This window comes from Callithrix jacchus, chromosome 4, assembly GCF_049354715.1.
Source record: "Callithrix jacchus isolate 240 chromosome 4, calJac240_pri, whole genome shotgun sequence".
In the NCBI taxonomy this organism is placed as follows: Eukaryota; Metazoa; Chordata; class Mammalia; order Primates; family Cebidae; genus Callithrix; species Callithrix jacchus.
This window is the reverse complement of record NC_133505.1, coordinates 119,525,474-119,813,831: the sequence shown is the minus strand read 5'-3', so window position 1 is coordinate 119,813,831 and position 288,358 is coordinate 119,525,474. Positions and strand designations below refer to the sequence as shown.

At 37.3% G+C, this 288,358-nt stretch overlaps 2 long non-coding RNA genes and 1 other non-coding gene across 6 annotated transcripts; 1 reads left to right on the top strand and 2 right to left on the bottom strand.

Annotated features, from left to right (window-relative positions):
• The first annotated feature begins 64,156 nt into the window (after positions 1 to 64,156).
• LOC103792593 (uncharacterized) lies at positions 64,157 to 196,509 on the top strand. Of its 4 annotated transcripts, XR_013534886.1 has the most exons (5): positions 64,157 to 64,482; positions 136,594 to 136,737; positions 154,101 to 154,199; positions 163,628 to 163,829; positions 196,313 to 196,509. It is a non-coding gene; the product is annotated as an uncharacterized LOC103792593 (long non-coding RNA). The 4 variants fall into 4 exon arrangements; XR_013534887.1 differs by lacking the exon at positions 154,101 to 154,199; XR_013534885.1 differs by lacking the exon at positions 196,313 to 196,509 and having other exon boundaries at positions 64,257 to 64,482; positions 163,628 to 166,251.
• On the bottom strand, positions 86,492 to 86,598 carry LOC118153228 (U6 spliceosomal RNA). Its single transcript, XR_004742485.2, has one exon. It is a non-coding gene; the product is annotated as a U6 spliceosomal RNA (small nuclear RNA).
• Positions 196,510 to 201,619: 5,110 nt separating the features above from the next.
• LOC118152955 (uncharacterized) lies at positions 201,620 to 239,969 on the bottom strand. Its single transcript, XR_004742025.3, has 5 exons — positions 239,707 to 239,969; positions 239,127 to 239,279; positions 221,632 to 221,692; positions 213,315 to 213,469; positions 201,620 to 202,334 (listed from the first exon to the last, which is right to left on the bottom strand). It is a non-coding gene; the product is annotated as an uncharacterized LOC118152955 (long non-coding RNA).
• Positions 239,970 to 288,358: the final 48,389 nt, after the last annotated feature.

The window sequence follows — 288,358 nt, the reverse complement described above, 5'->3', positions numbered from 1 at the left end:
AAACCATCAAATTTTGCTTAATAAGTAGATGAATTTGATATTCCAAAATGCAGTAATATATTTGACTTCCAAGTATCATTCCCCATCCCCATTCTATTCCTGTTTGACCTAAAACATTTATGCATTGTTTTATGTGGGGTTTTGGCTTCAAGTATATAAAATAATTTTGTGATACTAAACTTAAAAAATATTGTTTAAATATTGCAATAGCTATTTTAAGAATGGTACATATGTATTGTGCTATTGCAAAGTATTATATACTCTTATATAATATTTATATAAGTATATAACTGACTTTTCAAGCTCAAACATAACAATCAAAGACAATATAAATATATATATGTGTGTATGTATATATATATATGTATATATATATATATATATGCATGTATATAATTTCATTTTACCAAGAGGGACAAAAATGACATCTGTACCTATAATTGTCTACTCGTATAAACTTTATGCTGTTATGGGAACTTGAATGTTTGGAAACTGTTACTTAAGATGATCATCCTGATGGCTAAGCCAGGAGTAGAATGCTTTTGGAGCAAAGGCATGGGAGATAAAGGTCAAGTATGAATCCTTCTGGCATTTGAAGGGCCACATGAGCCTGGAGAGTTTGGAGGTTGGGTTTCATGAAGGTACTTTGAATGAAAGATACCTAGTGGATAAGACTAAGATATAAATCTTCAAATGCTAATAATGAAAATTAGAAAATAAATCAGTATAGGTGAAACAATCTACTGAGTTGTGTCTTATCTAGGATAAAAAATTTAAGACAATTTGTTGTGAAGTTTTTATATTTATTTATTTATTTAGTTAGTTAGTTTTGAGACCGAGTCTCACTCTGTCACCCAGGCTGGAGTGCACTGGCGAGATCTTGGCTCACTGCAACCTCTGTCGCCTGGGTTCAAGCAATTCTCCTGCCTCAGCCTCCCAAGTAGCTGAGATTACAGGTACTTGGCACCACGTCTCGGTACTTTTTGTAGTTTTTAGTAGAGATGGGGTTTTACCATCTTGGCCAGGCTGGTCTTGAACTCCTGACCTCATGAGCCACCCTCCTTGGCCTCCCAAAGTGTTGGGATTACGGGTGTGAGCCACTGAGCCTGGCCAATTTTTAAAGTTCAAATGAAAATTAGTGATGTTTAACATAAGCTTAAAAAAAAATCATTGTGCAGGTAAAACCATCAATAAACTCTCTTGTCCATAAAGCTAGAAAATGTTCTGATAAAAAGCACTATTCTTCCCCTTGGCAATATTTCCTTGTTCTCCACCAACTCGCAAACAAAGGATGTTAGATTTGGTCATCCACAGATGCTGCTGCATTTCTTCTGTAATTTTTTTAACTTAAAAGCTCAGCCTCTCGGTTTTTCCCTTTCTGTCATTTTTATTCAGTGAGTAGTAATTATTTGACGTATTTTGTTTTTATCTTTCAAAGCCTCGTGGTTTCTTTTTCAGATCTTTTCCCATAGTTCTTCCGTTGTCTGTGCTTCTTTGCCATTGTCTTAAAAAGTATTCACATCCTATACCCTGAAACTTCCAGTTTCCGCATACTTAGTCCTTCCCTGTGAAACATACCCATTGTAACCTTCATCACCCCTGACCCGCAGCATCCCAGATGTTTCCTGTGAGACAAATTCCAAGCTTTGACTTGTGAGTTACAGGAAGCAGTGTTCTATTTTTCTAGAGTTTAAAATGCTAAAATAGTGTAAAAATGCACTATGGGGATTTTTCTCTTTGGGGACTAACTTTCTGTACATTCACATCACTTGCCACCACTCTACCAGAGATGACATAGAGACTAGACACAAAAGTAAAAACTTTGTCCTGCTTCCTGGCATCTCCAGTGACAAATTTGAAATGGAAGAACATGAAAATGATAAGGCAATCTTTCACTATGTCTTCTATTGGAGAAAACTTGTCACAGTGAGCACAGGTAGATCTCGATGTGTTTGAAATTCTGCAATCTATAATGCTTCAAACAAAATCATGAGGCTGAGCAGTTAAAACAACTCAGTAGGAAATCATGATTAAAATCATTAGTCACAATCCCCTGCTCAATAGAGAGAAATAGCATAATATCTTAGACTGTTTTATTGCTAAAAGCCCAGTCATCAGGAAGCCAACCTGTTTTTCTGCACTCATCCATTCGACATGCATTTATGAGAGCCAACAGTATGTGGGGCACTATGCTGAAGGCTGATGATAAGTATTCAGGAGAGGTATGCAACGCACTGTGAGGTCATACAGGAGAGATACTCAACTTAGCCTGGGGGGTGGGTGTTGTATGTCAAAAAAAGCTTTAGGAGATTATATTTAGCTCATTCTCAAAGAATTAGTAGGAGTTACGCAGGTGGGGGTGTTGGCAGAGGTGAGGAGAAGACAAGAGAAGATAGGAAGAGAGACAGGCTGCAAGCAAAGAATAAAGGCAAGAAATTGAATGTTGTATGGAAAACTGCAGGCATTTAGAGGTTTCTGAAATATAAAGGGTGATATTGAGAGGCAAAAAATTAAAGGCATGAGATTGAGTGCTAAAAAATGGTGGCATAGAAATGGGCAAGGCGCTGTGTTCCTTGTCCAGGAGCTTTATTCTGAGTAGTTAGGGACTGTTAAAGACGTAAACATTATAGCTATAACTCTAGTGGCTAGTAGAAGATACAGTGGTTGTGAGACTTTTGAGAAGGTTGCCACAGCATCTAGAGTCAAAGGCCTTAGTTATGATAGCAGTAGCTGGGGTAATAAGAAAAATAGATTTTATAAGTACTTAGAAGTAAAATCATCAAGACTCGGTGATTTCACTGATTACATACAAAGAATGAGGAAGGTGGTAACATTAAAAATGGGATTCTGGTTTCTACTTCAAATATTTATTTAAATGGCAGCATCATAGACTAATACAGGAATAGGAACAAACAAGGGAAAAATTAATGATTTCAGCTTTGGTCACATTGAATTTGAAGTCTTACTGTTTATTCTGGTGTAGTTAGTAAGACTGTAGTTTGACATATAAATCAGAATCTCTAGTGGGAGGTCTGGACCAAGGATTTGAACTTGGAAGCCATTAGTAACTATGTGGTTCTTGAACTACAGGCGTACATAAAACTACATTGAGAGAGAACATAGAAATTGATAAGATAAAGCTGTGTGCCTGGGCAATATGGAATGGCTGTGCAAATAAAACAGGCAAGAGCTGGACTCATCAAAATATCAAAATACACACGCACACAAAACCCAGGAAGATGTAGTGGAATGGAGACCAAGTTAGGAGAGTTTTAAGAAGCAGTGGGTGATCATTGTGGGGGGATAGGCTGAACTCAGAAATTTGGAGATAAGCATAACAGAGGGTTTTTAAAACCCTCTCTTTATTGGGAGAGTCACATACATATTTAAATACAACTGGGGAGAGAAGACACAGAGAAAGGAACTAAAACTGACCCAATCCCTCAGTGTTTCCTATATACTGTTTGATCTGGTGGAACTTCACAGAGGACAGAAACTCAGAAACCTGGACCTTGACAGAGCATAATCAGGTTGATCCAGTTTTACCCACCATAGATACTCACCAATAAAATATGTTGTCTTTCTGGTTAGCATATTGCTCAGGGGTGAGTTGGGTAATTAAATGGATTAGTGGAAGAGGTATGATCTAACTCTTTCAAGTCTATAGAATACATGGTAGGGTCTTTGGAAACAAAGATCAGGTACAGATTTAGGAAGGAGAATAGGTAAAGGTGTTGATAAAATATTAAAAGCTATGTTTATCATGAATGAATTAATTTAAAAATTGAATGTGTTGTTTAAAACAACACATTGTGCTAAAGTTTTTGAATTAAGCAAACTAGTCTTGCTCTTTACTGACGTGGATAATTGAGGGCTACTTCTACTTCATATGCTTTCACCTGATTCTCAAAGTAAATGTTTAAACATATGATTTCTTTGAACACTACTTTCTTTCCTTTCATTTATGGAAAAAAAGGAGGTTGATATTTAAAAAAATAATAAGTCTGGGCACATTTAGGTGTCAAGCCCAAGCACGTACAATGCAAAGGACATTGGGTAATGGGAAATATATGTTTGAATAGAGCCTTAAGAGGATTGAAAAACAATGGGGCCATATTTTTCTTTGTGCCTAAGACTAATATTTAATGTTTTTCGTTTTGCTGTTGAGGTGGGACTTTAAGCCTTTAACAGTACTCTTTCTGTGTTATTTTTATGCAGGAATATTGTGATATCTTTACTTATGGTAGATGTGTTCCTGAAAAATTGGTAAATCAAATTTTATTTACAAGCAGTAAAGAGTAATTTAAAGAAATCCTATATTCAGTCTATTTGTAAACCCAAGAGACATTTTTAAAAGGGTCTGTTTAGGATGTATTCATTTCTGCAAATCAGGTTTTGTCAAATGAGAGTGGAGATACAACTATGTATCTCCTATCAGAGGCAGATATCAGAGAAATTTATCACAGTTTCTTCCAAATTCACTTCATTTGATCAATCCCTGATTATTAGTAATAGGTTCTGAAGATCAGGGCTGAGGTCTGCCAAGCTTCTGGAAGATAAAGAGACCAAGATGCCCCTACAGCATTTGTGAGGTGAATTAAACTTGGGCAAATGTAGTTGGAGTAGAGATGAGCCTCAAACATAATGGCCTGGATGTAGATGATAAACAATGAGCACATCGTCAGCCTGAAGCACAGTCACAAGAAGGGCTTTGGGCAAAGCTTTAAGCTGATCTCTTTACATAAAAGCAGAATAGCAAATAGGGATAGGCTTTGCAAACATCAGGATATCTGAAAAAATAATGGACAGACTTCTTTGATTTCTACAATGTGTAAATTTTACTTTCAATGTGTGTCTTAGTGAAGTTGGTATCATATACTTTAATAGATTTATTGCTAAATTTAATGAGCATAATTACACTTCATTTGTCTGTTACTGCCTCTATCCACTCTTCTCTCAGTTTTTCCAATTGCTTCCTTTTCTCTACTTTTATTCTTTACATTAGTATTACCTCCATGTCATTATGACATGCTTCTCTTTTGAATATGATGTATTTCCTCCTCTGACCTAAAATATACACTTTAAGAAAAATGCCACACATATTTTTTATACATATACACAAAATGATCTCAAAATGATCAGGATATTGATCTAGATGCTCATTTTGAGTTCATTTTAAGCGTACATATGTACACTTTTAGCAATACCCTCATCTAGGTGCTCATTTTGGCTTCATTTTGTATTTCCTGTTTTTAAAGAATAACAAAGAATATTTTTCTGATTCCTTAAAATTAATGAAGGACTTTCTCATCCACTAGTCTATTTGTTTTCGCAACTATCCCAAGAGGAGTTCATATGAATTTTGATTTTCAGAGGAGAAAATGGATGCTCCAGAAGGTAATCCTTCTGCAACACTGAACAGGTAGAGCATCGACCTGTATATCCTTTGAATGTTCTCCAAGGAAATCCTATGAATAGGATATACCCTGAGATAGCCGGGAATTGGGAAAAGAAAGTGACTAAAGGAAGAAAAAAAAACCAACAGTAGCGGCAGTAGTAGTAGCATCTTAGACTACTAATCATATCCCTGGACAAATGCCTGTTGATTGCAAGACATCAACCATTTCCCAGTCTTTACCAGGAGTTATTTTTAAAGAGCCAGACATCATCAAAGCATGATAAATAAATAGTCTGACATTGCAAAGAGGAGAATAAATGTCCTGAGTTTATTTAGACTTGGGCTGGGCAAACATGGTTCAACCTGGCTTGTGTGGCATTTGGCAGCTTTAAGACTCCTGATTTAATTAACTATGAGGCTTGCAATTGTGCTTGCACACACACACACATATATAAACACATGTATACGGATGGTTCCAAACTTATAATAGTTCAACTTACAATTTTTTTACTTAATGATTGTGTGAATGCAATACATATTCAGGAGAAAAAAATATTTCAAGTACCCATATGAGCATTCTGCTTTTCACTTTCAGTACAGTATTCAATAAATTAAATAAGATATTTAACACTTTATTACAACATAGACTTTGTGTTAGATGATTGTGCCCAACTGTAGGCTAATGTAAGGGTTCTGAGCACATATAAAATAGGGTAGGCTAAGCTATGATGTGTTATATGGTAGGTTTATGAAACGCATTTCCAATTTATGATGCTTGCAACTTACAATGGGTTTATCAGGGAATAACCCCATTGTGAATTGAGGCGCATCTGTATATAAACATGTGTATATAGATGCACACATCTATTTAGGGAAAATAAGACTTAAAGATGATATTGGTTATTTTTAGTTCATTAATTAAGGTTATCTAACAATGACATTATATTTCTCTTCTTCCAAATACTGAATTTAAATATTAATCTCTTACACTGGAATTATCTAGGTCAAATATTGGTCAAATCATATGCTGATTATATTGCTTGAATGCAGTCAATATAAAAATAGCAGAGTAAAAGAAAACGTAGGATGTACTTTCCCGGTACATGAAGATTTCTAGTGGAGAAGGAGTGGCATCTGTTTAATTAATTATGAAACAAATTCTCAGGAAATTATTATCTCTATAACTCCCACTGCCTTGTAACTGCTGATTTCAGCCCCAGTTGAATTGGTTATGAAATACCTGATATTTACTTCTAGGCTAGACGTAAATAGCTCATGGCAGCCATGTATTAATTAGTCAACACATTGCAGCACTGTTTACAATAGCAAAGACCTGGAATCAACCAAAATGCCCATTGATAATAGACTGGATTGGAAAAATGTGGCACATATACACCATGGAATATTATGCAGCAATCAGAAATGATGAGTTTGTGTCATTTGTAGGGACATGGATGAATCTGGAGAACGTCATCCTCAGCAAACTGACACAAGAACAGAAAATGAAACACCGCATATTCTCACTCATAGGTGGGTGATGAAAAATGAGAACACATGGACACAGAAAGGGGAGTACTAAACACTGGGGTCTATTGGGGGGAAAAGGGGAGGGCCAGTGGGAGGGGGAGGTGGGGAGGGATAGCCTGGGGAGAAATGCCAAATGTGGGTGAAGGGGAGAAGAAAAGCAAAGCACACTGCCATGTGTGTACCTACGCAACTGTCTTGCATGCTCTGCTCATGTACCCCAAAACGTAAAATCCAATAAAAAATAAAAAAAAAAAAATTAGTCAACACCCATGCATAATTGAGGGTTGCTTAGGGGCAGTGGGAGCTCTGCTCTCGTGATTACACTTCCAGGTGAGAAATCTCTTTAGCTCTAATTCTAGTCCTGATCTGAAACATAGTTCCTATTCAACAAAACTGAGCTTCATGTCTAGGCACCTCCTCTAGGAAACATCATTACTGGGTCTATCTCTGCTCAGCCCCCATTGCCAACCATGGAGTTCCAGGCAGGATGATAATACTTTCATCTCCCTAACTTACAAAGGCTGCAAGGAAGGAGCCAACAGACATATAAAATCACAAAGTACTCTTCAAGGATAAGCGATTCTGAAAATGAGCAATCGGGAAATAAAAACATCATGATAAAACTAATAACTTTTCCTTCAACCATGCACAACAATAGCAGCCTACACAGAGAAATTCCACTTGGATGGAAGACTCCAGGTTTATATTGTAATTATTTTATTCTGATCTCTGAAAAGGAAACTCTGTCTTGGGCTTCTAGTTCCTAGAAGACTATAAGTATGTGAGAATCATCATTGTTTAACCTGAAAACAGGAACTTATAAGTTGTGTTTGCCTTAGGACTAGGCTAGATTGGCTGATGGACTTTGAGGAACCCCTAAGAAAGATAATAAAATACCACTACACACACACCTGTATGTGGTGCAACTGTAACTCTCAGTTTTATTGCTGAGGGAATATAAAATGGTAGACCACTTTGAAAACTGCTTGGCAGTTTCTAATAAAAAGACACCCTATGACTGTTTCATTCCACTTTTAGATATATTTCTATCAAAAGACTTCTAAGAGAACAATCACGGCAGCTTTATTCATAATAGCCCCTAAATGGAAACAATTCAATGTCTATGAACAGAATAGATAAGCCAACTATAGCATATTCATATACATATGTGGGTGTGTGTTTGTGTGTGTCTGTGAATATTACTCAGCAATAAAAAAGAATAAACAGCTAATACACTCAAAAATTATGTTGAGCAAAAGAATCCTGACCAAAAAAGTAGATTATGGATTATATTTACATAAAATTCAATAACAGGTCACACTCATCCATGGTGATAGAATTTGGAATAGTGGTTACCTTTGAAGATGGAAGGAATATGGGAGGTGTAAGAAGGTGTTACTGACTCCGAAGGCTGACAACACTTTCTGGAGTTGTGAAAATATTCTGTATCTTCATCAGGTTAGATTAGTGTGGTGTATCTAAAATTTCATAAAACTGTATAACTAAGGCTTTTAATTTTACTCTACAAATATTATACCTCAATTAAGTACTATAAACATATATATATATTTTAAACTTCATAACATATTATAAGGGAATAGGATATTATAAGAGAAATTTGTGCTGAGTTCTCAGTGAGTACAGTCTGAGGAATGGAAGAGGTGATGAGGAAACATTAATTTAACCCACCTTATGTCTTTTGTGTTTTAGTTGAGGTGAAGGGAGTTAGTGCATCATTGCTAGGAGAAATAAGGAAAAATAAATACAGGTAGTTGACAATGGTGTATCAGATCAGATCTGTAACTTAGCCAGAGAGGATATGAACACAGCTCTGTTTCAGAATCTTGAGGGCCATATTACTTCATATTTCTTTTTTTTTTTTCTTTTTACAATCAGCAGTGGTCCTGGATTCAACTATATGATGTCAATACATCAGGAGACAGCACCTTTAGCAAAGTAGTGTCCTCTAGAGGCAGGTGAGGTAATGACAGGCACAGGGTATGTACATGAACATGGTGGCTATTCAGTATAAGCCTGGGAATGTTATACTACACTTAGTGGTTGAAGACTTGTTCTAGAACCCATGTGAAACCCTTTTTGGGGCTATTCCTCAAATACATCTTTGGGGCAGGGAGTTTATTTTAAAGAAGGCTAAAATTCTACATGAAAAAAATGATAGGATGAGTCAGAGACATTGGGTATAAAAATAATTGTTATTTCAGATGTTCTCAAGACTGGTGAGTCTGGGTGCTTTGGGTTACATTAAAAAGAAGGTGGAATTTATATATTTGTGTGTATATATATGTGTGTGTGTGTGTGTGTGTGTGTGTGTGTCATTGTGCCCCAAAGCCAAGGTTTAATGAGTTTGACTAGGTGGACTATCGATTTTATTGCTATAACCTGTAAGCAGTTAGTAACAAATTTTCAGTTTCCAGGCTTTCAAAATAATAGACATGAGTCTGCCAGGAATTTTGTAAATTCCCATTGAAGGTCCAGCACTGGCTGCCAAGAGATTGGGTCTCCATGGCATCAAATGGCTATGCTCAGTAGGAGGGCATCCCCAAGTAGAGGAAGACTTTCTTTATAAAGGCTTTGTTAAATTCTCTGGGCTATCAAGAATGTCTGTACTGAAAGGTTCCCACTCATGGAGTGGTCTAATAGCACCTTGTCAAGATAGAAATATAAAAACAGAAGACTTAAAAAAGTTTATTTTCCCATCATTGGAATGGCTGGCAAATAAGAGGTGACACGCACCCATCAGTTCAATTAACCTTTCCAAAGGAAAGGGTAGAGGATTTGCCTGAATGTGGGTTTTCTGACTACCAGCTAATAAAGCATATCTAACAAATGAAAATTTAGCTTGGCATCAGTCTGAAAGCGTGAGTGGCAATTTCTAGGGTATTAGATTCAAAACATAAAAATTACTTATAATAGAAGCTATAGGGTCAAATCAGGGAGGCAAGTACTATTTATTTCAGTTTACATTTAGAAAATATTCCTGATTCACAAAGCTATTGTTTTGTTGTATATTCTTTCTCAACATAAAAGTAAATTTTATCAAGACAATTGAAAACATAAAAGAAGGTAGTATGATATAGTGGACAGATCATGAATATTGAAGCCAAACAAATCCAGGTTTGAATTTTGCCCTTACCTGTTGCTAGTGACTCTTAATCAGGACAGGTTAGGTTAGGATCTACAGCTGCTAGATCCTAGTAGCTGACACGAAATATTTATTTCTCCCTCATATTACGTGTCTTTTTATGTTAGCTATGGCTCTTCTTCATGTTTTCTTTATTCCAGAACCCAAAATGAAAAAGCAGCTTCTTTTTGTTGGCTTCACAGAAGAGGGAGAAAAGAGGGCCTGTGGTGGACAATGTGATGTTTCTCTTCATCACTCTAAATGAGCTGCATGGCTAAGCCTGAGTCAATGGGTTAGGACTGTAGAGGCTTTACACAAGGAGAGACCCACAGAAAATGACAGAGAATATTCTAAATATAATATATTTCAGTAATTTTAGTAAAGTTGCTTCTCTAAATCTCAATATTCTTGAACTGTAAAACAAAGCTAATACTCTCTGACTCATAGAGCAGCCCTCAGTAAACAGATGTAAATTATCTGAATTGAATATGCTCTAAACAAATTGAGCTCTTTTTTATTCTGGGTGTGTGTGGGGTGTGTGTGTGTGTGTGTGTGTGTATGTAGTGGGGTGTGTGTGTGTGTGTGTGGTGGTAGTGATAGGGGTTACATTGCCTAACTAGGATCATAATGCATATAGGCTTTTTTTTGATATGTGGCTTCTTCGTTTAATAGTATATTTTACTTTTCTGTCCATTAAACATCATTTTTTGAAGTATGCTTAATATCTTTCTATCATATATCATACAGTCATATATATGATGCGTCTATCATTGGGCATGTCATGAATTACTTACTCTTCTCCTGATTATTTATGTTGCTCTATTATAGGTTTTCACTGTTTTTGTTTTGTTTTGTAATGATGCAACACAGTACTGAACATTTTTGCATGTGTATCCTTGTTTGCACGTGGAATTATTTATTAAGGCTAAGGTTCCAAATGAATAATTAGGTAAAAGAATATGTTTCTTTTTAAAGTTCTAAATACAGATAGTCAGTTTTTTTTTTCAGAAAGTTTTGACAGTTTTTGACAAACATTTCTTATTTCTTCCCATATGGGTAATAGTGGTGAATGGGATTAGGAGTAAGTAGGGATGAGGGACTGAGGATGTGATGCAAATATGAATAAACCCTTAAAGAAGATCTGGCCTCGAGAAAAAAAGATGACAGACAAATAATAAAGGGCATTGTGGCAAGAATGGAGGGTAGGCTAAGGCTGAGAGCAGCTAAGGTCAAATTACTAAACGAAATCAGTAGCATTCTAAAATCCTAGCCCAGAGGAATGATGGCTGACTTTGTGTCATAGTTGGTTTGCAGGGCAGGAAATGGAAGAGTCCATGGACTTAGGCATGTGCAGGCCTTTCCCATGATCACAGGGCTAGTTCAGGACCCAGTATTTGAGTCTGCCAATGTCATAGTAAATGCATTTTGCACCACACCACAGTGCTTCTCAAGTAAAGGCATATTCATGGGCGTTAAAGAGTCAAAATGCCACACCAGGCATGGTGCAATGAAGTGATGAAGTGCATGACACAGGCACGTGCTTCCTGAGGCAATGGCCTACCTAGGCTCTCAGAGTCAGATCAGGTGGATTTCAAAACAATTACTGAAAATTAGTTCTTTCTTCGTCCCCATGACTTCCTGCCAATTGGTTCGCTGTCTTCTGCTAACCTTCTTCAAATCATTCCTGTGGGGGTTCTAGCCACTGTATCCTCAAAACTGATACTTTTCTTGATGTTTGCTTCCCCCTGCCCTCCGACAAGTGTTTTGACTATGTCTTCTCATGGCCAGTGAACATTGGCATTTATTAGTTTTTTTAAAAGGAGCATTACCCTGCACCAACACGATTCTAGCTCCTGGAATAGAGCTGTGAGCATAAAGGCAGGAATCTCTTCACAGAGTATTTACATTTTAGTGAGGGAAGACAAATAAAAATTAGAAAAAAGAATAAACACAGTAATTTCAAAGAGGAATATATATTAAAAAGAAAGTATAGCAGGATGACGTGATAGTGATGGGAGTTGGGCCATATTTAGGTTGATAGGGAAGGGCTTTCTGAGGCTATATCTTTTTGATGCTGAGAAAATATTTGCTAAATTAATTTATTACATAAGCCTATTAAATATACCTTTAAAATCTTGAAACAGACACAAAAAGATAAAATGACTGGTTTGTTGATACTGCACTATGATACCAACTAATACAATATAACATAATATATAATAAGAATATGCAATATGTAACATGTATCCATATGCTGCTTCTCCTTAGCAGTGCCTGGTTTCATGCATTATACAAAATTGCAATGAACACGGCACATTAATGCAAAATTTCCATCAATTTCTGCACATAATTTGTATTAGTATGTGATATTGCTTCCTATTATTTTTTCTTTTTCTTTTAATTTATATAAATTGATGGGGCACAAACAGGGTTTTGTTATATGGATTTACTAGAACTGCAAGAAGGAACTAACCTTAGGAACACTGGAGTAGAGTGTTCTGTACAGTAGAAACAACAAGTAAAAAGGTTCTGAATCAGGAACAAGGTTGGCGTGTTTAAGAAATAGCAAGAATGGCTGGGCACAGTGGCTAACACCTGTACTCACAGCACTTTTGGAGGCCAAGGTGGGTGGATCACCTGAGGTCAGGAGTTCAAGACCAGCCTTGCCAACATGGCAAAACCCTGTCTCAACTAAAAATATAAAAAATAGCCAGGCATCATGGCTCACGCCTGTAATCCCAGCTACTCAGGAGGCTGAGACAAGAGAACTGCTTGAATCTGGGAGGTGGCGGTTGTAGTGAGCAGAGATCATGCCACCGCACTCCAGCCTGGGCAATAGAGCAACACTCTGTTTCAAAAAAAAAAAAAGGCCAGTTGTGGTGGCTTACATCTATAATCCCAGCACTTTGGGAGGTCGAGGTGGGTGAATCATGAGGAGTTCAAGACCACCGTGACCAAGATGGTGAAACCCCGTCTCTACAAAAAACACCAAAATTAGCTCGGTGTGGTGGCAGGTGCCTGTAATCCCAGCTACTCAGGAGGCTGAGGTAGGAGAATCACTTAAATCCTGGTGGCAGAGGTTGCAGTGAGCCAAAATCGTGCCACTGCACTCCAGCCTGGGCAACAGAGCAAGACTCTAACTCAGAAAAAGAGAGAAAGAAATAGCAAGAAGGCCTCTGTGGCTGGAAGGTGGTAAGGGACAAAAGATAATCTTAAAAATGTGGGGGCCGGATCCTATGGAATCAAGTAGGTTATGGTAAAGAGTTTTGGTTTTATATGCATTTCAGGAGGAAGATATTAAATGCTAAGAAGGTTACGACAAATGTGCTTGTTTGAAAACTAATAATAATGGTAGTAAAAATAGCAACAATTCAAAAATAACAAAAAGTCATTTGGATTTTCTCTCCCCAGCCCTCACTCTCCTCCAAATGAGAGGAGAAAGACATCAGGATGCTAGGAAAGAACAATAATATCAAAAGTGATGAAACCTGTGCAGAGCCCTGAACCTGTCTTTGTTCTAATACGTGAAAACAAGGAGAGCTCAGCTACGAGACAGCAATGTGATAAAGACAGCTTGAAACCTTTTGAACAATTTTATTTCAAATAATATATACAATGCTACCTTTCTGAAACATTAATTTTTATACTTTTGAATGATGTCTCTAGAATGGGAAATATGTCCCTACGTACTGAAAATAACTTTTACTAAATAAATATGTTTTGAAACCATTGTGTACCATGTTTTGTGTATTTTCTCTCTGTAAACTTGTGATTATCCATGATTTCCTTCTCCCTGTTACACCAGCTAAGCTAAAGCTAACAGTGGATATAGTCATCATAGTTATGGAAAAGAATAGAATTACTTGGGGCAACTCTAAAGAGTAGAGGTTTTTAGTCATGGATGTGCACTAGAATCACCAATTAGAGATTTACTTTACTTCATTTTATTATTTTATTTTGAGACTGTTGTCTAAGCCCATCCAAGATCAATGGAATCAAAATCTCTGGGAATGGGGACCAGGACTCACTAATTAAAAAAAAAAAATCTCTGAAGTCATTCCAATGTGAAATTAGGATTTGAAACTATAAAGTAAGATTGAAACAGAATTGAGGACTTGATCCTAATAAATGTCTGGGAAAAGAGGGAAGAAGGAACCCAAACGGAACAAATTCCACTAGCTCTTAAGACCTGGGAAGAAGCCTCTTTGGTTGTGCGTCTGCCTTCTTGGCCCATTGTGGTGGCATCATCACCTTCAGGGCTCTGCAGAGTAGCGCTGCCCCTTGGGCTTGGTAGGGTTCCCCACCTGCAGTATTCTCAATGCTGCACTGTAAGAAGGGTGATAACATAGATAAACATGTTCCTACAATAGCCTTTTACCTCCCACAATTAGTTAATGCAGGAATCATCTTCTTTGGAAACTACCTGGAACTCTGACATCCTCTAGGGCCCAATTTTACAATGAATCAGCTTCCACCTGTCTCCTCTGCCTTGCCCTCCTACCCCCAACTTCACCAATTTGCTACTTTCCACCTCAGTCCCCAAATGTTTCTCAGTAAATGGAACCTCAGCACCCTGCAGTCAGGCACACAACAAAAGTTTTATTCCCAACACATTAGAAGGATCTCTTAGCAACTTCCGCCCCATAGGGTTGTGAATTTTAATTACTCGCTTCTGGTCACAAGGCTTCACCATCCTCATAACACCCAAGGAAGAAATTGCAACAGCAGGGCCTTCAGGAAGGTCTCCCTCCTAAGATGACTCAGACATTTCAATGTTCTCTGTGAAACATTCTCTGCATCTTCCTGTAGGAGACGCAGGAAGAAGGCCCTCAACTTTTCTCCCTCACCCAAAAAATGCAGTCGCATTTGCCCTCACCCAAGACCTTTCCTTCCTCTCTCAGGAGGGGTGTCTTTCTCTCTAAGGCTAATTTCTTTTCCTCTATCCTCTTGACCCACTCTCTCCTGTCTTCACAGAGAACACAATCTATTATTACCTCCCATTTGTGTTTTTTCAGTCTTTATTTCCATGCCCGTTTCTTCTCACTTGACAAATAACTTCTATCTTAAAACAAAGCAATAAAACCGCGTTGGCTGAGTCTCTTTTGGTGGATTCTATTTATTGTCTCCCCTCCCGCTCATGGTTTAGCTTCATTGCCCATATTCTCTGCTTTTCATACTTAACATCCCTAATTCATCCCTAAATCTTTAGTTATATATTTTGAGGCAAGATCTCACTCTGTCACTCAAGCTGGAGTACAGTGGTGTGAACTTAGCTCACTGCAGGTTTGAATTCCTGGGCTCAAGTGATTCTCCTACCTCAGCCTCCCTAGTAGCTGGGACAACAGATGCTCCTCCATGGCCAGCTAATATTTTATATTTTTTTTGTAGAGATGGGGTTTTTCTGTGTTTCCCAGGCTGGTCTTGAACTTCTGAGCTCAAGTGATTCTTCTGCCTTGGCCTACCAAAATGCAGGGATTACAGGTATGAGTCACTGCAACCTAAATCACTCTTAAATCATTATTCTAGATCCTAATCTGGCTGCTGCTTATATGATACTTGGAATTTCTCTTACTGAAGTCACTAATGAATCCCTTGTTGCTGTTTTTAATTAATGTTGTTCAAGCCTTACTTCTCCCTCAAACTCTCCCAGTTTATTTCCCTGTGTGGGTGGTTTTCCTCAGTCCTCCCTTATTTGATGGTTTTTCTGAGTTCTGTTCTTAGGCTACCTCCTTTCTCACTGACAGTGAGAAGTTGATCTTATTTTCTCTGATATCTTCAAAGGACACCTGTATGTGGAAGATTCCCAAATTGGCATCTCCAGCTCCCGGCTGTTTTCTCAGTCCACACTCATGCTCCCACTGAACAAACACCTCTCCAGAGCTGTCATAAGTACCTCCAACCTAGCCTGAAAAAAACTGAACTCAGTATCTTCCCCTTCTCTGCATCCCTCTTGCCTTTATTTCTTCCTGTTGTGTTTAGTGACCAGTGCCACCATCCACGTAGTTTTGTCCAACTGGAAACCTTCCAGGAATCTGTGATTTCTCTTTCTCTTGCATTTGCCTCCTCAAATTGGTTACCTCAAACCCATCTCCCCTTTATGCCTATTGGTAGTCCCCTTTTGTAGGCCCTTATTATTAAGTCTCTCTGGATTGAAATAGCCTCCTATCCCTCTTTCATAACTTCAGATTTCCTCACTTTAATGTATCCCACACTGCTAGTGCAGGGAAATATCTAAAATTGAGCCTGACTGTACCCTTAGCTTTTAGGTAATACACAAAAGCCTTTTCAAAGCAAATAAATCCTCTCCTTATCGGGCCCAGCGTCAATTCTTACCACATTCTTCTCTTTTTATATTCCTCTCTCTTCATTCCCCCAACTCATATTTACTTTTCTTCAAAACATTCAGAGCTACTTGCCCCAAATGGGCCATGTTTGTTTGTGTGTTTGCACCAATACTTCCCTCTGCCATGTGTGGGGATTCTCTCTATGCCCCTCTTCATATCTTCTCATCTCCTCCACTGCCATGAGAGATGGAGCTTGTTGTCCTCCCCGATGCTCTGGCAATCTGCACTGGCAACTATTGTAGCTTCTGTCACACACCTACAAGTTTTTACATGTCCATCTCCCTCACTAGTATGGGAGATCCTGGAGGAAGAGCCTAAATATGATTTTCCTCTCTGTCTCCAGAGCTGCAATAAGGGCAGTGGTGGGCACAGCGGAGGTGCTATATGTGATACAGAATTATTTGCCATTATCATATTATTTAAGATTCTAGAAATATTCTGAAGAAAATCAATGACAGAAAATATGTAAAGAATGCTTTCTTTTTTTAAATTTTTTAAAGCATTTTAGGTTTTGGGGTACATGTGCAGAACATGCAAGACAGTTGCATAGGTACACACATGGCAGTGTGTTTTGCTTCCTTTCTCCCCTTCACCCATTTGGCATTTCTCCCCAGGCTATCGCTCCCAAGCTCCCCCCCGCTTTCCCTCCCCATTCCCCCCAATAGACCCTGATGTGTAGTACTTCCTTCCCTGTGTCCATGTGTTCTCATTTTTCCTCACCTGGCTATGAGTGAGAATATGTGTATTTCATTTTCTGTTCTTGTGTCAGTTTGCTGAGAATGATGTTCTCCAGTTTCATCCATGTCCTTACAAAGGACACGAACTCATCCTTTTTGATTGCTGCATAGTATTCCATGGTGTATATGTACTACATTTTCCCAGTCCAGTCTATCATCGATGGGCATTTGGGTTGGTTCCAGGTCTTTGCTATTGTAAACAGTGCTGCAATGAACGTTCATGTGCATGTGTCCTTATAGTAGAACGATTTATAGTCCTTTGGATATATACCCAGTAATGGGATTGCTGGGTCAAATGGAATTTCTATTTCTGAGGCCTTGAGGAATCACCACACTGTCTTCCACAATGGTTGAACTAATTTACATTCCCACCAACAGTGTAAAAGTGTTCCTTTTTCTCCACATCCTCTCCAGCATCTGTTGTCTCCAGATTTTTTAATGATCACCATTCTAACTGGCATGAGATGGTATCTCAGTGTGGTTTTGATTTGCATCTCTCTGATGACCAGTGATGATGAGAATTTTTTCATATGATTGTTGGCCTCATATATGTCTTCTTTTGTAAAGTGTCAGTTCATATCCTTTGCCCATTTTTGAATGGGCTTCTTTGTTTTTTTCTTGTAAATCTGTTTGAGTTCTTTGTAAATTCCGGATATCAGCCCTTTGTCAGATGGGTAAACTGCAAAAATTTTTTCCCATTCTGTTGGTTGCTGATTCACTCTAGTGACTGTTTCTTTTGCCGTGCAGAAGCTGTGGAGTTTCATTAGGTCCCATTTGTCTATTTTGGCTTTTGTTGCCAATGCTTTTGGTGTTTTGTTTATGAAGTCCTTGACTACTCCTATGTCCTGGATGGTTTTGCCTAGATTTCCTTCTAGGGTTTTTATGGTGCCAGGTCTTATGTTTAAGTCTTGAATCCATCTGGAGTTAATTGTAGTGTAAGGCGTCAGGAAGGGGTCCAGTTTCTGCTTTCTGCACATGGCTAGCCAGTTTTCCCAACGCCATTTGTTAAACATGGAATCCTTTCCCCATTGCTTGTTTTTGTCAGGTTTATCAAAGATTATATGGTTGTAGCTATGTTGTGTTGCCCCTGATGCCTCTGTTTTGTTCCATTGGTCTATATCTCTGTTATGGTACCCGTACCATACTGTTCTGATTACTGTAGCCTTGTAGTATAGTTTGAAATCCGGTAGTGTGATGCCCCCCGCTGTGTTCTTTTTGCTTAGAATTGACTTGGCTATGCGGGTTCTCTTTTGGTTCCATATGAAGTTCATGGTGGTTTTTTCCAGTTCTGTGAAGAAAGTCGATGGTAGCTTGATGGGGATAGCATTGATTCTGTAAATTACTTTGGGCAGTATAGCCATTTTCACGATATTAATTCTTCCTAACCATAAACATGGAATGTTTCTCCATCTGTTTGTGTCCTCTCTGATTTCGTTGAGCAGTGGTTTGTAGTTCTCCTTGAAGAGGTCCCTTACGTTCCTTGTGAGTTGTATTCCTAGGTATTTTATTCTTTTTGTAGCAATTGTGAATGGCAGTTCGTTCTTGATTTGGCTTTCTTTAAGTCTGTTATTGGTGTAGAGGAATGCTTATAATTTTTGCACATTGATTTTATATCCTGAGACTTTGCTGAAGTTGCTTATCAGTTTCAGGAGTTTTTAGGCTGAGGCGATGGGGTCTTCTAGGTATATTATCATGTTGTCTGCAAATAGAGACAATTTGGCTTTCTCCTTTCCTATTTGAATACCCTTTATTTCTTTTTCTTGCCTGATTGCTCTGGCTAGAACTTCCAGTACTATATTGAATAGGAGTGGTGAAAGAGGGCATTCTTGTCTAGTGCTGGATTTCAAAGGGAATGCTTCCAGTTTTTGCCCATTCAGTATGATATTGGCTGTTGGTTTGTCATAAATAGCTTTTATTACTTTGAGATACGTTCCATCGATACTGAGTTTATTGAGGGTTTTTAGCATAAAGGGCTGTTGAATTTTGTTGAATGCCTTCTCTGCGTCAATTGAGATAATCATGTGGTTTTTGTTTTTGGTTCTGTTTATGTGGTGAATTATGTTTATAGACTTGCGTATGTTGAACCAGCCTTGCATCTCTGGGATGAATCCTACTTGATCATGATGGATAAGTTTTTTGATTTGCTGTTGCAATCGGCTTGCCAATATTTTATTGAAGATTTTTGCATCTATGTTCATCATGGATATTGGCCTGAAGTTTTCTTTTCTTGTTGAGTCTCTGCCGGATTTTGGTATCAGGATGATATTGGTCCCATAAAATGATTTGGGAAGGATTCCCTCTTTTTGAATTATTTGTAATAGTTTCAGAAGGAATGGTACCAGCTCCTCTTTGTGTGTCTGGTAGTATTCGGCTGTGAACCCATATGGACCTGGGCTTTTTTTGTGTGGTAGGCTCTTAATTGCTGCCTCAACTTCTTCCCTTGTTATTGGTCTATTCATAGTTTCAGCTTCCTCCTGGTTTAGGCTTGGGAGGACACAGGAGTCCAGGAATTTATCCATTTCTTCCAGGTTTACTAGTTTATGCGCATAGAGTTGTTTGTAATATTCTCTGATGATGGTTTGAATTGGCTGTGGAATCTGTGGTGATTTCCCCTTTATCATTTTTTATTGCATCTATTTGGTAGTTCTCTCTTTTCTTTTTAATCAGTCTGGCTAGTGGTCTGTCTATTTTGTTGATCTTTTCCAAAAACCAGCTCTTGGATTTATTGATTTTTTGAAGGGTTTTTCGTGTCCCTATCTCCTTCAATTCAGCTCTGATCTTAGTTATTTCTTGTCTTCTGCTGGGTTTTGAGTTTTTTTGATCTTGCTCCTCTAGCTCTTTCAATTTTGATGATAGGGTGTCAATTTTGGATCTCTCCATTCTCCTCATATGGGCACTTATTGCTATATATTTTCCTCTAGAGACTGCTTTAAATGTGTCCCAGAGATCCTGGCATGTTGTGTCTTTGTTCTCATTGGTTTCAAAGAACTTCTTGATTTCTGCCTTCATTTCGTTGTTTATCCAGTCAACATTCAAGAGGCAGTTGTTCAGTTTCCATGAAGCTGTGCGGTTCTGGGTTGGTTTCTGAATTCTGAGTTCTAACTTGATTGCACTATGGTCTGAGAGGCTGTTTGTTATGATTTCAGTTGTTTTGCATTTGCTGAGGAGTGCTTTACTTCCAATTATGTGGTCAATTTTAGAGTAGGTGTGATGTGGTGCTGAGAAGAATGTATATTCTGTGGATTTGGGGTGGAGAGTTCTGTAAATGTCTATCAGGTTTGCTTGCTCCAGGTCTGAGTTCAAGCCCTGGATATCCTTGTTGATTTTCTGTCTGGTTGATATGTCTAATACTGACAGTGGATGTTACAGCCTCCCACTATTATTGTGTGGGAGTCTAAGTCTCTTTGTAAGTCATTAAGAACTTGCCTTATGTATCTGGGTGCTCCTGTATTGGGTCCATATATGTTTAGGATCGTTAGCTCTAAAAGGCTCTATCGATCCTTTTACCATTACGTTACGGCCTTCTTTGTCTCTTGATTTTTGTTGCTTTAAAGTCTATTTTATCAGAGATGAGAATTGCAACTCCTGCTTTTTTTTGCTTTCCATTAGCTTGGTAAATCTTACTCCATCCCTTTATTTTGAGCCTTTGTGTATCCTTGCATGTGAGATGGGTTTCCTGGTTACAGTACACTGATGGGTTTTGGATTTTTATCCAATTTGCCAGTCTGTGTCTTTTGATTGGTGCATTTAGTCCATTTACATTTAGGGTTAATATTGTTATGTGTGAATTTGATTCTGCCATTTTGATGCTAAGTGGCTGATTTGCCTGTTAGTTGTAGATTCTTCATTATGTTGATGCTCCTTAGCATTTAGTGTGTTTTTGGAATGGCTGGTACTGGTTGTTCCTTTCTATGTGTAGTGACTCTTTTAGGAGCTCTTGTAAAGTAGGCCTGGTGGTGACAAAATCTCTGAGTACGTGCTTGTTTGCAAAGGATTTTACTTTTCCTTCACTTATGAAGCTCAGTTTGGCTGGATATAAAATTCTGGGTTGAAAGTTCTTTTCTTTAAGGACGTTGAATATTGGCCTCCACTCTTCTGGCTTGTAGTGTTTCTGCTGAGAGATCTGCTGTGAGTCTGATGGGCTTCCCCTTGTGAGTGACCTGAGTATTTTCTCTCTGGCTGCCCTTAGTATTTTCTCCTTCATTTCAACCTTGTTGAATCTGACGATTATGTGCCTTGGGGTTGCTCTTCTTATGGAATATCTTTGTGGTGTTCTCTGTATTTCCTGCATTTGAGTGTTGGCCTGTCTTGCTAGGTGGGGGAAATTTTCCTGGATAATGTCCTGAAGAGTATTTTCCAGCTTGGATTCATTCTCTTCATCACATTCTGGTACACCTATCAAACGTAGGTTAGGTCTCTTCACATAGTCCCACATTTCTTGGAGAATTTGTTCATTCCTTTTTGCGCTTTTTTCTCTGATCTTGGTTTCTCGTTTTATTTCATTGAGTTGGTCTTTGACTTCTGATATTCTTTCTTCTGCTTGGTCAATTTGGCTATTGAAACTTGTGCATGCTTCGTGAAGTTCTCGTATTGTGTTTTTCAGCTCCTTTAGTTCATTCATATTCTTCTCTAAGTTATCCATTCTTGTCATCATTTTCTCAAATCTTTTTTCATATCTTTTTTCAAGGTTCTTAGTTTCTTTGCATTGATTTAAAACATGTTCTTTTAGCTCACAAAAGTTTCTCATTATCCACCTTCTGAAGTCTAATTCCATCATTTCGTCACAGTCATTCTCCGTCCAGCTTTGTTCCCTTGCTGCTTAGGAGTTTTGGTCCTTTGTAGGAGGCAAGGTGTTCTGGTTTCAGGTGTTTTCCTCCTGTTTGTGCTGGTATCTTCCCATCTTTGTGGATTTATTTAGCTGTCGTCTGTGTAGTTGCTGACTTTTTGGGTGGGTCTCTGAGTCGACACTGAGATTGTTGATGATGAAGTATTTCTGTTACTTGGTTTTCCTTCTACGAGTCTAGCCACTCCACTGTACCACTGCTGAGGTCCCCTCCAGGCCCTGTTTGTCTGGGGTGCACCTATAGCAGCTGCAGAACAGTGAGGGATGCTACCAGTTTCTTTTTCTGCTATCTTTGTTCCAGAATGATGCCTGCCAAATATCAGTCTTTTGGATATAGAGGGGTCAGGGAGCTACTTGAGGAGACAGTCTGTACTTTATAAGAGCTCAAGTGCTGAGGTGTGAGCTCTGTTGTTCATTCAGGGCAGTTAGGCTGCTATGTTTAATTCTGCTGCAGCTGAACTCATAAAAAAAAAACCCCTTTTTAGTCTCAGATGCTCTGTCTCGGGGCGGGGGTTGGGGCTTTCTTTGTGAGTGTCCGTTGTGCTGTCCTGCCCAGCTAGGAGGCAGTCTAGTCACTATTTGCCTGCCGAGGCTCTGCCCTGCTGGTGTGAGGTTCACTGTGTTGCTGCAGGCTCTGCCCTGCTGCTGCAGTCTCCTCCCTGCTGCCACAGGTTACACCCTGTGGTGGAGTCTCTCTGTTGTAGCAGGTTGCCTCGGCAATGGCAGGCTGCGTCAACAATGGGCATGTACCTCAGTAGGGCTGATTGCCTCAGTAATGGCGGACGCTCCTCCCCCATGGAGATGCACCATCCTGTGTTCAGCTGTGCCCACACCTGGAGCGTTTGGAATCGCCTTTTTGTTTGTCCCACTGCACTACCCCAAATGCCGCTTCCCTGGAATCTCCTGGGCTGGCTCACTGTCCAAGTCCCATTCAGTCTCAAGTTCAGCCCTCTCAAGTCTTAGATTGCCAGTTTAACAGGGCACCTGGACCAGTGCTCTTTGTGCGGAGTGCTGTGTAGCACCGCTGCACTACAGCGCTGGCCAAAACCTCTGCCTGGCGTCCCACGTCTCTTTTATACCTGGGAATTTCCCCATTCTGTGGGCAACAAAGATCCGTCTGGAAATGTGGCCTTGACTCACCCTCTCCGCGTATTCACCGAGAGCTTCAATCCTGGGTTGTTCTCACTGCGCCATCTTGAGTCCCCCCCTCCAAAGAATGCTTTCATTCTTATTGTGACTTGGATGTTAGGTGAAAATTGCAGAGTTATGACTAGTTCTCTGAAACTGACAGAATAAAGATGATATGTTCTGTGTATATTAACCAAAATTCTCATCAAATGAATACTTGTCCTCTGCATAAAACATTCAAATATATTGGTGATTGTGGTGTTTCTTTTGCCTCCCATATTATAGTGTCAAACAACATGTACTATGTTTTCTGGATACACATTTCTAAACCAAGATCTCTCAGCAGGTAGATACGTAAAATTTTTGATTACCACTAAATAATATTGATCAAAAGAAAATTGCCACATCTAAGACTGGAAAGTGGAAAAAGGAAAAGACAATAAAAATTGTAAAAATATAAATTCATGAGTCCCATTCGATACCTTACAAGTGGGCTAAGGAATCTATATCTTTATGAGCTTTCCAGGTAATGCTGAAGCATAACCAGGTTTTGGAAGCACAGGCAATAACCCAGTTCTTTTTTAGAATTAATTTCAACATCTCCCAGGACCCATTACAGCACTAGGAATGGGTGCTAACAGTGTCCCTGGCTAGCACCAAGGGAGAAGGGAGCAGATGTTTCCCTCTTCCTTCTCTCATGTGATGATAAATGAGTCTGCAGTAGGTAGACATGAGCCGGCTGCAGCACCTAGCTTGCCCCACTTGGAGATGTCAGCTGGCAGCTGGTGGGAAACATGAAAATTCTTTTAATGTAATTTATTATTTCAGAGTTGAGGAAACATTTATAGAGATATTAAGTTACTTGGCAAGGTAACACAGATAGTTCTGTTAAGATTTGGAAATAGAACTTAGGCCTCCTGAGACCTTATCCAGCACTTTTCTCATTAGAAAAAAAAAAAAGCTCGATGCAATCAAACTTTACCCTAATTTTCCAGCCTCATTTCCTATCACTTAACTCAGAATATATTGTTAACTTTTCCTCAGAACTCCAGCCACTTCATAATATAGTTGTAATGGCATCACATAGCCCCTTCTTTCTTTTGGTAAAAGCCTCTGACTGAAGCCATTTATCTTGATTTGAGTAAGATTCACCCCAGTCCCTGACCTGATTGATCAACAGGGCATGACCTAAACCAGGATGTGTGAACACTGAATAAATACTTCAGAGAGGCCATGGACTCATCCAGGTCAGTGAGAGTCAGTCAAGGCACTTTGTTGGAACCACTAAAATAGAGGCATTTTTTTTTTCCATCATGGTCCTTCTGGGCAGAAGGTAACCTGTTCTTACTGGAGGCCAGATTTGGCAACAGGTGGGGAGTTACCACTAGAGTAACAACAATTTTAATCTCTGACATAGTCAGAGATTAAAGCCATCAGAGAAGAAAAAGTCATGTAGAGAAGAGAGACTAGCTGGGAGTGGTGGCTCACGCCTGTAATCCAAGCACTTTGGAGGCCAAGGCAGGTGGATCACCTGAGGTTGGGAGTTCAGGAGAAGAGAGACTGATTTCCGTAGTTACCACTGGAGTATCTGAATCCAGTTACACCATTTCCAGAACTATTCCTGAATTTTTCAGTTAATGCATGCAATCAATTAACTTTTGGCTTAAGGCAATTTGATTCAATTTCTGTTATTTGTGGATGGGAGAGATCTTTAGTAAAATTCTTGATTCTGTCATTTTGCAGCCTTTGCACCATTGCATGATGATATCAATTCTCTATTTTTCCTCCTGTGAAGCTATCTGTCAGAAAAGCAATGAAAGAGTTACCCGACATAGTGATCATTTGTGCAAACCAACAGCTTAGTTATGAATAGACCTTTCCTGAGGAACATTAGGTTAAGCATGTGGGAAATTGATTTTTAACTGCTAAAACACTGGCATAGGCTCCTGAAATGTCACTGAACAAACAAGAATTTTTGCTTTGTGGAGTTTAACTTTTTATGCTGAAGGAGATCATTGAAAAACAACCATGAAATAGTCTGGGTGCGGTGACTCAAGCCTGTAAACCTAAAACTTTGGGAGGATGAGGTGGATGGATCACTTGAGGTCAGGAGTTTGAGACCAACCTGACCAACATGGTGAAATCCTGTCTCTACTAAAAATACAAAAATTAGCTGGGCATGTGGTGCACACCTGTAATCCCTGATCTTTGGGAGGCTGAGGCAGGAGAATCACTTGAACCCGGGAGCAGAGGTTGCAGTGAGTTGAGATCTCACCACTGTGGTCCAGCCTGAGTCACAGAGTGAGATTTAATCTCAAAGAAACAGAACAAAAAACAAACACATGAGAAACTAAGCATTAAATTATTCTGTGGGTTAGAAGATGATAGGAGCTATGTTAAACAAAACAAAATGTAACAAAACAAAAACAAAACAGACAGTTTTCAGCCTCCAGGCTGATTGGCAGCAGTCTGCCCAGAGTCCAAACCTGCTTTAGTGGATCCAGGGTCCAGGCCGTCCATAGTATACCCTGCTGCCAGGCTGGCCCCCACAGACCTAGTTTCCAGGATTGCCACAGTAGATCCAGGATCGAGGCTGGCACTCATGGTCCCAAGACCCGAGCCTGCCCACATGGACTCAGGCTCCAGGCTGGTTCCTGAGAATCCAGGTACCAGGCTCCTTCTCAGTGTCAGGCAAGTCCTTGTGGAATGAAGCTCAAGGCTTACCCTGACACAAGGTTGGCCATCATGAATATGAGCTCTAAACCCACCCCATAGACCCAGGCTCCTGGTCTGATCCCACAGACCCAGTCAACAGGTCTACCTTAGTGGATCCTGGCATCAGGCCAGCCCCCATGTACCCAGGATCCAGGCCCAATGTTTCAAAACCAGATTCCAGGCTGGCTTTGTGGGCCCAGGCACCATGCCTGCTCAGCTGCTGACCTAGGCACTAGACCAGCCTGCTGAGGACTTGAGCAGCAAGATCTCTAACAGACCCTGTCAGAGGGCACACAAATCTCAGCCAACTGATTGGTTAAGGGCTTTCCCTGATGAAACCAATCTATAAGGACTGGAATAGATGGCTACTTCTTCAAATGCATAGACACCAACATACGGCCACAAAGATCATGAACAATCAGGGAAACTGATTGTAAAACTACCAAAGAAATAAAATAAACCATCAGTAGCTGACTGCAGAGAAATCGAGATTTGCAAACCACCTGAAAAAGAACTTAAAATAATCATCCTAAAGAAGTTCAGTAAGCTATAAGAGAGTACAGACAACTAAATAAGATTTGGAAAAGAATACATGAAAAAACTGAGAAGTTCAACAAAGAGAAAGAACCACAAAAACAAATCAAATAGATATTCCAGAGCTAAGGATACAATGACTTAACTAAACCATTCTACTGAGAGCTTCCACAGCAGATTTAATTACAGAGGAGAAAAAAATGAGAGCTCAAGCACAGGTCATTTGAAATTACCCAGAGAAGAAAAAATAATTTAAAATAGTGAAGAAAGACTATAGGAATTATGGAGCAACATCAAGTGAATCAACATACACATTATGGAATTTCCAAAAGGTGTAGAGAAAGAGGAAGAAAGTTTATTTAAAGAAATAATGGAAGAGAACTTCCCAGACCTGGAGAGGAAAATGAACATTCAGGTCCATGAACTGCAAAGATCCCCAAAATAGATTAAATATAATAATCAAAACAGCATAGTACTGGAATAAACACAGACATATATTCCAATGGAACATAATAGAGAGCCTTGTTGTGGAGAGAAATAAATCTAGACATTTATAGTTAAATGATCTGAGACAAAAGTGCCAAGAATACACAATTAGGAAAGGACAATCTCTTCAATAAATGATGTTAGGAAAACTGGATATTCACATTCAGGAGAAAGAAATTAAACCCTTGTCTTACCGCTCATACAGAAATCACTCAAAATGAATTAAAGACTTAAACATAAAACATGCAATTGTAAAACTACTAGAAAAAAACACAGGAAAAAAAGCTCTTTGATATTGGGCTGGTAATAAATTTTAAATATGACTCCCAAAGCACAGATAACAAAAACAAAAATAGACAAATGGGATTGCTTCAAATTGAAAGTTTCTACATAGTAAGAGAAATAATCAACAGAGTGAAGAGCCAACCTATGGAATGGGAGAAAATATTTTTAAAACATACATCTAATAAATTACATAAAAATGTCAAACAACTCAACAGAAAGAAAATAATCTCCAATTTGAAAAATGGATACATGATCTGAATAGGAATTTCTCAAAAGATACACACAAATGGTCAACATATATATTTTTAAATGCTTAATATCATTATCATTAGAGAAACGCAAATTAAAATCACAATGATCTATCACCTCACAACTGTTAGAATGGCTACTATCAAAAATATGAATGATAACTAGTGTTGGAGAGGATTCAACACTTGTACATTGGAGAAAAGGGAACACTTGTACACTGTTGGTGGGAATGTAAATTTGTACAGCCATTGTGGAAGCAGTGTGAAGATTTCTCAAAAATTAAAAACAGTACTGTTATATGATCTGCTTCTGGGTGCATAAAATCAGTACACTGAAGAGATATTTGCACTGCCATGTTTTTTACAGCAATATTCACAATAGCTGAGATATAGAATCAACCTCAATGTCCATTAAAAGGTGAATTAACAAAGAAAATTGAATACGCATACACACACACACAAACATACAGAAATGCCACTGAGACTTAGGATAAAAAGTCATTTGCAACAACAAGGAAACCTGGAGGACAGTATATTAAACTAAGCCAGGTACAGAAAGACCAATACTGCTTGATCTCACTTATTATATGGACTCTAAGAAAGTCAAACTCATAGAGGCAGAGTAGAATGGTGGTTGCAGGATCTGGGGGATGATTTGGGCGTGGGGTAGATGTTGGTAAAAGGGTTTAAAGTTTCAGCTAAATATGACAAATATGTTCTGGATATCTATTATATAATATGTTGAATATAATTAATAGTAATATATACTTTAAAAATAATTAAAAATAAAAACATTTAAACAGTGATGAAAGAGAAATATTAAATTCATTCTATAATACTCACAAAACTAAAGAATAATTACACAGTAGCCTCATAAAAATAGTATTATGGAAAAAGTAATCATAGTTAAGTGTCAACAGGCAATAAAAAAGTTAAATGATCTATAGTATACATGAAAATGATTTGTAAAACTAAAATATATAAGGCAATATTACTAAAATTGTAGTTTTCTGGAATTGCCTTTTTATGAAAATCTGATTTTTAAACATTGTCTTAGAGCGTAACCTAGTTAGTATTTGCTTCTAGTCTTTTTGTTGGTATATTGATATATCTGTGTGTGTGTATATTATGTAATGGATAATAAAAAAACACAAGCTAATTTATGAAAGCAACAACAAAGTAATACAAAGGAGTATTAAAAATGTTGGGTTATAATTTAAAATAGGCCTAACTAGCAACATAACAATTAAGCAAAGATTTAGAGGTGAAGAGTTATGTAAATGGACACCTAGAGAGAGTGTTTCCAAACAACCAGCGTCCAGGGCAAAAGAGATTGTACTTGTATTCCAGAAACAACATTTAGTGAAGTCTCCTGTAGCTGCTAGTGTAGAGCTAACAATGGAGAGAGAAAGTCAGAAAGATCACAGGGGTCAGATCACATATTGTTTACAGCCAACTGTGAGTACATTGTCTTTTACTCAGTAAAATGTTAAATGAAGAGCAAGTGAAGTTTATTTTATTTTATTTTAGCAGAGGGGTGACATAATCTGATTTGCATTTAAAAACATCTTTGAGTGCAATGTAGAGATAGACTGGGGTAAAGGTGGAAATGGGGAGGCCAATTAGAAGGCCACAGTGGATAATGTCTGCAGGTGTTTGGCTTCACACTTCCGTTCTAAACTCTCCTCTTTACCAAGGGGCTGGAAGCTTGCAAACTACTGTATCCTGATTCTTTTGCCAGCTGGTTTCCAGATAAGATCTGCCAATGGAAAACGTGATGGAACAATAAAAATTCAAGGAAGGGAGAAGCCATTTGTCCTGCATCTGGGTGGCACCTCCAGTTATCCTAGTGGTAGGAATAGCAAATACCTGAGCATCTAGAGGATAGAAAACCACTAAGTGATATGGAGAGAAGTGTACATAGAGCACATTTGGACCAGAAGGAATTTTATTCTTTGGGAAAAGTAGGAATTCGAATTTGGAAGTGTTAAGTTTGAGATGACTATTGGATATCCAAGTAGGTATGTCAATAAGTAATGGACAGTCCTGGAATTCAGTAGTGACGTCTAGGCTGTAGTAAACATTTGGAGGTTAGTGATGTCATTTAAAGCCGTGAGACTGAGTGAAGTCATTGAAGACAAAAGGTAAGAATGCCACCACTCAAATCCTGAGGATCCCTGACATTCAAAGCTCAGGGAGAAAAGGAACCAGCGAAAGAGCTTGAAAAGAGTGAAAAATGAAGTGAGAAGCAGACCATCAAAGAAGAGGTAGTGATCGACCTTGTCAAATCAGTGGATGAGTCAAGTATGATGAGGAATGAGAACTGACAGCTGTATTTAGCAATGGACATTATTGGTGACCTTGACAAAAGCAGTTTTTATGGAGAATGAAAGAGAGTGTGAAAGTAAAAATCATGGCAACAGTTTATTAATTCACTAATTTATCAAAAAATACTTAGCATCTGCTTTGTGCCAAACACTAGGGATTGGAGGTGCATATGAAAGACATTATCCTTGTCCTCTTGGAGTTTAGGGTATTTTAAGATAATAATAGGCTGTGATTTATACAGGGATAAACTTGAAAACACTTATTATGTGTGTGCGCACACTTAAAAAATAAAGCAAGCAAGAAAGATACTGGCTAAAGGAACTTTATTGTGAGTGCTGTAGGAGACACTAGAGAAGGCACTGCCTCCATGAGCTAGGACTTGTTAAATGCTATTTATATTTATCTTAAGAGCTGAAGCATCTGGCATCTTTAAAAAGGGATTATTGACACCCTTCTTGTTTATATTTGGAGAAGTAGTTGACCAGGTGCCATAATTTGATTTTCATCTGATTTTATCTCTGTAGTGCTCAGATAGCTTAATTACTGGTTTGATCAAACACCTAGCATATGAATTGTTAGAAAAATAATGCATTGCATTCTTGTAGGCAGAATTGTTTCCATGGATTCTCTCTTCTGAGTGCAAGTGGTTATTCATGGCTCTCCAGGGACTAGGACTTGCAAAACAGTATTTTGTTCATCTAAATATTGTTTGATAGAAATCATGTTAAGCACTATCTGAAACCCTAATATTTTCTTGGATAAGTTTTGGCAAGAAGTTCTGTTCTGTTCAAATTAGAACAATTGAAATTGAAACAAAATGTAAGTGGTAGATATTCTAATGTGTTTCATTTTAATTTGGTCCCTAAATATTAGAAGTAAGAGCCCTCGTAAAGTACAAAAACACTTTATTCTCATATGTACTTTGAGACAGACACCCAGGCTGGAGTGCAGTGGCATGATCTCGGCAACCCCTGCTTCCGGGTTCAAGTGATTCCCCTACTTTAGCCTTCCGAGTAAGCTGGGATTACAGTTGTGTGCCATCGTGCCTGGCTAATTTTTGTGTTTTACTAGAGATAGGGTTTCACTATGTTGGCCAGACTGGTCTCAAACTCCTGACCTCAAGTGTTCTGCCCACCCTGGCCTCCCAAAGTGCTGGGATTACATGCGTGAGCCATCATGCATAGCCTCACAAATATATTTAGAGTGTATCAATATTTCAAGTTTTCTAATTGTAAACAGGTAATCGTATAAAGATGCGGTTAATAATCTATACACAAATGCTCTTGGACCATTATGAAGTTACATTGTAATAAAGCTCACGTATTTTGTTAATTCAGTAATGAGGTCATCCTGCTAAGAACTCCCTTAATAGGCATTGGCATAACCGATTTTGAACTCAGCCTAGGAATTTTATTATCAAGTGGGTGAACACAACTTACTTCTACATTCACGATTTGAAGCAAAATGATTTGTATTCCACACATGGGCATTTTAAGAAGAGATTTCTTCAACAGAAACTTTTTGTCAGGCAATAGGGGAATAAATGAGAAACTATGGCATGATTCCTCAAAAAGAAGCAATTAAATATTTTGAAAATTGTCTACAATCAAAATGATTAATTCCATTATGTAACATATCTAGAATAAAATATAAGCTCCAAGTGGTAACAACACAAAAATTACTTGGTGAAATCAGAAAACCTCAAACTTCATGGCCTTGTTTTGGCTGAGATGACTTGAAATAACCAGAGACATAGCCCCATGGGATCAAGGTATTTGCCATGTTTTCTTAGATTTCAGTAATTGAGGCTGTAGAATTAGTGGCTGAAATGAATATTTCTTAGTTTTTGTTCATTTGCTTGTTTGAGATCTATTGACTTTTCTAATGGAATTTGTTTTAGTTTTTTCCTCTTTATCCTTTTGTTTAAATTAAATCCAATCAAAGTTACATCCCCTTCTATTCTTGAATGAAGAAGAAAAGTTGTTTCCAAGAGTATCAGACATAATTTGAGCTCATTTCTGTCCTTACATGTAACTCCAATCCACACTGTTTATTAGCTAATGAGATGTAACATTATTCCATTTGTCAAGATTAGATTTGTGGGGAAAATTGCAGAAATAGCTTCCTTCTTCACTCTTTGCATTAATGTGATAATTAATTCATGTGTGGCAGGGTGTTCTGCAAAGCTAGAAGCCCTCTCATGCTGGGAAATGGCTCTGAACTCATATCCATGGGTGTGCACTTTGCTGACAGGGTGAATGTAAATCAGGATTTGAAAAGGTCTTTTCATTATTTAAATAGGAGAGAATAATTTTCACTAGTTACATTTGATAGCATAGCATAGTCTTTTTTGTTAATAAACACTGTGAGAGCAGTTTCCAAATTTTATTTCTCAAAATCAAGGGGTTCCCACAAAGTGAGATGGGGAAAGGAAGTGAGGAGGTCAGATGTATATTCTGGCAGCTTACTTCCTAATTTCAACCTTAGTTGCTCTGCTTTAAGCTCTTTTAAATAATAACATGTTACATTTGAAAACAACAGCATAAAGTGGATTTGCTGCTTTAAAAAATAGTTTGCTACCCAAATAAAAAAGTTGTATTGAATAAGGATCAGCAGAGTGAGGAGAAAATCTGAATCTAGATGTGGTAGAATCTGCTAATGATTCTAAACTTCTTTTCAGAAATTAACCTTGTTCTTCCAGCTCCCCTTCCATTTTAGCTGGCCATAGGCCATCCAGCTAGAAGCTGGATTTCCCAGCCTTCCTTGAGCTAGCCCTCAGTTATATAACTAAGTCCTGATCAGTGAAGTGTGAGCAGAAGCGGTGTGTATATATTCCGTATCCATTCCCAAAAAACAGAAGCTACAACTGCTTTCCAGATCCCAGCTGCTGGCACTGCCACCTTAGTGCCTAAGATGGAAGCCGTAAATTGAGGATGTCAGAGCTATCTCACCAGACTAACTGCTCCTTTTGAACTAGGATGTGAATGAAAAATAAAATTCCACATTGTTGAATCTTTGGATTTTGGGTTTTTGATTTTTTTTTTTAAATAGCATCTCTGCTCTAATCCAAAGTAATGTAACAGGAGATGCAAAGGAGTTGTGAGGTCAGTTTCATTGGAAAAGCTGACTTAATGGAATTTAATCTTCAATGTAATTGAGTTTAATCTCATCTTTACCTCTAAATAACATGGTATAAAAGCATATCACCTCAATCAGTGCTGTATAGGCTAAAGTGGACAGATTCTAGTCATTATTGTCCTATGATTTGAGATGGTATGAAGTAGAGCAGGATTAAATGTATAAACACAGCTATACAAACAAACATGGGCAGAAATTAGGAAGTGGATGTAGCATTATGACACCCATGCCTAGCTGTTAGTGAATTGAGGGCAAAGCATAAAAAGTAGAGCCATTTAGGTAAAGTGGCAGCTGGGCTGAATTTTCTCATTGTTTGTAATTTTGAACTTTTGCTGTCTCTTTCCTATAAGCACCTTCTGAGGCTTTACAAAATAACAACAGTTATCCTACCTACACCGGAGGCTTCTCATGCTTAACTCCTTCCTTGGCATCTAACTGTCTCTTATCCAAGGTTTTCTCAATGCTTACGATAAACCTACCCTCAGATATCCTATCATCACCTCAAACTGAACACATTAAACACAAGCTCTCTTTCTCTTCATAGAGTTTGCTTGCCCTTTTGTCTGCTTATCAATATTACATTTTTTTGGTCTGTGTCTGAGATTTCCTTCGACTTTCTTTTCTCCATCTGTCTAGTTAATGTCAACATTTCCTTATTTTCTTTCTTTAAACTCATTTTTAGATTCAACCATTACCTTCTGTTTTTATGGCCAACCCCTTGGTTGAAAACCAAAGCATATTAGATCCTGGATAGACCCCACAATCTTCTATTTGGTCCAATGCACTTGGTCACAAACAAATTCTATTTTTCCCCATTGTCAAGATACAAGAAATGCTATTAGCATTTCATCTTTTTTCTCAAGAATCCCTAATGCATGGCTCTCATTTGGCTATTGCCTGTAGCCCACATTTGCCTTTCCTGACAGGCTTTCCATGATAAGATCCTAATGAAATGTGGTCTGTGGTAGTGGTTAAGAACACAGCTTTTAATGTCCTACAGGCCTGGCATTAAACTGTAGCTTTACTGCTTACAAGCTCTTGTATGGCCATTTTAAGTCTCAATATATTATCTGTGAAATGATGCTGTTTCCTTGATAAGGCTTTTCGAGGCATACAAAGCAAGAGACCCTCTGTAAAATGTGTAGTAAGGTACACAGCATACAGTAGGCACTCAATTCACATGTTTACTGTTATCTTTCAGCCAGCATTTTCTCTACTTCCATCCTCTGCATTACATCCCTTATACTCCTGGGCAGCATCCTCCTTGTTCTTTTCTTGGCACTTCTAGTGTCTTTCACTTTTAATTCCCATTTAAGGTCCTATTTCCCTCACAGTCTTCTCCGAGTCTCCTCATTTCTCTAAGCTGGAATATGTGTAAGGGATATTGTCTTGTGAGGTTTATTGCTGAGTTAAAAATGAGGAAACTGAGGCCGGCACAAAAAGATTAAATGCCAATTTATTTGGCTCCCAGGCAAGGTTCTGTGGTCCCAGGGAAATAGGTCAGAGAAGTCACGCCCCACGCCTCTGGGCGTGGGGTTTTTATAGGGAGTGAAGGCGTTTGATTGGCTGTGGAGAAACAGGACGTGGACGTGGCAAGCTGCTATAGGTAGGTAGGTGGAATTTCCGGACAGGGCAATGTGCTATTGGGCAGGTTTTGGTGGGGCTTTCCAAGGATGGGCTAGGTGCCCAGTGCAGAGGGGATTTCTAAGGGCGGGGTTGAGTGCCAAGTGCAGAGGGAATTTCCAAGGCGGAGCTAGTTGATGGGCATATTCTGGTGATATGATTTTCAGGCGGGGAGAGGGATGGGCGTGTCCAAGCTCCTGGAGAGGCAACTAGCCTTACAATATGTTTTCATTTATTCTTTTTAGTTACAAGGGGGCAGAAATCATTCTCAGACTTCTTCTCCACTCTGTCCAGCACCTGGCAAGTTTTGGTTGCATATAATCTGCTCAACATCTATTAATGGTGGTATTAAAAATAGATGGCATTGCAAATATTATAATAAGCTTTCCAAATTTACTACTTGAAGAAAAATTTTGGAACTCATGTCCTCAGGTGGTCGTGATGTTTTCATGACTTCCCTTTGCCCTTTCTTACACTGTTTTCCACATGAAATGACTCAAAAGAGCTAAGCGAAGAGAGGAGGTTGAGTACTACAGGGAGAAGAGGTCAGTGGGAAGAATAAACTGTCCAAAATTGAGAGAGGAAATGGGAGTAAGGAAAAGGACACAAAGACTTATTGAGCAAACATCAGAAACAATACTGAATCCTTGATATGAACATTAAATTCCAATAATAAGCCTGAGAGGCAGGCATTATAACTATACCCAGAAGCCCTCTGTAAGTGAAATATGACACTCATATGAAAGGGCATATTTAAAAACAAAGTCTATTGTGAAGGAACACTTGTTGAGCCACCATTGATCCAGACATGTAGTGCTCCCAAGAGCTTCTGAGAATCTCTTGATTTTAGTTCAAGGCCTGATGTTCTCTGGACCACCTGGAACACTGCAGATCTGTGGGAGAGCTGAGTAACTTCCAAGCTTCCTTGCTCAGAGGCTATGAGGTTTCAGGTTAATTGGGTGCTATGGACTGAATTATGTCTCCCCTCTACTTCTCCATCATTTGTAAGTTGAAGCCCTAACTCTCAGTATGACTGTATTTGGAGTAAAGGCGTAATTAAGGTCATAAGGGTGGGGCACCAATCTGATAGGATTAGTGTCCCTATACGATACAAAAGAGTTCTCTCTGCAATGTGAAAACACAGCAAGAAGAAGACAGCCATATACAAGCAAGCAAGGGCCCTCGACAGGAACTAAATCCTGTCAGGACCTTGATCTTGGACTTCCACCCCCACAGAACTGTAAGAAATACATTTCTGTTATTTAAACCTTCTGTGATACGTGGTTATGGCATTCTGAGCTGACTAATACATGGAGAATGGTTTATCAGAGTCCCCAGCTTTGGTAGACCTTGGGATTAAAATTTTCAGTTTCTAGTTTCTAACTCTGCCAAAAACCCAGCTCAGTTTTGCCACAGTTTTATTTTTAATAAATCAGCAGATGACTTCAGAGCAAAAGTAGCTTTGAGTCCTGGCCCTACTCTCTGGGATCTTGTCTTCCAGATTTTCAACCAATAATTCCTCTGTATCTTATTATCTTTGATGCTTTTATGAAGAAATTATTATTATTTTTAATATTTTGTCTGTTTGCTTGCTCTCAGTAGACATGTAGGTCTGAAATACCTAGATGTAATTGTTGGAAGGAAGCTTGTCATTGCATTTTGCAGATGGAGAAATTAAGGTTAAAAGAAATGTCCATCCAGTAGGTCTTATTCCGATTTGCAATTCTTCTGAATTTTTTTTCCATTCTCTTTTGTTATGTAGACTGACAAATGAATTTGGTGGAATTTGGCTATAAGGTTAATGTATTGAGTAAAAATGATAGAAATCAATTTCTCCTTTACCTTCTTAGTTATCTGCCTTTTCTTCATTTTTTTTGAGATTCCTTATTTTTAGCCTTGATTCATAACACCCCCTCCTATAACAACATTAGTTAATTAAAAGAAAGAAAGAAAGAAAGAAGATTAATGAAGGCGGCTGGTGTTGCTGACTCTACATTGCACATGAAAGAAAACTGGGTTTTAAAAAATCATGTACCCAGGTGGTAAATTATGGAATCATCTCTAAAGGAGAGCTTAGCCAATGTGATCTCATTAATCCTCATAACACATCTTGATGTCTCTATTTTTTAATTGTTGCAATTTACCAGTAGGAACTAAATAACTTGACTAGATTCTTGATTTTAAAAACTTTTCTTTTTGGAACCTCTGACTGTTATGCACATGTCTGGGCTGTTTCTCCATATTGAAAGTTTTGTAATTTATCCAGGGTATTAATTTCCTAGGGTTGTCATATAAAATACCCCACACATTGGGTGACTTAAACAGCAGAAATTTATATTCTCACAATTCTGGAGGCTAGAAGTCCAAGATCAATGTGTTGGCAGTTTGTTTTTTCCTGAGGCCTCTCTCCTTGGCTTAAAGATAGCCACCTTCTAACTGTGTCCTCACATGGTCATCCCTCCGAAGTGTGGGCTGTATCCTCATCTCTTCTTACAAGGTCCTGTCATATGGCATTATGGCCTATACTAGTGTCTTCATTTTAATTTAGTTATCTCTTTCAAGACTTCATCTCCAAATTTCAAATATCATCAGACTTTCACATACAAATTTTTTGGGGCACACAATTCAATCCATGCCATTTAGTGTGACATTCAAAAGTAAAACTATATGTGAACACTTTATGAGAACTAAGGGAAAGGACATAAGCTGTAAAATGGGAGTAAAGGAATGGAACAGGAATGGTGTTTAAGGGGTGGGGTTAGGGTAATGGTCAAAGAGTTGGGCTAGGAATTGCCCTTGGTCTAACATAAAATGAAATATAGACATGAAGGTAACTCACTCATAAAACCAGGCCAATACTACAGCATTATATATTGATAAATATAAATGTTAAGAGTATTCTGCTTCATTTGTGTGGACAATTATCTTAACTGTACACGATCACTTTTCAGTAATAAATAAGTGGTTAAATGACAAGTTGTATTATATACTTTTGTGTATTATGATCTGAAACTGAAAGGGTTGGACATTGTAATATTATTTCTTATAACTATAGGAAGAAGAATAGGCACTCAATCCAAGATTGACAGTTTCTCTAAGCCCAGACAGTTTCTCACAGTCCTAAAAAACAAAAAATATTTTTATCAAAATCACACATCCTTTTGGGAGGTGTGGAAGAAAACAAAAACTGACAAATACATCTGTCTCTTTGACTTAAACCTTCGATTATTATTATTATTATTGAGATGGAGTCTGGCTCTGTCACCCAGGCTGGAGTGCAGTGGTATGATCTCAGCTCATCGCACCCTCTGCCTACTGAGTTCAAGCAATTCTCCTGTCTCAGCCTCCCAAGTAGCTGAGATTACAGGCCCCCAGCACCACATTCAGCCAATTTTTGTATTTTTTAGTAGAGATGGGCTTTCACCATGTTGGCCAGGCTGGTCTTGAACTCTCGATCTCGAGTGATCTGCCCACTTTGGCCTCCCAAAGTGGTGGGATTATAGGTGTGAGTCACAGCGCCTGGCCCATCCTGGATTATATTTTAAAAACCTAGAAGTTTCCTCATATTAGAACCATGACCTGACTGAGCTATTTTTAAACAACTAGGAGTCTTTATTTCTGAATGTATTTTTTTTAAAGTTCAATTTTAATGGCTGTGTGTAAATGGACTAAGCAGGGTTCACAAACTACAGTTCATTGGCCCAGTCTGGCATGTGTCTTGTTTGTGTTCGGTCTAAGAATTAAAAATAGCGTTTATCTTTTAAAGTATTCTAAGAAAAACAAACAAACAAAGAACAGTTGGCTACAGAGATTGTATGTGGTCCACACAGCCTAAAATGTTTACTCTCTGACTTTTGACAGGAAAAGATTGCTGCCTTCTGAGTTGAGGGATCGATTATGCAATATATTTTCTGTTAATCCTATTAATGCACTTTCTTCTCCCTGCCCCCGTCCAACTATCCACATCCTTTTCAGGTCTCATTGCTGTTTGATGATCCAGCCCCTTCCTGAGCTATGGTTTGTGTTAACAAATAAGCAAACAATATATCACTACTCATAGAGAAAACCTGTGGTATTCCTGGTTGTTTCATGGCTTACTACAGTAGCTTTTCAAATTCAATCTCCAACCTTTGTGCTAATTAGAATTAACCTATCTTGAACTTGAATAGATTCTTGCTCTGCGGAGCCATAATTAATGCACAATGTTATTCAAGAATAGTTCTCATTAGTGTTGGTAAAAAAAAAGCAAGAATACTGAAGTTTGAAATACTAGTGAGTCCTCAAAATACACAAACATGTGCTGGGAAGAAATCCTTGCATAGTGAGAAAGAAGATTATGGTAGAAGCTCAGGAATTAACAGGTTCAGAAAAAGACTTTCACTTTTAAAATGGAGATAGAGAAGGTAATTCAGAATGTTTGAAAACTGTAATCTGCTATGTTTTACATTTTCCTTAAGTGGAAATGGACATGTGAAAAACACAATTCTCTTCCTGCAGGAAAACAGAAAACCAAGACCCAATTAATTACTCTCTTTCTCTTTGTGATCAGTGGTAATTTACCCCTTACAGTCCAGAACATGGGCTCCTGCTGACACTCTGGTCCCAGATATCTGACCTTTGTTTGTATCATTTCATGCAGGAAAATTCCTTCAGTTAACTGAAGAAAGGCAAACAGTCCAGTGCAAAGCAAATGCAGCAATTAAAGACAGTATGATCTAGAGCAAGTCCATGTTGCAACAAGTAAAGAAAAAATTAGGCCCGATTAATATTGTAAACTGTTATCAGACTCTGCATGTCTGTGAGAGGTTTTCTCCTAACATTTTCTGAGAATTTCCTTGTTATTTTCAAAAGCTAAAAATAATTTTTTGTATGTAAACTCTTAAGTAATAGGGTTTATTTATGAATGGGTTACATCTTAGTTTATTTCTTTTGCAATGCTGCTAACTGCCCAATTATGTTTCATTTTGACATCTTACTGTAGAAAATGAGGAAACAAAGAATTCAAGTAAAGTTTTTACATAGACAAGCAGAGTTTGGGCAGGTTCCTTAAAAATTCTCTTAGGACTTGTTGCAAATGTTCAGCCAACCACAAAGCCATTCCTGGAATATTTCCTCTTGTCCAGCTCTAGAGGATTCTTGGTTGTCACATGGCCTTGGAGAAATGCATGGCCATGTTTCCTTGCTAAGAGGCCACTTCCCATGATGCTGCCTGTTGCCCTCCGCTGACCTTGTGTGGAGGTGACACCCACTTCCTGGCTGCCAGCTAACAAAATCCTCAATACTTCTTTTGAGAAAATAAATCTCAGGGAATGGATAACCAGACAAAGGAAGTCAGGAAGAAAGGGGGATTGTAACAAAATAAAAACATAAAGCAATCTTGGTAACTTCAGGGAGAATACTATAAAAGCTGCAGCTCCTGGTCTATCCCTTTACTACAGATAAAAGTTTTAGATAGAAACGGATCTTGTTACAGGATGTGTGATTAGCAAATCAGCCATTCTTTTTCTTTAATACACATTGCCACAACAGAACTAGCAAAATGATAGACCTGGAATCAGAGATCTAGATCTGAGCTGTTTTGTGGTTGTTAAAACGATGTTCCATGTGTCTGAAGATGTGTGGAATGGTGTCTTTTTTCTCTGCTTCAAGTTCATCCTTCTCATCTTCTTGTCACTACCTCTTCTAGGCCCCTTTGCTGCAGGTATTGGTGGGAGATTAGAAGTTGTGAAAGTTGGAGGGAGGAGGAGAAGCTGCACCACCAATATATTGCCATATATTGACCTGGAGCTACATATATCAGTACATGTGCCATGCACACAAGCACACTCACGCATAGCCTCTGGCAGCCCCTTCAGTATTATTGACTCATGACTGTGTTTAGAATAATGCCTGTGGCATACAATGTGCTTGATGGTTGTTGGCTATTATTATTATTTTTTTATGAACAAAAGCGCCGCAGCATCAAGTTAATTTGGGAAGGCTTTCATTCCTATGAGATTTACAAAAAAATGATAGAAAGTTTTTAATTAAGGAAACCTGTTTAACTTTAGTTGTTCTAGCATTCCACAACTGTTTCTCTTTAAACACACCAGATATTATCTTGTAAAAGTGATGTTTATAAAAGATATTTTAGAAAATGCGCAACTAGTCGGACATCTCAGGTGAGATCTCAGACAGTATTGCCTGACATCGCCTCTTTACTTGTGTGACCTAAGCAGACTTCTAAGCTTCAATGAAACCTTTTGGTTTCTCTATTACATTGTTATTGCTGTGGCAGACCCACCTTAGGACAACCCCTGTGAAATACTAGTGATCCATGTCTTTGTATGATTCCCCTCTCCTTACCTGTCATTGTGTTTCTAAACAGGAATATGGCAAAAGCTATGAGATGTCACCCCCTTGACTAGATGATGTTATGTTGTAAAGGTGATGGGTTGTCACTCCCATTATCACATTTTGTTATATGAGACTTCTTCTTGACAGGTGTATTAATTCATTCTCATGCTGATAAAGACATATTGGAGACTGGGTAATTTATAAAGAAAAAGAGGTTTAATTGACTCACAGTTCCATATGGCTGAGGAGGCCTCACAATCATGGTGGAAGGCAAGGAGGAGCAAAGCCATTTTACATCCCAGCAGGCAAACAGAGAAAATGAGAGCCAAGCAAAAGGGAAACTCCTTATATAAAAGCATCAGAGTTCGTGAGATTTGCTTACTACCACAAGAACAGTATGGGGTAAACTGCCCCATAATTCAATTATCTCTCATTGACTCCATCCCACAACACATGGGAATTATGGGAGCCACAACTGAAGATGAGATTTGGGTAGAGACACAGCCAAACCATATAGCAGATGAGAGGGAGAGAGACAGAGAAAGAGAGGAGAGAGAGAGACAGAAGGAAATAGAGGCTCTGTTGCTGACCTCAATGCAAGCTGCTGTGATGTGCACAGTGTGAAGAGGGAGGACCTTATGATAGGATACTGTCGGCAGCTTATAGGACCTGAGAGCATTGGTGATACAGCAGCATGGAAATGAATTCAGTGACCATGTGAGCTTGAAAGAGGACTCCAAGCTCTGTAAAGGAACACAGCTCATCTGACATTTGATTGTAGCCTTGTCAGAGCCTGAGCAGAGGACCCAGAGAAGCCATCCCCAAACTCCACATTCACAGAAACTGGGATATAGTAAGTGTGTGTTGTATTTGGGAAGGCTCTCTTCTATTATGTTATTTTGAGCTGCTACATTTGTGGTAATTTTTTGTCATTGCATTAGAAAACTATTGCCTACTCAAAAAGTGGCTTTTTTCCACTTTTGCTGAAAAGTGGACAAGGTGACACATCTCTAACCAATGAGTACTAAGTAGAAATTTGGTGAGGATTCTTGGAGATTTGCTTTCCTGAGAAAATAGAAAGATATGCTGGTTCTCTCTTTTTCTTTATTTTTCCCTCTGAATATGGACCTTAGGTAGGAAACTAAAGCTGCTATATTATAAAGCAGACTCATAAAGTTGCTAGACTTGAGCCACTAAACTAACACCAGTCTTCACCTACCTCCATAGACCTTGTTACCTTGAACACATAGGAAAGAGTGATTGATACACACTTCTGTATAACATAAGACTCTCTGTTATGATGACTACAAGGAGGTGCAGAAGTCCTAGTATTATGTGCATGGATTTTAGAGGATTCAGCACCAACTATCCCTTTCCCTTGCCTTAATTCAGAATCTATTGAGAGACACATACATGCACAAAAGTCAGGCAGTTGTAGAGGAAAATAATCCCCTATTTGTTTAAGCTTTGTCTTTTGGATTTTCTGCTATGACAAGCTGAATATATTCTTTAATGGTTTACATACATGACTGTTGTAAAAATTCATGAAAAAATACAAAGCACCTGGAGAAACGTCTGTCAGGATGGGTCAGCCATTCTCTCCTCACCTGTGTTCATGCACACACTTTTACCTCTTGCTTCCCTGCTTTTTCATAGCACCCCCTGATCAACCCTCTCTCTTTCTTTATCTTGCCCCACTTCCATTCCTTCATGGACTTCTTCAGGCAACAGATATTTGTCTAGCACATGCTATTCCTGATGCTGTGCGAGGTACTGAGGATACAACTATAACCAGTGCATGCATGTCTTCATGTTTCAGTCCTTGCCTCATTAGAATGAGGAGTTTAATGATTGATTAACTGCCTACATTTTAGTGTGATTGAGTTCCATTTGTGATCTCAATATATATTTGTATTTAATGATTTTTTATCTGACTTTTTATAAATACCTTCATTTGCAGATAAAAGAATTCCTGGCATTAGCAAGCAAGTGATGAAGGTTGTGAGGGGGCTGAAGCATGCATGTGAAAGCAGGTGGCTGGCTATCGACAAAGGAAGTTATGTCCCCTTTGCCAATAATTTCTGGAGCCTGGTATATGTTGTCTGACAGTATCATCCTACCTCCCACCTTCCTGGCCTCAGGTCATTCTCTCTCCTCTCTGTCAAGTGCACTTCAACTCTGTCCCCTGTCCTCTTCTCTTCAGGCATCAAAATTCTCAGAAACATGGCTGATTATTTTATGTACACTTAATTGTTCTTATTGCATAATACCATTGTTGTGCTATGCCCCTCTTCTCTGGGAACACCACTATATGGGTTCCCATCTTATTTCTACCTTGTGTAATTAAGACTCAAATCAGGATGTGTAGCTGTGGAATTCATTCTCTCTATTAAGAAGATATTTCTGTGCCCTTAACTAGTTAATCAATACATTTTCCATTTTCCACGCACCCTGTATTATTTGGTTAGGCCTATTTCAGACTACAAGCCAATTGAAGACAGACAGAGTTTGGTGCAATTCATATTGTGTTATGTATGGAAAGTTAACAACTAGTAATAATTGGTGGCAGTGATGGGTTCTCTTTGAAGATCCTGAGAAGTGGGCCTAAGATCATTTAGGATCTAACTAAAATATGACTAGTTCTTCTTTCAAGTACTCTCTACAGAATGAAACAGAAGTCAACCCAGAGGGGATGAAGAATATTTTTAGTTTATTTCAGGTGAACTTAAGATACAGGTATTTGAATGGCCCTACGGCTACCATTCTAAAACACATAGGAAAGGGTGACTGATGCACTACATCTGTATAACATATGACTATTTGTTATGATGACTACAAGAATATGCAGGAGTTCTAGTATTACATAAATGGATGTTAGAGGATTTAGCACCTATGACACTCTTTCCCTTGCATGAATTTAGAATCTGTTGAGAGAGACACACATCCACAAAATTTGGCAGTTGGAGAGGAAAATATCATCATTTTCACCAAGACTGTTGTTGGGGAACCTGATGCTTAAGTCTCTCAGCAAGGTGGGCTGGCTAACATAGTCATATGCCACCTAACAACGTTTCGGTCAATGACAGTGTATATAACATTGGTCTCATGAGATTACAATGGAGCTGAAAAATTTCCATTGCTTTTGACATTGTAGCCATCCTAAAGTCACAGTGCAATGCATGGCTCACATGTTTGTGCTGATATTGGTGTAAATAAACCAACTGCTTTGCCAATCTTATAAAGGTACATATAACACATACAATTATGTGCAGTCCATAATACTTGGTAATGATAATACATGACTATGTCTTTGGTTTATGTATTTACTTCACAACATTTATTATTGGTATTTTAGAGTATACTCCTTCTAGTTTTTTTTTTTAAGTTTTAGTTATCAAACAGCCTCAGGCAGAGACTACAGGAGGTATTCCAGAAGAAGGCATTGTTGTCGTAGGAGGTAACAGCTCCATGTATGTTATTGCTCCTGAAGACCTTCTGGTGGGACAAGATATGGATGTGGAAGACAGTGATATTGATGATCCTGACCCTGTGTAGGCAGAGGCTAATGCGTGTGTTTGTGTCTTAGCGTTTAACAAAATAGTTAATTTTTTTAATGGAAAAAAGTTTTTACAATAAAAATGTAAGGAAATAAAATATTTTGTACAGCTGTACAAGTGTCTGTGTTTTAAACTAAGTGCTTTGACAAAAGAAAAATTTTGAAAAAATTAAAAAGTTTATAAAATAAAAAAGTTATAGTAAGCTAGGGTTAAATTATTATTGAAGAAAAAGAACTATTTTAAAATAAATTCAGTTTAGCCTAGGAGTACAATGTTTATAAAGCCTACAGTAGTGTACAGTAATGTTTTAGGCCTTCTTCACATTAACTCACCACTCATTTGTTACCAAAACACGGGGGCTTTAGTCCAGGTCCTGCTGCACACTGCACAGAAGGCCAATCACTGAGCCAATGGATACTGCTAAGAAAGAAGACTTTAATCAAGTGCTACTAACTGCCAAGGAGATGGAAGATCAGTCTCAAATCCATCTCTCTAGATCAGTAAAATTAGGGGTTTATAAAGCAGGGAAGAAATATAATCGTGTGGGGAAACAGGAATTAAGAAGATAAAAAAGAGGAGTTGGTCAATAGGAAGCAGGTGATCAGTTAAGCAGATGGGGGTAAGAGGTCTGACATCATCAAATTAAGTAATTTGATGAGTTTAAGCTCCTTGCTACTATCTGGGAGGTCTGATGGTTGGTTTTCCTGTGAAAGGAACTCAGATAAATATAAGTTTTTCAAGTTTTAATACTGGATCTATTTATATGTTTAGTCAAAAAAACCATAAACACCAGCTCTATGGGACAACTGGGTCAGTTTCACTAACATTGACCCAGCAGGGCAACTTCCAGTCCCATAATCTCCATTCATGGTAAGTGTCCTATATAAGCATACATTAAAAAAATTTTTTTATGCCATATTTTTACTGTACCTTTTCTATGTTTAGATGTGCTTACATACACAGATCTTCCCCATTATGTTACAATTGCCTAGAGAATTCAGTAAAGTAACATGTTATACAGGTTTGTAGCCTAGGAGCAATAGGCTATCCCATATAGTCTAGATATGTAGTAGGCTATATCATCTAGGTTTCTGTAAGTATACTGATGTTTACTTACATTTGCTCAACAACAACATCACCTAATGATGCACTCCTCAGAAAGTGTCCTTGTTTTTAAAAGACATATGACTGTACTTAAGAGACACTGGCAGCTCTGGCCAGCTGCAAACCCTCCCATAGTGGGGCCTAACCACGTAATGCTTACAGCATGGAGGAGCAGAGCAGGTTGCTCAGCTCTGAAGGAAGAGCACACCACTTGGTTCCTTGTCTCCAGTCCACCCACAGACCTCTCACTCTTCTCTCCAAAGCAGGGGATTGAAACAGTGGTAGGCCTAGGGTGAAGGAAATGAGGCAGAGTTGTGCAGGGTCACATGCTGCCTTTATTTAAAATTTTGTTCATCATAATTTTTTGATTTAATTTTGATTTAAAAAAGTATTGCATTAGAAATATTTTTCTTGATTATTGAGTTTTTTGATGTCTCCTCAAATTTTACACCCGAAATGAGTTTCTCACTCTATGCCTGCCCTGAGAGTACCCACCCTATGCCTGCCCTGAGAAACACTCAAAGGGTAACACTAACGGAAGCCCTTCTAGTTAGAAATATAAGTATCAGGGGACATATACCTAACTGGCTGGATGTTTAGTAGCTTAATAAACCATACTGATTTAAAATTGTGCTAATATACTCAAGTAGTTTGGGAACCTTTTCTTTTTTTAGTCATTGTGTTGGATCTCTCTTTTTATAAAAACAAAAAGCAAGACAGGTGTCAGAGATATTATAAGTTGATGTAATATTCAATCATGTTACCAAATGAGATTTGTTCTAATGGTCTGCAGAACAAAGTTCCTTAAAATAAACAGTTGCTATGCCCTAAAATGCAGAAAAAAATTTAATATATATATATGTAAATATTATGAAAAATGTAAATGCATGGTTGGATTTGTGGAGTTTATGCGTGAGTGTATCCAACTTCAGTCCATGTGCACCACAGGACATTCTGTTCTTTTGACAAGTGTGTACCTGCCTTTGGAATTCACAGTACATTCCAGGAAAATAATATTCTAACTGGGTTGATTGTTTACTTGGAACAGAATATATTTGCACCTCATTTTTAACTCTTTAGTGTGTTTACATTGAAGCAAAACATTCTCACACAGGAAGAGACTAGATACTCTTTCTCAGTGGAGGGAGGCATTCCCTTTTCAGGGTCAGGAACTTCACATCTGCAAAGCTAATTATAAGGAGATTGGAGACCAATCCTTGAGGCTCCATGTCTGTGTCTCTGACCTTTGCCAAGGGCAAAGTGTTGCTACAGATATGTCACAAGATATGCAAATCATGGAGCCAAGCATCAATAGCATTATTAGCTTGTTTTCTGCTGCTGGTATAGACATTCTCATCATAAGTCATTTTGGTGGATTTGGGAGAGCTCTATTCATAAAGTGAAATAGCCCAGTATCAAAATACCCAATTAACTGTGACATCTTATATTTTCACAGCTACATTTTTTTTGTAATGGAAAACCTTTCACATTCGGACAAAATCTAAGCAAGTCATTGACCCAAGTTCATCAATTATGCAATTCTGTAAGCTTTCATCATTCAGAAACATTATTTCAGGTCAACAGTTTGCTTGCCTCTAAACAAGATCTAATAGCATGGCTGTTGGACCAAGTTTAGTCAATTAAAAAAGTTTAATAATTCAAAAGAATTATTCTAAGTCTCTAGCTTAGTTCTGGGTGGCTTTCACTAACTAAACACAGACTGTGCTCACCAATGTGGTACCCACTAGGCCCAAGTGACTGTTGAGCACTTGAAATGTGACTTGACTGAACTGAGATGTTCTGTAAGCGTAAAATACACACAGTTTAAAGACTTAGTTGAAATGATAAAATTTTGAATATAATCAGCTAAATTAAATGTGCTACTGAAATTTATTTTACCTGTTTTATTTTGCTATGTTAAATGGTGCTACTGAAACATTAAATATTACATATGTAGCTCACATTCTATTTCTATTGGACAGTGCTGGTCTAGATGCTTGGAAAGTAAACACCTTGCAGAGAGACTCTCACATGACTTGTGGTTTTATACTGCCTTTGATGTGTTCCAGAAGCAGCATTAATTTACACAAAATCCCACTGAGGAGTCTAGGATATGCCTCTTACTAATAATTCGAGAAAAGTAACTTCAAAGGGTATTGCTATCTTAAACATGATTCATAAGTCAGAGAAACCTTGGGTTCATGCTTCAGAGGGTAAATCATTCAGGGTCAGCTGTTTCCCTTGCTACAAACTCTTCCTCACATATAATTTAAAAGCAAAAAATCTTGGGGAGGGGAGTGGTTGTGAATTTGGGGCTAGGTGCAGGTAGTCATTTTCACAGAGTATCTAGCATAGAGGAGGGCTTCAACAAATGTTTGGTAAATTGAAATCATGGGATATGAATTTAAATTAAAGCTTCATGGTGCTAAATTACTGCTGGCTCTAGGGAGAGCCATGGTGAAATAGAACTAAACTCCTTGTTACAGTAACAGTGGTTCCTCTTTTACCACAGCACAGCCACAGTGTATGGGGTCACTGGGAAAAATGCCAGGCATAAAAAGTCTCAGAAATAAATAGCATAGGGAGAGTTCTGAAAGATTGGAAAAGGTTAGAGGTCCAAACACATCAGGAAAGCATGCAAAATGTCTGCTGTTACCCGAGTTCTAAAGTTTTGGGAGGAAACTATTCAAGCTGATGAACTCTAGATTAATAGAAGAGCAATTCCCAGGAGTTGGTGTAGGCACAATGTACCTAACCCTGATGGACATGTAGGTGATGGTGTCACGATTTCAGCCCCATGAAGCAAAACTTGGCTCAACCAAGGGCCTCTGATCACTTCCTGTCTGGGTGGTGACCGGTTCTGGGTTCTGTGTAGCTCTGAGCCTCCAGGAACCAATAGACAGTGACTTCACTTGACTGAAGATAGGATGAGAATAGTAGCTAAACTTAAATTCAGACCAACTTAGCATAGGTGTGGAGTTTTGCCATATAAAATCTGAGCTAACCTTCTTTAGTGGCTCAGTTGTGGTTCTGGATTGGAGGAAAATGACCAGAAATGAGGGACTCCAATCTTCTATGGCTCTTCTCACCAGTAATTAAGAGCAAAATTCTCTTTTCTAACATTACCACAGTTACTAGATTACCTACATGTGTGATTAAATACTCCTCTATTCTTTATGCTTTTTGTTCACTTTGAGGAACAGAAATAAAAGTAAAGTTTTGGCATATGGGAAGTTATATGTAAGGACTACCTGCTTCACTGTAATAATTTATAAACTAAAAATTGAGAAGCTGTCATCTCAAAACGATTGTAGAATCAGACTTAAAAGCTGTTCTTCTTAACCTTGATATTGCATTGATGAGGCTCCGCAGAGTAAATGCTTTCATGTACCTGATCCTGTGCCCTAATTTGGGTTGAAATACTGGCTTTGGTGTCCTACTGAGTTTGAAAAAAAATGGCAAAATTAACAGCTTAAGCAGTAACTGCTTAAGAGATGTGATTGCTGTGTTGCTCTGTATGAACCTGTGGGATCTTTTGTGGTTTTACTATTGGTTTGAAATCAAATTGGTGACTAATATGTAGTCTAACAGTTGCTCTGTGACCGTCAATAATAATTTAGTGATGGAGTTCTAATCATAAGTGAAAACATTTTACCCGCTCCAAGAACCTGAACTATACCTTCTTTCTTAACTTCTGAGCAGGCTTGGTCTGTATTAAAAGAAGGGCCTGTCTTTACTAGAGATGTGACTCATTACAATAGAAACAGCTCTCAAATTTGACGAGTTAACACTCTTCCTCAGTACAATATTTACTTGGAAAATGAACATCTTCAAATACTTGGTTATGGAACATCTGAACTAGCACAAATATTTTACAGCCCATAATTGTCAGTTTAGACCATTAAAAAAGTGCATCTTTTTTTTTATGGATTAAAGACTTAGACCTCAGGCATTGAGTCCCCTTAACCCCCACCACCAATCTAGAAGTCTTATAAACACAACATAAATTCTCATGCACTATAATTATTGTGGTCAATGATGCTGAACCAAGCACATAGTTTCTCCACAAACATGTTCTTAAGCAAGAAAAATGTTGCCTTCATGACTAACTTTTAGAAAAGAACTAACAAGTTTGGGTCATGTGAAAGCTGACTCATTCTTTTTCTTTGCTTCCACATTTAAGATGGGTTAATAATAGAGGAACTAAGTAAGTTAACTCTCCATTACCTTGGGACTAAATAAAAAGAAACTAAAAATTAGGTGAGAGTTTTTAAATTCTGAGGATGTCTTTACAATCAGTAGACTGTAGACTTCTTACTTATTGAATAGTTTATGACCAGATACCTTCTAATGTAATGTAGTTTTTTTGTCATTAACAGCTTTATGGAGGTATAATTTATATTTCATAAAGTCTACCTATTATAAGTATATAATTCAATAATTTGTAACAAATTTATACAGCAGAGCTGTCGTCATCACATTCCAGTTTTAGGACATCTCCATTACCCCTCAATGGTTTCTTTTACTCATTTATAGTTAATCACTTCTTCCACATCCAGCGCTAGGCTAATATTGATTTGTTTTGTTTTTATAAATTTGCTTTTTCTGAACATTTTATATAAATGAATTGCAGAGTAATTATGCTTCTTGCACCTGACTTCTTTGAGGTTAGTTTACATTGTAGCATGTATGTTAGTGCTACTCTTTTTATTTCTGAATAATCTTCCATTGTATCGAGATGCCACTTAAAAAATTCATATCCCAATTGATGGAAATAGAATTGTTTCTAGTTTTTGGCTATTATGAATAATGCTGCCTTGAATATGTACCTACATGTCTTTGTGACAGGTTTTCATTTTTCTCGCACATATTCCTAGGGATCGAATTGCTATATTGTATAGTAAATTTGCATTTAAAATTTTAAAACCTTATTTATTTTATAATTAATTTTAATTTGTATTTTAAGTTCCAGGGCACATGTGCAGGATGTGCAGGTTCATTACACAGGTATATGTATGCCTTAGTGGTTTGCTGCACTTGTCAACACATCACCTAGGTATTAAGCCCAGCATGCATTAGCTATTTTTCCTGATACTTTCTCTCCCCTGCCTCACCCCCAACAGGCCCCAAGTGTGTTGTTCCCCTCTTTGTGTACATGTGTTCTCATTGTTCAACTCCCACTTATAAGTGAGAACATGTGGTGTTTGGTTTTCTGTTCCTGCATTACTTTGCTGAGGATGATGGCTTCCAGCTCCGTCCATGTCCCTGCAAAGGACATGATCTCATTCCTTTTTATGGCTGCATAGTGTTTCATGGTGTATATGTACCACATTTTTCTTTTCTTTTCTTTTTGTTTTTTGAGATGGAGTCTCACTCTGTCACCCAGGCTGTAGTGCAGTGGCGTGATCTCAGCTCACTACTCTTCATCTCTCAGGCTCAAGTGATTCTCCTGCCTCACTCTCCCATGTAGCTGGGGTTATAGGCACACACAACCTTGCCTGGCTAATTTTTGTATTTTTAGTAGAGATGGGGTTTCACCATGTTTGCCAGACTGGTCTTGAACTCCTGACCTCAGGTGATCCACCCATCTCAGTCTCCCAAAGTGCTGGGATTTCTGGCATGAGCCAGAACACCCCATGTGTTACACATTTTCTTTATCTAGTCTATAGTTGACAGACATTTACTTTTGTGCAAAAAGCATTCCTCTTTCCCCACAACCTCGCCAGCATCTGTTGTTGTTTGACTTTTTAATAATTACCTTTCTGATTATTAAAAAATTAGCTAGGCGTGGTTTTGCACGCCTGTAATCCCAGCTACTTGGGAGGCTGAGGCAGGAGAATTGCTTGAACTGAAGCAGACATTGCAGTGAGCTGAGATCTCAGCACTGCACTCCAGTCTGCTGACAGAGTGAGACCCTGTCTCAAAAAAAGGAAGGAAAAAGAAAAGAAAAACCCTAAAAAAAAATCTAGGCAATACAATTCGTGGTTATAGTTGATAGGCATGTCTTTGCTATTGTGAATAGTGCTGCAATGAACATACAAGTGCATGTATCTTTGTAATAGAGTGATTTATACTCCTTTGGGTATATACCCAAAGTAATAGGATGTGGATCAAATAGTATTTCTACTTATAAATCTTTGAGGAATTGCCACATCATCTCCCACAATGGTTGAACTAATTTATATTCCTACATATGGAATATAAATTATTGTAAAAGCATTCCAATTTCTTCCCAACAGTGTAAAAGCATTCCTATTTCCCCACAACCTCACCAGCATCTGTTATTTTTTGACTTTTTAATAATCACCTTTCTGACTGGCATGAGATGGTATGTCATTGTGGTTTTGGTTTGCATTTCTCTAATGATTAGTGATGTTGAGCTTTTTTTCATGTTTGTTGGCTGTGTGAATGTCTTCTTTTGAGAAATATCTGTTTATGCTCTTTGCTCACTTTTTAATGGGATTGTTTGTTTTTTTGTAAATTTGTTTAAGTTCCCTATAGATCCTGGATATCAGACCTTTGTCAGATGGACATTCCATGCTCATGGATAAGAAGAAGCAGTATCATGAAAATAGCCATACCATCCAAAATTATTTATAGATTAAATGCAATTCCCATTAAACTACCATTGACATTTTCACAGATTTAGAATAAACTATTGTAAAATTCATATGGTACCAAAAAAGAGCTCATATAGCCAAAGCAATCCTAAGCAAAAAGAACAAACCTGAAGGCATCATACTACCAGGCTTAAGCTATACTACAAGGCTACAATAACTGAAACAGCATGGTACAGGTACAAAAACAGATACATAGACCAACAGAACAGAATAGAGAACTCAGAAATAAGACTGCACATCTACAACAATCTGATTTTTGACAAACCTACCAAAAACAAGCAATGGGGAAGGGATTCCTTATTTAATAAATGGTGCTGGAGAACTGACTAGCCATATGCAGAAAACTGAAACTGACCCCTCCATTACACCTTATGCAAAATTAACTCAAGATGGATTAAAAACTTAAATATAAAATCAAAAACTATAAAAACCCTAGAAGAAGGCCAGGCGCAGTGGCTCACGCCTATAATACCAGCATTTGGGAGGCAGAGGCAGGCTGATCACCTGAGGTCAGGAGTTTGAGACTAACCTGGCCAACATGGTGAAACCCTGTTTCTAGTAAAAATACAAAAATTAGCTGGGCGTCATGGTACATGCCTATTAATCCCAGATACTCAGGAGGCTGAAGCAGGAGAATCATTTGAGCCTGAGAGGTGGAGGTTGTGGTGAGCAGAAATCTCACCACTGCACTCCAGTCTGCTGACAGAGTGTGACTCTGTCTCAAAAAAGGACAAAAGAAGAAAAAAACCCTAGAAAAAAATCTAGGCAGTACCACTCAGGGCATAGACATGGGCAAAGATTTCATGATGAAATCATTAAAAGCAATTGCAACAAAAGCGAAAAATTGACAAATGGGATCTAATTAATCTAAAAAGCTTCTGCAAGCAAAAGAAACTGTCATCAGAGTGAACAGGAAACCAACAGAGTGGAAGAAATTTTTGTTTTCTTTGAGATGATCTTACTCTGTCACCCAGGCTGGAGAGCAGTGGCACAATCTTGGTTCCCTGCAACCTCTGCCTCCCAGGTTCAAGGTTCAAGTGATTCTCGTGTCCCAGCCTCCTAAGTGGCTGGGATTACAGACATGTGCCAGCACACCTGGCAAATTTTTGTATTTTTAGTAGAGATGGAGTTTCCATATTGGCCAGGCTGGTCTCAAACCAACCCCCCAACAAGTAATCCAGCCACCTTGGCCCTTGGCCTACCAAAGACCTAGGATTAAAGGTGTGAGCCACCATGCCAGCTTTATTTATTTTTTAAATAGAGATGAGGTCTTGCTATGTTGCCCAGGCTGGTCTTGAACTCCTGGGCTCAAGCGATCTTTCTGCCTCTGCCTCCCAAAGTGCTGGGATTACAGGTGAGAGCCATTGTGCCCAGCTGCATTTAAATTTTTTTTAAGAAATTGCCAACTGTTTTCTGTCTTTTTATTTTTATTTTTTTGTACTTTAGGCTTCAGGGTACATGTTGCAGATCATGCAGGATTGTTGCATGGCAATGTGGTTTGCTGCCTCCATCCCCCTGTCACCTACATCTGGCAAGAAATTGCCAACCATTTTCTAAAGAGGCTGTGCCACTTTACATTCCCACTGACAATGTATAAGGATTATCGTTCTTCATATCTCATCAACATTTCCTATTGTCTGTCTTTTTGACTATAGCAGTTCTAGTAGATATACAGTGGTATGTCATGCAGGTTTTAATTTGCATTTTCCTAGTGACAAATGAATATCTTTTCATATGCTTAATGTTAACCATTTGTACACCTTCCAGGGGATGTGATTTAAAATATTTTGCCTATTTTAATTGTGATTTTTTTTTCTTAAGTTGTGCTCTTTATATATACTGGTATAAGTCCTTTATCAAATATTATGATTTGCAAATATTTTCTAATTTTTGGCTTTAAAAAGTTTTTTAAATGAAGTGCAAATGTCTTTAATTTTGATGAGGTATTAATGTTTTAAATTTTGACTAAGTCCAATTTGTTAGTTTTTTTCTTCTATGGATCATGATTTTGGTAACTAAGAACTCTTTGAGTAATGTGAAGGCATGAAGATTTTCTTCTATATTTTCTACTGGAAGCTTTCTAGTTTGCCTGTTCCATTTAGGTTTGTGATCAGTTTTGAGTTAGTTTTTGCATATTATATGAGATGTCTTAATTCATTTGGGCTGGTTTAACAAAACACTATTGATTGAGCTACTTGTCAACAACAGAAATGTATTTGTGACAGTTTTGGAAGCTATGAAATCAAAGCTCAAAGTGCGAGAGATTTTATATCTGGTGAGGGCCTACTTTCTGATTCAGAGATGGTGGCCTTTGCACTGTTACCTCACATGGTGGGAGGGCCAAGGGAGTCTCTGAGGTCTCTTTCAGAAGGGCACTGCAGTAGTCCCTCCTTATCTACAGGGAATACCTTTCAATACCCCTAGAGGATGCCTAAAGCCATAGATAGTACCTGTATACACTGTATATTTTCCTAAACATATATGCCAAAAATAAAGTTCCATGTATAAATTAGGCACAACAAAAGATTAACATCAATAGCTAATAATAAAATAACAATATGCTATAATAAAAATAATGTGAATATGATGGCTCTCTCAAAAAATGTCTGATTGTATTGTACTGCAGGTAACTGAAACCATGGAAAGCTAAACCATGGATAACAAGGAACTACCATAATTTCATTTATGGGGGCTCTCCCTTTACAATCTAATCACCCCCTAAAGACTTCACATCCAAATCCTTCCTATTAGAAATTAGGGTTCAATATATGAAATTCAGAGAGATACAAATATTTATTTTATAACACGAGAAGGTAACAGTTTTAAGGTGGTTTTTCCCAAATATTCTTTTCTTTATCTATGAGATAATAATGTGATTTTGTCATTTATTCTACTGATACTGTGTATTACATTAGTTGAATTGTCTATTTTGACTAAATGGGATTCATCCTAGGAATGCAAGTTGAGTTTAATATTGAAAATTGATTATATGTTTCTAGATTCAGTTTGTTTATATTTTGTTAAAGACTTTTTGTTTCTGCTTTCATGAGAAATATCTGTGTACAGTTTTTTTGTGGTTATTTTTGTTCTTTTGTTCAGATTTTTATTTGCTTTCTGGGGGACAGAATTTGTGGACCTTCTTATGTAGTGGAGATTTGACGGCTGGAAGTTGTGCCTAATCTGTAATTACATGTAGGAAATTCATGAAATTTACACTATTTAGAGTCAAGAATCAGGGTATAAGCAAACATTTTGAAGCAAAAAGCTTTCCTAAGCTAAAAAGAGAGACCTCAATGAAGCAGGAACAGACTTTTTATTAATACTATACAGAAACAAACAAAAGGCAGAATTATTTCTTTCTTTTTACAGGATAACTTTTATGAGGATGGGGACCTAGAGCTGAATCAGGTACACACCTAATGGTATGAGTGGCAGTTTCAAATCCATTCCACACTCTACTGCAGCTGACAACAGGCAGAATCAATGGCTGAAAGGCAAGAGTTTGGTTATATATATTTTTCATTTCCTTTCTCTTGCTCCTGGTTTACTTTCTTGTCAAAGCAAATCTAGCTCACCCCCGGGGCATGCCATTTTATCAGAAAAGAAATTATGGGTTTTCCCCTTTCAGAGTTTTCAAAGCTACGTCAGTGTGTCTGTAACTTTAGGTGATTTCTGTTGATTTTCCTGCTCCTGAGGTAACTTATGAGCCAGACAATAGTCCTTTTAGTGACATTTCTTCTCATAGCCCAATTATTTTCTTCACTGAGAAGTACATCCAAATATTGTCTCTAAAACAACAGTACAAGCTGGTATTCCCCGTGTTTTGGATAAGTGCTTTGTGGTAGGCAGAACAATGCCTCACACCCCCAGCCCTCTCCTGGCCCCCAGACATGTCCTGTCCTAATCTCTGGAAACTGAGAATATGTTAGGGTTACATGGGACGGGGAATTAAAGTTGCTGATCGTTGACTTTAAAATGGGAGCATTATCCTGGGTTACTTGGGTGAGCCCAGTATAATCACAAGGGTGTTTAAAAGTGTAAAAGGAAGGCAAAAGAGGTCAGAGTATGCCATGTGAACAGAACTAAGCTGTCCATTGCTGGTGGCAAAGGAAGAGGGCCGAGAGCCACAGAATGCAGGGATGGCAATAGAATGTAGCTGGGAAAGGCAAGATTCTGCTCTGGAGCCTCCAAAAAGGAACGTGTCCTGCTGACACCTTGATTTTGGCCTAGTAGGTGCATTGGACTTAGAGCCTTCAGAATTGTAAGATGATATATTTGTATTGTTAAGCCACTAAGTTTGAGATAATTTGTTATGGCGGCAATAGGAAATGAATACATACCCATTCCTGTTGCTTCTTATTATACACCTGAAAAAAAAAAAAACCGAGGCAGCCGTTACACAGCTCCTAGTAGTTCTATTCACATTGAATGCCCTCTTGTGCCCCCTATGCATGTCCCTCTAAGTCCCTACTGAATATTCTTTTTCCTTACTTCTGAGGTGTCTCCACTGTGAAAGGATCTTCCATTAGAGCAACACTTCTGGCCTCTCTCATCTCCTTTACACACTGCTTTTCTCGGGTGAAGAGATGGTCTTTCTGCTTGCCGTGTTTGGAGAAAGGAACTGAACTATCCCGGAACAGTATCTTCTTTTTGGAATCCAGGTGTCTGCAGGAAGCACACACCCTGCTCTGTCCTTTGTAACTAGGTAGATCAACCCATTTCTGGACTGTAGTACCAGAGAGTAGCCAAGCCACATCTTCAGATCAGCTTTTAGGGTGACAAAGTTGATAGCTTTTCCAACTGCTAGATTCCTATACTAGATTCCTCTCAATTAGTCCCAGACTCAGGGGTGATGTTTACTGGACCTCTCAAACTCCAACACCATAAAGTTCCAAAGGAATATTTCAACGTACCTCCTCTTCAATATATAAAGAAAGAAATTATCACCTTTCTTTCCAGCCCTGCTATTTTCAATGATTTCTCATCTCATGAAAAGTCTTCCTAGCCCTGAAACCTGGGCCTCTGTCTCCCCTCTTTTCCTTTCTTCACATCTAGTTAATACTCAGGTTTTTGCTAATATTTTTCAAGTTCAGCTACTTTCTTCCATCTCACTACCAGTGCCTTGATGGACATCCTTAAGACTCAGCTCTTGGATTACTGCAATAGTTTTTGTTTCTACTTTTAATTCTTCCTGTTTCTCAAAGTACAAATCACACATTTTCTCCATCCAAATCCCCTATGTTTGAACCCAACGAGACCCAGTGAAAAAGAATTGTAGGTAGTTATTATGCATACTAAAGGGTGTGAAACCCTGCTGGCCAGAAAATGGAAGATGAAATCTTCACATTTCCCCACAGTGATCTTTCTATAGTACAAAGCTGGTGATGGTACCCTCTTGCGTAAAACTATTTTATGGGTTTTCCATAACCCATAAAGACACAGTCCAAAATCGGCAGCATGACATACAAAGCCCTTTCATGCAGATCTGACTTCCGTTCACCATTGCACAGCTTTCGTTCTTGACATAATTTTGATTTTCATTATATGCCCCAGTCAAAACGTGTCATCCATATGCTGTTAATTAACCATGTCATTTCTGCTCCCTGTTCTTTTGTTTGGCCTGCTCCTTCCACTCAGAGCAACATCCCTAACCCCCACTTCTTTGTAACTAACATCCTCTGGAAAATCTCCCCTAATCTCCTCCTTTCCCAGGATGGGTTGAGTTTTCCCCCTAAGTGCCCCTTTTGTCTGTCTCCATCTTAGCACACCTCACATTTTGTTTGTAATTTTCCATTAGATTGTCTGTTTTCTTTATCAGATAATAGAGTTCTTTAGGTAAAGGAGTATACCTTAGTTTTTCTTTGTATTTCGAGTACCTATCACAATAATTGGTACATTATAAATGCTTAATACATTTTATTCAGTATATCATGTGTTTCAAAAAGCTGTCAAAAGCCTAACTTTAAAGAAAGCCAGTCTACTGGTATATAATGGATGATCAGAGATCAGCATTTTTTTAAATGATGTTTTCAGAGAAAGATTATTAGATAGACCCTGGATTCAGCCTTAAACCATTTCTTCAGTTTGTAGTCTAGAAGACGTTATGCTACATGCTTTGCATGTATTTTCTCTGATACTCAAAACATTCCCATGCAAGGAAGGTACTAATAATGTCCCTGTTTTATGGAAAAGACAATTAAGACTTAGGCTTAGTGACCTGACTGAGCCACATAGCAATTTTCAATGGGAAAGGGTTCAGGTCATCTTTAAACCTAGCATGAATAGAAAAAAAATTATAGCTTCAAGGAACATATTTTAAAGTGTTCAGTGAGCATTGCTATGTGCTAGCAATATTCTAGGAATTATGAGTATATCAAGGAAAAAAGAGACAAAATTTCCTGCTGTGATGGAGCATATATATTCTAGGTAGTTATATCATTTTCACTAACACTACTACTTTAATCAACACTTACTCGGGACAGTGAAGATAAGAAAAGACAAAAATTTCAAGTCATGCAGCCATGGGAGTACTTACTTTATCTTTCAATATTTTCTAAGTGGTATCTGGGAAATGGGAACAGATTTTCATGTACCCATAGCTTTGCGGGCAACATAAAGACTGTAATCTAAACCTGGACCTGGGGTAATTTTTGGCCATGACATTTAAAGACAGTTAAGTAATGCCCATGTGTGCAATTTCATGCTTAGGGAAATATAAAAGAACAAAGGACAGCTGGAAAGAGAGAAAGGTGGTAGGAAAATAGAAAATGCAGTGAGGAAGAGAGGGAATGAGGATATTGTCATTTATAAAGTACCATATAAGGATACTCTCTATTCATCCTGGAAGCAGGAACCTGACCATACTGATCACTAGTGTGTATCTTGGGATTGAGCAGAGTTCCTGTTACCTAGTTGGTGTTCACTAAGTGTATTAGAAAGATAAATTGTTGAAAGAAGTCTATCCATTAATTAAAAAAAAAGACTTCTTTTATGTGCTCTGATATTCTGGCCATAGGAAGAAGCCTTGGTCCCTGCCATCAAGGGATACAGAGAATGTTTGGGGAGTGAAACATAACCAAATTATTGAAGGCAAAGCATGATGAATACTATGACAGAGATAAACATAGTGCTATGGAAACACTAGAAATAGCTGCTTGCTCTATCTCAGGACTTGGAAGAGACTTTGTAGAAAATGTGGCATTTTGAGCAGAGAAGAATATTCAAGGCATGGTCTGAAGAGAACCAAGCCTGTCCTGGGAATAATAAGAATGTCACAGTAGCTAGAGATGGAAAACATGGATAAAGGGCGATGGGGACACATGTGGGGCTAGAAGGCCAGGCTAGATGTTTGCATTCTCTACTCTGCTGCCAGAGCTGTCTTCTTACAAATGCAGGTTTTATGATGCTAATCTTCTTGAAAGCCACAGAGCACTCTTAATCATCACAAAATATAATAAATTATAAGGTATGATAGAGTTTAGGACATGCTATCCCCCAAATATGGCACCTTGACATTTGAGAAAACAGAAGTAGAAAAGTCTCTCTGACATCCTCTGAACATTCTCTCCTGAAACATCCCATGAAAGAATCCTCTGACCTTCATCTAAAGTAGGTTGTAAGACTCTCCTGGAAAGAAATGAATGAAGATACAGAAACACATCGAAGAATCTGGACAAACTGGTCTTGCTAAATTCCTCCATTTATTACCATTAGGTCATACCTACTTGTCTTCCAGTGATACTTCTACATGACTGACCATAAAAACACACAGATTTCCCTGTTTCTTCGGGTCTTCATTTCTGAAATTTCCTATGTTACATAAAACTTAACATGAGATAAATTCATATATTTAAAATCTGTCTTGATATAGGGATCTTGGCCATGAACCCACCTATAAATGAGGAAAAGAATACGTTTCTCCCCAACACTGATGAGGTCTCCAGATAGACACCAACATGGAAGTGCTGTTGGAAAGCTCTAGTCCACTTAGGCTATTATGGTGATCAGCCTCTAACATGTCCGTAATTCCATCTCCTGGTATCCATGCCCTGAAGCAATTCCCTCTCACACCGTATGAGAATAAATCTGTATGACCAATGGAGTACAAAAGTGAGGATATGGTACATCATTTCCAAGGTTAGGTCATAAAATATTTTGTGGCTTCTGCCTTGCTTTCTCTACTGAATTATTTGCTCTGGGGGAAGCCAAACACCATGTTGTAAGGACACTCAAGTGGCCTATGGATTGCCCCAAGTTACAAGAAAGCGAGGCCTCTTGCCAATAGCCATGTGAAGAAACCATCTTGGAAGCGGATTTTCCATCCCCAGTCAGGCATGCAGCTGATGGCAACCTTAGCTTGGATCATACAAAATCAGAGTTGAAAAGGACTAGAGGCTGGACATGGTGGCTCATACCTGTAATCCCAGCCCTTTGGGAGGCCAAGAGTTCGAGACCAGCCTGGGCAACACAGGGAGACCTCGTATCTAAAAAAAAAAAACTAGAGATTAAGTAGGGCAGACACTGATAATTGGGTCCAACATTTCCCATAAAACTTGAAGAGATTTGTGGAATCCTTCTTTATTTCTATTGATCAGAATTGGCAACTCTTTATTATTCCTGACACCAAGAGATGTAGTGTTCGGTTCAAGCTTGCATGTCAAGTTAGTGAAAACATACTCCATTTTCTGACTGTAAGTCTGGGGCTCTTGCCACTGTTGTGCTACCATCCATACAAATGACTTACTTTAACCCCTTTAATTTATATGGGATTCCCGTCCACTTGCTGTCGATGGGTCATCCAGGTTGTTAGGAATTATTCATTTAGAAAGAAGATCATATGGTGCTTAAGAGAATGGGAGACAGTTGGAATGCTAATTGTAGCAGGCCAAATAACAGCTCCCAAATATGCCTAGTTTCTAGTTCTGGGAACCTATGAATGCTGCCTTATATGGTAAAAGGGATTTTGTGGATGTAATTAAGAATCTTGAGATGGGGAGATTATCTCAGATTATCTAGGTAAGTCTTAAATGTAATCACAAATATCCTTTTAAGAGGGAGGCAGAGGAATATTTGGTAAAGAAGAGAAGGGGATGTGACTAAAGAACAGGTAGAAGAAAGAGGATGTGATCCCAGGCCATGAGCTGAGGAATGAGGACTGCATCCCTCCTGGCGCAGTAGGGAAACAGACTGATGGTTCTTTGATTTTAGCCCACTGTACCTGATTTTGGCCATCTGACCTCCAGAATTGTGAGAAAAAACATTGTATTATATATTTATTTTGAGATGGGGGTCTCACGTTCTTGCTTAGGCTAGAGTGCAGTGGTGCAGTCATAGCTTATTGCAGCCTGGACCTCCTGGGCTCAACTAGCCCTCTTGCCTCAGCTTCCTGAGTAGCTGGTACTATAGGTGTGACACCACGTGAGGCTAATTTTTTTTATTTTTGTAGAGACGAGGTCTTCCTATGTTGCCCAGGGTAGTCTTGAGGCAAAAGGGCTCAAGCAAATCTTGTGTCATTTTCAGCCACTGGTTTGTTATGTTTTTATAGCTGCCATAGGAAACTAATTACATTAATCTTAGCTCCGACAGATCCTAGTTCTCTTAGTTTGTGCCCAATAATCTTTCTAAAACTGCATTTCTTGTCTGTAAAGTGGGAATAATAAAATGTCTATTTCATGGGGTTGTGGTAAGATTGAATAAGATCATTCATGCAAAATGTTCAGCTTAGGACTTGGCATATGGAAAGGTCCTCATTGGCTATGGATTTGGTCTAGACAAGAAGATTGCAACAGATTTTTCTTCTATTTGAAAACTCTGGTAGACCACTAAGTAGCTCTTGGAATTTAGAAAGGGTTGTATGTTTATTAACTATTCTAGTTTTCTCTCAGGACCACTGACACCTATTGGTTTTTTTCTTTTTAACTGTCCTTTCTCAAGGATGTTGACTGCAAGATGAGGGAAAGGCAAATAGGTGGAATAACTGCAGAATAACCCAGAATGAGACAAGGAAGGGGGATTTTGAAAGGATTTCTTTGTCTATTATCTACTTTCTGAGATAGCCACACAAAACAGGTGAAAAGTTATACTATTTATAAAGATCTCCTGAGAGGGATTGTCTACAGCTTTTCTGGTAATTTCCCTTGGCACATATGAAACCTGTTCATTTTCAAACAAAACTGCACTGATGGCTACACATTCTTTTTTTAGTAAAAAGTTGGAACGGCTTTGTTTTTGGAAGCTGCTTGTTACCCAATGTTGCCAAAGAGGTTGTATTACAATTAGGCTATGTATTAGCTGGTCATATCTCTAGTGCAGCATAGCTATGTACATTTTTCCTTTTTCTTATCTTGGATTTCAGAATTCTCCATTTTTCAGAAGTATATACTAATAATATTTACTGGTATTGTTTATCCCTACCTCTCAGTTTTCTGTGCTTGTATTTTCTATTTCCTACTGATTTAGCCTCTGTACTCTGTTGTTTATAGGAACTTACCATATTTGCATAGTTTAAGTGCTCTGTCATTTCTATCACAAGCCCTAGTGAGTAGGAACGTCTATGTAATTCACTCGTGTAGTGCTTAGTGGAACATCTCATGTTTCATGATTGTTTTATGATGACAGAGATGATACTATAAAATAAAGCCAAAGGAAGCTTTTTTTTTTTTTTTGAGACGGAGTTTTGCTCTTGTTACCTGGGCTGGAGTGCAATGGCGCAATCTCGACTCACCACAACCTCCGCCTCCTGGGTTCAGGCAATTCTGCCTCAGCCTCTTGAGTAGCTGGGATTCAGGCACACGCCACCGTGCCCAGCTAATTTTTTGTATTTTTAGTAGAGACGGGGTTTCACCATGTTGACCAGGATGGTCTTGATCTCTTGATCCACCCGCCTCGGCCTCCCAAAGTGCTGGGATTACAGGCTTGAGCCACCGTGCCCCGCCTGGAAGCCTTTAACAATAGGGCCTGATCGTGTTTGGTCTTCATTGGATGTCTTTCCACTTAGAGGAAAGAACTGGGGTAACGGCTGTATCATCATGACAAACAAGTGTCATAGTCAAGTCCAGACGAAGGCCCAGACCACCCTGGTTCTGTAGTCAGAGATGACTTGTGAAATCAACTGAATATGGCTCATCGACCTGAGTTCTTGTGCCCGAACTGCAAAGGTGTGGTACCTGACACAGGAACAAAGTCTGTCTGAAATCAGCTTTCCGGGATATCATTTTCTTTAGTGCAGAGATTTGATGACCTAAATTGGTAGTGGAGGCAGAAGTTTCCTAAAGTGATCGTCCTTGGCCAACAGTGATTGACATCTGAGGTACAGCTTACCTCTACTTTTGGGGCTCACTGCCTCACTGGGGCCATATCATAGTGGCAGTTTAATAATAATCTTAGGTAGGTCTTTTTGGACATTTTAAAGCCACTGCTCTGAAGCATAAGCCAGGCATAAAATTGATTTCCCTTATCCACATGCCCCAAATGTCCAACATAGGTGAGACATTTTTTAAACAGGCATCTCCAGACGGCAAATTTTGACCTCTTTCCAGATAAGAGGTTCAAGCCAGCCTTTTGCTATTGTGGGACATCAAAATTTACTATATGACCTGAAATCCTCCCAGGTGATTGAATTCACTCACAGGTACTAGGAGAGAAGATGAAACTTTCATTTATTTATCTCCACTCTACCCACCGACCAGTACTGTGCATAACCATTTCACCAAACTTTTGTCAATTTTGTTGCATTTTATCCGTTTACACGAGATCTACAATGCTTTTTTATTCCCACAGTAAACACTGAATCCTGTTTATAACTGAAGGGCAGGATCAGCGGGGAGCATCCGCAAAGCACTCCAGGCTCCTTTTTTCCTTTCCTCAGAGACCAGGAATGTGCCTTTGCACTGTTTTGCCAGCATCCTTAAATCATGATTAATTTATAGCCCGTTCTCTCCTTGGTGAGGCCTGACACAAGCAACTGCTTTTCTGTCACATTGATTTTTCTGTCCTTGCAGATTCAGAGCCAGGGTTGAGTCCTCCTCACAGGGTGAGTTCTCTGACAAGGAAGTTTTGCAACCCAGTTTACAGCTGGAGCCAAGCTTGTCAGTGAGTGCCAGAGGGAAACTGTCGCAATTGGCTGGCTAAGTATGCATTTAATAGTGTTTATCCAAGCGAGTTTGTGATTTCTTCACTCTCTCCAACAAATATGTTATTTGTAATAGCTATCTTCTCTCATCTAGGTGTTTGAAAAATGTCTCTAACGTGTGTGGGCTGGAATGCATTTTGTTTTTCTGTAGGTATGTTCATTTAACAAGGGTCTCTGAAGAGCTATCAAAAACTGCTTGCCATCTTTCCAAATCATCTCTGTCTGCAGTGACCATGTCTTAATCCTGAAGGAAAACAAGGTAATCTTTTCAAATAAACATTTTTAAGGATGTTTAGAGGGAACCCAATTGCTAGCATGTAGAACCCCCTTCCAGTGCTTAAAAATAGATATATTGAGAGAATACAATGCCAGTGAGTTGGAGTGTTTGTAAGCATTTGATATTTCCAGATGATTAACAGTAATAAGCTAAATTGCCAGCAATGATCTGAATTTGTGTGTGTGTAAATATGAGTGTGTATGTGTCGAAGATCCACTGAGTATCTTGTTTCTCAATATTGTTGGTGGAAAATGAGGTGCAGAGGGGTTACAGACTCTCAGTAGGTAAGTGAGTTGGTAAGGGACTTTGGCAATATTTGACCCTAAGTCCATTAAGTTTCACTGGGTTAACCTGACTCTAGGGAGAGTAAATATGAGATGAAGAAATATTTGATCATTAAATAAAAAGGAAGGACTGAAACAAATGCAATTGGTTGTATGAAATGTATTAATGCAATACTCCTAGTCTCAAGGAAGTTGACATGAAATAGGAAGAGAACATGTAGAGTATGGATTGAGTAAACAAAAAATTATGTAGATGATGTAATTACTGTAATTAAATCAAAACAGATTGTGTATGCTGGAACTTATCATATTACTCACAACATAATTTCACATAAATTTTTTTAAAACCTGGCTTTTTCCCTTTCTGGTCTGTGGGTTTCTAAAGGGCAAACCTCTTTTTTCATTTGGGCCTGAAGCCCCAGGACTTACTGCTGGTCCTGGCATAAATGATGACAGAAATGATTGAGTGCATGAATTTGCTACTGAGTTTGACATTATTGTCTCATTGTTTGTGGGCCTGGGATATTTTCTACTTAATTCACTTATCATTTGTTGTTTAAGGTGTCTGAATACTCAAAATACTTTTTTAATGTACTTCACCTATACATGACATAAATACATTATTAGCTTTAAAAAAAAAATCTTATCGTAGTGCCATCCAACAGGAATATAATGTGAGCCATGTGTAATTTAAAATGTACTAATAGCCATATTAAAAAAGGAAAAAGAAACTTATGAAATTGATTTTTAATAGTTTTATTTAGCTATATTCAAATCATTATCATTTCAACATGCAAATGTAAATTTATTAATATGATATATGACATTTTTTTTCCTAGTAAGTTTTTAAAATCCATTAGGGTATTTTGCATTTAATGCACATCTTAATTCAGGCTTACATTCAAACTGAATTGTAGACTACTGCATTTCAGTGCTCAGTGAGCACATGTGGCCACTGTGTGAGCACATTTCAATAGTTCGCAGGTCAATGTAGGGGACATTTCCCCCCCACTTAGCATTTGTTTCCTGTTACTATGCCCACTGAGCGTTCTGGTGTGGAAAAAACCCCATGACTGGTAGTGCACACATAAATTGGGGTGACTAGCATCCTAGAGTCCCTGAAATTGAGAAGTTTTCTGGAACAAAGAACTTACAATGTTAAAACCAGGACAGCTCTGAGAAAAGCAGAATGGTTGGTATTCCTAAAGTAACCTGTCACGATGATTGGTTCAGACCTAAAGCATACAAACCTGACTGTGGATTATGGGATTTTTTTGGGAGCCACTCGGAGAAAGAACCTTACTTTCTGCTATGGTTATTATCAGCTAATCTTTATATCATGTGGGGAGAACCTGGTTGAAAGTATTACCTACTTGGGAAGAAATCCCAGTGAAAGAGAAACAGTTTTGGTGACTTATTTTTTAGTTCTTGGACCCAGTCGTGTCTGAACCTATTCTATTCTTGGACTTTTCAGTGAGTTAATACATTCTTTACACCTGTCTCCATATTGTTTGTTTAAACAGTTAAGGTTGCATTTCCATCATGTGAAATGGGGATAGTTCTAATGAATAGGTTTAGAAAAAAAAAAAAAAGAGTACAAGAAATCTAGTTGGAATTTTTAGGCTCATAGGAAACACAATCAGGTTGTCTATTTTAACACACCCTCCTCGAGCTACTGTTGAGTGTGTGTGTGTGTGTGTGTGTGTGTCCTCTCTTTTGCTACCTAGGGACAGCAAGTATTTTTGTGGATCAGGGGATTGAAGACAGTGAAGTAACTGCATACTGCCAATCACCTATGAATCGGTGGGCAGTTAGAAAAGTAGGAAGAAATTAAGACCTGCTATCTTTCCTTTATTGTCCCTTCCTCTGTTGCTCTCAGACCATTGTGCTTTACTTGTACTGTGGGTGTTTTGCTCCACCACAATGGCTCTCATGATGAACTATTAGCTTCATTCTAGGTCCTGGGACAATCTACAGTTTGTTTGCAGAGTTGCAAAGTCAAGCATTTTAATTATTCTTTCTCAATCATTGGATACTACAAGTGCAATATGGAAGGCTTATAACAATTTTTGATGGTTTCAGAAAAAGAGTGAGTAAGCATGCAATAGATAGATGCTATTGAGCCACTAATCATGGCTTGACATGCCTTATGTGAAGCACTTAGCAAGTGTTAAAACATCATATTTAAATATCACAACAATTTTATTGCTGGCATTATTATCCTTATTGCTTTGAAATTAAAAAAAAATTGGACTGGGAATGATGGCTCATGTCTGTAACCCCAGCACTTTGGGAGGCTGAGGCAGGAGGATTGCTTAACCTCTCACACTGGATTTTTTTTTTTTTGGTTTATAAAAACCTCTTAGTATTAATAAATAGATATATAAATAAATTTGTGACTTAAATGAAAATATCTATTTTATGAACAAATGTGGCAGTGAATATGTACTATATATTAGTTAATGTTAATGTACATTAGTCTTAAGATCCATAGAAGACTCCATTTGACTTTTACAACATGGATGTTTTTCTTCACTGAAGGTTGAAATTGATTATGTATATTTTATTGTACTTTAGGTTCTGGGGTACATGTGCAGATCATGCATGATTGTTGCATAGGTTCATACATGGCAATGTGGTTTGCTGTGTCCATCCTCCCATGACCTATATATGGCATTTCTCTCCGTGTTATCCGTCCTCAACCTCCCTACACCCAGATCTCCCTCCCCTAGTCCCCCCCAACAGACTCTGGTGTGTGATGCTCCCCTCCCTGTGTCCATGTGTTCTCATTGCTCAACACCCACCTATGAGTGAGAACATGTGGTGTTTGATATTCTGTTCTTGTGTCAGTTTGCTAAAAATAATGGTTTCCAGATTCATCCATGTCCCTGCAAAGGACATGAACTCATTGTTTTTGATGGCTGCATAATATTCCATGGTGTACATCTGCCACATTTTCCTTGTCCAGTCTATCATCGATGGGCATTTGGGTTGGTTCCAGGTCTTTACTATTGTAAACAGTGCCGCAATGAACATATGTATGCATATGTCTTTATAATGGAACAATTTATAATCATTTGGATATATACCCAGTAAGTGGATGGCTGGGTCAAATGAGTTTTCTATTTCTAGGTCCTTGAGGAATCGCCACACTGTCTTCCACAGTGGTTGAACTAATTTATACTCCCACCAGCAGTGTAAAAGTGTTCCTATTTCTCCACATCCTCTCCAGTATCTGTTGTCTCCAGATTTTTAAATTATCTCCATTCTAACTGGTGCGAGATGGCATCTCAATGTGGTTTTGATTTGTATTTCTCTAATGACCAGTGGTAATGAGCATTTTTTCATATGTTTGTTGGCCTCATAAATGTCTTCTGTTGAAAAGTGTCTGTTCATGTCCTTTGCCCACTTTCAAATGGATTTTTTTTTTCTTTTAAATCTGTTTTAGTTCTTTGTAGAGTCCGGATATCAGCCCTTTGTCAGATGGGTAGATTCCAAAAATTTTTTCCCTTCTGTTGTTTGCCAATTCACTCTAATAATGGTTTCTTTTGCTATACAGAAGCTCTGGAGTTTAATTAGATCCCATTTGTCTATTTTGACTTTTATTGCCAATGCTTTTGGTGTTTTCGTCGTGAAGTCTTTGCCTATGCCTATGTCCTGAATGGTTGTGCCTAGGTTTTCTTCTAGGGTTTTTGTGGTGTTAGGTCTTATGTTTAAGTCTTTAATCCATCTGGAGTTAATTTTAGTGTAAGGTGTCAGGAGGGGTCCAGTTTCTGTTTTCTGTACATGGCTAGCCAGTTATCCCAACACAAAATTGATTTTCACTTCTTTGCATCTAAGTATGTGTCAGTCTTGGCCACATGGTGATGCAGCACAAGGGTCTGTGTACTGGCTGTCTTGATGCTCTTCCAAATTCAACTGTTTCTCAAAAGGACACCACTGAAGGAATAAACCCAATTCTCAGTATGGTATACCTGGAAAGTTGTCCAACTCATGATGTCAGAGTCACAGACTTCATGCACACTCATCTCAAGTCAGTATATGTAACACATTTCCACTAATTATTGGATAACACTAGCAAGAAACTCTGGTATTTTTCAACTAATCTTTGCTAATTTAAATGTGGCCAGTCCACCCTCATACTGCATTTTGACGGGCATATAAAAGCCAATGAAAGATATCATCCATGGTTAACAATAGTCATCACTGACAGCTTCCTGCTGAATGTCACTGTTACTCCTACTACTGCTACTACCACTACCATGTATGAAGCTGCCATTATTACTAACTCAAAGTTTTCACTGATATAGAAACAGGTGTATCTTTAAAGAATAACTTCCTCCCTACATCATGCTTCCCTTCTTTCTGTCCCTTCTCCTCTCCCACCCCCACACTTTTGGCTTCACTTTGCTCAGGCTGTGACTACTGTCTGCAAGAGCTAACTTTTATCTGACTGTAAAGCCAAGCAAACTAATCTTACAGAACTGTTCTGCCACAAAATCTGGACTCTTCCCATTTGGAATTAATCTGTATATTAGCAACTTGCAACTGTGGTGGACAGTGCTGCTTAATTGCCATACCAGTGTCACTTATCTTGTCCTCTCCTAACCTGCGAGTTAGACGTTTAGGCTGCTGTCTTCATCAGTGTAAGGTGAAATATCAGATTGTTGTGTAAAAAGTGTGGCTTGGAGATGTGGTGGTATAGCTGTGAGATTATTGGGATTATTTACTGTGGGGTCTCGTTGCAAATCCTTTAGGACATTGGCCTATTACTCCTTTTGTCTGTCTGCTCTTAAATATTTTCTGTCCCCCCAGCATGCCATTCCTACCTAACAGGAGAATGGGTCATATTTGACCCCACTAAAGGTCATTCTATTTAGGTCATTCATCTGGAGGATGGGACGGTGGAAGAGTCAAGCTTGCCCTGAGCTTCACTCAGCTAGTACCTGTCTCCTCTGTCCACTGTCCAGCAACTTACCCTGACCCATCCTTTAAGGAACTTGCCAAGAGAGAGCAGAATACTGCCCCCCCACCTTTTTTGTCTTTAATATATTCTTTGGATATAAACTGCAGGTTGTAAAGAACTGAGTTTCATAATAAGAGTAACTAAAGACTAGAACACCTGGGTCCTATTCTGAGAAGGTCACCGCTGTTCACACAATATCTGCCCAATCTGACTCAATCTACTAGGTAAGCTGCAGAGGGGCTTCCTTCCCCTGGAAACTTCTAATGAATTATAAAAGATGAGGAAATTGGAATTTAGCATTTCAAAACCCCACCTCTTCTTGCAGATTTGCTTTCGTTCTCACTCTCCCAAGCAGACTTCACATGGCAACCAAACTATCTGGTCAAGTACCCTCTGAACCCAGCCTGCCCTTCCTACCTGCACACATCATGGAAGAGCTACCTCTGCCCTGCTGGGGCCCCATGACCATCACCGAGGAAAATACATCCCTCATATTCAAAGGCCAAGTTCAAACATATCTTTCTTTCAGGCAGATAAAATTATTTTATGCTTAAAGATGCAGAAAAAATGAAACACACACACACGTGCACACACACACATACACACACACACAAAACAACTTTGGAGTCTATGGGATCTCGTTTTGCACTTCGGCTCTGCTGCTTATTAAAAATGTCTCACTGGAAGAATAACTAGCCTTAGTTTCCACATCTGCAGAATGGAGACAGTAATACTGTAAAATGATTATGGCTTTTTGATGATGTGGTTTGCATAAATAGCCTGGCCCAGTACCTGGCAACAGTAGGTACTCTATGAATGCTACTCAGCATCCCTTCTTTGAAATCTCCATGATTAAATGATATCTTATGCAGCTGTTTGCAGGCTTATCTCCTGTTAGACTCCAAGCTGCTTAAGAATAGGGACTACGGCTTATTCACATGGGGTTCCCTGCAGCCTTGCACAGTGCTTTGTACCTAACAGATGCTAAGGCATATTGGATACACCAGTGTATTACTGTAAAAATACAAATGATCATAGTTCTGGGAAGAGCCAGGCTCAGCAGGGTATAAAGCAGGCCCGGGGGTACAAAGCCTAGGCTCTTTAAAACCTTTCCCTTAGCACAGCAAGGTTCTCAAGAGTGGGGTAATTGCAGAGAGAAAATGGCAGGCTCCATGTGCAGGCTCATGTGATTTAGGGCCACAGAGTGACCTCTCCATGGGGTCACCCACAAGATGAATCAGAAAAAGAGAGAACAGAGATGGGGCCAGCTGCTCCCAGATTCATAGACATTCTAAGTAAGTGGGAGAGACTCAGTCTTTCTGATCAATCTTTGATGATTTATTCTTTGGACATTATTTAAAAGGAGCATTTTAAAGTAAATTAATTGAACTCCATAACCTTTTACCCTACTAATATCATCAAAAGAAACTAGATCTTGAATTTTAAAAACTGCTTGATTTGTTTTCTGTGACTTACATGCTACTGAAGAACATCAGTTTTATTTTTTGAAATTATAAAAACTCCAGCTTTTTAAGTGATAAATCAAAACAGCCCAGGTTTGAAACATCTCAGTTTTAGCAAATGAGTATTGAGTGAAAGGTGCCCTAGATGTGGGTAAAGGATAAATATATAATTTAAGACACACAAAACTGGGGAAGTATTGATTGTTTTCAAAACTGCCAATTCCCCTTCTACCACACTGACCCTGATGGTATTCTTGAGTCCAAAATGACCTGGGTAAATTCCGATTAGTATAAAACAGTTTTTAAAATTTTACTTTAAGTTCTGGGATATATGCCCAGAACATCCAGGTTTGTTTCATAGGTATACATGTACCATGGTGGTTTGCTGCACCTGTCAACCTTTCATCTATGTTTGAAGCCCCACATGCATTAGATATTTGTCCTAATGGTCTCCCTCCCCTTGCCACCAACCCCGATGGGCCCCAGTGTGTGATGTTCCCCTCCCTGTGTTTATGTGTTCTCATTGTTCAACTCCCATATATAAGTGAGAACATGTGGTGCTTGGTTTTCTGTTCCTGTGTTAGTTTGCTGAGAATGATGGTTTCCAGCTTCATCCATGTTGCAGCAAAGGACATGAACTTACTCTTGTTTATGGCTGCATAGTATTCCATAGTGTATATATGCCACATTTTCTTTATCCAGTCTACCATTGATGGGAATTTGGGTTGGTTCCAAGTCTTTGCTATTGTTAATAGTGCTGCAATAAACATACACGTGCATGTATCTTTATAATAGAATGATTTATAATCCTTTGGGTATATACTGAGTAATGGGATTGCTGGGCCAAATGGTATTTCTAAACCAGTGTTTTTTTTTTTTTTAATTGTAAATAGAAGTCTATTAATGAATTCTAAAATCAATTTAATGGTTGGAATCAGAATTTTTAAAATTTATTAAGTAGTATAGAGAATAAAATGAAAATATCTGAATATACTACACAGGATTCCAAATTCTATTTTCAGAAACTTTCATTTGTAGTTTATGTATGCATCTAAAATATATTTATGTGTATACTGAGTTAGGATGTACAATTTTTCACTGAGGTCATATCTCAAAAACTTTGGAAGCTGATGAATTTGTCCAAATCCATGCTTCTTTTTGTTTATAAATTGCCTGATGATGGTGATATAGCTCTGACCAATGAGACATCAAGGGAAGTCTGCTGGGGAAGGTCAGGTAGGAGTATGGGAAAAAACTCTTCATTCAAAAGCATGATGCACAGAGGAGCTAAGGTTTTTTTTTCCTGTTTTCCTTATTGAATGTTGTCATGTATGTGAGTACTTCCTGGAACTGTAGCACCATCTTACAACCAAGAAAGGAGCTCACATGAAATTATGTTGAACATAGCAGAGCAAAAAGATGGATGGAATCTGAGATCTATGTTTGATGTTAAGCAGTGATGTTAAATACTTAAATATCTCCAGAACTCTCTTAGCCCTGGGCTTGTTATAATAAAAAGATAATGTGGTGATTTCTCAAGGATCTAGAAATGGAATTCCATTTGACCCAGCAATCCCATTACTGGGCACATACCCAAAGAACTATAAATCGTTCTGGTATAAAGACGCATGCAGATGTATGTTCATTGCAACCCTGTGTACAATAGCAAAGAACTGGAACCAACCCAAATGCCCATCAATGATAGACTGGACAGGGAAAATGTGGTACATGTACACCATGGAATATGATGCAGCCATAAAAAAACAATGAGTTCGTGTCCTTTGTAGGGACTTGGATGCATCTGGAAACCATCATTCTCAGCAAACTGACACAAGAACAGAAAGCCAAGCAGCACATCTTCTCACTCATAGGTGGGTGTTGAACAGTGAGAACATGTGTACTCAGGGAGAGGAGCATCACACACTGGGGGCAGTTGCCGGGAGGCCGTAGGGGAGACACAGTGGGGAGCGGGGAGGGAAGAGAGAGAGGGGAGGGATAACATGGGGAGAAATGCCAGATATAGTATGCACCTAAAGTTAAATAAATAAATTAAAAAAAGATAATAATCCTCTTAGTGTTTAAGTCACTTGAGTTTTGTTGTTGTCATTTTATTTTTATATTTATTTATTTTTAGTTACTGCCAGTTGAAATCATCCTAAAGGATAAAGAAAGCTTATTTCCGAAGAATGAGTAAATCAACTCCTGGGATATAGGCCTGGTGGAAGGAAAAGTTGGAAAGATACGTTGGGTCTGATCATAAAGAATGTTGAATTTCAGGGCCAAACATTGATACAAATACAGTACAGGCTTATAGTTTTAAGCACAGACTCAGGGGCAGAGTATCTGAGCTTGAATTTCTGTATGCCACTTGTTAGCTGAGTTTCCTTAAGAAACAGTAAGAGATGAGGTTCCTTCCAGTGTCACCACTAGAAATGAAGAAAATGAGTGGCTGAGAAAAGGACAGTGAAGATAATAGAAAGTAGCTTTCTGGTAGCTTTTAGGCAAAACATTTTATAAACTTGGCAAACAAAAGTGCTAGATTGTAGGATCTAAGGATGAGTCAGGGGAGCTGTGGATACCAGCAATATCTGGAAAATCTGTGTGAATTAATGAAAAGACACAGGAAAAGTAAAGATTTAACAACAAAGGGAAGATCTTTTCTGGTTTGAAGTAGAAAGAATGAGAGATAATTTGACAATGCTTTAGAAAAACAGAGTAATAGGAGAGGGAGCCATAGTAGTGAGTGAGAAAGGGACTGATGGGGAAAGAAAGGAAGAGAGGGAGGGAGAGAGAGTGGGGAAGGAGAGAGTGCAAATGAGCCTTCACAGAAAGTAGAGAGGGGCTAGCTATGGCAAGAAGATCAGCCAATCAGTTCACCTAGAATAGGAAAATAGTTGATAGAATTAGACAGTGAATGTAGAGATAATGTGTATAAACTTCTTTGCAATACCAAAGTGGTAAGTAAAACGAATAGTGAGTAGCATCTAGGGGTCAGGTTGCAACTTCTTGCAACAATAGAAATCCCCTAAAGACTTCAGGAGTAGGGAAGGAGAAAATGGAAGGGATGTGAAGTTTACAACAAATAACTACAGAATATGGTACAAGGATATTCGAAAAGCAGCACTGAATGGTGTTGAAGTCTGTTCTGTAGCAAGTTTTGACTGCTGGTGAAGTGCCCAGAATCTAGTCTTGACTCTGCTCTAACTTGGAAAGTCTTAGGTCTTTGTACCATAAAGACCTTAATTACAGACAGACAGACACACACACACACACACATATATACACACACACTTTGTACATATATATATATGTGTGTGTGTGTAATTAAGGTCTTTATGATACAAAGTATATATATATATAAATATACACTTTGTACCTATATATATATGTAATTAAGGTCTTTATGGTACAAAGTGTATATATAAATATACACTTTGTACATATATATATGTAATATGTAATTAAAGTATATATATATATTTATATATATACTTTGTCCATATATATATATATAATGGGCCACATTGGCTATGGCTCTTTATGGTTTTCTGTGGAAATTCAAAAAGATGACTTGTGATGATGATGATGGTGACCACAACACAATGACAATAACCATGATGACTGTGATAAACATGTCAATATTAGGTTGGTGCCATTTAAAAGAAATGGCAAAAACCACAATTACTTTTGCACCAACCTAGTAGTAATAGCAACAGCATCTATTACAGTCAATCTGTTATGATTACAGCATCTTTCTCTTTCTTCCTTTCTTTCTTCTTTTCCTTTCTTCATTTTCTTTCTTTTTCTCTTTTTTCTCTCTTTTTCTCTCTCTCCCTTTCTTCCTCCCTCCTTCCCTCCCTCCCTCACTCCCTCCCTCCCTTCCTTCCTCTCTCTCTCTTTTTCTTTCATTTTGAGATGAAATCTTACTCTGTTGCCCACCCAGGTTAGAGTGCAGTGGCAAAATCTTGGCTCATTGCAACCTCTACCTCCTGGGTTCAAACAATTCTCATGCCTTAGCCTCCCGAACAGCTGGGATTACAGGAGTGTCCCACCACACCCAGCTAACTTTTTGTATTTTTAGTAGAGACAGGGTTTTGCTATGTTCACCAGGGTGATCTCAAATTTCTATCCTCAAGTTATCTGCCCACCTCAGCCTCCCAAAGTGCTGGGATTACAGGTTTACTAGTTTTTCCATGGTAGGCCAGATACTGTTCTAGTCTTCTACATACATTAACTTATTTAACCTTTCCATCAATTCTATGAGGGTCCTATAGATTTTGCCCCTGGTTTACAGAAGAAACTCAGGTATCCTGAATTCAATTGCCTAAGTTTAACTACTACTAAGTGACAAAGACAGGATTCTAAGTAGCCTGGCTTCAGATTAAAAATTTTCAAAATGTAAAGCCTTATATTTTGCAAGACATTATTATAAAAGAAACAAGACATGGTCTGAACCATTTTAATCAGAGGATGTATTTTGAATTTATTTATATTTTGATTACATAATGTACCTCTTTTCCTAATCCCACTATGTTTTTAATGACATTGTGTCTCCATAGATCCCCCTGGCACCCTGCCACTTTAAAAACAGTGCCTTCCATCTTCATGTAGTTTCCTAAGGAAGATGAACTTCTGATGTCGTCTTGGTATTTATTTCTGTGAGCAGAAGCATGTATCTCCTCTTATTGGTGACTCCTAAGAAACAGGTCTGGCAGCTGCTGCCTCAAGCTTCCTGACTGACCCTGATCCAATCAGTATGTCAAAAAAATGATAATAGCATCAAGAGGAATATAACTAATTAAAGATTAGAGAAACATCTTCACCATAACATAAAAACGTGGAATCGAATTTTGAATGTGTTTCCTTAGAGTATGACTTCTGCCTCAAGTAGTCTCATGCTAGATTCCAAACACATTGCACTGGGTAGGTGACATTTTGTATCCAGAGCTATAGAGCACCTACAAGAGATTCCAGACTGCTAATCAAAGGCTTACTAGGCTGTTTTAAACAGTCCACTGTGCTTGGTAGGAAACCGTTGCTCTCAGGACTGCAACAGCTTGTAGAAGATTATTTGTATTATCTTCAAATTCAATTGGCTGCAGTTTGGAATCGCTATAGCTACCTGGAATTTGATTTTAAAAAGGTTAAAGACATTAAGTCAGGGTGAAATCTTCTGTTAGTATCATGAAAACAGCAACCCAAGCAGGACGTAATCGTCACATCGTATCTGCCTTCCTTCGGGGTTGCTGGGGCTCTGCTGCATTGACACGAGGCAACTTCTGAGCTGGTCATGCCAGAGTCAACAGAGGATAAGCTAGTGCTCTGCATTCCTGGTTTTTGCAACTCTTGTAATGTTTTGTCAGATTTTTTTTTTTCCAGTTTCTCCACATTCTACCATATACAGCCACAATCTCAGATCAATGTTCAATGGGGTGAACAATAGCACTTTTAGACTCTGAAAAGGTACACTTTCTCTTTTTAACTGTGTTCATGTTAGAGAAGCTTCAGTACAAAAAAGAAATTATTGATTCAGAGCCACAGGAACTAGAGGGTAAACAGTAGAAACAGCGTGGAATCCATGAAGCAAGGCCAGCGATGTCGACATCAGCCGGCACAGCAGTCTCAGGGATGGGTCAGCTACCTCATGCTGTGTCTTCAGTGGTAGACAATTCAGGCCTGCATGAAAGAAAGTAGATGGCAATGTCAAAGGGCCGTGGCCATCTGAATACACACGCCTGACTCCTAACACGGCAATGCTGCCTTCTGGTTAGGTTTCAGCTTGCTTCTTACACACGCTTTTTTAAGATCTAATTGCCATACTTTTCTCCTAGGGTCTACTCTTCATTTTTTGTGAAAGAACAAAATATTACATCAGACTTTATTTACAAAAAGGATCTCTAGTGTTGGGCTACAAATGGCATACCAGGGACTTGATTCTGGCTCTCTGAGATCTGACTCAGTGTTGATGAGAATGCTGTGGCCTTGATCTTCGAAATATTTCAGGGGTCTGCTTACTTTACTTACAAAATCTACTTGAAAATTTGTACAAGTCAAATTTTATTTTAATAAATCTAATAGGATCTTCCTTTTTTTAACATTTTTGCTAATTTAGGAATGAGTATTATGGTGAACCAAGTTTCAGAGTTTTACTAGTATCAATTATTTAAATACCATCTTCACAATGTTTGGCATACCATCATGCTGCTCTACTGCTATTCACATAATTTTAAATAATTTTTTCATAAATAAAATTTTATTTTTATTGAACCTTATGTTAAGGGTTACAGTCCTGAATTCATAGATCTAATGTGACACATATGTATGTATGTATACATATGAATAAACATATATGTAGTATTTCTCTGAATACACATTATAGTAAAGACAGAGCTATCATAATGGAGAACATATTCATTCAGCTATCTTATAAAATCATACCGTATTCCAGCACTGCTAAATATCCTACCTCTTTGGAGAACTCTGGTTTATGTGTTAAGATCTTTTTTTCTATATATTTCTAAGATACCACCTAGAAACTGATACCTCTTTTTTCTTCTATTTTTATTTAAATTTATCTCACAACTTTTAGAACACATATGTTTACTCTTTGACTCATCACTTTGTTCTTGTTTTAACACTTAAACTTCCATAAGGAGCCACAGTACAGCTTTTGGCAACACCTGCTTAGTCTTAAGGATGTCCAACTGCCTTCAAGTACAGTTAAAGTTCATAAAGTCATCTTTGCTACAATCACTGAATTTTCATATCCACAGACTAGAAATGTCATCTGCGATTCATATTTAACCTGCAAGTGCTGCTGCTGCTGAGCATTTCTTCTTGTATGGAGCTGAAATCCTAAGGTTAGAATGATTTCTTCCCCATGAACATTTCTACAAAACTATCCCACATCTCCCCCTAGCATAGTAGGTAGGAAGGAACACAGCTTTTTGATTTAGATGTGGTTTTGAATCCTGTCTTAATCCTTTGCTAGTTTTAGGACCTTCTGCAATTATTTAACCCCATTCAGCCTCAGTGTCCTCACTGGAAAGTCAGATAACATATTTAAAGTGCTTAGAACACTCCCAGGCATGAAATAAATGGTAAATTAATTTGTCTATTATAATCACCAAGTTAGAGGTACTTTGCAGAAATGTGATAGGAAGGAAGCAGAAGGTGAGGTAAGGGGGCTTTTTTCTTTCTTGAAAATAAAAGCAGCATAGAATCAGGAAGATGAGAACAATTTGAAACAAACATGAGCTTATACCCTATGCTGCACTGGGACTATTATCTGCTTTAAATATTCAAAAAAACACTTTTGGCCTAGAATTATTTTCTTAGATGTTAGGTAGTTTTATATATGTATTTCACTTGGCATGCCATGTGTTTTCATGCTCTGAAAGTCAAACTAGGTTTGCTTTATAATGTATTCTAAGATTTGCACTCTATTCTACCCCTCCAGACTTTTACAACCAATAGGCCAAAAGAGTTGAAGGTGTGACTGAAAGCCCTTCCTTGTCTCCATGTACTGTACTCTAGAGCTTAGATCCAGAAAAGAGAGGCTTGAGATAGTTCCAGTCCTGAAATGGACCCTCTAAAATTGTTCAGACTTATTTTTGTTAGCATAAAATCTGAAACAAACAATATTTGTACAATGTGCAATGCCTTTTTTTTGATACCCTAATATCTGTGCTTTTCAAAATCAGTACTATTACAATTTGAATTCTCTGTGAAGACAGAGGATTGTTGGTTATCAATGCTTTCTTGGTCTTTCAAAATTATTAATGACATTGTGGCACTTCCCTGATTAAAATTCTTTACTGACTTTCTATTACATTGGATAAAAAACAAGCTGTCTCCAAAGCCTTTAGGAACCTGCAGGCTCTGGACTCGTTCTCATTAGAGGCCACTGTCTCAATTCCCTGCTTCCATCCAGAAGGCCCTCTTTCAGCATTTCCAAACTCTATCCCACCTCAGGCTCTTCACACATACTGGTCCCTAAAATTGTAAATTTCTTTTAGATTTATTTATTTGTTATATTTTCCGACGAAGTTTTGTTCTGTCACCCAGGCTGGAGTGCAGTGGTACTATCTCAGCGCCCTGCAACCCCTGACTCCTGGATTCAAGTGATCCTCCTGCCTCAGCCTCCCTAGTAGCTGGGACTATAGGCACATGCCACCATGCCCAGCTAATTTTTGTATTTTTTTAGTAGAAAAATGACTTTGCCATCTTGGCCAGGCTGTCCTAAACTTCTAGCCTCATGTGATCCTCCTGCCTCAGCCTCCCAAAGTGCTGGGATTACAGACATGAACCTGGCCCAACTATCTCTTATTTAAAATGTCACACTCTCCCCAATGCCTTCAAATTCATACTATTTAAATAACTCCCTTCTTGTCTGCCGCAAACCCCATCCACATTTTTCTATATCTCAACAGTCACTCAATTTCCTTAGTAATTCTTATAGTTTATTTATTCTCTTTCTAATTGTCTGCCTTTTCTGCATTATGAGCTCTACGAGGTCAGTGTCACCTGCCTGTAATAACCCTGCAAAGTACATGGCATGTGGCAGGTATTTAACAACTGCTTGTTGAATGAACATATGAGCTTGGGGGAAAACAATGGTAAATCTTCCACACAATTTTCACCATTGGTGTAGAGAACAGAAAGAGACAAAATTGAGAATTTTGAATCCATATTACAGGATGCCTCCCTAAGGGTATCTGTAGTAGGTAGTGATCAGTGTTTTTGAGCAGGAGACTAATGCCATTTGGTTTGTGTGTAGAAGGATTATCTGGCAAAAAAATAGCAGTCTTGATTGTAGTAGAAAAATAGCCCTAGGAAGACCAGTAACAATATTAGAAGGAAAGGACAGGAAGTAAGAGAAGTGTTTTGGATAAGGAACAGTGTTGGTTGAAAACCTTAATAAACTAAAGCAAATAGACAAGAGAAAGCACATTTTTTCTTCTGGTGGCTAATTCACTCAAAATATGTGTTTTGAGGTTATTGGGGAAGAGGGTATAAAAACATTATTCTCCGTCACAACTCTCCACTCTGAAGAGGTTACTTTCAAAGGGACAGCTAGATGTGGTATAGCATCATTGCAGTGCTTTTGATCAATAGTGGGTCTGCTGGTCATATCTAGGATGAGAAAGTTAAACAGTTGTTTCGTTAGTTTGTTTTCAGATTCTTCAAAATCTCCCTATACAGAGCTATATTAATTGACATGTATTTGATTTTGGAATTTTTAAAAAATGGAACATTGTGGAAGAAGCGGGCCAGGTTTCATTCCTTTGGAAAAAGCTGTCTCAGTTGGTGGAACAAGAATTTTGAATTGGAACTTTTAGACTTGAGTCCTGGCTCTGGATAAAATTAGACCAGTTATCTAACCACTAAGAATTCTGTTTCCTGATCTGTAAAATGGAAATGAATTATACCCTAACTCACAGTAAATACTTTTAAACTATAGGCTGCTCTACAAATTCTACTGACCTGGATTCAAGACTATATGTTCACCTTGCCCAAGATAGCTATGTATCAACATTTAATTTATGTTTTACCCAGAAATAAGCAGGAAGGGATGGGCAAATATGAGAAATGGAGAAACTAGAACACATCAACCAGGCTAGGGTGCCCAAGGGATGGTGAACTTGTAATGGATAATTTGTGGGCTATACACCTCCCTTTACACTTAAAATCATCAGGGAACTGCCGGTAATGATATCAAATTACCAAATATTGTTTTTATTTTGTTTGTTGTTGGTTTTTTTGGTGAGATTGTTAGGGTAGGGTAGGTGGGGAAGGGGGGAATTTTCATCTTACGTCATCATTGTTATCAACAACAGTATTATCAGTATAAAGCAATGCTTCTAAACTCTTTAGTCAAGAAATTTTTGGAGTCTCTGATAAAAGAGATGGACTCTGGGAAAATTTTCATGTACATCTTTTCCCCATCCCCACTATTCTGATTACAAATCAAAGGATTCATAGACTACCTGAAACCTCTCTAGAGACAGAGCCATCCAATGGGCCTCAGGTTAAGACACCTGGCTATAAAGTAGCAAGTGAATTTTCTCAATGTATAGAGTCTGTTTTGTTTATCTTTGTTTTTGTTTTATTTTCAGTGAGTTTTTCTCATGGTTCAAAAAAGTCATAAAGGATCTGGCATTGTGCTAGGAATGTCCCCAAACCTTAATACTTCTAGTCCTTCCAGTAATACTACTGGGTAAAGGAGTTTGTTGTTGTTGTTTGCATAAAACTGGTAAGAAGATAGGCTCCTGGCCGGGAGCAGTGGCTTACACGTGTAATCCCAGCACGTTGAGAGGCTGAGTCAGGCACATCACTTGAGGCCAGTAGGTAGAGATCAGCCTGGCCAACATGGTGAAACCATGTCTCTACTAAAAACACAGACATTAACCAGGCATGGTGGTGTGTGCCTGTAATCCCAACTACTCATGAGGCTGAGGCACAAGAATAGCTTGAATCCGGGAGGAGGATGTTGCAGTGAGCTGAGATTGCACCACTGCACTCCAGCCTGGGCAACAGAGCAAGACTATCTCAAGAAAAAAATAATAATAATAAAAAGACAGGCTCCTAAGTTGCTGTAGACACTATATACTCTGTTGGTTACTATAACCCAGATTGTAAATATTTTCTAAAATACCACCTCATAGGAATTTTACTTTAAAAAAATAGACCATTTAATGTTTTTAACCTATGTTTAATTCACAGCATATAAAAAGTACATGCTGAGCACTGTGTATGTTTAGGATTCCCAAATCTACAGTTCTATCTTAAGTTCTTTATGATAATTTCAGACTGTCCTATCAAAGTCTGCTGAAAAATCCACTTGGATGTTCCAATAGACTACTCAATCGTAAAGTATCCAAAAATAAATCAGTCTCCTCCATCGTTGTATTCCAGGAGTCTGCTCCATCTCCAGGATCCCTCTCTTGGTCATTGTCACAATTAGCCTCCCGCTGGCCACTAGGCCAGCCTCTGCCATTGCTTCAGGGCTCTGCACAGATTTCACCACTTTTGATACTGTTATTCTTCCACGGCACGGTGATGTCTTTCTTTTCTCATTTGGAGGAGAGTGAGGGCTAAGGAGAGAAAACCCAAACCACTTTTTGTTATTTTTGAATTGTTGCTATTATTATTATTACTACCATTATTATTAGTTTTCAAACACACATATTTGTGGTGATCTTTTTAGCATTCCATTATCTTCCTATTGAAATTAGTATAAAATTGAAACTCTTTACTATAACCTACTTGACCCCACAGGATCTGGCCCTTATATTTTTAAGATTATCTTTTGTCCCTTACCACCTTCTAGCCACAGAAGCCTCTCCCTCCTTCCCTCCCTCCCTCCCTCCCTCCCTCCCTCCCTCCCTCCCTCCCTCCCTCCCTCCCTCCCTTCCTTCCTTCCTTCCTTCCTTCCTTCCTTCCTTCCTTCCTTCCTTCCTTCCTTCCTTCCTTCGATGGAGTCTTGCTCTATCATCCAGGCTGGAACTCAGTGGCGTAATCTAGACTCACTGCAACATGTCCTTCCCTGGGGTCAAACAATTCTCCTGCCTCAGCCTCCCGAGTAGCTAGGATTACAGGCGCTTGCCACTATGCCTGTCTAATTTTTGTATTTTTAGTAGAGAAAGGGTTTCACAATGTTGGCCAGGCTGGTCTTGAACTCCTGATCTCAGGTGATCCACCTATCTCAACCTCCCAAAGTGCTGGGATTACAGGTGTGAGCCACTGTGCCCAGCCTAGTGCAAGTTTCATTAGGGAACCATTGACTACCCTATGCCTTTCATCATAGAGCTAAATTTACCTTTTAGGGATTAAATGCACTGCTCAGCACCTTCCTGGAGGGACCCATTCAGCAGAGAGGAGGAAAGATCACTCCTAGGATACTCTCCCATCTGGGGTAACTTACAATGTGTCAGACCACCACTGAACCAAAACATGTGTATGTGTGTATCTTTTTTAAGACTAAGCGTTTTGCTATTAAAGTAATCAACCTGGAAGAACAAAGAAAAAGTCCAAGTTTCATTGAGATGAGACAAATTTCCAAAAGTGTTCTTTTCTAGGTCATTCAAATTTTATTTTGACCTATAAAAGAGATGCATATGTCTATATTTTCTCTAGTATCACTTATAATAATAGCTTAATTATGTTTAATTTTGATGACACCTGTAATCAGTTTCCAGGATGCAAGCTGTTTCCAGAACATCAAAAATTACACTGATATTCTTTAAATAAATGAAGTGCATAAATGGTTGAAGGGCTAAAATTGAGGGATTCTATGTGTATGATTCATACTGATATTTGAAGCAATTTTACAGAAGTACATATAATTGAAAAAGTAGTTTTATTTGGCTAAAATCAAAATCCTCTAAAATGCTCAGGTAAAAAGTAACTACAGACTCATAAAATATCATTATTGTTATTATCATTAATAGTTAGCCTGGTACTTTAATGATTTTCTTGAAGTTTCCTTATTGGGATTAACTTTTTGGTCTTGATTGCAATTAACATTACAGACCGCTGAGTCATGTTAATTCTCTGAACGAAAAGAAAACAAATCAAGCAACACCAAACCAAAGAACTCTTTAGGAGGAGAAAATTTTCCATGCTTCAAGGATAATTTCATAACTGTTTATACATACATCCTTTTATATCAATTAACATCCTAGGAGTAAAGAGTGTTCAGATCAGAGTAAAACAGAAATTTTTCTAGATACAAGATAACTCTAGGTATTTATAGATAATGGCCATGAATTTAGATTATATTAAATTTTAATTTCAGCAAATTATGCCCAAAAGAATGATATGATCTTGTTCTAAGTCGGAAAACTCAGTGACTCTGAAGCTGGTTCTTTGGAATAGATCTATATGGTCAGTTAATACATTTGATGCTTATCTGATTGGTGCTCTGGAACGCAAACTCGCTTTTTTTCTGAAAAGAAAAACCAAAGTCCAGAGTCACATTGTTTTTTATTTTCATTACACATTGACATTTTGCTCCATTTTCTATCCATTTGTAGACATACACATTTTGAACGACGACATGGTCAGATAAAGTGATAGTTTCCTTAAAAGAATGATTCCACATTCTTTGGTCAACAATATACAGCAGAAAACATCACTTTCAAAGTAAAATTCTTAGTTACTGAAAAAAGAAAAAGAAAAAAATCCTATTAGTAACAAAACAATAAAATTAGTTTAGGAGAGGTATCATGTAATTGCAAAAAATATTACAAGCCATTTTTCACAAATTTCCTTGTTAACAGGCCTTGGATGGATGATTTTACTTCTCAGATGGTGAATTACAAGTCTCAGCAACTGAAACCCAATAGAAAAAAGCTCCTGGGAAATGGAGCACATTAGTAAAATAAAATTGCAAATTAAATCATGTTTTAGGTGGAAAAAAAATCTTTGATTTAAAAACTGTTTTATAAAACTTTCAAAAATTGATAATTGAATTTAAAAGCATTTAAGGATCATTATTTAAATAATAAATTGGATGTGGAAGACTGTAGATGTAAAATGGTAGGGCTTTTCCAACTGAAATATTCTGATGTATTCTTCAGAACTTGCAAGTTCTATGAGAATTTATTTACTTATTTTTTTCTCATTTTACTTAAAAAATGTACATGCTTCTTATGCTAGATCACCTAAGACTGCTATATAGATTTGGGGTCTCTATTTGTATTACTGGTACATCAATGCTGAGAGATCACCAAAAAGTTAGTATTTAACTCCTAATATCCTTGGCCCAAACTAATGTCAAAATATTTGTCCTAACGTAGCCAATGAGATGAGTTTCTTTTGCAAATACAATGATAGAACTTTTTCTTTCTTTCCTTTCCTTCCTTCCTTCCTTCCTTCCTTTCTTTCTTTCTTTCTTTCTTTCTTTCTTTCTTTCTTTCTTTCTTTCTTTCTCCTTCCTTCCTTCCTTCCTTCCTTCCTTCCTTCCTTCCTTCCTTCCTTCCTTCCTTCCTTCCTTCCTTCCTTCCTTCCTTCCTTCCTTCCTTCCTTCCTTCCTTCCTTCCTTCCTTCCTTCCTTCCTTCCTTCCTTCCTTCCTTTCTTTCTTTCTTTTTTTTGAGACGGAGTTTCGCTCTTGTTACCCAGGCTGGAGTGCAATGGCACGATCTCGGCTCACCGCAAGCTCCGCCTCCTGGGTTCAGGCAATTCTGCCTCAGCCTCCTGAGTAGCTGGGATTCCAGGCACGAGCCACCGTGCCCACCTAATTTTTTGTATTTTTAGTAGAGATGGGGTTTCACCATGTTGACCAGGATGGTCTCGATCTCTTGACCGTGTGATCCACCCTTCTCGGCCTCCCAAAGTGCTGGGATTACAGGCTTGAGCCACCGCGCCCGGCCCCAGAAAAACGTTTTAATTGACTAAGATTTTCACTCCTTATTTTTAAAAAACTTATGGTCTGACGCCATAAAAATGAATTTGGGAACTTACTGTTTGGAGTAATGAAGAAAACTTAGGAGTGAACCTGTTACATAAATAAGTAAACTATTTGAGGCATGTAAAGTCCAAATGATATCATGAGGATGGTTTTATCATAATTGGTTAGAGAGAAGTAGTGGAACTTTGGGGCCTTCCCTTGTCACACAGAAATGCAGACATGCTGAATTGAAAAGAGCCCCAACCTACGAAGTAGTAGGCATGGAACTCATAATATGCAGGTTATGAGAAAATGTCAGTTGGGGATCTTGTCTTTATATGTGTAACAAGGCATTTTGGAAAAGTGCAACAGCATTAAATGCAAAAGTAAATATAAGAATTTTTTTTAATTTAGTTTTTTTTTACATTTTATATTTTGGCATTCACCATTGAATTTTATTGATAATGGACTGATATAAAAATAAGTTAATTATCAAACATCTCTTTTGAAATGATTGTACACCACTGAAGTTTGAGGAAAACTGACATAGAGAAATTCAAATTAATTTAGAATCACTCTTGGACAAACTGTAAAAGTTACTTGAAATATACAAATAAGCAAACCTAGATTCCCTTCCTTCCTGCCTCCCTCTCTCCCTCCCTCCCTCCTTCCTTCAAACTATAAAAGTTCTTTGAAATATACAAATAAGCAAAACTACATTCTCTCCCTCCCTCCCTCCCTCCCTCCCTTTCTTCTCCCTTCTTCTTTTCTCTTTCTCTTTCTATTTGCCCCTCCTCTACTTTCTTTTTCTCCTTCCAGCATCCCCTTCTCCTGAAAGTTGAGAATGGCAAGATAACCCTGTTCTTTTTTTTTAAATTTTTTAAAAAAAATATGGAATGCTTCACGAATTTGCGTGTCATCCTTGCGCAGGGGCCATGCTAATCTTCTCTGTATCGTTCCAATTTCAGTATATGTGCTGCCGAAGCGAGCACCAGATAACCCTGTTTTAAATTCTGGATGATACAGATGCTTATTTAACAAATTCAGAAAATTTCTAATACAGATGTAAAATGAATTTTATTTTTTCTTATACGTTCTGATTTAAAGGATCAAGAATAGTGTAAGTTTCAGGACACTTGGGCCACCTCATTTTTTCACTGACTTAGATCTTAGTCATGTGAAGACACAGTGAGTTGATACACAATTAGAGTTCATTACTCTTCAAAGATCCAGGTGTTTCTGCAGTAACTTCCCCTGGAAGACTTAACTCTTTAAAGAGCTAAATTTAGTTAGATAAATAATGTTTGAGAATTCACTGTATATAAGACACTGTACTAAAACTCTGGGATAACAAGATAAATCAGAGGTTATTTCAGCCACTGAGGAACTTAGAATCTGATATGGAGGCTAAATATATTTTCCATTACAATTTCAAAAAACGTATTTGTATGTTTAACGTTTTGCTACTGTTTTATTTATCACTTAAAACTCGTTTCAGTCTTTTTTTTTTTTTACCAGAGTTCAGAAATTATGAGAGATACATTTCTATTTTACAAGTTTCATGGCATGAGAGAAGACGCATCATTATTACATACAATATTTTTTCCAAGATGAAAAAATCCTCAGGCTGGGACTCATGGATAAAGTGAAAGTAAAATAACTAAAAAGTAAAACTGTGATGAAAGAGGATTGAATCCAACACAGACTTATTAGCTAGTGTTGAATGACAAATTATAACAATGCTGTGTCCTTTTCGGTGCTGGTGGCAGGGGGTAGGAAGGTGCAGCGCCCAGGTGAGAACACTAAAGGCCCAGGCAACCATGGGTGGTGAGAGTCACTCAAGAGATTTTCCTGAAACTTCTTTCATCTCTGCATTAAAAATAAGTAAATCCAAATGGCACAGAAGTAAAAAAAAAACTTAAAAGAACAAAAACTATAAATGGAACCTTAAAATAACACATATTTTAATTATTTTACTTTGATTAAAAAAGGATGCTCAATATTCATGGGAAGAGAAATATATAACACATTTAAAACATGATATTGTAACATAGTTATTTCAGGGGCACAAAACCAAATCAAAACAGAAAACCACCTTCCTGCTTTTTTTGGTTATGCATGTGAATAAGGGCAAGGACGTTTGTAGGGCAGAGTGAAAGTAATAGGCCTACCATATTCCCTTTTTTCTTTTCTTTTCTTTTCTTTTTTTTTTTTTTTTGAGACACAGTTTTCCTCTGTCACCTAGGCTGAAGTGCAGCCATGCAGCTATGGCGATCTTGAACTCTTGCTTCAGCCTCCCAAGTAGCTGGGACTACAGGCATTCACCACCATGCCCAGCTATTTATTTATTTATTTATTTATTTATTTACTTACTTACTTACTTACTTACTTATTTATTTATTTATTGTAGAGGTGATGTCTCACTGTGTTGCCCAGGTTGGTCTTAAAGTCCTTGGCTCCAGCAATCTTCCTTCCTCAGGCTCCTGAAATGCTGGGATTATAGGTGTGAGCCACCACCCTTGGCCCTGTATAATTTTTAGATTTGAATTTGTAAAATGTGACTTGATGGATACTAGTGTTATGGGAAAAAAGTCTGGGTTCAAGTAAGTTTCAAAACTTTGGGATCAAGAAAACTAGGCAGACTTGTTTCCCTGAAGGACTTCTTTGAGACTTTAACCTGCGGATGTGCAGTGTAATTCCCACAGTGTAATTCTCTAAGAGGTGACCATGATATGCAGCAACCCACAAATGCTTTTGGGAGCTCACAGGGAAATCAAGTTCTTGGCACGGTTTTAGAAAATTGAATGCTAGCATTGAACATATGAGAAATGCAATTGTTCTTTATTTTGAAAGAAATGAATGTATCTCTTATGGGTTCATCATGGAACTGAGCACTTGACACCCGTTGCCTCATTGTATCCTAATCTCTGTGATATAAGACCCAGAGACATCCCTTCCTACTCTACCCTCCTAACTTGTAGATTAGGAACCTGAGGATCTGAGAAGTTAAATATATTGTCCTAGTAAACTAGTAAGATTTAGGGTGGCATTAAAATTATTCATAACTTCTTAAAGCTTGAATTTTGGAAAACTTGTATTGCAATTGAAGACAAAGAGAATAAGAAATGGATTTCATCACATACTAGGGTCATTGCTTAATTCAAGGGGCACCTCTGTGTGAGACTTTGATAGTGCAGGGAAAATGTGACCCCTAGTTAGGAACTTCAGGTGTGGTAGGAAAGGCAAACCAGACCCTTAAGCAAGTCATTTCAATGAAATCTCTTTGCTTTGGATCATGATATTCTCTCTCCTTGAAAGAACCAGAGTCCTCATTCCCACCCTTCACACACCATGAGCATTGAGACTGAATTCCAATACATGTTCCCTGTGAAACATTTTCTGAGCACCCAAGTCTCCTCCTTTTTTATTTTTTAGAATTAATTGCCTTCTACACTATGCTCCCATGGCACTTTCCTTTTCCTCCATCAGAACTCTTATTTTCAAAGTCTGAATTGCATTATGATTTGTGGTCATTATGATTTTTATTTTCCTCCCAAATTGGAAGTCTCTTTAGAGATGACATTGTCCTAAATGTTTTTCTATCTACCACTAGCCAAAACAATGTTTTGCTGAAATAACAGCAGGTCCTCATTACATGTTTTTGTTTGTTTGGTTGACTGCTTCTTTTTGAAATAGAATAAAACTTTTTTAAAAAATTAAATTTTACCATTGTTTTTTAAATCATTAATAACCTGAACTGTAGCATCAATAAAATGCTTTGAGGCAAAGAAGAGTAAATGGTCCTTCCAGAACTCTTATTATTTATTTATTTATTTATTTTACCTTCTGTTGTTTTATCATTAATTTACAGAATTCACAGCAGAATCAAAAGGAGTAAGGCATGGACTATCTAGATCATCAGGAAAACCATAAAAGTTCTCTCATGAACTAATAATAATCTAGTTAGTTTCCCAGGCAATTTTAGCAATTACAGAGATGAAATGGAACATTAGAAGGAAGTTCCCAATAAGCTGTTAGTACCTGGCTTTTTAACAGTCTTTAGTTGTACAAAGTTCCAGAATGATCTAAGTCAAGCCTCGGGAAAATAGGATTATTTTAGTAGGTAAAAATTACATCAGCAAGAATATAAGTATTTGCTTTTGTCAAATTTTGTTCAGACTTTGTAGACTTTGTAAGATATTTAAATATATAAAAGACCACTATTACCTGTTTATGATTTGAAATTAGTTGGTTAAAAAAAAAGAAATTGAAGTAGAGTCACAGCCATACAACATATAATTCTTAAACATTTAGATGTATAAAAGCCTAATTATTTGTTCTTAAATGATCAGTTTTTGAAGTGTAAATCTATTGTAAATCTCATATGTTTTATTTAGTCTTTAAAAAGTAGATGATAAACAGCTAAGTAAACTAAATATCTCAGGGTAAATACAGTAATAAATATATATATATATATTTAAATATATAATAAATATATTATAAATAAATATATAATCAGTCCCTTAAAAAAATAGGGGCTGGAAAGTTTTGTCAAACCTCTAACCATTTTGGATTTACTTAACCCAAACTTTAAGTCTAGATATTCCCTGAGAGAATGATTTAAAGCAGGGATAAGCAAAGTTTTTCTGTGAAGAGTCAGATAGTAGATATAGGCTTTGTAGCCCATACAGTCTCTATAGCAGCTATTTAACTCTGCCTTTGTAGCACACAAACAACCATAAATTAAAAGTAAATGAATAGACCTGTATGTATCAAAAAATAACTTTATTCACAAAAGCAGGTTGTGAACCTGAGTTAAAGCATTGATACCTTTATATTTCAAGATCATCTGTGGGAAATGACAGTAAGTAGGAGAGGACATCTGTTGCTTTATATGCCCAGAACAACAGTTCCCTTCTAGAAAATGCTCACCCCCAGAACAATACACTATGATGCTAGAATTTGAATATTTTCTTTTTTTTTATTATTTTACTTTAAGTTCTGGGGTACATGTGCAGAACCTGCAGGTTTGTTATGTAGGTATACATGTGCCATGGTGGTTTGCTGCATCCATCACCCCGTCATTCACATTAGATATTTCTCCTAATGCTATCTCTCCCTTATCCTCCTACCCACTGCTGTCCCTCCCCTAGCACCCCACCCCCAGACAGGCCCCAGATGTGAGTTCATATCCTTTGCAGGGATATGGATAAAGCTTAAAATTATCATTCTCAGAAAAATGACTCAAGAACTGAACATTTTCTTTCTCCTGATTAAGGAAGGGGGCCTTCCTTTCATTAGGCCTAAACTGCGCTGAGCTGTATTTCTGTCTCTTGCTCCCAGGAGGTACTACCACTACTAGTGAGAAGCTATCACTGAGTTGGAGCCGAGGCTGGGAAGGATCGGGACATAGTGATCACCCTTTGGGCTTACTTGGTTTGACTCAGTTGAACACTCCAGGTGTTTGCGTCAGGCTCTTGGATGAGGCTTCCTGAAGTTGCTGAATGCATTGGGTTAGATGAGTTTCTCAAATGGAGGTGATTGTTAATGGGCAATCATGTTCCCCTTATAGAATCCTTCAAAGAGCTCTTCAGATAACACCACCTTTAGGGAGACATTTGGCGTGCTTTGCCTGTGTACAAAACATAGGCTGTAAACTGGGCTTGAACACATCTCCATGTTGTGCTGAAAGATACACCAGCCTGGCCATTCTCCAAGTGTTGTAAACATCCGCATTCCTTTGGAAGGCATTTGTAAAGAAGAATATTTTCTTTCTCATAATAGTCATTGGTCTCCTTTCACAATTCCGGGCAGCATACTCTAGAAGAAATTCAGCAGAAATGAGCAGGAGACATCCCAAATGGGCCTGTGTCTTCTTGTCACTTGGATCATTGTCTGCTTTTGACTGCTGTGAGACTCTTTCCCGTCTCTCTCCAGCAGCTGGTATATTGCTGGTGCATTTCTGTTTAAAATGAAGCCTTGAGCAACTTGAGTCTCTTCCTAATTTCAGAGGAATGCTGTCACTGGGTTATGGGGACTGGGTGGGTCCCAAATAAGATATTCTTGGTCAACATTTGCTGACTTCTAAGTGCATACAGCTCAGCATGTTGCCCATTTATTGAAACAACTCTGCAGCTTGTCAAGCTGCAGTTAAGTTCATGTTGATTATTTCACTGGGCACTCCCACTGAAAGCAAAACTGTGAGCTGATGGGACAGAAACAAGTGACTAATGTGCATCCAATATGAGGACAACTAAACACAAGTCAACAGTAAAGGCTGGAAACAGCTCTAATTATTTGTAGGTCCTACTGTATGGTTATTTAAACATACTCTAGTTAATGAGATCTGTCAGTCATAATTGGTTTCAAGGTTAAACGAAAGAAATGACATCCCTACTTCATTGAACCTGAATATGATTGCACCACATCATAACAAATGGTGATTTATTAGGGGATTACCAAGTGTGAATATGAAGATGTGCTATTTTATTTAATCATTACAATAATCCTCTTAGGTTAACATTGACTCCGTTTTGTGATGAGGAAAACTGAGGTTTAGAGAGGTCAAATAGTAAGCCTATAATTACACTGGTGGTAAGTGAGGGAGCCAGCACCAAAATGCAGTTCAGTCTGATTCCAGAGCCTACTTTTGGCTGTAGACAATCTATAGAGGCACCAGAAATAACACCTATTGCCTGAGAAGAACAGAAGTATAACAAATTTACTGACCTTTTCTAATGGGGACCATCTAAGGTCAAGGTTACTTTGTACTGGTGCATGAAGTTTGCACCTTTGCTGAATACATTTGTAAACATATAATACACAACTTATCCGAGAACCCTAAGTTTATGTTTTATCATCCAGAATAATAAATGTGAAAGCTCTCCTCAGTAAATTCTCTCTCCTTTCCTTGCCCCTCTCTGAGGAGATCTGGCCATGCCTGGAGACACCTTTAGTTGTTCCAAGTGGGCGTGGGCTGCTATCGCATGTGTAGAGGCCAGAATGTTGTTAAACATCCAACATACAAAACAGCCCTCTCCCAGTAATGCATTTTCTCCCCAAAATGTGTCCCAAGTTTGAGCAACTCTGTTCTAGAAAGGTGTGGGTATTCATGGCAAAACAGTGGAAAGACTGAGAACTGGACCAAGCAGAACTATACAGCTCATATCTATCTCTAGCAGCAATCACACATCAGCGCCTTTAACGCATGTCTCTGGCAGAACTAGTTTGTGATGGAAATAGTATTAAAAAGATAAACTGATATCAAAACGGAGTTCCAACATTTCAGAGAAGAGAACATTGGCAGCCATGTTCTCTCTTTCTAGAATGTTCTGAAACTGCTGTTAGCAGCCATGATTTTTTTTCTCTCTCTCTCTGAACATGTCTTTTCCAAAAAATGGCAACTTTGAAACTATGTCTTTTCTTTTGAAACACTGCATATGCTTGTTTAAATGCTTCATGTGGCCAGAGCTCCAAACACAGGACTTTTCACATGTTTCTCATCATTTTTGACAATTAGCCTCTCTTATTTCAATAAACATCTCACTCTTAAAGAGTAGTTCTTAAGTGCCATTTATCTTTTCCTGGGTGGAGTAAAGATTTCCCATGAATAAGCATTTCACTTTTTTTCTTTTTTTGCAAAATGGTTTTCCAAGTGTTTAGATCAGCGAACAAACCTACAGAGCAGACAAAAAAAGGCTGTCAGGAGAGTTGAAAGTCTAATTCTTTAGTTTCCATATTAATGAAACCCCTGTCTCTGAGAATGGTCATGACTTAACACTGAGGGCATAGTTTAGCGTCAATACAGGCAAATAACATTCTTCTTGGGTAGTTATCCAGAAAACAGAATATTTTTACATATCTTTATGAATACTCGATTTTGGTAGCCTTTCACTATATTAATAGTTTCAGAACTTGAAGAAAAAGTAAGAGAAAGTTGAAATAATTACAATTTCATTGGAAACAAACATTGACTGTTGTACTGTTTCTTTTAGGATCAATCAATTGAATCAAATAACATCATCATTTCTAAGGTTGGAAAAAGTATGGAAACATATGATTATTTAACTGAATTATGAAAGTCATGTTTTGGCTCACCTGGACATGGAAGTCATGAAATTACATGAAGGTTATGGAATTTTCAACCTAGGGGACTCCTGCATTGGTGTTTGACATACTGCTCATAAAACAGAAGAAAATTGGTTTACCACAAGACATTAAAAATACTTAAGGCCTACACATATAAGATGAAGCAATGATCTCTCTGCTTCAGTATACCTTCATCAGACCCAGACAAAACAATGAAATTGAGTCTTTCCATTTCCTAATTCTTGACTGTCCCCATCACAGAAGCATTCTTTTGTGTTTATATTCCTTGCCAAAAAAAAAGAAAGTCCTCAATTCAAATGTTACCTTGACCTTATTATGAGTGGGCATGCAGAGCAAAATTTGCCTATAGTTGGCCCCCTAGTTGACCCTGACACTATCAAATGAATGAAATGCCTTTAAGTTTATTAGCTTGGAAGGCTATTGGTTTAGACTGAACAGTAATCTTTTTTTGACCCCATTGCCCTGGTTAAGTAACATGTTTTCTACATTTGTGTTGTTTTTCCCACTAAGTCAAGGTGTGTGTACGTGTGTGTGTGTGTGTGTGTGTATAAATGTATAATCAATTATCATAAAATGTGTAATTAATTATGTGACATGTAGGTAAACACAGACAGAGGTATAACATGTATCAAGGCTGAGGTTATGTATTCTCCAATCAACTTCTCACTTGAAAACTAATTATCTTTCTCAGTCTACCTTATAAAATTTCTCTTTTCCTCTTCATTTGCAATTAAAAGGAGGAGACTGAAGCACAAACCGAATCCTTTTACCTCTATTACACTGTGAATTCTACAAAGAGGTATTTTACAGTCTGGGTTTCTTGGGGTGTGATTTTATCCGTTTGTACAGCAGCTGCTCCTCCCAAGAGAAATTAAGTCTTCAGACTTCTGGTTGGCAAAGTTTTTGAGTCCTCTGCTGTGCTCCCCTTGGGGGATGGAAGTATCTCAGGTTGATCTGCTGTGACTTCTGTCACTGAGAAGTGCACTACTGTTCCAGGAGAAACTTGCCAATTGGCAGCCAGACCTGAGTGGCTTAGACAATTAACAGGCTTCTGTTCAGCCCTTAGTCTTACTGACGATTATAACTGCAGAGCAAGCATGTTACCTGGATGAGGTCGAAATCCAGGCATGTGATGTAACTGTCCAGGATCCAATGACAACACCATGGTGGGCTGGGGGCAGTGCTTCAGTCCTCTACTCCAATTTCCATGTGTCCTCCAAACATACCAAATACACGTAACATTTAAGTCAAAACAAACAGTGGGCTCACTGTGCTTACACATTCAAAACAAGTATCTGTCCTCTTCCAAACAGATTTTTGCCTATAAGCTCTTCTTATATGGGAGTGTGGAAATTGCCTATGCCAATGGTCTAGGAGGGAATATTCCTTAGATTAAAAAAAATGTATGGTTGGTTTTCAAGGTGTTAACTGATATTTTTCTGGTAACACTGAGTCTTCTTGTATTGTATAGCTCCTGAACAAAACACTTTGCAAAAGTGAAAAATTTTATAGTTTTATAAAATTTTAAGAATTTTATAAATTTTAGCTTCTTATAACACCAGAGACTATAAAACTGAAGTCTCTGGGATTATAAGAAGCTGACAAATACTTGTCTAGTGATATTTTGGATAACCAGGAAGGGCATTTAGGATTAAAATAAATTATTAACAGATGGTTAGTGTGTAGAAAAAGAAATGATGTTTAGAAATTGCATGGATTCACCAAAAACAAATCACACCAGAAAAACATAATTTCCTATGTAAACACAATGTGTAAAGTGGTAGATAAAAATGCTACAGGTACAGTGTTTTATTTTAGTAGAATATTTGATAGAGTTTCAATTGATGGGGCTGTTACATAATGGAATGATCACTGGACTTAGAAAAGCTACCTACTTTCCCAACTTTTAAATCTAGATATTGCCTGAGAGAATGATTTAAAGCAGGGATAAGCAAAGTTTTTCTGTGAAGAGTCAGATAGTAAATACAGGCTTTGTTGCCCACACAGTCTCTATAGCACCTATTTAACTCTGCCATTGTAGCTCACGAACAACCATAAATTAGAAGTAAATGAATAGACCTGGCTGTATGAAAAAATAACTTTATTCACAAAAGCAGGTAGTGAACCTGATTTAAAGCATCAATACTTTTATATGTCAAGATCATCTGTGGGAAATAACAGTAAGTAGGAGAGGACATCTGTTGCTTCATATGCCCAGAACAACAGTTCCCTTCTAGGGAATGCTCACCCCCAGAACAATACACTATAATGCTGGAGTTTGAATATTTTCTTTATGTATTTACTTTATGTATTTTCAACCTCATTTCAAAATTAATGAATGGTTGACAGCAATGTTACCCACTGTGGCCTGGATGACGGTCCAGTTAGATGGACTCACAGTGAAATAAAGAATGAGGCTCAAGGACTAGTGGCCAATGGATCAATGTCAACTTTGTGTGCAGGTTTTAGTGGATGTCCTATACAACTCTAAATTTTATGCCTTTTAGCATATTATTGATACATTTTGTAGAGATATACCAGTGATAACTTTTAAAGTGGTACAAAATATGGGAGGATAACTTCTAAATATAGACTCAAATTATCAAATATTTTATAGTTATAAAGCTAGGCTTGTAACACATGCCAGTTTCATGACATGTAGTCATACGGCTCTATCTTTAAATTACAAAATACCAGTAACATTATTACAGAACAGTAGCAGAAGTTGACAATAGCAGTTCAAAGGAAAAAGCACTGAAGAATTTAACCAAATATAAGCCAAATGCAAAAAAAATTCAGCTGATTTTAATAGCTCCTTTCTTCTTCCACTTGTGCAAATATTCCACTTATTTCAATCAAACAAACTGTCATTGAATTTTTTCAGTCTTTGACTTTGAGATACTTACAACTAACTAGGAGTAGTTACACTACTATGTGAGCTGTGCTGTGATAAAGGTGTGTAAGAGGGACTGTTGGAGCTGAGAACAGAACACAATGAGAAAGACTTTAACTCAGGCGTGTATCTGTGAGTGTAATGGTATAGGTATAGGTCAGTGGAATCGATAGTGGCAAGGCTATGCAGGGTTGGGTCCTGAGAAACTAACTGGAGTTATTTGGCTGAATCACATGGGTTGGGCCTCAGTGAGAGAGAAAGAAAGTCATGGCACGAGAGTGTATGACATGTGTTAGGAGTATTGAAAAGTTTTGTATGGCCAAAGCATAGATTTGTGTGTGTGTCTGAGCTAGGTTATGAAAAACTCCTAATATAACAAACTGTTTGAACTCCACCTTGCAGGTGATGGAAAATATATCACAGATTTTAAATTGGGGATATCATTAGGTTTGTGTTTGAGAAAAACAAATGTAAGGGCTCTGTGATGCAATGACTGAAGTTAGAAACAGGGAAATCTGCTAAGAAATAGGTTAGTCTGGAGTCTGGTTGTAATCCAAAATGATCTGTTTTGAGTATTGTAGAGAATTGATTGGCTCCTGTACCCAAGAGCAGAAGTAAAACTAGCCTTAATGACTCTGTACGAACGTGCCACCTGGAGTTTCTTTTCCATTTCTTGTTTCTACTTTCTACATTAGCTTCCTTTTCTGAAGCAACAATCTTTACTAGGCAAAGTATGTGATTATAGGTAGCTGTCTAGCCAATTTAAACAATTTCCCCTAAAGGCTCTGTTGGCAAGCCTTAGGTCATATTCCAATCCGTAAACAAATTACAAGGTCAAAGGATGGGATGTTTTGATAGGCTTGGGGCTCACCTGACTTTTCAATAGCATTTCCAATTTCTTAATTGATAACAAAACCCTGAGTTCATTAGAGATGTTGTGAAATCAACTTCATGCAATTGATCATGATTAACTTTAGCTAAGCATTACAGTCTAGTTATTTATTTATTTGTTTTTTTGCAACTGGAGCTATCCTTGAAATGCACTTACTTCCAGTGAGATTATAAGGAAAGTGTATTGCAGAAGTTTCTAGGACGTCATTTCCTCTCTTGATAAAGGAGATTGGGCTTGGTGGCAGGCCCTCTTTCCTCTTTCTGCTTTTCTTCTTTCCATTAGAACAGATATCATATTTTGAGATGGAGAAGTCAACTAGTACCATGAGTTAATACATAATGTGGGAAATTCCAAAGTAATTACGAAGACATAGGCCCTAATTTTTTGAGCCACTATAGCTAATGTGAGCAACTACCTACCTCCAGCAGTCTTGTTATGTGACCAAAACTCTTTTTTGCTTAAGCTATTGTTAGACAGTTTTTGATTATTTTTAGGTAAATATATTTTTAAGGGTTATAGAACTTCTAGTCAAGATAATGTGGCCATGGGGATGAGGTCAAGCATGAGATTGGCTACTACTATTCAGAGCATATGTCCAGTAGGATGAGGGAGAATAATCAGCAGCCATCAAAGAAACTGGGTGTAGCACAGAGACAGTCATGGTAGGAATCACTGTAAATGGGCAAAACTCCAATGTGAAATTGCTGTAGACATATTTGGAAGAATCATTGCCTTAGCTCATGAGCTTCAAAAAGGGATGTGGCAATAGGACTGGAGAGAAAAGAGAGTGTATGAGAGTCAGGCTAGAGGAAAAACTCAAAGGGACTTCATTCATTTTGGGTTTACAATGCCTTAGTGCTAAAGAACACCCTTAAGTAGAGAACAATAATGGCTAAAACCAATAAACAGGTGACATTTTGGTCAGCCGTGATAGAAGTATAGAATCAAACTCAAGGAATTTTAAAGAACTAGGTATCTGCTTATCTATCTTTTTCTATCTGTCACCATCATCATCATCATCGTCGTCATCATCATTTACCATCTAACTTATTAGATATTAAGTTAATAATCTATTCTTTCTTCAAATCTGCTTTTAACAGGATACAAATAATTCACAAAAAGTGTACATAATAATTAGATAAATGAAAAAGAACTGTGCCAAAATATCCCTGGCATGAAGTTTGGTATACCTCTTGAGTGGTCCGGTAAGTGTTGTTGAATGAGGAATGAAGAGAAGTGGTTCCTAAATGCTAGCAGATAGCTAGGAATTGAATCCCTTATAATGTTCACAGTGTACCTATGCTATAAAAACAAACCAGATACCTACAAGAAGCACAACTATTTCTAATGTGCAACCAGAGAGGTTTCTCCTAGGATTCTCAGAAAGGCTTTCATGTAAATATACTTACAGTCAATCTGGGAACAGCCTTTATAGAAGTATTTCTCATAATATCCTTCAGTATAGGATGATGGTGTAATATCAAGTAAAATTCAGTCTAAGCATTCCTCTGGGTTTGGAGCCAGGTAAACCAATAGTCCTGCTCTACTTCATCATGGTCAAGTATGTCTGGGATGCTCTGTTCATTTCCGGGAACTTTATAAAGGACAAGAGCCAATTGTGCAGCATGCTGCACAGACTGTTATTTTAATAGATGCTTACTGAATAAATAAATGATTAAATAAAAGCATGAATGGTTGCAGAAAATAGACATATCTTACTTGTACAAGAGAGACCTCTTGTTCCTTTCAAATAGCTTATAGTCTAGTTATGGAGACAAAGAACAAAACTCACAGGAAATAGGAACCTACACAAATAAAAATAGGAAAAACACAACAATGAAAACAATATCTTATGGTAGTAAAACATTGTTGGGTAAATTCTATCCATCTCTCTCATCTATCTATCAAAACAATAAGTTTTAGAAATAAATGTTTGCTAAAAATATTTGTGAAAAATGTAACAGTATTTATTTTGATATTTCATTATAGTATATGATAGAAAAGGAGACAAAAGAAAAATTAAATTGAAAAAGCAGAACACATAGAGATAAAGCTAGACCTAAAGTCTCCAAATGTATGAAAAATTACACATTATATAGGTCACTAATAAATGAGTGAAACATAAAGCAAGCTTCCAGCATTTGCAAAGAATGACTCTTGGAAACAGATAGGATGCAAATGTGGTATGAGTTTATGTATGTATCTGATCCTGAGCCAGGAACAGATTCCAAGCATAGCCACAGAGTTGGTTGCACATGTGAATGTCCTGAAAAATCCAGCCCTAATTCTATTTCCCCAAGTTGCTCAGCTCTGACTAAAGTGTCCTTGAAAACATAAATATTCAGAATACTATAGAAATCATAGAAATTTACATGATTGTTTTTCTAGAGAGAATGTTTTAATCATTGTAGCGAATCAGATTAGTATTCCACAAGAATTGTTCATCATATTCTGAATAAAATTCTAATAGTATTAAGATTCATTTACCTTTCTTCTAAAGCATTTTAATAATTTCCACTTTACTCAAACCCACAGTTTATTTTACATGCAAAGAAAACAGAAAGAAAATGAAAAGAGCCAAGCACTAAGGGAGTTAAACTGAAGAGTCCAGCCACAAAATTCCAAGTATTTTAATGGGTATTCTTGGTTTTCCTTGTGTTTTGAAGAAAAATTTGCTACCCTCACAATTTGAAATCACATTAGATTATAGATTATATTATATTTAGATTCACAGATTGACAAAGACTTTAGGTGAGAGGAAGCTTTTGAAATCCCACCCACAAAGAAACCGTTTCCACCACCTGGCTACCAGTCGCTTATCCAACCTCTAGCCAAGCCTTTCCAGTGAAAAGTAACTCATTACTGCACAAGTCAGTCCACTCCACTGTTGAATGTATCTGAGGGCAAAAAAAGTTCCTCTTTAAAAAATTCAAGTGCTATTCCCCTTTTCAGCCTGTGAATATTTGTACGATTTTATTTCCATTAAAACTCAAATTATGATGGCTTTGAGTCCCGATGGGCCCTTGTGAGAAAGCCTTTTTAGATCATTTCTCAGGTACTTTCCCTCCTGCCCAGAGTGCTGTTTCACATGTGCTTCCCTATGGATGTCACCTGGATCTTCACCCTGGCCCTCTTGTCAACCTGCCGTGATACTGGCTGGAACGCTGATGGTCCTCCTAAGATGCCTGCTCTGCCAGGCACAGCTGGCTGTGACTCAGAGGCGGACTTTGGAACTGAACTTCCTTTTGTTTCCATTGTAAGCAAAGAAAAAAATCTTTATGACATTCTCTATAGCAGAGGCTATGACTTTCATTGAGATTTACCAAAGGCTTGGAATCTTTTGCTATTAGATATGGTTTCCCTTGAAAGCACGTGGCATCCCTGTCTATGACCTCAAGCTTTTTACCATGGGGCAAGATGAATTTACCTTTACTAAACAGAGTGTCCTTGAGCCACCAAATTGCTAGGGAGAGGAAAAAAATTTACAATTCACACCAATCTCAGGCCTGCATAGCTCTATCCTCAGACTTGCCTTCCTATAGATAATAATCCTGTGAGATCAGATCCAAGAACAATTATGGTACTATTCGCAGTAATTCAGCATTAGTAATTTCCTATAGTATAGGTGGTTCAGTTTCAGGTAATGTTAAGTAAAGGTCATTCTGTTAGGAAAGGTTCTTGTTGCAACTAACAGAAAACAACTGCGGCAAACTTAAATAGGAAAGAAATTTGCGTAGAAGGAAATTAGATAGCTTCCAAAACCAGGCTCAGAAAATAGACAGTGATCTGTAGAGGTTACACTGTACGGAGCAGCTCAGGCCCAGCTGCAGCAGTGGTCTGGTCGGGAAGCTACCCCTGGCACAGCCACCTCTGGACACTTATACCAGGCATTACTGCCAAACTGGATGTTTCCTTTACCATAAAACCTTAAATGAAGGTTTTAAGTTTGCATGACAATGAAAGTGTATTTTTGTTATCTTATATAGAAGGCACTAGCATGTGGTTACTGAGCACTTGAAATGTGTCTAGTGTGTCTAAAGAAAATAATTTCTAATTTTCTCTAGTATTAATTTAAATGAATTTAAATAGCCTCACGTGATTATTATTATATGAAAAAACACATCTCTAACCTATTAAGCCTATTATTTTGGAATTGTCAGAAGCCACTTTTCCAGGTGTAAAAAGTGCCACCTACATTTCTTGTCTCCTACAGCTCTATATTTGGCCTGTGGAAGAGACAACACCATAGAGGTGATTGGTTCAGTATATGTAGCATCCTCTTCAAAAGCATTGTCCACCAAACATTGGACTAGGATGGCTTCAACAGGCCTTTTTATTATTTGACAAGGCCAGAAGCCTCTGAGTGATGGGATCATTATAAGATCAGTGGGTCCTTCCATGTCCATAGGGATTCAGTTGAGTTTTATGACACTGAAGCCAGACTTCCTAGGTTAGAATTTTGGCTCCGCTACTTGCTTAAGTTTGAGTGACTTTAAGTAAGTCATTTATGCCTCAGTATTCTTATCTATAAAAAGATTATAATGAAAGTACCTGACTCAAAATGTAGACAAATTTATATAAAGCACAGAAGAGTATCTGGCATGTAATAAGCTCTCAGTGAATATTGGCTTTTCTTGTCATCACTGCTACTGGCACCTACATGATTTTGCAATAGGAGATTCGGTGCATACTCTTCAGTTTTCCTGTGAAAACAAAAATAGGCATGTCTACCAAATTACTACAAGTCTTAGCAAGACTTAAAAACTTAAAGATGCCAAAAGACATTGTTAACTCCAATGACCTGACTCTAAGAAAGACAACTATTACCTTATTAGTCAGAATCTGTTTAAAAATCTCACCTTCTAGAAATAAGTAATAAGTTGTTTGGTGATAAAACTCCTTTGTATGTAAAATAAGAAAAAATTTGACAGTCTTCAGATTTAGAGAGTATGGAAACACACAACTATGATGGAAACAATGCCAATGGCGGTAATTTGTGCTGACTCTGAAAAGCACATTAGTGGCTTCAAAAATTATTCCTGCCATTATATTGAGGGTTTTTACTTTTTATAAAAACTGAAACCAAAAAATGCAGAGAACTGCAGCACTCAGATTAATACATGAAGCACTACAGCAACGAAAGAAGCTATGTTTGCCTTGCACTGAGACACGTTTTCATTCTTGAACTTCACTTGGACCTCACTGTGGGCCTTCAGCAGCGAGCACATAGCTCTATATAGTCCTGTTTTCTGCTTTAGATAAATTTCTTTTTCCCCTTTGAAAAAAAAGAAAAGTAAAGAAAATATGCAATAATACTAATCCCTCAACACAATTTCTTTTCTAAAAAGAGTTCAAGAAGAAAAATAAAAGGATCTTGCTGTACGTTTATTGTATCTCTAGAATACTCTGAATTATCTAGTCTTCATAATTTTCCATCGGGTTTTAAAACAAACATAACAGATTTTAGCTCTCTATCATGTTGTAAGCAACAAATGAAAGAGTTATGACTTATCCGAAGGAAAAAAAAATCCAACCTGTAGAACTCACTTCATATGAGATCAATAAAGTTGCCCTCATGCACATGTGTATATAAATTTTGCAAGTCTTTTGCACAGATGTTTCTCAAATGCCACTAGCTCATAGAAAATAACAAATCTTTTAGTTTTCTGGGAACCAAAATCAATAAGACATGGAATCTTCATCAGTCAAAAGCCAAGTACTTTGAAGTTTTTATACATGCGTTTAAACCTAAACACGTGTATTGCATGGTATTACTAGTAAATTGGATATATTAAGGTTTACACCTTCATGTATGCAACTAAATGGTTTTATGCAATTTTTAGAGTGCTAGAAAGCTAGTAAAAAAAGCGATGTCTAAACTGATCCTTTACTTTTTTTGTTATTAATTTCCTAAAATAATATAATCTATTATATATACTTTAAAATAAGATGTATGTTTTGAGTTGACTTTCTGATAGTAAAAATGAGTTTTCCTCAACACATGTGCCTAAAGATTCCATGAATGATAGTACACATTTGTGAGACAGCTGGCCAAGCTAAGAGGAATTTTTATTCATGTAAAGGCAGTATGTTCAAATCACAATGAACCTAGAAGTTCACATTAGCACCACATTTTACTCAACCATATGGGTAAATCTGAATCTGAAATTCAGATTTTCCACAAACCTTTTTGAAATTAAAATCCAGAAAAGTCTACCAATTCACCCAGAATTCTTCGCTTTGACATGGTAACTACTAGAATCAACAAGAAGGGCAACGGGTAGAAGTCAATTTGTCCTTGTCCAAGAAGAGTCGAAGGACATAGTGGTAAAGAAACTAAGGAACCCTCATTTCTCTATCTTCTTATACTGAACTGCAACTGGATCTCGTTCCACCTCACTTTGTATTAGAGACATCATGTTGTTTATGTCATTGGGATGTCTTTCAAAGACGATGGGCGGTGAGGTGAGACTACAACAACCAGTGGTCCTTCTTCCTATCAATTTCTTCAGATGTAAACCCTAAACGTGAACCTGCCAAAGAAATCTCTTGTGAATTTGCCCTTTCAATTTGCTTAAAAATCTCTGCTTCTTCCTTCCTCAATCCCATTTTTCAGAAACACTTCAAGTTCTAGGACAGTCTCTTGTTACTGAAAAAAGAGATTGACATGCAGTTCAAAATGAGTTAGTATTCATTGGTGAATGAGAAATGATGCTGAGTTACATGATGAACTCAGTAATCAGTGAAGGTTACTGGGCTCATTTTCTTTTGTTTTGGAAATAGTAAAGATACATTATCAAGGAGAATTATATAAACATATATTCTATTAAAACTCTAGGGCCCTGATTGAGATCCAACCAACAGATAATTTTCTGAATAAACGGTAACCTTGGGGCCGGAGAGGACCAAGTCAAAGCTTTCAAAACCACACAATCAGATTCTGTTTTAAAGAGATGTTTATGTAACGTTTTAACAATTACTTGGAAAGTAAATGTTTTAACTGGTTATGTGGCTATTTTCTTTGTAACACTACCAATAGACTGTTTATCTAAATGTCTTATTGACTAATTCCTCTTTTTTCATAACTCAAGATTTACAGACGTATACAAACACAAATACATGCCATACACGCAATTTGGTATGGTATTGAAGTAACATTTGAGTTCGAATAGCTAATTTTGGCAATCATTTTGCAATCTGATCATGAGTGATTTCTTAACATAGAGTTATTTTTTCTTTTTTGACAAGGTTTCACTTTGCCACCCAGGCTGGAGTGCAGTGGCGCAATATTGGCTCACTGCAGCCTCAATCTCCTAGGCTCCAGTGATCCTCCCACTTCTGTCCCCCAAGCAGCTGGGACTATAGGCCTGCACCACCACTCCCAGCTAATTTTTCATAGTATTCTGTTAGAGAAGGAGTTCCACCATGTTGTTCAGGCTGGCCTTGAACTTCTGAACTCAAGCGATCCACTGACCTTGGCCTCCCAAAGTACTAGGATTACAAGCGTGTGCTACCACGCAGGCCACATAAGGATTTTTTATTTTTAATATAGGCATTTAATCTCCATTTTAACCACTACCTATTCTTGAGTAGGAATGAACTCCAATGTAGCCCTTCAAAACACAATTGTAAGTATCTGTGATATTCCTATTCCAAAAATATCCTCCTGCTCCAAAGGAAAATATGATCAAAATATTAGATCCATTCTTTAGAAGGTCACCTGAAGTTTACTCTTCATTTACCTTCTCCTCCCATGAAAAACCCCTGTACCCACTGCCCCATGCTGGGGACCTGTAGACAAAAGCATGGTAGTGAATCAAACTTGCAGTTCAAGCCCTGAAAGAGACTTTCTGTTAAAATGGACAACAGATGTGAACAAAGAAAAGAAATAGATCAAAGATGTGAACTCCATTCATGAGAATATTTGCAAACACAAAGCATGCAGGTTTTTGTTATTTTTAAGTTTCATCAATGCCTTCTGGGTGGAGGAGGAAATAACACTGAAAAATAAAAAAGGAGGGAGTAGGCAATTATGGAATAGAAAGTCTTATATCTGTGGAGTGTAATGGATTTACAAGAAGACAACTCCATATGCATTTTGAGCATCTTATTTATGTAGACACTGGTGGGGATGCTGATACCACAGTCAGGACAACATATCGTGATCTTCATCTTCAGAAGCCCAGGGTTCAGGAGAGAAATCCAAACTACAAAATAACCATAACAAATGCCAAATGCAAAAATTCAGAGAATACAAATTTTTCATTATATATGTTGATATACACCATTGATATAGTTTTCAATAAATAGGAATTGTTTTCATAATTAAATAATTGAGCAAACTGTACCTGTTGCATAAGAATTGAAACAATTTGGAAACAAAACAAGTAATTGTTGCCTTTATGATTTACTTTTGTCTTGTACTGGCATTCTAAATGAAACCGTTCCATAGAAGCAGCAGCAGAGGCCACAGATAGTAAATATGGAGCTTATGATTTTCAGCACTTTGCTGGATTGCTACTTACAGTCATTGCCTACAACTTTTAACTTGGCTGCGTCTCTCATTCCTTACTGACTAATTAACATTCACACCATAAGTTCTAATACCTTTTATTTGCTATTTGGCATTCCCAGACCGAAGTAACTACTCACACGTTAGTACTACTTAGTCCAAGCTTCACAATTCTTTTGGTGCAATTTGGATATTTCTATTTTAAAACATAGTGGAGTTATTGGATACTTGTTTATATAGCTTTTATTTTTTTAAATAAAGTGTTAAGGCCAGGACAACTGTTAGCTAAGTCTCAAAATGGCCTTATAACAATGGAGGATGAAGAAAATACCAGTATTTACTGTTTTCTGTTGGCTATTTAGCAGATATCTGTAAACTTCAGATGAAGAACTTTATCTTCAGTTTTCTATAAACCGAGATAGTAGAAGAAAATGGAGAAAATTATTGGGTTCTTCCTTACTTTAAAAGCTTACTTTTCATTTTAAGAAACATCAACTGGTTTAACAATTATAAATACTAACTATTTATTTTAGAACTTTGAAAACATTCTAAGGTCAATGGGATAATTCTGAAGGTCTTTTCTTTTGATGAAAATATTTGTGAGAGGAAAAGTAAAGCTGTAGTTTTCCTTCCTGCACAATGATCTCAATTGGCAAGGATACCCAAAACAGGCCCCACAGCTGTCTAAATTCTAAATTGGAAAACAAATGAATTAGCCTTAAGTGTTTAGAAATAAACAGGTCCAAAAGCTGTCCAAATTCTAAATTAGAAAACAAATATATTAGTCTTAAATGTTTAAAAAACATAAATTACAGTCCATCTATTACATAAATCAATAAAATCATAATTTATGTACGAAATTTCTTTTTGATGGTGGATAGTCACACCAATTTTCATCAATGAAGGTTAAGCAAGTCTAAAAGTTGCTCCTAAAATTTTATTTGCCCAAGTTAGGCCATGAAATAGACGATAAATTTATTTTTTATTTCTCTTTTTTTGAGGAGCTAGGATGAGTAAAAACATGCCTAAATAAATATTAAAAAAACCAAACCCAGTATTTTCTGATATTAAATGATTTCTATGAAAATGCAACTCCATTTTAGAATAAACTGCTTTGTAACATGGCTTTCAGGAATATATTGTGGTAAAATTATGCTATGCCTTTCAGTAGTATTACTTCAGAGATAAATATGTTACTTAATTGGAAAGGGTACCCAGCTACCTACCATGATGAAATGAAAAAGGACATAAAGTGAAAACAAATCAATAGCATTTAAGAGTGATCAAATTATTTTCATAGTGAGTGGATGAATTCATGGACAAAATAAATTTTAAAAGGAGAGTCAGAATACAGGAAAACAGGTAGCTATTCAGGGTCAGTAAGCTCACAAAAGGAAGTTAGAATTGGAATTCAGCCTAACAACAAAGTGATATTAATTGTTTATGACAGTGAAGAATAGAGTGAAGAAGAGCATATAAAAATGACAAATATAAAAAGAGCCAACTTTTTTCCTAGTTACTTTCAACTTACATTTCCCACCATATATTTTTAAATCCTGTTTGCCTACACATAATAAAATTGTCTAAAGTGAGTGTAACCTGTTCATTTCATCTTCTTAATCTGATGAATATAGCAATATATCAGAAAGAAGGATCTGGTTTGAGAGACAGAAGCAACATTCTGGCATAGCACCCGGCTTGATTGTGGATCCTTGAAAAATTGAGGGATGACTGTATGTAGCTACAGAATAAAATTTGGAATGAAAAAAAGAACAGAAAATTTTAAGAACCATAAAAAAGGGTTGCTTGGCTGGGCGTGGTGGCTCACGCCTGTAATCCCAGGACTTTGGGAGGCAGAGGCGGGTGGATCACCTGAGGTCACGTGTTCGAGACTAGTCCGACCAACATAGTGAAACCCTGTCTCTACTAAAAATACAAAAAATTAGCTGGGCATGGTAGTGGGCGCCTGTAATCCCAGATACTCCAGAGGGTGAGGCAGGAGAATCACTTGAACCCAGGATGTGAGGGTTGCGATAAGCTGAGATTTTGCCATTGCACTCCAGCCTGGGCAATAAGAGCGAGACTCCATCTAAAAAAAAAAAAACTGCTGTTCAGCAGTTGAATATTCTATATTAGACTGTATATCAATGATGTGGATGATTTTGTGATTGACACCTTTATGTTCATAAGTGAAGCAAATTGCAAAAAAAGGAAAGAATTTGCTTTCCCTGTTAGGGGCTATGGGTCCAATTCCTGGCTTCCATAGATGGACTTTCTTCCCCTTCCATCCTGCCTTTTTTCATGCTCTGCCTTGCACTTTAACCTTCAGGATTAGTTTGTGGTTTCCTCATTTCTCTCAATTCTCAAAAAATTTTCTCTCTATAGTAGAATTTCCCTTTGTCATTGCCACTCAATTTTTTTGAAATATAAGCAGTTCAGGCATTATCTTTTCTAGTAAATTTTTTTCTGATCTCCTACATGGAGTTAAGTGACACCTATGGATACTCTCACTAAAATCCTGTGCAATTATGACTTGAAAATACCATCCATTTCCTTGCCTGTCTCCTTAAGTAGACTTTTAGCATCTCCAATATAGGGATTGGCTTTAATCACCTCATCCCTGAGCATGGCATGGTGTTCAATTTATACCTGGTGATAAACCCCAAAACACTAAAAACCAGACTACATCAATGCTAGTCAAAGTGTGTGTTTGACGCTCATCAAGGAGAAAAGAACTGAAACTGAGAGTAGACATTTAGCAGAAACTTTTATTGCAAATTAACATTGTCAAGACATTCAAGCTCATGACTCATCTCATTGAGCAAGACTAGAGAACAGTTTGCCTACTATTGAACTTCTATAGTGAGTCAGATATGGCATGAGCTGCATAATAATCCTCAACAGTAAGAATACATTACAATATGCAATAGCTTCAAGTCAGACAACTGGAACCCAAAAATGTATAGAAATATGACAAAATGTTAGCATTTGTTTATTCTTATAACTTGTAACTTTTCAATAATTCTATTTTAATCAAATTAAATTTATAATTTAGCATTATTAGCTAAGTAATTGATGCAAATTACATTATTTATTTGCATTTCCAATTAATATATAATAAAATAAGCTTTGATGTATTACTTTTGGTCAAAACAGAAACAATTCTCTACATATCAGTATAGAGGTAAATGAAATGATGATGATGAGGCTGGTAGCCATTTCAAAGAAATAGACTAAAAGAGGTTGTACTACTTTTACTTAGAATTATGATTTCTTATACACTGAGTTTAATGTTGTAGCCAAAGTTGATGTTGGTATGTTAAAATCCCAGTGGATGATTAGTTACGTTGTACTAGCTAACAAAGTAAAGAAACCATTAAAAGATGAATGTCGGCCAGGTGCAGTGGCTCACGCCTGTAATCCCAGCACTTTGGGAGGCTGAGGCGGGTGGATCACAAGGTCAAGAGATCAAGAAAATCCTTGCCAACATTGTGAAACCCTGTCTCTATTAAAATTCTTTCCCACCCTAGCAGGTCAGGTCAATATTCAAGTCCAGGAAATACAGAGAACACCACAAAGATATTCCTCAAGAAGAGCAACCCCAAGGCACATGATCGTCAGATTCACCAGGGTTGAAATGAAGGAGAAAATGCTAAGGGCAGCCAGAGAGAAAGGTCAGGTCACCCACAAAGGGAAGCCCATCAGACTCACAGCAGATCTCTTGGCAGAAACCCTACAAGCCAGAAGAGAGTGGAGGCCAATATTCAACATCCTTAAAGAAAAGAACTTTCAACCCAGAATTTCATATCCAGCCAAACTGAGCTTCATAAGTGAAGGAAAGATAAAATCCTTTGTGAACAAGCAAGTATTTAGAGATTTTGTCACCACAGGACCTGCTTTACAAGAGGTCCTGAAAGAGGCATTTAGAAAGGAACAACCAGTATCAGCCACTCCAAAAACATACCAAATGGTAAAGAGCATCAACAAAATGAAGAATCTGCATCAACTAATGGGCAAAACAGCCCAGCTAGCATCAAAATGGCAACATCAAATTCACACATAAGAATATTAACCCTAAATGTAAACAGGCTAAATGCACCAATCAAAAGACACAGACTGGCAAATTAGATATAAAGCCAAAACCCATTGGTGTGCTGTATCCAGGAAACCCATCTCACATGCAAGGATACACAAAGGCTCAAAATAAAGGGATGGAGGAAGATTTACCAAGCAAATGGAGAGCAAAAAAAGCAGGAGTTGCAATTCTCATCTCTGGTAAAATAGACTTTAAAGCAACAAAGATCAAAAGAGACAAAGAAGGACATTACATAGTAGTAAAAGGATCGATACAACAAGAAGAGCTAATGATCCTAAATATATATGGACCCAATACAGGAGCACCCAGATACATAAGGCAAGTTCTTAATGACTTGCAAAGAGACTTAGACTCCCACACAATAATAGTGGGGGACTTTAACACTCCACTGTCAATATTAGACAGATCAACCAGACAGAAAATTAACAAGGATATCCAGGACCTGAACTCAGACGTGGAACAAGCAAACCCGATAGACATTTACAGAACTCTCCACCCCAAATCCACAGAATATACATTCTTCTCAGCACCACATCACACTTACTCTAAAATTGACCACATAATTGGAAGTAAATCACTCCTCAGCAAATGCAAAAGAATGAAAATTATAAAATTCTAAAATTAGCTGGGCATGGTGGTATGCGCCCATAGTTCCAGCTACTCAGAGGGCCGAGTCAGGAGAATTGCTTGAACCCGGAAGGTGGAGGTTGCAGTGAGCCGAGATCATGCCACTGCACCCCAGTGTGGCACCTAGCAATAGAGTAAGACTCTTTCTCCAAAAAAAAAAAAAAAAAGATAAAGGTTATTTACATACAAATCATAAACTAGAAATTCAAAACCAAAGGATATTCTCAAAGAAAATTACTAAATGCAAAATTAACAGAAGCAGATGTTTAAGATTTCATGTATAAATATTGGTGATTTCAGTATTGTTGTAGAGTAGCACTTTGTTATGGATAGGAATAGGAATTACTTTTATTGCTAAATATAAAAAATCATATATAATTGCCAAAACACTAGTGAAAGGCCAAGTGAAGGATGCTTTCTTAGAAATATTGGAAAAAATCTGTGGCAAAGAAGTAAGATTAAGCATCAGTTTCCAATAATACCATAGTTTGATATTTGCAGGAATCATTAATTCTACAGAAGAATTATGCACAGAATAAATAAAACTAGCAGGGTATTTTCATTTCATTTGACAACGCACATATATTGTTAACACAGCAATTCTTTTGGTAAATGTGTAGTATGAACATAATGGTGATATGAAGGAATAATTATTTTTTCGACCTATATTGCTGACGAAAGAAAACGCTACCTCTGAACTGTATACAACTAAGAAAACTATGAAGAATTACATTATCAACAGACTTGGCTTGGGGTTTAAGATTTGCACAGGCGCATATTCTGATGATGCAAAAGGAAAATGTTCCAGAGTAGTTATCCAGATTGAGGAGCTCGGCTAAAAGTCAAATAACACACTTTTCTCTTCTTCAAGTAAGTTAAAACACAGTTAAACTAAGCAGTGCCCCTACTAATGTAGTAAAAATTTTGACGTATGTAAAATCTAATGCATCAAATTAGAAATCGTTCTCTTTATTTATGAGACATCATGAAAGCTGATTATAAATGACTGCTATTGAATATTTAGGCGAAAAGATGAGATGATGTAAGAAGATGAAATTCTTTTTAAGAATGTTTAAATTATGAAACACATTATTTGTGCTTTTGCAAGATAAGAAACAGTTTGGTTCCAACTTCCTAAAGATGGGAATTGATTAAATAAATTAAAAAAATTAAAGAGTTAATATATTTGATTTTTTTTGAATGACCTTAATACTTGTAGGCATTGTTTTTCAGTGACAGATAAAATTGAAAAGCAAAAGCAAAAGTTGGAAGTGAGTAAAAATGGATCTTCTATAAATTCTTATATGTTTCATAACAAAACAACAATTATCAATAAAACAAGCAAGAATTTTTACATTGCACATCTGTGAAAAGTAAGAACATCTTATAAGTTTGATAGAATATTATTTTGTCTGTGACTCTAATAACAGAAAAAATGATGCATATAGTTTTGTGCCTTCATTTCTCTCAGTAAATTATTCTAATAATTTAGTTCTATTGTATTTTATAGAAGTCACAGGTGGTAAATACTTTTAAAATCATAGATAGTTTGAGAAGAACTGCTCAATAAGTCTGTGATTTTTCAGACTTAAAGCTGCATATAAATCATGGTGGAATTTTGTTAAAATGCAGATTTTGATTCACCAGATATTGGTGTAACCAGAGATTGTACATTTCTAACAGCTGCTGTGTGACAATACTGTTGATGGTCTGAGGGCTGCACATTAAACAGCAAGGTAACAAATAATTTCTGTTGTTCTTTAGATAAACTTTTTAGTTATTATAGTCACTAGAGACTCTTACTTTATGGGAAAACAGTCTTTAATTTTATACAAAGCATGTATAGGATACATAGAACTGCCTAGACACTTCATAAGGTCAAGGCAATATCCCTGCAGTGACCACTCAGTCTCATGGGTACGGTTTATCCAATCACATTTTCTGGGAAGTTCTGACCTGGTAGAAATGGACCCTGGTTTGAGTGGTGAGCAATTTCAAGGATTGTTCAAAGAAAAAAAAGGAGGCCAATGGAACTTTGAAATTTTTCAATAGTTCTCTTGTGACTTAATGCATGAACATTTCCCCTGATTTTTGAATGCAGCTTGAGTTAATGGAAGTCCTTCCACCCACATATCCATTGAAGGTAAACCAAATCGTGCTTTATATACATACATATAAAATTATATATATTTATATTATATAATTATATTAAAATTATATATATTTATATTATAATTATATATATAATATAATTATTGCATAACATCTTTTAAGTATCAGTGCAAAATTGGAGATTTAAGGCATTATTTTCTGATGTATTCCTTATGTTCTGAGGATACTGTATGATAAAAGCCAGAAACATGATTTCTTTATGAGAAGTATACTATTTAATATGTATGGGTGAGACTATGATGTTGAACTAATATAAATATGTCCCGTAAGTTGCAAGTAGTTTGCAGGCTATGCAATGTTTATATTATATTAAGTATATTCAGTTAAATGCAGAAATATAATCAAGAGAATCTTAAATGAAAAGAAATAAAAACAGAAGTATATGAAGTTTGCAAATTGATAGTTAAACAGTAGTATTTCCTGATTGCAGACCATATACAATGCAATATAAGCAGAAAATGGCTAGATAATGGCTTTGCATAGAAACAACGAAGTAAATGTAAATATAAAAATTATCCTAACAGAGCATGATTCAAATAGTTCCAAAGAAGCATATTTTCTCAGTGCTAACACGCAAAGTTCTGTATGCAATCTTGCTCTATAAAAGATATTATTGCAATTCCATCTTCATACTGATTTGCAATACTGTTTATTATAGAAAGAAAACAGAAGGCAGGCCATAAACAAATATGAAATATTAGGGAAAAATCTCTCAGCTTTATTTTCAATGTCATTTAGAATATATGAAGACAAAAATGCTAATACTGTGAAATAAAAAGATTTTTCTTCATATTCACCTTTTCCAAAAAGCTTTCTTCACATTTGCATACATCATAAAAGTAAACTTAAATAGTAGTATTAATTGTGGTACACTACAATAATTCAGACTCTTAAGGAAAGTTTAAGAGTCAATTATGGCCTAAACATTTATTTAAATATGTGTGGCTAGAAATGGTGGCTCACACCTGTAATCCTAGGACTTTGGGATGCCAAGGTGAGAGGATCACTTAAGGCCAGGAGTTCGAGACCAGCCTGAGTAATATAGCAATGCACCCCCCTATTTGTACAAAATTTCTTTTTAAATTACCAGGCATGGTGATGTACACCGGTAGTCCTAGCTACACAAGTGGTTGAGGCAGAAGAATAATTGAGCCTAGGACTTCAAGCTTACAAAGAGCCACGATGCCACCACTGCACTCCAGCCTGGGTGAAGAGTGAGACTCTGTCACTAAATAAATAAATAAGTATGTGTAAGTATTGAAAAAACTTATTTTGCTTATAGAAATTATTTGCTGTTATTTGTAGAGTACTTTAATAATAATAATAATGATATAATAATAACGAGCTTCTAGTACCTTTATTTCTCTGGTAACTACAAACTACAGCCTCATTTAAGGGAGTAATTCATTAACATTTCCAAGAAGGGCACATGGCATTATTCTTTCAGGTCTCCTTCAATCTCATTTGAAGTTATATATTTTCACAAAACATGTAAAATAAAATCTTTTTTACTCTACATTATTGCCTATTCTTTCCAAGAATAAATCAGTAAAATCTGATTATTAGCCAAAGTGATAAGAGTGTTTTTTGGCAAGCCGCTATCACAGATTAACACTGGGAATTAAGGAACACACAGAGCTAGCAAATAAAGAAAGAAATCAACCTCCTACCTGTGTTGGATATTTTCATAGGGTATTTTGAAATGGGAGGCTGGAAGAAATTGGAGGAATATTACAATTTACTTTGATCTAGGGTTTTAACATATCTGAGGAAAAGAATACGTTTTGGACTGAATAATAATCATAGTAATTTTATATAATCAACTATTCACCTTCTGTGTGTGTGTGTGTGTGTGTGTGTGTGTGTGTTCCTTCATACAGGTGAGTAATCACGGCCCTTACTTTTAGGTAGCCTAGAAGTATTTTCATAATTTAATGTTAAGGCATAGCTTTCAAAATCTACTTTTATTGAAATTTATTATTGATTTCTGAACAAAAAATGCTATCATTTACAGCAAGCAAAGTCAGGTTGCTGTGCCTGTATCAATTTATATCTTTTGAGATCTACTGTTGGATTGTTAAGTCTTGCACACACAGTCATTGTTTTAGAAAATGATGGGCTATCTTCTTAAAAATGTCATTCTGTAATGACACACTTAAAGTTTAATGATATTTTCTTTTGCCCCTTCCTCCAATCTGTCCTTACATTCTCCATTTCTATTAACGTAGTACCTTGGGTATGATAATTGTCATGAAAAAGACGGTTGAGGAAAAGACCACTGTGCATAAAGATAGTCACATGGAAGAATAAATGTCTCTTACAAAGTTTGAATACACCAACAAATGTTTTATTCACCAAATGACTAATCCATAGAATGTGAAGATTTCTAGAAGTCAAACCGAGGTTAATTGAGAATGGACTTTTAGACATAAGTTCTGTGAAGATCGTTTTTAAGCCCCAACTCTGCTAATTTTATCATCTTTCACAGTATTTGTGATAATTGGGAAAAAATTCTAGTCTTTTTTTAAATAAATTGCTGACATAAAACATGTGCTAAGTGAATAAATTGGACCAACCATTATTATGCATTGTAATTTTTCTCTATGATTTAATATTTTTTTAGCTACTATGGTATGCACTGTAATAATATAAATCATCGTTCCACTTACATGAAGCAGCCTTAATTGACTCAATATCCATCTGCGGTAAACATTTACATTTTCAAACATACCCCAACATTTGAGAGAAGACAAGAATAAAATTGCATATTAGACATATGCCATGTGTCTAAATATTTTAAAGATATAAACCAAGCTATTAAACTGGTAATTAAATTTTGTTCAATAGTCTTATTTTGTCAAATATACATATGCAAAAAAATTTGTGCAAAGCTATTATTTTTGTATATTGAAATTTGAGAAGATGTCGAAGACTACAGAGTTTGTTACTGCATGCATGTAGATACTCTCTTGATAAGCCAGGTATGTTCAGTGAGTAGTAATATAAATGCGTAAATTACTTGTTCCAGAATGTTTCAGCTCTAGTTATCTTGCTATAATCAAAATTTTTACCTGATTTTTGTGTATTGACAGTAACTAGCTGAGGGATTAAAAGCATCCACAAAATGTAAATTAAAGTAAATGTAAAACAGTATAATTAATTATCATACATGTTTTCAAAGAATATATATTATAAAATAATTAAGTTTATTTATTAAACATTACAGGGCAAATGCAAATTTTAATTTATGTACACCAAAAGTTTTAAGAAAACTATTTGAATATTTTTCATGCCTGTAATCCCAAAACTTTGGGAGGCTGAGGCAGGAGGATCACTGGAGCCAGAGTTCTATACAGTCTGCAATGTAGCAAGACCATCTACAAAAATAAAAATAAAAATAAATTAGCCAGGCTTGGTTGTGTGCACCTGAAGTCCTAACTACTCAGGAGACTGAAATGAGAGGATCACTAGAGCCCAGGTGTTTGAGGCTGGAGTGAATTATGATTATGCCACTGCATTCCAGCCTGGCGGTTCCTTTCATTTGTTTAAAAAATTAATTCAGACAAACATTTTGTCAAAAGAAATTATTTTAGCATTCTGTCCCCATTTAGTTGCCATTGTGAAGAATTGCTATCATAACTTACACATGTTATTTAACTAACATATCTACAAATGTAATAGTAAAAGTATCTTTACAAATACAAATTGGGAAATAAAAAGAAGAAAAGAATTTTTAAAAATAATGCTTTACACACTATTGGGAAACCATACTTCATTATGCAAAATTCTATTTAATTCATATTATCCTCTGTGTTAAGTAATTCATTTATCTTATCTCTTAATGCATTTGCCTCCCAAATCTTCTGCACTTTGAAGCAGTGTATTTATATCTCCAATGTTGGTGCTATGGTGTTTTCTCCAAAATTCATGTGTTGAAACTTAATGGTCAATATGATGATGTTCAGAAGTGGATCCTTTAAGAGGTGATTAGGCTTTGAGGGCTCCTCCATTCTGAATGGGAAGGGAGGCTTCCCATGTTGCCTTCCACCATGTGAAGACACAGCTTTCCTCCCCTCTGGAAGATGTAGCAAGGAGACCCTCACAAGACACCAAATGCTGGTACCTTGATCTTGGACTTCTGCCCTCCAGAACTCTTAGAAAATAAATTTCTATTCCTTATAAATATCACAGTTTGGTATTTTGTTATAGAAACACAAATAGACTAAACTAGAAAGGACTGGCACAACCCATACACGTTTGAGCACTGCTGCCTTCTGTTTTGAGAACCCCAGGCAAGAGAAGTGGTGAAATGTTTCCCTGGGGCCTGGATGGTATTAGTAAAGAAAGCACTAGTTTAGGTGCAGGCGTAGCTCAGGTTCTAGAACTGAGCTCTGCATGCTGAGTGATATAGGCTCTTATGTTTTCTAACATGAATTATTTCTGTTGTTTGTTATATAAAGAGTTCTTTAAAATATAAGACCCAGGGCAGGAGGCCTTGTCCAAGTTTCAGGAAATGTTTTTTGTTTGTTGGTTTGTTTTTACATATGACACAGAGGGCTTAATAAATCAGTTTGGGATTTTAAGATACAATCATATTTAGTCAAGACATATTTTAATGATGGAAAATTCAAACTCACTTAAACTTAAATTTCTTTAAAGGAGGAAAGAAAGTTTCCAGTTGCTTTGTAGTTATATGTTAATTATCTCTTGGTATCTGCAAGGCATTGGTTCCAAGACTCCTGTGGATAACAAAAGTTGCAAATGCTCACGTCCTTTATATAAAATGTGTAAGATTTGCATATAACTTGCACATATCCTCTTGTATATTTTAAATCATATCTAGATTACTTGTCATTCTTAACACAGGTAAATGCTAAGCAAGTAGTTGTTATAGTGTGTTTTAAAATTTGTATTTTTAATGCATTATTATTATTTTCATTTTCTACAAATATATTTTATCCATGGTTGGTTGAATAATAATCTTCAAATGTGGAGTCCATGGATATGGAAGACTGACTGTACATAATTTGCATTTTAAGTATAATTTACACTCCTTGGAGATAGATCGGTTTGTGCAGAGAATATAGATACTAAATTAATATTTGCTGATCAATACCAATCAATTACCTTTCCATTAGAGATGATACTATGTAATCTTGAGAAAATTCTTCTGAGATAATTCTACAGGTTTTGCAAAATATATTGTGAAGTCATGTTTCAATTTAATTATGATAGTTAACTTCATGCTCATTATAGTTATTAGTTATAATTCTGCTGAGGAAAAAAAATTATGTAAGGGACAAAAAAGGGAAAGGAAAAAGAATTCTAGCAAGCCAATGGCAAAAGTCTGGCAACATGTAATATAAATCTGCCAAATACATCCTGCTGCTTTACAATGTGGCCACCTGCCAAATAGCTCTGCATTGCATCCTCAATAGGTTTGACAAGAGGAAGTGAAAAGGGACTCCACTGCAATGCTATGGCTCAATTAATAAACACTCATTCTGAAAACCTTTAATTGTTTAAATTGAGTCTCCTGTCTCGTGGAATGTTCAGGCTTGTAGCTGAACAAAATTAGTGCTAATTCCTATTAGGCATTTTAAAATACTTGTTTTAAGGATGTCTTTTATTTATTAATTATGTGCTTAGCATCCATATTTTAGATAAAGGGCAAATAAAGTACAAGTCCTAGAGGGTTGAGTTAATAATAAATAAAGCATAAGAATAAACCCCTCCTGTTCCACATTTAAAAATTCATGATTCTGGGTCTAAACCAAATTAATTTCTTAAGAGGAATGGTTCCTTCAGAGTCCAGTACTCCTATTATTCCTTAAATCAGTTTCATATATATGGTTGCCCATACGCACAAAGTAAAACATTCTGCTTTTTTAATATTTATAAGTTAAGATAAATCTTAAGGGGAATAAAAGCTTAATAGAATTAGGCACTGGAAACAAATTAAGATAAATAGTACTAAGTATCCAAAAGAAATATATATAATAGTAGAAAGGTTTAACTTAAAATCATGAACTATGTATGGTTATTTAATCCAACTATTAATTTTAGGTATGAGGTAAATGAAGGCTTTGTGATTTCCAGTCCTATATTCTTCTTAGTAAACCTTGATGGTCACTAGAAACATCTAATCAATGACTGAAGTATAGTAGCAGAAAGCCGTATTTTCAATAGATGACTAAGGTGATTTGCAGGCATATGGTCTATGAATCTCACTTTCAAAAACCATGTGGAACCCAATGTTACTCCTCTGGATAGAAGATAGTACTAAATGTTGTGAAGGCTAGAAGGGAGACGATTGACCAGTAAAATGGTAGAAATGCAAGAAAAGAAGAATAATAAGATTTTTAAACTGCTACACCCTAAGAAAGAGGCTTGAAAAGCAGTGACTTCAAATATAATACCAGAGTTTCTGTTTGGATCCTTGAGGTAGGCCACTTCCATTTTCAGTCGGCGCTCAGCGCCATCCCTTCCTCCCTCCTTTATTTACTGCTTTGTGTGTATGTGTCTATTTGTTAATATCTGTTTCCCCTTCAATATCATGAACTCCTTTGAAAGGAGACACTGTCTTACTTTTTCACCTGCTCGATTTTCTTATTTTTAAATGAACTATATGGTTCTGGTCTACTTTGCACTTAATTATCCCATTTTCCCCTCAATTTTCTTCACATCAGTTAGAGCAACTTTAGGACTAAATTCCTTATCAATTGCTTTGTGTCCAAGCACACTTTAGATCCTGAGGATAGAGTCCACGTGTCATACATATCTTTTTACCCACCAGATTCTAACAGAGATCTTGGCACAGAATAGGCAGTTTTGTACGGGAGAGCAGACCTTTGTAGACTGATGAAGATACTGACAGGATTTTAAAACTTACCCAGCTTACAACCTTTAGTAGCAGCTACTGAAACAAAAGAATGGTGGAAGGGAACTTGGGATGACAGGAGATAAGCAAAAGGCAAATTAAGAAAACAAGACTTTGACATTTTGAATGAGTTAGAACCAAAATAAAGGACTGGTCCAAATCCACAGGTTAAACTCAAGGAAATGTAATATATATATACACATTACATATATATACACCTTAGATATATATAACACATTATGTGTATATATATCTAATATATTTGAAAAGAATGCAGTGAAGGGAACTGTTATTTCATGTGTCCATTAAGTTTCAGGCTTGGAAGACATTTTATATAAACTCTCCAATTTAGGAGAAAAAATGTGGTGTTCTGTTAAGCTATAGATAGTGCAAGGGTGAACACAACTCTAATAATGATACTCAGATTTAAAAAGATGCAGCAGTTTTGGAATTTCAGTTTTGTGGTTCTCTCTCAGTCTTAGAAGATAAAATAGAAGACAAACATGTTTGTTCATGTTCATTAAAAGAAAGCCTGACAGTGCTGAAAAGAATAGGTAGTGACTGATTCCAGGAAATATTTTCCGTGATACAGTTGTAAAAATTGCAGGGCATGTGTACAAGCTGCAATTTAGAAGCAAATAGAGAAATCATGCTGGGTTCTTTTACTTTCTATTAAGCTCATGAAAGAAGTAGAAAAAATAGATTCAGAAGACTTTCTTTAGAAGAAGTGATTATGCAGACAGATGAAAATGTAGTTACGAGCCATTATATATTTTTTTGGTGGCGAAGTCAAATTAATAGTCTTTTTTTTAATAGTCTTTTAGCCTTTTGAACTCTAATGGACCTTTGACTCCATATCACCTATCAGGGGATTTTTTAAAACTACGTATCACTTATCAGGGGCCTTCTTTTGTATGTGTGTGAGATGATTGATAGAATGACATCTTTCTATTGTCTCTAGATAAAATATGCCAAAACTGTAATTGTTTTCAGAAACTTGAAGCCACAAAAACATATTTCAGTAGAGAATTTTTTTAAAAGTATATTTAAGCCAGGGAAAAGAGGTACAGAAGTGACATTTTGAAAGGGATAGGATGTCATTAAAAGTTATTCCATGATAAAAGAAAATTGCATAGTTTTCATTCTTACAGCGGATTCTCTCTCCTATCATAGTGTTATAATTGGGTTACATAAACTGCAGGTAAATTCTTGCAGTTTTTGTAGTTTAGTTCCAACCAATATGAGGATTTGTTTTTACATGTACCATAAATCAGTAGAGTAAAAGACTCACATTAATAAATAACTTGAACTTTCTTTTACTCTTGAAGATTTGAGATTTGAGCCAGCTTTAAAAAAATGCATAAGCCAGTCCAAACTTGGTAGATATCACTTTTATTTCCTTAAGTAAATTTTCTCAACTGCCAAATTGAAAAATTCTAATTTATTAATGCTTGAATGAATAACTCACTTTCAGACACTGAACGATCCAAAACAAACAAGCCAGTTTGTGTATTTAGTTATACGAAATTTTGAATGTACTACCTCATAAATTAAACACTTTATTGTACCTAGAAAAAAAGTGTTGATTCCTATGGGCTCCACCATTAATTATCTCACACTGAAGACATCACATCTCTTCTTTACTCTTTAGGATTTGTTTTTATTTGTTAAATATTTTATATATTTCCCCTGTTATGTCTGTTGTGCTCCTCACTAGGCATTGGATGGCCTTGGTATAATTTCAATAATTTTTCTTAGGATATTCTGCTGTATTAGTAAAGATGTTAGTTGTTATTTATTTTCTAATCTAAGTCTATGGGAGGTATTAATATATTCACCTCCACTAATGAGAGGATTGGGTCTCAGACAGGTTGGTGAATGGTCAAGATCATTTCAATCCAAAGAGTTGCACACGTTTTTTTGGTTTCTTTTTCCTTTTTCTTTTCTCTCTTTCTTTCTTTCTTTTTTTCTTTTTTTGCCTGTAAGTCATGTTCTTTGCCTCTGATCACTCCTGTTACCTGTGATTATCCAGCAGGCCTGATGATATTCTCCCTGGCTTCCATCTTAAAGATGCCTTGCCTGACCTCCAGTCTAAATTGGGTCCTCGTTAGACAGTACTGTCTTCATCACCTCATATTTGTATAACAATTTTGGGATGTAAACTTGTGTGATTGTTAATAAATGTATCATGTGCTATCCTGTAAATCTCAGTGAGGGAAAGGACTGAATCTATTTTGCTTCCACTGCTGTATCACCTGTGTGCACAGAAACTGATATGGAGCAGGGCACTCAGTAAATATTCAAAGAGTGAGTTAAAAGTCAGATTTAAGGGCCGGGCACGGTGGCTCAAGCCTGTAATCCCAGCACTTTGGGAGGCCGAGGCGGGTGGATCACAAGGTCAAGAGATCGAGACCATCCTGGTCAACGCGATGAAACCCCATCTCTACTAAAAATACAAAAACTCAGCTGGGCACGGTGGAGCGTGCCTGTAATCCCAGCTATGCAGGAGGCTGAGGCAGAAGAATTGCCTGAACCCAGGAGGTGGAGGTTGCGGTGAGCCGAGATCGCGCCGTTGCACTCCAGCCTGGGTAACAAGAGTGAAACTCCATCTAAAAAAAAAAAAAAAAAAAAAAAAAAGTGAGATTTAAAACCAAGCCTGTACCGTGTAAGTCACGGATGTACTACTGCATGAGTGGTTGTGGTGTTTTTGTGGCCAGTTCCTACATATGGATTTGCAAGTCCTGGGGCCACATATGCACTATCCTATACCTTATATTCTATATTCTATAGAGTCATACTGAAACTAGGTTGAAAGCTCATTGAAAGCAGATTTACAGTTTCTGTTTAGAGTGAATGAATAGATAGTTGGTTGGTCCTTCATAAATACTTACTAATTGATAGGAAACTGATCTTACCATTTAATTTGTTACAGCAGAGCATTCTTTATTTTACTAAAGCCGTCTTCCTGATACTGTTTTCTAGCTTGCTTTGTTCTTCTGTCATAATGACTGACAATCATAATCAGGAAAGGCTATGCCTTGTGTTGATGCTTCACTTTTTCCCTTTTATTCCCAGACAGTTGGAGTGATCAAGCTTTCAAATCCCTGAAAAGGTGAACTGTGCTATGTCTGGGGCAGGCTCCATATTTTTATTATGTACCACACAACTCTAACAGCAATACAGAAATTCAGGGCACTCAGATTGAAAAATGAAGACTTTCCACATTTAAAGGAGAGTTACATATTTTTGGAGTTACATACATTCTTCATCGCATTTATAAACTCCAGAACCCATGGTTGGGCATAAAGCAGGAGATTTAATACTCTTCTGCTTATGATTTTTGTTGCTTTTTTCTCCCCACTCCACCCACTCCTACCCTATCCCACTCCATCCCCTCTGCTCTTTTTGTTCTTTATAGTTTTGTGCTAACTTCATAGCTGTAGATTTGTCATTGATCACAGATTTATATATATGAGCTAAAAGCAAGAATGCTAAAATAATTTCTTTCTCAGGCCTTAAAGATAGATGATAGGTCAAGGCACTTTACTTCATAGCCAAACATACTAAGGCACAGAGCAACATGGCAGGAATTTGAGTTGTGAGTGCCAGAAGTGCTTGTTCAGCACTAACAAGAAATAGGATAACAGAATCAGTATAACCTCATATTCTTATTAAATTAAAAAAAGAGAGAGAGAGTAATGCCAAGGTTATGACATGAACTGACAAGACCCAAAAAAAAAAAAAATCAGAGATTTTCTGATGCTTCAGCCTTTGTAAGCATATGAAAGAATAAAAATAAGCCCTGTGGCATGAGTTATAGATGAAGTATCTGCCTTTAGCTTGGAATTTCCTGGCATTTTTCAGCCTGTGACACAGACTTGATGTGATTAAACAAAGGCTTTCCTCCAAATTTAAAGCTCTTTAGAAAAAAATAAAGCTGAATCTAATACTCTAACTTGTTTTTAAATGAGAGCAGATGCCTCTGTTCCTTGAGCTGACTTCCAGATTCTGAGAAATAAATGAAGAGCGGAGGCCTGTTTTGGTAGAGGCTGAGAAAACAGTTGGCCATATTTTCCCTTCAGAACTTCATATCATCCCCTATCTCCCTAGTGGCAGGGCCACATTCTTTCACTGGATGGGACTGGGGCAGAGGATGGCTTCCTGTGGATTAGATTTCCCTTGGCCTCACTGAGGGTAGTCCCCTGAGGAAGCACATCCTGGAGCCAAACTCACCCAATGAACCACAGCAACAGCTCCTGAGAGAATGAAGAGTGTGATCAGAGTAAGTACATATATGGGTAGACATGGTGGCCAACTTGGATGATCTCTGAGGTTCTTTCTAGGCCTGACATCCTAGGATGCTCTGATGAAGGAAGACCTCTGAGACCAGGCAGAACACAAGACCCTGGGGCTGGCAGGGGCTTGGAAATGACACTGAGCCTTTGCAAAATTCAGTTTTCCATTGGGGGAAAAAAACCCAGCTCCTTGAAATATTATTTTTTATTAGAATCTATTATTTTTTTAATCTATCAATCAGACATATTATTTCAAACTTACTATTTATAAGTAAATACCATCCACAGTTTGGCATGTGTTTACATTGTATGAGTGCGTTTGTGTGTGTGTGTATATTTGCTCAGTCTCCTGTTGCAACTCTTTCTAAAGCCTGCCCCATTCATGATGTAAATTTTTACCAGTGAGTTCCTAGACGCTTGACTTCATAGTCTGTAATGCCTATCATCACATATATGGACATAAAGAACAGAGAGAAAGCCCATGTAGCTGTAACATAGTAAACCTTATGTTAAGAAAAGCATGAGAAATTGAAATTTGTTTGCATTAAGATAAACTTCATTTTTTGTAATTTGTTTCACTACCTCTCACTTTTTGATTATTTGTCAAGCATTATGAAGAAAGAAATTATGTACAAAAATGTTACCTCAGGAACTGTAGGGTACTTTAAGAATTTAAGCACCAAAGATTATATGGTCCTAGACACTTACAATTTAAGGAGAATAGTATTAAAGTTGTGTTAAAAGCTGCTACAATTTATTTAAGGCTGTGCTTTAGTATTTGACCTATAAAAGTATGTGAAAGCCTCTAAAACATAAAATCTGGAGGTCCAAGGAAGAAGCTCGATCCAACAACCCTGTCACAGACAGTCTTTGACTCCATTAAATGTTGATGACCTTGAAGTCATGGAAGAATAATATCAATTTCTTCTAGTGGCCTTTTCAAAATGATGAGCCTGGAAGGGTTATGTGCTCTGGCCCAAAAGAGCCGAGAACATGTCATTGCACTCCAGTCTGGGTAACAAGAGCGAAACTCCGTCTCAAAACAAAACAAAACAAAACACCAGTCTCTCAGTGAAAACCTCAAAAGCTATCCTTGATTCTTTTTTGCCATTTACTCTGTCTTCCATTCTTCAGCACCCGCTGCAAAATGTATTCTGAAGTTGCCAACTCTTCTTTACCTCAAGGTTCACTTTAGTTCAAGCCAGGTTGACTGTTGGGATAGCATTTCCCAGCTTCCACACTGATCCCTGTTTCAACCAAGACTATTTCCACATAGCAGCCAGAATGATCTTTAAAAAGTGAAATCTATGTATGCCACATCTGTGCTAAACCCTCCACTGGATTTCTACTTAGAATAAAACCCCAAATTATTTCCGAAGGTGGTATGAGGCCCTGCATCCCTGGGCTTGTCTTCTTTGACTTCATCCCATACACTCTGCCCATTGGCTACCATGTTACAGCTACATGGGCTTTCTCTCTGTTCTTTATGTCCAAAGCTCAGTCAGACACTTTCCCTTTCTTCAGCAGCATATTCTCTGCTCCATGATCCTCTGGGGCTAGCTCCTTCACATCAGTCTGACATCCATCTAAAATGTTTATTTCCCAGCAAGGTCTTACCAGACCCCTTTGCCCAAATTAGCACACACATCAACAGCCCTTATTTTTACATCATTCTGTTTTATTTGGAACGTGTATGGTTATTAAACATTATGTTACATTCATTTTTTTTGTGCTCGCTTATTGTTTGTTTTCTGCCATGACAGCCACTCCCTGCTAGAATGAAGATTCATGGGAGTAGGAACCTTGTTTGCTATGTTCCTTATTGCAATCCTAATGCCTGAAACTCTACCTAATACATAGGAAGACTGAAGCAATGGATCTACTTGAGCATTTCCAGTTTTACTTCTGAACTCTTCCTTTAGTGAGAAGCATATGACCTTGTTAATATGAAAATTGATGGACGGGGTGAGAGAAGAAGAGAAAAGCATAAAATATATCCTCAGTTTCCTTACCTGTCTAATCCAAGCACTACCAGACACCAGAGCATGTGGAAAGTGGCCAAGGAAATGATTCAGGGAGGCCTGAGTCCATTTTCTCATTTGATGTCCCTGGGTACCGTAGCCTAAGAAATAATGCGTTAGAAGTAGAAAACAAAACAGGAAGTTCAAGGTCAACATTCAGAGTCTACTGCACTCCCTTACTTGGCCTTACTCGAGAGTGTCTTGGTAGGCTGATGTTGTGTCAGGGGCTCTGAAATGGGATCCCCTTGAGAAATGACCTTGAGTTTCTCTGTTCCACACATATGGAGCCCCAACCTTTGGGGGACACTTAGGTCTATGTGCTTGGGAATAACAAAACTCTACTTCTGATCTCGTAAGGCTTACATGATATTTAGGAAGACATGACACATATACAAGGAAAATGAAGTATTTTTTTTTTTTTAGATAGGGTCTTGCTCTGTTGCCCAGGCTGGAGTGCAGTGGTGTGATCTCAGAGGCTCACTGAAACCTCTGCCTCCTGAATTCAAGCAATTCTTTTGCCTCAGCCTCTCAAGTAGCTGGGATTTCAGGCATGCACCACCACACCCGGCGAATATTTTCATTTTTAGCAGAGACAGTGTTTCACCATGTTGGCCAGGCTGGTCTTAAACACCTGACCTCAAATGATCCACCTGCCTTGGCTTCCCAAAGTGTTGGGATTACAGGCATGAGCCACTGTGCCCTGAAGGAAGCAAGTTTTTAAAGAAAAAAGTATAAAAAAATTACAAAGCAACAAAGTGTGTACAAAGTATGAAATAAGGAATGACTTCAGAACTGATGACTTTAGAAGCCCAGAGCCAGGACTATGAGTAAAAGTGATTAGGGAGATGTTAACTCACATTTACTGAGATATGTAAAACCACAGGAGTAGTGGTAAGGCTGGGACAAAATGGTTTTTGAATATACTGGAGTAAATATTTATCATTCTTTTTGGCAAAGTACCATGAGAATCAAAGTCGACCTCCATTCAGTTAGCAACATTTAACATAACTAACATAGTCTTTGAATTTTAAAATAATGAGCTAAAGGATGCAGTGTTTTTACATCATTGAATATTAAGGTTTGTATAAGAAAAAAATTATTCCCAGTCCTATGTGCAGTTTTGCCTTCATGTTTTTTCAAATTATTCATAGCTTGATTTCCCAGATACGAATGATCTACTTCTTTTATTCTCCTTTGCATATACATTGTCCCCTTTTTCCTTTTAGTAATTCAGACATGAAGAGAAGCTCAACTTAACCACTTAGATTATTCTATTATCTTACTTTTATTAGAATGTTTAGCAGCTCTAAGAAAATCTTGGAAAGAGAGAAATTCAAAACCAATTATTCAAGCAGTATTTTGAGGTTATCTGGTGATTTTTAGTATTTGTGCTCTTGGTATCACCTGAGATCAGCATAATTGTTCACTGAACCCTGATTTACTACAGTTTATTAGGCAAGTTTTTGGAAGGTACTGTGGGCCTTTCTTCACAGCTCCTTTTTTTTTTTTAATTTTTTATTGGATTATAGGTTTTGGGGTACATGAGCAGAGCATGCAAGACAGTTGCGTAGGTACACACATGGCAGTGTGCTTTGCTTTTCTTCTCCCCTTCACCCACTTTTGGCATTTCTCCCCAGGCTATCCCTCCCCACCTCCCCCTCCCACTGGCCCTCCCCTTTTCCCCCCAATAGACCCCAGTGTTTAGTACTCCCCTTTCTGTGTCCATGTGTTCTCATTTTTCATCACCCACCTATGGGTGAGAATATGCGGTGTTTCATTTTCTGTTCTTGTGTCAGTTTGCTGAGGATGATGTTCTCCAGATTCATCCATGTCCCTACAAACGACACAAACTCATCATTTCTGATTGCTGCATAATATTCCATGGTGTATATGTGCCACATTTTTCCAATCCAGTCTATTATCAATGGGCATTTGGGTTGATTCCAGGTCTTTGCTATTGTAAACAGTGCTGCAATGAACATTCGTGTACATGTGTCCTTATAGTAGAACGATTTATAGTCTTTTGGATATATACCCAGTAATGGGATTGCTGGGTCAAATGGAATTTCTATTTCTAAGGCCTTGAGGAATCGCCACACTGTCTTCCACAATGGTTGAACTAATTGACACTCCCACCAACAGTGTAAAAGTGTTCCTTTTTCTCCACATCCTCTCCAGCATCTGTTGTCTCCAGATTTTTTAATGATCACCATTCTAACTGGCGTGAGATGGTATCTGAATGTGGTTTTGATTTGCATCTCTCTGATGACCAGTGATGATGAGCATTTTTTCATATGATTGTTGGCCTCATATATGTCTTCTTTCGTAAAGTATCTGTTCATATCCTTTGCCCACTTTTGAACATACATACAACTATACAATCTTTGATAAACCTGACAAAAACAAGCAAGGGGGAAAGGATTCCATGTTTAACAAATGGTGTTGGGAAAACAGGCTAGCCATGTGCAGAAAGCAGAAACTGGACCCCTTCCTGACACCTTACACTAAAATTAACTCCAGATGGATTAAAGACTTAAACATAAGACCTGGCACCATAAAAACCCTAGAAAGAAATCTAGGCAAAACTATCCAGGACATAGGAGTAGGCAAGGACTTCATGAACAAAACACCAAAAGCATTGGCAACAAAAGCCAAAATAGACAAATGGGACCTAATGAAACTCCACAGCTTCTGCACGGCAAAAGAAACAGTCACTAGAGCAGATCGGCAACCACAGCTCTTTAGTAAGATGCCTAGCCCTCTTCTAAGAGCTGCCTTTCGAAGCTGCATGGGCTCTTTCAGATGGTTATGAAATCTTCAAGCAGCACTATCAGGACTCTTTTGGTCTAAACGAATAAAATTTCCCAAAGAGCAATCTTGTGACTTGAGAGAATGTAAAGTAAATGCAGAACAAAGGGAGCTGGTTAGTATAAGCTCTCCACTGAAAAAGACAATGAAACCCTTGTCTTTGATTATTTAGACAAATTTGAGATGTTTCCATTTTCATTCATTTAATTCTTCAGTAGATAAATTTTTATCAATGATTAGTGGGCTGAGAGTTTCTAAAGTTGTCCCTGAATAAGACATTCACTGGTCAAGTAGCTGTTATAGATGAATTCTTTATCAGAACGACTTCACTAGGCAGCTGAATACTTTATAACTTTTCTCAGTCTAGTTAACAAGGAAGAATAGTCCCCTGAGAAATGCATAAATACATATTCAACTGATACTGTAGCAATTTAAAAGTGTTCCTGAAAATGCCATGGGGATTTTATGGATTATGAATTCTTTCAATTTTCAGTTTAAAATTTATGTCATAACCACAATAGTGTTGGAGACCTTTAAAAAAGAAAAACTCACTTCTTCCTTAAAACCTATGTCTGAAACTGGTTAGCCTCTCCTTTTTGGAGAGGAAAAAAATTATAAAATTTGTGAGTTTGGAGTAGAATCCATGCCATGTATATCTTAAATCATATTTATTTATACCTGGCATATTTTTCCTGGCTTGAAGAGCTCTATGACCCCCAAATAGTAAAGTGGATAGTGTACAGAGGGAACTTTAGAGCATATCCAGTGTGTGTTTCTCCTGGCACATCACTTCTGCTGATCATCCCAGGGTAAAGGGTGGAGAAGTACTGGAGGCTCCTGTGGGATGTATAACTCATTTATTCTAACAGCAGGCAGCATCTTAAGATGACCACCAATATGCATCTTATTAACTTACCACAACTCCAGACAATTTGCCAGTTTCCAATTTTATTCATTCCCTACAATATAATTTGCTATATTTGTTTTCATATAATGTAATAATAATCATATTTATTACCACTTCCTAAAAATAATTCAAGCAAAACTTTATTCCTATAGCAAGAAAATTGTTTCATCTTCATGGGAGTTTCTTTTCTTTTGTATGGTCTTGCATATACAAAGTGTACCTTGCAAATAAATCAAAAGGTAAGCTTTGTACAACAAAGCCATTTACTTCAAAGGAAAGCTCAAGAAAAATACTGATCGACTATATTTTAATATAAACTGTGATTAGCAGGACACACACATATGTACACACACATATGTACGTGTATTACGTCTCTGTGTGTGTATATATAGTATGTATTTATATATGTACACACACATGCACAACATAAATACACACACATATACATACACATGTATAGTTTTTCTTTTTTCCTTTGTTCTATAGTGGTAAAAATAAGGTAGACTTAAATTTGGCATATAGAAAGGAATGCTTGTTAGTTTTTTTTTTTTTTTTTTTGAGATGGAGTCTTGCCACGTCACCCAGGCTGAATGCAGTGGCATAATCTTGGTCACTGCAATCTCTGTCTCCTGGGTTCAAGTGATTCTCCTGTCTCTACCTCCCCAGTAGCTGGGATTACAGGCGGTTACCACCACATCTAGCTAATTTTTGTATTTTTAGTAAAGACGGGGTTTCACCATGTTGGCCAGGCTGGTCTCAAATTCCTGACCTCACAATCCGCCTGCCTCAGTCTCCCAAAGTGCTGGAATTACAGGCGTGAGCCACCACACCTGACCTATGCTTGTTAATTTAAAACTTTGCTTGCTAATCTGAAATTGAATTTATTTGCTAATCTTAAAATTGTTAAACATTATCTTAAAATGGAAGATCGTTATATGTATTCACATGGATTCACATCTTGAAGCTACTAGAAGATGGAGGGTAGGAACTATTTGGTGTAGGACAGTTGAGTTGACCAATCCTAACATTTCTAAAATTCAAGACCTTGAGAGATCTTTTATTTCAGGGATCCTACATAGTAACAGGGATTTACAGTGACTCAGTGTGACACAGTGTGGAGCAGAATGATCTCCTTGCCTCTGTCGGGAGGACAGCCTGCCCTAGTACACTGTGGCTAGCAGTGTTGGTGTGTCAGGGTCTATTTCAGGTGGCACTGAAGGCTCTATTAGCAATGGTGGCAGAATGGCACACTGGTGAAAAAGGAATCCCCTAGAGCTCACAGCCATCGAAGGGGTACACCTAAGACAGCTCCCCGGACTCCCAGAAATGTCCTGAGGAGACTTTGCAGGGACCTTACTGGGATGTGTGCGGGAAGGGCAGATTTGGGTTATTATTTTAATTGTTAGCCTGACCATGTTTGCATCTTGATACCACATGCCAGGGAAACATTTGGGTCAAAATTAATGGAAATTGTTACTTTTCTCATGAGGTGATGTTTTAAGAGGCCACAGAAACCCAATTCAGGCCTATAGACTCAGGCTATGCAGGAGTGAGTGCCTCATTTCTGACTTCTTACAGATGACTCAAGGGCCCTGAGAAACTGCTGGAGGTTTTATTTCATTTTAACTAATTCAGCACATATTTTGTGGTTGCTTTTGGAGAGAAAGGCCTTATACCAGGAACTTCCACTGTAACCAAATAGGATGTGCAGGCGTGCCATAAGAGAAATCATGGCGCAAGGGTCAAAAGAGAGTTCCAGAATCAAAAGACCTCTGTTTGTATCTCAGGACATGTTATTTTGGGCAAAAAAAACTGTCTCTGGGCTCTAGTACTCTCAACTGTGCAATGAGAAAATATTTTACGAATGCAAAATTGGGACATAGAGTCTGACCAAGGATTCCTATGGGAGTTTCAGGTATGAGAATCAAACTAGCTCCTGGAGATTGGGTCTTACAATGAGTTACTTGGGGCCACAATTCAAGTGAATCTAATAGAAATGGTTTAGGATATTTAAAGCGAAGATTCCACTGGACAATTTTGAATGAATTTAGTATAGAACCTCCCACATGGTGGGGTACTGAGGATCAAGTGAGGCAATGAATGGGGAGGATATTTTAAAAATGTAAAGCACCAAATAAATATTGACCATTTCAGTTATTACATTTTACTACTCCATATTCATCTAGACATTTGCTTTGTATTTTAACCCACATTGTTACCTTTAGGCCTTGAGACCCCAAACCTGTCTCTCATGTTTATGGAAGAATCTGACTTTCCGCAGTTCCAAGCAAGCCATTTTCCTGCTTCCCCAGCACTCATGATAAGCACTGAAGGGTACAATATTCCACCCACTTACGTGGGTGATCCCTTTCCATGAGGCTTCATCCTATTTCTTAAGTTCATATGAAATATGGCTCAAAGAAAAGACTATCTCATTTATGACCTTTCTCTTTTTTAAGTTAGGAGATTTGTTTGTATTATTTAAAATGTGTTTTCTCATTTTTATATACTATGGGACCGACCCAAATCAAATCATCAGTTTCTAGGTTGTCTTGCCCAAGACTCCCCAGATGCCCTTTCTCTGTATTTCGGTTCTGCTCCCTTTTGCCCTGCACTTCTTTCTGTTGCTGCACTCTGTGGAGTATTAGACACTGTCCTGGCATGGCAATTAGGCTAATGGTTGAATTGGGATAGCCTGAGACAGCAGTCTGGTTGTCAGGGATGTCCATCTAGAAAAATATCAGTATGTGCAAGGAGGGAAAAAAGAAATGAAACTCACAGGCCAAGCTTTACCATTATTTCTTCTTCCCAAGCAAATAAATATGACCTGATTCGGGAACCCATACTTCAGTCCAGGTTCATAGTAGGATAATGGGCAATTAAAGGGAAAACACAGTTTTGGACTAAGGTGGCATGTAAATTTTGATTTTAAAAATCTGTATCCTGTGGTTTCCTTTGTCCTTTGACTGTTCCCTGGTTAATCCTCTCAAAAAAAAAAAAAAAAAAAAAAAAAACCCTAGTCTTGAAAAAATTACTGGCTAGAGAAGAGAGCAGTTTATTGAGAATTCAAGTAGACCAGAGGATTCTAGGGTCATTGCTACTTTGCAGAGGAACGACTCATCATTTTCTGGCCATAGGTTGACACTGGTGATATAACAAGATCCTGCTTCTCCTCTGTCTTCAGTTCCTTCAGAGCAGAGTTTTCACCTCTCATTTAGTGTTTTTAAGGCACTTGGATCATTAGCATTGTGTGCTTTTTGTCCTATGCGTTATGTAACTAGAAGTTATTTTTATGCCAGAATATATTAATGAAGAAAGTACCACCAAGTACAGTTCTTCCTTTTGATTTTCTTTTTTTTAATTATAAATTTCACCTACACACAGTTTTTGTGTAGAAGATCCTATTTTCTAATCATTTTTTAGACCTGAAATATTTAATAGAGTGTAGCTTCAATCATCTCATTAGAAATCCCATTGATGTTTGAGAAGCTTATCCAGTTTATCTGTCCCATTGCCTCACTATCAATGTACCAAAAAAGTTGAAATAAGACAGAGCAGGTGTGTGTGTGTGGAAGCCCAAGTTGTTTGTCTCCCTTCTCAGTTCCAGACAGCATATGGAATCCCCAGACACATTTTTAAAGTCACATTTTAAACACACATTCCTCGAAAGTAGACTAAAATAAATGGTGTGTACTTAGAGTACCTGAGACTACATCGTCTGAAACATGAGTGAGTAACCTGTGGTTAGACAATGGCAAGTGATTGGAGGATAAATACGGAATAGTTGTTTATTTGTTATATTTTGTATTGAAAAAAATGCATGTCTTTCCTCCTTTTTTGTAAGGCAAGATGCTTAACCCAGCATTTACAAAAGTGTGTTCTGAAAACTATCATTTTTCTGGATGAAAACCAGAATCCACACTTTCAGTTTCATGGCCAAGAAGTTAGGGAAGCACTGTTACACAAAGCCAATCACATTTATGCACTGCTGAAATGCTCAAGACTTTAATAAGCTAACAGGCTCTGTGAATTCCTCAGCTGGGGGAGGTAGCTCATGCACAGTCTTCTTTTTCTATGGGGTCATTTTTAGGGCCAGTGAAACCACTTTGAAAACTGTGGACCAGATCATTGGAAAGCCACTTATTAAGAGTGACTCATCCAGACAGATTACAGGATGAAGACAACTAACAGAAGAGCCACATTTGCACATGGAAAACACTAAACAAACACCAATGGGGCTCTTCGTGGCAAAGTCTAAAAGTGATTTTGGTCTAAATTAAATGGTTTCTAAAAACTTATCTAGAACAAATGTCTCTTAAATATGAAATGCTGGTTTTGTATTCATAACAACTCCCTAGAAAATCAAGCTTTTAATCTAAAACTTACATAATTGGTCTGAAGAACTTCCTGACTCCTCCTTAAGAAATTTAGGAAACACAGAAGATGGCTTGAGGATATTTCCAGACAGTGACATCAGAAGACAGGAATTAGCATGATGTTAGGTAGCTGTATTTAGGAATTGTCTCTACATAGACGTCAGTCCCTCTTCATGAAAGCCCCTAACATTTCCAGCACTCCATGCTGGTGCATATACCTTCAGGGCTGAGATGTGGGATTTTTCTAAGTACCTCTTGGCGCTTGGCTAGGAAGACTTTTCCACAGGTACTGTCTGCCAGCCTGGGCTCTAGATTCACCTACTGGGAAATTTCCAAGCACAGCTTTAGGCCTCGAAGGAGAGTAACTTGATGGTGTCAAAAGACAAATGAAGTGGAAGTTCATTAAGAAATTGCAATGTGAAAGCAATGATAATTAAAAAGCATTCAGAAAATCTGGCAAATGAGCTTTTCAGACTAATACAGGAGGGAGAATTCCACAGGCATCGTCTTTGCCCATCTCTAAGGATGGGATTTTGAGAGGCATAAACACTACTGGGTTTAAAGAAAGAGTGATAATTTCAGCCAGGGGCATGAAGGGAGGCTGAGGAGCCCTCTCTATGGGGCCTTTAGCAAGAAGCCTCAGATAAAGACAATGTTCCCCGTGAGATAGTTTTAAAGGCCTTGGGTGTACAACCAGAAATTCACTGGAGGACAGGCCAGGAAAATTTCAATAGGTTGAAAACATTTTCAACCTCTGTAGTTTCTCATTATAGTTTTCTATTTTTTCCCCTTGAAGGTCAAAAAGCATAATGTAAAAACAAGGTAAAATATAGTAAAGCGTCATCTAGGTGTGTAACTCATTTCTAGAATATACAAGACCTTTAGACTTCTTGGAAATAGATCGTTCACTTTATTATGGGGAAAATTAAGGTAATATAGAAACTAGCCTTTACAGTTTTCAATTTGTGACCATTTCCAATCATCATATCTGAATAACGTCATTCTTAAAACCACTTAGGCTTTGTCTTATGCTTTTCCAGATGTTAGTGATACAAAAGATTGCAAGTCGTACATTTTAATTCTGAATCACCAGGAAGAATATTTGGCTATGATATAATCATCATCATCATCATCATTATTATTTTAATTTAAGAACACTGGTTCCAAGAGAGAATAAGAGAAGGGGAAGGTGTTCAATATTTGGTACTGAAAATAACTGTAATAAATGCTATAGCTAAATATTATAATCCTGTTTAATATATTTTCAAAAAATTGAGAAAACACTTTAATAATTTTGCTTATTATTTGTCATTGATCTTTCTAAATGTAAGAACTTGAAAGGCTCTTGACATTTAAGAAAAAATAATGCAAGCATGTTTAGATTTCTATACATTTCACACTTCACCAAGTGAGTATATTTAATGTAACAACAGTTCTAGTCAAAAAATAAGGAATACTCACATTAATTGACAATTTGATTTTAAAGATAAGCATAACATAGACACATTTTGCATTTTGATCATTGCTTTTTTATGACTAAGGAAGTCCTATACCAGACTTGTGCAGAAGACAGAGAAAGACAAGCCTAGGGTTCATCCTTCAAGGACTTCACAGCCCAGTTGAGTCTATGGGCAGTAAAACTATTAACAAAAAGAGGAAATGCAAAAAGCCAGATGAATAATAAAGACATGATTAATTAATGAAGTTCAGTGGTAAGACAGAAAGAGAACCTTGTACAAGTGGCAGGATTTGAACCTGAAATTAAAGCATAGCTGAGATTATCTTAGTTGAAGACGTTTTCTCCAACTAACAGGTTCTCTCCAACTAATTGGAGAGAGAATCTCTACAATTCATTGCATGTGAGGGACAGAGAGAATGGTTTAAGAAAGATTGCTGCAATAGGATATGATCACTCTAATTCTGGGCCAAATGAATAATATCATTTGTTTGAAGCCAAGAGTTTCTGTGGGTCAAGGAATGAAGAGCTGTAGAGCTAAAAAGGAAAAGTGAAGTTGGACTATGGAGGGCTTTGAGTGCCAGAGCAAATCTGAACTGTTTTCAGGAAGAGTGAATGCTGTGTGGGAGAGGGAGTTGAGGGGCAGGAGGATAAGCCTCCTGGTGTTAGCTGATAAGCCCCTGGACCAGTAAGCTAGGCAGTGATAGTGGGAGAATGGGGGAGAAGCAGGAAGCAGAGTGTGGTAAAAAGTGAGAGTGAGAGAGTGCAATCTCTGCAGACTCTTTCAGAGAATGCCAGGAGTGGTTTGCTTTTCTTTTCTCTTTTTTTCCGCTTTTAGTGCATTTTTAGTCATGAGTTGACACATTCACTGGATCTTAGGGCTAGAAGTGACATTTGATCAGGTCTTCTGTTTCAGTGAAGTTTGTTTATTCCTGTTTTGCAGACATGGTAATTAGAAACCAGGAAGACTGAGAAAGAATCAGATTTGCAGCAGCTCAGTAAGCGGTAGACCTGGAACAAGAAGCCAGTTTTCTGAGCTCCTGAAGCAAGGCCCCCCCTGCCACTTCGTCTTTCCCCAGGACAGGAGGTATGACAGATGTGAGCAAAGATCTTAGGCTGATTTTTTAAACTGTGTGAATATCAGTGTCTGATATTTTACTACAATAACTTAAAACATAAAATTAAAATCACAGCATGCTCAGCCACATAATTCCCTTCCAATGCAATGCTTTTGCATACCAAAGGATCTGAGGACAGTTTTCTATTTCAAACTTTTTTTTAAAGCCACTATATATATAGGCTGTAAATGCAGAAGTCCCAATTATTTTTAAGTGATTTTTTAAAATTAAAAATATGAAAGTAAAACAATCAGTTTTAGGAAATTAACACGTGAAATGACTTGAATTTCTCTAAGGGTTCTTTGCAATGTTTTCCCATTATTACAACCTCAATATCCTGTTTTAGCAACATTTATTTAACTAGTCACATTTTACTTTTATGAGAGAGCAATAAATGTAAAAGGCACATAAAAACCACAGCCAAATGGTTGACATCTGACCTTTAATCATCTCTGAGACTGTCCTTTAGCAGCATACCACCTCCTCTTCTACATTCACATAAACATACAGTGTGCATCAACCCACTTCCTAATTTACCACATATCATGACGCTGCTTAAGAAAAAATTTACTTTCTTGACTCTGGTCCACCTTTTGTTTCTCCTCACTTTTTTTTTTTTTAACTATTTTTATTATTTTCTGTTTGTTTGGCCTAACAAATTACCATTTTCTTTGTGAGTAAAATTAAGACTGGAGCCTCAAAAATGCTGGTTAAAGGTAATTTTTTAAACTGTCACAAGACCAAGAATCAAGTAAAAAGTTTGTTTTGAATTTTGAAACTGCACTATTATAAATAATATAGTTCTTAATTTTTACCAATATATGAATAATTAACCTAACCTAAACTGCGCGCACACACACACACACACACACACACACACACACACATATTATATATTGATTATAAACAACAGGAAATATAGATAGAATTAGTAATTAATAGGAGGGATCTGAGAAGAGGCCTGATTGCCAATCATTTGACAGATATCAAGGTTGAAAGACCTGGCTAATGTCAGTCACATGGCTAGAGCAGAACTAGAAAAAAGACAGAACAGTTCTGGGCTTAACCCTGTTCACTTACAACTATGCCCCCAAATATGACATAATTTGCAGAAAGAGAATGCTGTGTCCCTAACATACAAAGATTGAACCAGAACATCACACTGTTCATGGCAAACCCTGGAAAAGATCCCATCCTTGAAGCAACTTTCTTGATTGCTGCCTCTATTTCAACAACTTGAGATGACGGGTGGCCCCACAACATTCCTCCTCTGCCTTGTTTTGTCTTCATGGGATGAAAAAGGGTAGGAAAAGTCTGGAAACCTGACCCAACTCAGTCAATAAAAAGGCTTTTGTCTGTGAACCTGACCACAAGTGACTCATAACAGCTGATTGAAAGATTTTTGTCAGGAACTACCCCCCATCTTTTAGCAGAAATAAACAATTTGAAACAATACAAGTATAAAGTACAATCAATTCCCGCTTCAAAATAGTGTTGTCTACTACAGGTAAAGGTGTTTATTTTCTCCTGACAAAATATTTGTTGTGGATTTACTACTGTAAGTATCCCTTTACCTAAATCCACCATTTTCTTTGTCAAAGATGAAGCCTGAAAAATTATTTGCAAGATGTCTTAAAGTGTATCCTGAATTAATAGTTGAATTAATTTTTTAAAAAAGTATTTATATTTGTTTCTAGCAAATGAATAATTACACCCTACCTTAATTTCAAATAGTATTGTATTTTAATTTATTTTATTAAAGTTCAAAAGAAATTAGTGATTCAATTTTGTATTTTTATCATTATTTTTAATTCCAAGTATTTTTTTTAAAAAAATGCTTACTATGTGTGTGTTGTATTTCATTTCCACAGTGTTCTTCCTTAAAACACATCAATACTTTTTGACCTTTTAATAATTGACTTCAAGTTAGAAAACGTAGTAGCGTTAAACTATATTCAGCCTTTATTAATACAGCATTTAAACTCAAGGAAAATGCCAAACTCAAAAATTCTGACAAAGAAAATTCATTCTGATCAGCTTTGTCTCTGCCCTTTGTAAGAGTTGCAAGAAAACTGGAATATCTTCTGTTAAATATTCTGAAGTTAAAAGACTTTTCATCGTATTTACTTTTTATCTTTAAAAAGGGCATAGGCCCTCTGCCTCTCCGGCTTGAGGTATGAGAGGATCCACAAATGAAAACACACTATCATCATTAGACTTCAAGTTCTAGAGACAATCTCATTCCGAGGGAATTAAAATAATGAATTACATTTTGTCCTGGTAGTTTTTGTGGAGTGATATTTCAAATTGGCTTAAAGTCACTACTGTACAATCCTCATACATATTTTAATATTAGTCTTCAACTCCTTTTTAATTGCCTGTATTCCTTTAAGATTCTGCTATTCTATCTCTGTTGGTATGAACAAGAGCTAAGCCTTCAGCCCTGGGCAAGCAGCATGGGCAAGTGATTCAGATGAAGGGCTTCATTAACAGACTCAGCAGTTCTACTCTAACAAGTCAAGCATTTCCTGGAAACCCGCCCACAGATTGTGGGACTATTTTTAGTAGCTCACCTCCCAGTAAATGTAGCTATTAGATATCCAGATATCCATGCCTCTTTCAGATGCAGTAAAATAGAATATAAAAGGGTGTAATTGAATGATTACAGCTAAAACCTGTTATCAGGAGCCATAGGGTCTCTCTCTTTCCCCTGAGCCTCTGGGACAGCCCCAGAAGGGCCTTGTCCCTCTTCACTGCCTGGGGAAACACGCATGCACTACATGGCCTGTGCTGTTGTTCTGCAGACACAGAGTAACCTCAAAAGCAGGTGTCTTGCAGATGCAGTGTAACCTCAAAAACAGGCACCATTGGGACTGTTTTCTGTTCATGGATGGAGTGTATAAAGGAAAGGCAAAAGAATTCACATATTTGGACATCTTCTTGTGTATTCTGTAATTTTCATAACCACGAGAGCTAGATAGTTACCATTATTTTCATTTTACTAATGAGCAAAGTTTACTGCTATGGTCTGAATTTTTGTGTCTTCCCAAAATTCTTAGGTTGAAACCTAATCACCAATATTATGGTATTATGCAGTGGGACCTTTGGGAGGTGATTAGGTCATTAGGGCAGAGGTCCCATGTTGGGATTAGAGCCCTGATGAAAGAGGCTCCAGAAAGCCTTTCCTCTTCCACCATGTGAGGACATGGCTGGAAGATGCCATCTGTGAAGCAGAAAGTGAACCCTCACTATCCCTGAATCTGCTGCCATTCTGATTTTGGGCTTCCTAGTCTTCAAAACTAACAGAAATAAGTTTTCATTTTTATAAGCCAAAAACTTACGGTGTTTTTTTAGAGCAGTCTGAATGGACCAAGATATTTACCAATCAGCCAAAATCAGCAATTGCCCCAAGACCTATGGCTAATGAGCAGTGTCAAAGTTGGGTTTAAACTCAGCCCATATTTCCCTCTTACACTCTGCTCTTGGGTGGGGGACAGAATAGCAGACTCTATAACTAGGGCGGCCGAGTAATTTATTGTACAAATCAATACATGTCTAAGGGACAAGTGGAAGTGCTGTTAATAAAAACACTGGGACAACAAGCCTAACCTGTAAGGGGCTTGGGTGAACCAGGATGTATGCTTGTTCTGTCCCTAATCTTGCCTTGCTATCATGCCAGCAGAGCCAGGACTGATGGTAAGTGCCCAGTTGAAAGTTTCTAGCCCACTGCTCAGGGTGAAGATGGCTTATGCCAGAATCCTGCCATAGGTCCCTTGGGCAATACGGAATGAAGCATTTAAAAATATTATACTTAAGACAAGATTTTAGGCATGAAAATTTCATTTTATTTTATTTAACTCAGAGAGGATCCATCATGCAGAAAGTTTTATTTACAGTTGTACCCCTAACTCCTTAGAGGCAGCGAAACTACATCATTGGACTGCCAGTCATTTGCATTAGGTATATTGAGATAATACAAAAATATCTAACGTTTATTGACTAGCCATGTGCCAAACAATATGCAAAGTGATTTACTTACATTATCTCATTAAATCCTCTATGAGGTAAGTAAATTTATTGCCCCATTTTACAGATAAGAAAACTCAGGCACAGAGAAATTTGCTGGAGAACACACACAGAGTAAGTGGCTCGGTTGTACTCAGACAGAGAATTCTGCCTCCAGAGTCTGCATTCTTCATTATGACACAGGGCCATGTGTGTTGTATTGATCTTGAAACTAGAAGGGTCACAGAGTGGTATGACCTCACAAAGCTTGTATATTATTGAAGAAAGGCTTTTTTATATCACCACCTCAACTAACACCTCAGTGTTTGTAGGAAGACGTCGTGTGTGTATTTTTACAAATACTAAGTGTCAAATGAGTGACACAGTACACTCTGTCATATCACGGTGCTTTGTGGATAGAGATAAGATGGTATATGCTGATGGAATATATTGATATTTATCTTCTTAAATATTCATCTCATTCTCCCAGATAGCATGGGAAGCCTTGCAAAGGACGGTCCTGCAGTTCTTTAAAGCCCTAGCACTTGGCACATTGTAGACACAGATAACTCTGTGCTTTATGACTGAAGCTGTCAATTCAACCACAGAGCATTCAGAGCTGAGAAAGTCTCTGGGGGTTACATGCAAGGCCTGGAAGGCTTTATGAAATTTGAACTGAGACTTGAGGTTGGGAAAAGGATTTGAAAAAATGAAGGAGAAAGATGAAGGGTATCCCAGGTGAGAGAAACAAATTAAATAAATGAACTCAGGTGGGAGTTTTGAGGGGAATGTAAAGAAAGGATGTCTGGATTGAGTTGTATTAAAAAAGACTGAATGAGAAAGCAAGATTATGAGGTCTTTGATGTTAAGATGCCAACTGGTCCATTTTTCATAAAATAAGAGCAGCCTCCTGATCTAGTACTACAGGGTGCTAGGGCCCACAAATCGGTACCCCCAAATTAGGGCCTTAGAAGCAGAAGTTTTTATCTGACCTCCTCCTGCCCCCTCTCTCAGTCCCATTCTCCTCCAAGGCTAGCCATAGAAACTAGCATCCCCCAGACAGGTCACAGAAACCAGAATCGCTTTTTTTCCCCCAAGCTAGCCATAAAACCTAAAAATAAAACCTTCCTCCACATTTCTGTGTAAAAACTGGCCGTAAAGAAATTATCTTATTGATCTTGTTTAGGTCATAAGATCATTCCGGAGAGACTCCTGCCCTACCTCCAAGAAGGAATGAATGTACACTCAGAGAGATGAAGAAGAATCTAAACAAATAGGTCTTGATGAATTTTCCCATAAAAGAAAAAGATCTAATTAACATTTGATCATAACTTTTGTGTCCAATTATATTTCTACACTGCTGTTTATAGTTTGTAGAATCTAAGTATAAAAATTGACAATTTTTCTTGTATTTTGGGGTCTTCATTCTGAAGGCTCCTGTGTATACATGTTAAATACATTTGTATACCATTTGTGAGTTGATTTTTCAGTGAATCTTTAGAGGCAAGGGGAACCTTCCCCTTGAACCCTACAAGTGCTAGAATCCTACTCTTGGTCCCTCATGGAGGCTGAGTGTTTCTTCTGGGATCATAAATTGAACCAGAAATCTCATCTGCTTGAACAAGAGGGCACTGTGATCATTTGACAAAGAATCTTGTAACAGCCAATTTTTATCTGATTTGGAAGGACATTGGATGTCTTTAGGGGGTTCTGAGAAGGAAAGCATTATGGCAAAGTTAAATGGAACAGTGATGTAAGAATTTTTCTTTTTGTTTTCTCGGAGGAAAAAAGAAAGTTGGGTCATATGGAGAAATAGATGTTTGCAGATTATAGGGAGGACAATGTTTCAAAACCATTCATGGAGAGCTGCCTGATACTGCTTCTGTGTTCCTCAGCATCGTGGACTATTTTAGACAGTAGACACTGGAACAGAGAGCAATGAGGAAGATTGAATTCTTAATGGCTGTTTATCTCAGGCAAAGCTTTTTCTTTTCTGTCTTTCCTTATACTCCGCAAGTTTCCAAGCTGAAAAATTGAAGCTTACAAAACTTTACAAATTTATGAAGGGCAAAGACTACATTTTCTTTGAATTCCTACAGTATCTGGCATAGGAATGGTTAACCAAGTATGCATAGACTTCCCCATCAAAAGGGAGAGTGTAGTAGATACCCAATAGCTAGTCAACATTAGCGGTTCAGGAAGCAAACAAAGTGAGGTGTGGAGCTAAGAGTCTAAGTGCCTGAAGTCATGCTAGACTGTGGTGCTCACAGGCCCTTAATGCCTTCTGGGAAGGGACAGTTACTTTGTGATGAGTTTCTGAGATTAAGCCATTTTAGAACCAAAACTTTTTTTACTTTGCACATAGTATAAAAATTATACAAGTTACAGTTGTTATAATTAATGACTCACCCACACGGAAAGCACCCTTCCATTTAAACCCTGAAATATGACATGGTTCTGAAAGCAAATGAGAATACTCTGTAAGTGGGAAAACATTCTCACAAAACCTATGCATGTTTTTATTTTAGACAGAGCCTTTTTCAGAATCCTAGACCTGGCTCTATCTATGAAATGAGAGCAGTTAAAAGAAGCCTGTACGTTAAAAGTTTATGTTTACAGATGACACCACAGGAAGGAAACAGAAATTACACTGGCCCAAGAGCTAGTTAGTTGTAAAGGAAAATGGATATCCACTTTGTTCTCATAGAAACTGAATATATTTAAAGTGTACAACATAATGTTTGACATACGTATACATAGTAAAATAATTACTACAGAAGGCCGGGCGCAGTGGCTCACACCTGTAATCCCAGCACTTTGGGAGGCTGAGGCAAGCGAATCACAAGGTCAAGAGATTGAGACCATCCTGGCCAACACGGTGAAACCCCATCTCTAGTAAAAATACAAAAATTAGCTGGAGATGACAACGCACACCTGTAGTCAAAGCTACTCAGGAGGCTGAGGTGGAAGAATCGCTTGAACCCAGAAAGTGGAGATTGCTGTGAGCCAAGATGACACCACTGCATTCTAGCCTGGTGACAGAGCAAGACTCCATGTAAAAATAGTAATAATAATAATAGTTACTACAGAAAAGCAAATTGGCATATCCATTTTCTCACGGTTTGTATGTGTGGTAAGAACATCTGAGATCTAATCTTTAGCAGATACTTAGTATAAAACACAGTATTATTATTCTCCTCTTTCTTTACCTCTGGTCATATCCATCCTATGTAACTGCAACTTTGTACCCTTTGATCAGCATTTCTCCTGTTTTCTCACCTCCTTGCCTCTGGTAACCACTGTTCTACTTACTGCTTCTATGTATTGGACTTTTTTAGATTTCATATAGAAGTGAGGTCATATACTTCTTAATAACTCTTGAAGGTATCAGTATTATTGGAATCTGTATCAGTTAACATGGGCTAGCTTATGCCATAGCGCCAAAATATCCCCAGTGTCTCAATGCCTTGGAACAGCAAAGGTTTATTTCTTGGTCACGTTGTATGGCAGTTGTGGATTGACTGGGGCTGTGCTCTGTATTGTGGTGGCCCCAAACCTCAGGTAGAGCACCTCTACCTGAAAGCATGCTAGTGATGAGAGCAGGGAGAAAGTAGGGCAGAGCACAGAAGGACTCAAGGCTTCTGCAGGGCTGTGATCATATTGCTTCTGCTTACTATTAGCTGCTGTGAATCACATGCCAAAGGTACAGGAGAGCATAACCCTCTCCTACTGAAAGACAGTGGATATTGGTAGCAAGTAATCCAATCTTTCACAGAGTCTAGTAAATAATGGATGCTTTTAGAATTTAGTAATCTGAGTAATGAAAAAAATGTCAAATGATTCCTATATATTTCATTCCATAACTATTTATCAGATTCTCTCAATATCAGGCAGTACACTAAGTACTATATAATAAGGCAAGTAAATAGATAATATGTTAATATATCCAAGTATTTGCATTGAGAGGAATATGTTTTATTTTTTCTGGAAAAAAAAGGCATGATTAAGTTATTTCATTTTCCAAAGACAAAGCAAAGCTTCTATGTTGCCTGTATTAGTTCCGTATTGCTGATGGACGAATTATTGCAAGCTTAGTAGCTATAAAATACCACAAATTTATTATTTCATAATTTCTGTTTGGCAGAATCTTGGCATGACATAACCAAATTCTCTGCTCAGGGTCTCAGCAGGCTTTAGCCTGAGCTAAAGGTGTCAGCTCAGGCTATGGTTCTCATTTGAGTTTAAGCTCAGTGATTGTTGGACATATCCATTTCCATGTAGTTGTAGGACTGAGGTCCTGTTTTCTTGCTGGTTCTGACCAAGGACCTCTCTCAGCTCCCAGAGCCTACCCTCAGTTACTTAGTACATGGCCTTCACAGGCAGCTCACAGTATGGATGCCTGCTGTCTTCCAGGTCTGTCAGAGCAATACCTCTGACTTCCACTTCTTCGACCAGCTGGAGAAAACTCTCTGGCTTTGAAATGTTCATGTGCTTAGATCTGCCTCACCAAGTAATAGCTCTAATTTAAGGACAGCTTCTTAGGGACCCTAGTCACATCTCCAAAATTCTTTCACAGCAACAACTAGATGGGCATTTGATTAAACTCCTGGGAAAAATGTGTGTGTGTGTGTGTGTGTGTGTGTGTGTGTGTGTGTGTGTCAGGGGCTGAGAAGCTTGGAGGTCTCTTAAAATTCTGTCTATGCCCTGGCTTTACTGCAGAATGATGGGTGTCAGTGTAAAAAAAAAAAAAAAGTAATAGCTTTTCCTCACCCATCACAAGGTTTATGGCTGAGGCCTCCATAACAAAAGACAGATTAACAAGAGAAAAGCATATATTTTTATTTAATACAAGTTTTATGTGACATGGTAGCCTTCAGAAACAAAGACCCAAAGGAACAGGGAAAACTATATATATATATATTTTAATTTTTTTATTGCATTTTAGGTTTTGGGGTACATGAGCAGAGCATGCAATACAGTTGCATAGGTACACACATGGCAGTGTGTTTTGCTTCCTTTCTCCCCTTCACCCACATTTGGCATTTCTCCCCAGGTTATCCCTCCCCACCTCCCCCTCCCACTGGCCCTCCCCTTTTCCCCCCAATAAACCCCAGTGTTTAGTACTCCCCTCCCTGTGTCCATGTGTTCTCATTTTTCATCCCCCGCCTATGAGTGAGAATATGCGGTGTTTCATTTTCTGTTCTTGTGTCAGTTTGCTGAGGATGATGTTCTCCAGATTCATCCATGTCCCTACAAATGACACAAACTCATCATTTCTGATTGCTGCATAATATTCCATGGTGTATATGTGCCACATTTTTCCAATCCAGTCTATTATCAATGGGCATTTGGGTTGATTCCAGGTCTTTGCTATTGTAAACAGTGCTGCAATGAACATTCGTGTACATGTGTCCTTATAGTAGAACGATTTATAGTCTTTTGGATATATACCCAGTAATGGGATTGCTGGGTCAAATGGAATTTCTATTTCTAAGGCCTTGAGGAATCGCCACACTGTCTTCCACAATGGTTGAACTAATTTACACTCCCACCAACAGTGTAAAAGTGTTCCTTTTTCTCCACATCCTCTCCAGCATCTGTTGTCTCCAGATTTCTTAATGATCACCATTCTAACTGGCGTGAGATGGTATCTGAATGTGGTTTTGATTTGCATCTCTCTGATGACCAGTGATGATGAGCATTTTTTCATATGATTGTTGGTCTCATATCTTCTTTCGTAAAGTGTCTGTTCATATACTTTGCCCATTTTTGAATGGGTTTGTTTGTTTTTTTCCTGTAAATCTGTTTGAGTTCTTTGTAAATTCTGGATATCAGCCCTTTGTCAGATGGGTAAACTGCAAAAATTCTTTCCCATTCTGTTGGTTGCCGATTCACTCTAGTGACTATTTCTTTAGCTGTGCAGAAACTATGGAGTTTCATTAGGTCCCATTTGTCTATTTTGGCTTTTGTTGCCAATGCTTTTGGTGTTTTGTTCATGAAGTCCTTGCCTACTCCTATGTCCTGGATAGTTTTGCCTAGATTTCCTTCTAGGGTTTTTATGGTGCCAGGTCTTATGTTTAAGTCTTTAATCCATCTGGAGTTAATTTTAGTGTAAGGTGTCAGGAAGGGGTCCAGTTTCTGCTTTCTGCACATGGCTAGCCAGTTTTCCCAACACCATTTGTTAAATAGGAAATTCTTTCCCCATTGCTGGTTTTTGTCAGGTTTATCAAAGATTGTATAGTTGTAGATATGTTGTGTTGCCTCCGGTGCCTCTGTTTTGTTCCATTGGTCTATATCTCTGTTTTGGTACCAGTACCATGCTGTTTTGTTTACTGTAGCCTTATAGTATAGTTTGAAACCCGGTAGTGTGATGCCCCCCACTGTGTTCTTTTTGCTTAGAATTGACTTGGCTATGCGGGCTCTCTTTTGGTTCCCTATGAAGTTCATGGTGGGTTTTCCCAGTTCTGTGAAGAAAGTCAATGGTAGCTTGATGGGGATAGCGTTGATTCTGTAAATTACTTTGGGCAGTATAGCCATTTTCACGATATTAATTCTTCCTAACCATGAACATGGAATGTTTCTCCATCTGTTTGTGTCCTCTCTGATTTCGTTGAGCAGTGGTTTGTAGTTCTCCTGGAAGAGGTCCCTTACGTTCCTTGTGAGTTGTATTCCAAGGCATTTTATTCTTTTTGTAGCAATTGTGAATGGCAGTTCGCTCTTGATTTGGCTTTCTTTAAGTCTTTTATTGGTGTAGAGGAAGGCTTGTGATTTTTGCACATTGATTTTATATCCTGAGACTTTGCTGAAGTTGCTTATCAGTTTCAGAAGTTTTTGGGCTGAGGCGATGGGGTCTTCTAGGTATACTATCATGTCGTCTGTAAATAGAGACAATTTGGCTTCCACCTTTCCTATCTGAATACTTTTTATTTCTTTTTCTTGCCTGATCGCTCTGGCTAGAACTTCCAATACTATATTGAATAGGAGTGGTGAAAGAGGGCATCCTTGTCTAGTGCCGGATTTCAAAGGGAATGCTTCCAGTTTTTGCCCATTCAGTATGATATTGGCTGTTGGTTTGTCATAGATAGCTTTTATTACTTTGAGAAACGTTCCATCGATACTGAGTTTATTGAGGGTTTTTAGCATAAAGAGCTGTTGAATTTTGTCAAATGCCTTCTCTGCGTCAATTAAGACAATCATGTGGTTTTTGTTTTTGGTTCTGTTTATGTGGTGAATTACGTTGATAGACTTGAGTATGTTGAACCAGCCTTGCATCCCTGGGATGAATCCTACTTGATCATGATGAATAAGTTTTTTGATTTGCTGTTGCAATCGGCTTGCCAATATTTTATTGAAGATTTTTGCATCTATGTTCATCATGGATATTGGCCTGAAGTTTTCTTTTCTTGTTGGGTCTCTGCCGGGTTTTTGTATCAGGATGATATTGGTCTCATAAAATGATTTGGGAAGGATTCCCTCTTTTTAGATTATTTGGAATAGTTTTAGAAGGAATGGTACCAGCTCCTCTTTGTGTGTCTGGTAGAATTCGGCTGTGAACCCGTCTGGACCTGGGCTTTTTTTGTGTGGTAGGCTCTTAATTGCTGCCTCGACTTCTGACCTTGTTATTAGTCTATTCATAGTTTCAGCTTCCTCCTGATTTAGGCTTGGGAGGACACAGGAGTCCAGGAATTTATCCATTTCTTCCAGGTTTACTAGTTTATGTGCATAGAGTTGTTTGTAATATTCTCTGATGATGGTTTGAATTTCTGTGGAATCTGTGGTGATTTCCCCTTTATCATTTTTTATTGCATCTATTTGGTTTTTCTCTCTTTTATTTTTAATCTATTTTTATGGACAGTCATGCAGAGGTATGATTAGAGAACAAAAGAGTATGGTTTAATGATAATAAACTGGGGGAACTTAACAAGGGCTCTCTGTCCCAGTGCTTCTTGATATCCCTGTGACATTCCTTTTTCCAGGAATAGTGAGGACTACTCTGGAATGAGAGTTTCATGACCTATTTTCAGGGAAGGTTTTATGGCTTGCTTCAGGGGAAAAGGTAGAAGAAGAATTCTTTCTATGTGTTGTTTCCTCACATGCGAGGGTGCCGTATTTTGGTGTAGCATGTCCTAAATGCTGTTGTTATTTTGACCTGCCTATGGCAGGATTGATGAGGTAGGGCCTGTTCTAGAGTCATGTGACTTTCCTGGGTAAGAACTGGAAATATTACGCAGAGTCTCTTTTGCAAACATTTGTGATGGGTTTGATCGGTGACTGGTGAAATCCCAGTTCCATGCTCCCACGCTGGATTCTTTACAAGTAACACGGAAATTATTGAATCCTTTAAACTCCTAGAGCGTTACTGCAGTAGAGTCCTGGCAAGAAGCAGACAATGTTATCAAACTAGGTAACTGAAGAGAATTTAATAAACAGTCATTTTTTTATTTAGGTGTGGGCAGAGTGTAGGAAGTCAACAAGGGATCATTATTTCTCCTAGGCTGAAAAGGGGCAGGGGAGAGCAGGGCTGGGAACCTGGAGAGGGGAGTTATGTGGAAAAGGCTGTGACAGGAGCTATAGGCTTTGGTAGAAAGATTCCACCAGTCCATGGAAACTAGGCAGGAAAGTAGAGGGGTACAAGTAGCCTAATCTCTTCCTCTAACCCTCTTATCTCTAGCCAAGAGGGTAAAAGAGGCTGTTGGTCTAGTCCTCAGAGGTCAGCTTCACGAGGCAAGAACAGGGTGGAGATAGGTAGGGAGGAGATGTAGAGGGGCAAACAAAAACATAGATAGTATGATTACTAAAGACATATTTCTTGGCTGTGGTCAGGGTCAGTCTCTGTTGTGACTCACAGATGAAGTCTCTTTATCTGTGCTTCATAGAGTATTTTAGCTAGCTTGGTTATAACTCTGCACCATTATGCCATATTATTAACATATATGTCTCATTCTTGCTATATTGTGAGCTTCCTGAGAGCAAGGGCCATGTCTTATTCATCTTTATACATGCAGTGCCTATGTTCTTGGCCCACAGTAGATGATTAATGAATGCTTGTGGGATTATGAAGATATGAAGTCATTGGTGAACAATTATCAAAGTCCTATAAATAAATTGGGTAATATGGGCATAAGCAAATGTACAACATTCTTACTGCTTTCTAAGACATTCTATTACATACGGGCTGATAGATTTAGAAGATATGCTTACCATTGCTACAACTGATCTCCTGATACTATGAAAATTTGATGTTCTACTTTCATTTGCTACTTAAAGGTCATTAGTTTCCAGTTGTACTACACATTCCATTTAATGAGCACTAGATTCTATCAACAGAGAAGGAGGAACCGTAAATCAGGGCAAATGAGACCACTCAGAGCTACTAGTCATCAAACTCGGTTGGCTGTCCGCATAGTCAATGACTTTGGGATAAGATGGGATTCTTTACCTTCGTGACATTGTCACATGTGTGTGGTTCTGGTTGCCAAACAGGGAGTAGAGTGTGCTCAGTCTATAAAAAAACTGTTTTCTTCTGTTTTACTTTTTGACATTTTCAAAGCGTTAGATAACGATAAACGTAGTCAGCTTGTTGTATGATTGTTTTGGTTGACATAGAGTCATATGCTGAAGAATCACAGGGACTGACAGTTAGGGGAAAAATGTAAATGTCATAATTTTGTTAATTGCTTTAGCATGTGTTTCTTCCACATGTCTGAAAGCAAATGTAATTGAGGGTTGTGGTTTCTGGGGCATGGCTAAAAGTACAATGTGACTAACAACTGAGGAAAATATCATGGGATATCATGTGGTAGAGGATCTGTTATCTATTTTTTCCCCCCTGCTAAAGTAAAGATTTTCCAGTATTTAAGGATGTTACTAGAGTATGACAAGAAGAATGATACAAATTGAATCTTTGGATTGGCATTTTTTATCAGATAAAAACAAACATATAAAATGCAGTTTTAAGTTCAGTGGCTATTTCATTCCATCCTAGAGTTTTCTATGTCAAAAAGTGGATTTGCGAACAAGAAAACAGCTCTTTCAATTCTTTTTTTTTTTATTGCATTTTAGGTTTTGGAGTACATGTGCAGAACATGCAAGATAGTTGCATAGGTACACACGTGGCAGTATGTTTTGCTGCCTTCCTCCCCTTCACCCATAAGCCCATTCAAAAATGGGCAAAGGATATGAACAGACACTTTACAAAAGCTCTTTCAATTCTTTAAACATTTCAGTGATGATAAGGGTCTTTCTCAAGCAAACAAATCTCAGGAAATTCAAATACTAGTATGAAACCATAATCTCCCTTCACTTTGTTGCTTCAAAGCGTAATAACTATTGAAAACTCCTGAAAACCAGTGGGTGATCTGACCCCAAGGCTTCATATATTATTTCTTATTTTTATGACAGGAATTTCACAATTTCAAGGCAAGGTTAAAAAACAGTCTATTTTCTCTCTTAAGCAAGTGATCAGGTTTCTTTATGAACAAAGCAAAAGGCTGAGCTCACACGAAGCGCTCTTGAGATCATCCTGGTTTGGGATAGACTGCAAATGCTATTAGTATATTTCCTGGTATTTTAGATGCCTATGAATTGCACAGTAATGAAATCTTTGAACAGCGAGCATCTGGTAGCCAGAGCCCACAAAGACTTTCCCATATTATGCAGAACATGCTAGTTTTGAGACGGTTCTCTCACTGTTTCATACTATTTATTTTTCTTTTTATTTCCCCACATTTGAGAGTCACAAATATTTTTGTCATATTTATCACTGACTGTACACAGGTGACTAAACTGGTCATCTGCAGGTCCAGCAGGTTGTGACAAGTGACTGGGTGATGTATATTCCCCTTTCACTCCCTTATCCAATACTCCACCCCGTCTCTGCCTGCTAGCCTCATAACTGCTGACTGTAAACTGCAGAAGCAAATGGAAAGCCTGGTCTACCAATGGACTGAGGGGTGTTGGAACTCAGAAAACAATACCCCCAAATGAAGTACTCAGAGAAAAAGTTTTTCTCTGACCTTCTCCTGCCCTCCTGTTTCATAGTTCCATTCTCCCCAGAGGACTGTCATAGAAACTAGAATCTCTTTTCTACCAGTCAGGTCATAGAAACCAGAACCCCTTTTCCCCAAAGCCAGCCAAAAAACCTGAAAATATTACTTTAAATTTCTCCTCACATCTTTCTGTGTAAAAACTGGCCATAAATTATCTGATATACCTTGTTTGACTGTAGGTCATAAAATCCCTATTCCAGAGAGGGTCCTATCTCATACCCAGAAGGTAGTCATACATACGTAGAGAGGTCAAGAAAAGTCCAGACAGGCCTTGCTGGGATTCCTCACTCGACCTATTAGCATTAGATCATACCCTTCTTGTCTAATCATATTTCTACACAATCATCCATACTTTGTTTAACCTAGGAATAAAATAAACAATTTCTTCTGTATGTGTTGGGTCTCTATTCTGAAGGTGTTTGTGTATGCACATTAAATAAAGGTGTAAGCCTTTTCTCCAATTAATCTACCGTTTGCAAGTTGATTTTTAAAGAAACTTCAGAGGACCAAGAGGAAAGCTCTCCTTTGGCCCCCGCAAAGGAAAGGTTCTAATGTGTTATTGAGAGTAATGTCAGATAAGAAAATCAAACTAGAGGGCAAAGGAAGAGAGGGAAACTAGAACAGGGGTTCTAGCTTTTTTAGGGAACTGAGTAAGGTCTGTGAATGGCCTGAAATATTATCCAGATACCTGCTTGTATTAGCCCATATACTATTAATTTTTTTTTTCTGAAAAGAGAGCTAAAACGTACATTAAATTAAAAAAATGGTTTAGGCAACACAAAGTTTTAATATTGATTATTGTCAAGAAAGCAAGTTTAGTTAATTGTTTTATATTTTAAAAATCCAGGAGAGAAGGAGGAATGATGGAAGTAAAAAATAATACAGGTAGGATAAACACGAAGAAAATAGGCACTAGAGAGACACTAGCATTTTATTTCCTTTACCAGTTACCTAATACTTGGTCTGGTGAAATGGGATCTGGGGATAGACACCATTTCTACCAGACAATATGCATCTGTTTTAGAGATGAGACAGTGAGGGCATAGAGAAGTTGAACAATGTATGCCAGTTCACTGAGCTAGTCAGTATCAGACAGGCAGCTTTGGGGGCTGTGCTGCTCTTAATTACTCCTGGAAACCAACAAGCTCTCTTTCTCTTTCTTGACATTTTTTACAAACTATATTTTGTATAATCTGGAAGATAAAGTTACATGCCAAAATATTATCTCTGGGTGTTGTGATTATAGGTGATTTGACATTTTATTCTTATCAGCATTTTATCATAGTTATAATAAACATGCCTGAAGTATATAAGAAAATAATTTTAAATAACTGTCACCTTTCTAAGAAATCTGTTATGTTGTTAAATCCCTCAGAAGCAACCACATTTCTACTGACCACAGGGTATCATCAAGTAAAGGCTGTAAGAGACTTGGAAGAATTTTATATTAATTTATAATGTCCACTGCCATTATAATAAAATGTGGCTTGTTCATAACAACTAGTGATATTACTTGATAAAATAAGTGAATAAAACACAATCATATCAAAGAATAATTTCAGTATAAAATTATAATATTTGTTCATCTAAATATATGTTGTTCATCTAAATTAATATCCAGTAACATATTTCCTGGCTGTGTCTCCCTAGGCACAGTGAAAGAGATGCTCATGGCAACTTCTGCTTTAGAAGCCTCCCAGGTAAAACTCATCATAGTGGTGATCTTCAGAGGCTGAGTCAGCCATTTGCTTATTTGCTGCAAAAGAATAAATACAACTGAGAAAAATTTTTATTTTTCCATCAGTTTATTTGTTTAGTCACTCTCCATAGAAGCTGAACAGTTCTCCTTTGAGGCCAGGGTCTTGGTTAGGATTCTTTATTTCCAAAGAAGGATCTGAAATTGAGTAAGTTTCTTCTTCCCCCAAATCCCAAAGTGTAGGATGCTCCCTAAACCAACAAACTCAGGATAAGGCTTTTAGGCCCTTCCTCTAGACTTAATTCTCCTTATAGACTCTGAACTCCTCATAGAAAGTGCAATCTTGGGTTGCCTCTAGGTGCTCTTCTGAGGAAGTGACCATTCGGAGGATTTTTGGAAGGCAATTTCCTAGGCACTCAAAGTCTCATTGATGCATTAGTCCTGATCACTGAAAACGTGGTACGACTTGGAACACATTATCTTGGCCTTATTTAGAAGTGTCTTTCTCCAGGCTCTAATGGTAGCTCTCAGTTCTTATCAAAGGATACCATAAAAAACACCTGCCCTCTGTCTGTGTTTCCAGGTGTCATCTACTACTTAGACCAGAAGATAGGATGCAAAATCTCAACGGAGGAATTTCTTACAGAATGCAATTGCACTAGAAAAGACAATCTTGCTTGAAGTGAGTTGTTTCTTTTTCTCTAGTGATAAGAATACTTATGGATGGTGAGGATGGGGTTGAATGTCTCCAGGGGCAGGCAGTATGTCTTTCTACTAAAATTATCACAGGGTTGTCAGCGTTCCCGAGTTGATCAGACTCGCGGAGACTGACTCACTCTTATCAAGCTCTTCAGAGTCTAACTCGTAATCTGGAATGCCAATATCCTCCATCTGGGGTCTGCTTTTCCTGCTGTATTTAGATTTGCTGAGGAAACATATGAAGCAGAGCCAAGAGGGATGAATAATTTAAAGAAAAATTTCTTACAGAACCTAGGACCCAGTACATTATTCCAGCCAGAAAACATGCATTTCCTTTTCATTCAAGAACAAATTTTTCTTTTTCTTTCCAGGACAGTGCTAGATAAAACTGCCAGCTTCAATGGCACAATATATATATGAAATACATATATATGTATTATTTCTGTCACAACTGACAGATCACACTGTTACGGATTTTATGAATTTAAAATTCAGAGAGCAAAATTCTTTCAAGATTGGGGGTTGGGAAGTACACATCAGTGTTTTCCTCATTATAAAAAAGATGATGTAACATTTCATCTCTTGTTGTTTCCAGTGTCAAAAAAACAAAAACAAAATACAACAAGAATGCTACAAGGAATAAAAATTTGACCATTAAACTACACAGACTTTAGAGTTCCCATATTTTTGATATTTATCCCAATGTGGCCTTAAATATCTATTCTCAGATATATTTCTCAGACTATAATTTTATTTAGTCTTTCACCTTTTTTATTATAATCTTTTCAAATCATCTGTGGACAGAGGTAAGGCAAAGAACCCAAGATTCAGACAAACAAGCACACAAACCAGCCATTTTCCCAATCTCTCTCTTTCATATATGAGTTTTCTATGATCTATTGGCTAAAAACAGAAGTACCCACTTATTCAAGTTTTCTGCTGGTCAAGTGAGAGATACCATAAATTTTATAGTAAAATATAATTTAAATTTGAAGAACATTATTGGAAGCCAAATAATGCTCAGTAAATGTAGTATGGTTAACAAAATATTTTAACTGAGTTATTAATGTTAGGTATAAATCATATATATTTCATGTAACATGCATAATATATATTATAGATAAAATATGTAGGGGTGTGTGTATGTGTGTGTGTGTGTGTGTAGTATAAATAGATCTTAAGCTAAGATCTACACAGATTTTGCATTTGTTCCAGACAATGAATCATTGGTGAGAGCGGGGAGAAAACTAATCCTTTGGACTTTTACATTCTGGTTTCATTTCTAAATAATTAGAGGTCTAAAATATTAAGCAGAGATGCATATGATACTCTATGTTCTGTGTAAATCAAACAAATGAAACAGTATGTGGTCTACATATACATAAATTCTTATATTCCTTGTTTTGTTGCCAATTTGAAATAAAGAAGGATACATTCCTTATGGCTCATGTATATAAACGTTAACTTCCTCTTGCTGCTTCTATTTCTCTAAGAGTCTCCAGTCTCTATTTCTAGAAGCTTCTTGAAGAAGGCATTAGGAATAGATAATTCATTACATCCATTTCCAAGTATGAATGTGTGAAACAGGGAAGAGCTGATGACCTAATACTGTTAACAAAAACGAAACACCACATGTTTAATCCCATTTTGTTTTCCTATCACAGGAAACTGGGGAGGGAATTAAGTTTCAGCAGGGAAGAACAAAGGCAGTTTTTGGGGATTTACATATGCCATCTCCTACAAAGTTAAAAAATATTTCCTTTCCTGAAAGACTACAATAAAGACACAAACATGCACAATGGGTGGAGTGGATTAACAAGTTTGTGTCATGTTAATTATATATATTTCAATAAAGGTATTTTTGGAATTGGTTTTATGGATGTAAAAAATAAATTACAAGTTAACTAAATTATATTTAGGATGCATAGAACTTTGGAAATAATTATAGATGTAATCAGCCATTTGAAAATAAAATGAATCCAATTAAACATGAATGATGAAACACGGGGGCAGAAGGTGTCCATCTTGATGCTCTTTTCTTAATCCATTCAGACCACTGAGGACTCAGGAACACTAGTCCAGTACCTGAAGATAAGGCTGGACTCACTTTCCTGGAAAAATCATTCTATAATTTGATAGCTTGAATTAATGGAACAACAATATCAATGAAGAATATTACATTTATTTCTTTTCTTATGGTTACGAGTAGTCAGTGCAGTAATTTAGAGGATTTTTCAGGGCTGATAACTGTCCTTAGAATCTTAGGGCCCATCCATGTTCTTTGTGTTTCCTCTTCTGGCAAAACAAACCTGTGACGAACAAGGGCTGCCTGTTGGGAAAAAGAAGTGGTAGAATGGTGAGGATGTTGGTAGGAGAGGGTTAAGTCTGGGCAGTATGACCAACGTTGCCCATTTCGAAAGTCAGATGGGCATAGATTCACATTCCAACCCTGTCACTTACAAGTTGTGCAATTTTGACCAGGCTTAAAAAACGAAAACAAAAACAAAAAAACATGCTATTCCCATTCCTTCAAACTTCACATTTTTTTAGATAGCAGAAGGGAGAATTGTTTCTTGGTCCTGAATTGTTGACCAACAACACCAACAACGATTCAGAATGTAAAATATACTCGGTGTTTATGTGCTGCAGAAAACCTTCCCTGGGGTGCTAGCTCCTGAAAAGCTGAAACTATTCAGGAAAATATCACTAAGCAAAGGAAGTTAAGATATCATTACCATACTGTCGTCATCAATACATTCAGGAGTTGATCTGCATTTGGTAAGGCATCTGTCTTTCCAGATTTAACACAAGCCACCCTGGCAGTGGAAAAAAAATAGAAAACACCTGGATAACGAAAAGGGCCTAGGCAGTCCTTTGTAATTCTTCAGACAGGGCCATCTGTATGCGACTTTGCATACCCACAATGCTATAATGAATAATTAGCACTGATTAAAAAGGCATGAGAAACCTTTCTAGTGCAATTTCTGTAGAGGAATTGTGGTTTCCCCAGACACTTCTGAGGAAGCCAGAGTTCACGAAGTGCTCCCACTAAGCCCCACACTGACCCCAAAATTGAACTGTGACAAAAAGTAAATTTTCTTCTAAAGAAAAAGAGAGTTGAAGTATAAAAATATTTTTTCTTCCAACTGATAACTTTGAGTACTTAATATGTTCAACGCTCTGTGTTAGACCATCTGGGAAGTATGGCCTGTATAAAACTTAACTAGTGGATGTGAAGGGGCCCAACAGTAATTTTAATTCCAGGTAGAATGAGGGTAAGCATGAGAGGTTGGTTAGAAGTTCAAAGATGGGACCAGGAGGTGACCTCTTAGAATAAGAGCATAGGGAAGCTTGAGGAAGTCAGTGGCACTTGAAGTAGACCTTGATAGATCATAAAATTTTGAGAGAGGAGTGGAAGAGGAAAGATAAAGTAAAGACTTTCTTAGTTGAAAGGAACAGTGTAAAAAAGGTTAAGTTTTGCTCCCTTGAGGGGATATTGCATCCACAGAAAATGCAAGGGATCAGAGACAGATTAGGGTAGGGAGAAGAAGTTAGAGAGTTAAGAGCAATCAAGATAGATGCAGTTGACTTTCCCTTAGGCTCTCACCATTTCCAGACAAGCATCTCCTACAATTTCCAACTGTAAGCTCTGAAATTCTGTGCCTGAGGCTTTCTGTAGCTGCAAGAATCTCTGCAGCTCATTGAAGAGAAGGCTAGAAAGGTGGAAGAGTTAATGACTTTTAGAGACAGACCTAGGATAAAATCACTCTTGTTCCCTTCTCCATAGTTTGAATAACTTTGAGAAGTGTTTAGCACTGTGTTCTAAGCAATAATGAGCATTAATTACCCTTGAGGTACCCGGTTTGACAACTTATCTTTTATTGGCTTTCTTCCCATCACCGCCATCCCCCTATTGACACTTCCTGAAATCATCTCCCAAATAAACTATTTTCACTCCCATCCCTGTCTCAATGTCTGCTTCTGGAGGAATGCCTTACCTGTGAATATTTCATATTTCAATTTTTTTTCTCCGTGTGTCATACTGGAGATCTTACTCTAGATCAGTTGTTCTAGAGTGATTTTTCTTCCCAGGGGAAAGAAAATGTCCTAAGGGACATTTGGCAATTTCTGGAAATATTTTTATTTGTAGGAGGTACCACCTGCATTTAGTGGGTAGAGAGCAGGAATACTGCTAAATATATTCCAGTGAACATGATGGTCTCACACAACAAATAATTATGTGACCCAAAATGTCAGTAGTGCCAAGGCTGAGAAATCCTTCTCTAGAAATCCTTATCCAGTTTAGATGACAAATTTGAAATCTTGAAATCTTTGTACTTTCCACTAGCCCTAAAATGCAGCAAACTACAAAGTTGTTTATTAAGAAATATTTAATGATGGATCAATAAGGAACAAAGAGATAAAAAGATATAATCCCTAAGTTTCTGTTTTGTCAGAAAACAGCAACATCTTATCACTAGAGAGCAAATATCTGACTCATCTGCCTGATTATTTGACAAGTATCCTGTAGAGTCACGTTCATTGAGAAGTGATCTTGTTTCCATCACTGGCAAGATACTCTATTTTCTTATCTTCTTTAATTTCCTTCATAGAGTGTTTGCGCCTTGAGTAGCTGTTAAGATAAAGCAATCCAACATTATTAAGTCCTTGGTGAGCATTTACCATAGGAGTAACTTTGCAGAAAGATGTCTTTTCTAGTTTTGAACCCAATGAAGAGCTAGATACTGTTTGAATCAGATTAAAAAAACATAGATTAACATTATCCACCTCAAAAATCACAGCAAACAGCAGGTTACAAGCATATTTAGAGCCTTCTTGCTGAAGAGAATAAAGTTTTATTGCCAAATGTAAAGGGGCGGATTTGATGACTGATAGAAAAATTACAGCGCTTTGTCAGTTCACCTAAATAATAATTCAGCAAAGAAATGTGTTGATGAGTTCAGTCTGGTTTGAATTTAAATTATAGTGAATTCTTGGGAAACAGCTGAAGTACCTGAGCCTCATTAAAAATCTCCAGCACCCTATCTAAGCATATAAACAATCCTTCTTAAGTTATATAACGAATATTATCCAAAATAGCAAGAATACTCATGCTCAGAGATTGAATAAAGGCTGGCTATATTTACCTTGAGAAAAACACATCTGGGTGCTGATGAAAGTCTGTTAAGTACCTCAAAAATTTGATCTGAGTTCACTTCTGCAATAGATGCTCAACAAAGCAGATAAGGGGGTCAGATGAGTCTTTACCACAAAGAAGAATAACAAGGGTTGGTTGATCAACTTTCTCTGATCATTATTGTTCAGTGAGAAAAGATAAAACGTGATATTTTCTTTGGTAAGCATTACACCCTTGGGCCACCCCAATCCAAAGACCCTCTGCGCTGCTGATGAATTGATGGAATTTGACAAGTCATTGTGTGTATCTGGCAGCCAGGTGTCTTGGTGTGGGTGAGACAGGAGCTAACAGAGTTGATACATGGGAATATTACTCCCAGATGTTCTCCAAAGGGAAAGAAAAACTTTCTTTCAACAAGGACAACCTGTCCTTTCAAGATGAGTCCTATGCCATATGTGCTGCAGTTAGTTAGCTCTCTGAGAAGCAGCAAAGCATCATGGATGCCAATTTGCCAGGAAAACAAATAAGCATTTCTAATGGGTTCTGTCCTATTTCTTAGGAAAACCAGTGGCCTATGTCTGGAGGTCATTCAAGGCAAATGAAAGAAAGAAATTTTATGATGTTGGGGAGATAAAGAAGAAAGAACACAGTGAAGATGCATGGTGTTGATTTTAAACTGAAGAGAAACCTAACCAAGTGAAGCCCGTCACAGTCAGTTATAGCCCTTGCTGTAAAACCCTCTATGGAAAAAATACAACCAAAAGTTAATGTCTCATGCCAGTGCTCTAATATCTATAGCCTGTCAGGTCTCAAACTCTTTCATGTCAATTGGAACAAGTATTAGTCTGACAATACTTTTGTTTACATTTAAGAAACTTAAAGTTTTCAATAGGAGTTGCATTAAGAAAGTTTTCTCAATTTGTCAATTTCACAAATTTTTTAGCATTCTTTAAGTTTTCTGAACTCAGTAATCCAATGTTTGTCTTCATAATTGATTTTATATTTCTAGATTACACATCCTGAAAGTGACACAAACAGTATGCAGAACTGCACTTACAAAATCCAAATCCATGGGTAATGGAACAGTTTAGGAAAAACACAACAGATATTGAATAAACACAGTTCATTCTATGTATATTTCAAGGGAAGAAACCTAAGTTGTGACTCTAGGGTCCTCTAGTACTCTATCCTGTAGACAGTATCTAATAGATAAGTTTGATTTATCTCTTTTTATGATCAAAATTTGTTTATTCATGCTATTAAATAATTGTTAATTATTTAATATTATTTATTAATAATATGTAATTATTAATTATTTAATATTCTATTAAAGAAAACTATCATTGCTTAACTGTCAGAAAATAAACAAATTGATATGCTTTTATTTCCCATTGCTGTTTTTAGCCTTCAATCTTCTCTAAAGCAGAAGAAAGATATAACTTTCTTCTATGAAAAGCAGTTTCTATTGCAGGTTCTGGCTAAGATAGTCTGAGAGAATGCTGATAATATTTCAGTTCCTTCAGACTCATCATTTCAGGTTATATAAACCTACCTTTCTGTAAATTTTTGATACTATAGCAAAAAAATTATGTTCAACTCCTGAGATTTAAAAACCGGTAACCAATTTAACTCAAGCAGTATTACTTTTGCATTGTTCTGTATTAACATTTTTGCTAATTTATAAAAATATTCAAAAGCATTTATAATTTTCTTTCAGGGATGAAATATGATGGATTAACTTTGCCCATAGCAATCCCATTCATATATATTTACATATAGATATATATATGGTATATACATACATGTATGAGATATACATGTATGTAAAAATGAATAGGATTCATTAAGATCTATACATATATATATACATATATATATCTTAATTTCGCTTTGAAGCTTGTGTCAGTTTTAAATTTATTGTCTTTCAACTCCAAATACATGCTTTCCTATTCTGCTTTATGAAAATGGAACTGGACCCTGTAAACTTTTCTTCTCTGCCAGTGGATATGACATTTGGCTTCGTTAATGGAAGACTAGTTCTGGTTGCCTACTTTTTAATTCAGTGTGGGAATATATCCGCTCCAGCCACATTTTCAGGTTTGGTTTTACCCAATCACAAACAGCTTCTGAGAAGCTCTAGGGTCTTGGTAGCTTTGGTTGAGCCCTCAGACCACACCCTCTTTAAAGAAATCTGAATCTCATCTCAGTCTTGGGGAAATCCTACCCTAAGTGTCCAGTCAATTTTTTCTTTTTTTGCAACAGGATCTCACTCTCACCCAGGCTGGAACACAGTGATGTAAATATAACTCACTGCAGCCTCAACCTCCTGGATTCCCTGAGGGGAAACCCTTGCCTCTACATTTTTAATTTTTAAAAATTCCCTTTGGAATTTTATATAGTGATCCCTATTTCTGACAATGAAGAAGACACTGACATTAAGAATCTCATTCTTGAAAAGAAGCTTTTTTAAGAGAAAAAGACTTAGAGACAAGCAAATTTTACTATTACAGTATGATAGACATTGCTATAGAAGAATGTATACAATAGTATACATTGGAAGAATGTATACAATGATACAATGATAGCACCTCATGTTGGATGGAATTAAGGGTGGGGATCAAACAGACTTTACAGAGAAGTTGTAAGTAAGCTGAGTCTTCAAGGCTGCAAAGAGGAATGGTCCATGTAGCTTAGGAAGGCAATGCAGACTGAGAAAAATGTTAGAAGATGTCAAGAAAACATGTATATAAAGCAAAACAAGTCAAACTTGAGAAATACCAAATAGTTCAGCACTGCTCTAATCTATAAGATGTGTGTGTGTGTGTGTGTGTGTGTGTGTGTATTGTGGAATGTCAATGTAGTGAAGGGAGGTGGCAAACTTGAGAACCGTGCAAAATGAGCCTGGAGGGGTAGGCTAACTCCAGACTAGAAAGGACTTTCTATGTCATGCTAAAAAAATTTGAATTTCGGGGCCGGGCGCGTGGCTCACGCCTGTAATCCCAGCACTTTGGGAGGCCGAGGCGGGTGGATCGCGAGGTCAAGAGATCGAGACCATCTTGGTCAACATGGTGAAACACCGTCTCTACTAAAAATACAAAATATTAGCTGGGCACGGTGGTGCGTGCCTGTAATCCCAGCTACTCTGAGGCAGGAGAATTGCCTGAACCCAGCAGTGGAGGTTGCGGTGAGCCGAGGTCATGCCATTGCACTCCAGCCTGGTTAACAAGAGCGAAACTGTCTCAAAAAAAAAAAAAAAAAAAAAAAAAAAAAAAAAATTGAATTTCATTTCACAGCAACTACAAACCCAAAGAACACAAAGGAAATTAACATATATGTGAAAGTTAAAGGTCATTTGTTTTATGCACCTTCACTATGTGGAATCCACTATTGAAGGATTTAATAAATTGAAATCCTCAGACTTGGACCGAAGTGAAAAAAGGGGAGATGGTCATATATGAAATATGTAAGCATTAGGAAGTAACAAAAAGCATTAAGTTGAATGGCAAAGACCAAATGTTCATTAGAGTCTGAAGGTGAGAGAGGTTAGAGTAATTATGGAGGAGATAGAACTTGGGTAGGGTCCTAGAGCACTGGAGGGACTGCACTTTTGGAAAAGATCAGAATGAGCAGCCTTTTAGACCGGGGAAGCATGACCACAGAATGGCTTGGCAGCAGGAGGGAGCCTGAGCTGAAAGGGGAAGTTGAGAGAGAAGGTTAAGATAGTAAGACAGAGAGCTTCTGGAAAGGTAAACCTAAGGCACTGTGTCTCTACCTCCCGCTTCCACAACCATGCCACCTCTCTATTCCTGCTGAGCCCAGAGGCAGCTCCAGTTCTCTCTCAATCCATTGCTCAATGAGCCGTTTTGAATCAGGAGTTTATTCTCTAGGACACCATTGTAAGTTTTTGACTGGTGAATTTTTGATTATACAGATTTTTCTGATCTCATAGTTGTAGATGACTGATAGAAGGGAGGATCCCAAATGTGTAAGCCAGAAAATGTTGAAATTCCCTTTTATATGTAAGTTGTAATTTTAAGTCAGTTTCCTTTCATATCTAAATTATATGTTTATATGTAAGTTGAAATTTCCTTTTATATATAAGGTGTTGAGAGGTTACATGCTTCAGCTGTTAGTTTGAAAAATATAAGGCATATTTACGTTAAATTTACATTGATTTTTATCTCCAAAAGAAACAATGCCAATGCACACCAAATGCCATAAATTAGAATGTCATGCTGAAAAGTATTGTTTCACATTTCATTTTTCTTCCTTAGGATGTGACTGACCTCAGACACAGGAATTCAGACATCTTACTGCCTGCCTCTTTGCCATTAAGAAAACAGATACTGGCTCCCCAAACCCACGATTAAGAAAGAAGCTGGAAGAACTCTCAGAATAGTTTTCAAGATCATGAGTGCCCTTGCCAAAACTCAGTGGAAAAGTCTCTAGAGAAACAGAGGTCATAGAAGTTTAAAGGTTTGGTTATTTTTTAAAGTTTTTTACTACCTTCCCAGTAAATATTGCCTTAATTCTTCATTCTTACTAGCAGATTGTCATTTAGCACCCAATAATTCTCTTATTAAAGCCTAGAGAGAGAGTTATTATTTTCAGGGATGGGTAAATTTAACTGCCTTGCTCTCTTTCACAATTTTGCAAAGTAGCTCAGGGATCAAAGCTCTTCTCATTTTCCCCCCGAATATATTCCTCTTTTATTGTACAACATAAAACCTTAACTACTGAGAATCAAATGTACCATAAGAGAAAAATACCTCATGGCAAAGTAATTGCAGAGTGGAAACAACCCTAGGTGTAAGCTATAGGCTTGGTTCTATGAAGGAGTGACTAATTTTTTGACTCTCAAAAAGCTTTTTAACCTCTGTCTTCTCTTTAATTAATAAATGTGAATAAAGGATTTTTTTCTCTATATAAGACTGCTATCGGGATGAAATGAGATGACAGATTGTGAGAGTGGTTTTCAAACATGTTTCTTAGAGGAACGTAAGAAATTCTTCTCTGTTATTCTAATTTACAGTTTCCCTTATGTACCCTTATGATCAAGAAATCTAAATGCCAGTGTTGGAAATATTTTCCTAATGTAACGACATAGTTTCATGATGTTATTTTCAGTGGACTGCACATGTTAGTGCCCCAATTGTCTTTACAGTGATATGCCAGCCAGCAGACCAATGATATTCTGCATGGTTGATTCTTCATCTTCACTCATTCATTTAACAAATATTTATTGAATGTCTACTATGTGCCAGGCATTGATTTATGTACTGAAACTATTGCATATAGATGATGTGTCTTCTTTCCTGTAGCTTATACTCTAGTTAGAAAAGACATAAACAAGTAAATAAGCAGTATGCCAGGTGATTTTAAGTGTAATAAAGAAAAATAAAGCAGGAAAGGAGACTATTAAGCAGGAGTCAGCAAACTATGGCCAACTGACCGCGTCTGGCCTGCTGCCTGGTTTTGTAAATAAAGCTTTACTGAAACATAGCCTCAACCATTTATTTATATTTTTCTCATTAGCTGCTTTAAGTTAAATAGTTAAGACACAGACCTGATCCACAAAGCCTAAAATATTTATCCTATAGCCCTTTACAAACAAATTTAAGGTTCTCAATGTTGGCCATTGAAGGCTTTTTCAAGGACTTTGGCTTTTATGTTGAGTGAAATGTAATGACAATGGTGGGATTAACTTACTCTAACTTATGTTTTAGAAGCATTACCCTGGTTGCTGTGATGGGAATACACTCAGGAACTAGGGTAGAAGCTCAGGACAGCTTTGAATGTGGCCCAATACAAATTCATAAACTTTCTTAAAACATTATGAGATTTTTTGGTGATTTTTTTTAGCTTATCATCTATCATTAGCGTTAATGTATTTTATGTGTGGCCCAAGACAAATCTTTTTCTTCCAATGTGGCCGAGAGAAGTCAAAAGAATGGGCTCCCCTGGTTTAGAGAGCGATTACAGTGATACAGAGGAGGGAGATCATCATAGAGTAGTAAAGATAAGAACGAGGTAATAAGATTGGTTCCTGGATGTATTTTTGAAGTTAACACAGTAAAGGATTATGGCTTAAAGAGCTAGAAAGATAGAATTTCCATCAATTGAAGTGGGGTGGCCACTAGAGAAGCATGTTTGGGATGGAAATTAGCAGTTTGGTTTGCACATAGTAGTTCTGAGATGTCATGTGGCCATTGAACTAGACATGCCGACAAAGGCAGGAGACTATGTAAGCTCAGAATTCAGGGGTGGGGTCTAGGCTGGACATAAAAATCTCATAGTTACCAACATATAGGTGAGGCTTAATGTTATTAGATAGAACAAAATCATCAAGAGAGCATTTTTTATTTTTGCTCCATTCCAGTTGTCAGTTAATGCTCAAATTGTTTATTAGCTGGACTGTTTCTGTAGACAGAGTTTTTGATTGTAGTGCACAAGCTTTTTGCCTGTTTCTTGATAGGTTTTTTGAGTCATTGTCCTTATCTTACTTTTAGCTTGAAGTAAGTAGGAAATTTTGTAAGAGAATTTTATAAGTTAAAAATGATACTTTGGGCCTAGTTTTGAAAAACAAAAATCCTGTAAAATGTGTTTTTGCTTCAAGAAATCAGAATCATGTTACCCAGGCACATTTTTTCTTGGAATGAGTAAAGTGAAGAGGATAAGTTACATTTATTAAATACCTACTAGGTTCCAGTGATTTTACAAACAATTGTTCATTCCAGGGCTTTGTTTTTGAATTTGCAAAATTGAGATGGAGTTACTCTAATATTTCTACCATTTTTTTGCTTCCAGATGGAAAATCAATAATTCTGTCTTTTGCTATTTCAACATCTCTCATATCAGAGAAAAATTGAAAATAAAATTCCAAATTAGTGCAAACATATTCTTGACTTTCATGAGTTCACTTTCAGGTCACTTCTAAATCAGCGTTCTATTTATTGGGACAGGTTGGTTCATTCCACTAATTGGTGTTCTCTTTCTAAGGCTTAATAAAATTCCACAAAGCATCAACCTGAAGAATCCAAGCCAAAAAAGCTCATCATCACTGGTCATTAGAGAAATGTAAATCAAAACCACAATGAGATACCATCTCACTCCAGTTAGAATGGCAATTATTAAAAAGTTAGGAAACAACAGATGCTGGTGAGGCTGTGGAGAAATAGGAATGCTTTTACACTGTTGGTTGCAGTATAAATTAGTTCAACCATTGTGGAAGACAGTGTGGTGATTCCTCAAGGATCTAGAGCCAGAAATACCATTTGATCCAAAAATCCTATTACTGGGTATATACCCAAAGTATTATAAATCATTCTGTTATAAAGACACATGTACACATATGTTTATTGTAGCATTATTTACAATACCAAAGACTTGGAACCAACCCAAACGCCCATCAGTGATAGACTGCATAAAGAAAACATGGCACATATATACCATGGAATACTGTGCAGCCACAAAAAAGAATGAGTTAATGTCTTTTGCGGGGATATGGATGAAGCTGGAAGCCATCATTCTCAGCAAACTAACACAGGAGCAGAAAACCAAACACTGCATGTTCTCACTCATAAATGGAAGTTGAACAGTGAGAACATATGAACACAGGGAAGGGAACATCACACACTGGGGCCTGTAATGGGTGGCTGGGGGGCAAGGGGAGAGATAGCATTAGGAGAAATACCTAATACATGGGGGGCTTAAAGCCTAGATGATGGGTTGATAGGTGAAGCAAACCACCATGGCACGTGTGTACCTATGTAACAAACCTGCATGTTCTGTACATGTATCCCAGAACATAAAGTAAAATCAAATAACCAAAAACATTGGCAGAACCCAAAAAAGTAGGCCTATTTGTGGCCATGGACTATGCAAGAATGGAGAACACACTGTCAATTTTTCAGCTCTCTTGATGAAAATACACATAGTTGAGAATATAAAGAAATGCAATCTGTTCATGGATCATCAATCTGGAAACACTCCTTATTACCCGGAGCCAGGTTTCTCTGGCACCACTGGCACTCTGGGCCAGAAAATTTTTTCTTTAGGGTGCTGTGCAATATAGGATGTTTATTTAGCAACATCTTTGGTCTCTACCCCTACGTGCCACAAGCAAACCTCTCTCATCTAGTTGTGTCAGGCAAAAATATCTCCAGAGATTGCCAATGCTTTCTGGGGGTGGGGGTTGGGGGTGGGAAGAGTTGATAACCTAGAGGGTAAGTTCTATTTCTTTAGTGTATCATTGAAAATCCTCTATGGTTTAACCTCAAACTTTTCAAAACGGTCCCCCTAAAAAGTCTACCTTAAGATGCCTAGTCAACTCACTATTCTCTCTAAAAGTTTTGCTTCTTCTGGAGTTAATGTCTTTGTAAATGCACCTCCCTCTGCCTTTGGAATTTCATTTTTTTCTTTTAGCCAAGTGCCATCAATACTTATAAAACCTGACAAAATATTTTGAGCTTCATGAAATCCTAACATCAAGTCATAAAATTTGGACTGGGGCTAGTCTAGTTCTCATTTTACAGCTGAAGACAATAAGGCCAGAGGGGACACTGCTTGCCAAGGTCATAGAGGTTATGCTGAGAGTGGGGAGTACAGGCCCAAAACTCTGCCTCTGAATCTTCTGTGCTTTCTTTCATGCCTGCTTCCCAGATGTTTTTGGTCTAATTTTACTTTCAACTTTCTCTTCAAAATTTTGTTCTTATCATTCATTTTAGTAATGAGAGTCCTGCCTGTAGTAAACATAAACGTGTCATTGAATATGTGTGAGGTACAAGGTTACATACAGAGACAAAACAGAAGAAAATAGTCAACTTCATAGGTTTATCACAATCAGTAGTAAGAATCTTATATTTATGGAGAAGGACTTTTTAAAACTCATTAATTTATTCAAGAAAAATTTCTTACATCAGCACCGTCCAATGGAAATATGAGATATACATGCAAATATAATAGTTTCTATTAGCCACATTAAACAATTTAAAAAGGTGAATTTAATTTAATTAACATATATGATTTAGTCCATTACATCCAAAATGTTATCATTTCCACATGTAATCACCATGAAAATGATGAAAGAGGTATTGTACATTCTTTTATCTATATCAAGCCTTTACAATCTGGTGTGTATTTTGTTCTTACACACCTCTCAGCACAGAGCAGACATATTTCAATGCTCAGTGTGCTAGTGGCTGCCGACTTGCATAGCATGACCTAACATCTATTTTTCTATCTCATGGATGCTGTTGTGTTTAAACTGCTTTATCATTAAAACCAAACCCAGTCTTCTCCCCATACACCTGCTTCTCCTAGTTCCCCGTCTGGACTAAGGCCAGCAGCATCCATTTGAGCCAGAGGCCCCTGCAGCATCTTGGCTTGGTCCCCATTTTGGGTTTTGTTCATACACCCACATCCAAAAGATCTTCAACCTCTGTCAATTTTGACACATAGTTTCTCAAATGACTTCTTTATGATAATCCCATGGTTACCACCACACTTCGGATTTCACAGGACTTCCTATCCCATTTTCCTAACTGGAACCTCTTGCCTGTCCATCCATTCTCCACACGGCTGTCCATGCAGCACGGGAGCACAGACCTGACTGTGTCATTCCTCAAACCTCTCATAGATATCAGGAATCAATTCTAACCCCCGGCGCTGTGTTCAGGGAAGCAACCAAGTGCATGCAATCATTCTTCCAACCTTCTCCTTCCGGTTTCCCCATGCATACCTTGTTTCCAGTGTTGAAGGACACTCTCTGTCTCCTAAGGACTCTGCACTTCTTCACTTTTGCTTGGGGCTTTGTCCCTCTGTCTGGGAAGTTCTTTACCCTCTTTTCCCCTTATTTGCTTGTTGAGCTCTTACTTAACTTTTATGACAAATGTCACCTGGAAATTCGTCTGAGAGGCCCTGCAGACTTGCTCTTCCTCTCTCCCTTCCACATCCTTTGTGGTCCCTTGTGTGTGTATGTGTGTGTATGTGTGTGTGTGTGTTTAAGAACATTAGTTCTAATTTACACTTCTAATGCATTAGGAAATTCATCCTCTGATTCTATGCCCCCTTTTGCTCTGTTAACACTAGCAAAATAAATTACTTCTTTTATTTAATGTATTAATTTAGAGATAATTGTCCACTTATTTAGTGGACAAGTGTCCTTTAAAAATAAAAAGGCCCTCATTGCCTTAGTACATGTCACCACAACAAAATCATGTTCATTTCTTTTTGTTAATGTAAGTAGAAGAGCAGATTGTACTAAAAATATGTGTATGTGCAATATTTGTTTTTGATAGTTTATAAACCTCATGAGAGCAGATTTTATGTTTTATTTATCTTTGTGACCCAGGATTCAGAACCCAGAAGTGGGACTAGACTATAATAGGAACTCCACAAATGTCTCTTTTGAGTTGATATCACTATTTCTGGCCTGTGAGATTCAAAATGAGTCATGGTCTATTGGGTTTCCTCTTCATCCTTGAATCCAAAACACATCCTCCCACTCTCAGATTCAGGAGCCCAGACACACCCACATGCTCTAACACCTACACAAGTACAGGCACAGAAATACAGATGCAGGAGCACAGGCATAGATGGGGGCAACTTGGTTAAAACTAAGCCTACCTTGAGGAACCTTTTCATAACCCTGGCTAGAAGGAAACTATTAAGCTGTCCAATACCCAGTTTTAGAAAATACTTTGAACTACATTTTTAATCAAATTTTTAGAAAAGAGTTATTAATAAATTGAAATATTGACTTTCTGGGGTTTTAACTTTTCCAATTTCCCAGACTCAAAGTTTGGTGCTGACCAGTGGACTATAAAATAACCACATCAACTAGGAGAAGATGAAATGGGAATCGTTTCTTAAATGATAAATATCACATATAATTATAAATTTTATTTATTATTTCTATATTTTGTTATTTAATTAGAGCTAATGCTATTTTTAGAAATTGACTTTGGGAACTGGCAGTGACTGGTAGTATATCTTTAGGGAGGAATAGGATTAAGTAACTTGCAACTTGCTCCCAGGGAGTTTGGTGATGGGACATGTTGATGATATTTAGTTGGGTTCACCAACTAGAGTGAAAAGAAAACACAAAGGTAATATTGTCATCTGGAAAGCATATTTTCATTCTTTGAACACGTTACTGTGGTCAAGGCTAAAATGAATGCATTGGAGGTTTTCTTTAAATAGAAATTCTTAATAATATTTGAGCAGCTGGTACAGTGGATGTCAATGCATGACCCTCATGATTTCATGTTATATTTGAGGGCTAACATTAGCCTTTTATTAAAATATGAAAAAGAAAAGGATATAATACTCAAGAGAAATTTTTTTCACACAGCGTAAATTCAAATTATTTTTTATTTAGAATATTTTACATGTTAAATATCAATATTTTATTTTGAAATTAGTAAAAGTCAGGAATGAATGTATAAAAGATGTTCTCAGTTTGGGTCCTGAATTCTCTTTTGCCATTAGTATTTTCAAGGTTCTTTTTGTTTTTGTTTTTTGTACACATCTACAACCCAGACATAATGTCTCACTTGACCCAGATTTAGGACCCAGTTCTTTCAAAAGAGTCAGGGAAAGTTTTTTTCTTATCTGCACATTGATGTAAGCACTGCTTCGTGTAAATGGTAATTACTTCTGTGTGGCACCAATTCTAGATAATTCTAGTTACTTGCTTTTGACTGGAGAACAAAGACACAAAAACACACAAAGACACAATCTAGGTTGGGTTACTTGGTTCAAGGACTTTTTGAAAAATCAGGACCAAAGGGGTATTGTTACTTGGCTCCTTGGTTTGTTTGTTTTTCTTCTAGAGACTGTGAAGTCAAAAAAAGATTGGGAGAAATGAAGGATGGTACTAACATTACTGAATTCATGTCGCGTTAGGCATCATGTCAGGGGAAAGACTGTCACTTGTCTAAGGTCCCAGAACTAACATGTCTTAGAGTTGGAATTCAGCTCATTGTCCCAGCTGGAGCACATGACCTCCCATGATGCCAAGACTGAGTCACATAATGGAATAAACTATGTGCAGTTCACAAACAGTTAATTTAAGCAAATGTTAGTAGACACACACAAAGGGGACTGGAGCTGGCTCGTACCAGCTCAGAGGAGCTGATAGTTAAGTTTTCAAGTGCCAGTTCTTATACATAGACATTATTACAAGTTAAATTTTATAAACTTAAAATTTAATAAATTATATTTTTAAAAGGTAATAAAATTCAAAACTTATAACTCCCCAATTATTTTTCTCCATTTTACCATTATCTGTGTTCTTGAGGTTATTAATGTCTATTGTGTCTATTAGGTGGAAAAACCATATAATGGTGTACAACTCCACATTTAATGTCTTTCCCTTGTTGCTTGAAATTGTTCCCCACGAATTGTCCCCAACCCCAGAGAGCAAATTGTTCATGTTTACCAGCACACCACTGTGCATAGGTCTTATAAATAATGTGCATACTGTGAGTGTTTTATGGTTTCTCTTTGTATGGATTCATGAACCGTCAACATGTACTTACTGAGCAATCATGGTGTGCCAGGTATTGCTGGACACACTTCCTCAAGCATTATCTTGTTTATATCTCTTAAAATAGCTTAGAAGTAGATCTCATTATTTTTATTTTTCAGATTAAAACCTCAGATTTAAAGTAGTTCAGTAACTTTCCTAAGGTCACAGAGCTAGTCAGTAGTGGAGCACAGGCTTGACTCCACATTGTGTGAATCTGTACTTAACACCACAGCTGCAGTGACTTCTTGTGTGAACAGCCCAGAGCAGGGTTATAGTCAAGGGAAAACATTTTAATAAGGCTCTGATGCTTCTTTATCTGTTTTACTATATTAATTTGAGTAAATAACGTATCCTTTTGAATGCAATATGACAGACTATAATGTTGAATAGAAAAATGAAGACTAGAGTAAGAGGGCCTTAGGGGATAAAGGACAAAACAAGTGGTTATTCAGACTAGCTGTCTCATGCAAAGAAAAGATTTGTAATGTCCTTGTACCATAAACTGGGTGATATAGTCGCAATATTCTTCTGAACACACAGTTTTCCCATTAAGAATTTTACTAAGAAGAAAAAGAACTGATGACACCCTTTTTTTAAATCGTAGTAAGGCTGACTTCATTCAGGGCCTTCATGGTAGATATTGAGACCACTGAAATGGGATTTTGCAGTGGGAGAGAGAGATAGGACTAGAATCTGATTACAGCTTGGGAAAGTAGGAATTTATAGCTAAGGAGCAGGGTAGGGGTCAGTGATGGAAAATTACCAAGAGGAAACATCAAGGGTAAGAACAATTGTGGTTAAATCAACCTAACAGGATTCTTACTGAAGACAAGTCAAGGTGATTAGATATCACCTAGACGATGATAGAGGATAAGGAAGCCGATCAAACACTGAGGATGATCAAATATTGAGGTCAGGGAAGGATTCTTTCAATATTGACTCAGCAGGGTTCTTTGCTAATACTAGATTTTACAAAGAAGTACATAGATGAGTCTTGGAAAGGTTCAGCAGTTTGGCCAAGCAAAGGAATCTTTGTCAGGCTCATGCTCTTGTCCTTTGAACACTTTAAGTCCATTTCCTCATTTGGTTGACTTGTGGTTCATTATAGTGCTATTCTAGAGTTGATTTTACCATGTGATGCTCACCTGATACTTTGTAATATAGAGTCAAAGTATATCTGTGTGTATATAATATATAAATATATTATATACATTTTCTAATGTATCTTCAAAGTAGAAGCTTTAGACGGACTTAAATGGAAAATCTTAGTTTTTATCATTTCCAGCAGGCAATTTCATAGGTCAGATATACAAACCCCAGCATCTCAGTAGTTTAATATAACACCACTGAGTTAACAACAAGATTTTCTTTTTTCTTTTCTTTTTTTTTTTTTTTTTTTTTTGAGATGGAGTTTTGCTCTTGTTACCCAGGCTCTAGTGCAATGGCATGATCTCGGCTCACCACAACCTCCACCTCCTGGGTTCAGGCAATTCTCCTGCCTCAGCCTCCCAAGTAGTTGGGACTACAGGCATGCACCACCATGCCCAGCTAATTTTTGTATTTTTAGTAGAGATGGGGTTTCACCATGTTGACCAGGATGGTCTCAATCTCTTGACCTTGTGATCCACCCGCCTCGGCCTCCCAAAGTGCTGGGATTATAGAGGTTTTCTACTTGCTCACATCATAATCTGATGCAGGTCAGGTGTTAGTGGTTTGGTGGTTCTCTGGTGATGTCTCAGGAATCCAGCTGCTTAAATTTTCCAAAGACTCCATTTCAGAGTTCTTCACTTCCAGCCAAGGCATCAGTGGAGAATTTGCATCTGTTCTTAGCTGCTTCAGATCAGAATCCCATTCACATTCTTACCACTGAGCTTCAGCTAACTACACACCTAACTGCAAGGGAGACTGGGAAATGTCAGGAAGCACATGGACAATTGGTGCCAGGGTTGGTCTCTTCCATGTTCCTATAGGATACAAAGCTTTCTTTTATTCCATCCATTCTTATTTTACTTTCTAGTCAAAGTAGATTTATCTCTGCCAAACATAGCAGAAGAAATGAAGTGTGATTCATTAAGAATATATCTATTATTTTTCTTAATGACAAGATTTAGACAATACAATATGAAATCAGATTGATGGAGAATAGTCAGTGTCATTGAGCTGCTTCGCTTGCAGAGCGTTTTCTGAAAAGAAGGCTGCCAGATTTTTCATTATGTTTGCTCCTTAGCATTAAAATCAGAGAACTCCATCAGAGAAATTTGTCTTGGTATCTTTTTATATTAGTCAACAAACCATGCTATTTACTAAAGCTTAACTTTCTTCTTTGTGTATTTTATGAAAATTTCTTCCTTCTTTAATTGGCAACATTACAAATTATTGTAGGAGAATATTTAACATTTACTCATTTTATTGGGTTCTTGGACATTGTCTTTTTAGAACTCCCAAGGCCCAGTGTAAAATTTGGCCTTATAAATTAATAAACAGCCACTCCTCCAGAGTAGCCTAACCATCATTAAATATTAATACAGGCTTTATGTGAACCATTTCTGTTTTTTGTTTCAAACTTCACACCAAGCACAGTTAAAAGATAGAGAATGATTTGCCAGAAATTAAGAGGGTTCCTGGAACTCAGTACTTTGAAAGCTAAAACCAGGAAAATTCTAGACAAATGACAATGAGTTGATCACATTCAGTGTTCTTCCTTGAAGCACAGTTTTGATTTCTTGGACTTGACTTAGTATTTTTATCTCAGGTTCCATTCCCTGTTCCATGAATGGGACAGAGACACTATAAGGTAGTATTCAGCCATCTACAATAAGAAGAAAACAGACATTTCATCCAAATGAGTTTCTGATAAGTATGTTTGGGAAAGTGAAGGTTTCATCTTAGAAGAGAAAATTTACCATAAATGTCAGTCTCAGTGGAAGAAGTATTCCATTTTCACAATCAGTCTTTATACCTAAATGTTTTCTCACTTGATTTTAAATTGCTTTTAAATTTTAAATTAATTTGGTATAGCAAGCAAAACAAGTAACAACACAAAGAGAGGAACTTTTGACCTGGCAACCCAAGCTCATAGCATCCACATTTCTCTCCAATTACCTTTTGGTGATAGCTAGCTTGCTGCAATATTTTTTTTTTAGTACCCTCAACAGATGAGGTGAAAAGGTGAAACTGCTGGTGTGACATTTAAAAGTTATGATTTTGGTGAGTTTGCTCGAGAAAATCGTGCTTTGCTTTTAAAATGACATCTTCCTCCGATTTTAGTAAACATTTGCCGCCAAGTGTGGTGGCTTATGCTTGCAATCCTAGCACTTTGGGAGGGTGAGGTGGGTGGACCACCTGAGGTAGGAAGTTCGAGACCCCAGCCTAGCCAACATAGTGAAACACCTTCTCTACTAAAAATACAAAAATTAGCTGGGCATGGTGGCGGGCCCCTATCATTCCAGTTACTCAGGAGGCTGAGGCAGGAGGCTGCAACCTAGGTGGGGAGGTTGCAGTAAGCTGAGATCGCACCAGGGCCTGGGTGACCGTGCAAGACTTCATCTCAAAACAAAACAAACAAAAAAATCGCATTACTCTTAAATATTCTGTTTCTTATATGGAACTTAAGGTTTTGCTCTTGTTTTATTGTCCTTCTCTGGCACTGCTCTGTAGAAATTCACTGATATATTATTCTCCCTCTGCAAACACGTGTCACCAAGATAGAAAGATAAAATGTAAAATGAATTCACAAGAAAGTTGAAATCACTTCCAAACAGTGAAGAGGGGAAAGAAAATTAGATTTTAGAACGTGGCTCATAATTCTTAGGTATAGTTAAGTGAGACTGTCCACCTAGAGAAAAGTAGAGTTTTCTCTACTTTTCAGATAATGTGAATCCATATCCCCTTTGTTCTTAAGTCAGTTTATTTTCAAACAAAAGGTCTCTAACTGAAGGAAAGATAGCATCTTAATAATTATATTTTTATGGCTCTTCAGACTGTGAACCCTGTTAAGAGACACCATCTAAATTTTGTTCCCTTGAAATGCAAAGTCTTATTTATTTATTTAGGCATTCAACAAGTGTTAATTGAGTGCTTCCAGGAGGTGGAGAGAAAGGGAGAAGGGGCTGAAGGGCCCAGGCTCTGGGGTGGAAGTTCCTCCACTGCTATATTGTCCTGACCTTCCCACTCTTCTGTCACTTAACTAGTTAAGAGGATGATTTTGAAGATTAAATAAAATTTACACACTTAAAATTTAAACGTTAGAAATAGCAAGTACTTTATAACTTTTAGCGATCATTACAACTACTATTGATACTATATTTCAAATATAAAAGCCTTTTGATAGATGCTCTCTGATACAAGTGGGTAAGGGTAGGAGAAGGTGACTTGACAACAAGGAATTGCCAGTGTGCGTTGTAAATAAACACACACTTAGTTAATGGGTCATAATAATTAGTATTTTAATAATATTTAGGATAATTTAAAAATACAGAATTTTTCAAAATGTATTCAAATATGAACTATTTAAATAAAAGAGATTTTAGAAAGCAATGTATAGTGCTTGTCATTTTAAAATAATCATAATCCTTTATTTGCCTTCTTATTATAAAAGATAGCAAATTATACCCATTGTTCCATAGCTTTGATTTTTCATTTAATACCCATGACATAACAGAAAGTTGCCTTGATTTTTATTTTACAGCTGCTTTGTATTTAATTGATTGGAAGCACCCTGATCTGTATAACCGATGTGCTATGGATGGCCATTTGGGTTGTAGCTGAACTCAGGCTATTACAGACAATACTATAACAAATTACCTTCTATGCATGTCATTTACACATGTACAAATATAGCTCTGGAAAATGATACTGATTTGTCTAAGACTGCATGCATTTGTAATATGGATAATTATTGCCTACTTGTCCTCCATGGGGTATCTGACCAGTAGTGAATAAAGATGTTTATTTGCCGATAGCGTCTCCCAAAGTGTTACTCAAAATTTCAAATGCTTTCACTTCTGACAGGTGAAAATAGGATACCACATTGTAGATTTTGCCTTTATTTCTCTAATTGCAGTTGAAGTTGAGGATCTTTTCATATGTTTAAAAGTCATTATATTTCCTTTTCTGTGAACTAGTCTGCTCTGATCAGCTTCTACTGGATTATTGGTCTTTTCTTTTTCCAGGAGGTTTTTTGTTTTTTTTTTTTTTTTTTTTGTAAAATTGGGAGATAAACACAGTCTATGAAAGAATGGCAAACAGACATTTTGTTTGTTTGTTTGTTTGTTTGTTTGTTTTTGTCTGTAAAGTATATTTACCTTGCATAATACAAAATTAATAAATAAAATTCATAATTTTTTTTTTTATATTTTATAGGTTATTTCCAGTCAATCTGAATGCTCTTTACCTGGGTGGGTATAAAAAGGTAGTGTTTTCTTTTGCTTTAATGTTTTTTCACATTCAAATTATGGTGTGTTAGATATTGAAACTGATGTGCAGTGGGAACACATAACCATCCCAGTATCACTTATTGAATTGCTACATTTAGTATAAAATGAATTACTATTTGTGTTTCAGTCTATTTCAGGACCTTCTATTTCTGTTGCAATCTTTTTTTTTTAATAGCTTAGGGGAGCATGGTATTTAATAGTAAAGCTTAAACACCCCAGCACTGGGCATGGCCTGGAGTTGAAGGAGCAAGGATGCGTAAAATACCCCCATGAAGATTCACATGGCAAAGTTGATGAGGAAGGTGGCCATCAAACAGGAGAGCCCCATAGCTTCAGTCAGAGCAAAACCCAGAATTGCACAGGAAAAGAGCTCCTGCTTGGGAGATGGGTTCTGGCATAGTCAACCTTCCAGCAGCCACTCTTCCAATGCTGGGCCCTGAACCAGCCACACCGACTCTGGTGGCCTTAGCACCAATTAACTTGCCACTTTGTCAATGCCCTAGGAGACAACACAGGTCTAGAACTGCCATTTGGCCACCTGGAATGGGGAGCTGTTGTAGGAAGGCTGTTTAGATGATCTTCAGCCTACTCAGGAAGGAGGCAGATAGAGGCCTGATTAGACCTCGGGTAAAAAAGTGGATCAGAGCTGGAGAAATGAGTAGCATCTTGGAGTTTGTATCAGTTCAACATGCACTCCCACTGCCCTGCTACCCTGTGCGGCCCCCAGCCCTCACCCCACTCCCATTAGTCTTTCTTAATCCATGTGTCAGTATGCACCTGTTTAAAATAGTAAATCTTTTAAATCTATTTAAATATTTAGTTGATTTAGTATTTGCTTATTGTTTTTTACTTTTAGAGCTTTACTGACCACTCATCTAACTTTTTATGCAAACTTTAAAAATAATCTTGCCTAGTCACACTCTCCCCACAAAAAAATTGGTATTTTTATTAGCATGCCATTACATTTAGAAATTAACTTTTGGAGAATCCATATCTTTACAATGCAAGGGTGTCCAGTCCAAGAACACAGTGTGTCTTTCTATTTGCTTAAATCCAGTTTGGGGTCTTTGAAAGCTTTAAATATTGATTCATATAGGTGTTATTCACTCTTGCTAGGTTTATTTCTAAGCATTTTTCTTTTTGTGTCACTTTTGTAAATAAGGAATAGTGTCATTTTGGGTTTTCTAACCATATAGTCATATGTCTATAAATAGACATTATAGTTAGATTCTTTGTATGCTGAAAATCAAATTATTTTAAAAATTGTATAATTGTAAATTCTTTGTCTTCTCAGTATTGATTAGTGTCTCCAGTACAATACTAAATAATAAGTTAAGGGAATTTTTATCTTATTTCTAACCTGCACTAGATTTACACAAATGAGCTGGTTAAATAGGCTTTAAGAATATCTTTATGTCTGATGCTAGAGTTGAAGTCCACAAAGCAGGCAGTTAGGAAGAGAAGATGCATGTAAAGAAGAGAGTGAGGACAAGCTAGAACTAACAAGCATGATCTGGGACTCATGAGGATGGATAAAATCACACGCCAATTCTCAGGAGATGCTGGCAGCCTTCACCTCAGAGCTAAACAGATACCTGCCCCAGGAGTCAGAGAAGCTGAAGGGCAATCTAGGGGATGGTGGAGCAGTTGCAGTACTGGCTACTGTCTCCTGCAATTGCAGTGAGCTAGCATACCAGTACAACAAGTATGAGCTACAGAATGGCTGCTGCTCCATTTCTGCCCTCCAAATCTTACATAAGAGTCTCTCTGCCTTAACTGGAAACCTACAGGGAAGGGAATTTTAGGAAATCAACTTGTTTAAACAAAGCTAGTAGCACATTATAGAGTGACTATACTAATTTATATAGTCACTCTATAATGCCCCTCTCAGGCATCTCAATTGCAGCAAGCCTATTGCTTACACAGAGACTAAAGGGAATATGAAAGCAGTCAGCACAATGTCCTCATAAACCGCAGGCCCTTACTCTGCATTCTGTTTTTGCCTCAGTGGGCCTGCTTTAACATTTTGTTTCATTAAGCATGCTACTTCCTACTTTTTGTAAAACAGATAAGAGTTGTTGTTCATTGCTTTTTTTTTGTTCAAATGCATATTCAGCATTTATTGAGATAATAATAAGCTACTTATCTTTGATCTTTAATGTGGTGAAAATACATAAGTATAAGATATTGAACCATCCTTAGATTCTTGGAATAAACTCCATTTATTATAGTTAATTATTATTCTAAGTGTACTACTGAATTCTATTTGCTGATATTTTACTTAGAAGTTTTCATTTATGAAGCTAACAAATGGAATTTTTCTATAAATTTTTCTATATTTTCTGAGGTATATTTTAGTGAATTTTATCTAGGTTTTCAGAATTTTTTAGGTAGAGTTGGTCAAAGGAATCTTATATTTCTCTCCTAATGTTCACCATTTCTACAGTTATTTTTCTCTTATTTCACATTATCTGGGAGTTTCTGTCATTTTCCTCCATTTTTGGTTAATTTTTCTTGTTTTAAAAAATATATATTTTATTGTGTTTTAGGTTTTGGGGAGCATGTGAAGAACATGCAAGATTGTTGCATAGGTACATACATGGCAATGTGGTTTGCTGCCTTCCTCCCCTTCACCTATATCTGGCATTTCTCTCCTTGTTATCCCTCCTCAACTCCCCACCCTCTGCTGTCCCTCCCCTAGTTCCCCCCTCACAGACCCCAGTGTGTGTTGGGGTCTGGCACGTCTGCCGGGGGGCTACCAACCTGCGGGAGTCCCCGAGACCACCAACATAGATGTCTCGTTCAACCTGAGGGAGAGAGTGCGCGGAAGTGAAAGAAGAAAGTAAAGGGGAGTCTGGAGGTCTGTGTAACTTACAGTCAAAACACAGCACTTTATTTTTGTAGGTTACAGCTTTTATACCTTTTTTCTTGTTACATTTACTTTATCTCAGCAGAAAAAGGGGTAAACAGAAAAGAGAACAGAAACCACGTAAAAATAGTTATCAGGGGCTTGTGATAACAGCTCACAAAGCAGTCTAAGGGGGCTTGTGATATAGCTTACAAAGCAGTTTAAGAGTTAATATATGTTTTTCAAAGATACACAGTGCAAGCAAACAATGGTGCCCTTAAGGTGGCTTGTTAATCATGTTTTCCATCAGGAGGTAGAACAGAAGCTCAGCTCCTGAGAAAATATGGGCAGGGGTCTTTGCCCCTCTCAAGCATCTCAATTGCAGCAAGCCTATTGCTTACACAGAGACTAAGGGGAATATGAAAGCAGTCAGCACAATGTCCTCATAAACTGCAGGCCCTTACTCTGCGTTCTGTTTTTGCCTCAGTGGCTTAGCCATTTTTACCTCCACTCGACAGCCCTCGAGAGTGGGGGGAGAGCAGATAGGTCCAGCAGCCAAGATGGGGAGAGTCACACTAATTGTCTCAAGCCCTTGGCATGAACGCTGCAAGTGTGTGATGCTCCCCTCCCTGTGTCCATGTATTCTCATTGTTCAACACCCACCTATGAGTGAGAACATGCGGTTTGATTTTCTGTTCTTGTGTCAGTTTGCTGAGAATGATGGTTTTCAGATTAATCAATGTCCCTACAAAGGTCCCAAGCCTGCTTGAGATTTATCTGTTAGTTCCACAGTTTTTATATTTTGTTTTCTTCTTTGTTTGTTTCTTTGTTACTTCATGCACCTTTCATAACTTTGACCCTCCCCTGCTTTCTTTCCATTTTTTTTTCAAACTTATAGATTGGTTGTTTCTTGGCTTTTAAAATTATTTATTTAAAAATTTTTATTTTAGGTGTGAGGGTACATGTAAAAGTTTGCTACATAGGTAAACAATGTGTCACAGCAATTTGTTGTACATATTATTTCATCACCCAAGTATTAAGCCCACCCTTAAGTAGATCACAGTGTTCATTGTATCCTTTGTGTTTATAAATTCTCATCACTTAGCTCCCACTTATAGGTGAGAATATGCAGCGTTTTGTTTTTTCTTTCTTATGTTAGTTTGCTAAGGATGATAGCCTCCAGCTCCATCCATGTTCCTGCAAAAGACATGATCTTGTTCTTTTTAATGACTGCATAATATTCCATGGTTTATATGTACCATGTTTTCTTTATCGAGTCTATCATTGATGGGCATTTAGGTTGATTCCATGTCTTTGCTATTGTGACTAGTGCTGCAATGAACATTCGAGTGCATGTGTCTTTTTGGTAGAATGCTTTATATTCCTCTGGGTGCATACCCAATAATGGGACTGCTGGGTTGAATGATAGTTCTGCTTTTAACTCTTTGAGGAATTGCCATACTGATTTCAACAATGGTTAAAGTAATTTCCACTCCTACCAACAGTGTGTAAGTTTTCCCTTTTCTCTGCAAACTTGCCAGTATCTGTTACTTTTGACTTTTTAATAATAGGGATTGGGACTGGTATGAGATGATCTCATTGTGGTTTTGATTTGCTTTTCCATAACAAACAGTGATACTGAGCTTTTTTTCATATGCTTGTTGGACACATGTATATCTTTTTTTGAGAAGTGTCTGTTCCTGTCCTTTGCCCACTTTTTTAATGGGGTTGTTTTTTTCTCTTGTAAATTTGTCTAAGTTATTTATAAATGCTAGATATTAGACCTTTGTCAGATGTATAGTTTGAGGTTTTTTTTTTTTACCATTCTGTAGGTTGTCTGTTTACTATGTTGATAGTTTCTTTTGCTGTGCAGATGCAGAAGCTCTTAAGTTTAACTAGATCCCACTTGTCAATTTTTGCTTTTGTTGCAATTGCTTTTGGGGTCTTTTTCATGAAATCTTTTCCCATGCCAATGTCCGGGATAGTTTTACCTCAGTTGTCTTCCAGAGTTTTTATAGTTTTGGGTTTTACATTTAAGTCTTCAATCCATCTTGAGTTGATTTTTTTATATGGTATAAGGAAAAGATCCCGCTTAAATCACCTGCATATGACTAGCCAGTTATCTCAGCATCATTTATTGAATAGGGAGTCTTTTCCCCATTGCTTGTTTTTGTCAGCTTTGTTGAAGATCAGATGGTGGGAGACATGCAGCCTTATTTCTGGGCTCTCTTTTCTGTCCTATTGGCTTGACTTTGTTTTTATCTTTCTCTTTCCTTGAGGTAATATCTAAGTCCATGTTTCCCTTTGAGTGTTTATTGTTTATCATAGTTCCATTATGTAGTGTTTTACTCATCATGTTTCCTAAAAATGCTGAGATTTCAGTTTATATTTTTTCTGAGAATTTTTTTTTAATTTTTAAAAATTTTTTAAATTAAAAAAAAATTTTTTTTTAATCCAGTTGAAAGGGCCTTTTGGTTTTCAGTTTTTGTTACTTGTGTCTTTTTGTTTGCATTGTAATCAAAGAATATTGTCTATACTATTTATCCTTTTGTAAATTATTGATGTTTTCATATTTGCTGATTTTTATTCATTTTGTAATTGTTTCATGGACTCTTGAAAAAACATTCTCTATTTTCAGGATGGTATTTGAATTTCATTAATCAGATAAACTTTAATTATACAATTTAGGTTTTCTATAAATATTCTTACGTTTTATTAAGGTGATTGCTACAGACTTAAAAGCAGGTGAACTAAAGACTTCTAGTAGTTTTTAAAAATCGATTTTTCTATTTTTTCCTGTAATTTATATTTCATGAATATTCGTGATATATTACTTGGTGGAATGTCATAGCTCCACCTTAAATTATACTCCTCAGCATTATAAAGTGCCATTATTTGCCTTGTTAATTCTTTTTTGGCTTACATTCTACTATTAAGATTTTAATCTTGCATCTTTTGTTCTCACTTGTCAAAGTTTGTCTATTCTTTTGTTTTTCACCTTTCCAAATTACTTTGTTTTAGGTATATTTTTTTTTAATTACTTAAATGGACACATCTTCTTGATTCTGCTAGCAAATAATTGATAAGCCAATTATAAGTACAATTTGTTTTAAATGGAAGTGTACACCAAAAATGCCTCACTTCAATTAGCCCCAGATGTTGTATGTGGTTCTAAAGCCTTTATTATGCATTGGAATCATTAGGGGGGCATGTTAAAACACAGATTGCTGGGCTCCACCCCCAGAGCTTCTGATTCAGTAGGACTGGGGCAGTTCTAACAGGTTCCAGGTGATGCTAATGTTGCTGTTATGAAGATCAGATTTTGAAAACCACTGGTACAATAAAGTGGAAAGACCAATCCTATTGATCTTACCAAATTCAAAGATACTTTTGCTTTTCAAAACATCAGTAACTTGAAGAAATGAGTCAGAGTTCATTTTGATAATATCTACTTTGATAAGAGTAACAGAGCCAAAAACACAGTAAGGAAGGGGTGTGTGTTTGATAACCTCTAAGTTTTTTTATTTTAAGAGCGCACAGTCTTCTTGTTTTTGAGGGGTAGTCTTTAGCTCCACTAGATTACAGATGTTATACTGGCAGGCAGGGCAAGTTTCTTGGCCATGGGACCTGCACAGTTACACTTGGTTTAATGCTCTTCTGTCTCTGTCTTACAAGTCTTAATATGTGAACAAGAGGTCCTCACATTTTTTGTTTTGCACTGGACCTCAAAAATTATGTAGAATGTATTGTTAATGGTAACTGTATTTCACTGACATTTTCCCAGTGCCTGGAAGACTGCCTGGCAGATATTTATGGATGAATACTGTACCCATGGTCTCCTAAGAAACTGGATAAATTATTTAGATATAGAACTGTGGTCCTTAAACTTTAATATATATAAAAATCTTCCAGGCTAATTTGGTTTTGTTAAAGTACAGATCCTAGGCCCCAGTGCCAAGGATCCAAAATTCAGGTGGTATGAAGTGAGGTGGTATGAATTATTTTAAAATACAAGTGATAAAGTTGTATTTTAAAATAATTATCTTCTATGATATAGATGCTAGAAGTCTTTGATCCACAGTTAAAGGAAAACCCATATTGAACAGAACTAAATGACTTTAATCTTGGAGATCTCACCTGGTGGTTTTCACATACCTTTCACCTCTGGGGTAAGGACAGGAGCACATTCATCTAGCTTACTCTTCCTTGTCCTCCAAAATTCAGCTCAGCAATCATTTTATCAATAACATTTTTCTTAACATTGTTTTTCCTACTTCCCTCAGCTATTCTTTGTTTCTGCTTCTCTTGCTTAGTAGACATTCATCTTTTATTATGTCTCTCAGCATTTTTTTCTTCTGCCAGTAACTGCACCCCGAATTTCATCTGGGTACCATTTTTTCTCTCTCTCCCAGTCATGGTGCTCCAAGCAGAGTTGGTTGCTCCCCTGAATCAGAGTCCAAACATGGCTATGTTTGGTCAGTTAGGACATCACATTCCCCTCATCATGGCAATATGTTAAAGATGAACAAATGGCCCAATCAGAGCTAATAAAAAGTAATAACATTTTATTGGAAGTTCATGAAGAATGAACTTTCAGTTACAATGGAAATAAACAGAGAAAAATGAATTTATCTTGCCTCCATAAGGAGCCTGAAAATGAGGCCAACCATTGAAAGACAGAAGATCCCAGAGATGAAAAACTAGCTCTTTTGATATTACTTGAGCCCCAAAACTAGCTATGAATAAAGTTAGCTCCACCCATGACCCTGTTAGTTATAGAAGTCAATACATTTCCACTTTCCAGAGTCTATTTGCATTAGATTTTTCTGTATCCAAAACAATCCTAACTAATATACATAGAAAAGAGTAACTGAGAAATACCCTAGGGCTTATTCCACTGAATTATAACTGTGGATTCCCTTTTCATCTTCGAACCTATGCATATATACCACCCTGTACCCTTACTATTTTGTGAGCAAATTTAGAGCAAGGAATATATTCATTTAATTCCACATCCCCAGCAATTATCAAAATATATTACAGATATTGGGTACACAAATGCTTGTTGAATAAAGAAAAAAAATTTAAATGTTCTATTTGCCAGTGAGCTTTCTGAGCATGGATAAGAATTAAGATGCTTGTCATTTTTATGACTTAGCTGTATTCTCATCCTTTCTTCTTGGATATGTTTTCCTTTATAGTGTAATTTTTTAAATCATTCTCATTTTAGGTAAATCTCTTGACATTTTATCCTTTAATTTTTATTTTTAGGCAATAGCCCGTTTCTCTTTGAGTTGTGTCATACAACCACCTGTGTTATTACTTATTCAGTTTTTTTTTTGTCTTTGATTACATTATGTAGGTTTTTTTTCTGTTTTGGTAGCAGTTCAGAGTCATTCAGACTGTTTTCTATAACCATTTCCATCCACTTAGAAAATCTCATATGCGATTTACTTCCTGACACCTGGGAATAGATATTTACTACCCATCCTTCAATGTGTGTCCAAGACTGTTTCTCTACCAAACTCAGAGCACAACTGAGCAATACTATTTCCTACAACACTTTTCACAGATTAGGAAAATAAACAGACAATCTGCCATTCTGCAATCATTTAATTAGCAAAATTATATCTAACGGGCATTACATGCCTGATTCTAAGGTAGGTGCTGTAAAGGATACAAACATGAAAAGCACTGGGCTCTGCCCTTTGGGAACTATGGCGGAGGAGACCAAAGTCAACATACTGCAAGACGAAGTTAAAAAAAAAAATCCCGGGAAGAAAAGCACCAAGAATCTTGACTCTGCTGTTTTAGCTGGCACAGTGGGTTACTCAGATTTTGGCGCTGGGAATCAACAAGTTGGACATCCACTCAGACATAATTTGAAAGTTGGTAATTACAAAGATGATGGGTGGATAAATTTACAATCATGGGAAGAAACCAGTGTAAAAAGGCTGAGAATACTCAAAATCAGAATGCCTCTCCCTCTACAGAGGATTACAGTTCATCAACAAGGGAACAAGGCCTGATGGAGAATGAGTGCATTCCAATAACAGAATCAGGCTTCAGAAGGTGGACAATAAGAAACTTCTGTGAGTTAAAAGAACATGTTCTACTCCAACATAAAGAAACTAAGAACCTTGAAAAAAGGTTTAATGAATTCCTAACGAGAATAGATAATTTAGAGAGGAATCTAATTGAATTAATGGAACTGAAGAATACAATACAAGAACTCTGCAAAGTATGCGCAGGTTTTAACACTTGAATTGATCAAGCAGAAGAAAAGATATCAGTGGTCGAAGACCAACTTAATGAAATGAAACAAGAAGACAAGATTAGAGAAGAAAACGTAAAAAGGAATGAGCAAAGTTTTCAAGAAATATGGGACGATATGAAAAGACCTAATTTACATTTGATAGGTGTACCTGAATGTCATGAAGAGAATGAATCCAAGCTGGAAAATATTCTTCAGGATATTATTCAGGAAAACGTTCCTAACCTAGTAAGGCAGGACAATACTCAACCCCAGGTAATACAGAGAACACCACAAAGATATTCCTAAGTAGAGCAACCCCAAGACACATAATTGTTAGATTCACCAGGGTTGAAATAAAGAAGAAAATTCTAAGGGCAGCTAGAGAGAAAAGCCAGGTTACCCATAAAGGGAAGCCTGCCAGACTTACAGCAGATCTCTCAGCAGAAACCCTACAAACTAGAAGAGAGTGGGGGTCAATATTCAATATCCTCAAAGAAAAGAATTTTCAACCCAAAATCTCATATCCAGCCAAACTAAGCTTCATAAATGGAGGAAAAATAAAATTTTTCATGAACAAGTAAGCACTCAGAGATTTCATCACCACCAGGCCTGCTTTACAAGAGCTTCTGAAAGAAGCACTACACACAGAAAGGAACAAGCAGTATCAGTCATCTCCCAAAAACATACCAAGAGGTAAAGAGTATCTTCATAATGAAGAATCTATATCAACTAATGGGCAAAATAGCCAGCTAGCATTGAATGACAATATTAAACTCACAAATATCAATATTAATCCTAAATTTAAATGGATTAAATGCCCCAATCCAAGACACAGACATGCAAACTGAATAAAAAGTCAAAACACATTGGCACTCTGTATCCAGATCCATCTCATAAGCAAGGACACACAAAGACTCAAAACAAAAGGTTGGAGGAAGACTCAAATGGAGAGAGAGAGAAAAAAACAGGAGTTGTAACTTTCATCTCTGACAAAATAGACTTTAATAGTAACAAAGACTAAAAGAAACAAAGAAGGACATTACATAATGGTAAAAGAATCAATGTAACAATAGGAGTCAATGATCATAAATATATATGCACCCAATATAGGAGCACCCAGATACATAAGACAAGTTTTCAATGACTTATAAAGAGACTTGGACTCCTGCACAATAATAGTGGAAGACTTTGACACCACATTGTTAATATTAGATGGATCAACGAGATAGAAAATTAACAGGGACATTTATGATTTGAACTCAGACCTGGAACAAGTAAACTCAGTGAATGTTTATAGAATTCTTCACCCCAAGTCCACAGAACATACATTTTTTTCAGTATCACATTACACCTATATTGAAAGTGACCACACAAATGGAAGCAAATCATTCCTCAGCATTAGCACAGCATTTCATAGATTTAAATGAAATATTGGTTGCCTGTTTGTTATTTTCTTTCTTTATTCCTTCCTGTCTCCACTGTTAAGCACAATTAACGGCATAAAAGAGGTTTTTAATACCTATTTTTAGATTGCATTACAGCCTGGGCAATAGAGCAAGACTCCTGTTCTCTCTCCCCCTTTCTCTTTCTCTTTCTTTCTTACATAAAAAAAAAAAAAGGGTGCAATCTCGGCTCACTGCAACCTACACTTCCCAGGTTAAAAAAAAAAACAAAGTAAAAAAAATTGCTACTTGAGTGTATAAGAACTTAAAAAGAAATGAAAGAGGAATGATTATATTAGGCTTGGGATCCAGAGATGATTCAATCTGGACTGTGAATAATGGGTGATCATTTTTTTAATGCAATTATCAAATTTATTTATTTTTTATTGCATTTTAGGTTTTGGGGTACATGTGTAGAACATGCAAGATAGTTGCATAGGTACACACGTGGCAGTGTGATTTGCTGCCTTCCTCCCCTTCACCCACATCTGGCATTTCTCCCCATGCTATCACTCCCCAGCTCCCCCCACCCTGCTGTCCCTCCCCTATTCCCCCCAATAGACCCCAGTGTGTAGTGCTCCCCTCCCTGTGTCCATGTGTTCGCATTGTTCATCACCCGCCTATGAGTGAGAATATGTCGTATTTTATTTTCTGTTCTTGTGTCAGTTTGCTGAGAATGATGTTCTCCAGATTCATCCATGTCCCTACAAAGGACATGAACTCATCGTTTTTGATTGCTACATAATATTCCATGGTGTATATGTGCCACATTTTCCCTGTCCAGTCTATCATTGATGGGCATTTGGGTTGGTTCCAGGTCTTTGCTATTGTAAACAGTGCTGCAATGAACATTCATGTGCATGTGTCCTTAGAGTAGAACAATTTATAGTCCTTTGGATATATACATGGGTGATCATTTTAAAGGTGAGAGCATGGTGTCAGTGGAGGGAACAGTAAGAGTAAAGGTATGGGATTCTCTGTCTTCATTCAATGTTTCATGTTTTTGGTGGACAATATAGCTATTAGAATAAAATGCAGAGAGGGACATGGTGAGAAGTGAGATCAGAACTGGCAGAATATTAGTTTTTCTATTGCTGCTGTAACAACCGCAAACAGAGTGGCATGAAACAACACAAATTTGTTATCTTACATTTCTGTAGGTCAGAAATGTGATACTGGTCTTACTGAGCTCGTATCAAGGTGCCAGCAGGGCTATGATTCCTTCTGGAGCCTCATGGGAGAGCTCATTTACATGTCTTTTGCAGTTTCTTGAGGCCCCGTTTCTGTTCCTCCACCTTCAAATCTCTCTGACCACTTTTATTAGTCTGTTCTCACTCTGCTAATGAAGACATACCCAAGACTGGGTAATTTATAAAGGAAAGAGGTTTAATTGACTTACAGTTCAGCATGGCTGAAAAGTCCTCACAATCATAGCAGAAGGCAAATGAGGAGCAAAGCCACATTTTCCATGGTGGCTGTCAAGAGAGCATGTGCAGGAAAACTTCCTTTTATAAAACCATCAGATTTCATGAGACTTATTCTCTATTGTGAGAACAGTCTAGAGAAAACCACCCCCATGATTCAATTAGCTCCACCTGGCCCCACCTTGACATGTGGTGATTACTACAATTCAAGTGAGATTTAAGTGGGGACACAGCCAAACCACATTACCACTCTTTCATTGTTACATTTCCCTCTGATCAAAACCAGGAAAGGTCTTCACTTTTCATGAGATTAGACTGGGCCTACCTGGAAAATCTAGGATAATCCAGGATAATCCTCCCAGCTAAAATCCTTAACTTAATCATATCCACAAACTCCCTTTTTCCATGTAAGGTGACATTCACAAGTTTTCAAGAATTAGAAGATGGATGTCTTTGCAGGGGGCTTAGGGGGGCATTTTCTGCCTACCACAGGTATTAGAAATCATAAAGAACTTTGCCAGAATTGCTTCAACAACATATTTCAGGGTTGGTAACGTAGTATTACTCTGAAAACAGCAAATGCAATTAGAACAGGTCAAAGTTGATAGTTTGAAATAATCCAACCTAAATGTTATTGGAAGCTGTGAACTCATGGACAATCAAATTGTGTTTAAACATGTGCTCAGTTCTTGCATTATCCTCTGTATTTACTATGGCTGTTTGCAAACAAATCAGTAACCAAGATTTATAGTTTGCACATTAATTTGAGTCTGTTTTCCTTTCAGCTAATGCCATTAGTGATACAGATGTCACACTGAGGATTTCTGAAGTAGGAAAAGAAAAGTTAGTAATACTTCTTTTTAAACATATAGGTACAAAAACTCTAGCAGACATAATGTTATTAAATATATAATTTATCAAAGAACTTCTACAAATACAAGGACATTTTTGTTAAATTTAATTTGGTTTATTCATTTGGCCAAGTGGCTTTTAAACAAACAATTTTTAAGCAATGGCAACATACACAGAATTTACATACCTTTGTTGTTTAATTAATTAGCTAAACAGATATTTATCAAGAGCCTGCTATGTACCAGGCATGTTTAGCCACTCTGAATAAATAGGAAACACAATAGGCAGAAATCCCTGCCATCATATTAGAGTGAATAGATAATATACAAGAAAACTCAGTAAATTATGTAGTATTTCAGACTGTGATAAGTACAAAAGAAAAAAAATTAAAGTAGGGGAGGGCAGTATGAAATATTAGGGGTGTGAAAATTTCTGATAGTGAAGTTCATGGAGAAAATGATTTTCAAATAAAGACCTACAGGAAATGGGTTGATCTTATGACTCCAGTTTTCATGATAGAAATCTGAAGCTTAACAGGATCCAATTGACTGGTCCCAGTTCTCCTGGCCTCTGGAATCCTTCCTCCCCCATCTGCCACCCACTCTCAAAAACACCAGGAAGGGCGTCAGGCAAAGCAAACATTAGTCAGATACAGACTGTCTCCTGGAGGAGCTTCTGGGGCTGGGGAGGAAGACAGGGCACAGATCACTGTAATCTATGGTACCAAGTGATTTGTAAAGCACCATGACCGGTCAGTGGAAACTGAGAAATGCTTAAGCAGGAGTTCTGTTTATCACCGAGAATGGCAAAGAGCCAGAAAAGCATTCAATCTATAGAATTCTCAAAACAGTTTTTCAGAAAACAAGCTGGTCACAGCTGCCTTTTGACGTTTTTTTTTTCTTTCTATTCTTGTGATATGAAGCAAAAACCCAAAGCGAATGAGAGAAGAGACAAGTTTCCATGTAGCATCTTGTAATAGCTGCATTATTTGAAGCTTGTGAGTGAAGAAAGGTCAGGGTTTTGGCCACTTTTGGTTAGTGTTCCTCCAAACGCAGCAGGCTCCACATGTACGCTGGCAGCCAGAAGCTGCCATTTGGAAACAGAGGGGCCTTGTCTGGCATCTTATTCCTTATGTGCTTGCTTGTCAGTCAGCCTTCAGCCACCTGTGTTCTTTCCATTATGTTTTTGTTTCTTGTAATAAAATGGATTTTCTTTCTTTGAGAATGAGCATAAAGATACCCAGAAAATAAAACCAGGTGCCTCTTTGCAAGGCTCCAGCAGGCAAGCACGCAGATGAGGCATCTCAGCCTCTCCTATAGGTTTCCCGAGAGGAAACTGCTGCTGCCGACATGAATAGCAGAGGCCAGACAATGATTCTTAGGGAAGATAAACAGCCTTCGATTCCCTCCTGATGGCTCCCACTCCTTTCCTTGATGACTGATCCTGGAGCAAAAGGTCATGCGGATAATTCTGCACCTGCAGCCTGGGAGGACCATACTCAGTCCTCAAAAAGGCTGTCCCATAATTGATGCTAATTATTGTTGAGTCAAATGCATCATTTCATTGAGAGGGCAGGCGGGAGATTCTGTCACTGTCAAGGCCATTATACCAAGAATAAGTTTATAATTCTTTGCACACATGTGCCTATACCCAAGAAGTCCCAAGTGTTGTGTGCAGGTGGTTCCTAAGGAATATATAATCAAAAATTTCTTTAATTCTATAATTATATGTTTAGGACTCAGGTGAATGACAAATGCTACCCAGTACCCAGGGCCAGAATATTGAGTGGTGGGGCATGATTTATTCATAAGAGCTTGAACTCTACTGCTGGGCCTTTGGGTTGCATGGGAGAGTTTGCACCCAGCCATCTGCACTATGAGAGAGGTTAACAACAGCTCTGGGGACCTTGAAACCCTCTGGGAATTTGCTTCTATGGATATTCATCTTCTTTCTGGTGACTTTTATGAAAGGATAGACCCAGCGAGGAAAATGAAGAAAAGAGAGGAAATGAAAGGAAATGCATTCATGCATTCAGATCTAGGTAGAGAATTAGTGGATTTAGCTGAATGCCAGACTGTATATGGGGACTTTCACTTGATATTAACCACCTTTCATTTTGGAGAAGAGTTTAAAAAATGTTTTTTTTTTTTTTGCTTTAATTCATCATTTCTACTTTTCTCCCTATAGATTATAACTTAATAGTTTTTAAATATTTTTATGTATCAAAATAACATTGCAAAAGTGTACAGTGATACATGGTATTCACATTTATAACTTTATTCTGAATTTTGATTGTTGTACTTGTAAAAGCACAACTATACTCCTTACACCATTGATTGGATTAAAAAGGCCTACATTTTCACTTATTTATTTGAAAACTATTAGACCATTTTCTGGGCATTTATTCTGGGTTCTGACACAAAGATAGGAAAGGCCTTATCCTTCTTGTTTTATGACAGTACTTTGAAGATGATGCCTCACTTTCTTCTAACTTGCACTATTTCTAATGAGAGCTCTAATGCCATCCTTATCTTTATATCTTGGCATGTAATATGTCTTTTCTTCTCAGGCTGTTAAAAATTTTTCCCTTTATTACAGGCTATAGGCAATTTAATTATGTTAGGCCTCTGTGTAAATTTCTTCAAGTTCTTTTGTTTGAGCTCTTTGAACTTTTTGGATCATTTTCATCTAATTTAGAATTTTTTTGTTCTTAATTCTTCAATTATATTTCTGTCTTCTTCTTTCAACCCAGGGCCTGCAAACCACATATATGCTCAAAGTGGGGCTGCAGTTTGCTGATGGTCTATTCATGTTTTCCATTCTCTTTTCTCTCCATATTTTATTTTTTGATCATTGCTAGAACTTTAAATTCACTAATTTTTTTTTCTAGTGTTTAATCCACTGTTAATCTCATTTTTTAGATATTGTGTTTAGCTCTAGAGGTACTGTTTGTCTTTTTAATACTTGTGCATCTCTTTTAACATGTTCATGCTTTTCTTTACCTTTTTGAATATATGGACTATAATTATAGTAACAGATTTTATGTCCTCATCTACTAATTTTATCATATGTGTAATTTCTGGATCTGTTTCCACTAGTTAATTTTTCTTGTTACAGTCCTTTGTGAATAAGGAATATTTCTTTAAATATCCTCGAGTTCTGCTTTAGGATATAGTTAAGTTACTTGGAAACATATTGATCTTTTTGAGGCTTGCTTTTTCAGTTTGTTAGATATACATGCCCGCTCTTTGAGTTAGGGCTAATTTGGCTTCACTACTGAGGCAATACTTTTCTGAGTTCCCTATTAGTGCCCTTTGTATTAAAAAAATATTTCACTCTGGCTAGTGTGTCATGAACTATTTCTGGTTTTGTGTAATCTCCAGAAATTTTTCCAACTGCTTCAGAGTTTTTTTTCCCCCCAAGACTACAGTCATTTGCTTACAATAATGTGCTGACAGATTTTACACTTGAGAAAAGCTCTATGTCTTCAGAACTCTCTCTCTTTTCTGGCCTTCCATCTTGAAAATTCTAGCCATCTTGACCTCTCCAAATCCTACACTCTGTGCTTTCAATTCTGAACTTGCTTCTGAATTACCTGGGTACCCATTAACCTGGAGATTCTGAAGCCACACACACTACCTGAATTGTAATTCTGAAGATGAAGCCCAGAATTCAGGAAGCTCATTTGCTCCCAATAGTGCTACTGACTTATGAGAACCATAGCCCTGATGAAACCTTTCTCAAAGTTTATCAGTCACCAAATCCAACAGACTTCTCTGGGCTTCAGGCTCCTTGACTTTGCCTGAGATATAGCATCTTCATGCTCTCCTCTTGGATGTCCTCTTGTAATGTAAACAACAACAACAACAAAAACAACAACAAAAACAAAACAAAAAACAAAAAACAGGAATTTACTAGTTATCTGAGCTCAATAATAGTCCACATACTGTCAATGAGAGAACGAACTTGAGGTGGGGCTTAAGAGACTCAAATCTTAGACTGCCCAGTACTACTGACTTGATATAGGATGCTGTGTGACACTATTTCCCCCATCTGCCAAATGAACAGCAGTAATTAAATCCACCTTACCAAGTGGCTGTAATGACCAAATGAAAACGGATACAAATGCATATACGTAGTATAAAGATCTCTCAACTTTTCTTACATGTGTTCCATTTCTTTGTCCTTTCCTTCTTCATTCCAACAATATTCCTCAGGGAAATATTCCAGCTTATTCATTCTATCTTCTGCTATTCCCAATGTACCACTCAGCACATTTATTGAATTGCTTTTATTTTTGACTTCTGTGAGCATGTTTTTCTAAGATCTCTGTTTCGTTTTCATGAAATCCTTTTCTTGTCTTATAAATGCACTATCATCTAAAACCTCTCTGAGATGTAAATTGTACCTGTATGTCAGTTGTCTTCTGTTTATTCTTCTCACTCTGCTGCTTGGTCATAATGTTATTTAGTGAATATGAGGACTCTTTTTTCTGGTGATGTTTTTTCTTAAATCCTCAGTAATTGCTGATGGTTCATATTTGCTTATGATAATCAATATTTAACTGTTTGTGAACATATGTTCTGATTAAAGTAGGCTTCTCTGAAAATTGAAAGGACAGGAATGTGGTCTGCTCTGCCAGCTTGTAAAGATTCTTTCAGAGTGTGGGAGCTCTCTGCTAATTCAGTAGTCTTAAATTAGTTGGGGTACTTTCCTACTTTTCAAGGCCTAATATTTATTCCGGGAGCCTTTTATGCCAAAAATACACACTTCAGGAAGTAATGTATTTATGGCTTTAGCATGTGCACGCTGAAGTCCATTGCTCCCCTTTCCCTCACTCACTCCCTCTCTCTCCCTCGCTCCCTCCCTCTCTCCCTCCATCCCTTTCTCCCTCTTTCTTTCTTTTTTCCTTCTTTCTACCTTGCTTGCTTGCTTTTTTCCTTTCTTTCCTTTCTTTCTTCAGTTTCCTTATAGGTGAAGTTTTTTTTAGGCCTTACACTGTTTTCCTCTATTTTCCCAACAGTAGTGTGAAGAACTTTATCTTGAAAGATCACTCATGTTATTAAAGATCTAGGTTTTCTTTGAATGTAGTTTACAAAAAGGATATTTGGGAGACTCATAGCTACTTCCTGTTGTTTAATGTAAGTGGGCAAAGGGGGGTCAAATTGGCCCAGCTAATCAAAATTTGGTATTTCAGTTACCCTGACTATTTTCTAAACTCCTCTTGATTTTTGATTCTGAGCTTTGATTATAAGTGAAATTGCTTTTAAAAGTAATTTTCTCATCTCTGTGTTCTGGCTGTTGTTTTCTCTGACATTCTGACTCCATCTGCTTCCTATCTTTCAGGAATTCCTCAAAATTTCCCAGGAGCTGGCAGTATTCTTTCTATTTGTAACTGCTATTCTGGTTTTTTTCTTCTAAAAAATTTAAGTAGTAGACTGGATGTGGTGGCTCATCTCAGTGCTTTTGGAGGCCAAGGCAGGAGGACCACTTGAGCCCAGCAGTTAAAGACCAGCCTAGGCAACATGGAAAAACCCCATCTCTACAAAAAATTTGAAAATTAACTGAGTATGATGTCATGCTCCTGTCATTCCAGCTACTTTGGAGGCTGAGGTGAAAGGATCACTTGAGTCCAGTAGGTCAAAGCTACAGTGAGCCCTGATAGCACCACTGCGCTCTAGCCTGACCAACAGAGCAAAATCCTATCTCAAAAAAGAAAATAAAAATAAACTAATTAGTAGAAAAGATGTATGTATGTGCTCAGTTCTCATGACAATGTAATCTTTACCCTAGTACCTCTAATTTTAATGATCAAAGGAAAAAAAGTTAAATGATTTAAATAAATTATTGGAGAATAGTTTTCTAAATCTGTTCCCAAAGTTTGAATGTGCGCTTATTTAGAACCTGTGACTCCCTTTACATGATTGCCTTATAGGTCTCTTATCCAATCTCATAATTAATAAGTAAGTTGGCAAAGTTGTTTAAAACAAGGAATTATAAAAATTATAATTATGATAATGATTCATACATGTTATTTCAATGTGTGTGTATATATATAAACATATATATAAACATATATATATGTGTGTGTATATATATATATATATATACATATATATATATATTCTTGTGCCAATCTTTTGATTAGGGGCCATTTTTTTTGGATGCAGATACCTTGTTTGTAATTCTAATTTACCTGGATTACATGGAACATGTTCATAAGACATCATCTGTGTTTTCTGGTTTTGGCTACTCTCAAGTTAACAAGAATGTAAAGCCATCTGAGTGGATATTTCTTCTGTATCTTTATTATTTGCATCCTTTCCGATCATTCAAAGTCGCCTACCCCACACTTCTTTTGCAATAAGTATTTAACAATTCTCCTTTTTTCAATACTTCAAAAATCGTTCTTATTGAAACAATTCACTCTTTGCGCTCCCGTTTCATTTATTTATGTTCTATTTAAATTGTAGAGTTACAATAAGTACAGTAGGCATAAACACTTTGGGAACTAAGACACCTAATGCTTATCGGAATACAATTTGGCTGGTGGATACAAAAATGCAGGAGCGAGTGGAATTTCAGCTGTGAGTGTTCAGAGACCATGAGCATCAAGCTATGTTTAACATGGGAAGAGAGATCTGTTTGATCTGACAATTATGTTAAGTGGACACCGGATAAAAAGGCTTTAGTATAAATAGGTCATTGTCATTTATTCTACACAATAGTTCTAGGCATTCTATCAGACTCTCAGGATATAGAGATTGACATGACGAATAATAATGGTTAAAACACGCAAACACACAATAAGATATAATAAAAAGCTCATTTATTACATGTACATATACATACATAAAACATGTATGTACATGTAATAAATAGGGCACCATAAATAATAAGGAAAAACTAGTTGGTTAGAAAACGACCTTGGGAAAATTGATTAACTATGTGGAGAAAAAATAACACTGGATTCCTACCTATTACCACAACCAATGGTAGGGTCCAGATGAATTAAATACCAAAATGTTAAAAAAAACCTTGAAATTTAGTAAAAGAAAATATAAAAGAATTCTTTTTGACTAAGAGATGAGGTGGGGAATAACTTTGTAAACAAAACTTCATATCCTGAGACTTTGCTGAAGTTGTTTATTAGTTTCAGGAGTTTTTGGGCTGAGGCTATGGGGTCTTCTAGGTATACTATCATGTCGTCTGCAAATAGAGACAATTTGGCTTCCACCTTTCCTATTTGAATACCCTTTATTTCTTTTTCTTGCCTGATTGCTCTGGCTAGAACTTCCAGTACTATATTGAATAGGAGTGGTGAGAGAGGGCATCCTTGTCTAGTGCCAGATTTCAAAGGGAATGCTTCCAGTTTTTGCCCATTCAGTATGATATTGGCTGTTGGTTTGTCATAAATAGTTTTTATTACTTTGAGATACGTTCCAACGATACCGAGTTTATTGAGGGTTTTTAGCATAAAGAGCTGTTAAATTTTGTCAAATGCCTTCTCTGCGTCAATTGAGATAATCATGTGGTTTTTGTTTTTGGTTCCAACAGAATGGGAAAAAATTTTCGCAGTCTACCCTTCTGACAAAGGGCTGATATCCAGAATTTACAAAGAACTCAAGCAGATTTACAGGAAAAAAACAAGCCCATTCAAAAGTGGGGAAAGGATATGAACAGATACTTTACGAAAGAAGACATATATGAGGCCAACAATCATATGAAAAAATGCTCCTCGTCACTGGTCATCAGAGAGATGCAAATCAAAACCACATTGAGATACCATCTCACGCCAGTTAGAATGGCGATCATTAAAAAATCTGGAGACAACAGATGCTGGAGAGGATGTGGAGAAAAAGGAACACTTTTACACTGTTGGTGGGAGTGCAAATTAGTTCAACCATTGTGGAAGACGGTGTGGCGATTCCTCAAGGCCTTAGAAATAGAAATTCCATTTAACCCAGCAATCCCATTACTGGGTATATATCCAAAAGACTATAAATCTTTCTACTATAAGGACACATGTACACGAATGTTCATTGCAGCACTGTTTACAATAGCAAAGACCTGGAATCAACCCAAATGCCCATTGATAATAGACTGGATTGGAAAAATGTGGCACATATACACCATGGAATATTATGCAGCAATCAGAAATGATGAGTTCGTGTCGTTTGTAGGGACATGGATGAATCTGGAGAACATCATCCTCAGCAAACTGACACAAGAACAGAAAATGAAACACCGCATATTCTCACTCATAGGTGGGTGATGAAAAATGAGAACACATGGACACAGAGAGGGGAGTACTAAACACTGGGGTCTATTGGGGGGAAAAGGGGAGGGCCAGTGGGAGGGGGAGGTGGGGAGGGATAGCCTGGGGAGAAATGCCAAATGTGGGTGAAGGGGAGAAGAAAAGCAAAGCACACTGCCATGTGTGTACCTATGCAACTGTCTTGCATGCTCTGCTCATGTACCCCAAAACCTATAATCCAATAAAAAATAAAAAAAAAAGAAAAAACTTCAAAAAGTACAAACTATAAGGTAAACTATTGACTGTTTTACATCAAAATAAATATTTCAGTTCAGTAAGGGATTTAATGGACTAGGTAATGGACATGTGGAAAAATGGGAGAACATATTCCAAATGTCTAAGTCTAACTCTGGAAATTTCTTCATATATAAGATACACAAGAAACTCCTGAAAATCATCAACATTAACAAAAAGGCAGAAATCCTAAAATAAGTATGCACTATGATATAGAAAAGAAGAACCCCCCAAAGGCCGAGAAGTATGTAAAATCAATTTTAAATATATGAGTAACCAGAGAAATTCAAAATGAAAAACGAAATGCCATTTTATATGGCTAGAAAGCTAAAAATTTGAAAGGTAAGTAATGCCAAGTGTTGGAAAGGACATTGGCATATCCATATTTTCATATACTTCTGGTAGGAGAGGGGAGAGATTCAGCTATTTTGGAGAGTATATTTGGACTACTTAGTCGAATTAAACATATGGGTTTCCTGTGACCCAGCAATGCAGCTTTTAGGAGGGAGTTATATTTATACACATTCATACACACATATATCTATATATATATATACATAAAACATATATTATATATGTACACACATCCATTGTACACACACACACACACACACACACAAATTCTCACAAGTTCTAAAGTGACTTATAAATAAATGCTTGTTATTTAGTTATTGTGGTGATAAGAATTTGGAAGCAACCAGTAAAATATCCTTGTGAGGACAAATAGTCAAATTGTGGAAGCTGTATTAAAGAGAACATTATGCTCTAATTAGACGCAATTGATTACATATATACATGACACCATGAACAGATTTAAAAAATATAGTATTAAATAAACAAATAAAAACACAGAATATATTTAATTAAATAACAAATTAAGACACAGAATACACATAGCAACCTTTAATAAAAAAATTAAATACATGCACATGAAACAGAAAACAATTTACAAGGACATGTGTGAATATGAGGGTGCATCTGAGACATTACACACGTTGCCTGTGGTAAAGCAGAGAGAAACTGGAGTGTATATAGAGATAAAGGGTTTAAGTGAGTAAACAAATTGGTGCTAGGTGTTGAATAGTTTTGTGAGAACAAAGTGAGATAATGTGCAATAAACTCAGAAGTAAGATTAACTTTGCTCTCCTCACACAAGGTCCCAAATATTTATAATAAAAGAAGCCTCAATAAAACATAAATTTAATTCACTGAGAACTCACCAGAAGACTAAGTACTCAAAATAACAGAAGATAGCAAGTGCATCGTGCTAATGGAGAATTTGGGAGAAATTCCTCACCTTTGGAAGACTCCCTGAAAGGGTTGACACGTAATTCTGAAAGGGGAATGTGAATTATCCAGGTGAGGTGAATGAAAAGCAACAAAAAAGAAAGAAAACTGGGATGTTTTTCAGTAAGAAAAAATATTTATAACATATGGTTACATTTATGGATTATAGTCACATAAATTAGTTTAGTAAAGATTTTGTCCTGATCTTAGATATCAACATTAGAATGTATTTGCTGAGCATTTCTTGTGAAATGATGTTTGAAATTCTAAAGTATTTGTGGGAAATTCAGATATTCCTATGTGGCTGTAGTCACTATATCAGTTAGAAATTGCATTTGGCTGTAGGAGACCTGTACAACAGTGGGTTTAAAGAGGTAGAGATTTATTTATTCCTCTTCCACACAGAGGAAATGTAGAAGCACATGGTTCAGGGCTGCTGTGGTATGGTCAGTTATCACTGTAATGGTTAGTTTTATGTGTCCACTTGACTAGGCCATGGAGGGCCTAGATATTTGGTCAAGTATTATTCTGGGTGTGCCTGAGGGTGTTTGTGATGAGATTAACATTTAACCCGGTAGACTGAGTAGAGCAGATTGTCCTCCCTAAAGTTTCTAGGCCTTTTACAATCCGTTGAAGGTCTGAATAGAACCAAAAGGCTAAATAAGAGAGAAATACCATTCAAGAATTGCCTTCAAGCAGGGACTTCAGTCTTCTCTCTACTTAAACTGAAACATCAGTTCTTCCTGGGACTTGAGACAGTTGGACTTCACAGTGGAACTGAAGTCCAACAGTTGGCTCTCCTGGGTCCCCAGCTTGCTGATGGCCCATCTTGGGACTTGTCAGCCCTCATAACCTCATGAGACCAATTGTTTATAGTAAGTCTCTCTCTCTCTCTCTCTCTCTCTCTCTTTCTCTCTTTATCCTCTCTTCCTTCCCCTCCCCTTCCCTTCTTCTTCCCTCTCTCTCTCCCTCATTCTCTCTCTCTCTCTCCCTCTCTTTTAAATGCTGACTTTTATTGTGGAGCTCCAGCCCTCAATTTTTTGTTCCAAGCAGCAAGCTGAAGAAAGATGGGAGGGCTGACATCCAGCCAAATCAGCTCACCCTACACCTTCTGCTACAACTTACTGGCCAGCTCTTCGTCATGTGGCCTCTTTATCTGAAAAGGAAGCTAGAAAATGCAGTTTCTCAGTTGGGTGCACTGCCGTTCTTGCACCCAATAGAAGACAGAGTTCTGCTCAGGAAGAAGTAAAGATTGTACATTGTATAGACATCTTTCAGTCTTTCTCACAGCAACTAATGCCGTTTGGCACATAGTAAACATTCCATAAATATGAATTGAATCAAAAAATTTAAATGTTCATAAAATTATCCATTTTTCATAGAATTGTAAAGAAACAAAGTATTGAGCTCTGAGTTCTATTACTCTACTCTGTTCATAAATTTGTGTAAAATATAAATCCTAAAGAAATGTTGAATGACTTTTAAGTGCGGAGAATTTTTCGAATTATGTTAATGAATTGTTGTAGAATAATCTTCTTAGAGAATAACTGGTAAAATTGTATCAGACAGATAATAGTGACATAAATATATAAATTATTTAAATGTAAATCAATTCTTCTAAGTTGTTCTAGCATATTTGAAGAGTTACATATTTTTAATAAGTTCAAACATCCCTCTTTCGTCTTATGATATTATTCTAAGAAAAATGTTCTTTATCGAAAGTAAAACCTAAATTTCAGCCAGGGCTCTAATCATAAAATATAAATGGATGAATGCTGTCTCATGGAAGTTTTGCCTGATTAGATATACTCACTCTTACCCTAATATTCAAAATATGTATATTTCAGGCATTTAAAGTATGACATATGCTTTTAGTATTAATTTGTTTATGTTGAATATTTTAAGTTTTTTATTTTTTCAGGTTTTTCTGAGCAAGATAGAATAGCAGAGCCTAATGATATGCATCTTGATATTCTATGCTCAGAGAAGTGAGTCAATACAGTAATTCATTTGTCATATTGATACATCAGAAGTCAGTTATACTTAAACACACACACACAGACACACACACACATAGCTCTTGATGACATCAGGTTAAAAGCAAAAATGATCAAGCTAGTTAGCTCACTTATGGAAAAAAGAGAACTCAATCATTGCAGAAATGACACTTTCTGATTTTGAAAAGTTCCCAGGTGGGTCTACTTTGCTTCTTCCCTGAGAGAGTTCCCAGTTCAAGTGATGCACATTGCTGGTGCTGCAGGTGCCAGCAGAAGAATCTCCAGGGCAGCAGAATCCCATGGCAACACAGCAGATAAAAATGACTCAGTCCTCTGCTGCCAAAGGTCTTTGCCAATCTGTGAAGAGCGAGGATATCAGTTGTAATTCAGTCCTTGGTATTAATAGAGGGGAATTATATTGTTCATCTGTAAATGCCATTTATCCATTCTGCATATTTGTTGGTCCTTATTCTTTTCCCCTATTCAACCAACCATTGACATCCTTTACCAGCTATCCCACAGTGAGTCTGAAAATCTGTGATGTAAGAAGTAGTCATTGCAATTAGATTATTGCTACGATCAAATAATATGGCATGTCATTCTTCAGAAAGAAGTGATGTAGTTACCTAAAAAGTTATTAATTTCTCAGATTTTGGCTGAACAACTTTCTCATTTAACACAAAACAGTAGAATATAAATACTAGCATTGAAAACAATAGGAAATGTGTTTTTCTATCTTGTATGCATTTCACATTGGTGATAATATTCGATTCTATGTAAAATGCCAGTGTTTCAGCTTGAATTACTGTGGTTCAATTCTTGGACTTTATTTATAAAACAGCATATGTTAACAATATTCCCTTTGTCCCTATTGCTCCTTTTGATGCCCTTGCCATCATTTGACATGACAAAAGCTACCTTTAAGTGACAAAATTGAACTAAATGATCAGTTCCTTGCCATTCTGCAATTCAGATCAATATAATGATGCCATTTTGATACTAGCTCTAAACATATTTTGTGGCAGAAACCTAATTTGAGATAATAAAACAAATGTAACATAACTACTATTTCTTTCAACATTTGGTCCTGAATTTTTGACATGAAATGGTAACTAAAATCAAATTCATGAGTCAGTTTGGCTAAAGTTTAGAACAAAGTTTCAGGGTTTTCTACTTTTTTTTTTCATGACAAAGCAATATATTCCACATCACTCTCATATCAATATCCTAGCAGAGGGGGTAAAATTTAGTGTTGCCCTTCATAGAGTCAAGTTTGACAAGGGAGTATATGCATGGAAATTGAAGAGACTTACATAGAGAATTTGAAACATGTTTTTGCCAGATAATATCCCTGACAACTGGGCTTTTAAGCTGTACGGGTTTTCACTGCCTCCGTTGGGATCCTCAGTAACCAATATATGACTTGGCCATGTGAGTATTCCAGGTCTGAAGATTGACCCCAAAATATTTACCTTGTAATTGATCACTCAGAACAACTATGTTATAAGAATAGTGAGTCATTTTGGATTCTTGCCATGCAATTAAGTCAGGTGTAATTAGAACAATAGCTCTGTCCACACTTGGGGTGCCAATTATTTCTTACACTGCCCTCTGCTGGCAGGCTTTGTTCACCCAGTCTCACAGGTATGGTTAGTTGCTCCTTTGTCAAGGTCAGTTGAGCCAGCCTTTACTCAAAGCTGTTAAAAAGTCTTGTCTGGGGCAGACCATGGCTCACGCCCATAAGTAATCCTAGCACTTTGTGAGGCTGAGGCGGGCAGATCACAAAGTCAGGAGTTCGAGACCAGCCTGACCAACATGGTGAAACCCCGTCTCTACTAAAAATACAAAAATTAGTCCTTCATGTTGGCACACGCCTATAATCCCAGCTACTCAGAAGCGTGAAGCAGGAGAATTGCTTGAACCTGGGAGGCAGAGGTTGCAGTGAGCCGAGACTGTGCCATTGCACTCCAGCCTAGACAACAGAACAAGACACGTTCTCAAAAAAAAAAAAAAAAAAAAAAAAAAAGTCTTCTCTGAATTAGTGTCCTCTTCAATAGCTCATTCTCTTGGGTAGTGATTCTCAAAGTGTGCTCCCCAGACTGACAGCATCAGCACCACCTGCAACTTGTTAGACATGCACATTTTGGGGCCTTCCACAGACCCTCTGCATACTGAATTCTGGAAGTGAGGAGCAGGAATCTCAACCTTGTTTTAATAAGCCCTTCACATGATTTTAATGCCCACTAACATTATAGAACCATTGTCGTTTTTGGCCAGTAGTTAGAATTCTTCAGAAACATCTGTACCTCTAACAGTGATTTGCTAGAACCTGACAGCCTCCAGAAACACCAGAATCATTGTATTTTATTCAAAAGTGACACCACAGTTGATCTTTTCTTTTCTTTTTTTTTATTGTACTTTAGGTTCTGGGGTACATGTGCAGATTATGTAGGATTGTTGCATAGGTACACACATGGCAATGTGATTTGCTGCCTCCATCCCCCCATCACCTACATCTGGCATTTCTCCCCATGTTATCCCTCTTCAACCTCCCCACTCCCCAACTGTCCCTCCCTTGGCACCCCGTCACCAGACTGCAGTGTGTGATGCTCCCCTCCCTGTGTTCATGTGTTCTCAACACCCGCCTATGGGTGTTTTGATTTTCTGTTTTTGGGCCAGTTGGCTGAGAATAATGGTTTCCAGATTCATCTGTGTCCCTACAAAGGACACGAACTCATCGTTTTTTATGGCGGCACAGTATTTCATGGTGTATATATGCCACGTTTTCCTTGTCCAGCCTATCGTCATTGGGCATGTGGGTTGGTTCCAGGTCTTTGCTTTTGTAAACAGTGCTGCTATGAACGTACGTGCGCATGGGGATTTATAGTTGATCTTTTCTTTGCAGTTAATCCTTTATCACTCAAATTAACTAATACATTCTTCTGTTGTTAGGATACGAAACAGAAAATAATCCTTATCAAAAGTATCAAAAGTAGAATCGGCTCTTCACAAAAACTCAAACAAAACAGTAGTGTATGAAGCAGAAAGTATTTTCACCTTTCTCTGCCTTTCTCATGTAAATATAACTGTCGGAAACAGCCTACCATGTCAATGCATATAATTATTCTCTCCTCTTGTTAAGAGAAGCACAACCCATTCTGTTTAGGGCAAAATCAATCCAACCACTTGCTATTGATAAATATATATATTGTTTCCAGTTTTTAGCAGTTGCAAACAGTGTTGCATTGAGCATCTGTGTTATACATCTCTGCTTACACCTGTATTTCTATAGTATAAATCCCTAGATAGTAAATTTGTCAGTCAAAAAAAATCATATGTGCATTAGCATATTTCTTATTTTCTGTATTACTGATGCTCTGACATCTGCAGTGTTGCTGAGCCAGGACAGTTTGCCATTCCCAAAGTTAGCTTATTCCTAGACATAGCAAAAATGCAACCATTGGTTGGTTCATATATCAAAAGCATGCCTTTTTTTTTTTTTTTTTGCCTAAAAGTGTGCTTTTGATATACAAACCAACCAATACCCAGTCCATACTCTCAACCACCTATTCTATATGGCTCATACACTCCAGGAGGCAATATTCCTCTGCCCAAATTATCCCAGGGCTAGGTGCCAGGCAACTAGAGACAACCCCTATTTCTCAGAGCCCACTGAAATTATTCAAGCTACCTAGTCCTAAGCCCGCTCAGCTTGCTTCCCTTGCCTTGCCCATTCCTTCCTGGGAGGACCATAACAAAGGCTGTGGCTCATGCTTTCCTCTTGCTTCTTCTGACATCTGCCTGACCTGGGTGCTGCCCAGGTGGCCCTGTGTGGTTTGACATGTTACTCTTTCTGGGAACTGTGAGCAACAAATTGTCCTTTCGATAGCCCCATCTCTTGAGCTGTTAGCTTCACCATCCTCAAATAAAAATAAAATTTTGGGCATATTTAAAAACAATATATGAAACACTATGGGGTTGTATTACAGAAAAGTTAAGGCCATAAACTTTGGTGCTAAAGTATATGGGTTTAAATTCCACTGTCTCTGCTTCCTAGTTGTATAATTTTTCTTTTTTAACTAGGTAAGTTATTGGACCTCCCCACGACTTAGTTTTCACCTCTGTAAAGTGGGGAAGAATAATAACAATATCTACCTCACAGAGTCATTGTAAAAATTAAATGTTAATAAACATAAAATACTTATGGAATAAATACTTATATGCGATATATTATGCACAATAAATACTTATCATCATTCTTATTGATAAAAATGCCTAATTAATCTCCAAAAATTGAAACAATTTATAAAGAATATCCATGAGAAACTATTTACCTATATTCTCGAGAATACTTAATAGTTGTATAATATCAATATTTCAAATCATTTTCCATCTAATAAATGAAAAGGTTGATCCTATTAGCATTGTTTTATTACTGGAGTAATAACAAATTTTTGGTAAATGTTTGATTCTTTAATCTCCTATTGTAAATTATGTATTTGCTCTCTTCACATGGTTTGATTGTCATTTGACTAGTGACTCTTACTTCAATATTTAAAATGAAAAATATTTTTGTGACCTTGTCTTAACATTTTTATGTCATCTTTAGTCAAAGAAACATTTAAAATTTTATATGGCTGACTGGTCATTGTTTTTCCTTTATGGTTTCTTTGCTTTGTTTATTTAAAAATTCTCATTAAAAAGATTCTTCTAGTCATGTTACTTTGCTTATAATTCAATCCCTCTGAGTTTTGAACATCTTAAGACAGGAACTGTATTCATATTTAGGCAAACTAATGTCAGTGCAGTCATACAAATTCCCTGAAATGTTCCTAGTTTAATTGTCTCCAGCATCACACCACCCCCTTTTTGGCACTCTCCCGTGTACAAAATATGGAACAGAAACTCTTACCACAGGAATTTCTCAATAGAAAGTTTATATTTAGGAGATATACCCATCTTGAGCATGGACACAGTAATTCATTTGAAATTTGAGTGATCTCTGGTAACAAAGGAAGGCCAAAGTGGTTTTTGTTCCGGCCCTCACTTGGCTAACTAAATAATGTCCTCTCTGGAACTTTTCCAAAAGGCCCAGTCATGCCAACCTTTTCTATAGATTACAGGTAGCCAGCTTACCAATGGGGTATTCCAGTTTTGTTTTGTTTGGTTTTGTTTTTTTTTCTCTCCTTTTTAAAATTTATACTAAAACTGTTGCTTTACTGTAAAGTCATCTCTAGACTCACTGGGGATTCCTTCTAATCACTATCGAAGTCACCTTCTCTATTGCATATTTGTATTAATTTATTCATTAACTTAGGAATTATATTACTAATTAATTATAAAGGGCCTATCTTAGTAGGAGCTAGGGTTACACCAATAACAGAACCCCCAATGGCAGAGATCTTTGACCTCATGAAGCATTTATCTTCATGAGGTCACAGTTAAAAACTGTATGTGTGTGTGGTGTATGTAAAATAATGCAATGTGCATATAGACAATTGCCAGGAAATGTTCACTGATTTGGATGCAGCTAATTACTTCTCTATGCATACTATTACTATTATATATGTTTTTAAAAATATGCCCAGGCTGGAGTACAATGGCACGATCTTGGCTCACTGCAACTTCTGCCTCCCAGGTTCAAGCAATTCTCCTGCCTCAGCCTCCTGCGTAGCTTCGATTACAGACGCCTGCAACCATACTTGGCTAATTTTTGTATTTTTAGTAGAGACAGTGTTTTGCCATGTTAGCCAGGCTGGTTTGGAACTCTGGACCTCGTGATCTGCCCACCTTGGCATCCCCAAATGTTGGGATTACGGGCATGAGCCACCATGCCTGGCCGCCTTACTTTTTAGAACAGTTTTAAGTTTTCAGATAAATTGAACAGATAGGACAGAAGGGTTCTCATATACCTCTTTTCCATTTCCACTCCCCCATACACAATTTTCCCTACTATTAACTTCTTGCATTGTGCTTGTTATAATTAATGAACCAGTATATTACTAACCAATTATCACTAACTAAAGTTTATAGTTTACACCAGAATTCACTCTTTGTGTTGTACTATTCTGTGGGTTTTGATAAATGCATACTTTGATGTATCTGTGATTACAGCATTATACAGAATTGTTTCGCTGCTCTAAAAATCCTCTTGGTTTTATCCTCCTGACAACCACTGATATTTTTTACTGACCCAATAGTTTTGCTTTTTCCAGAGTACCATAGAATTGGAATTATATCATGTGCACGTGTTTCAAACAGACCTCTTTCACTTTTTTGAATGGATGGATGGATGGATGTACCGCAGTTTGTCCATTCACCTGTCGAAGGACTTCTTTGTTACTTGCAGTTTTCACAGTTATGAGTATGGACGCTATAACTACCCATATGGAGGTTTTTATGTATATATGTTTTTTATCTCATGGGAAAGTCTGAATTATTGCTGAATTGCACAATATGTTAAACTGTAAGAAACTGCCAGTCTTCCAAAGTGACTATATTGTTTTGCACTCACGCTAAGAATTAGTGAGACTTCTTCTGTTTTACGTTTTTGTCAGCACTTGACATTGTCAATTTTTAAGATTTTAGCCATTCCATTAAATATGTAGTGGAATCTCTTTGTTGTTTTGACTTTTCAATTCCCTAGTTACATAACATGTTCTTTTAAAATGCAAAACTTGCATAAAAGATGATGTTTTAAGGTGATATTTTAATCATTAACATCACATTGTCAGTTAGGGAGCCAAATATTGTATCTTTCCATCTCTTCCCTACTCAAATATTTTCAATGACTTTCATCATCTATAAGAAGATATTAATTATTTCATATAAATTTATTTATTTATTATGAACTAGTTTAAAAAATATCCTTATTTTAGGTTCAGGGGTACATGTGCATGTTTGTTATATAGGTAAATTCCATGTCATGGGGGCTTGATGTACAGATCATTTCATCACCCAGGTAACAAACATAGTGCTGGACAGGTAATTTTTTTATCCTCTCCTTCTTTCCACTCTTCACCCTCAAGTAGGCCTCAGTGTCTGTTACTCCCTTCTTTGTGTCCATGTGTATTAATGTTTAGCTCCCACTCATAAGTGAGAACACCGGGTACTTGGTTATCTGTTCCTGTTTTAGTCCATTTAGGATTATGGCCTCCAGCTCCATTTACATTGCTGTAAAGGACATGATCTCATTCTTATTTTATGGCTGTGTAGTATTATTTCTTGGTGTATGTTGACCATTAATATGAGTTTTAAAACTTTCAGTTGCCTGACCTGAATTCTGTAACCAAAGTTCCTACCCCTTCCTCTTTGATTCTGCTGAAAAGTAAACTTTACTCTTTTGCATTTAAAAAATGTGGACTATATTTTCTCAAAACTCTATCTCTTTGCACAGATAGATCCTTCAGCTAGAAATGCCCCTCTCCCTTAGTTTCCTCATCCTGGCAAAATGTCTACATTTGGCTTAGGCTTTCCTTTCTGTGATTCTTCCTTGACTCACACAAATGGGCCAGCACCCTGTAAAATTCTGTATGTCCTTTCAAGCTGGTATCTGCTGATTATATGGTAAATGACCTCCTGATTGCAGAAAAAAAATGTTAAAGGGGAAAATTATTTTTTACTCACAATTCTTAAAGAAGCTTATTTGCCGACTAAATGAGGTAATGGGAGTTAGAATGAAAATCAGAGAAGCTAGTGTTAAATTATTTGTGTTAGAAGAGTTTTAAGATTAGATGTGCTGGTGGATGAGGCTAGAGCCAAATCAGCAGATCACTAGAGTATGTGTGCTTAAGGGGAAAAGCAGTGGCAGGAAAAATTGAGTGCCAAGAGATAAATATCCAGCCTTTGGCAATTACATAGAAACTTGGCAGAAAAAACAACCTGTATAAAGGGGATTGTAGCACATGGGTGGGTAGTTTATTATCATTTTAATTTGTGTATCTAGTTAGACTCAGGTAGATAGACACATTGATTGTTTTTAAAGGACTAATAGGGAGTGAAGGGATTGATGATAACTCCCATTCTATGTGTTCATGTGGAATTGGGACAGCAACTGGAGAGGGAGCCAAATCTCAGAGGAGATAGCTGCATGTGGGGCATATGGAGACTGGGCCTGGGGCTCCCAGGATTAACAAAGATTTTTATGCCTCCAGCATGGCTCAAACGCAGCAAAGCCATCAGATCTGAAGAAGTTCTGTGGTTTGAAACATGAAAAGTCTTGTATTAGTGATAACTACATGCATCTGTAACGGTTGACCCATGTGGCCCCTCCTGGCTCACTGGTGATGTGTAAGACCCTGGGCCACGGTTATAACCTTGGGTATACGGGTATGAGTGAGCAATGACCTGGTAATGACTGGGGTAGCATTTCCCATCAGTCCCTCAGGATGGAGTCCCAGAGTCATATTTAAGTCAATTTGAAGAAGAAAAGGAGATGCAAAATAAAGTTGTCATTATCTGCTGATGATATATTTATGTATAAAGAAAATCCTAGCTTCACCAAGCATGAACTTTCATTTGTCTTCTCTCAGTGGAATTTATTTATTTCTCTTAGCAGTAACACTTAAAAATACACATGAAGTACAGGTAAGTACTCATGAAAACATACAGTAAGTACAGTACATCTCAATGTTGCAGGTGAAGGAGATATTTGAGTATCCCTCATCTGAAAATCAGAAATTTAAAATGTTCCAAAATCCAAAGTATTTTTAGCTATAACATGGTGCTTAGAGGAAATGCTCATTGAGACATTTTGCATTTTGGATCTTGGCTTAGGGATGCTCATTCAGTAAATATAATGCAAATATTCTAAAATCTGGAAAAAATGTGAAATTTGAAACACTTCTGGTCCCAAGCATTTCAGATAAAAGATTTCCAACTTATATCACCTAAGGAAGCTTACCTGAGCCTTAGTATCTAAGCTGATATTCCATGGCCCAAGTCCTTCACCGTTATTAGAAAACTTGGCATCACTGAAGGCCCCCAGGGAAACAAAAACTCTCTTATTAGAGAAGAAAATAAAGGTACTATAATGTTGCCTTCCAGGAGCTAGTTATGGTCCAAACTTTCTTTGGAATGGTAACTCAGACTTGCTGAGTTATTCCTTTGCTACATAGTACATAAATAAGTTGTGTACATTTATACAGAGGCTACACCACATCTACAAGCATCAGTATGTTTAAATCTTAAAAATCTGGTGCTAACAGATAAAGCAAGCTGGAAGAAAATAGGTACAATGCAAACCTGTTTATATAAAGTTTAAAACATGTAAAACATTGTGAACTGTAGAAAGTGTATTAAAATTTGAGGACCATTCTGAAATAAATTGGTGATAGGTTGATTCGCGCATATATTCTCTGAGTCTCAATGTTGCAGATGAAGGAAATATTTAGGATCTGGCTGAAAGACTTGTTATTGACTACAGAAATACGTGCTAGAATGTAGGTAAATAGGGAGACTTTTAAACAAATTTCACCAACCGTACAAGTATTATGGAGCTAGTCCTGGCCTGTGCTGAATGTGAAAGGGCTAATAAATGACACATTTTCATTGGTGTTGCCAAGTCACAGAAATTAAAGATATATTATATGGTGATAATTGTCCTAGGGTTAAATTTATAATCCACTTAGAACCCTCTAGACTGAAACCCCAGTGAATTACAATTGGCTCAAAGCCTAATTGGCAGATGCACACATTCCATTCTGCAATGGATCCTTGGGGAATGATTTTCTAGTTTGAAGTACAGGAAAAGAGTTCACTCCATGTCTACTGATACCCAAGAAGGGGACAGTGAAGTGTGATTTGGGGGATACTAGGAGAGCAGAGATATATAGTACCCATCAACCATGGAAAAGAAATTAGACCTTGTCTTGAAAGCTGAAGTCAGAGAGAACACGTCCTTGCCAGTCACACAAGGTACAGTGCAAATAAACTCGGGCTAGTCTGCCAAGGAGGAATGGCACTGTTCCCCATACTAAGAAATGGCATGCTATAATTTTAACCAATTTCACATTGATGAAGAATGATGGATTATAAAATTATATGTACTAGCATCTCGAATATCTAAATTCTATTTCTTGAGCTGTAATTGAGTGTGTGTGTGTATGTGTGTGCACATGAACTCAATTTAAACTTTTCTGGGACTAAGGTTATGATTGATTATGTGGTGCCAGGAAAAGGCTAGTTTAATTTACTAATTTAAGGTTTTGTTAGCATTATTACTGGGGAGAATATAGAATGCTACCTGGAAATAACAATGATAAGAAACAAGACATATTATTGGGCACGGACCATGTGCCAGGCACCTTGTTAACCACTTTACATGTGTTTTGTAATTTGCTGCTCACAATAGGTTTATGAGGTAGTTGCTACCGTTAACTCAGTTTTACAGATGAGTAAACATGGAGAAGTTGAATAAGATGACCAAAGTCATACAGGTCGTGGAGCTTTGCACTCATGTTTGCCTGATTCTAAATCTCAGGCCGTTCTTAATCACAATATATAACATCAGCTCTTGTTAGTCAACTTTGCTATTTGCATGCCAAACAATTTCAGTTTGTTAAAAGTGCCTATTGGAAAATAAGAATGTTCACATTTGGCCAGACATAGTGGCTCACGCCTATAATCCCAACACTTTGGGAGGCAGGAGGTGGGTGGATCACCTGAGGTCATGAGTTCGAGACAAACCTGGCCAACATGGTGAAACCCCATCTCTACTAAAAATACAAAATTTTAGCCAGATGTAGTGGCATGTGCCTGTAGTCCCAGCTACAGGGGAAGCTAAGACAGGAGAATCACTTAGACCCAAGACGTGAAGGTTGCAGTGAGCCAAGATCACACCACTGCATTCCTGCCTGGGTGATAGTGAAAGACTTTTTCCACAAAAAAAATATTCACATGGGAAGATTTACTTCATAAAATTCTATCACTCTGAATTATATTAGGACATATCTTAATTTTTTCAGGAAATAAAGTAAGGATAATGGGAGAAATATGACTTATTATTACTGTACAGTCTATTGAGATCCTACACCCTGTTGGCTTAGAGAGCAGAGCTCATGAGTGCTGGAAAGATCACGAGTGCTGCAGCTCTTGCTGTGCTGCCTTTCAAAGTACAGAATGCAGATGGCTAAAAATATAGAGTTTCTAGAATTTTTACATTAGAATGAAGAGAAAGAAGGTTGACGTATGAGAGTGACAATGAATCTACCACTCTAAGGGCTAATCTCTCTGAAAATCATGAATTTTCATATCTAATCCTCACTAAACACTGGGTAGCATTGTTGCTTTAACTTTGCCCCTGATAAAATTGAGACACAGTGAGGAAAAGCAACTTACCGAAGGTCATGTCTCAGCAGTATGACTTGGGAAGGCAGGCTCCTACCCATGTGCAACATGCCCTCTGCTTAATCATAATCATCAAACTAGGAAACATTCTTCTATGAATGATACTTGGCTTTTCGGGGTAAAGATGAGGGATGGAGAAGACTCATCTGTAAAGGTATAAATGTAGTCATTCACGAAGTCTTGTATTTAAAAATAATGGAATATTGGTGATACATCGAATTAATCTCTTTGTAATGCAGTCAAAATAAATAAGAAACACACTTATTTGAGAAGCTGGAGAGCCAGGCAAAGAACTCTCCACATCACAAGAGAATCCAATGAAGTAGTTACTGGTAGAAAAATAGACAGCAACACCTGAGCCCTTAGGTTCCTTGAGGAGGGACCATGGGGGACCCTGGGATTAATTAACTAAGAAAGGAAACAAGTATCTTGGAAAGGGGCCTTTCCCTCCCTTCCTAAATCATCTACTCAACATACTCTCAGTGTTTTTATTTTCCTATTATTTCCTTCATTCCTAGGGCTGCCTTGCTATTCTGACTGGTTCAGTGATAATGATTTGAGACAAAAATGATAGTTTTTTTTGCCATTATTATAGTTTCTACATTTATTGATTCATTCAACTCTTTGTTAAGTCCTTAATGTGTGCCAAACAGTCCTCCCAAGGCTCAGAGTATGAAAAAAGAAGAAGACAAAGTTTTGGCCCACATTAGGTGCATGTCTAAATGGGAGAAGACAGGAAGTAAATAATAAAAGATAGAGCCCTAGATAGTGACAAGTGCTATGAAGGGAATAAAGCACTCCTCTGTCGAGGGGAAATGTGAGCAGAGACTTTATGTTGTGGGGAATTGAATAATAGTGTAAAAGCTGGGAGAAGCTTATGGGTGGAAAGACTAGCCCAGGTACAATGCAAGGCAGGAATCAACTTGATGAGTTTGCTGTGTATGGTGTTTATTAGGTTATGTCATGATTCTGTTTTTAAAAATAACTTTCATTCAGGGGCACATGTGCAGGTTTGTTACATAGGTAAACTTGGCATAATGGGGGTATGTTGTACAGAATACGTCATCACCCAGGAATTAAGCCTAGTACTCAATAGTTATTTTTCCTGATTCTCTTCCTCCTCCCACCCTCCACCATCCGATAGACCCTAGCATGTTGTTTCCCTCTATGTGTCCATGTGTTCTCATCAGTTAGCTCTGGCTTAAATGTGAGAACAGGTGGTATTTGGTTTTCTGTTCCTGCATTAGTTTGCTAAGGATGATAGCCTCCAGTTCCATGTCCCTACAAAGGATATGATATCATTGTTTTTATAGTCATATAGTAGTCCACGGTGTATATGTATCACATTTTCTTTATCCAGTCTATTGTTGATGGGCATTTATGTTGATTCCATGTCTTTGCTATTGTGAATATTCCATGTCTTTGTTATTGTGAATAGTTGTGGGTTTGCATGTGTCATTATAATAGAACGATTTCTATTCCTTTGGGTATATACTTAGTAATGGAATTGCTGGGTCGAATAGTATTTCTGTCTTCAGGTCTTTGAGTAATTGCCCCACTGTCTTCCTCAATAGTTGAACTAATTTACACTTCCACCGACAGTGTATAAGCATTCCTTTTTCTCACAGTCTTGCTAGAATCTTTTATTTTTTTGACTTTTTTTGACTCCTTATAGATGCTGGACATTAGATCTTTGTTAGATGCACAGTTTGTGAAAATTTTCAACTATTCTGTAGGTTGTCTGTTTACTCTATTGATAGCTTCTTTTGCTGTGCAGAAGCTCTTTAGTTTAGATCCCATTTGTCCATTTTTGATTTTGTTGCAATTGCTTTTGGCAACTTTGTCATGAAATCTTTGCTTGTGCCTATGTCCTGAATGGTATTTCCTAGGTTGTCTTCCAGGGTTTTTGTAGTTTTGGGTTTTACATTTAAGTCTTTAATCTATCTTGAGTTGGTTTTTGTATATGGTGTAAGAAAATGTCCAGTTTCAATCTTCTGTGTATGGCTAGCCAGTTATGCCAGCACCATTTATTGAATAAGATATCCTTTCCCCATTGCTTGTTTTTACCAGCTTTGTTGTAGATCAGATAGCTGTGGGTATCTGGTCTCATTTCTGGGTTCTCTATTCTGTTCCATTGATCTATGTGTCTGTTTTTGTACCAGTACCATGCTGCTTTGGTTACTATATTCCTGTAGTATAGTTTGAAGTTGGGTAGTATGATGCCTCCAGCTTTGTTCTTTTTGCTTAGGTTTGCCTTGACTATTTGGATTCTTGTTGGGTTTCACATGAATTTTAGAATAGTTTTTTTTTTTTTTTTTTTTTTTTTTGCTAGTTCTGTGAAGAGTACCATTGGTAGTTTGATAGAAATAACTTTGGGCAGTATGGCCATTTTAATGATACTGGTTCTTCCTAACCATGAGCATGGAATGTTTTTTCGTTTGTTTGTGTCATCTCTGATTTCTTTGAATAGTGGTTTGTAGGTCACCTTGTAGAGTTCTTTTACCTGCCTGGTTAGCTGTATTCCAAGGGATTTTATTCTTTAAGTAGCTATTGTGAATGGGAGTTTGTTCTTGATCTGACTCTCAGCTTGACTGTTGTTAGTGTATAAGAATACCAGTGACTTTTACACCTTAACTTTTGTATTCTGAGACTTCACTGAAGTTGTTGATTAGGTCAAGAAGCTTTTGAGCTGAGACTATGGGCATTTTCTAGATATAAGATAATGTCCTATCATTTGACTTTCTCTCTTCCTATTTGGATACCTTTCATTTCTTTCTCTTGCCTGATTGCCCTGACAGGGACTTCCAATACTATGTTGAATAGGAATGGTGAGAGAGGGTACTCTTGTCTTGTGCTAGTTTTGAAGGGGAAATCCTTCCAGCTTTTGCCCATACAGTATGATGTTGATTGTGGGTTTTCATAGATGGCTCTTATTATTTTGAGGTGTATTCCTTCAGTACCTCAATTCCTTACTGAGACTTTTTAACATGAATGGATGTTGAATTTTATCTAAAGACTTTTCTGCGTCTATTGAAATAATCATGTGGTTTTGTCTTTAGTTCTGTTTATGTGAAGAATCACATTTATTGCTTTGCATATATTGAACCAACCTTGGATCTCAGGGATAACACCTACTTGATTATGGTGGATAAACTTTTTGATGTGCTGCTGGAGTTGGTTTGCCAGTATTCTGTTGAGGATTTTTGTATCAATGTTCATCAAGGATATTGGCCGAAAGTTTTCTTTTTCTTTCTTATGTCTGTTAGATTTCAGTATCAGGATTATGCCGGCTTCATAGAATGAATTAGAGAGGAGTCCTTCTTTTTGAACATTTTTGGAACAGTTGCAGTAGAAATGGTACCAGTTCTTCTTTGTACATCTGGTGGAATTCAGCTGTGAATCTGTCTGGACTTGGGCTTTTTTTGGTTGATAAGTTATTTATCACTGCCTCAATTTCAGGGCTTGCTTTGGTCTATTGAGGGATTTAATTTCTTCCTAGTTCAGTCTTATCATGATTCTTTGCTCACATGGCTGTCTTCAGAAGCAGAAGGTTATGACATAATTTTTGTTCATCTTTTATTCTTAGGTGCTAGCACAGCATTTGGCATACCTTGGTATGCAACATATATTTAACAAATGAATAAGTGAATTAGAATTATTTTTCTAGAAGCTGTAGTCATGATCAAGTAAGTAATCACCTTACCCAGAACTCGGTGTTTGTTAAGATATATTAAATTTTCAACAATTCTTGGTCTTCTTTGTTCAACATTTTAAAGTTATAAGTGTGTCTGTGTTCATTGAGACAAAATTTTAACAATAATTTTATTACATATTTTCATTCATAAGATAAGCCTAAGGTGTTAAATCTACTTCATTAAGAAGTATTACTAAATATCATATTAACATCATTTAGGTTTACTAATAAAATTTTCTGGAGTTTAGATTCTATGATTAGTTTTAATAAAATGACCCTATAAAAAAGAATCTTTATAGCTGATTAAATAATGTATTATAGAATACCAGTACTCTCCAGAATGATGATTTATACATTTGGAAGATATGAAGACTTACAGTGCATTATTTGGGATTTTAAAAGCGGTTGAGTCTGGCGCAATAGCCTTGTGTGCTGATAGTTTCCACATGGGAACAAAATTTCTAAGAATTCCAGAGCAACAACGTTGGTGTTATATTAGTAAAAAAAAGATAAAAATCCCATAAGTATTGAGCAGATCTCCATGAGATACAAAATTATTGATTGATGACGAAAAGAAATGCTTATTTATTTTGACTTTGCCTTTGTGATACGACATAGTGGCTGCCTTGTCAAGTACTCAGCAATTTGTACAAGTCTGTGGTTTCAGTTTTCATCAGCATAATGATTTTTCTTCTGTTTTCTGAGTCAGGCTTTGGTAATTGCATACTGAAATCTTTGCTTTTTGGGCCTCCAATATTTCACAAAGCCTGACAGCATGAATGTCTGTAACCATCCTTCCCATGGGAAGCTCTTTCTTCTAGGACCAGAACCCAAAAAAGGAGATTCTGCTTCCCATTCTCTTCCTCACCTCTTCTCACTCTTAGCAGAATTCTACAGTAAGAAGGAAGCCAATCACAGGGATACAATTTCTACTCTAAACAGATTCAAATCTCAAAGGAGAGAGCCTCACTAAAACCACTAATAGTATTTTTTCTCTTATCTTCCCTTTCCAATTTTTTAAAAAAATGAATAGATATCAATCAGAGTGAATTTCAGGGAAAAATTTTTGCTGTAGAATCCCAGCCAGATGACTAACAATCAAACTGTTTTTAGAATCCCTTTAGATAAATTTTGGAGTAACAAGCTCCTTAGGGAGCATCTTCAATTAGAGTTAAATTCCATTCTTTTGCTTAAGTTCTGCATTGTTTCCACCCATTTACATGCAGAACTTTGTGATCCTAAATTCCACTGGGCCTAGGACTCTATTTTTATCTATTCTACAATATGGTATATGGAAAACTCATTGTTTTATATTTTTACAGGCTCCTGCTGTTAGTAATTGCTTTAGTGGCTTTATGGATAAAGATTCAGGAACACAATTCTCTTTTATGTATAAGATATCTTTTCATATTCCCAAATTTCCAGAGGGATTGATTTGTATTATTTGTTTTTTTGGTATGTGATTGTAGTTCAACTGTTCAGATTCATTAAAACAAACAAAATGAAACAAAACAAAACGTTGTCTTCACTGACAGTAACTTGGAAGGAAATATTCATGTTTATGTTACGTTTTTTGCCAGAACTAAATAAACTTGTAAGCAAAAGTCATAAAATAAGCTTAATAAACCCTTATATTGATGCAAAGTTATTGGTCACTTGGCAATAGGATAAAAATTCAGCTCACAAAACAGCATTTTGGCTGCAATCAATGCTTATAAAAACCACAAGCAGTTTGTGTAAACCCTGCTGGATTTGGCAGCGCTGGGAGTCAGCTGTGATTCCTGAGCATAATAAATGCATTGGTTTGAATTCTCCTGTCTGTTGTATGTAACTTTTGTCTGGAGCTCATTCAGATTCAAGATGCACTTTAAGACAAAATTAAGAGAGGAACTGAAGGAAAGAAGCAATTCTTCCATTTCAAATCTTTTTATTGTAGTGTGGACCTACTGAGTGATTGAGGCACTGGACACAGATAATTTTCAGAAATGAAAATAGCATTGCTTGCATCAGATCAGATTTCACCCACAGAAATGACTAAGGCCTTACCAGAGTTGGCATTGGATGAAACCTTAGTCCTTTACGGAAAAGGAATCATCTGGCCTTCCATTTCTAAAATAGACTAAAGATTACTCATTTATTCTCTGCAATTACAGCCATCAGATCCTTTGAAATCTTGGAAGGCATGAGATGATAACATGACTGCAACACAAATTCATATTGAAGAGCCCAGTATTTAAAAATTCCCCATGTTCACATACAGAAGGGTTACTTATGAGCTGATGCATATCACTGATAACCATATGATTATCAACTTGATATCTGGGCAAAGAGTGAAAACAAAAGATGCATTCTCCTCTTAACTGTTTGGGTTTGAATATAAGAAACATTATATATATATTTAAAAACTGTATTCTTTAGTAAAGGTGTCAACAGAATATATACAACTGGAATGAAGATCCCTTTAAGGAGGCCTTTCTTTGTTAGATGAAAAGGTCATTATTCTTTACATGTGAGAGTTAGAAAAATCAAGGCAAACTGGCCAGATTTTAGCCTGAAGCTCCGAAGATAAGGAATACCACTGGTCCTTCTTGAGAATGCCCCACTCTTGGATACTCCTTCTGACCTCTCTAGTCTCCCCTTAGCTGCAAAGTTTCAGCATGGAAGTGGAGGATGCTGGAAATACTTGCAAGGTCTGCAACCACTACTGTGATACTTCTCTTCTAAAAGGTATCTAAAATGTCATTTCAGATACTCTCATCTTTTGAAAAAATTACATTAATGTATTGAATAGTAAAAGGCATTTGATTAGGATTTAGAAAGCTGAAGTTCCAATTTTTCTTTGCTGTATACTTGCCACTAAGCTTTCTAATTAGCATGAGCTTTAGTTTTTTTTTTTGAAAATTAAAGACACTTCCTGGCCTCATGTCACAAACTTGTTAGATGACTCAATATGAGGTAAGTATCTTGTGAATTGTAAGGTGCTATATAAAATGTACTTTTATTGTTGTTTACATCTAACCAATAGACCAGAAAACATGTATCATATGATTCAACAATATTATTCTTTTGTACTTTTATTTTCTGCTTCCTGGAATAGCCTTGCGAATTCTACCTGTCTCCAGTTCCTGAACTATTTTTTCAATTTGTTAAAAAATTGTTTCATTTCATACTGATTACTCTTACCTTTTTTGTGTTTCATAAAATAGCACTCAACTAAATGTGGCCTTGAAGTACTCAAAAGATTTCTTGATCTTAAATGTAGTTTCTCAAGTAATTTTGTAAACTTTCAGCTACTTGATTTCTATGATGATGATATGCATGTGTACTTAAAAGAGCACTGAGCAAATTTGGCTTCTCTGGCAGGAAGTTTTGCAGAAGCTGAGTTTGGCTACTGTGATCTGGGACCCTGTGTGTTGACCTTCATATACTATGCTCCATATGCTATTTTTGGTTCACCATGACTCAAATATCTTTCCTCCTTGGCTAGCTGTATCCTTAGATATCTTGTTTCTGCCTCTAGAACTCTGAATTTTTTACTTCCTTCAACAAAAATGAATTTGAGTAAGAATAACTGTTTTATGGTGTGTAAGCAAAACAAGCTGGAATATCAAGAACGATGTACTTGACTGGCATATTAGTCTGTTCTCACACTGCTAATAAAGATATACATGAGACTGGGTAATTTATAAAGAGAGGAAGTTTAATTGACTCAGTTCTAAATGGCTGGAGAGGCCTTAGGAAACTTATAATCATGGCAGCAGGCACCTCTTCACAGGGTGGCAGGAGGGAGAATGAGAGAGCCAAGTGAAGAAGAAATTGCTCGTAAAACCATCAGATCTCATGAGAACTCACTCAGTATCATAAGAACAATATGGAGAAAACTTCTCCCATGATCCAATTATCCCCACCTGTTCCTACCCTTGACATGTGGGGATTATTACAATTCAAGTTAAGATTTGGGTGGGGACACAGAGCCAAACCATATCAAGTGGGAAGTAGCTTACAAACAAAGAACAAGAATGCCTGCCCCGTTTACTTTTTATTCACACTTAACGGGGTTGCAGGTGGGGAGGGAGAATTGCCTTTAGTTATAAAAATAAGTCGCTAAATCAAAAAATCAAAACAAAAAACAAATGTTCCCTGAGTTAATTAAGCAGCAAAATGCTCCATGAAGAGCAATATTCTAGGAAAGAATGCTCGGAAAATATTTTGTTGTATTTCTCAGTGTTGCATTTGTCAATGTCGCAATCCTATTTCTGATAAATGTGGCTGTGGTTATCCAGAGGTCTATATTGAAATGCTTCCCTGAAAATCAAAAATGTTAAACTGAAATTACCATTTTCAGCAGAATCCCCAGGCACAGATTCTGTTATTGCCATCTAGCAGCCTGTGTTCCTGTTCACGCTTCTGTGCAAATTTACAAACACCATATAGTTGCCTTCCTGGGTAATTATAGAGCCTCAAAGTATTGGAAAGAGGTAGCACTTAATAACACACATTACAAAAGCATGGTAACTTAGGAAATGAAAACACTGCCTAACGGACACTATTGTAATGGAAGCTGCACAGTGGGGTGTCCATAATAATCAGAATACATTTAATGTATGTACTTACGCCAACTGTAAAAAGGTTGCAAACAACAGCAGGAGAGGCAATCTGTTACACTGGTGAAAAACTGAAATAGAGAACAAAACACATTCTTGACTTATTAAGTCACATATTTTTCCTTGAAAGATGATCTAACATCATTAGTCTATTCACAGAAAGTTGTTTTCAATTCCTGTGTATTTTGGTTATAAACCATGAAAAAAATTATCATTATTCAAACTCAGTTTTTACTGAATTCTAAAACATTAATATGGTTGAATATATAAAACCCATTCCAACTGTTTAACCTTTTTGTCCATATAGACTCAATTTGTGTTTTTTTAAAAAGCACATTTATTCCTCTTATCCAAAGAACTGTTCAAGATAATACTCCCTTTAAGTAAAATGCATGCAAGATGTGGGTGTGAGTTTTGATGGTAGGGAATTTCCTGATACACTGTAGTACCACCAATAGTGTAGTTTTGGAGTGGTGAAAAATAGAAATATTTCCTTTTAAAAAAACACAAGATGACTGTGAATGCAGAGTAGTTTAGTAATTTCTTCATGTCATATGAAACAAGAGTTAGAAGCAGTAACAGAAATGTATACAAAGAAAAGATTTATTTCAGTAGTGCTTTAGTATTCATATAATAACATCAGATTATTTAGAAGGTCTCTAAAATTAGCTAAATTGTGGTTTCTAAGTGTCTTTTCTTAAACAGAGCAACCGTGTCTTACAGTTAAGAACTACAACTTTTGCTATAGCTAGCTCTTGCTTCTTTGTCATATTTAAAAAATTATTATAACTTCATAAAGTCCAATCCCTGCCTACTCCAGTCATCAGCAATAAGAATTTAATTTTATGCACCAACACCACCAAACCATGTTCCCTACCTTCAAAAATCCCCAACAATGTCCACATGGTCTACGAATCAATACTGGTGCTATTCTCATCCCACCAGCTGAAATGTCCATACTAATTCTATTGCAAAGTTTTGAAGTCATATTTTGTTGTCTTCCAAGAGGCTTTTTCAGGTAGTTACTTGTCCATCCCATAATGCTTTACCCCAAATGTAAGGCACAACTTCTTCCTTAATTTTCTAAAGCGTTTAAAGTTTCTAAAACTACAGGATGTAACTTTTTTTAAAAAAAATACCTAATTGAGACATAATTTATATTCCATAAAATTCATCCATCTCAAGTATGCAATTCAATGAATTTTAGAACATTTACAGAGTTGTACAATCATCATCACAATTTTAGAACATTTTCATCATCCTAAAGAAGACACCTCCTGCATATTTATAGATATCCTTCATTCACACCCCCACCCCTAAGCAAATGGTAATCTACTTTTTGTCTCTCTCTATTTTTCTTTTCTAGACATTTTATATAAATGGTGTCATACAATTTATGTTTGTATATTTTGGGTTTCTTATACTTAGCTTAGTGTTTTTAAGGTTCATCTATATTGTAACAAGTGTCAGTACTTTGTTCTTTACACTGATGAATAGCATTTTATTATATTAATGTACTATATTTTATTTATCAATTAACAGGATTCAACATTTTTAAAACTTCAGTTAATGGGGAATTCTACTTGTGGCATGCTAGGATAACAGTGTAAAAGTTGCCTCACCACTGCAAGCAATTGGAAAATAGGACAAAACTGAAACTACTGTTTTTAGACAACAGGCTCCCAGGACTACCATAGTCAAGGGAGAAGAAAAAGTAATGAAGTCAGTTCTGTGATGGTTCTGGCTTTCTATGTGGAGGCACTTTTCATGCTGTGCATATTGTGGTTAAGTTGGGGGAATTCAAATTTAACACAGTAGTCTCTGAGTTGAAGAGATAGAGATCATAGGAAAGGGAGGCTGGTGCAGCTGGTATTTAAAAGAAAGAGTACTGGAATGAAGAAGACTATGCAGAAAAAAAAGCTACAGTAACAGATATGGTTTGACTCTGTGTCCCCACCTAAATCTCATGTGGAGCTCTAATTCCCAATTACAGTTGGGAATTGGTGAGGATCTTGTGGGAGGTGATTGGATCATGGGGGCAGGTTTTCCCCTTGCTGTTCTCTGAGTTCTCACAAGTTCTAGTTGTTTAAAAGTGTGTAGCACTTTCCCCTTTGCTTTCTCTCTCTCTTTCCTGTCACCATGTGAATTCATGCTTGCTTCCCATTCAGCCCTCCTTGATGATTTTAAGTTTCCTAAGGCCTCCCCAGTCATGCTTTCTGTACAGCCTGAAGAACTGTGAGTCAATTAATCCTCTTTTCTTTATAAATTACTCAGTCTCAGGTAGTTTTTTACAGTAGTGTGAGAATGGACAAGTACTGTTATCTTCCTAAAGACTCCTTTGAATGTTTTGCTAAAGGGTAAACATTAGAGCTCTATGAAGTAAAGCAAAAAAGTACCTGGGAGCTGTAAATGGAACATTTCTCAGAGTTCTCACAGAGCTAGAATATGTTTAAATTCTTACCAGCCAGAGTTAAGAAAACTCACCAAACAGCATATACTAAGTAAAGACCCAAAAAGTCTAGTCTTAGGAATAGTGCTAAACTAGCCCTCATGTAAAGACTATTCTGGACACTCCCTAACAATGCTTTAAAAAAAACCTCAAAAGGATCACTTTGATGGTAAAGTGTATTAACACCAGCCCAAACAAAATTCAACATTCTTTAAGGGAATATAACTGAATCTAGATACTCAGCAATGTAATTCACCATGATGAGCATTCAATTAATAATTATAGTGAATAATTACTAGACACATAAAAGAAGCAAAAAGGTAACTCATAACCAAAAGAAAACTTAGTCAATAGAAACAGAAACTGTGAATGTTAGGTACGATAAAGTTACTAAATAAGAACTTTAAAATGATTATTTAAAAAAAGCTCAATGACTTAGAGAAAACTCAAAATAAAGAGGAAAAATAGGAAATGAAAAGTAGAAATGAATGAATCCTGTAAGGCTGAAAATAAAACATGAGAAAATAAAAATTAATGGAAGAATTAGATTGTATATTAGATACTACAAAAAAAATGTTATTGGTGAATTCAAGTTATAAAAATAAAAAATATGCAATTAAAGCATAGAGATTTTTAAAATTCCAATAAAATAGCTTCAGTGATCAATGAGACAACATTAAACTGTTTAAAAGCTGTATTGTTGCAATCTTCCCACAAGGAGAGAGCAAACATATATTTGAAGAAACACCAAAAAATTTCAAATTCAATGAAAATTAATAAACCACAGTTCAAAGTGGCTCGATGAAGCCCAAGAAGGATAAACACAAATAAAACAGACCAAAGTATATAATAATCAAATTTCTGAAACCCAGCAATAAAGAGAAAGCTTCAAAAGTAGCCAGAGACTAAAGGCATAGGACAGGGGTGAAAGATAATGACTTTGTAAGAAACCTTGAATAAAATAGTGTGACATCTGAGAAGAAGCACCGTGAGCCAGAAGACAGTGAAACAATCTTCAAAGTTGTAGGGGAAAAAAATTAGCCTAGAAATCTATAGCCAGCCAAGCTATCTTTCAAAGTGACAAAAAGACATATTCAAGCAAACAAAAATTACAACAATTTGTTACTAGAAGACCTGTACTACAAGAAAATAAATTATTCAGATGGAAGAAATGAGATCAAATGAAAACTTGGATTTACACAGAAGAATGAAGAGTGAAGAGTTGCTAAAAATGGTTAACATATGAAATATTATAGAATATTTCCTCTTTGAAAAATATTTTAAGAGATAATTGAGTGTTTAAAGCAAATAATAACAAGAGGCTTGAAGTTTTAAACCACAGTTAGAAGAATAACATGACAACACTAGCAAGAAATAGGAAAGCATGTAGGATTCTTATATGTGCAGTACTAAAGTATAATATGAAGGCAGGCGGTGAAAGTTGAAGATGCATATTATAAACCATACACCAATTACAAATCAACCAATACATTTAAAAAGTATTCTAATAAATCATTACTGGAGATAAAATGACACGCCAAAAATGCTCAGTCAAAAGAAGTTAGGAAAGAGAAAAGAAGAGCAAGAGGTAAAGCAAATAGCAAACATCTGGCAGATGATAGAGTTATCCAAACATATTAATGATTATATCAAATGTAAATGGTTTAACTACTCAAATTAAAAGGCATCATTTATCAAACTGAATATAAAATACAATCCACTCATATGCAGTCTATAAGAAATCTACTCTAAATATAAAGCCATAGATAAGTTTAAAATAAAAGAGTGGGTAAAGGTACAAATGCAAACACTGATTAAAAGAAAGATGAGGAATGATTATATTAATATCAGACAAAGGAGACTTCAAAACAAGGAAGGTGTCCGACAATGAGAAAAATTCTTAGTGATAAAGGTTAATCTGCCAAAATTATAGCCACGCTAAATATGTATTCACCTAGTTACAGATCATCAAAATTAATGTGGCAAAACTGACAAAATTAAAAGGATGAATAAATTTATTATTGTTATTTAATAATAAATTAAATTATTTTATTATTTAATAATTAATGAAAACTTTTCACATTTTTCTCTCAAAAAATGATAAAATACAACACTGAAAATCAATAAGACTATTTGGACAAATACTATCAACCAACTTGACCTAACGGACCTTCCTAGAATGCCAAACAGTAGAGTACACATTCTTTTTCAGTGCTCAGGGAATTTTAGCAAAGTAGCTGAGGTCTTGAAACATAAAACAAGTCTTAACAAATTCAAACTGTCTAAAACCAGAGAGCATGTTCTCTAATCATAGTGGAATTAAACTGGAAATATCTAACAGGCATACAGATTGGAAAGATAAAAGTTATGCTGTCTTTATAAATCAACAGAACTTAAGAAACCCTCTTCTAAATAACCCACAGGTGAAAAAGAAAACAACATGGAAAATTTAAAAGATTTTAAAAGTAATAAGAGTGAAAACATAAGACATCGACATATGTGGGGGAAAGCTAAAGCTAATCGTTGAGATTTATGGATTTAGTTACTTGTCATGCTCATGTTGGAAAAGATGGATCCAAAAAACAGTGACCTAAGTTTCCAATTCAAGAAACTAGAAGAAGAACAAATTAAAGCTGAATTAAATTTTAAAAAATAAATAAAAAAAGAGCAGAAGTTAGTAAAATAGAAAGTGAAAAAAATGAACAATATAAATACAACCATCATCTATTTACTTTGAAATATCAATAATATTTGTTGTTGTTGTTGTTTTTACTCTAAGTTCTGAGATACATGCATGTGTAGAACATGCAGGTTTGTTACATAGGTATATATGTGCCATGGTGGTTTGCTGCACCTATTGACCCATCCTCTAAGTTCCCTCCCCTCACCCCCCACCCCCCAACAAGCCCTGATGTGTGTTGTTCTCCTCCCTGTGTCCATGTGTTCTCATTGTTCAGCTCCCACTTATGAGTGAGAACATGCAGTGTTAGGTTTTCTGTTTCTGTGTTAGTTTGCTGAGAATGATGGCTTCCTGCTTCATCCACGTTTCTGCAAAGGACATGATCTTGTTCCTTTTTATGGCTGTGTAGTATCCCATGGTGTATATGTACCACATTTTCTTTATGCAGTCTATCATTGCTGGGCATTTGGGTTGGTTCCATGACTTTGCTATTGTAAACAGTGCTGCACTAAACATATGTGTGCATGTGTCTTTATAGCAGAATGATTTATATTCCTTTGGGTATATATCTAGTAATAGGATTGCTGGGTCAAATAGTATTTCTGGTTCTAGACCACCGAGGAATCGCTACTATCTTCCACAATGATTGAACTAATTTACATTCCCACCAACAGTGTAAAAGTGTTCCTATTTCTCCATAGCCTCGCCAGCATCTGTTGTTTCTTGATCTTTTAGTAATCACCATTCTGAGTAGCATGAGATGATATTTTGATTTTGCATATCTCTAGTGATGTTGAGCTTTTTTCATGTTTGTTGGCCACATAAATGTCTGAAAGATCAGTAATGTTGATAAATATCTAGCTCAACTCAGAGAGCTAGAGAGAGGGGATATGTAAATTACCATGATTAGATATGAAAGATGGGTCATACATATTAATTTTGCATATATTTAAAGAATGATAAATACTATGAATAACTTTATGCTAATAAGTTTGACAGCCTACATGAAATTAACAAATGCCCTTAAAGACACAAAATTACAAAAGATTACAAAATAGAAAACCTGAATAGTGTTTACCAAATAAACATTTCAATTTTTTAAAAAAACTTTCCCAAAGAACATCCGAGGAACAGATAATCTTACTGCTTAATTTTATCTAACATAAAAGGGAAAAAACCTGAAATTCTATATTTTTTTAATAGAAGGATAATACTTCCTAACTCTTTATCTGAGACTAGCATTTCTCTTATAGCAAGATCAGACCTGCGCATTATAAGAAAGTAAGCAACAACTTAATATTCCTTAGAAATCCAGAGGAAAAGTCTTTGATGGTAACAAATTAAATCCAGCAATATTTAAAAACAATAAATTATGACAAAGACTGGTTAATCCCTAGATTATTAGGTTTAACATTTCAAAATCACTCAGTAATTAATCTATTAACAAAGTAAAGGGGAGAATCATGATTATCTCTATAGATAGAGAAAAGAGCATCTGACAACATTCAATATGCATTCATGATAAAAATTTATGAACAAGTTAGGAACAAAATGTAATTTTTAGCCAGACACGGTGACTCATGCCTGTAATCCCAGTACTTTGGGAGGCCAAGGCAGGTGGATCATGAGGTCAGAAGTTCAAGACCAGCCTGGCCAACAAGATGAAGCCTTGTGTCTACTAAAAATACAAAAGTTAGCCGGGTATGGTGGTGGGTTTCTGTAATCCCAACTACTTGGGAGGCTAAGGCAGGAGAGTTCAGGAGAGTTGCTTGAACCCAGGAGGTGGAGGTTTTAGTGAGCCACGATCACACCATTGCATTCCAGACTGCGTGACAGAGCAAGACTCCGTGTCGAAAAAAACAGGTAATTTTCTTACTCTGATAAAGGGTGCTTAAAATATCTCAGCTAACATACATAATAATTAAAGCATGAATGCTTTCTCCCCATAAACTGGGACCAAGTAAAAGGATGTTGGGCCTTACCCCTTCCATATAACATGTTGCTTGCATTCCTAGCCAAAATAAGATAGTAAAATAAAAGACATACAGATTGGAAAGGAAAGAGTAACATTTTCTCTATTTACAGGCAACATGGTCACTTATAAAGAAAATCGTAAGAAACCTAAAACAAACAAAAACAAAAACAAAACCACCCAAAACCCTGCTGGAATTAGTAGGGGAATTTAGCAAACAAAGTCTTAGAATACAAGGTCAATAAACCAAACATAAAAATAAATTGAACTTATAAATATTAGCATTGAACCATTGAAAAATAAATTTTAAAATATTTCTTTAATAATAGCATCAAAAATACCAGACATTTAGTGGTAAGTTTAAAAAATTGAGTGATAAACCTGTACACCAAAAACTACAAAACATTACTGAAAGAAATTAATGAAAACCTAAATAAATAAAAAGATATAACATGTTCATAAGTTTAGGACTCATTATTAAGATGTTAATTTTCCCTAACTCATCTATAGAATTAATACAATTGCAATTAAAACTCCAGCAGACCTTTTTTTAAAAAAGAAATTGACAAGCTGATGAGTAGATTTATTTGGAATTGCATTGTTAACAGTTTTGTTATGTGGTTTTCCTGCTGTTTCCTGCACATGCCAAAGAACTGCTCCTGGTCCTCAATTAGGTATTAACCAGGCAGAAATCCTCTGTGGAATTAATTCATGTGAATAGCAAAAGAGATTCACAAAGATGCCAAATATATTGACATTTCATAATGAGATAAATTGGTGGAATTTTAAGAATGTGACAGACTGACTTAAAAATTTTGGTGGTTTGCATATGATCTGTTTGCCCAGGGAGATGCCATCATCTACTAAGGCCATTGTAGGTTGAGAGGTGGAGAATGTGCCACAAGGGCAACCCCTCTGCCTGCATTTCTCAGCAACTTAGTTTTCTCATGAGACCACAGATGCTCTAACAATGTACTTTAAATGTTGTTTGTTTGTTTGTTTGTTTTCTCATAATGCCTCCCTTAGCACTAGTGGCTATTTCTGAGAATTGTAAGAGGGATATTTATAAGAGCAAGAACTGCTTACATTACAAAAAATTCTCTACAATATTTCATCATTAATAACTGTGGTTTCTTTCTACAACAACAACTGCTTATAAAAGGCAGGCTTCATTAACATTCCTTAGTCCTGCTGAGTCTCCCCTGCAGCTCTCAGCAGTCACTCACATTTTCAAAAAGCAGGAAGGTCAAAATTCTGCATCTCCATGTGTCAGAATCACTTCATGACTTCAACTTATTACATGGGTCTCCATTCTTGCTTCTAAAACAGAAACCCAGCAAGAATGCACTCTTTGGTTAGAACAGCCATGTTGGTAGAGCAACGAATACTAAATCTTCAGTCATTCAGTCAAAAGTATTTGTGACCAGAAGAACTAAATCAAGAGTGTACCAGGATGTGACTGTGGGCATGACTTAAGTACTTAACATGTATTTATGATACATATTCAGCCTAATTCAAAAGGAATTCTAGACAAATTATGTTAAGTAAACTTAAGGAAATGAAAGTGAATATATAAATTAAAGGGAAAATCTCAAAATGGCCCCAATTATTAAATTTAAAGAAATTTTAGACTAATTTGGATCCACAGACAAATTATGGAGAGTACAGAGTTCCCATATGTCTTATACTCAGTTTCTCTTATTAGCATCTTCTATTAGTATGGTACATTTGTTACAATTAGTGAAACTTAACTATTAACTAAAATCTATACTTTGTTCCCTTGTTTTCATCTAACACTCTTTTTTTTTTTGTTACAGGATCCCATGTTGCATTTAGTTGTCCTGTCTTTTTAGCTCCTCTAGACCAGGGGTCTGCAACCCCCAGGCTGCAGACTGGTAGTAATCCGTGGCTTGTTAGGAACAGGGTTGCACAGCAGGAGGTGAGCCTTGGGCAAGCAAGCATTACCTTCTGAGCTCTGTCTCCTGTCAAATCAGCAGCAGCATTAGATTCATGTCATAGGAGGGCAAACTCCATTGTGAACTACGCATGTGAGGGATCTGGGTTGCATACTCTTTAAGAGACTCTACCTAATGCCTGATGATCTGAGGTGAAGCAGTTTCACTCCCAAACCATCCCCTAGCACCAGTGGAAAAATTGCCTTCCACAAAACAGGGAAACCAGTCCCTGGTGCCAAAAAGTTTGGGGACTGCTGCCTTAGACTACGACAGCTTTTCTGGGCCTTGACAGTTCTGAGGAATACTGGTTGTATATTTTGTAGACTGTTTCTCAGTTGGGATTTTTCTGATTTCTTTCTTTTTTTATTTTCCTTGGACAGGGGTTATGTGTCCAGGGGAAGAAGACTACAGATATAAAGTGCCATTTTCACCACATCATATCCAGGGTACATATTATCCACATGACTTGTCATGATTGACTTTACCCTTGGTCACCTGGCTCAAGCAATGTTTGTCAGGTTTCTCTACTGTAAAGTTAGTCCATGATGAAATTGTTGGAAGAAATACTACTTTCCACACTGTACTCTTTTCTAAGGAAGTGACTATGTGCAGTCCACACGTAAGGAATAGGGAGTTCTGCTCCACCTCGTTGAGGACAGAGTACCTACGTTTTATTTGGAATTCTTCTGCACAGGAGATTTGTCTCTTCTTTCCCATTTATTTATTTGTTTAGTCATTGATTTGTTTTGGTATGAATTCCTGATTATTTATTTTATACTTTGGGTTAAAATTGAGTCCTACATTATTTATTTTGTTGCTTAAATTGTTCCAGCTTTGAGCATCCAGAGCTTTTTCAGTTGCCCCCCACCCCAGGTCCCTTTGGCATATCCATGTCCCCATTGTTTGTTTTCGTTCTAATTTCATTTTGTTTATTGCCTGCTCCAGTCCTAGAAGTAGCCATTTCTCCAAAAAGTTCTGGTTCCATTTATTGAAGAATGTTATCAAAAACTAAGATATGCATGCTGAGAAGACTGCTCCAATTTTTGCAATACTAATTCTCCACGTGACTGAAATGACTGTACAGTTCTGTTTCAGCAGTGGATTTCCAGGGCCATTTAAAAGTGCTTTGAATATGGCATTTAAAGGAGAGTACCAGACTAGCAACGTCCCATTATTTCCATTGAACTTATCCAATATCAGCCTGTTTTAGTCACATTTTAATCCTAAAATGATTGATGCAAATAATACAACATGAAGTTTAAATTTATAAAGATTATAGAAATTAGAATTGATCAACACCAAGAGTAGTGCTTCTCTGATTCTAATGTGCATAGACTGATCACCTGGAATTTATTTAATATATAGTTTCTCATTCAGTGGATGCTGGGTAGGACTGGAGACACTTTTGACTCTTAGAGCGGGATTTGGCAAATTTTATCCTGTAAGGGGCCAGATAACACATATTTTAGGGTTGTGGGCCATATGGTCTTGGTGACAATCATTCAGCTCCACTGTTGTAGCATGCTGAAGGCAACACATAAAGAACAAGCGTAGCTGTGTTCTGAAAAGACTTTATGGACACCACCGTTTGACCTTCATATGATTTTTAGGTGTCACTTAAGTATTAAGGTAAAAGTCATTCTTATCTCTGGGGCTATACAAAACCAGTGGCAAGCCATAGTTTGCTGACCTGTTGGAACAATGGTTCCAAAACCTGGTCATGTATCAATATCTTCTACAAGGAAGTAAAGTACAATCATACAGGTTTTGTTCCAGAGGTGTGCCATGGGTGGGTGTCTGTATTTTCCAAAGCTCTGTAGATGATTCTGAGTTGCAGCCAGGTTTGAGAGCCGCTCTTGCAGAGGGCCTTGAAAGAAAGCTCACTCCATGGCAATAACCATTCCATTTATGGATATTTCTAACAATTGTGAGTTTTTTTCCACCTACCATTATCCCTAAATTTGCTTCCTTGTAGTTTCTACCTAGTTATTTCCTTTTCTTTCCAAAGCCATAGGGAGTACATCTGATGTATTTCTTTACAATCCTTTTCAAGTATTTGAAGTGTGCTATTATCATACTAGCTTCAAATCTTGAATTCTGTCTTTTGCAGAGTAATATCCTCATGTCCTTCAAAGGATTTGCATGCAATGTATTTCCAGCTTCTTATTGCTCAGATTGCACTCCTCTGGATACCCTTTATGTTCCGTTTTCCCTTGTCATTTACTGTACCCAGAACAGTTTTGATATGACCCCTGAAAAATCCCAGGACTATTGGTTTCATTGGTTTGACTTCTCTACTTTCAATAAGGCCACGAAAAATTACATTAGTTCTCTCTCTTTTGGAAGTCAGTTCACATTGCCAGTTTATATGGAGCTTGTTACCAACCTAAGTTCCTAGACTTTCTCAGGAGACTGAAGTTAAATCAGGTCTCCTTGATCCTATACCTACTAAAGGATGTTCTGAATGCCAGTGCTACATTCTATGTTTATCCCTATGAAATTTCTCCTTGTACTTTTGGTCTACCACTCTTGCCGTTTAAATAAACTTTTATAATCATCTGTGTTAAATTGTCATAATACTTGTTTCCAGTTATTTTATACTCTATCCCTAAAGTTTACTAGTCCCCCTCATACTGACTCTGGGCTTGGCCATATCACTCATTTTAGCAAATGCAACAAGAGTAAATTTAACATAGAAGAGACTGGGGAAGTGATTGCAGTACTGATTTGTCTACTTTTTAGCTGCTCTTTCTTAAAACCATGAAAGTGCAGGATAAACAAACCCATGCTAGCCTGCTGGAGGAAAAAGCAACACGGGGCACCTCATCCCACAGGCAGTCAGCTCAAACCAACCCACAGTTCACTGCAGACACATAAGGGAGCCTCAGTCAAGATATGTTAAGCCCAGGCCAGGTCAGTAGAACTGCCCAGACAAACCCAACCCAAAACATTGACCTATAAAGCTAATATATGCCTGTTGTTTTAGGGAGTAGCTACTTTATACAACATATCATGTAGTAGCTATCCTTTTTGAAATCACTCACAAATTTGATATGTTCCTGTGCTCAAATTATAGAATAGATTGTGACATAATCCTAATGTTGACATTGTCCAAGCCCCTTTGTTCAGCCAGCTACTAAATACTCTACATGCAGCCCATAATTTGCAAAGGAAAAATTGCATTGGAATAAAATAATTACATTGTAATTTTAACATATTTCTACCCCTGATTAGTTTGGAAGATCATGCTCCATTTTTTTAATGTCACAGTTTTATTTTCATTCAGAATGTTTAAAATGCCAGTAAATAAATTATCTTTATTAAAAATTAAAATATTTCTGAGAAAGGTAGTCAAATTGTTTAATATACTAGAAGTGAAAAGAGATCAACTATTGGGCAGTTGAAAAATTTCTTCAAGTCTTCTCATATTGATGGTTGTTGCATTTCTAAATGCAATGTGAAAGCTTTCTTTTTTTTTTTTTTCATTTTATATCCATACATTTGCTTTCCTACTGAAGCCCCTAACCATTATCTTCAGTCTGAAATAGAAGCGGTAAAATCATGAGTGTAAAGGTTGGGGAAAAGAATGAAAAAGACACTTCCTGCATAGTTAGTAGCAGGAAATACCAGAATCTCATTCAAAATATTCATTTCCCTACAGATTTCTTTTTATTCCACCTATTATTTTTATTTTTGTTTTTAAAAATCAATATCTTATCTGCTGAGTAAAAAATGAATATGTTCCTTTTATACTTAGTATACTTGCTGCCCTTTTAAAAAAGCAATAAAACATTAGAAGAACTGTGGGATAATTGGAAACATAAAACAAATAATGTTATGATAAGACAGAATAATGTAGTGGACAGAGGATCAGTGGAGAATCAAACATATTGGTAGGTTAGCCCCATATGTCAACTACTAGCTCTGTGACTTTGGGAAACATATCTTTCAGGATTTTTTCTTTATACATAGTGAAGTTGATAATGCCTAACTTATTGGATTATTGTGAGGACTCAGTAAGATATGTATAATGTATCTAGTATATTGCAATCAACAACAAATAACACTGTTACAAAATTAATAGAAACAGAAAATACCTAATGAGCACTTATTTTGAGCCAGGTGGTTGGCTTGAATGTTGTGGTACCTCATGGCATCAGGAACCAAAGCTCCTTCCCTTTTTTATTCTGCCACATGCAGCTTCAATTTCAGGTCAAAAATGGCAACTCAGAATTCAATGACAACATCCTTGTTCATCATAGCAACTATATAAGGGAATACATTTTTCCCCATTTAAGAATACTTTCCTCTTCCTCATGTAGCCACACCTAACTATAAAGGATACAGGAAAACATACTTTTACTTTGACTGCAGTTAAAAACTAGGAATTTTGTTATTGAGAGGAGAATTTCTTATTGAGCTAAATAAGAAATCTCTACTACACATATTTAACACATTAATTCTTCTATGTTTTGGTCCAAATAAGTTTTTAAAAATGCATTATTTTATTTCAGTAGGTGAGGTAGAAACAAAAGTAAAAAGAAACACCACTGACAAATTTGATCTAATTCCAGAGTTTGTCTCAGTCTAGCCCAAAGAGGATGTCTGATTAGAAAATTATTTTCTTGAAGCCTGAATATTAACACTATAGTTATTCTTTCTTTTCCTCTCCCTCCTTCCCTACATATCTTCCTCCCTCCCTCCCTCTTTTCCATCTTTCCTTCCTTCCTTTCCTTTCTCTCACTTTCTCTCTGCTCTTTTGTTTTCTAAATAAGAACAAGAAATAACTTCTAAAAGTTCCATTCTTTAATGAAGCTCAAGTATATTTTATTTTTTCCAATCTAGAGCCTACAACAATTTAACTTTAAATAAAAACATATTATTCATCTGTGAAAAGGAAACTAAATTAAACCTTCTCTGATGATGAATGAAGTAAACAGATTCAACAGGCAGACTCAGGAAAGACTGGAGAAAATAGCATAACAACTAATTTCTACTTTCATTAAAAATCATGTTTAAAATATCTTAATTCATTTTTACATATGTTTTTCTTCCCATATCTTCATATTTTATATTCTGGAATTTTCTAATTTCCTGATTCCCATCTTTGTTTATTTCTTTTGTAATATTGCATAGTAAGTACTATAGACATAGTATTCTAGTAGCAAGAGTTCATATATTAATTTATAAGGAGAATGACTGTCTTAATAATTCATATCACATGCTATAAATATCTCTATTGGTTTTCAAGGGCTGCCATAACAAATTACCACACACTTGTTGAACTAAAACAACATCAATTTCTTCTTCCATGGTTCTGATTATGATTAACATCTTAATCTTAAATTAAGATGTTAGCAGAGGTTTTTTTTTTTTCTGGACATTATAGGGAAGAATCCATTCCATGCCTCTCTCCTAATTTTTAGAGGCTGCTAGGAATCCTTGGTGTTCCATAGTTTGTGGCTATATCACTCCAGTTTCTATTTCTGTCTTTACGTTGACTTTTTCCTTGTGAAGTCATGGCATTTGTAATGGCATTTTGGACTTACTTGGTTAATTCAGACTAGTCTCATCTCAACATTCTTAATTTAATTACATTTGCAAAGACCATTTTTCAAAATAAGGTAATGTTTAAAAATTGCAGAGGACTGGATGGCTTTGGGTGGGCATTATTCAACCAACCACAATACTTTTTAGATGTTTTTTAACCCGTAATCTTTTATGATATTAAAATACTCAATAGTACTAGAGGTCAGTTCTTTATACTGGATGTAACATGGTTTACATTTAGTAGATTTTGTCTCTTTAAAACCATTTTAATAAAATATATTTTTCAAAAGTAAGTAAAATTCTTGAGCCACTTTATGTGTATATCACTTGACAGTTAGTTTCAGGAGTAGAAAAAAAGACTTCCAAGTAACTAATCTGCAAACCATAAGCTCTCCTCATTCTGATTGTTCCTTATCTTCTCTCACAAGTACTTTAGCAAAATTTACGGCATTATAAATAATAGAAAGTGGTAAAGATCATAATGCCAAGGGCTTCATAGTCTTAAGTAGACATTCACCAATCTTGGGTAGAATATTCAGCTTCTCTCTTTCACTAATACTGTAAACCTACTAGTTTGTATGCAGATACTCAACTTATGCATAATTCTATACTGGAAAATATTCAGGCTGCAAAAGCTCTGAGAAGTGTCAGAGAAGATTCTTCATATACATAGTACTTAATTGCACTGGCATAGTTTGGCTATTTGGCTCCTCCAAATCTCATGTTGAAATGTGATCCTCAGTGTTGGAGGTGGAGTCTAATGGAAGGTATTTAGGGCATGGGGACAGATCTCTCATGAACAGCTTTGTGCCTTCTCCACCCCATGATAGAGCGAGTTCTTGTTCTATTAGTTCTGGAGATCTGGTTGTTAAAAAGGGTCTGGTGAATCTCTTCTCTCTTTTTGCCATGTAACATGCATGTTTCCCCCTCACCTTTCACTGTGATTGAGGCCCTCACTAGAAGCAGATGTTGGTGCCGTGCTTCTTACACAGCCTGCAGAATCATAAGCCAAATAAACCTCTTTCTAAAATAAATTATTCAGCCTCAGGTGTCCCTTTACAGCAACACAAAGTAGGCTAATACATGCACTTCTTTCAATTAAAGTTTTTATTAATTTTTCTATAGCTCTTCTTTCAAAATGCTTCAATTCCTTGTGAAAGATGATGATTAAAATAGCTTTTGAAATTATTTTGTGGTAGCAATTTTGATTTATTAGATGGAAGAAGAAGAAGAAAAAAGAAAGAAGAAGAAGAAAAGGAAGAGGAAAAAAGAGAGTTCAATGAGAAAGTTTAGATAATTCAGGCAAAAGATAGCCTGGGATGAATCAGTCTTTTCATTATGGATTGAGGGTAAAGGGCAGACTTTAGAGAGAAAGTGTAAGGAAAAAGCAAAATGAAACATGCTGAATATCTGTGATAAGGGTAAAGAGAAATTACACGGTGGGAGGAATAAATTAACATGCATTTTTTTAAGTTCATTTGTCCACATCACAGGCCAAACGTGGTATTTGTCTTTCTTCTATCAATAGTTTGAATTAGATAAAATTGCCAGGCTTGGAGCACTCAAACTTTATAACTGTTTGCATTATTATTTTTCCTTCCCAAGAGTGTAGCAGAAATAACTCACTACGTTGATAATTGATAAAAGAAGCAACCGAGACTATTATCACTTAAGAATTAAACAGAGGAATATTTACTATTTCAGTGACATCCTATAAATAGATTTCCTTAGAGATCATAAAAGAAAGATAATAATGGCTAAGTCTAAATAAATAATATTTTGCTGATTTTTATCCTTCAGGGATGATTTTCTGTGATTCAGATTTAAAGTGAAACCAGTGTTATTACTCATAAAGGATTTGGGGTATCCACTTAGTCATGGGACCCATGTCTCACAGACTATGGCCCGAAAGAAAATAGCAAGAATTTAAGGAATATCTAAAGCTGGGCAATTTATTTATAAAGGAAGTTTATTTGGTTTATGATTCTGCCATTTATTTAACACATTCTGTATTTCTCATGATACAACAAGAGATTCAATTTTCTGGTTTGCCTTCACGTCAAAAGAAGGGCTGGAGAATTGATTTGGTTGCTTTGTTAACAACCTCCTTTCCAAAGTCCTGTTTGAAAACTGAATTTCCAGATAGTTCAGTTCACCAAACTGGCCAGGACATTGACAGTATCTTTACTTCCAAAGGACTAGTGGAAGTGATCTATGAAGAAAGCTTCTTGTATTATATGCTATCCTTTGGCAACCAACATGGCGATCAGATTAAAGAAGAACTACAGGCCGGGCGCGGTGGCTCAAGCCTGTAATCCCAACACTTTGGGAGGCTGAGGCAGGTGGATCACGAGGTCAAAAGATCGAGACCATCCTGGTCAACATGGTGAAACCCCGTCTCTCCTAAAAATACAAAAAAAAAAAAAAATTAGCTGGGCATGGTGGCACACGCCTGTAGTCCCAGCTACTCGGGAGGTTGAGGCAGGAGAATTGCTTGAACCCAGGAGGTGGAGGTTGCGGTGATCCGAGATCACACCATTGCACTCCAGCCTGGGTAACAAGAGCAAAACTCTGTCTCAAAAAAAAAAAAAGAACTACAGTTGCCTGTTTGAGCAGCACATTCTTCTAAAGTACAGAACTCAGAGCAGTAAAATAAGAAGCTATAATTTTGGATTTTAATTCTAACTCTGTCACTAGTCAATTGTGATCCTAGGCAAATTGGTTTTTTTGTCATATTGTATTTACAAAATGGGTATATTAATATGTCCTTAATTACTTTATAGAGTAGCTAGGAAGACCATATATGTATGTTTATATGTTTGTGTGTGAGTACTTTGAAAATAATATAATTATATAAGAAAAAAATTTTAAGTATTAATGAGACTAGTTCAGTACTTACTGGAGGAGAAATGCAGATGTGCATGTATGTATGTATACATGTACACACATATACATACATATGTGTATCATGACGTACATATTTGTTTGTATTTCTTTTTCTTGGCCTCTGCTCCATGCACACAAGGCTATGACTTCATTTAAGTAGTTCCATCTGGAACAAAAAGTAAAGTTGAGGAAGTAATGTGCCTTCTCAATCTTCCAGATCACATTTCTTTAGAGTTCAAGGTCTGGCATGCCTGGTCATAGTTTACAACATTTTATAAAACACGCACACACACACACACACACACACATGCACACACACACACGCCTTCCTGAAACAATACAAATTCCTTTGGAAAGGCATCTAGAGCCAATATTCAGCAAGTTTCAAAAAACACCTAATGTGAATCTTTACTCTTGGAGCAGCCAGCAGGATCTCTGCTTTGCTAGAGCATTTATGGGAAACACATGCAAAGAAGATGCTAATTGCAGAACACTCACAGAGTGGTGAATTTTCAATTTATTTCCCCCATATTAGATTACTGAAAAGCAGTAGAATAAGTGTAACTCATGGGTCCCCAAGGCAGAAATTTTACCTGTATTAGCGCAAAGTAAATTTCCTGCAGAAATGGACTCTTTCCTTTGGTGGTCTCCTTTAATGATAAGCTTTGTTTTGCTGCACTCTGAGCTATGTTAGCGTCCATTGAAGGCTCTTTTCTGCACATTATTTGTATCTATAGTACTTTAAAACATTTTTTTATTGCATTTTAGGTTTTGGGGTACATGTGCAGAGCATGCAATACAGTTGCATAGGTACACACATGGCAGTGTGTTTTGCTTCCTTTCTCCCCTTCACCCACATTTGGCATTTCTCCCCAGGCTATCCCTCCCCACCTGCCCCTCCCACTGGTCCTCCCCATTTCCCCCCAATAGACCCCAGTGTTTCGTACTCCCCTCTCTGGGTCCATGTGGTCTCATTTTTCATCACCCGCCTATGAGTGAGAATAGGCGGTGTTTCATTTTCTGTTCTTGTGTCAGTTTGCTGAGAATGATGTTCTCCAGATTCATCCATGTCCCTACAAATGACACGAACCCATCATTTCTGATTGCTGCATAATATTCCATGGTGTATATGTGCCACATTTTCCCAATCCAGTCTATCATCAACGGGCATTTGGGTTGGTTCCAGGTCTTTGCTATTGTAAACAGTGCTGCAATGAACATTCGTGTACATGTGTCCTTATAGTAGAATGATTTATAGTCCTTTGGATATATACCCAGTAATGGGATTGCTGGGTGAAATGGAATTTCTATTTCTAAGGCCTTGAGGAATTGCCACACTGTCTTCCACAATGGTTGGACTAATTTACATTCCCACCAACAGTGTAAAAGTGTTCCTTTTTCTCCACATCCTCTCCAGCATCTGTTGTCTCCAGATTTTTTAATGATCGCCATTCTAACTGGCATGAGATGGTATCTCAATGTGGTTTTGATTTGCATCTCTCTGATGACCAGTGACGATGAGCATTTTTTCATAAGATTGTTGGCCTCATTTATGTCTTCTTTCGTAAAGCGTCTGTTCATATCCTTTGCCCACTTTTGAATGGGCTTGTTTCTTTTTTTCCTGTAAATCTGTTTGAGTTCTTTGTAAATTCTAGATATCAGCCCTTTGTCAGATGGGTAAACTGCAAAAATTCTTTCCCATTCTGTTGGTTGCCGATTCACACTAGAGACTGTTTCTTTAGCTGTGCAGAAGCTGTGGAGTTTCATTAGGTCCCATTTGTCTATTTTGGCTTTTGTTGCCAATGCTCTTGGTGTTTTGTTCATGAAGTCCTTGCCTACTCCTATGTCCTGGATAGTTTTGCCTAGATTTCCTTCTAGGGTTTTTATGGTGCCAGGTCTTATGTTTAAGTCTTTAATCCATCTGGAGTTAATTGTAGTGTAAGGTGTCAGGAAGGGGTCCAGTTACTGCTTTCTGCACATGGCTAGCCAGTTTTCCCAACACCATTTGTTAAACAGGGAATCCTTTCCCCATTGCTTGTTTTTGTCAGGTTTATCAAAGATTGTATGGTTGTAGATATGTTGTGTTGCCTCCGGTGCCTCTGTTCTGTTCCATTGGTCTATATCTCTGTTTTGGTACCAGTACCATGCTGTTTTGATTACTGTAGCCTTGTAGTATACTTTGAAATCCGGTAGTGTGATGCCCCCTGCTGTGTTCTTTTTGCTTAGAGTTGACTTGGCTATGCGGGCTCTCTTTTGGTTCCATATGAAGTTCATGGTGGTTTTTTCCAGTTCTGTGAAGAAAGTCAATGGTAGCTTGATGAGTATAGCATTGATTCTGTAAATTACTTTGGGCAGTATAGCCATTTTCACAATATTAATTCTTCCTAACCATGAACATGGACTGTTTCTCCATCTGTTTGTGTCCATTCTGATTTCGTTGAGCAGTGGTTTGTAGTTCTCCTGGAAGAGGTCCCTTATGTTCCTTGTGAGTTGTATTCCAAGGTATTTTATTCTTTTTGTAGCAATTGTGAATGGCAGTTCATTCTTGATTTGGCTCTCTTTAAGACTGTTATTGGTGTAGAGGAAGGCTTGTGATTTTTGCTCATTGATTTTATATCCTGAGACTTTGCTGAAGTTGCTTATCAGTTTCAGGAGTTTTTGGGCTGAGGCAATGGGGTCTTCTAGGTATACTATCATGTCGTCTGCAAATAGAGACAATTTGGCTTCCACCTTTCCTATTTGAATACCCTTTATTTCTTTTTCTTGCCTGATTGCTGTGGCTAGAACTTCCAGTACTATATTGAATAGGAGTGGTGACAGAGGGCATCCTTGTCTAGTGCCGGATTTCAAAGAGAATGCTTCCAGTTTTTGCCCATTCAGTATGATATTGGCTGTTGGTTTGTCATAAATAGCTTTTATTACTTTGAGATACGTTCCATCAATACCGAGTTTATTGAGGGTTTTTAGCATAAAGGGCTGTAGAATTTTGTCAAATGCCTTCTCTGCGTCAATTGAGATAATCATGTGGTTTTTGTTTTTGGTTCTGTTTATGTGGTGAATTACGTTGATAGACTTGCATATGTTGAACCAGCCTTGCATCCCTGGGATGAATCCTACTTGATCATGATGAATAAGTTTTTTGATTTGCTGTTGCAATCGGCTTGCCAATATTTTATTGAAGATTTTTGCATCTATGTTCATCATGGATATTGGCCTGAAGTTTTCTTGTTGGGTCTCTGCCGGGTTTTGGTATCAGGATGATATTGGTCTCATAGAATGATTTGGGAAGGATTCCTTCTTTTTGGATTATTTGAAATAGTTTCAGAAGAAATGGTACCAGCTCCTCTTTGTGTGTCTGGTAGAATTCGGCTGTGAACCCATCTGGACCTGCGCTTTTTTTGTGTGGTAGGCTCTTAATTGCTGCCTTGACTTCTGCCCTTGTTATTGGTCTATTCATAGTTTCAGCTTCCTCCTGGTTTAGGCTTGGGAGGACACAGGAGTCCAGGAATTTATCCATTTCTTCCAGGTTTACTAGTTTATGTGCATAGAGTTGTTTGTAATATTCTCTGATGATGGTTTGAATTTCTGTGGATCTGTGGTGATTTCCCCTTTATCATTTTTTATTGCATCTATTTGGTTGTTCTCTCTTTTATTTTTAATCAGTCTGGCTAGTGGTCTGTCTATTTTGTTGATCTTTTTAAAAAACCAGCTCTTGGATTTATTGATTTTTTGAAGGGTTTTTTGTATCTCAATCTCCTTCAGTTCAGCTCAGATCTTAGTTATTTCTTGTCTTCTGCTGGGTTTTGAGTGTTTTTTGATCTTACTCCTCTATCTCTTTCAATTTTGACGATAGGGTGTCAATTTTAGATCTCTCCATTCTTCTCATATGGGCACTTACTGCTATATACTTTCCTCTAGAGACTGCTTTAAATGTGTCCCAGAGATTCTGGCATGTTGTGTCTTCGTTCTCATAGGTTTCAAAGAACTTCTTTATTTCTGCCTTCATTTAGTTGTTTATCCAGTCAACATTCGCGAGCCAGTTGTTCAGTTTCCATGAAGCTGTGCGGTTCTGGGTTGGTGTCTGAATTCTGACTTCTAACTTGATTGCACTATGGTCTGAGAGGCTGTTTGTTATGATTTCAGTTGCTTTGCATTTGCTGAGCAGTGCTTTACTTCCAATTATGTGGTCAATTTTAGAGTAGGTGTGATGTGGTGCTGAGAAGAATGTATATTCTGTGGATTTGGGGTGGAGAGTTCTTTAAATGTCTATCAGGTTTGCTTGCTCCAGGTCTGAGTTCAAGCCCTGGATATCCTTGTTAATTTTCTGTCTGGTTGATCTGTCTAATATTGACAGTGGAGTGTTAAAGTCTCTCACTATTATTGTGTTTGAGTCTAAGTCTCTTTGTAAGTCATTGAGAACTTGCCTTATGTATCTGGGTGCTCCTGTATTGGGTCCATATATATTTAGGATCGTTAGCTCTTCTTGTTGTATCGATCCTTTTACCATTATGTAATGGCCTTCTTTGTCTCTTTTGATCTTTGTTGCTTTAAAGTCTATTTTATCAGAGATGAGAATTGCAACTCCTGCTTTCTTTTGCTCTCCATTTGCTTGGTAAATCTTCCTCCATCCCTTTATTTTGAGCCTTTGTGTATCCTTGCATGTGAGATGGGTTTCCTGGATACAGCACACTGATGGGTTTTGGCTTTTTTTCCAATTTGTCAGTCTGTGTCTTTTGATTGGTGCATTTAGTCCATTTACATTTAGGGTTAATATTGTTATGTGTGAATTTGATACTGCCATTTTGATGCTAGCTGGCTGTTTAGCCCGTCAGTTGTTGTAGATTCTTCATTATATTGATGCTCTTTAGCATTTAGTGTGATTTGGAATGGCTGGTGCTGGTTGTTCCTTTCTATGTGTAGTGCCTCTTTTAGGAGCTCTTGTAAAGCAGGCCTGGTGGTGACAAAATCTCTGAGTACTTGCTTGTTTTCAAAGGATTTTATTTTTCCTTCACTTCTGAAGCTCAGTTTGGCTGGATATGAAATTCTGGGTTGAAAGTTCTTTTCTTTAAGGATGTTGAATATTGGCCCCCACTCTCTTCTGGCTTGTAGAGTTTCTGCCGAGAGAGCTGCTGTGAGTCTGATGGGCTTCACTTTGTGGGTGACCCGACCTTTCTCCCTGGCTGCTCTTAGTATTTTCTCCTTTATTTCAACCTTGTTGAATCTGACGATTATGTGCCTTGGGGTTGCTCTTCTTGCAGAATATCTTTGTGGTGTTCTCTGTATTTCCTGCAGTTGAGTGTTGGCCTGTCTTTCTAGGTTGGGGAAATTTTCCTGGATAATGTCCTGAAGAGTATTTTCCAGCTTGGATTCATTCTTTTCATCACATTCTGGTACACCTATGAAATGTAGGTTAGGTCTCTTCACATAGTCCCACATTTCTTGGAGACTTTGTTCATTCCTTTTTGCGCTTTTTTCTCTGATCTTGGTTTCTCGTTTTATTTCATTGAGTTGATCTTCGACTTCTGATATTCTTTCTTCTGCTTGGTCATTTCGGCTATTGAAACTTGTGCATGCTTCGCGAAGTTCTTGTATTGTGTTTTTCAGCTCCTTTAATTCATTCATATTCCTCTTCAATGTATCCATTCTTGTTATCATTTCCTCAAATCTTTTTTCAAGGTTCTTAGTTTCTTTGCATTGATTTAAAACATGTTCTTTTAGCTCACAAAAGTTTCTCATTATCCACCTTCTGGAGTCTAATTCCATCATTTCATCACAGTCATTCTCCATCCAGCTTTGTTCCCTTGCTGGTGTGGAGTTTTGGTCCTTTCTAGGTGGCGAGGTGTTCTGGTTTCGGGTGTTTTCCTCCTTTTTGCACTGGTTTCTTCCCATCTTTGTGGATTTATCCACCTGTCGTCTGTGTAGTTGCTGACTTTTCGATTGGGTCTCTGAGTGGACACCCAGATTGTTGATGATGAAGTATTTCTGTTACTTGGTTTTCCTTCTACCAGTCTAGCCCCTTCGCTGTATGACTGCTGAGGTCCACTCTAGGCCCTGCTTGTCTGGGATGCACCTATAGCAGCTGTGGAACAGTGAGGGATGCTACCAGTTTCTTTTTCTGCTATCTTTGTCCCAGAATGATGCCTGCCAAATGTCAGTCTTTTGGATATAGAGGGGTCAGGGAGCTGCTTGAGGAGACAATCTGTACTTTATAGGAGCTCAAGTGCTGAGCTGTGAGCTCTGTTGTTCATTCAGGACTGTTATGCTGCTATGTTTAATTCTGCTGCAACATAACTCATAAAAAAAAACCCTTTTTTTCTCAGATGCTCTGTCTGGGGGGGGGTTGGGGCTTTCCTTGTGAGTGTCCGTTGTGCTGTCCTGCCCAGCTAGGAGGCAGTCTAGTCACTATTTGCCTGCCGCGGCTCCACCCTGCTGGTGTGAGGTTCGCCCTGTTGCTGCAGGCTCTGCCCTGCTGCTGCAGTCTCCGCCCTGTTGCCATGGGCTACACCCTGCGGTGGAGTCTCTCTGTTGTACCGGGTTGCCTTGGCAACAGCTGGCTGCGTCAGCAATGGGCGTGTACCTCAGTAGGGGCTGATTGCCTCGCTAATGGCAGACGCCCCTCCCCCATGGAGCTGTGCTTTAAGAAAACCTCCTCAGCGGGAGCGTTTGGAATCGCTGTTTTGTTTGTCACACTGTGCTACCCCAAACTCTGTGTCCCTGGGATTTCCTGGGCTGGCTATCTGTCCAAGTCCCATTCAGTCTCAAGTTCAGCCCTCTCAGGTCTCAGTTTGCCGGTTCAACAGGGCACCCGTAACAGTGCGCTTTTGTATGGAGCACTGTGGAGCGCCTCTGCGCTCCGGCGTGGGCCACAGCTGCACCGGCTGCCGGCTACACCAGCCAAGACCTCTGCCTGGCGTCCCGCATCTCTTTTATATCTGGGAATTTCCCCGTTCTGTGGGCAACTAATATCCCTCTGGAAATGCGTCCCCGACTCACCCTCTCCACGCATCAAGCGAGGGCTTCAATCCTGGGTTGTTCTCACAGCGCCATCTTGAGTCCTCTTTAAAACATTTTTAATGTAAAGTGAGATTTGTCAGCCATTTGGATGTGTGATCTACATAATGCTAGGTGTTGTTTTGGAATTTATAAATGATGCAAACATTTAAATATGTATACATGAACACATCTATACATATGTATGCATGAACATGTTTATAGCATAATAAAGAGGAGAGAAAACAAAACAGATGAGAAGAAAGAAAATGAGAGGAAGGAAAGCAGAAAGTTTTATGTCATCACCAAATATCTCAAAATGGCTCTTTCTTCTTTGCATGGTAGATTTATCTGTAGCATGCAATGCTGTTTGATAGCATTTAATCCATTTTAGAGCTTCTTTCAAAAGTGGAGTCATTTATCTCAAACCCTGCCTCTGCTTTATCAACTAAGTTTATGTAATAGTCTAAATTGTTTGTTGCCATTACAATAATGTTCATAGCATCTTCACAAGGAGTAGATTCCATTTCAGGAAACCACTTGCTTTGCTCATTTGTAAGAAGCAACTCTTCATCTATTTAAGTTTGATCACAAGATTGGAGCAATTCAGTCACATCTTCAAGCTCCATTTCCAGTTCTGGTTCTCTAGCTATTTTCACCATATCTGCTGAGACTTTCTCCACTGAAGTCCTAAACCCTTTGAAATTATCTTTGAGGTTTTAAACTAATTTATTCTAAACTCTTGTTAATGTTGGTATTTTGACAACCTTTTGTAAATCACAAATGTTTTTAATGACATCTAGAATGGTGAATCTTTTACAGAAGGCTTTCAATTTGCTTTGCCCAGATTCATCAGGAGAATCACTATCTATGGCAGCTAAACCCTTACAAAATGTATTTCTGAAATCAGGTGTGTCCAATATTTTGAACTCCCTGAGCAACATTGGAGGAAGAATTTTCTTGGGTCATACATAAAATACTAACATTAATGATAACCAATGAGTTAAAAAAATCACAAAGAAATCTCATAATATTTTAAGAGAGTTTATGGATTTGTGTTGGGCTATACTCAAAGCTGTCCTGGGCTGCATGTGGCCTGCAGGCCATAGGTTGGACAAGCTTGTCTTAAATAATAAGACTTGAAAGTTAAAATTATGCCTGATTTATGGGCTACAGATTAAATATTGTGTCAGCAGACACGAAAACAACATTAATCTTCTTGTACATCTCCATCAGAGATCTTGGTTGACTAGGTGCATTATTATTAAACAATAATTTTTTTGAAAGGGATCTCTTTTTTCCCAAGCAGTAGGTCTCAACAGTGGCCTTAAAATATTCAGTAAGCCATGCTGTAAACAGATGTGCTATCATCCAAGTTTTGTGGTTCCATTTATATAGCACAGGCAGAGTAAATTTAGCATAATTCTTAAAAGCCTTGGGATATTCAGAATGATAAATGAGCATAGGCTTGAATGCAAACTTGCCAGCTCAATTAGCCCCTAAGAAGACAGCCAGCCTGTCATTTGAAGTTTTGAAGCCAGGCATTGACTTCTTTCTAGCTCTTAAAGTCCTAGATGACATCTTGTTCCAATAGAAGACTGTTTTATCTACAATGACAATATGTTTAGTGTTGACACCTTCATTAATGATCTTAGCTAGATCTTCTGGATAACTTGCTGCAGCTTCTATATCAGCACTTGCTACTTCACCTTTCACTTTTATGTCAAAAAGGGGAATTCTTTCCTTAAACCTCACGAGCCAATTCTGTTAGCTTCATCTTTTCTTCTGCAGCTTCCTCACAGAATTGAAGAAAGTTAAGACCTTTCTCTGGATTAAGGTTTGTGGCTTGGCTGTTTGTATCTTCTATGCCAACCACTAAAACATTTTTATATCAGCAACGTCTTTTTTGCTTTCTTATCATTTGTGTGCTCAGTGGAGAAATATTAATTTTCTTCAAAAACTTTTCCTTTGTGTTTACAACTTGGCTAACAATTTGGAGCAAGAAGCCTAGCTTTCAGCCTATTTCTTCTTTTGACATACTTTCCTCACTAAGACTAATCACTTATTTCAGGCTTTTGATTTGAAGTGAGAGTTGTGTAATTATTCCTTTCACTTGAATGTTTAGAGAGAATTGTAGGGTTATTAACTGGTCTAATATCAACATTCTTGTGTCTCAGGAATAGGATGACCTGAAGGGAAGTACAGAGAAGGGAGAACAACCAATCGGTGCAGCAGGTAGAATACACACATTTTAAAATTAGGTTTATTGTCTTATATGGGCATGATTTGTGGAGCTCTCAAACAATTACGTAATAACATAAAAGATTACTGATCATGGATTACCATAAGAGATAAAATAATAATAAAAAGTTTGAAATATGACAGGAATTACCAAATTATGACACAGAGATGCAAAGAAAGCACATGTTATTAGAAAAAGAGCACTGATAGACTTGCTGGAGGCAAAGTACGAATGATCCTGTCACCAGGACAGTAAGCACAGTACCTGATAGTTTTTCAATTTGTGAAAAATGTAATATCTCTAAGAACAATAAAAATAAACGCAATAAAATGTTATATGCCTATATACCTGTTTTCCTTTTGAGCCTAGAAGAAATAATTTGACTCTCTCCTGGGCCATACAAGTATACATGGGAACTCCATGAGATCATACCGAGGTCATCTGCCAAGACAACCTTTCCATCACTAATCCTGCTTCTGTGCTATGCTGGGTCATGAAGAATTCTGGAATTTTGCTGTTTCCTTAAAGACTACCTGTGTCAAATATGGGACCCTCCACTCTGAGTTCAAATGTCTACTCTTATGTTGATGGGTGGGTGAGAGGACTCAACATTTTCTCAGGGACACAAACTAATGCCTCACTCTATTATTTAATTTCTAATCTTCTTCCCTCTTCCTTAACTTCATTTCAGTTGCTAAAGAGGTATTGTCCAGTAGAATTGTGATGATGAAAATGTTCTATATTTGTGGAATCCAATATAGTACCCAATAGTCACAGGTGGCTTTTGAGCACTTGAAATGTCACTAGTGATGAACTGAATTGTGAGATTTATTAACTTTAATTAATTAAAATTTAAATAACCACTAGTGGCTAAAGGCTACCATATTGGATAGTATGACTCTAGAATCTGTATAATCTGGGACAAGGAAAGGTTTAAAACAATTTCTAATTCACGTTTTTCAGTCTTTATTTTGTTTGTTACATATGGTTTTATTTTTTCATAATTTCAACTTTTATTTTTGATTCAGAAGGTACAGTACCTGTACAGGTTTGTTAAATGGATATAGTGTGTGATACCGAGGATTTTGGTATGAATGATCCTATCATCAGGACAGTGAGAATAGTACCTGATAGTTAGTTTTTCAAGCTCATGCCCCCCTCCCTGTTTACCCCCTCTAGTACTTTAGAGTGTTTATTGTTGCCATCTTTAGGCCCATGGATACCCAATGTTTAGCTCCACTTATAAGTGAGAAAATGTACTATTCGATTTTCTGTTTCTGTGTTAATTTGCTCAGGATAACGGCTTCTAGCTCCATCCATTTTCCTGCAAAGAACATGATTTCACTTTTGTTTATGGTTGCATAATATTCCATGCAATATATGTAACATGTTTTCTTTATCCAGTCCACCATTAATAGGTATCTGGGTTGATTCCATGTCTGCTATTGTGACTATTGCTGCAATGAATGTACAAAAATGCATATGTCTTTTTGGTAAACAATTTATTTTATTTTGGATATATACCCAGAAATAGAATTGTTCATATTCTTCATTCATTAAAACCTAAATTATTTAAAAATTTTTTAAGTCAAGAATTGGTTTATATATTCTGCTGCATCATTCCTTTCTTCAGACAATGAACGCTGCTACCTGAATGGAGCGGACATATGTGAATGAAGCAAGGTCAATCTCAATTATAAATTTTAATGTAATTCTTTCAGATTGTTATACTAACTTTACTTTTCTTAAATTTTAGTTTCGGACTAATTTGCATAACAGATTGAAAAATTTGCTTCAGAGACAGAAAAGCACAGGACCCTAAATTTTAACTTACTTTTTTGCTACTCCCTCATAGTGTGACCTTAGGAAAATCACTAAATTTTTTTAAAATCTTAATTTATTAACTTAGAAAACTGGGCTAATATCATTTTTTTACAATAGCTTTGGTGTCTCAAACTGAATAAAGTCATTCATAGTTTAGATATCATCACCCTTCTTTCATTGTTTTTGGTATAAAATGTGTTCAATAATTTCTTGGCTGATATTAAACTTTGTTTCAATTTGTCTTCTAATAGGTAGTCTACTTATCTATATATGATAATATCTCATTAAATTACTGATAATTTTATTTTCTAAATATTATTTATAAGAATTATAACATTATCAATGTACTACTTTGTGACTGCTATTTATTTTTAATGTTTGTATATTTATATGTGTAATGTTAGGTCAAAGTTTACCTAGAGATTATATAGATAAATGTTTACAAGTACCTGGGAGTATGTAACATATATTCACATACATAAACATTGCTCAAACATGGAAGTACCTAGAAGTATATAACATTTATTCACATACATAGACATTGCTTAAACACTTTCCCTTTTGTAAAGAATGATTTAATTTGGCAATTCTGAAAAATAAAAAGAAAAAAATTACATACATATCTGAGTTATCAATCCTACTGGTGAAACTTTTTAGAGGGTGATACAGGTTGTAGTAAACTACATTATAACTATAAGCCAATGTAGTTCTATGCCTTTACACTCTTGAAAACAAAGACACTGAATAGGATAGATTCATAAAAGAGATGTTGTGGACCCCACCTAGACTAATAAATCAAAAGGCCATTTCATCTTGGCTTGATACTTTTGCAGTAATAAGTAAACTAGTGGGTGTGTACAAGAGTAGGAGATGGCTCTAGTGAATGAATCATGGTACCCACGAAACACCACTGGGAAGCACTGAAAAGAAAAATTACAGTGATCAGGGTTAGGGTCATTCACTCATTTATGCCCTTAAACATGCATATTTATTGTTGTCCATGTGATAGGTCAGTGTTTGTCAATCTTTTCTCATTATCAACATTATCTTTCTGATTGTACTCCTTTCCCATGAAATTTTAGTATCACAGATATATTGTGTATCTGTATATGGATGTGGACCCTTTGAAGGGCTATAAGCTGTTGTATTGTCAACATTTCTCTAACCAGGTGATATCACCTCCATTTAAGATGCACATGCTATTTTCTGGAAATGTTGGAGAATCATTTCATCCGCTGATAAAGTCTGTGTCCTCAGGGTACTGAGAGTTTAGTAGGGTAGACAGACACACAAATAGGCAATTATACAAACAGGATTAGGGCTACAACAGGAGCATCAAAGAACCAACAAACTTACTCCAGCTGGGGAAACTGTCTTCCAGTTGTCCCATTCAAGGAGGAGGCTTCCCTCAGCTGAGTATCCAGTGGGATGTTTCAAGGGAAGAAAACGTTGAGGCTGATCGAGCCAGTTTGGTTTTGAATAGTTTCAAAATAAAAATGATAATGTCAACAATAAAGTGACTAAATTCAGTTTAAGATTTCCCCAGAGAGTAAGGGGGACACAGTAGACTTCTGTTTCAAGCTTGAAAAATGTTAAGCAGCATCCTGAAGAGGCCAGTAAGTAGAGAGGGCTGCTCTGGGAAGCCAACTGTCCTTCCACTGAGAGATGATCAAGGGCTCTGATTCTCTAAAACCAGATGTGGACCTAGCAGTGCAAACAATGGCCAGGGGCTATATAAAAAGGGATAAAGCTCAGGAGGGCTTCTTCCATGGAGCAAAACATCTGTGGCCAGAAGAGCTAAAGATGGGCTGATGGATAGGAAGCCAAGGAGGCAGGCAGCAAGGGCCCTACCTGAGTGGAAGGGCTGCACTCAGAGGGGCCACCTGAAGAGTTAGGAAGACAGGAGTGCCCACAGGAGGCTGAAACATCTGCTACAGCCAGAGAAAACCAGGGCCAGATGACATCAGTGCCAGCCAAATAAAATGCATCTGCCCTTCCTTTTCTTCCCCTCCTTTCTTCTCCAGCCCAGTGGATGGAAGGAAGACAAGAAGAAGCCTAAGAGAGGGAATAAAGGAGGCAACCAATCACACACTGATTTCTCTCTGCATTAGTCTCCTTTCAGGCTTTTGATAAAGACAAACCTGAGACTGGGTAATTTATAAAGAAAAAGAGGTTAAATGGACTCACAGTTCCATGTGGCTGAGGAGGCCTCATAATCATGGCCAAAGGTGAAAGGCACGTCTTACATGGTGGCAGACAAGAGAGAAAAATAATCAAATTAAAGGGGTTTCCCCTATAAAACCATCACGTCATGTAAGACTTATTCACTATCATGAGACCAGTATGGTGTAAACTGCCTCCATGATTCAATTATTTCCCACTGGGTCCTTCCCACACAGGTAGGAATTGTGGGAGCTACAATTCAAGATGATATTTGGATGGGGACATAATTAAACCATATCACTCTCCTCAGGAGTCCAGCCTGTTGCTATAGGCACAAGCTGGAGGAAGAAAGAAAATGCAACCTTGAATAAAGTGCAGTAGGTTTCTTCCCATGAATTACCTTCTGTGAGGTCAGTGTGTCCAACAGGGCACTATGGTGAGAGCCAGCAACTATGTTGAGAACCATGGGCTCTGCTGAAGCAAGAGCAAGGTGACCCTCTGTTTCAGAAGTTGGGGTAAGAGCAACCAGACCAACTGGCACATACAGCAGAGACTTAGCAGGAAGGGGAGCCTGAGTCCACAGAGTGAGGCCATTGAACTGAGAATGAGTAGATCCCAGATGAAAGGAGGTAGACATTATCTACAGAGGTACAGAATGCACACGGAGCAATGCAGACCAAACACTACAGCCAGAGCCATCCAAAACATAGGTGGTGCTGCATGAATCTGCTGACTCATCCTTCTAGCCATGAGGTCACACCAGCTCCTTCCTCACATATCCATGTTTCCAATTTAAAGAGAAGAGTGTAGAACTAAGAGACTGAGCAGTGGACCCGCAAACTGATCATTACCTAAAGGGACTGTTTAATTTTATCACACTAGTTATAAACTAGGTTGGATATTTGTTTTCTTATCCCCTGCCTCCTGGACAGTGATAATGCCTAAGGAAAATCAGAGCAGTAATAGACAAAATAAATAAACATTTCCCTTGCGCTTGGTATTATGATGAAGTAAATCTGTGATGCTTCCCCTGCACATTGAGCTTGGGCACTTAAATAACACAGCAAAAATGTGGGACATACAGATAAAATTCTTATTTGTTCTCCACTTTTAACAAGGAATAGGCATATTCTTCTACTGTTTGTGACTAGAAGCAGGGGCAGTCCTGAACCAAGTTCTCATTTTTTAATATAGGTCCTTTCCATGCAGATCATACTACTTTTTTTACATGCCTAGTATGTAGTGGTGCTCAATGCAATGAATTAACAAACAAGGTATCTTCTACTACAATAGTTTGTTTAAACATGATGGTTCTAATCCTCTGGATGGCTTTGCACCTCCTGAAGTCTTATTCTCAGTGCATTAAGCCACATAACTTAATAACAGTGCCTGCTTTTACTCTTTCTGAAATTCTTCTTAATTTCATCTACCTTTGTCTCTCAGCATTTGCACTCTTCTGCAGTGCATTAGACTTCAGAATGGGAGACATTCCTCTCCATATACCAGTAAAAATCTTTTATGCATTTGAAGTAGAGCTCTGCATTAATCTTTGCCTGGATCTTTTTTTTTAAGTGTCACTAAACTACTGGGCTTTCATCTTGTGCTGCTCATTGCATCTTAACTTCTTCTGGAAGTCTGCTCAAGAAAGCCCCTTAGGTAGTGTGACCACAGGGTCTGTAATCTTCGATGCCTCCTCTTTTTCCTATCTTCCTGAAATATACTGCAATGACCATTTGCTCTACCTACCTGTGGGGACCCTTTAATAGTTACAACCTTCTGGTCAGTTAGGACAGCTGGAATCCAAAGGTTCTCACCATTTCTTTTGGTGTCAGCCAAGAAGTATTAAAGGAAAGGACTTTAATTTTCTCCTCATAATTTTGGACATGAATAACTTTTGGATAGTGGGCGGCTGTGAAAATAGTATCTCTGGGAATAATGTTTCTTTTCCTTGTTCTTGGAAAAAACACCTGTTCTTTCATAACATTGACATACTCACATTTAGCATATACAATTTTGTGATTCATATTTTACCTGGTGCCAGACAAACCGGAAAATAATTAGAACCACTTTATCATTTTTCTTACAAATATAAAATGTCCATCGATCACCTTGATGTATAAAATGTAGACTATTAGAAAAGTGCAAATGAAAGGTCTGCAGAAGCTGCTGTCTGAGAAGTCAGAAGTCTGTACTCAGGTAGCTATGACCTAGGAAGCTCACTTGTGCTCTCTGAGGATCTGTTGCCTTTTTCTATAAATTAAAGCAGTTGAATTAGATCACTGTAAGGACCTTTTCTAACTGGGTATGCCAAATATAATTAGATATCAACTAGCACAAGGATTGGCTAACTAAGGCCTGCAAATAAAATCTAAATAAAGTTTTATTGGAACACAGTAACAGTTGTTAGTGTACGCATTGGTTGTGGCTGCTTTTGCTTCAACAGCAGTGTTGAGTAGTTGCAACTGTAACTGCATCTGTCACAAAGCCTAAAATATTCACTATTTGATTACTTAGAGAAAAAGTTTGTTGACTGTCAACAGTTTTGAAGTCAGCAGATATTCCATTGACTGAACAATGCCATATTTTTTGTTGAAGTATAAAATACATACATGAGTGTATATATCATAAATAAAATCACTGAATTTTAAATACTTATTTAACTAGATGCCAGGTTACAATAAAAACCAGATCACCGCTAACACTCTAGAATACCTTTTGTGCTACCTTCCAGGTGCTACTCTCCCTAAGGATACCCACTATCCTGATTTCTAACATTGATTTCTATCAATTTATCTATTTTATTCTTTATAAAAATAGAATTTAATAGTATGTTCTTTGTTGGTGAATAGCCTCTTTCACTCACATTATGCTTGTGAAATGCACTAGCGGCATGCAGGTAAACCAGCTTTCTGGGGGGAATAAAGGCCTACTTTATAGCATTTGCTGGTTTCTGTGGCACAAATATACCCACCATGGTTGATTTCAAGGTGCCAACTTGACACCGTTGAATGCAGGTTACGAAGAGATGCTAACAGTTCTTGCTAGTGAGTGTAAGTCAGTTCTGGCACGCTTTGAGTTATATTGGTGAGGGTAGTTACATGTTTATTCTCACTTATGTACAGTGTTTCATCATGTGAATGTACCACTATTTATCTTTTATACTGCTGATGGGTGTATGAGTAATTTTCAGTTTGTGGCTTTTATGAATATTGCTGTCATCAACATTCAGTACATGTCTGTTGGTAAACCCATGAAGGTGTCTCATTTGGACATATCCCTGGAAATGGTATTGAGAGTCATTGGTATACACATGTTTAGTTTTAGTACGAGCTGCCAATGAATTTTACAAATTAGTTTTTTCTGTTTTATATTTCTACCAGCAGGTATGGGACTCTGGTTACTCCAAATACTTGCCAAAATTTGGTGTTTTCTAAAGTTTTCATTTTAGACATTATGGTGCGTGTAGCGGTATCACATTTTGATTTGAACTTTAATTTCCTTGATGGCCAATATGGTTAATGGATATTTGATATTCTTTTTATGTGAAATATTTTGTCTTTTATTTCTGTTGGGCTTTCATTTCTTATTGATTTGTGGTGGTTCTTAAAATTAAACATATTGTGAATAAGAGTGTTTTATTAATTGTTGCTGGACATACCTCTTGCAATTATCTTTAGAAATTTTTGGAGTTGCTTTTTAATTCCCTTAATGATGTCTTTTGAAATATGGAAGTTTGATATTTTAGGGTAGTCCAAATTTTATTGTTTTATGTATGGGTACTGCTTAGTGTATTATATTAAAGAAATATTTACTCCAAGATCATCTAAAAGCTTCGCTATTTTGCATTTATATCTACAATAGCCCCAAATTGATTTTTATATAAGGTAGGGGTCCAGATTTATTTCCCATTTATTAAAAAAAATAGTTCTTTTCCCACTGCACTGAAAAGCTGCCCTTATCAAAAATAAGGTGACCCTTTTTTCTTTTCCAAGATCAGTCGTTCATTCTTGTGCTAATGCTACCCTGTTTCAATTACTACAGCTTTATAACTGACTTTTTGTCTGGAAGTGTAAATCTTCCAGCTTTGTTCTTTTTCTAGATGACTTGGTGGCTATTTTGGCCCTTTGTGTTTGTCCATTTACACAAATATAACTGCCATGATTTTATTGGGATTTCATTCCATTTATAGATTGTTGGTGACTTTAATAATAAATTATGTTACTTTTAAGTTGTGTATTCTATTTTTCTGTTTCCAATATATAGAGGTAGCTTAATTATATTTTATATAGCCTTGTATCCAGCTCATTAACACTAACAGTTTATACATTCTCTGGTTTTGTAGCTGTGTAGTATTGCTTCATGCAAATAATAAAAAATTTCTTTCTTTGCTTTCCAATCCTAGGTCTTTTCTTTCTTTGTCTTGCCTTATTGGACTGGCTAATTTCACCAGTACAATTTGAATATAAGTGACAATAGCAGATATTAGTGGCCTACACCCAAATTAAAAGGGAATTGCTTTTAGTATTTCACCATTGATATCCTTTGACTGCCCTTAATCTTTTTTTCCTTTCCTTGTCCATAGGACACAAATTGAGCCATGGTTCAATACCCAAACCACATATTAACTCAATACCCATAGCATTTCAGTGTAATGCTTATTTGCCTATTTGATTGACACACATTTAAGTTACTATGATGTTTCAGGAGTTAAGGAATTTTAGTGATAGTATACACAACTTTATCTTTTTCAATGGAAAGACAGTAACAGAGGGGTTCAGATCTGAACATTCATGGAAAGTAGGGTAGATTGCTAGGGCTTCTGGTTTTTTGCTGTTATTGCTCTTTGTTTGTTTTTTTGAAACAGAGTCTTGCTGTGTCATCCAGGCTGGAGTGCAGTGGCACAACCATGGCTCACTGCAGTCAATCTTTTTGGCTTAAGAAATCCTCCCACCACAGTCTCTCAAAGTGTTGGGATTACAGGCGTAAGCCACTGTGCCCAGCAAGCGTGTGTTTTTAATAGGACTCAATGTCTTTTTTTCTGTCTTAAAAAACCCATTGAGTTCAGGGGTACAGGTGCAAGTTTGTTAAATAGGTAAACTTGTGTCATGGGGGTTTGTTGTACAGATCATTTTGTCACCCAGGTATTAAGCCTAGTACCCAAAACTTGTATTTTTCCGATCCTTGCCTTCCTCTACCCTCCAACCTCCAACAGGCCCCAGTGTCTGTTGTTTCCCATTATGTCTCCATGTGTTCTCATCATTTAGCTCACACTTATAAATAGGAACATGTGTTATTTGGTTTCCTGGTCTGCATTAGTTTGCTGAGAATAATGGTCTCCAGCTTTATCCATGTTCCTGCAAAATATATGGTCTTGTTAATTTTTTTGTCTGTCTGTATAGTATTTCATGGTATATATGTACCACATTTTCTTTATCCAGTCTACCATTGTTGGGCACTTAGGTTGATTCCACTGCAATGAACATACATGTGCATGCACCTTTATGATTTAAAAATTTATATTCCTTTGGGTATACACCCAGTAATGAAATTTTTGGGTCTAATGATAGTTCTGTTTTTAGGTCTTTGAGGAATTGTCATACTATGTTTCACAATATTTGAATTAATTTACACTCCCACTAACAGTGTATGCACATCCCTTTTTCTGCATAATCTTGCCAACACGTGCTATTTTCTGACATTTTAGTAAAAGCCATTCTGACTGGTGTGAAACATGATAGTATCTCATTATGGTTTTGATTTGCACCTCTCTAATGATCACTGATGTTGAGCTTTCTTTCATATGTTTGTTGGCTGCATGTATGTCTTCTTTTGAAAAGCATTTGTTCTTATCTTTTGCCCACTTTTTAATGGGGTTTTTGGTTTTTCTTTTTTGTAGATTTGTTTAAATTTCTTACGGATGCTGGATATAAGATCTTTGTCAGATGCATAGTTTGCAAAAATTTTCTCCCATTCTGTAGATTGTGTTTACTCTGTTGATAGTTTCTTGTGCTGTGTAGAAGCTCTGTGGTTTAGATCTCATTAATTAGATCTCATTTGTCAATTTTTGCTTTTGTCGTAATTGTTTTTGGCATCTTTGTTAAGAAATCTTTGCCCATTTTTATGTCCAGAATGTTATTGTCAAGGTTATCTTCCAGAGTTTTTATAGCTTTAGGTTCTACATTTAAGCCTTAAGTCCATCTTGAGTTGATTTTTATATATGGCATAAGGAGCCAGTCCAGTTTTAATCTTTTGCATATGGCAAGCCAGTTATCTCAGCACAATTTATTGAATAGGAAGGCATTTTCTCATTGTTTGTTTTTGTCAGCTTTGTCAAATATCAGATAGCTGTAGGAGTGTGGGCTTATTTGAGGGTTCTCTAATCTGTTCCATTGGTCTATGTGTTTGTTTTTGTACCAGGACCATGCTGTTTTGGTCACTGTAGCCCTGTAGTATAGTTTGAAGTCAGGTAGCATGATGCTTCCAGCTTTGTTCTTGTTGCTTAGGTTTGTCTTGACGATTTGGGCTCTTTTATTGGTTTCATATTAATTTTTAAAATAGGTTTTTTTTTTCTAGTGTCATGAAGACTATCGTTGATAGTTTGATGGAAATATCACTGAATCTGTAAATTGCTTGGGGCAGTTGGCCATTTTAATAATACTGATTCTTTCTATCCATGAGCATGGAATGTTTTTCCATTTGTTTCTGTCATCTCTGATTTCTTTATGCATTGTTTTGTAGTTCTCATTGGAGAAATCTTTCAACTCCCTGATTAGCTGTATTCCTAGGTATTTTGTTGTTTTTGTGGCAGTTTTGAAGGGGATTGCATTCCTGATATGGTTCTCAGTTTGATGGTCATTGGTATCTAGAAATGATAGTGATTTTGGTACACTGATTTTGTATCCCGAGACTTCTCTGAAGTTGTTTATTATCTTAAGGAGCTTTAGGGTTGTGACTATGTGGTTTTCTAGATATAGAATCACATTTATAAACAGGAATAGTTTGGCTTCTCTCTTCCTATTTTGATGCCTTTTATTTCTTTCTCTTTCCTGATTATTCTATCCAGGACTTCCAATATTATGTTAGATAGAAGAGGTAAGAGATGGCATCCTGGGCTGGGCGCGGTGGCTCACTCCTGTAATCTCAGCACTTTGGGAGGCCAAGGCAGGTGGATCACGAGGTCAAGAGATCAAGATCATCCTGGTCAACATGGTGAAACCCCGTCTTTACTCAAAATACAAAAAATTAGCTGGGCATGGTGGCATGTGCCTGCAATTCCAGCTACTCAGGAGGCTGAGGCAGGAGAATTGCCTGAACCTAGGAGGCGGAGGTTGTGGTGACCCGAGATCGTGCCATTGCACTCCAGCCTGGGTAACAAGAGTGAAACTCCATCTCAAAAAAAAAAAAAAAAGAAAAGAGATGGCATCCTTGTCTTGTGATGGTTTTTAAGAGGCTGCTTCCAGCTTTTGTCCATTCAGTATAATGATGGCTGTATGTTTGTCATATACTCCTCTTATTATTCTGAGGTATGTTCCTTCAATGTCTAGTATTTATTGAGAATTTTTTTTTTATATTTTTTATTTGATTTTAGGTTTTGGGGTACATGAGCAGAGCATGCAAGACAGTTGCGTAGGAACACACATGGCAATGTGCTTTTCTTTCCTTCTCCCCTTCACCCACATTTGGCATTTCTCCCCAGGCTATCCCTCCCCACCTTCCCCTCCCACTGGCCCTCCCCTTTTCCCCCCAATAGACCCCAGTGTTTAGTACTCCCCTTTCTGTGTCCATGTGTTCTCATTTTTCATCACCCACCTATGAGTGAGAATACGCGGTGTTTCATTTTCTGTTCTTGTGTCAGTTTGCTGAGGATGACGTTCTCCAGATTCATCCATGTCCCTACAAACGACACAAACTCATCATTTCTGATTGCTGCATAATATTCCATGGTGTATATGTGCCACATTTTTCCAATCCAGTCTATTATCAATAGGCATTTGGGTTGATTCCAGGTCTTTGCTATTGTAAACAGTGCTGCAATGAACATTCGTGTACATGTGTCCTTATAGTAGAACGATTTATAGTCTTTTGGATATATACGCAGTAATGGGATTGCTGGGTCAAATGGAATTTCTATTTCTAAGGCCTTGAGGAATTGCCACACTGTCTTCCACAATGGTTGAACTAATTTACACTCCCACCAACAGTGTAAAAGTGTTCCTTTTTGTCCACATCCTCTCCAGCATCTGTTGTCTCCAGATTTTTTAATGATCGCCATTCTAACTGGCATGAGATGGTATCTCAATGTGGTTTTGATTTGCATCTCTCTGATGACCAGTGACGATGAGCATTTTTTCATATGATTATTGGCCTCATATATGTCTTCTTTCATAAAGTGTCTGTTCATATCCTTTGCCCAATTTTGAATGGGCTTGTTTGTTTTTTTCCTGTAAATCCATTTGAGTTCTTTGTAAATTCTGGATATCAGCCCTTTGTCATATGGGTAAACTGCAAAAATTTTTTCCCATTCTGTTGGTTGCCGATCCACTCTAGTGACTGTTTCTTTTGCTGTGCAGAAGCTGTGGAGTTTCATTAGGTCCCATTTGTCTATTTTGGCTTTTGTTGCCAATGCTTTTGGTGTTTTGTTCATAAAGTCCTTGCCTACTCCTATGTCCTGGATAGTTTTGCCTAGATTTCCTTCTAGGGTTTTTATGGTGCCAGGTCTTATGTTTAAGTCTTTAATCCATCTGGAGTTAATTGTAGTGTAAGGTGTCAGGAAGGGATCCAGTTTCTGCTTTCTGCACATGGCTAGCCAGTTTTCCCAACACCATTTGTTAAACAGGGAATCCTTTCCCCCTCGCTTGTTTTTGTCAGGTTTATCAAAGATTGTATAGTTGTAGCTATGTTGTGTTGCCTCTGGTGCCTCTGTTTTGTTCCATTGGTTTATATCTCTGTTTTGGTACCAGTACCATGCTGTTTTGATTACTGTAGCCTTGTAGTATAGTTTGAAATCCGGTAGTGTGATGCCCCCCGCTGTGTTCTTTTTGCTTAGAATTGACTTGGCTATGCGGGCTCTCTTTTGGTTCCATATGAAGTTCATGGTGGTTTTTTCCAGTTCTGTGAAGAAAGTCAATGGTAGCTTGATGGGGATAGCATTGATTCTGTAAATTACTTTGGGCAGTATAGCCATTTTCACGATATTAATTCTTCCTAACCATGAACATGGAATGTTTCTCCATCTGTTTGTGTCCTCTCTGACTTCGTTGAACAGTGGTTTGTAGTTCTCCTGGAAGAGGTCCCTTACGTTCCTTGTGAGTTGTATTCCAAGGTATTTTATTCTTTTTGTAGCAATTGTGAATGGCAGTTCGTTCTTGATTTGGCTTTCTTTAAGTCTGTTATTGGTGTAGACGAATGCTTGTGATTTTTGCACATTGATTTTATATCCTGAGACTTTGCTGAAGTTGCTTATCAGTTTCAGGAGTTTTTGGGCTGAGGTGATGGGGTCTTCTAGGTATACTATCATGTCGTCTGCAAATAGAGACAATTTGGCTTCCACCTTTCCTATTTGAATACCCTTTATTTCTTTTTCTTGCCTGATTGCTGTGGCTAGAACTTCCAGAACTATATTGAATAGGAGTGGTGACAGAGGGCATCCTTGTCTAGTGCCAGATTTCAAAGGGAATGCGTCCAGTTTTTGCCCATTCAGTATGATATTGGCTGTTGGTTTGTCATAAATAGCTTTTATTACTTTGAGATACGTTCCATCGATACCGAGTTTCTTGAGGGTTTTTAGCATAAAGGGCTGTTGAATTTTGTCAAATGCCTTCTCTGCGTCAATTGAGATAATCATGTGGTTTTTGTTTTTGGTTCTGTTTATGTGGTGAATTACGTTGATAGACTTGCGTATGTTGAACCAGCCTTGCATCCCCGGAATGAATCCTACTTGATCATGTGAATAAGTGTTTTGATTTGCTGTTGCATTCAGCTTGCCAATGTTTTATTGAAGATTTTTGCATCTATGTTCATCATGGATATTGGCCTGAAGTTTTCTTTTCTTGTTGGGTCTCTGCCGGGTTTTGGTATCAGGATGATGTTGGTCTCATAAAATGATTTGGGAAGGATTCCCTCTTTTTGGATTGTTTGAAATAGTTTTAGAAAAAATGGTACCAGCTCCTCTTTGTGTGTCTGGTAGAATTCGGCTGTGAACCCATCTGGACCTGGGCTTTTTTTGTGTGGTAGGCTTTTAATTGCTGCCTCGACTTCTGACCTTGTTATTGGTCTATTCATAGTTTCAGCTTCCTCCTGGTTTAGACTTGGGAGGACACAGGAGTCCAGAAATTTTTCCACTTCTTCCAGGTTTACTAGTTTATGTGCATAGAGTTGTTTGTAATATTCTCTGATGATGGTTTGAATTTCTGTGGAATCTGTGGTGATTTCCCCTTTATCATTTTTTATTGCATCTATTTGGTTGTTCGCTCTTTTATTTTTAATCAGTCTGGCTACTGGTCTGTCTATTTTGTTGATCTTTTCAAAAAACCAGCTCTTGGATTTATTGATTTTTTGAAGGGTTTTTTTGTATCTCAATCTCCTTCAGTTCAGCTCTGATCTTAGTTATTTATTGTCTTCTGCTGGGTTTTGAGTTTTTTTGATCTTGCTCCTCTAGCTCTTTTAATTTTGATGATAGGGTGTCAATTTTGGATCTCTCCATTCTCCTCATATGGGCACTTATTGCTATATACTTTCCTCTAGAGACTGCTTTAAATGTGTCCCAGAGGTTCTGGCATGTTGTGTCTTCGCTCTCATTGGTTTCGAAGAACTTCTTTATTTCTGACTTCATTTCATTGCTTATCCAGCCAACATTCAAGAACCAGTTGTTCAGTTTCCATGAAGCTGTGCGGTTCTGGGTTGGTTTCTGTATTCTGAGTTCTAACTTGATTGCACTATGGTCTGAGAGGCTGTTTGTTATGATTTCAGTTGTTTTGCATTTGTTGAGCAGTGCTTTACTTCCAATTATGTGGTCAATTTTAGAGTAGGTGTGATGTGGTGCTGAGAAGAATGTATATTCTGTGGATTTGGGATGGAGAGTTCTGTAAATGTCTATCAGGTTTGCTTGCTCCAGGTCTGAGTTCAAGCCCTGGATATCCTTGTTGATTTTCTGTCTGGTTGATCTGTCTAATATTGACAGTGGAGTGTTAAAGTCTCCCACTATTATTGTGTGGAAGTCTAAGTCTCTTTGTAAGTCATTAAGAACTTGCCTTATGTATCTGGGTGCTCCTGCATTGGGTCCATATATGTTTAGGATCGTTAGCTCTTCTTGTTGTATCGATCCTTTTACCATTATGTAATGGCCTTCTTTGTCTTTTTGATCTTTGTTGCTTTAAAGTCTATTTTATCAGAGATGAGAATTGCAACTCCTGCTTTTTTTTGCTCTCCATTTGCTTGGTAAATCTTCCTCCATCCCTTTATTTTGAGCCTTTGTGTATCCTTGCATGTGAGATGGGTTTCCTGGATACAGCACACCGATGGGTTTTGGATTTTTATCCAATTTGCCAGTCTGTGTCTTTTGATTGGTGCATTTAGTCCATTTACATTTAGGGTTAATATTGTTATGTGTGAATTTGATACTGCCATTTTGATGCTAAGTGGCTGTTTTGCCTGTTAGTTGTTGTAGAATCTTCATTATCTTGATGCTCTTTAGCATTTAGTGTGATTTTGGAATGGCTGGTACTGGTTGTTCCTTTCTATGTGTAGTGCCTCTTTTAGGAGCTCTTGTAAAGCTGGCCTGGTGGTGACAAAATCTCTGGGTACTTGCTTGTTTTCAAAGGATTTTATTTTTTCTTCACTTCTGAAGCTCAGTTTGGCTGGATATGAAATTCTGGGTTGAAAGTTCTTTTCTTTAAGAATGTTGAATATTGGCCCCCACTCTCTTCTGGCTTGTAGTGTTTCTGCCGAGAGATATGCTGTGAGTCTGATGGGCTTCCCTTTGTGCGTAACTCGCTCTTTCTCTCTGGCTGCCCTTAGTATTTTCTCCTTTATTTCAACCCTGTTGAATCTGACGATTATGTGCCTTGGGGTTGCTCTTCTTGCAGAATATCTTTGTGGTGTTCTCTGTATTTCCTGCATTTGAGTGTTGGCCTGTCTTGCTAGGTGGGGTAAGTTTTCCTGGATAATGTCCTGAAGAGTATTTTCCAGCTTGGATTCATTCTCTTCGTCCCCTTCTGGTACACCTATCAAACGTAGATTAGGTCTTTTCACATAGTCCCACATTTCTTGGAGACTTTGTTAATTCCTTTTTGTGCTTTTTTCTCTAATCTTGGTTTCTCGTTTTATTTCATTGAGTTGGTCTTCAACTTCAGATATTCTGTCTTCTGCTTGGTCAATTCGGCTATTGAAACTTGAGCATGCTTCGCGAAGTTCTCGTATTGTGTTTTTCAGCTCCTTTAATTCATTCATATTCCTCTCTAAGTTATCCATTCTTGTTATCCTTTCCTCATATCTTTTTTTAAGTTCCTTAGTTTCTTTGCATTGATTTAATACATGTTATTTTAGCTCACAAAAGTTTCTCATTATCCACCTTCTGAAGTCTAATTCTGTCATTTCATCACAGTCATTCTCCGTCCTGCTTTGCTCCCTTGCTGGTGAGGAGTTTTGGTCCTTTCTAGGAGGCGAGGTGTTCTGGTTTTGGGTGTTTTCCTCCTTTTTTCGCTGGTTTCTTCCCATCTTTGTGGGTTTATCCGCTTGTCGTCTGCGTAGTTGCTGACTTTTCGATTGGGTCTCTGAGTGGACACCCAGATTGTTGATGATGAAGTATTTCTGTTACTTGGTTTTCCTTCTACCAGCCTAGCCCCTTCACTGTACGACTGCTGAGGTCCACTCCAGGCCCTGCTTGTCTGTGGTGCACCTCTAGCAGCTGTGGCACAGTGAGGGATGCTACCCGTTTCTTTTTCTGCTAACTTTGTCCCAGGATGATGCCTGCCAAATGTCAGTCTTTTGGATATAGAGGGGTCAGGGAGCTGCTTGAGGAGACAGTCTGTACTTTTTTGGAGCTCAGTTGCTGAGCTGTGAGCTCTGTTGTTCATTCAGGGCTGTTAGGCTGCTATGTTTGATTCTGCTGCAACAGAGCTCATTAAAAAAAAGCATTTTTTCTCAAATGCTCTGTGTTGGGGGGTTCTGGCTTTATTTTTCAATGTCCGATGAGGTGTCCTGCCCAGCTAGAAGGCAGACTAGCCACTGTTTGGCTGCCGAGGCTCTGCCCTGCTGTTGTGTGATTCACCCTGTTCCTGCAGGCACTGCTGTGGTCTCCGCCACGCCCTGCGGCAGAGTCTCTTCATTGTAGCGTGTTGCCTCAGCAACGGCAGGCTGTGTCAACAGTAGGCGTGTATCTCAGTTGGGGCGGGTTGCCTCGGCAACGGCTGGCTGTGTCAGCAGTGGGCGTGTATCTCAGTTGGGGCGGGTTGCCCCGGTAGTGGTGGACGCCCCTCCCCCACAGAGCGTCTCGGACCGTCTGCTCGGGATAGTTTGAAATCGTGGTTTTGTTCGTCCCACTGGGTATCCCAAATGATCTGTCCCTGCAATCCCCTGGGCTGGCCTACTGTCCAAGTCTCGTTCAGTCTCAAGTCCAGCCCTCTCAAGTCTCAGGTTGCCGGTTCAACAGGGCACCCGGACAAGCGCGCCCTGTGGGGATTGCTGGGTAGGGCTGGCTGCCGCCGCCTCAGCTGCCGGCTTCGCCAGGCAGAACTACTACCTGGCGTCCCATGTCTTTTTTATACTTGGGAGTTTCCCCGTTCTGTGGGCAACAAAGATCAGTCTGGAAATGCAGCTCCGACTCACCGTTTGCGGATTCAACGAGAGCTCCAATCCTGGGTTGTTCTCACAGCGCCATCTTGAGTCCTCTGCCTCTTATTGAGAATTTTTAACATGAAGGAGTGTTAAATTTTATTGGAAGACTTTTCTGAATCTATTGAGATAATGGGGTTTGTGTCCTAATTCTGTTTATGTGATGAATCACATTTATTGATTTGTGTATATTGAACTGACCTTGCATCCCAGGGATAAAGCCTCCTTGATCATGATGGATTAGCTTTTTGATATGCTGCTGGGTTCAGTTTATAAATATTTTGTTGAGGATTTCTGCATCAGTGTTCATCAAGGATATTGGCCTGAAGTTTTCTTTTTTTGTTGCTGTTGTATCCACAAGGTTTTGGTGTCAGAATGATTCTGGCCTCTTATAATCAGTTATGGAGGTATCCCTCTTCCTCAATTTTTTGAAATAATTTCAGTAGGAGTGATACCAACTCTTCTTTGTATATCTGGTAGAATAGGATGTGGCTTCATATAGTCTTGGGCTTCTTTTGGTTGCTGGCTATTTATTACAGATTCGATTTTGGGGCTTTTTATTAGTCTGTTCAGGCATTCAATTTCTTCCAGGTTCAGTCCTGGGAAGAGTGTATGTATCCAAGAATTTATCAATTTCTTCTAGATTTTCTAGTTTGTTTTCATAATATTCTTTGATGGTTATATGTATTTCTGTGGGGTCAGTGGTAATTTCTCCTTGGTCATTTCTAACTGTGTTTATTTGGATTTTCTCTCTTTTCTTCTTTATTAATCTAGTCAGTAGAATAGAGTATTAATTTTCTCAAAAAGCAGACTCCTGAATTCATTGATCTTTTGATTCCTTTTCCATGTCTCAATATGCTTTATTTCTGCTCTGATTTTGCTTATTTCTTGTCTTTTGCTAGCTTTGGGGTTGGTTTGCTTTTGCTTCTCTATTTATTTTAGTTGTGAGGTTAGGTTGCTAAATTGAGATCTTTCTAACTTTTTTATGTGAGCATTTAGTGCTATAAATTTTTATCTTAACACTGCCTTAGCTGTGTCACAGAGATTATGATATGCTGTATCTTTGGTCTCATTAGTTTCAAAGAACTTCTTTATTTTCTCCCTTAATTTTAATATTTACTCAAAAGTCATTCAAGAGCAGGTTATTCAATTTCCATATACTTGTTTGGTTTTGAGCCTTTATTTATAATTTTATTGCACTGTAGTTTGAGAGAGTGATTGTTCTGATTTCAGTTATTTTGCATTTGCTGAGAACTGTTTTGTGTCTGATCGTGTGGTAAATTTTAGAGTATGTGCCATGCAGCATGAGAAGAATGTATGTTCTGTTGTTTTGGGGTGGAGAGTTCTGTAAATGTCTATTAGACCCATTTGGTCCACTGTGGAGTATGGGTCCTAAATATCTTTGTTAATTTTCTGCCTTGATGATCTGTCTCACATGGTCAGTGCAGTGTTGAAGTCTCTCACTGATATTGTGTGGAGTCTATGTCTCTTTGGAGGTCTCTAAGTGTTGGGTGCATATATACTTAGGATAGATTTGTCTTCTTGTTGAATTGAACCCCTCACCATTATGTAATGTCCTTCTTTGTCTTTTTTTAATATTTGCTTGTTTGAAATTTATATTTCAACCCCTGACCTTTTTTATTATTTGCTTGATAGATTTTCATCCATCCCTTTATTTTAAGCCTATGAGAGTTATTACATGTGAGATGGGTCTTTTGAAGACAGCATACCATTGGTTTTTGGTTTATTATTCAGCCTGCCACTCTATGCCTTTTAACTGGGCATTTAGTCCAGTTGCATTCAAGGTTAGTATTGATATGTGTGGATTTGATTCTGTCATCATGATGTTAGCTGGTTATTTTGAGAGGTTTGGGTTATTGCTTTATAGTGTCACTGGCCTATATAACTTCATTGTGTTTTTGTAGTGGCTGGTAATTCTCTTCCTTTACATATTTAGTGCTTCCTGAAGGAGCTCTTGTAAGGCAGGTCTGGTAGTAACAAATTCCTGCTGCAGTTGTTTGTCTGAAAAATTATCTTTCTCTTTTGTTTATAAAGCCTAGTTCAGCCAGATATGAAACTTCTAGTTGGAATTTTTTTTTTTTTTTTTTTTTTTAAGAATACTCACTCCAATCTCTTTTGGCTTGTAGGGTTTCTGCTAAGAAGTCCACTGTTGGTTTGATGGGATTCCCTTTGTGGGTGACCTGACCTTTCTAGCTGTCTTTAACATTTTTTTCTTTTGTTTTGATCTTGGAGATTCTGAGGATTATGTGTTTTGGGGATAATCTTATGAAGTATCTTACTAGAATTCTCTGTGTTTCCTGAATTTGAATGTTTGCCTCTCTAGCTGGGTTGGGGTAGTTCTCATGGATGATATCCTGAAATATGGTTTCCAAGTTGCTTGCATTCTCTCCATTTCTTTCAGGGACACCAATGAGTCACAGATTTGGTCTCTTTACATAATTCCATTTTTCTCAGAATTCTTGTTTATTCCTTTTCATTATTTTTTCTCTGTTCTTGTCTAACTGTCTTATTTCAGAAAGCCAGGTATAAACTCTGAGATTCTCTCCTTAACTTGGTCTATTTTGCTATTAATACTTGTGATTGCATTATGAAATTCTTATGGAGTGTTTTTCACCTTTATCAAGTTGATCGTATTCTTTTTTGTACTGGCTGTTTTGTCTGTCACCTTCTGTATCCTTTTATTTAGATTCTTACCTTCCTTGGATTGGGTTTCAATGTACTCCTTCATCTCAATGATCTTTGTTCCCATCCATATTCTGAATTCTATTTCTGACATTTCAGCCATAACAACCTGGTTCAGAAATCTGCTGAAGAGGTAATGTGGTCATTTGGAGGGAAAAAGGCACTCTGACTTTTTGAGTTGTCAGCTCTTGCGCTTGTTCTTTCTCATTGTGGTGGGCTAATGTTCCTCAATCTTTGAAACTGCTGGGTTTGTGTGTGTGTGTGTGTGTGTGTATGGTATAAGATGGGTTCAGTCAACTGGTTTTGTTTCTGGAAGATTTTAAAGAACCAAGTCTCAGCTCCCAACTTCTAGACTGCATGCTGTAACTCTGGGGAACTTGCATCAGGTCGACTTTGTTCTCTGGCTCCTCTAGGTTAAAAACCCATTGGTGCTGGTGGGGCTGAGGTGCCCCTTGACCACTGATTACTACACTCTGATAGGTGGTGCCAGCCAAAATGTTTCCTAGGGCAGTGGCAGTAGGACCTGTCCTTGTTTGCATGTGCCAACAGCAGCAGCAGCATGGTGGGGTGCATCCTCATTAGCTGCAGCAGGGTGCTAGCAGGTGTTGGGGTGCCTGCCTTCATGCAGGCATTCACAGCAGCAGTAGAGGCAGTACAGCTTGGGGCAGGAGTCCATTGGTGACTGTGCACACAGTCATGCTGGTGATGGTATTAGCATGGGAGCAAGATGTTGGCAGGCTCAGGTCTGTGTGTGCCCCTGTGGCTGCTCAAGGAGGGTCTGCTATTCTCCATGCCTAGTTTCACTCTGGCAGCAGTGTTGGCACAGGGTGGGGCACTGGCAAGGGCAATGCTGATGGGCTCTGTACTTCCCAAGGTTCTGACTACAATGGCAGTATCACAGGGAAGAGGAGGCAGAGTGCACACCCCTGGACAGCAGAGGCAGGGCAGAGTGCACATGCACACACACTAGCAGAGCAGGAAAGGCAAGATCTCCTATGCACATATGCACTGGCAAATCAATGTTAGGGTTGGCTGTGGGCCCAGGGAAAGCAGCAGTTTGAGGAGATAGCAGGCCAGATGGTATGTGGTCATGGGGGCTCCCCCCCTGGAACTTTCTTCTGGTCAGGCATGGTCCACAAGTGCAGGAGATTTGATGTGGGTCCTCAGAGCATCCAAGGCTGCACTGCAAGCAGTAATGGCAAGGCTGGGGCCTCTGGAGAGGCTGGAAGACCAAGGGTTGCTCAGGTTAGATCAGTCCTGTCAGATGGGCCAGACTGCCTTCCAGGGTTCAGGTCTGAGTTTCTCTAGGACTAAGTCCTAGAGATGGGAGGAAGTCAAGCCTGGAGAGATGGGCATCCCTGGCCATGCTTTGCTACAGACCCTCCTACTCGAAACTTTGGTTGGTATGCTGCCCCTTCCGCTTTTCTAAGCAGTTCTCCCTGATAACTCAAGTGTCCATGGTGGTCAAGGAGTCTCCTTCTGATGGAATTCCAGAGGCCCATGTGAGAGTGATTTGCTCCTTTCCAGTTAAACTTAACCATTCCCCTGAAATCCCTGGGGGCCAGGAATGAGTCCCAGTCCATAGTAGCAATGTGCAGGGGTCCCTGCTTCTTTCTCCTTCAGCCCAGCTTCTGTGTCTTCCCTCTGTCCACTCTCAGTGCCTTTCCTCTGAAGATCTGTTAGGAGTCATCCTGGTCCCTCTGTGGCAGCTGTTTCACCTGGCTGCTGCTAGTTAGCCATCTTACCCAAATCCCAATACCTTTCTTTCTAAGAGAAACAGTTCAGCAGATTCAAGGAATGAGCAATAAGTTATAGGTAGCATCAGCAAGTGGGTATCTAGCCTCCTGCTTTGTGCCCTGGGCGAGCATGAAAGTCAACCTACTGAAGAAAAGCTTTCATATTATCAACTGTGTTTCTTCCTAAGATACTCCTTAATTGTTTGAAAATATAATTTTGTGCCATTCAAACCTTCTCTAATTCTCAAAACTAGAAAGTATCTGTCTCAGGTTCTTAAAGGAAGAAAAAACAAATTGAGTTAGGAAGACTTGTAGTAGCTAGCTTCCAAGATGACCACTCTATTTAACTGGTTCAGTGAATCCAGTGAACCTCACTTCTTGGTATTCATACCCTTGCTTACTACTCTTTCATATTAAGAAGAGCTGACTTGTATAACAAATAAGATATTGCAGAAATAAATATACATGACATGTGACTTCCAAGCTAGGTTGTAAAAGACATGTGGCTTCTACCTTACTCTGTCTTGTGATGCTTGCTCTCAGTGAAGACAGTCACTGCATGATGAGAATGCTCAAGAAGCTATATAGTGAAGTTCATGTAGTGAGGAGCGAGGCCTCCTGTCCATAACCAGTTCTAACCTGCCAGCCACAAGAGTGAACCATACAGGAAGTGAGTCCTCCAGTTACCATCAAGCCATTATATGATGCAGCCTCAGTTGACATCTTGATTGTGACATCATGAGACTCTAAGCCAGAACCACTCAGATAAGCTGCTCTCAGATTGCTGCCCCACAGAAACTATATGAGGTAATAAGCGTATCTTGTTTTAAACTACCCTGTTTTAGAATAATTTGATATGTAGCAATAAATAACTCTTGCCTTCAAATAATCACCACTGAGTTTGAGGTGAAAAGCATCACAGAACATTAGTGTCTATTCCAGGAAAAATAATTTGGGAAGTAACAGCAAGTTTCCTTTTTTAAAAAATCAAACCAGATACAGTTATTTCTGATCCTGGAATATAAAGGACAATGGTGGTGACACCAAGGCAATACCAGGAGTAACAGGAAACATCCACAGACCAAGGCTTCCAGGAGGGAGTGAGGGAAATGTAACGGAGGAACATAAGAGAGTTATACTGGTCTTCAAAGAAAGAGGGTCAATTCCCATTACTTTGTCATAGAAAGAAAAAGGTTTGAAGAAATTGGAGAGGAACTCAGAATCAAATAAAATAATCTTTACCATTTCAGGCATTACCAATAAACTTGATTTTAACTGTCTTACAGTGACCCACTCATGAGCCATAGTAAATAATACAATATGAACAGACATGTTACTGTTGTCCAGAAAAATAAGCAACACACATGTCACCTGGAAGATACTTATCACTTGATAAGCCATTTGATTACAAACAAGGGCATACATTTTGGCAGAGATTATTATTTGATGACTTGGTTTGAGCAGAGCTGATAAAGCCATATTCTACTTAGGGACAAACTCTAAAGTAAGTTTAGTTTTATCAAGTTAACCTAACAATGCTAAAGTAGCTCATAAGATATTTAAACACAGATAAAATACATTTTTAATTCCCTAGAAACTTCCTCCCACTCAAAAGGTCATACATCACCTAGGAATTATTCTGTTACATTGGAGGTATTCTAGAAAATTCATCATAGTTTATATACCAAAGAATCCAGACAAATGTATTTCATCAGCTCAGGGCTAACTATTGGTTAAACTGAAACTAACACTTCATATCAGCCAATGCAGGGCAGTTCAATACTTAAAATACAAAGCTATAGAAACAAAAATTCACTCCGCTGATTACAAAAAACATGTACTTCACCCACGAAAGATACTTACAAAGTCACAGGTTAGGGTAAAGATGAAAAGTATAATCTTACCATAAAAATTAATTAAAATAGATTTATTTGTGGGAAACTTTGACAACAGCAGTTTAAAAGCAACTCCTCTAAAGCTATTCAGCAGCAACAATTTTGGTCGCTTATAAATACCCCTCAGGCTGACAAAATGAAGGAAATAGATTTTTCTCCCCTGCTATGGTAAATGTTGCAACAGGCTTACCTGATTATTTCTACGGTCAATGGGAAAATATAAAAATAGCCTCAATAAATGACATTTCTGTTTTGGATTAAGAGCTTGAGGGATGTGGCCAATGTAATTCAGTATTTGCGTTGGGTTTTCAGAGTTCCATTTAGCACTTTGCCCTGCTTTGTGTTCTTGCAGTTATTAGCTGCTGCAATGATTATAGGCTGAGCTTACCTGGAACAGAGTTCGTATCTCACAAACAGCTTTAATTGAAAGCTTATTCATCTTCAAACAGTTTCTCGTGATTATTCCAAGCAAATAACGATTTACAGGGAAAACCAGTTTAATGAAGGGACATTGTATGGCATACCTGCTTGAGGGAATTGGGAGAAGCTCTAGCAGTGGCTCTAACTTTAGTGTGTGTCAGAATTATCTGTGAGCTTGTTAAAATAAATATGCTAAGAAATTCCCAGGCTTATTCAATCAGGCTCACTCCTGGGAGGTATCCTGGAATATATGTTTTTTAATGAGCTCCCATATAATTTTAAAAAGATTTGAGAACTCGCCAATGTGAAGAGAAGGGATCACAGAGCCTGTTGGTCAGCGTACCTCACTTCCCATATTTATTTCCCAGGAAAGGGCTGCTCTGCTCTCTGGGTACCAGGCATTTGATGCCACAGGGGACTTAGACAGTCTTCCTTATTCAATCCTAGAACCAAGCTAGTTGTCTCATAAAGGAATGAAAATCAATCCCCACAGAGCAGTACCTCTTACCCTTGACTTACTTTTAGCATCTGTCAAAGAAGGAAAAAAACTGTTAATGACAGTCATCAGATTTTATAAAATTTAAAATTCCTATTCTGGCAGTAAGACACCTGACCTTCAAAAATATAGTTAAATCCTTCAGATGGCAAATTTCTTTTAATAGATTCTATAGTGGAACAAGTGGTAATAGACAGCACAACATGGAAAGAACAATTTCTTCATCGTCCTGCAAATTTCCTCCTCCTCACAGTCATTTTGTGATTTCATTTGGATGAGCTGCCATCTTTCAGATTGTGGTTTGAAGTAGACGTAAGACAGACTATTTTGTAAAACACAAGAAATCAATTAATTCTCTACAGCCCTCCTCTTGACCTCCCTTGTCTCTTTTCTGCTTCTCTCTCTTTCTTTTTGTCTCATTCTAACTTTGACTCTAACTCTGACTCACTGACTATAACTTTGCTGTCTAGTAGTTGACTGGACACTGAAAAGAGAGTAACTCCAATCTCAAATGTGGAAACACATAGGACTTGGTTGAAGGAAACAACTAAAACCCATGCAGTAGGCACTCCACTGTCCTTGGAAGGCGTTGGCAGTGTAGCATCAAGATGCTTCTGAGGAGGGTACACGCCATGGCAGGGGAGTGATTGCCCGTTTGAGCGCTCTGCAAATGTAGTGGCTGTAAATGTTTTTTATTCTTAATTTTTAGTGTTTTATTGTTATTACTGTATGAGATGCACAACTCCCATCCAACTGCTTCATTAACACCTGGATCTTAGATGAGATAACAAAGCTCTGCTGGGATGAGCATAGGAGCTTCTACAGTGTGGGGCCTTTGAGTATATGCATTATTGTTTCTGAGCAAGTATTGCCACTAGAGGTTTACAAGGTATGAAGACAGCATCAAGAAAGGTATTTCTAGACATTTGCAAGTGCCTCTGCATGCAAATTAGATTTTGTTCTTTGTCTCAAGAGTTCTTCGAAGGTTGCCTATTGTCTCAAACAAACTAACATGAGGCATATTTGCATTTTTCAAATTAAAACTCAGTCAATAATAGCTTTTTTCCAGCACTGGCACAAGAAGGTTAGTCAGATATGAAATCTAAGGGGCGGCCATGCCAGGTTGGTAATAGGAATGTGAGCCCAAGAGTTAGGTTGTTTCCAAGGCCTTGGAGGGGAGGTAAAAGTGCTTGGCATCGGGGGAGAGAAGAAAGAATAAGGAGCAGGGTCAGTAACAGCTTTCCTCAGAGGGCAGCAGAAATCATTGCCAACAGTACAGGAGTACAAAGTCCAGACGGTCCTGCTGGGTCAGAGATAAGATGAAAGGGTCAGGTGGGAAAGAGAAGCCAAATTTTACTGAATGATTAGCTTGCTGCCTCTACTAGCTTTCCCTTGGCCAGCTGTGAATCATGGTGCTCTGGTTCTGGATGACATCTAAAAGGTGCCATGTGATTCTCTGGCATAGCTTTAACATGTCAACAGAGACATGGAGATTAAAACCTAGAGTGTGGGTTCAGAGCAGTTGCCGTATTTTACATTTCACTTTCTAAACTGTCTATTCACCTCAGATATAAGCAGAAGGATTAATTTAAGCTACACAAGGCTCTTGGGAAAGTAGACTCTAGATAAAATTCTACTTCGCCTTGGCCATTATAGAAGCCAGCTTCACATAAAAATACCATTATATAGTTGAAAGATTTCATTTTTTTTCTAATGTGAACAGTCAAAAATTAAGGTGGGAGGATCGCTGAAGTAGGAGTTCCGAGACTGGGATTCTAATCCTGGCTCAGACATAGGTGTAAACTTAGGCAAACATTGATCCTTTTTAGACCTCAGTTTCTTCATTACTAAAAGAGGCAAATACTTTTTCCATTTTCAGTGAGAAGCAAATGTGATAATGCATGTAAATAGTTTTGCATTTTTTTCAAAGTCAATAGACTAGTCTGTCTAATTTTAAGTTATTATGACTGTAAAGACGATGGGGCTGGTTTTTATATCATCATTTTATAAATATCCTTGTATCATCATTTTATAAATAAAGATCTTGAAGTCACCACTTAGGTGTATGATTGACAGACCTTGCTGCCCTCCTTTCTGGTAGGAAAATAACAGTTATATCAAGTGGCCATCTCCTAATTCTCTCCCCAGCATCCATTTATTTCTCCTCCTTTCCTAACGTGGTTCTGAACTTCCCAGCTCAATGGGTTGGAGTGAAATTAATACCCCCATTAATTTTTTAATTGGCTTAGGTTTATCACAGGTCTAAAGACTGGTTTTAGGTGAAAGGATTTGGTAACCAAATCAAAGCCAATCAGAGTGAATCTCAGACATGTTGTTCTGAATGTTGAAAGTAGATTGTTTGTGCTAGGATGAATGGTATAAGGATGAGAGTTTTGATGCAGCCACAGCCACAAAGAGAGAGCCAGGACCTATTTGCAATCACCCAAGAGGAAACAGAGCCTATATATGGATCTCGGTGATATAATTTAAGTCCATGATAAAATACTCACGCCTACCCTCCCAATTTCCCCCTATGCTCCTGGAGATTCTGATATAATAAGTCTGTGGTCTGGGACCCCAAGGCACATTTAACCACCTCCAACCCCACCCCCAGTCTCTATGATCCTCCTTTGCACTGGTTTTGAGCATGTCTGGTACTGTAGATTGTTCAGGGAGAGAACCAAGATGGCTAGTATAGAGATAATCTCAGAATGAAAGGTTGCTTCTGAACATGCACTTCTACTAACCACATTTATTCATAAGTCTTCATTTAGAATTTTTCTTTTGATACAGTATACTTATACATTATTTATAATTCCTTTGTTGACTGATTTTATTATTTTTCTAATATTAATTAAATACCTATTTAGTGTAAGCGTGACCATGGGTAGTGGCAGGATGGGGTAAAGGAAGAGGGAACTGGCATGTTCTCTGTTAAATTCTGATGGGTAGAGCTACGTACCTTATCTCACAGAGCAGACATTTTATCAGGGCTAGGTGGGACTGGTTATAAATCCCATTTACCACACAAATATGATGGATGTAAATATAATGGGTAAGCTTCTCTTTTTGTCTTTATGAGGTATATGAGAGTTTATATGTGGAAAGAGAAAGAGATTGGTTTCAATTGAGGGAGCGGTCTGGGAAGGCTTCCCTGAGGAAGAGGGACTTGCATTTGATCTTGACAAATAGTTGCAATTTGGATATGGAGAGAAAGTCATAAAAAAGAAAAAGAGGTCTAGAAAAGCATGTCTGGGGCACAATGAATAGACTGGCTAAACTGTTTCAGCTGAAGGTATACATTTAGGAATAGCAATGTTTATCTTCTTAACACAGAATGCCGATACACAATTCCACACTTGTTCTTTCATGAAAATGAAGTCTGTAAAAAGATTTTTATAAGCCATTTACACCTCATCTGTTCACATGGGCAACAGGGTTCGATGTGAATGTGGTGTGGGTATAATGTAGTAGTGTTGGTCCCTGTTAAGTTTGTTGAAAAGGCGGTCTACCTGTCATGTAATCAGCCTATTTCAGCCAGCTTTTAAATCAGTATGTAAATAAAGAAATCAAGCTACCCAAGGGGTCAGAAAGTTTTTGCCATGATGTGTATCTAAGACTTCACCTTAAAGAAATACAGAAAAAGAAAAGTGTTGAAGTGAGGAGAGTTTAAGGAGTGCAAAGTGCTTGCTTTTTAGCATGCTGTTCTTGGACCCAGGCCATTTTTCACAGTACCCAGTGGTGTTTTATGTTTTCCCTAATTTATTGGTGATTTTATTTCATGACTTTTAATCCAGGAAATGCCACATAAGAAACACACAGAGGAAACTTTCCTATCATAAATTTTAAAAACACAAAAATATGGTCATCTCTGGGCACTGAAGTGCCTTGGAAAGCTTGTTTCAGTGCAGGTCATGGAGTATCATTAAACCTTGAGAAGGCATAGGAGATAACTTTTTCCTTCAACTGTACTGATTACAACAATCAGGACAAGGTTTGGTTAGAACACATTATAATACATTTGTCATTTGTGCCACAGCAATGTCTTAGGTATATCAGAAGCAATTGCTGGCACCATAGTACCACATGAGATGTCCCAGGTTTCTTCTTCGGATAGAGTTTTTGGTTAGTATATGAAGGTCAAATTGCCTCTGGTGTCTTTGACACTTGGTACTGCTTCAGCCTCCTCTGTTCCTGTCTTTGGGCACCCTGAATACAGTTTGTTTCTACCTAGAGGTTTCTTTTTAGGTGGGTGCCTCTTGATTTCTACTGAACACAGGCCTAGCCATGATTCAACTTCCCTCTTAACTCCTTGGCTTTCATTTTGAACCTGTAGATTCCAGGTCACCTGCGTTTGGTCCCAGCATGGCCCATCTGGTAAGCTGGGGCTCTTGGCTGCCCCTTTGTATAAAACTCTCTACTGGCCTGGTGTAGTGGCTCACACCTATAATCCTAGCATTTTGGGAGACTGAGGCAGGTGGATCACCTGAGCCCAGGAGTTCAAGACCAGCCTGGGCAACATGGCAAAACCCCATCTCTACAAAAAAAAAAAAAAAAAAAAACCCACAAAGATTAGCTGGGTGAGGTAGCAAGCACCTGTGGTCTCAGCTACTTGGGGGGCCGAGGTGGGAGAATCACTTGAGCCTGGAAGGTAGAGGTTGTAGTTGTAGTGAGTCGAATTAGCACCACTGCACTCCAACCTCAATAACAGAGCAAGACCCTGTCTCAAAAACAAAAACAATCCTTTCTGCTTCTGGCTGCATTCTTCCAGTGACAGAAATGACTGTCTGCTAATGGAAGCACAACACTGATTTAATCATTTGAGATGTAAGGAGATTTAATATCTTTGGTTCTGGCAAAAATATCTTTTTTTCTTTCATCTAGAATTTATCACCCTTAATATTCATGGAAATTTATTTGTTGAAATAACCTCCCCAGAATATATCAATAGTGGGCCCCAAGTAAACAACTACATATAATCTAAGTATCTTTGTTTCTTTATCACAACAGGTTATGATATGGAATTATCATTTTCAAATTATTAAAATGTATTGTGTACTAAAGTTAAAAGATACTTCTACAAAAGTTCATCAATATGTTTTTAAAAACTTCCTGAATTATCAGACAATTGTTTAATTGGCTAAGATCTTAACATACTTGGCTCTTCACCTCGATTGTAGATGTCTGTATCTTTATAAATGCAAGTGATTCTTACGTGCAATCCAGTGCTTCCTTGAATGTATACATGACTCACCTGGTGATCTTGTAAAAACATAGGCTCCGATTTGAGAGATCTGGCTTAGGACCTTGGTTAGGGCCTGAAAGTCTGCATTTTTAACAAACTCCCAGGTGTTGCTCATGCTGCAGATACTTTGGGTGACAAGACTTCAATGACTTCATCTATATTTTTAAGATACTAAGGAAACAACTGCTACTACATAGTCTATGCTCAGTATATACTATTCAAATGAAGGAGCAGAAAAATAAAAATTAATGTGAATAATTAGGGAAGTTTAATAGTTCCTTGCATTCAGATACCCACGGACAAGTAGAAAAGTAATAAAGACATAGGTCAGTGTCCAAAATGTATTCCATGTTATGGCTTTTGGAATGACACTAGGTAATACAAGGATGACAAAGAAATTAGATAGCCACGTCTGCAAAAAAAATTATTTTGTATTACTGTTCCTGGAAACTGACATTATTCAGGGAACACCTGAAGGTAATTTGACTTTCACATCTACCATTAGGGTTACTTACTCTGTTATAATCAGTCGATCAGTCATATCCACTAACCCAACATCACATGCAATTCTGTCATAAAACTGATTGCTGAAAAAGAAAAGGAAAGATTCTTAGGTGGGGTAGGATCTTTGAATGGCATATTATAAGCCATATCACATTTTCAAGGATGGTGATGACAATGTTAATAATCTAATAAGAATAATAAAACCTTTTATGGAACACTTAGTATTCCATAATACTTTACAAGAATTACCTTCATTTATTCAGCTATCCAAACTTTCCTATGAAACAGATATTATAGGTTTCCCTTTTTATGTATGAGAAATTGGACTAGAAGATAAGTTAACTTGCTCAATGTCAAATGGGTTAGTAGGTGGTAAAGCCAGAGTATAAACCCAAGTGGTGTTGCACTTTGGAGTTCATTCTCATAACTTCTGATCTCTGCTGCTGTAAGAAAGGGATAAGTAATTATGATGGAGATTGCAAGGAGAAAGGGGTCACATGTAGCAGAAGGGATTCAGACTTGAAGGAGTGTGGAATTTTGATAGGTGCATTAAAATAGAAGGAACTTCAGTGGAGACATCACAGTCTGAACAAATGCTCTGAGACTCAAAAGACCATGACTAAAGTTGTAATCCTGGATGAAAAAAAAATGATGTATAATTAACACTAAAAGGAAGCCAAAAGAAAAATGAGGGAATTTCTTAGTTTATTTATTAATGGATCATACCAATCATTAGAAAATTGGAAACCGTGTTTTGAATTCTAGGAAAAACATCAAGGCTAAAAATACTGACTTAAGAGTTAGTCACACATTTACAAGAAATTTCTTGCATATGTGCTTTGTTTTGAGAGTAGAAATAATTAGGAGACGGCAAAACAACAAGTGTTTTCATGTGTCTTGTAAGGCAAAATACTTACTTTTGATCTCCTCGTATTATTATTATTATTATTATTATTATTACTATTTTGACACAGGGTCTCACTTTGTCACCCAGGCCAGAATGTAGTGGTGCTATCATGACTTACTACAGCCTCAACCTCCTGGGCTCAAGAGATCCTCCCAACTCAGGCTCCCAAGTAGCTGGGACTACAGGTGCCTGCCACCAAGCTTGGCTATTCTTTTTTTTTTTTTTTTTTGGTAGAGATGGGGTTTCATCATATTGCTCAGGCTGGTCTCAAATTCCTGAGAGCAAGTGATTTGCTCTCCTTGGCCTCCCAAAGTGCTGGAATTACAGGTGCCAGCCACTGTACCTGGCCAATATCCTTGATTTTAACTCTAATAAAATGAAATTACACACTGAGATGTATTATATATAATTATTCAAGTTTAGCAAATATTATTTCTTCAGTGTGCTAACTTAAATAAATCTATTTGGACCACTTGTTACCATAGAACATGTAAAATTAATGGCTAAACTGAATGAGCATTTTATTTACTTACATCTCAAACAATGACCCTCAAGTACATGATGTATTGATAAACATGTCCTGGCCTAGATTCAGATCCTGGTTTGTGAGGTTGAGCATTAATGTCCTCATCTCTAAAATGAGAATAATAATAATAAGACCTACTTTTAGAACTTTTTTGGGGAATAGTTGAATACAGGTAAGTTTCTTGAAGTAATAACTGATATGCAACAATAGTAGCTGGTATTTATTGAGTGCTAGCTATCTGCCAATAATTATTTTTAGTAAGAAATTGAGATATAGTAGATATTATTATTACCATCAATAAACTTTAGGCAAGATTATTTATCCTAGGAACATGTCCTGTTAAAATAACCATAAATTATCTGAAAGAGATGAAATGTCAGTACATATGCTTTTTTTTTTTTGCTTTCTTGTATTTCTTCAGATTTTAATACGTTTAATCTTTGGAATACTGCTACAGAATCAAAGTTGATATTTAAAGATGAATTTATTCTCTCCCAAAAGTTATGGTGAGTAACATTTCCCCCAAAGTGGTACAATGCATGTTTATAATTGGAGCAAAAAAAAAACTTTCTTGGTATTTTTAGGGACAAAATTTGAAAGGAGAACTTGTGAATTATAAATGCAGTTCGGTGGTAAGAACTGTAATTTTTAAAATTTATTTTAATTATAAGCAATTGAATACTGCTCAAATTCTGTCATACTCTAACTTTTGGAGAAAAAAATCTAGAGTTTTGACTCTCTGCATCCTCCCTGTTACACTCAGCAACTAACCTATGAGGCACAGCAGAGAGAAAGCAGCAATGGTCCAGATACTATTCCACTGGTGACATTCTCTTTATTTACTTTCCTGTATTTTTGTAGAGAAATAACACTTGCATCCTGGAATTCAAAGACTTCTTTTTACCATTTGAATTTCTACATTTTTAGTTATTTCAATATACCTTTAATTCTGAAAGCAAGGGATTATTACTTTACACAGAGAGAACAGATCAAGTAGGTCACTTTTTTTCTCCCTAAGAATTCATAATAATTAGAGAATTAGGGAACTATTTGCCCAGAAACAGGATTGCTGGATCGTAGGGCAGTTTTTAGTTTTTTGGAGAACCAAAACGAAAAATACTGTTTTTCATAGTTACTGTACCAATTTACATTCTTACCAAGTGGTAAGTGCTCTAATTTTTCCATTCTCAGCAACACTTGTTATCTTTTTTGGTGAAGTAATATCTTACTGTGGTTTTTATCTCCATTTCTCTGATGATTAGTGACATTAAGCACCTTTTTAGATACCTGGTGGTGTTTAAATGTGATATGTCTTCTAAGAGGCATCTGCACCACCTCTTCATTGGGGCATTATTCACAATAACCAAGATGTGCAAACGATTCAATTATTCCTTGACAGGTAAATTAAGAATATGTGGCTTATACATAAAAAGAAATATTATTTTGCCTTAAAAAACAGAAAATCTTGCTATTTCCAACAATATGGACTCACCTAGAAGACATTATACCAAGTGAAAATCTGTCACAAAAATAAAAATACTGTGTGGTTTCAGTTACCTGAAGTCTCTAACAGTCGAACACAGAGAAGCAGAGAATAGAATGGTGATTCCCAGAGAATAGAATGTTGGAGAGGGAAATGGGGAATTGTTTTTCAATGGGTATAAAGTTTCTATTGTGCAAGATAAATAAGTTCTAGAGATCTACTCCATAAGAGCACTGTTACAATTAACAGGACAGTATTATGCACTTTAAAATATGCTGAGGATAGATTTCATGTTACATGTTTGTACCAAAAAATGAACACCTCAAAAGTGCACAAAGAGCACAGGGACATTTCTGAAGGTGACAGATATGTTTCTTACTATAATTGTGGTGATGACATCATGGATGAATGCATATGTCCACACTCATCAAAATGTATACATTGTGTACATTTTTCATGTATAAATTACATATCAGTAAAGCTAAAAACTAACAAACTAGCAATAAAAAATCAACCAAAAAAGAATTAGGTAGTCATTTAAATAAGACAAGAATCACATCTATGATGTTCAATACAATCAAAACAAAGTTTTTAATATAAATGTAACCAAATAGTCATGCTTTAATATACACACAGAAGCAAAGCACTATGTTTATTATTCAGGTTCTCACATCTTTGAATCTATGTGGGCATTGCTTTGACTTAGGAATGTAACTTATATTTTTAAAAATTTAGCATATTAACCAAAATTTAAAGAGATAAATTTAATAAAATACTTGAGTGAAAACATAGATTGTGTTCACAATGTCAAGACAAATTATAGTAGAGAGACCACAAATTCAAATGCCCCAAGGGCCAAGAAGTTAACAAAAATGTGTTAAAAAACCTGATATAAATCAATGGAGAGGGGTGGGGTTTGAGGAGGGCAGCTTGTATACCACACCGGAAAGCATCGTAGAAACATTTTGAGCCAAGCAAACCACCTGTGGTTTGGCTATGTTTGTATTCACTGACTTGTAATGTGCTGCCACTTATTTTAGGGGATTTGACTTACACTAGTTTTAAATATCATTTCTTAGCTTCACTGACCTGTCTCTATTTGCTTATTTCTACTCCAGAACTGAAATAATAATTTATATCATTAAGTTATATTAGATGTTAGAAGACAGTTAATAGCTTGAATTAACACAAGGAACATATGTTGAATATAAACTATCTGCCATATACCATAGGCTGAGCATGATGTACAGGCAAACAACTTATGATAATTCAATGTGACATGTTATACCAGCTACAGGAAAAAGCTTCAGGTAGGCCAGAGGAGGAGCATGTTAATCCATCCTTTCCTCTTTTTATTGGCTGGAAATATTTAAACTGATATGTTTCTTTGTCACTCCTGTGCTTTTTATTTGACAAACCATAAGTGACAACTATGTCTTTGGCTCTGAGGGTTAGAGGAAGAGAAGCAGTGAGGAGAAGAAAACAGCAAAAAATCAAACAACAAACAAATGCTCTCTTGCTTACGAGAACCTCAGGGTATATGAAAGACACGTTGTGACAAGGGCTCTGATAGAGCCACTGCTGCTGGGGTAGTAAGGAGAAGCTTCACAGGGAAGGGGAGGTGGTGTGGGTTGTAGGTTGAGCTAGCTCTCCACAGGATGGAGAAGTCAGAGGAAATTCTGGGTAAGGCAACAGCAGCTATAGAGATCTGAAGATGGCTGAAACTTGAGTATACTTGTAAATAATACCCCTACATCCTGCTTGCGAAAATCATGGTCAACAGCAAAATGAAATAATATGGTTCTTCCAGGAGGCAGAGGTTGCAGTGAGCAGAGATTGAGCCACGGCACTCCAGCCTGGGCAACAGAGTGAGACTCCATCTCAAAAATAAAATAAAATAATATGGTTCTTGTGTACTCATTCACTAAAAATAATTAAGTAGGTAAGTCCCTAACCAGTGTGTAGTAAAAGAATGGGTTGATTGGCACTATCTCTTTTCAATCATTAAACCTTTGCCTTAAATGATTACTTCATTTTCAGCCCCATGTCACAAGATTCTGTTTATGTCTTATTGCTGAAAATTTCACCCAGTGCCTATAACCAAAAGCTATATCATGAATATTTTTGATGATGATGATGTTAATCCACTGTAAAGTAGCTTGAGGAAAAAATAAATTAATAGATTAAAATGATAATCTTTGAGATTGAGTACTCACTAAGCCCAATAAATCCTAAATTGCCCTGTATTATGTAGGCCTGTGCTGTAATGTAGCACAGGGAGCATATTAAGTCATTTCAAATAACCTTAACTTCAGCTCACTGCTTTATTACCTGTGACATATTCATCATCCCACTCATGCTGTTCTTCAAAATACCTCTCCTATCTTTCCTATTCCATTGCTCCACACCTTATCTGTAAAATAAAGAGAGGAGTAATGTATACTCTATAGGGTATTGAAAGGATTAAAATAGACCATGTATGTAAAGCACTTAGCACCATGAACTCTTAGACACTGGTAGGATCAATAATTGTGCAATCATAGTGGTATGGGCTATATCACTTAGCCCAGGACCATAGCAATTGCCTGTTGGCAGATCTCCCTACACCCAGAATCTTTATTTATTTATTTATTTACTTACTTACTTATTTGAGACAGTCTCACTCTGTCCTCCAGGCTGGAGTGCAGTGGCTCGATCTTGATTCACTGAAGCTTCGACAGCCTGCGCTCAAGCAATCCTCCCATCTCAGCTTCCTTAGTAGCTGGGATTACAGTAACACATCACCACGCTTAGTTACTTTTAAAAATTTTTTGTAGAGATGGGGTTTTGCCATGTTTCCCAGGCTGGTCTCAAACTCCTGGGCTCAAGTGATCTGCCTGCCTCTGCCTCCCAAAGTTCAGGGATTGCAGGTGTAACACCTGGCAACTGTACCCAGCCATTATCTCCTACCTCCTATTCCTTAAAGGTCTGGAATCAGAATATCTTTGAGAACATCTGTTTGATGCATGATTTTTTTTCCCCACAGCAGAACCAATAAAAACAAGATCTTTCAAATTAGTAACAAGGAATTTGCACCTTGCAAGTTACTCTATGCTGTGTTCAGTTTAATCCTATTGTTATGTATTTTTCTCTTTAAGCAAAATTCCTCCTTCTATGCTTTATACTCATTGGTCCTAGATCTATGCTCTAGCCACAAAAAATAAGCCTAATTTCTTTTTCATATTTAGATTAAATTTAATTAAGACTACTTTCTCTTTTCTTCATATATGATTAAAATCTTCAAGTGAATTCTATTTGCTTAAAGAATAAATCCCAGATTTCTCTACCTACCATTGAGAAGTTTTTTTTAACTTAATCTCAACTTACTTATTTTGCCATATTTCTTATTTTAATCTTTATAATATAAGCCCTGAGTTAGCCAACATTTGATCCTGCAATTCTTTTACTGCCCTTCATTTATTCACACTCTTGCCCGTTGATTCTGCTCTTTCTTCAACCAAACTCATCTCTTCCTCTTGAGATTTTAAGTCTGTGGGTCCTTTAATGCCATCACTCCACAAAAATATTACATCAGTTTCTATTAATCTTTCCCTCTGAACTTTTGTAACAAACCTTCCCTAAAATTTGCTGATAAGGAAACCTAAAATTTCCTTATCAGCAAATTTCACCCAATTCCAGTCTGTTAGCTTCAAGACTCATGTTTTTCTTCTCTTTCTATTACGTTTATATACTTAATTATATGTCATCTGATAAAGGTAATTTATATACTTTTTCATTGTGTTGCATTATTTGTTGTTATTTAATAATTTCATATTTGTGAGCTTGATTCACAAATAGAACAATAAGTTCCATAAGGCTTCCGTCTTGTATTCCTTTTGGTATTCAGTAGCACATCACACATCCTTTTCTAGTACACACGCAACAGTGATTTGCTTGAAGACACCAGGTAACATCTACTGCATACTTCGTTCTATACTGGCTACTGTGAAGAAATACGAAGATAAGGCAAGAATATTGTATCACATAACTTGTTGTTGGGAATAGATTGTTCCTCCTAAGATGTTATCCCCTTATCAGAAAACCTGATCAAATTATTCTCCAATATATTTAAGGACACAGAGTTTGTCTAGTTCATTTTTTATCAAATGTGTATTTTTATCTAGTTATGACATCAAATCAATGGTAATCTTGAAATACAATTTTATTTGCAGCCTTTTTATTTATTTATTTATTTATTTCTTCCTACAGTCCTTCCCCTCTAATTGCAGTTTCTAAAAGGCCAAATGTTTGTGTCCTGGGAGATCTTGTCAACACCTCACGGAAGTCCTTTTAAGAAATATATATATGTATTTATATTTTAAGAAATATATATATATATATATATATATATATATATATATATATATATATATTTCATCCTAATCCTCAGCACAATTCTAAGAAATGACTTAGCAAAGCCCATGTAAGTTAGCCATCTTATCTTGAATGTTTAGGTCAATGTAATATTTGAGTTGAACTAGAAGTTGACAGTAATTTCTTTTTTTTTTTCTCAAGAGGTTTATTTTCCAGATACATTATAAGCTCAAGAAAACAGACTCAACAATTTAATTATGTCATAACAACTTAATTGCCTTTAGTTCTTTAAGCTAGGTTTGGATAAAAGTTCTCAAACACTTTGGTATATCATCTTCAGGGACTTTAATTAGAAACAATAGAAATTATTGCTTTAAAATGGATAAGTCCTTGGTTAAAGTTCTACGATTTGGGCATTTATTTTTTATTAAGATGGTTCCCAAATCAATAAATGATACTATTACTATCATATGATGTATTACTAGTTTATAATACTTCATTTAATCTACCTCTGATGCAGGGGAGATTACAGATACTCATTTGCTATACTATGTCGTTGGATAGTTTCAGTCTTTCACTTATAAGCAGAGAAATCAACAGGTTTATTATTTCTGTCAGTTTTCTGTTGCAACCTAAACTGCAAGATAATTTGCAGTAACTGTAGATGCTGTTCCACAGTATATATAATTATGATTGTTAAGATACAGAGCATTAAATATAGAGTTAGCTTATTCTTAATATTAGACTGTACAGTAACTCTGCATTAACTATAGAGAGGTTATAAATTAATGCTTATTTAAAAACCCCAAACCATTCCATTTACAAGAGAAATTGTTGCAAATGTATAAAACAGCAGATAGACAAGGAGAACACAAAACAAACATACTTTATTAGAACAAAAAAAATAGCAGCCATAACAAGACTCAGCAAGCAGAAGCGTACATACGCAGTTAAAGGGTTAGTGTTGCATACAAATATAGGTTTTATTTTTTGTAGCCTTGGCAATAACCACAGGGATGTAAAATAACATTCTGTAACAACAGGTAACAGGTAAGGAAACCATGGAGCACTCACCAATGGTGATTCAGTTACTTTAGCACAAAATGTCTAAGAACTGCAAATTCAGTTCAGTTACTAAGAAGCAGACACTAGAACCTGATATAACTTCCAAAAGAGCACACTCGAGTAGCACATATTGTTTTAAGTGACCAAAAGGTGCTAAGTAATTTACAGATACAATGGTTGTATAGTACCTTTTAAATCTGCAATGTAGGTTTCAGATTTTCCATTACGAATTAACTGCACTGAAATTCTATAAATTACACTTAAGCAATTCATCTGTTTACAAAAAAGAGATAAATACTGCCATCTGAATTCCCGTCCGCTATGACTCCCAGCGAGCGAGCGCAGCTTCACCAGCCTCACCAGCCTCACCAGCTTCACTTCCCCTGGAGAGAGCCTCGGGACCCCAGCTTCCCCATTCCCCCACCAGGCCCCACCTCCTTCCCTCTTTACTCGCTCTCCCTCTCCCCTCGCCCTGCTAACAGTATTTCTGCAAACCGACTGGAAGGACAGTTTATCAGATCAAGTCTTCTCTTTTCCTGACTTGTGCCAGATTCCAGGTTTTCTGCTGAAAGGAAAATTATCTTTTATACTTCCCAGGGGAGCCATTTTAAATAAAAACCCTAAATTAGTTAATAAAGCAAAGTTTGGTTTGGCAATTTCACCAAAGACTAACAACATTTACACGTGTAACTATTCAAACAAGGGAATGTTTAGACTGTTTCTATTTGTTTGTTAGTCTTTTAACGCTGATTTTGCCAAAAGTCAAAGGTAGCTATTCACAGGTTTCGTAGGCTGTTTTCCCTAAGTCAGTATTATGGGACTTTTGCTGCTGGAGAGCAACAGTGGTTGCAATACAGAATGCC